At 40.1% G+C, this 288358-nt stretch overlaps 5 protein-coding genes and 2 long non-coding RNA genes across 16 annotated transcripts; 4 read left to right on the plus strand and 3 right to left on the minus strand.

The window, feature by feature from the left end:
• The first annotated feature begins 23207 nt into the window (after positions 1-23207).
• Positions 23208-143389, plus strand: LOC309510979 (uncharacterized protein). 5 transcript variants are annotated; one of them, XR_014210454.1, is made up of 4 exons: positions 23208-23232; positions 134294-134544; positions 137126-139019; positions 139300-142551. XR_014210454.1 is itself a non-coding variant. In XM_082186011.1 (4 exons), exons 2-3 carry the CDS (start codon positions 134511-134513, stop codon positions 138529-138531), a joined length of 1440 nt encoding a protein of 479 aa, XP_082042137.1. In that variant the 5' UTR covers positions 129935-133784; positions 134294-134510; the 3' UTR covers positions 138532-138548; positions 142561-143389. The 5 variants fall into 5 exon arrangements, 1 of the variants encoding a protein (XP_082042137.1); XR_014210455.1 differs by having other exon boundaries at positions 134299-134544; XR_014210456.1 differs by lacking the exon at positions 23208-23232 and adding an exon at positions 129934-133784.
• LOC309511319 (zinc finger protein 862-like) lies at positions 30246-240306 on the minus strand. The gene is made up of 2 exons (XM_082186436.1): positions 237724-240306; positions 30246-30327 (listed from the first exon to the last, which is right to left on the minus strand). Exon 1 carries the CDS (start codon positions 239341-239343, stop codon positions 238096-238098), a length of 1248 nt encoding a protein of 415 aa, XP_082042562.1. The 5' UTR covers positions 239344-240306; the 3' UTR covers positions 30246-30327; positions 237724-238095.
• Positions 56818-67972, minus strand: LOC309477008 (uncharacterized protein; the record flags this gene model as incomplete). The annotated part of the gene is made up of 10 exons (XM_082140167.1): positions 67720-67972; positions 63073-63268; positions 62933-62987; positions 62317-62452; positions 61328-61425; positions 61168-61237; positions 60954-61014; positions 60620-60713; positions 56955-57073; positions 56818-56847 (listed from the first exon to the last, which is right to left on the minus strand). Exons 5-10 carry the CDS (start codon positions 61374-61376, stop codon positions 56818-56820), a joined length of 423 nt encoding a protein of 140 aa, XP_081996293.1. The 5' UTR covers positions 61377-61425; positions 62317-62452; positions 62933-62987; positions 63073-63268; positions 67720-67972.
• LOC309513104 lies at positions 64313-66505 on the plus strand. The gene is made up of 3 exons (XR_014211304.1): positions 64313-64567; positions 65579-65613; positions 65915-66505. It is a non-coding gene; the product is annotated as an uncharacterized lncRNA (long non-coding RNA).
• LOC309492363 (uncharacterized protein) lies at positions 145022-147448 on the plus strand. 2 transcript variants are annotated; one of them, XR_014203522.1, is made up of 2 exons: positions 145022-146063; positions 146178-147448. XR_014203522.1 is itself a non-coding variant. In XM_082161298.1 (2 exons), the coding sequence occupies exons 1-2, from the start codon at positions 145465-145467 to the stop codon at positions 147179-147181; spliced, it is 1143 nt and encodes a 380-aa protein (XP_082017424.1). In that variant the 5' UTR covers positions 145032-145464; the 3' UTR covers positions 147182-147448. The 2 variants fall into 2 exon arrangements, 1 of the variants encoding a protein (XP_082017424.1); XM_082161298.1 differs by having other exon boundaries at positions 145032-146063; positions 146638-147448.
• On the plus strand, positions 180560-183834 carry LOC309482087. Of its 3 annotated transcripts, XR_014200185.1 has the most exons (8): positions 180563-181298; positions 181388-181448; positions 182210-182328; positions 182453-182750; positions 182853-182913; positions 183081-183174; positions 183265-183383; positions 183491-183834. It is a non-coding gene; the product is annotated as an uncharacterized lncRNA (long non-coding RNA). The 3 variants fall into 3 exon arrangements; XR_014200184.1 differs by having other exon boundaries at positions 180560-181298; positions 182453-182913; XR_014200186.1 differs by lacking the exons at positions 180563-181298; positions 181388-181448; positions 182210-182328; positions 182453-182750; positions 182853-182913 and adding an exon at positions 182971-182989.
• A 21317-nt stretch (positions 240307-261623) lies between the features above and the next one.
• Positions 261624-267150, minus strand: sstr2b (somatostatin receptor 2b). 3 transcript variants are annotated; one of them, XM_082162952.1, is made up of 3 exons: positions 266974-267150; positions 265725-265829; positions 261624-264302 (listed from the first exon to the last, which is right to left on the minus strand). In XM_082162952.1, exon 3 carries the CDS (start codon positions 264257-264259, stop codon positions 263048-263050), a length of 1212 nt encoding a protein of 403 aa, XP_082019078.1. In that variant the 5' UTR covers positions 264260-264302; positions 265725-265829; positions 266974-267150; the 3' UTR covers positions 261624-263047. The 3 variants fall into 3 exon arrangements, with proteins under 3 accessions (XP_082019078.1, XP_082019079.1, XP_082019077.1); XM_082162951.1 differs by having other exon boundaries at positions 261625-264306; XM_082162953.1 differs by lacking the exon at positions 265725-265829 and having other exon boundaries at positions 261624-264306.
• Between the last annotated feature and the right edge of the window lie 21208 nt (positions 267151-288358).

Genomic DNA, 288358 nt, shown 5'->3' on the forward strand with positions numbered 1-288358 from the left:
CTAATGCAGCAGTTTACAGTGTTGAAGATGTAATTAACTGATAGAAATTACTTATATTTTAGAGTAACTTACTCAACACTGCTTGTACTGAAATTAAAGACAATACTTCTTCCACCACTGTGATGTCATGCTTTGACATAGGCATTAGGTCTACAAGTATTTGTAAATGACTTTATATATGAATAACTTAATTGTGGTTTTTTATAGGCTACATACGTTACACACACTAAATATATAAATGTACATTTGTTACAGATATCTTGCAACTGGGGATTCGTTTAAGACCATCGCCTTCAGTTATCGCGTGGGTCACTCTACAGTTGTAGGCATCATAAAAGATGTGTGTGAAGCCATATGGGACAACCTTGTGGAAGAATACATGCCACCACCTAACAGGGAACGCTGGCGAGAAATCGCAGCTGATTTCCAGCAGATGTGGAATTTCCCTAACTGTGTTGGGGCAGTAGATGGCAAGCACATAGTGATCCAGGCCCCTGCCTCCAGCGGTTCCCTTTACTTTAACTACAAAGGCTCCTTCTCAATTATTCTCCTTGCTGTTGTTGATGCTCGGTATCGCTTCCAGGTGGTGGATGTTGGGGCTTATGGCCGAAGTAGTGATGGTGGTACGTTGGCTGTTTCAGCATTTGGAAGAGCTCTCTGTCAGGGCAGCCTTGGCATACCAGAGGACAAACCTCTCCCTGGTGCAGAACATCTGGGGCCTATGCCACATGTGTTCGTTGCGGATGAAGCCTTTCCCCTCAGACGCCACATGATGCGTCCACATCCTGGCCAGAACATTGGGAGAGAGAAAAGGCTGTACAACTACAGGCTTTCCCGGGCCAGGCGAATGGTGGAGTGCTCATTTGGAATACTAGCGGCACAATGGCGGCTGTACAGAAGAGTGCTAGGAGTGACCCCAGAAATGGCAGAGAAAGCTGTTAAGGCTACCTGCATCCTCCACAACCTTCTGAGGGTAGATCAGGCAGAGGATCATCCACAAGCACCGTCATCAGAACCTGACTCCACTGCAAGGGCAATGGGAGATCTCCACAGGATGAGCAGCAACAACTCCTCTCGCGAAGCTATAACCATCAGAGAGAAATTTACCCAGTATTTCTCATCTACCGAGGGTGCAGTCCCATGGCAGGAGAACATTATTTGATGTTACATGATATGAATAACCAAAGAATAAACTAATCTGTAATATACTACTTAATAAACTATTTATATTTTAATACAACTTGCCTCATTGCCTTATTTTCGAATTATAATTTATTGATCTGTTCAATTGTTTTAGAAACATTCACATTTATTAATCAACTTTGTAAAAATACACTTTTTAATTAAAAAATTAACAAAAAAAGTAAATAAAAAATAACAGTAACACAATAATGATTAGACTAAGGATATGAGTTAGACAATCACCCCCCCCCCCCCCCCCCAACCACCACACCTCACTGAAACTCAGCTTCATAAAGAACTTGCTCGATTTTCATTCGCACTTCGGCTTTTTTTTGCAGAGGAAGTCTCTTAAATGTTACAACGAGACTCATGAAATAGAGTTCATCGTAGTCTTGAGGTTTACTCAGGTTACTTAGAATGCTCTTCTGGAATTCAGAGAGGTCTGGCTCTGCACTTCTCCTCCTCTTTCCCATTGAGGGACATCTAGAGACCTGGGTGACAGGTGTAGGACACATAGACTGGATGTTTGTTGGCTGACTGCTCCTGCTGGTCGATGCCAGGGGCTCTGGCTCTACAGGAAGTAGGGTCAAGGTAATGAGGCCCTCACTTTGACTGTCCTAGGAGAATTAAAGAAAGTTATTTTAGCAGAAAAACAAATCATGACTTAAGATTGATAAAGTATGTTATTATGTATTAGCTTTTACTCCAGTAAATACTGCATATTTCAATTATCCAAATACTGACAGCTACCCGTACTTTCTATATAGTATCCAAACTTCTGACTTCAAACTTCTATAGAAAGCTACCTCATTACATTCAGAGCCTAGCTGATCTGAGGCCTGTGGGATGTTGGATGACGTTGGCCTCTCCTTCACAAATCGCTCCAGAAAGCTGAGAGCATTCGTGAACTTCCATTTCCTCTGACTTCCTCCCTCAGAGCCACTTCTCTTCTCCCTTTCTGCTTCCCTCTCCTTTAAATACTTATCCCTCAAATATTTCCACTTCTTTCTGCCCTCATCCTCTGAATAAACATAATGATTAGCAACAATTGTCATTGACTGACAGAGCATTATTCTCTACCATTTTATATACAATACTTATAGGAAATACTATTGATGAGAAAAAAGTGCATTTTGCATGACACTGAAAAATGTTATAGCAAAGAAAAAGTAACGGCTAGCATGACTGACATACCAGTTAATAGCCTAAACATTAATGTAAAACAGTATCATGCTTACCAGTTATTCCAAGCTCCAAGCCTATGCGTCTCCATGCATTATTCCTCTTATTTGTGTCAAAATAATGAGGGCTGGACAAGTCATACAGCTCAGGAAATCCCTGGACCGCAATGATGAGCTGCTCCTCCATTTTTCTGCTGAGGAGAAAAGGTAAGGAAGCCGATTGGTTGGTTCTTGTCACGTGACCTGCGTTGCGCTTGCGGCATTCTGAAAAGTTGAGATGTTTTTATCTCGATGCGGCGCGGACGCGCTTGGAAAAAACGAGCGCGTCGCACCGCGACCGCGTCGCTTCCATTATGAGCGCGCATACCGCGCGGCTACATTTGAAATAACGAACTTGCGCGCGCAAAAGACGCGATATGTGAACAGGCCCTAACACCTCTTCCAGCAGCTACCTAGTCTCTCAGGAGGTCTCCCATCCAGATAAAGACCAGGCTCAACCTTACTTAGCTTCGATGGGAGTGCATGTGGAAGCTTTAGGTTGACCACTGCTGGCTGGTACTGTTTTCTTTGCAAGAGTTAAAAAGACCAACTAATGGAAACAATAATCACCATTATGGTGATTTCAAATGAAACAGAGAGTTAAACCCCTGTTAATTCTCAGTAACAACTTCTGTGGACATCTGACAGAAATAAAGTAATTCTGGTTAGTAATAAGTAATTGTGGAGTTGTTTAATCCTCTTCTGATGAAATCTTGAGAGATTTATTGTCGTCTTTTATCTTCAGTTGATTTCATCTAAGGTTGTGGCTGAAGTCAGTTGTACACTGTAAAAATGAATACGCTATATCTAATCAATAAAATTGTGGCAACAGATTACAAGCAATATCAGTTCAAGTTCTTTATTCAGTCATGATGTTATTACAGACACAATAATAATCACATCAACAACAAAATAATAACATTCAATACTGAATAGGAGCATGAGGAAGACCTAGTCTTATCATTTCATGCCCCTTTTTTCAATAATCTGAGCTAACACAAAACGGATGGCTCGCCGTGTTTTTTTTTTTGTTTTTTTTTGTTTTTTGTGTGTGTCAATATACAATATTACATTCACATCTTAACAATTTCGAATTTGTCAAACATTAGTTCTTATGCTTCACTGCCTTCATATTTTCTAAGTATATTTTTTTTATACATTTTATTGAATTGAACAATCGTGTTAACATGATTTTTGCACAATGTCCAAAGAGTTCCATAAATTGATCAAAATTACAAGAAACCCTTTTTGTTTTTGTGAGGTGCGTGAATATGGTACACAAAAATTACCTTTTCTTCTATTGTTACTGTCTGTGATTAACATGAATTTGTTTTGAATATGTATTGGCACCAAATTGTTTTTCACTCTCCACATAGTTTGTAGTATTTTAAATTTGACCAACTCTTTAAGTTTCAAGGTCTGCAATTTTATAAACAATTTGTGTGGTCTCGTAAACCTTTATAAGTCACAATTCTTATCGCTTTCTTCTGAAGTAAGAACAGCCTTTCTGTATAACTGGTGCATGCATTACCCCCACACTTCGATACAGTATGTTATGGAACAATTAAGGTTAAATATAGAAGCTGTAATGATTCTTCATCCAATGTGTGTTTAACGTTATAAAGAATACCAATATTTTTACTAACTTTACTTTTGATATGCTCGATATGAGGCTTCCAACTAAGTTTGCTGTCTAGGATAACTCCCAAAAATTTGATTTCTGAAACACATTCAATATTTACATCCTCAATAACTAATTTTGTGCATCCCTGTTTTCCCTTATTTCCAAAAACCATATAATTTGTCTTATCCCAATTTAGAAACAATTTATTACAATCAAACCATTTCTTTAATTCTGTCATTTCCCTTTCAATAATGGCCATTAATTCATTTAAATCTGTCCCAGTCTTGAACACAGTTGTGTCATCAGCAAACAACAAAAAATTCATGTCTTTGGAAGCCTCAAATATATCATTAATAAATAATATAAAAAGTTTAGGGCCAATTACAGAACCCTGGGGAATTCCGCATACAACAGTTTTACAGTCCGAGTTATGGTTTTTAAATTGAACATATTGGCTTCTATTACTTAAGTAGCTTTCAAGCCATTTATATGTCTGACCCCTTAATCCGTAGTGTTGTAGTTTTGTCAACAATAGATTATGGTTGACAGTGTCAAACGCTTTCTGTAAGTCCAGGAATATACTTACAAAATACTGTTTTTTGTCCATTGCAACAAGAATTTCTTCAGTTAAATGAATTAGTGCAACGGCAGTTGATCTATTGGATCGAAATCCGTATTGATAATCAAAAAGTAAATCATTTTTTTCCAAAAATAGATCTAATTTATGAGTAAACCATTTTTCTATTATTTTAGAAAACTGTGAAAGTATTGAAACAGGTCGATAATTATTAAACTCATGTTTATCTCCTTTTTTAAAAATAGGTATTATCTTCGCAGTCTTCATCTTTTGAGGAAAAACACCTTAACTAAAAGAAAGATTGAAAATATAAGTTAGAGGTTGAAGTATGCAATCTATCGTTTTTTTTACAATGCTCATATCTATTCCATCCCCATCACAAGAAGTTTTAGTTTTGCACTTTCTCACAATATCTAAGATTTCAGTTCCGGTGAATTCATTGAGAAACATTGACTGTAAGATTCTACTACCTCCTGTCGCACTACTACACCATGCTACATGATTGGATTTTTCAAGTCTTTTCGCAATATTAGGTCCGACATTGACGAAGAAGGAATTAAACTCATTTGCAATATCTATTCCATTATTTATAACCTTTCCTTTGTGCTCAAAATACTCAGGTAAATTTTTACTCTGAGAATTTGGTTTCATAACCTTATTTAAAATTTTCCAAGTTTCTTTAATATTAGTCTTGTATTCATATAATTTGTTTTTATAATAGTCTTTTTTTTGGCCTGTCGCATTATAGTTATTAACTTATTCTTATATCTTTTGTATTTAATTTCGTGATTAGTAGACTTGTATTTTATAAAATCTCGGTATAGTTTGTTTTTCTTTTTACAGGCCTTCTGTAACCCGCTAGTTATCCATGTTTTTTTATTGAATTTATTCACTTTACCCATTTTTAAGGGACAATTTTTATTATAAAGGGTTACAAATATATTCAGAAAGACCTCATAAGCATTATTAACATCCTCTACAAAAACTTTACTCTCCAATCTTGGTTAATCAAATCCTTCCTAAATGAGCCTATTTCCTTCTCTGTCCGAATTCGAGTATATTTAACTTTATCAACATCACAAATTTTCTTACCAGTTTTTAGGCCACAGACAATAAAAACTGGTAAGTGATCGCTGCTATCACTTAATAGCAGACCACTATGGAAGGTAATGTCAATATTATTAATAAAAATATTATCAATCAATGTTGAAGTTGTCCGTGTCACTCTACTGGGTTGTGATATAACTGGAAACATACCTCTGCTGTACATTTTGTTAAAAAAAATCATGGGTTACTGTTTGGCCTTGTGGGTTCATTAAATCAACATTAACATCACCACATAACCACATGGTCTTGTTTAACATTGTACAATCTACAAGTTCAGTGAGTTTGTCTTTAAATACTTCTACATTTGAGCCTTGTGCTCTGTACACACAAGCTATAATTATTTTTTGCTTTGTTTCCAGCTCAATCTCCACCGCCACACATTCTAGAAGACCTTCAATGGCCACAGACATCCTTTCAACAATCTTACAAGTGTATGTTTCTTTGACACACAATGCCACACCTCCTCCTCGTTTTCCCGGTCTGTCAACATGATACAAACTATATCCATCAATTCCCAAATCATAACCTTTGACCGCATTTAACCATGTTTCAGAAAAGGCGATAATATCAAACTGACTTTTTAATGTATTTAAATAATCTATAATTTTATTAAGGTTTGTATAAAGACTTCTACAATTAAAATGGACAAGTGAAAAATGATTGTCTAATTTAACATTTGAGTTGAATTCGTCCTCACTATAATATTTGCACGGAATTAAATTATGGTTGCGCACATGCCTTTCTGAATCCAAATCTACATCCAAATCATACATTTTATATTCCCCATTTTCTCTCATCTGTAATGGGTTAATTTGTTCAGCCATAAGTCGTTAATCAAATGTTCAAACATAAATACACAAGAACGAAACTCCTTGCGCGACAGTTCCATTTTTCTTGATGAACCAGCGCCTTTAAAATAAAAACCTGAAGTCAGTACCTTGTGGGCGCGTTCCCTTCTTGGTTTCATTGTCCCAGCCATAATCTTGATCCGTAGACAATACAAACCCCCCTGAGTCTTTAGCTTGTAACTCCAGTTAGATGCTTATTTTCCAACAATGATTTGACAGCGTCTACGAAATCGCACACCGACGTTTTCCTTCTGCGGGGACTGACAGTTTGCCAACCAGCTGCACATAGCGTTGTCTCCAAGTCTGGTTCCTCCGCAGGTAGATCCATTGTGATGCCGAACTCAGGTAGGCCTCGCACAGCAGCCGCTGGGTTTTCAAAGATCTTGGCATTACCGTCTTCACAGAAGATTTTCAATTTGGCAGGGAATAATATGCGGTGTTTGATCTTCCTCTCGCGCAGCACTTTACGCACACCATTGTATTTCCCCCTTTCCTTGTAGACAGCTGGAGTAAAATCTTCGTCAAAGTAAATCCTGTTACCATTCACTTGTACGATTTTCTTCATCCACACTGCCTTAAGCACACTCTGTTTTGTGGCAAAACTTTGAAATAACACCATAATAGACCGGGGACGCTCGTGTTGGCCAGGCCGCTTTGGCACGAATATCCTGTGCGCGCGTTCAATGCGAAGCTCTACAGTAACACCAAGTTGTTCCCGAATCAAATTCGACACAAAATCAATCATATTATTCCCCTCACTTTTCTCGGGCACTGAGTAAATCCTGATGTTATTCCTCCTTGAGCGGCTTTCCAAATCTTCACATTTTTCTTTGAGTAAAGTTTGTTGCTGTAACATGTGAATCATTACTCGCGTAATGCTCCTCTCATTGTCCTCGCTATCAGACAGCCTATGCTCAGCAGTGTCCATTCTTTTTTTAATATCTCCAAGTTCATTTCGTCAATCACTCACTTCTTTCCTCAGTGCCACAAAATTCCCCGACGTCTCAGTGCGAAATGCTCTTATTTCGTTAAGTATTTCAGCCATACCAAACGCGGCTGCGTTGCTTTCCTCAGTCCCATTGTCTGGGTCAATTTGTTTGGTTTTACTTTTTGGCTTCGTCATTCTCAATTTTTCATGTCAAGGCACTTTAGTGGGATGTTCTTCTAGTGAAAACACCACGATTTTTCCCAAGGAAAACAGTTGTAGCCGCAGTATTCACTTAAATTTAAACAGAGTCATTTACCAGCCATATACTCCGGCGGCCAACTTGGTTTCATATTATTAATACAATTTAACAAATTAGAATTGATGAGTTAATTGAATGATTTGTTTTTTTTATTGCCAACATTGAAGACACCTGATGTTAACAAGCAGAATCACTGAAGGAGAAAACCGTAATTTTAAGTCACCATTATGGTGATCGGTGTTTGTTTTTGTTGGGCTCTTGACCTTAAATCATTGACTTTAGATTTTGTTTGGTTGCTGTACCTGAGTTATAACAGCCAGATGAACAAAGAGAAAAGGTGGTCTGATGGTGTTGGTTGTGTTTTAACATAATCATTATTTCACAATCAAAATTGTTGTAAATTTGACTCATTTTAAATGGTTAACTTTTAAGGAATTAATTTGATTAATTATTACTCAATTCTAATTGGTTAAATTTAATTAATAATATTGCTTGTAATCTGTTGCCACAATTGTATTGATTAGATATAGCGTATTAATTTTTAAAGTGTAGTTCTTGTGTTTATGCTTGTCTCTTTTTCTGTTATCTTCTCTCCTTCAGTGATTCTGCTTGTTAACAGGCTTATTAAGGCTGAGATGACTCAATATTTAATATACACAAATTTTGTGGCTCAGATGAGGTCCAGTTCTGGTTTATTCCTTTTCTCTTGGCTGACATGTGTCATTACTATGGCCTGCTTGTGGCCCAGATCTGGCAAACAGGAGTGAGCCACCCAAGGGCCGTCATTCCACGCTGCATGCCAGATGTGGGCCGGATCTGAGACGTCAAAATGTTGCTATGTGGGAGGGGTCAGAAAGTAAAAGTCCTGCCATATGTTTATTCCACCCATAAACTCAGTCAGCTGATTTCACTAATTAGTTCTATCTCCTGGCTGAATTAGCAAATCCAGGTGATTGGAACAAAATACTGAGGAGGACTTTTACTTTCTGAGCCTGGACTTTACACCTCTGGCCACATGTCAGCCAAAAGCAAAATAAATAAACCAGAATAAATGAACCAGTCACAATAAGCTGTACTGTATAAAGGGTACCCCTGGTGTAAAATAGTCCCTATATTACATATCATCCAATGCCCCAGTAAAGTCGCCATTCAATATTCTCGAGAAAAGGAGTTTTTCCCATAGCGTAAGCTACTTATGCAATAGAGACCTCACGAAAAGGAATGTCTTGGTTACTAACGTAACCTCGGTTCCCTGAAATGAGGGAACGAGTATTGTGTAACTCGCTGTGCTTGTGCTTTGATCAAGGGATCGCTTCAGTTGATTTAACCCAATGGATGAATTGCAAACCAAGTGCATATTTATTCTCTGGAAGGCAGGTTACACGAATAAACAAGGTATGCAAAGGGCCAAAATAAGTCACTGGATCCTACCACCTTGGTGAAAACTTGCTGGGACCCAAGGGGTATATATGCCTCTTGCAAAGGCTTCAGCCGATACCATTGGGGAACAGGCTTTGACCCCATAGGTCAGGGTTTCTCAAACTCGGTCCTGGAGGGCCACTGTCCTGAACAGTTTAGCTCCAACCCTGATCAAACACACCTGAGCAAGCTAATCAATGTCTTCAGGATCACTAGAAACTCACAGCTAGGTGTGTTTGATCAGGGTTGGAGCTAAACTGTGCAGGACAGTGGCCCTCCAGGACCGAATTTGAGAAACCCTGCCATAGGTGATATCTTTTCCCTTCAAGGTTTAGTCATAGAACATCACTGGAACAGAACAATACATCCACACAGAGCAAACTTGAACTAATATAAACTTCTTCTTACGATTAATTTTCACACTTTTATCATGTAGTGACCAGTGGTCTTGTAAATACCTAAAGAGTTACATATGCCAAGTAAGAAAACATATAAGTGGCTACATGTGGTCTGATAGAACTTCAAGACCCTAGGCATAGTTGTCTATAAAAATCTCATACAGCAATCATGAGAACAGCAACATGAAAACAAATAAGAAGAACCCGTCTAGAACTCTTGATTAGTTTGATTCCATAATAACCCAATGGATGAATTGCAAAGCAAGTGCATATTTATTATATGGAGGGCAGGCTACACGAATAAACAAGGTATGCAAAGGGGCGAAATGGATCTCTGGGTCCTACCACCTTGGTGAAAACTTGCTGGGACCCGAGGGGTATATATGTCTCCAGCAAAGGCTTCAGCAGATACCATTGGGGAACAGGCTTTGACCCCATAGGTGATATCTTTTCCCTTCAAGGTTTAGTCATAGAACATCACTGGAACAGAACAATACATCCACACAGAGCAAACTTGAACTAATATAAACTTCTTCTTACGATTAATTTTCACACTTTTATCATATAGTGACCAGTGGTGTTGTAAATACCTAAAGAGTTACAGATGCCAAGTAAGAAAACATATAAGTGGCTACATGTGGTGTGATAGAACTTCAAGACCCTAGGCATAGTTGTCTATAAAAATCTCATACAGCAATCATGAGAACAGCAACATGAAAACAAATAAGATCGAACCGTCAAAGTCTAGAACTCTTGATTAGTTTGATTCCATAATAACCCAATGGATGAATTGCAAAGCAAGTGCATATTTACTATCTGGAGGGCAGGCTACACAAATAAACAAGGTATGCAAAGTGGTGCAATGGATCGCTGGGTCCTACCACCTTGGTGAAAACTTGCTGGGACCCGAGGGGTATATATGCCTCCAGCAAAGGCTTCAGCAGATACCACTGGGGAACAGGCTTTGACCACATAGGTGATATGTTTTCCCTTCAAGGTTTAGTCATAGAACATCACTGGAACAGAACAATACTAATATAACTAATATAAACTTATTTTTACGATTAATTTTCACATTTTATCATATAGTGACCAGTTTGTGTTGTAAATTCCTAAAGAATTAATTAATTAAATTAATTCCATAATTGCATATGCCATGTAAGAAACTCATTCAGGTTAAATGATTGTGAAATAATGATTATGTTAAAACACAACCAACACCATCAGATCACCTTTTCTCATTGACTACGTTTACATGCAGCCAATAACCCGTTCAAAACCGGGATATTAGCAATAACCCGGTCGCGCTCGGCCATGTAAACACCGGCAAAAACCCGGATATGCTCATATCCCGGTTTTTAAAAACCCCGATATTATCCCTGGGGTACCCCTTTTCTAACCCGAATATTTGGTAATGTAAACGCGTATCGGCATATCCCCATCAAAAGGAACATTGATTTGTGTTCTGCGCATGTTCTATTCGCAAGGAATCTTGGTCTTTTGAGTAGAGACGGCGCATACAAAAACCCGCGTGCAGTATACCGGAAGTAAACAAGAAGTAGAGGTAAACATGGCGAGATGCAGCACAGCACCACACTTTTGGAGCGAGGAGGAAGGCGCAAACAAAGGCGATCGCTATCTGCCCCGAACTATTCATTATCCGCATGCTGCTGCTGTTGTTGTTGCCTTTGGATACAGGAAGAAGAATCGGAAATGACGCACATTGCGTCTTAACGTTGTCCGTGCGTCCAGACGCTAACCGTGCGTCGCCGTTTACATCGGGATATTGCCAATTGATTACAAATTCCATGTATACAGGAGTAACTCTCTCTACTCACGCATGTAAACGGGTTATTCCGAATGTTTCAGAAACCCAAATAGTGACCTTAACCCGACCATAACCCGAATATTGGCTGCATGTAAACGTAGTCACTGTTCATCTGGGGCCTGTTTCAGAAAGGAGGTTCAACCAACTCTGAGTTAAAACTTGAACTCTGCGTTGACTTACCCTGAGATGGGAAACTCTGAGTTTTCGGTTACAGAACAGCTGAAATGAGTTAGTTCAATCAACTCTGAGTTGACCTACTCTGAGTTAAGTGCGTGCACCACAACTATAAAAAGCCATTATCAATGGAGCGCAGATATTATGAGTCACCATGGCAACAGCGCCAGACAAAAAGAGGTCTTCATATTTCTCACCAGCAGAACTGGATGTGCTTTGAATATACGAATATGAATATACGAACACATATTATTATTATTTTTTAAATATCGGCTGCAGCAGCGAAGGACAGAGAGTTAGCTAGGGAGAGAATAGTTGCTCAAGTCAATGCGTAAGTTTACATATTAATTACTGTTATACAGTGATGGGTGTAATTAATTACCAAGTAATCTAAATACTGTAATTTAATTAAAGGGATTACTCTTAATTCTTCTGTAATTTAAAGTAAAATCTGATGTAATTGCATTAGACTATAGAACAATTCTGTATATTTAACATACATTTTTAAAAGGTATATTTTTAATGTAACGTTAACCTTCTCCCTCTACACACTTTGGTCAATTCAAGAATAATTCATGCAATTGTATATTGTTTATTTGAAAGCATTAAACGTGCAGTTTCTTGTCTCTCCTTGTATTGTTCAAGTGGTTGAGGCTGTTATGGGATTTAGTCATTAGTAATAAGTAGACCAATACTTTCTAAAGATAGTCATTATTACATTTATCTAATTACACTGATGAAGATGTCATTTGTAGTTAGTAATACAAGTAACTTGACTGTTATAATATCAGAGGTGAAACTGGAAGAACAGTATGTTATTCAACCTAATCTTAATTTTCATGTGGGTGCAATCCTGCAGGCATTAGAAGAACATGGCAGCAGCTGAAAATTAAATATAAAAACATAATTCAATCAGGTAAGGCTTGAGCATATCATGGGTGTAGGCTACCTGACTTTACAAACATTTGACATATTAAATAACTAAATAGCATCCAGTGTCTAGCAGTGCAGCAGCATTTTTGGCTGAGGGAATTCCTGGAGGGACTTCAGAGCCAGTCACTCCCGAAGATCCAAGGGCCTTCATAACATGTAAGAGGTTTACATATGTGTTATTTTTTAGATAGGCTATTTTTGATATTTCCATTTATTTGACTTTGGGTTGGGTTTTTTGTTGGTCTTTTGGAGCCTCCTGTCCCAACAGAACCCCAGGCAGTTGTAAGTCGCCTACTCAATACACCAGAAATTATGACAAATAGTGTTATAAAGTGTACTCGACCAAATGCAAGTGTACTCGACCAGATTAATTTTATTAATAAAAATGTACTGAAAAAATGAATGAGGTGTTTAAACACCACTTCCTCTTTAAAAAAGGGGAGGAGACCGAAAGAAACTCTGGGTTTACCGAAGAAAACCTGCTCCCGACCAGGTTAGGTTCACAGAGTTAGTTACCATGGTAGCTGACTCCGAGTATAAGTTACCTCTCTTTCAGAAACGGGCTTGACTTACTCTGCTTTCTCAGGTTTGACATACCTCCCATTCTGAAACAGAAAACCCAGAGTTTCCCTCATTTCAGGGTTAACATACTCAGAGTTTTCACTTAACCTCCTTTCTGAAACAGGCCACTGGCTGTTATAACTCAGGTACAGCACCCAAACAAAATCTAAAGTAAATGATTTAAGGGTCAAGAGCCCAACTAAAACAAACACCGATCGCCATAATGGTGACTTAAAATTACGGTTTTCTCCTTCAGTGATTCTGCTTGTTAACATCAGGGGCCTGTTTCAGAAAGGAGGTTCAACCAACTCTGAGTTAAAACTTGAACTCTGAGTTGACTTACCCTGAGATGGGAAACTCTGAGTTTTCGGTTACAGAACAGCTGAATTGAGTTAGTTCAATCAACTCTGAGTTGACCTACTCTGAGTTTAGCGCGTGCACCACAACTATAAAAAGGCATTATCAATGGAGTGCAGATATTATGAGTCACCATGGCAACAGCGCCAGACAAAAAGAGGTCTTCATATTTCTCACCAGTACGAACATTATTACTGTAATTTTACAGTATTAGAACATTAATACTGTAATTTAATTAAAGGGATTACTCTTAATTCTTCTGTAATTTAAAGTAAAATCTGATGTAATTGCATTAGACTATAGAACAATTCTGTATATTTAACATACATTTTTAAAAGGTATATTTTTAATGTAACATTCTCCCTCTACACACTTTGGTCAATTCAAGAATAATTCATGCAATTGTATATTGTTTATTTGAAAGCATTAAAAGTGCTGTTTCTTGTCTCTCCTTGTATTGTTCAAGTGGTTGAGGTTGATATGGGATTTAGTAATAAGTAGACCAATACTTTCTAAAGATAGTCATTATTACATTAATCTAAATACACTGTTGAAGATGTCATTTGTAGAATAACTATTTTAGAGTAACTTACCCAACTGTTATAATATCAGAGGTGAAACTGGAAGAACAGTATGTTATTAAACCTAATTCTAATGTTCATGTATCAATCCTGCAGGCATTAAAAGAACATGGCAGCAGCTGAAAATTAAATATAAAAACATAATTCAATCAGGTAAGGCTTGAGCATATCATGGGTGTAGGCTACCTGACTTTACATTTGACATATTAAATAACTAAATAGCATCCAGTGTCTAGCAGTGCAGCAGCATTTTTGGCTGAGGGAATTCCTGGAGGGACTTCAGAGCCAGTCACTCCCGAAGATCCAAGGGCCTTCATAAAATGTAAGAGGTTTACATGTGCTATTTTTTATATAGGCTATTTTTGATATTTCCATTTATTTTACTTTGGGTTGGGTTTTTTGTTGGTCCCAACAGATTCTGATGGTAATATCTGTCTTTTGGAGCCTCCTGTCCCAACAGAACCCCAGGCAGTTGTAAGTAGCCTATCAATACACCAAAAAATTATGAAAAATAGTGTTATAAAGTGCACTCAACCAAATGCTCATCTTCACAGGATGATGGGGATAAAGAGTTTCTGCTTCCACAGAGAGGCCTACAGAGGTAAAGTTAATATTATGTGTCTACACATCAAACAAGCTACACATTCAGATTTTTTCAAATTTTTATGTGGATAATCTAAGTTTAAATCTAAGTATAAACAGGTATTCTTATCTCTCCCTCCCTCAGAGTGTGGAAGAACAGCAGGAGGACGGTCCATCAACTTGTGTTGCACAGATGAACAGTTCAGTGATTTCCAGTAAATGCCAGAGTTTAATTCTGTAGAATTTGTTCAGAACTACATTATGTAACTCTAATCTACTACTGTATTTTCAGTTGCCAGTTAAGGAGTTAATAGACTTCATCTTATTAAAAAAAAATTTGCAGGAAAAATAGCAATATTTTATTTATTAATAAAAGATACATTTTATTAATAAAAATGTACTGAAAGAATGAATGAGGTGTTTAAACACTACTTCCTCTTTAAAAAAGGGGAGGAGACCAATAGAAACTCTGGGTTTACCGAAGAAAACCTGCTCCCGACCAGGTTAGGTTCACAGAGTAAGTTACCATGGTAACTGACTCTGAGTATAAGTTACCTCTCTTTCAGAAACGGGCTTTACTTACTCTACTTTCTCAGGTTTAACATACCTCCCATTCTGAAACAGAAAACTCAGAGTTTCCCTCATTTCAGGGTTAACATACTCAGAGTTTTCACTTAACCTCCTTTCTGAAACAGGCCCCAGGTGTCTTCAATGTTGGCAATAAAATGTTTTTGTAAATTTGACTCATTTTAAATGGTTAACTTTTAAGGAATTAATTTGATTAATTATTACTCAATTCTAATTTGTTAAATATAATTAACCCTTAAACAGGCAAGAGTGGAAAATGATAAGCAAAAAATCATTTCATGTAATTTTTTATAACATCTGGACTTAAGTAAAACATATCCAAAAGAATTTTTGAAATATTTGATATATTTTGGATTTTATGAGTTGTGACTCCCAGATCACGTTGCCTGATTAGGGTATAAAAAAAGGACCAAGTCATTAATCTGTTAACTGTTACTGGCCCACTTGCCACTGCATGTTTAAAACAATTATATCCTATACTTCTCCTGATCTAATGTTGACAACTTATATATCATTCGAAAGCTTACAAACTCAAGATTCAGCCTGTGAAAACTGTTTTGAAATCGGATATAAAAAATGGTACTTTAACCCCTTAACTCTCACCCCCTTTTTGAGAATAGACATTAAAATGCACTATTCAAACTTAAATGGTTGTAATTCAAGAATGCTTTTGGGTATAGACCTAAGTTTGGTCTTGTTTTAAAGAAAACACTCAGCAGATTATTGCTGAAGTGAAAGCACTTAAAAAAAAAATTGAAGTATGAAAAAGTTATGGAAGTTTAAATTTACAGTAAATCAAAAATACTGTACTTAATATTCTTTTATATAAAATTCTATTTTACAAAATATTTTTTACTCTAAAATTTATATAAAATCAAAGCCATATATCTAACCATGTTGTGTTCCAAATTTGAAGTTGATATCACAAAACTTGAAGTTCCCATGAGATTTTGTTTAGGTGTAATACCACATATAGCCACCGGGTGACATACATTCCATTGAATTTAATTGTATGCATTCTGCCATAACAAATTAATACATTTCTGTCCAAATATCACTTCTGTCACAAAATATCGAACCTTGAAACTCAGACCTTTCTGACAATATTTTGTCAAGATTAGAAAAGGTTTTGACCATAAATTATGAAACATGATTACGCCCAAAAGGGGTGGAGCCAGATAAAAGAATTTAGAGTACCTTTTCTATGGTAACGCAACGTCCAATTTCAAAACGGGTTTCACAGGATGAATTCTGAGTTCGTAAGCTTTCAAATAATACCTAATTTATGATAACTACTAAAATAGGTGATGGAATAAAAAAGGCGATAAAAAAGATCATATTAGAGGATAATATGTATATTATACTTTTTTATTGACAAATACTAGATTATACATTTTATTATGAACTTTTAGCATGAAAACCAAAGTTTGAATTATTAAAAGTGTGTGCATCGACTTTTTGTGACAAAGCCAGAACTCCTGTTATGATGTAGATTTTCTGAGGTGCACTCTTGTCATAAATTCATCTATTACTGTTCCTACATAATTTGTAACAAAAAAACAGTGCTAGAATATCTATTTAGGAGTCTTAGACCTTTCCAACGATATATAGTTTGTCATGATTAGATTAGGATTTAATTGTAATATAGTGAATTAAAAACTCCAAATACAAAGATGGTCAAAATTAGGTTTAATCCCTTTTTTATACCCTAAACAGGCAACGGGACTCAGGAGTCACATATATTTCATAACGTACTAAAAAACAACATGAACAACATATTAATTAATTTTCTTCTTCAGCACCTTAAGACAATGTTCACAATTAATGTTAGCAGTATTATTATTATTTTTCCAGAAGAAAAGTAATGTCCTGCACCACCGGTAGCCATGTTGGATTTAGGTCAGGCTGACTAATTTATCACAAAAAACTTGAAGCAAATCATGTGACCAGCATACTCAAGACAGACCAGGCTGTGATAAATGATAAAAGGATTTGATGAAAAAATCGTTCTTATGCCCCAAAAAAGACAATAAAAACTATGTGACTCCCAGGTTACGTTGCCTGTTTTAGGGTTAATAATATTGCTTGTAATCTGTTGCCACAATTTTATTATTTAGCAAAAATATGAGTATGCCGACTGGCTCCATGTTCGGCGATCACGATCAGGTTTTATTCTCGCGCAGCTTTCATGAGCGGGTCTTTTCCGCTCCGTGTGTGCGCCGCGCATAACGTGTGTGTGTGTGTCGGCGCGCTGCGCTCACTGCTCAATGTTATGCTCTGTCGTTAACGGCCCAAAAGCTCCAATCATGTTCCGATCCCGCACTGGAAAAGCAAAGTCCGCTCAAATAACATGACATTTCTCAGTAGTAGACTTCTGTTTGCTGAGCTGGTATAGTCATGCTGGGCAACAATGGTAAAATGACCTGCTCTGATCACATGCTCTGGTAATAATAGCTTTGTAGGACTATATTTTATTTTGATAATTAGTATAAAAAAATAAAATAAAAATAAAAATCTGTTAAATTGATTGATTGTAATTAATTACAGCAAATTGTCCAATTAATTAGTAAATTTTTTTTAATCGATTCCCATCCCTAATATATATATATGTATAGAGCTAATTTGCTACACCGTTATGGTGATCGGTGTTTCCTTTGGTTGGACAGTTTGACTCCTGGCTTTTTAGCGTGTTTCTAGTGTTTGTAACAGTTTTTACCAAAATGTATAATTTGTTTCAAATAAAGACAAAAACAAAGATAATCAGGTGAAACAGTTTTCAGTATAATTAGAAATATAATAGTTTACTGATTTTACTCCTGAGCAAAAGCGGTTAATTGTTATCATTAGATTATTTCAACCATCAATACCTTCTTGCAACAGATCAAACGTTTAAATAATGGGAATTTATTATTTGTTTTTTAGACGCACAGACATCAAGAAACAGCATACAAATCTCAACAATGGTGACAATGTGGCTTTAAGTCAGTTATAGTAGTTGTGTTTCATTTTCTGACAGTGTAAACATGATGTTGAACCAACATCACATTGTAACATTGATTCAATGCCATTACCATTGATTTTTGGATGAAATCTTTAAAAAAAAAATCTAAATCCATGGCATTGCTATGGCCTGCTTGTGGCCCCAGATCTGGCAAACAGGAGTGGGCCACCCAAGGGCCATCAATCCACGCTGCATGTGGGCCAGATCCGCATTCCACATGAGCCAGATGTTGGCCAGATCTGGGGCACATCAGTCAAACCCAGAGGTGTATAGTCAAGGGGTCAGAAAGTAGAAGTCCTGCCATATGTTTATTCCACCCATGAACTCAGTTCACTAATTAGTTCTATCTCCTGGCTGAATTAGCAAATCCAGGTGATTGGAACAAAATACTAATGAGGACTTTTACTTTCTAAACCTGGACTTTACACCTCTGGCCACATGTCAGCCAAGAGCAAAAGAAATAAACCAGAACTGGACCTTATATGAGCCACAAAACCTGTGTATATTAATTATTGAGTCATCTCAGCCTTAATAAGCCTGTTAACAAGCAGAATCAGTGAAGGAAAGAAGATAACAGAAAAAGAGACGAGTATAAACACAAGAACTACAACTGACTTCAGCCACAGTCTTAGATGAAATCAACTGAAGATAAAAGACAACATTAAATCTCTCAAGATCTCATCAGTAGAGGATTAAACAACTCCACAAAAAGCATTACCACCTTCACTTATTACTAACCAGAATGACTTTCTGTCAGATGTCTACAGAAGTTGTTTCTGAAAATTAACAGGGCTTTAACTCTAATCTGTTTCATTTGAAATCACCATAATGGTGATTATTGTTTCCATTAGTTGGTCTTTTTAACACTTGCAAAGAAAGCAGTACCAGCCAGCAGTGGTCAACCTAAAGCTTCCACATGCACTCCCATCGAAGCTAAGTAGGGTTGAGCCTGGTCTTTATCTGGATGGGAGACCTCCTGAGAGACTAGGTAGCTGCTGGAAGAGGTGTTAGAGAGGCCAGCAGGTCTGATCAACCTGTGGCCTTAGTGGGTCCTAACGCCCCAGTATAGTCACAATAAGCTGTACTGTATAAAGGGTACCCCTGGTGTAAAATAGTCCCTATATCACATAACATCCAACGCCCCAGTACAGTCACCATAAGCTGCACTGAATAAAGGGTTAAAATAAACCTCAGAAAATAAGGGGTGTAACCCTGGAGCAAAAATAATCCCTAACATTATTATTATTTTTCAGGCTGGTGTGACTGTGTTTGTATGGCATGTTTGTTATGGATAAGAAAGCCTCTCACCATCCAATGGCAGTGCGCAGGCACAAAATGGAGTGCCAAAAGCCCATCAAGTTCCTCTAAAGCAGGGATGGGCAAACTCTGTCCTGGAGGGTCACAGCTCTGCAGAGTTTAGCTCCAACCCTGATAAACTCTCCTGCCTGTAGCTTTCTAGTAATGCTTTATACATTAATCAGCTGATTCAGGTGCATTTGATTAGGGTCCCAGATAAAACAATGTTACCTGGGGCGTCTCCAATCGACACCCAATACCTTTATACTCTAGCTCTTGCATCTTCAGTCGACAACTGGCCGAGTTTTCTTCCTCTAACTTATTTCCCTAAACTAGCTTACTTCCTGCGCAGGAATAATCGACAAACAGACTTCAGCAAATGTTCTTCAAATGCTTTAATCACGGCCGGAAGACTTCCCGAGCAGTTCTTAGGGAATCTCTCCTAAGAAGAAGCAATTCCGAAGGATCTCAGACAAATTCCATTGAGAATGCCACCAGCAAAAAGAATACAACAGTTTTTATAGAATAAGGAGGTGTGGCAAAAATGTCATGCGGCATTACACAAATTCCCCACAATTTAATTGGTTTTCATAGACAAACCCTTCTGTTTTAGTTGGGCTCTTGACCCTTAAATCATTAACTGTAGATTTTGTTTGGCTGCTGTACGTGAGTTATAACAGCCAGATGAACAAATAGAAAAGGTGATCTGATGGTGTTGGTTGTATTTTAACATAATCATTATTTCACAATCATTTTACCTGAATCACTGAACTCATATAGAGCCCAATTTCTGAGTTAGGTTTACCTTATTAATTATAGCAGCACTGTCCTTGTACAGCATATTATGCTTAGCCATTTCAATGAAATCCAAATGATCAAATCAATAAATTATAATTTTATTTAAATTTTTTTAATTTTAATTTTTTTTATGTATGCACACACAGACATCAAGAATGAGTGCATGAATCTCAGCAATGGTGACAAACAGATCACCTCTGATCATAAGCTCATTATTTATTCATGCAGCAATGCATGATGGGAGCCATGAATGAGTTTTGATTGGTGGCACCCAGAATGCACTGCAACATGCTTTATAATTGTCACCATTGTTGAGATTCACAGGCTGATTCTTGATGTCTGTGTGTCTAAACACTAAACATATATATATATATACATATATATATATATATATTAGTGGTGGGCCGTTATCGGCGTTAACGTGCTGCGTTAACGCGAGACTCTTATCGCGCGATAAAAAAAATATCGCCGTTAATCTATTCTCCAAGTTGGGTTGGGAGATGGCTCTATACTACACAAGCTATGATGACGCAATCTACCCGCGGCCGCGAGGTAAACCCGGCTGCAACGCATATTCGTCGTCATCTTAAGTAAACACAGCTGAAAGTGAAAGCTGGTGAAAAAGATCGGTGCAACATCCATTATTTGGACTTGGTTCGGGTTTAAGCCGTCAGACGAGCAGCAGCAAACTATATACAGAGTGTGTGGGGTAACAGTTCGGTAAGTTAACACACGACTAATCCGTTCGACCACCTCAAATTCAAAACGAAACATGATATCACTGAATACCAGCGCACGCGTATTATTCCCATTCCAATATATCTTAGTGGTGTAGCACATAATCTCGATTTTAAGAATCGTTGTTGTGTTTCTTTTTAACTGAAAAGACATCAAGACATCAGTTAGACAATATTCTAATTTTAAATTTGGGGTTTCATAAGCTCCAAGCCATAATAAACATTAGACCTACTTAAGTCTCTGCAGCTAGTGTAGCCTACTTAAATTTTATTTATCTGCAAAATTATGTTGTATACTTAGTTTTGCACAATATATGTTCTCAAAACTACATACACCCTTTAAAAAAAAATACATTTAGCAGTTGTTTTGCATGGGTCTGTGTAATCTGTTCTGAAATGGTTTTATTATAATATACTGTATATCGTTATCGCAAGAGGCTGCAATGTATATCACAATATAGATTTTAGGCCATATCGCCCATCCCTAATTGATAGCCTATAGTAGTTGATAATAACATAGGCCTACCTAATGTTGCCTACGGACGGTAACAGTACAGTAGTAACCTTTTACAGTCTATGAGTAGAACAGCTTTCTCAAGCAGTTTGTGATGCATTTTGGAAACAGGAGATGAGCCCCTGGTCTAATGCGCCACCTGGCTTGAGAAACCCGTTCTCAAAGACTTACTTTTATAGTCATTATTTGGGTAGCACACATATTCTGAATGCCTTCGGCAGAATTCAAATGAGCCATTTTAATCTAGATTAATCTAGATTAATTTCAAAATTAATCTAGATTAATCTAGATTAAAAAAAAATTAATCTATGCCCACCTCTAATATATATATAGATAAATAGATAGATAGATAGATTTTTTTTTTTTTTTTTTTTTTTATATATATTTTTTTGTATATGAAAAACTTAAAAGAAATTCTTTGGATTGCATTGTAAAAGTTAGATATATTATGTTGTACAAAGACAGTGCTGCTATAATTAATTAAGTAAACCTAACTCAGAAATTGGGCTCTATATGAGTTCAGTGATTCAGGTCAAATGATTTTGAAATAATGATTATGTTAAAACACAACCAACACCATCAGATCATCCCAACTAAACCCAACACTGATCACCATAATGGTGACTTAAAATGACGTCTGTCTGTTATTCAAATATTTTTGATAAAAAAATTGTTGTAAATTTTACTCATTTTAAATGGTTAACTTTTAAGGAATTAATTTGATAAATTATTACTCAATTCTAATTTGTTACATTTAATAATATTGCTTGTAATCTGTTGCCACAATATTATTGAGTAGATATAGCGTATTCATTTTTACAAAAGCAAACTTTGTTTTAATGATTACTTCATTGTTAATCACAAGGTTCAAACCTAGTCATCTGTCTAGTTTAATTTCCCAAATTTGTTCTTTTTACACTCACACAACCAAAGTCAAAGGGATATGGCAACACAACATACAACAATCAAAAACACAGGACAAAATGTTTTAGTAAATTGTGTTTCAAGGTGTTAGCATGTTAGGCCTAAAAAGAGAAATAAGATTAGATGATAAAAACATGGTTGGTTTAATATACAGTTTACTATTTTATTTATTAAAAAATCTATCACAAGCCTTAGCCACCAAATGCCCCCTGGCCCACTCAAGGTATTTGTACCCCTCAGGTCCCAGCAAGTTCTCACCAAGGTGGTAGGACCCAGCAAGCAATTTCAACACTTTGCATACTTTGATTATTTGTGTAGCCTTCCAGAGAATAAATATGCACATGCTTTGCAATTCATCCATTTGGGTTATCATGCAATCAAACTAATCAAGAGTTCTAGACTTTGATGGGTTCTTGTTATTTATTTTCATGTTGCTGTTCTCATGATTGCTGTATGAGATTTTTATAGACAACTATGCCTAGGGTCTTGAAGTTCTATCACACCACATGTAGCCACTTACATATATGCTTACTTGGCATATGTAACTCTTTAGGTATTTACAACACCACTCGTCACTATGATGAAAGTGTGAAAATTTGTTATAAGAAGAAGTTTATATTAGTTCAAGTTTTCTCTGTGTGGATGTATAGTTCTGTTCCAGTGATGTTCTATGACTAAACCTTGAAGGGAAAATATATCACCTATGGGGTCAAAGCCTGTTTCCCAATGGTATCTGCTGAAGCCTTTGCTGGAGGCATATATACCCCTCGGGTCCCAGCAAGTTTTCACCAAGGTGGTAGGACCCAGAGATCCATTGCACCACTTTGCATACCTTGTTTATTTGTGTAGCCTGCCCTCCATATAATAAATATGCACTTGCTTTGCAATTCATCCATTGGGTTATTATGCAATCAAACTAATCAAGAGTTCTAGACTTTGCCGGGTTCTTCTTATTTGTTTTCATGTTGCTGTTCTCATGATTGCTGTATGAGATTTTTATAATAATAATAATAATATGTTTATTTTCTATAGCGCCTTTCAAGAGCCCAAGGTCGCTTCACAATGCAATACAAATAGCAAACAAACAGCAAGCAAACAGATACAAAGGCCATCTGCTTATAACAGACAAACAGATGGAAACAAGCATACACTAATTGACGTGAATCAAAGAAAAACATATTGTACTATTTATCAAAATATACTGTTGTGGAAATATTTATATTTTCTTTGTATTTTATTTTCAATGATTTAACAAATGAAATGCCATACATTTATTTGGCTGTATTTTGAGTTTCTTTTATGATATTGGTACAGCTGCAAGGGTGTGTGTGTGACTTCAGAGTTGAGAAGATTAGGGGGTTAGGGGAGCCACAGGGGTTCCTCTGTTTCGTTTGTTTAGTGGGGGCTGTAATAGATAGCTTTTGAAAAGAACACTATAAAGAAGCTGGCCCACCTCTGCTCTGGGTCTCACTCCGCCTGCAGCTGGTCTGTGGATGGATTGGGAACATTTCTTGCAAGAAATAAAAATCTTTTAAGGACAATTTGATCCTGATGTCTCTTATGCTGTGATGCTGTTATTGTTAATTATTGTTTTGCTTTTACAATACAATTACGACAAAGTATGTAGCAAATAGAGCTGAGAAAGTGGAGAACAGAGAAAACAGTGTTGAGGATACTTATTTATTGGGCAAGCTTGAAGATATGAGTTTTAAGTTGTTTTTTGAAGGTCCGGATGTTGTCGGTCGCACGAAGATTCTAGACAACTATGCCTAGGGTCTTTTAGTTCTATCACACCACATGTAGCCACTTAGATGTTTTCTTACTTGGCATATGTAACTCTTTAGGTATTTACAACACCACTGGTCACTATATGATTAAAGTGTGAAAATGAATTGTAAGAAGAAGTTTATATTAGTTCAAGTTTGCTCTGTGTGGATGTACAGATGGTAACCAACCAGAATGCCTATTACCGCCGCGGCAAAAATAAACCAGTCGCATTTCAAAGTCATTCGCGAAATGACCACCAGGTGGCGCAAAGGGATATTGTGCAAAACAGCAGCATTTACTGCATTTTTTTCAATTGCCGTAAGTGGGGTTAATGTCAATTAACAGTAAGGATGAAATACTACAACTATGGTAAACAGAATAGAACATTTTATAAGGCCAGAAAAATAGAATAACAAGTTAAAAATAGAGATGATAACAATATAAACTGTATTTCATTTTGTAGGCCTAGACGTCGGTGGGCGACAAGCCTATTCCCCGGGGAGCAGTGCGATTAAAAAAAAACCCACAAAAACAAATTTAATACCAAAAATAACAAACAAAAGTAAATTATGTGCAATGAAGCTGATTATTTGTACTATTCTATTGAGGAATGAGACGAATGAAGAGCGCTTCTCGCTGTGAGCGAACACACATTGGAACGTTTGGGCATTTCTCAACGAGTAAAGTCATGGCCGAGTGGTAGAATTTAAGTTTCGATCATTTAGGTGACACGGGTTCAAATCCAGAACCAACTTGGACCACTGTAATTTTTATATTAGCCTATTAATGCATTTTATAGCCTATTATTGGATGCAGAGAGATTTGTCTAGTTCTAAAACTCTGTTACACCATAGTTTTTTGCTTATATTTATAAAATAAAATTACCATGCATTTCCATTTTACACTAAGGAACAAATTTCAATGACACTACTTCTGTAGCCTATAATAATTCCAATCGTAATTTCAAGAGCAGTTCTGTTAAAATGTTTTAAATATATATATATATATATATATATATATACTCTATATATATATATATATATATATCAATGCTAATTCAATAGACCATATAAAATATATAAAATAAAGATATGCAACAGGCACGTTTAAACGACAAACAATAAAATCAGAACCAGTATTCTGTTACGTTCATGGTTCCAGTGGCAGTAATGCATGCACGGCTTTTCACAAAATGTCACAAAGCGTTTTGAGATTGTTTTGAATGAAATATTGAAGTTTATAATTAAGTGTTTTGGCACACCACGACGAGTGGCACTATGCATCGTTCTAAAGCCAGGTTTTATTCTGGCATGTTGAATTAGTGTTCGACAAACGCGGCGGCGCGTTCATTTGGATTTATTTTTCTCTTAACAGCTAAAATAACTTAATAGGCTACTCTGTAGTTTTTCGGTCATACAGATAAGAGTATAGTATAGCCTACATCATTCAAAACTGTAAACTTTTATTCATATTCGGCTAACGACAAAAGTCTGTCGGTCGTCTCTGTCTCCGGGAACTGCGCGTCACAAAAATGAACCGAACGGCACTTGCCTCAGCTCAGTCAAGATACGAAATCGGCTATGTCTAAAGCCTGATTATGTAATCCATATGAAACCGAGAGGTACAGAGGATCTACTCAAACATGTTTAGCTATCATGTAAGCACTTCCCAATGAGGAAAGGACAAGGAAAGGGTGAAAATCTCGCTCTAATTAAATGTAGGCTAAATCGCCCTGAATTAAATTGTAAAAACAGATCAAATAAATGTAGGCTATTTGTCAATGTTGCGATATTGTTTCATTTAAGTTCATAATTATTCTATAAATGTTATTTAGTTTAACAGCAGCACAAAGCAATGTGGTTCGAGATTTATTTGAATAAAAAAATAAAAAACTTTATTCACAAATCGCACCTTGGTTGTAAGGATTCAAAGATCCCTGTGGAATTTAATATTGAGTTGAACATTTTGTTCATGACAACAAATGAACATGCGTTTGAAGATTGTATTTAGTTTTGCTTGGAAAAAGCTGGCCCAAACTGAAGTAGCGTTTTAATTCTTCAATTATTGAAATAATTAAATATTTAGTAATAAACATTTATGACAGAAATATTACTACACAGCCTAAATTATTTAATTCCTTCATTATCAACACTTGAATAGCCTATTGCTAATGTAGGCCCTATAACTTATTAAATTATAAATATTGTAGTTTTATTGATTGTATTTAAAGGTTTTCCACACACAATTTCAATTTAGCAGATACAGAGCTCTTTAATTCAAGATCAACCTTGTTTTATTGTAATGTGAATTCAGCAAGGCATGCTGTGTCTTTGAAGCAACAAAAGCTATTTGTTACAGTTTTTTCTTTTGTGATTTGTGTGGATGACACGCAGCAGCATATACAGCATTATCAGCTGTATGGTGTGTTTTTACCCTGAAATGTTTAATTTCGAGAGAGACCCGGCGCGCGCAGTGAGGGAGACAAAAGAAACGTACTAAAAAAAGATCCAGCGCGATCGAGAGAGAGGCAAAGAAAAACGCCTGTTCTTAATTTATGTTGCTTTGAACTATTTTCGTTTTGTACCGTTTTAATTTTTTAACTTAGCTGCAATTTCTTTGACAATAGAAATTTTAAATGTTGCAAGAATAAGATTCTGTGCTTCTTATTTTGCATCGCAAAGGGAATAAACTCTATCGATGCAACCCTGTTTTAAATAAATAAACTTTCCCGACACTTTATGTAAACCTTGAAATGTGCGATGGGTTTTCAAACTTAATTTTATTTTTATTTTACATTTTCATTTTTTTTTTTTTTTTTGAAAGCAATACTGAAAGTATTTTTCTGATTTGTTCTATCTGTTTTGAAAAATGTCTTCCGTTGCTTTGGCCGGGTATCACTGTCGGTCATCTCAAATTCATGAATGATAAAAAAATAAAAAAATAAAAAAAATTAGCAGATTAAAGACGAGCTTCATCATCTTCATTTTCTGGTGCGATCAGCTGACAGTCTTCCTTCATCAGATGTGTCGTCTTTGCATCGACTCAACTGGAATGTAGCAAATTTATGTTGTAATGTACAATTGATAATTAAATAAGATGCTTGACTTTAATAAACAGATACATATTTAAGCATCAAGAATGGAAAAACATAAACACTGTTGGCTACACTGAGATTCGATCTCAGATCGCATTAAGCTCCGAGAGGCTCATGTTGTTGCGTTGACCACAGAGTTATCGTCTGAATACTGTTAACCCCCTGGGGTTGGCGGTATCGCTGGCGATACCAGCTCGCTTTTTTTTTATCAGTGTAAAAGAGACTCAAAAATACTCTGTTGACTTTGATTTTCCATAGGAGTTTCATACATCAATCGATCCTGTTAAGTGTGTATTATTTTTGTGTATACTCACAATAAAAACAAAGTGTTGTGCTTTTTGCCCAATAAAGAAAAATAAACACGAAGCGAGTTCTGCCTTCTCTCTGTCAGTTAAGTCCATTCTGAAACGCGTCCGAAAATGAACCATAACTCAGCGAATACTCAGTCAAACAGTCACACAGGCACACAGGCATGAAGCTTGAACTCTCTTCTTTTAAATTAAGTAATTTTTATTAAAAAAAGTTTATGTAATATGAATGAAAAGAGAGAGATGTCAGTCGTTCTCATCTCAGCTCATTATGTTTTAATTTGACTCCGTCCACGGAGAGCGCGCGCTATTCAAACGCAAATGTGAGGCGATCCTGCAATCCTGTGAAACGCCCACATCAGCTGGATGCTGTGAGGAATAATACTATTTTAATAATAATCCTGGAAAATTTACCTCAGAAGTGCTGGAAGTTTCATTTCGAGGAGAAACGGATCCAGCTGAGGAATAGGTCAGTTCTATATTTTCTTTGTTCTAATCGCAATAGTGTCTGTACACGCAAAAAATTTTTTTTAAATATGAATCGCGTTTCTGCATGTGAATGAATGAATGCACAGATGCGTGCTGTTGTGTAGCTACTACAGCTGGCAAAAATACTGTTTCAAAATGAATCTCGTTTTTGTGTGTGAATGAATGAACAGCTTTTACCAAACTCTATTGCTATACTGAGATGAGTAAAAATCGACTACCCCATTATGTATTAAAAAAATTCAAAATGTCCAATCTGTGGCAAGAGAGTATCGTTAGTGAATATAATCTATTAACAGCAAATGAGCACTTTTGGACAGTGATGATATAAGTGCATAACTCTACTTTTTGCTGTTGAAAACTAGATCACCTGAACATCTTTGCTTCTGGCATTCTTTGCAACAAATTACGTGTTTTAGTAAAAGCTGTTACAAAAACCACAAACATACAAGAAAATAAGCTAAGAGTCAAACTGCCCAACTGAAGGAAACACTCATCACGATAATGGTGACCAACCATTTTCAATAAATCGTCAACATCTAAACCTTTGTTAATTCTCAATAAGAACTTCTGTAAACGTATGACAGAAATAAAGTCAGTCTGGTTAGTAATAAGGGAAGCTGGTAATGCTGTTTGTGGAGTTGTTTAATCCTCCTCTGCTGAGATCTTCACAGATTTAATGTCTTCTTTTCTCTTCAGTTGATTTCATCTAAGACTGTGTCTGAAGTCAGTTGTAGTTCTTGTGTTTCTCTTTTTTTCTGTTCTTGTTTCTCTTTCCTTCAGTGATTCTGCTTGTTGACAGCAGGTGTTCATCATTAATGCCAGATCATCACTTAATTAATCACTTAAGTATCTCATTAACTTTAACTCTGTTTCAGAGTTATTTTAAGGGCGTTTTTCCACTGGGTTCGTTTGCTGCGGTCCGAACCCGAGTACGCTAGTTCCCGGCGCCCCCCGCAGCGTTGGTCTGGTTTCACACTCAATTAGTTGTATCGAACCCAGGTGCGTTTGCAGTGATCTTACGTCATCGCAAACACACACGGAAAACGCATGGAGAATACAACTCGACTGAGCATAGCTGTAATTTGTCTCTTTTTTTTGGTGCTATTATGCACAACATAGTGAGAGACAACTACGTTTATGTTCATTACATGGTGTAATTCAGCACATATCCAGGGGACGCCGTGTTTCTGCTGCTCGCAGAAGATTTTTCACTGATGCGACAGTGATACGCATGCGCGGGATACTATACTTCCTGAACAAGCACGCACCCGAGTCCGTGTTGCTTGCACATTAACGCGAACCGCGCCACGGTTCGGGAGCAACCGAGCTCAGACCACCTCCTCCAGGTAGTCTCGGGTTCGGTACTCTAGTGCGCACCCGGGTCCGATGACAGCGTTCACATTAGCGATTTTTCATGCGAACCATGCCCCGGTCCGCACTAAACTGCCAGTGTGAAAGCGCCCTAACTCTCTGTAGAGAGGGACCAAATGTTCTCTGAGCAGAGTTAATTTAACTCTGGGGATTTTGCTGTGTACAAAAATCGGATAGATTATAAAGTTTTTACTGTAAAATACTGCCACATCAAATAAGATTATAATGTTGCCAATTTCTGCTCATATGTTAAATATATATATAGTATGTTTTGTCAAAAATAAAGTCATCAACTAAGATGTTATTATAGTGTTTGTTCCAATGTAGGATACATTCAAACTAATGAATCCTTAACTTTGAAATATGTATGATAAAATGTATACTTTAGTTTTTACAAAGAAAGATTACACTGGAAATATTGTTACAATTTTAATTGTTGTTGTAATTGTGGTGTTTGGTGTTTTAAGCCCCCAACGGCGCCTTCCAGGCAGCGAGGGGATGGGTAGGTTTAAGGTTGAGGGTAGGGTTAGCTGCCTCTAAGGAGCCATTGGGGGCTTAAAACACCATTGAGCTGTAATTGTATAACCTTTTTAATAAAATAGCAAAAAATATATATATATTTACAAGGATAGATGTAAACAAAATCTTAAAAGGTCAATATAAGCCTTCTCTTTAAATATTTTTTATTGTGTTTTATTAGTGACACATTTGGGTAGAAAATATATTCCAAATCTGAAAATACAGTATGAGACCAATTAACTGCACAATTACTAGAAATGTTTACCTTGGATATTATACAATTTGCAAGCATAATTTGTGAAAAAAAACAACAACTGTGTTTCCAACTGTGAACCAATGATATCTTTTTTTTGTCCTTGCATTCTTTCTTGTGGTCAGTCACACACCTGAATGAAAGGCCCATTATGCAGGCCATTGTCTTCTCAGGTGTGAACTATTAATTATTCATGATGGTGTAGGATTATTCACGCCCACACGCATATTGCCTTTCCAAACAAAAAGTGTCTTACAAAATTTAAATCAATGTATTGTTTTATGTGAATGATTAGGCAGGATGATTTTCATATCATTTTGAAGAAAAAACTCTAGGCGACAAAATGCATTATTCAGAAGGCTTGTGGACACATATTTAGTATGTGTTTTGTGGCCTTATTTCAGAAACTTTCATTTTTAGTTTTTTCAATAACCATGCATAAACATTATTCTCTCAAAAATACAAACATGTACATACATGTTGCTCACATATTATGGCAGCCCTGTTTGTGCTAAATAGAGTGTAATTATACCTTTGCCATTAATATGTTTATAAGCAACTGAAAAAAACACAAATGCCAGGGCATGTCAGAGCATCTCAAGGACCCCAAAAACACCTTTGGCCCCAGAGGGTTAAAGAAACAGGAGACTGTTGATTGTGTTTTTAATCAGTGTGATTTCAGGACAAATGTGTATGGCACATTTGCTGCCCACAAAAGCAGAAAGCATATGCCTCATTGTGTCACCGATTTTAAACCGCAAGTTCTGCGTTCAAGTTTAGATTCTGCCTGTTGCCATTCTAGCAATTGGGCGGGAGAGGACGCTGGCGTTGTCTGTTCGCCGCTTCTCCGTCCGAAAAAAATCCTTGTGGCAACAATTGTTGCTATTAACCAGGCTATACAGTATGTCTATCGACCAGCACTACTACGTCCAGTAAATATAACGAGTGCAAACTTCATGAATGTGTTTGTACAGATTTCGCCGATTCCAGCTGCTGTCAACTTACCAGTCTGCCTTCGCCCGGAGCTTTTTCTGTGTCTGTGTATCGCTTTTTACCATCGAGAGGTTCCTGATCAGGCTGTTGCTGAGGTTTGCGGGATTCTGTTGAGTCTGGCGGCTCTCCTCTGCTCAGCACGGGCGCTGTGGCCGGACACCAGGCCGTTTTTCCGCGAGTGGCATGATGTTCAAGTATTCCGTCACCCAACTGAGGAGTTTCAATAACTGTAACGTTCCATCATGCATACCAGTTATTAAACAACTTGGATTGCTTTGCCGGCCGCGCTACACTCACAGGAGCTGCGGCAGAAAGGTTGTTTTCTCCCGGTCTGATCACGGCATTCCATCCCTCTGGTCTGGCGCACGCCCTGTCGCATTTCCAACACGTCATCAGGGCTCTACTCTTTCCAGAATAAGTAACGCTGGAGTCTCCACGGCAACGCTGAGTACGGATCGGGAGGGAAAACGTGGAGTGGATTGAACTGTTTAATGCACAATCCATTACAAATAAATCCTGCCTTATACAGGAACATATTCTGGATAAATATCTGGATTTGGTGTGCCTTACAGAAACTTGGCACAAACCAGATGTGTTCTCTGTTTTAAATGAGACCTGTCCTCCTGGTTACTGCTACCTACAGAAAGCCTGCAATACAGGGCGCGGCGGCGGTTTGGCTGTCATCCACCGAAGTAATCTGGGCCTGTCCCCCATCACCATGCCCGAGCCATCTTCTTTTGAATACCTCGCTTTTAAGTGTAAGCCTCCTTTCTCCACAATAATATTTCTCAGTTATCGGCCACCCAGACCGAACCCGTCTTTCATCCCAGAAATGTCTAACCTTCTGACAATACTCTGTACTATGTCTGCCAACATCATAGTTCTTGGAGATATGAATATCCATGTCAGCTCCCCCACCTGTCGATTTGCAGCAGAATTTCTGCAATTACTGGACTGTTTTAATCTAACTCAACTTGTCGATGTCCCCACTCACACTAGGGGACACACACTCGATCTGGTTATTACAAACTCTGAACATCTCAGCAATCTCCGGGTTTATGATCTGGGCATTTCTGACCACAAGGTTATTTCTATGATGATGTCTTCACAGTCCATCGTCATCAAGCCTAAGCGCCAAATCTGCTTTAGAAATAAAAAAAAAATCAACTCAGATTCACTGGCATCAGACCTTCAGCATTTTCTCTCTGTTAACTGCTCACCAGTCATGGACCCTGTGGACTACTACAACAACACCCTCAAGAGCCTCCTAGATATCCATGCACCAGTAAAAACTAGAACAGTCACCTTCTCCCGAACAGCCCCCTGGTACACCAGTGAGCTCCGGAAAATGAAGGCATCTGGGCGGGCCATTGAGCGGAGATATAAAGCCACTGGTCTCACTGTCCACCAACAAGCTTTTCGGAAACACCAAAAGAAATACTCTAAGTCGCTAATAAAGGCACGGTCGTCATTCTACTCTAATATCATCAAAAAGAGTCTTGGAAACTCAAAGCAGCTGTTCTCCACCATTAATCATCTTCTAAAACCACAGACCCCCTCACTCAATGAAAACACAGAAGAACACTGCAATAACTTACTGGACTTTTTCAAAACTAAAATAGATTCTATCCGCTCTTCCATTCATGGATCCTCAACCCAATCTGCCCTATCTGTACACCCACAGCTTGCAATCGCCCACCCCCTGAAATGCTTTCCAGAAATTTCGAATCAGGAGGTCGAGATGATCATCAAAAGGATGAAACCCTCGACCCTTTTCCTACTGCTCTTGTCAAAGCAAACTCCGTTATTCTAAGCCCTCTCATTACCACTGCAATAAACCAGTCCATCCTGTCCGGCATTGTTCCATCTGCACTTAAAACCGCCATAATCAGACCACTTCTGAAAAAAACCCACTTTTGCTCCTGATATATTATCAAACTATAGGCCAATTTCAAATCTTCCGTTCATTTCAAAAGTCTTGGAAAAAGTTGTTGCAACTCATCTCCAGGACCACCTTAAAAACAACCAACTATTCGAAAAGTTCCAATCTGGTTTTCGCGCAGCTCATAGTACAGAAACAGCGCTCGTCAGAGTCACAAATGACCTACGAATGGCAGCTGATGCTGGCTCACCTTCCCTTCTCATACTGCTTGACCTGTCCTCTGCTTTCGACACTGTGGACCATGGCATTCTACTAGACCGGCTGCATCAAACCACTGGACTTACTGAAATTGCCTTGGACTGGTTCAATTCATATCTGACGGACAGAAAAGAGTACATTTCGCTTGGAAAATCAAGGTCCCAGGAACATACAGTTACCTGCGGAGTACCTCAGGGGTCGGTTCTTGGACCCATTCTCTTTATCACTTATATTCTGCCACTCGGACATGTCATCAGCCGCCATGGAGTGTTTTTTCACTGCTATGCCGACGACACTCAACTGTACATGAAATCTGATCCACAACCAACTGCAGCACCACCAACATCATCTCCGTTTTCAACTCTCACTGCCTGCCTCGAGGAGATAAAGGTGTGGATGAAACATAATTTCCTCCAACTAAACAGTTCCAAAACTGAAGCAATTCTCATTGGCACCTCGCACCAAATTCAGTCATCCTCACTTTCCGGTATAACCATTTCTGGCCAAGATATTCCCCTTTCCACAACAGTTACCAATCTCGGTGTGAGATTTGATCCACAACTCACCTTCGAAGTTCATATCAAAAACCTTTGTAAGATCTCCTTTCATCATCTCAGAAATATCGCAAAACTCCGTTCTACACTTACCTTAGCTGATGCTGAGAAACTGGTCCACGCCTTCGTCTCCTCTAGATTGGATTACTGCAATGCTCTTCTCATCGGGATCCCCAACAAGAGTCTGCAAAAGCTGCAGTACGTCCAGAACAGTGCTGCTAGGATCCTGATGAGAGTGCGAAAGTATGAACACATCACTCCCATCCTCCACACACTTCACTGGCTTCCCGTGTCTGCTAGGATCGAATATAAGGTTTCACTTCTCACTCACCAATGCATCTATGGAAATGCACCCCCCTACCTGAAAGAACTACTTACCCCTGCTTCGACAGCACGATCTCTCCGATCACAAACCTCAAACCGCCTCTTAATACCCAAAACTAAACTCTGCAAAATGGGCGATCGTGCTTTTTGCTCTGCCGCTCCCCGGATTTGGAATGCCCTCCCGGACCATATGAGGTCACCACAGACCATCGAGACTTTTAAAAAGGGACTAAAGACATTACTTTTTAGCAGATCTTACGAATTTAAAAAATTGCTTTTATAAATAAAATGTATTATTATTATTATTATTATTATTAGCAGCATAACTCGTGAGGAAGAAAGTGAAGAAGAAGAAAGCAGTCTGCCACCAGTGTTAATTTTGACAGCAAATTTTGATTTAGTTTTAGTCATAGTCTTTTGACTAAAATGCCATTTAGTTTTAGTCATATTTTAGTCATCTGAATTGTTTTAGTTTTAGTCTAGTTTTAGTCGACGAAATACAATAAGATTTTAGTCGACTAAATCTACAGTAGATTTAGTCGACTAAAATATAATGGGTTTCAATTTCTCTAAAATTTCCAAACCCATATACTCCTGGAGAAAACATATATTAACCTGCTAATATGATTTTAAAGTTTGAACGTGCAATACAGATACAGATTTAACTACTGTAACTTAAAAAATATCTTAAAATTAAATAAAACCACTTTTCCTAAAGTAGAAGAGTCTTTTTTTCAATGAATGATATATGCATTCTTTATAACTACTTGCATACATCATTCTCTATTCTTTCAAGCAGACATATTTATTTGTATGAATTAAATATAATTAATCCTTATTAAAGCTATTAACGAGCAGTGAATGCTTTTCTCTTTTTCTTTTGTTGCTTGATCAATATTAAGGACACAGACCACATTAGGTTTATTACCCACTGTCACTTTAAGACATCGGATCATGTCCAATGACATGCGGATCCAATGCACTGATGAACATAGATACACTCACAGCTGTTTAAGACATAACCGACATAATTTACGTGAATACTCTCCAAAACGGACATTTAGACATAATATTTGTGTGTATTTGTCCATTCAGACACGAAAGAAAGCTCAATTCTGTACTCGCGCGCTGTATAGGCTAGGTGTCTATGTGAATGGCTGCACGCTTCGGGTCGGGTGTGTGCGCACAGAAAACCGTACCGAATATAGCTCTTTTTTTTTGCGTCGTCACTCTTATTCAGATCTTCATGTCTGCTCTACTCATTCTCCCAGACGTTTACATGTTTTAACGTTTTATGAGACATGCAGCGCATGCGAACTCATGTGCCGCTGGGTAGATCACGTTACAGTACAATTGTGCGCATCTACCACAAATGCAGGACATCAGACTGGATCGCTTCCCAAATCATCACTATCTAACATTTTTGTCTACTTTTTATTCGTTGATGAAAATGTCAATAGATTTTCGTCATAGGTTTTGTCAAAACCTAACGAAATTAACACTGTCTGCCACTGAGGGCAGAAAGTGAACCTTTGCCAGATTTTATGGTAAAAAAAAATTGGTTCTGTGCTACTTAAGTTGGAAAGCCTGTTTCATGTATCAGGCAAGTGCATTGACCAGTTGGTGGAAGACTTACTCTTCATTTCAACAAAAGGGTCAACCGAAGCATTTAGATGTGTTATTGAACAAACGCTGAAGAAATATGACTGTGTTCTTGAAACATCAGTAGTCACAGATTTGGCAAAGGAACTTTGTGAGTCAAGTCCATTGGGCAAGTCACTTAGATTGGAGGGTCCTTTTAGTTCTTCTTATAAGAGGAAAGAGTATTATAAAGAGAACTTCAAAATTGTGGAGCCTGTTGAATATGTTATTGATGCAAAGGAAAAACAGAGTTTTCAGTATGTGCCCATTCTCAAAATGTTGTCTCATTTAATGAATGACACGGATATTTCTCAAAATGCACTGGAAAGATCTCAGATCTCTAAACAGGATGTACCAACATACAGATCTTTTCATGATGGGCTAAATTTTAAGCAAAACCCTCTTCTATCTGAAGGTGAAGATAAAATTTCCCTGATTGTATACATTGACGACTTTGAGATATGCAATCCACTCGGAACGTTCCGGAAAAAGCATAAAATCACTGCAGTGTATTGGGTGCTGGGAAATGTACCATCACTACTCCGTTCTGAGTTGTCGTCCATTTATTTGGCAGTTCTTTGCAAAGCAGAAGATGTTAAACGGCATGGATATTCACATGTGCTAAAACCCCTTTTGAAAGATCTAGGAGTGTGGAGAGAGAAGGCATTTTTATTTATAGCCTTAAAAAGAATGTCAGAGGTACAGTGATGTGTGTTGTTGCAGACAATTTAGCAGCCCATTCACTTGCTGGGTTTGTTGAAAATTTCTCCGGATCATATCCCTGCAGGTTTTGTCTTGGCCAGCGTTCAGATTTTCAGCTGAAAGAAGTACGTTCAGGTGCATTTCAGAGAAGGACAAATGAGCAACACACTCTACATGTTCAAACAGCATTAGAGGATACAAGTGTTGGCCATTCATTTGGTGTCAAAAGACAATGCATCATGACTGACAAACTGGATTTTTCCATGTTTTATCAGGATATCCACCAGATCTCCTACACAACGTTTTTGAAGGGATCGTTCCAGTAGAACTGGCTTTATGCTTGGATATTTTCATCAAAAAGAAATACTTGACAGTGGATGATATAAATGCTGCAATCCAGCATTTCCCATTTAAATGGACCGACAAAACTAACTGTCCAAAGGCATTGCCTCTGTCTTTTGGAACTCGAAATAGTATCGGCGGAAATGCCCATGAAAACTGGGCCTTGGTCAGGTTTCTTCCATTTCTCATAGGTCCAAAAATTCCAGTGGATGAACCTGCATGGTTAATTCTTATGGACCTTAAAGAAATTGTGGAACTGATAGTTTCACCAGTGCATACTCAAGAGTCCATTGGCTACCTTGATATCAAAATATCTGAGCACAGACACAGATTTTTGAGTGCATTTCCACAGCAGAAGTTGCTTCCTAAGCATCATTCCTTGGAACACTATCCGGAACTGATCCAGGCTTTTGGTCCTCTGGTGGCTATGTGGACCATGCGCTTCGTTTTTGCAGTTTTTTCAAACGTGTTGTGCGACACACCCATTCTTTCAGAAACATCTTGCTTTCGCTTGCAGTGAAACACCAGTTGTTGATGGCTTTTAATTGTCAACCTTCAGAGAACTTTCAACCATCACTTTCTGTTTCACATGTGTCCAGTGTCAATTTGGATTTGCTACATAGTGATGTACAGGAAGCAGTTCGCAAAAAATTCCCGAATCAAACATCAATAGTGTTGGCAAACACCGTATCTTGTTTACGGAACAAAATACTGTAAAGGTTCTGGCTTATGGTTCCACTGCAGGACTTCCTGATTTTGTTCAAATAAACCAACTGGTGGTTGTAACTCTTTAGGGTTCATAGTGAAAACATGTAGAGCCTGGTACAATGAGCACTTGAGGTCTTTTGAACTAGATGCACCTGACCAAGTTGAAGTACTTCTCCATGAAGACTTGAGTGATGTTGTACCTCTTGCTGCATACACTGTTAAGGGGAAGTGTATGGTGACTTTGAAATGCTTCATTTCTACACAGTTCTAGGTCATCATAAAGGGTAATTGTTAACTGGATATGGCTGTTAAATTATTTATTACCGAAAACAGAAATTTTCACCCAGAATAAAAATGGTAATTTACTCATAATAATAACAAATGTAATTATTGTCTGTGTAATCATACAAATTGAAATTATTTAATTTTGGAACAACATGAGATTCAGTAGACTATGAAAATTATCTTTTATGTGTGAATTGTCCCATTTTTGTCTAATAGTGTTTCTTTTTCAAACAGGACATCAGAACTCCATTCGCAAACTTCACCTGCCCTCTGGAATTCCAGATACCTGTGTGAAGTTGGAGTCAGTAGTTAAAGAGACATTTCAGATACAAGGGAACTTTACATTACAAAGACACTGATTTTGAGGAGTTATTTTCTCTGACTTCAACATCTGAGCTTAAGACACTATCAAAGCAGTGCAAGTTGAGCCAGTGATTATAAATTTAACAACAATTGACAGTTTAGAGTGTGCTGGCCCTTCTACCTCTGATGCCCCAGTTAGTTCAGATGACTGTTCAGTTGCCTCTTCAGCTCCCTCATCATTTGGTGAGCATCAGATGACACCGTATTGATCTCCTCTCCAGACAGTCATGGACAAAGATCAAAGCCGTGGCCATCACCGTTTGAAATTCCAGAGTTTGCCTATGACACTGAGCTGGTTCTGAAGTCTGCTAATGATGCATTGAGAAATGATGGAATTACTCTACAATCCAAGTGTGAAGTCTGATATTCTAGAGAAATTGGCTGAAAAGATTTTCCAGTTTTGTGCATATCCGACCAGCCAGCAAATTTCCTCAGTTGCAGAGGCATTAACCCAAAAGCATCCTTGCTTAAAGGAGCCTGGGTCATACTCCGGATTCTATGGATGGCAAACCAGACTAAAATACAAGATGTGAAACTATCGGTCAAAATTGAGAAGTATCGGTTGCCCAGAAGTAACTGTGAATTCGGCTAAACGTAAAAGACCTGCTACTGTAAAAAAAAACTAAGAAAGCAGAAATAAACTACCTCCCTCCACATCCTGTGGGAGTAACTGAACAGAGTCTAGAACAAGAACGGATGGAGCTTCTTGATGATGTCAAGATAAGGGATAACTGGAGAAATATTAATCAAAAAATGTCCAGAACTTTCTCCTACCGTCGTAAGGAGATTGTGGAGAAGAGTCCTTCTATAGCAAACATACAGGAAAGATGGCCTGCTGTGTTCGACACCTCTCAGGTATCTACATTTATATTTCCTTGTTTTAATTCTGCTCTAAATTTGTCTGAGTTTTGAGTAATGTATTGTTGTCTTTTTAGGTCAAAGAAGAATTCAGGAGGTTGACAGCTGTTGAGCTGGAAACAACATTCATGGCAAACCTGGACAAACACACGGATGCACTTCTGTCTTTATTTCGCACCAAGGGAGGAAAAGCTGGACAGCAAATTAGAGAAATTTTGAGTATGCTAAACCAGGTATGTGGATAGTTTATGTAGGGTTGTAAAAAGTAACAGTACTTTAGTACAAAGTCGGTACTGAAATTTTAACACTTTTTATTTTATTTTGAGTGCTGTTGAACGGATTCTGACTAGCTTAAAGGTGCATTGCGCAAGTCTCTGAGTTTTTGCAGAACTATGCCCCCTCTGGCGACAAGCGAAACTGCAACCAGAGGTGTGCACACTCATGGACCACACGCACACGCACGCTTGCACAGGCACGAGCTGTTCATAACCAAAGGAGCATCAGCCGCACAAATCTTTTGTTTACAGTCATAATGTCTTCAGAGGTAATAAAGTTATAAATCTGCAAGTCATTTTAAATATGTGAAAGGAAAGGCATTTGAGTAAATTACACACTTATGTGTGAGGGAAAAACGGGGGTAGTAGAAAACTTCGGTTTTTGTTTCCATCCATGTCCATGTTGAACTGTTTTATGTGTTTACTGTATCCACTTATGATTGTATTATGGAAACACGTTCATGAACAATATAAGTTATTACTTTATTACTTTGTAAAAGCTCAAAATAATAATCATACCATACACAGTTGGTCAACAAAGTACACTCAAATGTCTCAAGGTAATATTCATAGATTATTACATCATTTGTTGTCATAGATTTTCCGTATCAGACATTAGAGACTGGGCTATATCTTACCGTTTTATCAAGAAAAAAGCCAACTGAGGATCCCGTTTGAGCCCTAGAGCAGACCGGAGATTCCAACGAACAGTATTTATATCGTTTTTACCTTTTGTACACAGCCACGTCCAAGTGATCTAAGGGCGCGGGCGCTTCCTAGTGTGTGCAGACCGGAGATCTCTCCATTTGTTGAAAGCCTTCCCGATGTTGACTCTCGTCTTATTCCGACGCCTGTGGCACTAGACAAAAGTTTTCTTTTCTTTGTCTTACGTGGAGTTTGCGTTGGGGTTTGGAATGAACTACAAGCCGGTCTCTTTGAATCCATCTTCTACTTTTGTCGCTCGAGTTGTCTTCGCTGATACGGAGAATGGCGGCGAATACACAAACCTGCCAGACATTACCAGGTGAGCGTGAACGCGCATGACGTCACGCCCAGTCTCAAATTCCGTCCCGAATCCCTCTTATTTATTTTACTGTACAGGATTATAGAGGCAATCGCAGTGATCAGAGAAGGACTCATTCAGCCCATCAGGCAATTGTTTAAGCATGTATGGGTTAGAAAAACGGGTATTTTTAACATGAAATGTTGCGCAATGCACCTTTAAACACCTCTGATTGGCCATTGTGTTCACCCACTCTGATAGACCGCTGATAGACGCCTGCTTTCAAACGCTCACATGTGTATCTGTATAAGCACTAGGTGAAGAGTGTGAAAGATTGCTGTTAGCAACTTTTTTTTTTAAGCATTTATTATTGTAGCCAATAACAGACATATCTGTTGAGCATGTGAACACAAGTCATAGGTGTTTAAGTTAGTCAGAATCCGTTCAACAGCACTCAACATTTCAGTACCGGTACTTTTGACAATCCTAGTTTGTTGGCACGTATATATTTTATATATCTATATTTAGTGTCTTCTAAAATGTTTGGGACTAAGCCTTTTTTTTTATTATTATTTTCCTCTGGACTCCACGATTTATAAACAAATAATTCACTTGTGGTTCAATTGCACATTATCAAGTTTTATTAGAGAGTATTTCTAGACATTTTAGTTTTAACATGCAGAAATTACAAAAGATCTTACATAGTTGCAGACATTTCAGGGCATCAAAAAAATTATGGCGCAGCAAGAGTATGTAAATTATCCTTTGCCTGTAATGACTACTTGTACTGTTGGCATCTTCAGCTCCCTCTTATTTTGTGGGTTCACCCAAAAATGAAAATACTGATTCTCACCCTCATGTCATTCCACATATGTTAGACCTTTGTTTATCTTCAGAGCACAAATGAAGATATTTTTAATGAAAAATTTCAACTTTGACGCTTCAAAAAGTTCATAAATAGATTGTAAAACTAATCCATATAATTTGAGTGGTTTAGTCCAAATTTTCTGAAGAGACTTGATCGCTTTATATGATGAACAGATTTAATTTAGGCTTTTACTCGCATATAAACACTGGATTAAACCACTCAAATTATATGTATTAGTTTAACAATCTCGTTAAGAACTTTTTGAAGCGTCAAAGTTGCAATTGTGCAGCTGCCAATGGAGGAACAAAAAGCATTTGGATTTCATCAAAAAGATCTTCATTTGTGTTCCGAAGATGAATGAAAGTCTTACAAGTTCTGAACGACAGGGTGAGTAATTAATGACAGAATTTTCTGATCATTGTTGTAGTGTATAGCAGCAGAACTTGAGCAGAATTTTCTGCTCTCTTTTAAAATTAATTTTGCTTCCATCTAATTTGCCATCAGCAGTTATACAGTCAATGAAGATGAGTTTGTTACATAATGCTCAAACTCTATGGGGTCTCTGTATAATTGTTGTTTTGTGTGTATGCACCATGAAAAGCCACATTTTGTACACTTTTCAGACCAGTCCTGTGGAAAAACGCAGAGAAGTTGTAATTCGATGCTTAATTGTCTACCTCTCGGAAAATCCTGAGAATCTCATCAAGCATTATCAGGTGAGCATCTAAAATCGATCAATAACCAAGTTGAGCTCCAAACCTAAATAAACAACTTGTATAATGGCAATTCATTAATTTAACCAAATTAGATGTAAGAGGCTGTAAGAGATTTATTTTATTTTAAAATATAAAGGTACATTTCTTTCTCATTCTGTGTTTAAATGCAATGTATTTTCAATGCAATGTATTTTTTGCAACAATCTGAACAATAACAAGTGATGTTGCAAGTAAATGCAGATTTGCTGGGTTTTTTTTTTTTTTTTAAGGATACTCATGGGAACGAAGAGGAACTGGAACAGCTCACATTGACTACGTTTACATGCTGTCAATATTCGGGTTATGGTCGGGTTAAGGTCACTATTTGGGTTTCTGAAACATTCGGAATAACCCGTTTACATGCGTGAGCAGAGAGAGTTACTCCTGTATACATGGAATTTGTAATCAATTGGCAATATCCCGATGTAAACGGCGACGCACGGTTAGCGTCTGGACGTACGGACAACCTTAAGACGCAATATGCGTCATTTCCGATTCTTCTTCCTGTATCCAAAGACAACAACAACAGCAGCAGCACGCGGATAATGAATAGTTCGGGGCAGATAGCGATCGCCTTTGTTTGCGCTTTCCTCTCGCTTTCCTCGCTCCAAAAGTGTGGTGTGGTGCTGTGCTGCATCTCGCCATGTTTACCTCTACTTCTTGTTTACTTCCGGTATACTGCACGCGGGTTTTTGAATGCGCCTTCTCTACACTGTAAAAAATAAAATCATAAAAAAACGGTCAATGACTGTCAGCTGCGGCTGCCAAACACAAAACGTAAAAATAAAGTAAAATATCCTAATTTAAATGAAGTGCAAAAAACTTTTACAGAAATTTTCCTTAAATGTTTTACAGAAAAACACTGTTATTTTACAGCTATTTCCTAAATTATTACGATCAAACAATTTTACAATTTTTTTCATTGTAAAAAAAATCCCATAAAATAACAGTCAAATGACTGTCAGCAACGGCTGCCATACAATACAATATTGTTGTGCTTTCTCGTGTTGGTTTCTCAATGTCCGTGGAGGCGTGAAGAGAAGCACACAACAAAGAGAGTACGTTCAGGAACTTTACTTCTTATTAAGTCACAACTTTACATCAACGGGGATTTTATGCTCTTGCCCAGCGCTGATGGGTTTATCTACAACCATCCGCACCGGAGCCTACGAGCATCTGACGCTAAACGTAAACAAGCAGTGAACTAATCCCTAGGTAATGACGTAACCACATCTGATTGGCTAATAAGAACACATTTCGTATACTAGTAAAATAACTGTAACAAACAATGTATTTACTGAACTAACACTATAACACCACCCCCCCTTTTTTTTTTAGCTCTCCAGAGTCCCTTCTGCACCACTGAGGGTGAACAGTTAACTTTTTGTTGTCTTCTATTTTCTTCTTTAGTCCATATAACGACTTGGGGCTCGAACAAGTCGCCCCCTTTTTGTCTTCGTCCCCTCTTTTCCAAGCAGGGTCAGAGGCTCTTCCGACATAGAGTTGTCAGAGGACGACGGGTTTGGTGCTTCTGCCCCTGTGGCAACAGGTACCTGAGCAGTGATTGGAACCAGGGAGCCTTCCTCGGTGCAGGTGTATTTGTGTCGCAGACGCTGCATCCAGGCAGGTATGTGGTCACTTAGATAGGGTTGTAAGCGATCATGATGCAGTACTTTCTCACTTCGTCTGTCCCTGACTCGGTAGAGCACTGGTCCAAGGCGTGCTGTGACTACCAATGGCCCTTGCCATGGAGGTTGGAGTTTTGGACTGTAGCCCTTTCTCCTGCTACTGACCCTCACTGACACAAGATCACCTACTTGGTAGGACTTCTCTCTGGCTCGTAAGTCATAGACCTTTTTCTGGCGAGTCTTAGCGGAGCGTAAGTTCTGGCGCGCTACTTGATGAGCCTGCTGGAGGTTAGCTTGCAGTTCCTGGACAAACTCAGGTGTACCTTTAGCTTCTCTGGTAACCTCGTCCATCCTTAGCCAGATGTCATGTGGCTGGAAAACTTCTCGCCCTAGCATCAGCTGATTTGGTGTGAAACCTGTCGCTGAATGTACGGTGCTCCTGTACGCTGCAGTGAGTAAGGGAAGATGCTCATCCCAATTCCGCTGGCTTTGGTCCACATAACACCGTATCATCTGCAAGAGCGTTCAATTGAATCTTTCCACTTGCCCGTTCGAAGCCGGATGATATGGTGTGGTCCGGGTCTTGGTTACTTGTAACAGACGACAAACCTCCGTAAAGAGCAAACTCTCGAAGTTCCGTCCTTGGTCAGTGTGAATCTCAAGGGGAGCCCCAAAGCGTGAGATGAAGTCAAACACCAACCTCTTTGCTGTCGTCTCAGCTCCTTGTTCGGGGACAGGGAATGCCTCTACCCAGCGAGTAAACTGGTCAATTATAACGAGGATGTACCTGTTGCCTGTCTTGGACTCTGGAAATGGTCCTAGGACATCAAGGTGTAGTCTGTCCATTGGCGCTCCAGCCTGGTAGTTCTGAAGCTTGGCCCTCCCCATTGGACTGGTTGTTTTACAGGAACTACACTGTGGGCACTTCTTGACGAAAAGGCGTACATCGTTCCCCATATTGTACCATTGGTAACACCTGCGGAGGCGCATAAGCGTCTTTTCCTCTCCTGCATGACCCGCTTGTGCTGGATTGTGACAGGATTGGAGAACCTCATTCTTCAGGGAAACAGGAACAAGTAAGCGCAGAGATGACATATCTCCATTGACATCATCCCATCGGTAATAGAGGACCCCATCTCGCATCTCTACTTGAGACCAACACAGCCAGTACTTGCGAACCGCTGGGCTCTGCATCATGACCTCTTCCTTAGCAGGCAAAGAACCATCAGACATCCATTTATGGAGAACTGAAAGGTCTGGGTCAGCTAACTGTTCTTCCCTGAGACTTTCGGGACTCAGCGGTTGCAGACAGTTTGAGGAAGGACCTGGGTTGTCATCACCTACTTCATTAACATCACTGGAAGTGTTAGTGCAACTACCCTCATTCTGACGGTCAAGGGAGTGTGTGCGTCTTACCGCCAAGGGGATGACATCATCGACATCTTCCTCGAATCGGGCCCACTGATGGTGGAGCTTTCGGCAGAAGCGACAGCCCTTGCATGGCAAGCTATCTAGCTCTCTTCCTGCTTGATAACAGTCACAAGGTTCTTCATTCAGAGTCCTTCGGGACAAAGCGTCAGCTTTGGAATGGTGTGTACCTGGCCTATGCTCGATGACAAAATTGTACTGACTGAGTTCTTCAAGCCACCTAGCCAGTTGGCCTTCTGGTCTCTTAAACCGGTATAGCCACGTTAGACTGCTGTGATCCGTCCTGAGTAAGAAGTTAGACCCCAGCAAATAGTGGCGGAACTGTCTTGTAAACCTGACAACTGCTAGGAGTTCCTTACGTGTGACACAATACCTCTGGTGAGCTGGTGTGAGGAGACAGCTGGCAAATGAGATAACTTTCTCTTCCCCCCACTGTAACTGTGAGAGCACTGCTCCAATGCTCTGGTTGGACGCATCAGTGTCCAGGACAAACTGTCCAGATGTAATTGGAAACACCAAGATGGGTGCAGTTATGAGGCTCCTTTTAAGATGTGCAAAGGCCTTGTTCTGCTCCTCTCCCCAGGAGAAGGAACTCCCTCTCTTGAGTAGCATTGTCAAGGGTGTAGTGATTTCAGCAAACTTGGCAACAAACCTCCTGTAATAGTTGCACAGACCCAGAAAAGACTGGAGTTCCTGGACACTGGTTGGGGTCTTCCAGTTCCTAACATCACTAATGAGGGCTGGATTGGTCTTAATTCCTTCGCCGCTCACAACGTGACCAAGAAACAGGACTTCCTCTCTTAGCAGCTGACATTTTGAGGGCTTCAGCTTTAGTCCATATTCCTGCAACCTCTGAAAAACCTCTGCTAGGCGCTCCATACACTGTTCCACATCTTCACCAAAGATGATTATGTCATCCAGGTATATCAGTAAGGTGTCCCATTGCAACCCTCGTAGAACCAGCTCCATGGCTCTCTGAAATGTGCTGGGTGCGTTACACAGACCAAATGGCATTCTGGTGTACTCGTATAGTCCATACCTCGTCACAAAAGCAGTCTTGGATCTGTCTTTTTTATTCACTTCAATCTGCCAATATCCTGACTGAAGGTCAAGTGTTGAGAATGTCTTTGCACCACCCAGCACATCCAGGCATTCCTCTATTTTTGGTAGGAGATATGCGTCCTTGATGGTAAGGTCATTTAGCTGGCGATAATCTACGCACCAGCGGACCCCCCCATCCTTTTTCCTTACAAGGACAATAGGGGAAGCCCATTCTGAGCTTGAGGGGACAACAATACCTGAATCAAGCATTTTCTTGAGATGTGTTTCCTCCTCATTCCAGAACCCTAAAGGGGTACGTCGTACTGGCTGTCGAACAGGCTTAGACATTCCTGTCTCTATGCTGTGCTGCAAAGCAGAAAACTTCCCATGATCATCATCAGTTGCTGCAAAAACTGCTTGATATTTACTCAGCAGAGCTACTAACATCTCTTGTTGTTGTTCAGTGAGCGTTTCGCTTGCAGAAGTAAACAACTGTCTGAGGTGCTCTGGAAGGTCAAGAGCGTTTGGTGACGACACCCTTCTTATGTCATGCTCATCAGGAGGCTCATTGTCAGGATCTTGTGGCACTGAGTTCCCGCCTTTTGCATACAATGGAGCATCGCCTGGAACTAAATAGGCTCTATCTCCCTCCTCTTGAGCATCAGGATATGCTTCGATGAGCACACCCAAACAGACTCCTCGTAATAAGGGTCTACTGGAAGCTGTGACATTGCATAGCCTGACTGGGATCCTCTGTTCCATGTTAATCATGATGCTGCCTGAAGACACTCCATCAGCCAGGCTAACAGGCTCTAGAACAGCCGGGAGTTCTGGTTTTGGGTCATCTACCACACCCCAAACTAAACATTCACACTCTGGCGGCACAGTGACATCACTTTCTAACATCACTCTCGAAATGGCATAGTCTGGGCCCTTGCCTTCGGATATACTATAGGCTGGCATGAGTTCAGAGCCCATAAACACTTTACCAGAGGCATGTATGGTGAAATCAGCAGCTTTTAAGAAATCTAAGCCCAAGAGCAGGGCATCACGAATTGGTGCAATGCAAACTGTCCACTCCAACACCTTTGTGCCAATTCTGAATTCCACTTTCACTCCGCCTGTTGCTGACATCTCCCTTCCAGTTTCTGCATTTCGGAGACACACATTTTTCAGTCCTGAAGGTGATTTAGCGGGTAATTTGCTGTACGTCTCTTCAGACATTATTGTAGCCTCAGCACCTGTGTCTATAACTGCATTAACTGGTACGCCATCAACAGTCAGCAAAATCATTAAACTGGGCCCGCGACTCTCAGCTCTGCTCACATGTACAATAGACGGACTCTGCTCCGTGTGTTTGGAGTGATTTTGATTTGAGGGCTCCATTCTGGCCACAGTATTTGCAGGGGGACTTGTAGATGGACTGGGGGACCGTGAGCAGTTTCGTTTGAAATGTCCCTCCTCTCCACACTGGAAACATGGCCCGCTAGAAACTCTGGTGGGGTTGGTATTTTGCTGTCTGTATCTGCTTGACTTGAAAGAGGTCTGAGCTGCACGTCCTCTTTCTGACGGAACTGCCATACTGGAATTTATTTGTTGGGTGGGTCTTACGGAAGAAGGAAGAGCAACAGAAGAGGAAGTAGGCAGGCAGGCTATGGCTAGTTGGAGCTTATCAACTTTATCAATGAGTGTTTGCAACTGGTGCTGTGTAACGTAACCCGGCTGTGACTGCACTCTACGTGACTGCAAGGCCGGTGGCTCATCATCAGAGTCCATGTCTTGATCAGCCCAGGATACTCGACGTGTCCTCCCCTTCAGATCAAAGTCTCGTCCGAGTGTGGCTTTGAAATTGTGTTCATAAGATGATACTAGCCGTTGTGCCTCATCCAGTGATACAGGGTCACGGTTCATAACCTCGTATGCCACTTTCTGGTTGCGCAGCCCTTTGAGAAACGCATCAGCAGCAATTTGCTCCCTGAGCTCAGTGTCAACTCCAGGATAAGCTAAAATGACCAGCCTGTGAACCTCCTCTGCGAACTCCGAAACAGTTTCTTTAGACTGGCGCAGTTCTCCAAGTCTCCTCCTTGCTGTGGTTGGAGGTTCTTTCTGGCCAAATCGGAAAGCCAGCTGTTCTTTCAGCAGAAAGTAATCTTCACGTATGTGTTCGGGTAATGAGCACAGATATCTGACAGCAGCTCCTCGTAGACATTCATGGAGTTTATCCACTCTCTCTACTGTACTCCATCTGTAAATGACAGCTCTGCGCTCAAAAGGAATGATGAAGGAGTCCCAGTCATCCTTACCATCGTAAGTGTCAAGTTTAGCTTTAGGTCCATCTGAAGCTCTACCACGAGGGGTTGTGAGGTGATGGGTGGGCGCTGCAGCAGTTGAAGGTGTGTGCATGTTTGGGCCCAAGTTGAAAGAGCCATTATAACGGCTGGGTCCCTGTGCACGGCTTCTAGGTCTTACATCGGGGCCAGGTGTGGAGGAAGTTGGACTAATTGGGCTCCGTACGTGTCTGTCAATGACCGCGAGCTCAGCAGCAAAAAGCTGTTCAGCATCTGAAGGCCCTGTATCATCTCCATCTGTCATAAGGGTTCTATCAGGGGCAGCTGCAAGTGTGGTAGAGTCGTCATGTTGGTGGGGACCACGTGTTACTATACTGGCATGACGCTGCTGCGTGAGGGCAGACAAACTAGCCTCTGTCGCTTCCAATCTTTGGAGCAGAGGTGAAATGGCATGTTGAAGTTGCTTATTTTGTTGTGATAACACAGCCTGTAGCCACTGTGGGGGGTCGGGAGCAGCTGATGCTCCAAGTTGGACTTCTGACTCACTCACATCCATGTTATATTACAATTTAGCTTGAAAAAAAAAAAAAAAAAAATTTTTTTTTTTTTTTTCTCTTTTCCTTCTTTTTTTTTTTTTTTTTAAATATATATAATACTGAAATATATTGTGGTTTGTGAGCTTCGATGTAGATTTGCAGGGCTGTTTAGTAGTGTCTGTGAAAGTTGGCAGGCAGCCAACAGCAGCGCTAGCTTTGGCAGACTTCCAGCGCCACGCCTCTCCGATGGGGGGAGGGAAACTCCGTGCAGCTCTTATTTTCGTGAGTTTATGGTCAATGCGACGACCAAACGTGGTCAATCAGTCTTTAATACTACTTCACAACAGCGTTTGCAGTGATTATAATGTCCATTGGTTTACAAAGGATGTCCCAGCAGTTCACAACACTCACAATTCTCTGATAACTGTCAATCACGCTCAGCTTCTGACACCACTTGTTGTGCTTTCTCGTGTTGGTTTCTCAATGTCCGTGGAGGCGTGAAGAGAAGCACACAACAAAGAGAGTACGTTCAGGAACTTTACTTCTTATTAAGTCACAACTTTACATCAACGGGGATTTTATGCTCTTGCCCAGCGCTGATGGGTTTATCTACAACCATCCACACCGGAGCCTACGAGCATCTGACGCTAAACGTAAACAAGCAGTGAACTAATCCCTACGTAATGACGTAACCACATCTGATTGGCTAATAAGAACACATTTCGTATACTAGTAAAATAACTGTAACAAACAATGTATTTACTGAACTAACACTATAACAATATCCTAAAAGTCTTTTATCCTAAAGACTTTTACATCAATCTTCATTAATCTTTTTTAACAGAAACACACAGTTAAAACACAGTTATTTCACATTTATTTTCAGATTTTTTTACTGAAAAACACGCAGTTAATTATATGCATGATTTGTTGTGACTATACGTCAATGCATCAGCAACTACACAGTTACTGTCTGTTAAATAAAGCAACATGCAACATATCATCAGTGTTTCTCTGCTCATCCTGAACTGAAGCTCAGGCTCTACTCTTCAACACAATGGTGACACACAAAACACACCATACAGAAACACTTTAAACCCCAACAGAACATTAACCCTCTGAGGTCGGCAAATGCGCCCCCGCATTTTGCTGGATTTTCTTCACATTGTAGCACAATAAACTTAAATTACTCCGTCATTTATGGTTATACAGAAAAAAGAAATATAAAAAAAAATCTGTGATATTTCTACTTTTGTATGTGTCCACTTACAATCAAATCAAAACATTGTGCTTTTGTAAAATAAAGAAAATAAACAGGGTGTGCGTTCTGCCTCTCCGTCGCGGTGAACTTTTTTTTCTTGAGCACGTCTATAAACTGAAACAAAACTCAGCGAATACTTGTCACACATTTATGAGCCATATACCTTTATACACATTTAAGTGTGTACTTTTAAATGATCGGATTCAAACTGAAAACAAATATTCTCTGTTTAAGTAATTTGTATAAAACCAACAGGATGTCCAGTATCTCAAACGCTTGCTAATTACTTTTAATTCGACCACGCCAACTCGCGCAAAAGTGATTCACATGCAAATCGTCCACATGGGACGCGAACGCCCTCGTTACCTCAAACACAAAACACCAAAAAACTTCACAAGTCTCTGCTTTTCGTCGAGTTTGGAAGACACGTCTGAGCTTACATTGGATTTAACTCAGAAGAAGAAGAACGCGATTTGAAGACAAGAAAGATGTAAGGTAAGAAATTCTTACTTATTAGTTTATGGTATTGTTGCATAAACTTCACATTGCAGTTGAACTGTTGCTAGATATATGGTGAATATTATACTATTTAGACCCGTGTTTACTGTTAAATACTGTTTGTGGATATCTGCTCAAACATAGATATGTATAACCATAATGTTTAATATTTTGGAGCGATGGCGTTTGAATGTATCATATTTTGGAGCGCGATGGCGTTTGAATGTATCATATTTTGGAGCGCGATCGCGTTTGAATGTATCATATTTTGGAGCGCGCTGTGGGTTTGAATGTATCATATTTTGGAGCGTGATCGCGTTTGAATGTATCATATTTTGGAGCGCGCTGTGGGTTTGAATGTATCATTGGAGCGCGCTGTGTTTGAATGTATCATATTTTGGAGCGCGATCGCGTTTGAAAGGAAAAATGCACCAAACATTAGGCTTTATGTTTTTACTATTATCTAATTTCATATCATCATAACGAATGGAAACATTTGAAGTAACAAGATAATCAATATATTTTTCTCTAGCATTGTTACTGAAATCTTTTGGAAGATTTATAGGCTGCTATAGGTTATTGTTATAATTATTTTATGCAGTACTGCACATAGCTTATGCCTACAAGGCACAACAAACATGGTGTTCATTATATTATATATTGTTGGAAACATTTGTGTGTGTGTGTGTGTGTATTCTGTGAATTTTAAAAAGCAATTTTAACCAGAAAAATCTAAAATGTATTCCCAAAATCGTGCAGGCCTAGTTTCTCTTGATACCAGTATGTTCACTTTTTTTCTTTTCTTTCAGGGACCAGATGCAACTGAGTCCTGCTGACTTCAACATTCACATGAGTCTCTGTACATGAACATGGAAAAGTGAAAATCAAACACCTTGGAAATGAAAGGTATGTACAATGTTTTTAGGAATGGCACAAAGGGGTCTGTCTTTGGATCATTGTTTTCATTGTGCTCTTTTGTCATTTGTTGTGTATTTTTGGATTATGTTGTGTTGTTAATAAATTCAAACAATCTAAAAGCCATTCTTTTTTAAATCTCCTCATTCTTTGTGCAAGGTTGCTCTGAATGACAGGGCCTGATCGCTCCTAATAGGGCAGTTAGGGGAGTGTCTTTGTCTTTCTCAGGTGTTGAAGGCTTACATATTCATGAGATGATCACGCCTCTTCGCATAAGGCTTTCTCACACAAAACACGTCTTAGAAATTTTAAATCAATATATTGTCTTATCTGAATGAGCAGTCAGGGTGATTTTCACATAGTTTTGGAGCAAATATTCTAGGCTACGTGATACAATTTTCAAAAGTCTTGTGAAGAAATAATCAGTATGGGTTTCATGGCCTTATTTCAGTGACAATTTTTTTTGGTATTATCACAAACCAAGCATAAATGTCACTATCTCAAAACTACAAACTTTTACATACATGCTGCTGATATATTATTGTAGCAGAGTTTGTGCTAAATACACACTGACTTTCAATCTGTCAATCAGACTTTATGACAATGTCACAAGTAACAGAAATAAGCACAAATGTCAGAGCATGTCAGAACACCTCCAGGGCCAGAAAACAGCTCAGATCTCAGAGGGTTAAACACTACCAGATCTCTCAGGATCTCAGCATCTTCACTTATTACCAGTGATGGGAATAACGGCGTTATAAATAAACGGCGTTACTAACGGCGTTATTTTTTTCAGCAACGAGTAATCTAACTAATTACTGCTTCCTCCATTACAACGCCGTTACCGTTACTGTCAATAAAAATGCGGCGTTACTTTAATTGAGCTCACTGAAGCGGTTTTCATCCGAGTAGGCTCTCTCTCAGCCATAGGAGCTGCAAAGTTTTTTCTCTGGTGTGTGAGTGTTTATGAGGCGCGGGACTCGACAAAAGCGAGGCGAATGCCGCGAGCGTGCTCGACAGTGCGCGAGAGAGACCGAATGTGTCCGAGAACGCGCTCGACAGTGCGCGAGAGAGACCGAGTGTGTCCGAGAACGCGCTCGACAGTGCGCGAGAGAGACCGAGTGTGTCCGAGAACGCGCTCGACAGTGCGCGAGAGAGACCGAGTATGTCCGAGAACGCGCTCGACAGTGCGCTACAGTGACCGAATGTGTCCGAGCAAATACTTTATTTATAAATAAATTACACATATCAGCATTTGAATAATCTCTGTAGCATATTGGTATCATATGCAATGTTTTAATTAGTTTATATAACATAAACTCCAAAATAGCCTGCAGGGAACGTTCAAACATATTTGTTTGACGGTTGTGAGCACGTGCAGCAAACACGACTAGAATTTGGCTAAAATAACCTCTAATGATGACATTCTCTGTAGGTTATAAAAATAAACCCCCAAAAGATTATATTGTATTATTATTATTTATGTTGATACATTGTTCAGTATTATATTGAAAGCACTTTTTGTTAAACTTACTATTGTGAGGAAGAAAATACTTCAAGTAGGCTATACAGAATGTCTACCAGTTGTAAAGGTGTGTGAGTTTTATCATTTTAATTATATGCACTAGTGTATGTGTATGTATATTTTTATTAGGCTACTATTTATTTATTTTTGGTACATTTCTTAAGAAGCATAATTTATTTTTAGACTTATTTGTTTGCCAGTTGTGGTCTGTGCAATAATAAAAGTTCTAAACCATCTATTGTTTTATTGTTGCACTATAGTAATGATAATATTTTAATATTTAAGTTAATAGGTGTCTCTCACATTGTCCCACAGCAACATTAAAATAGTGTAGATTAGTGTAAAATGTTTTATAATAATAAGATGTTCTATTTAGTGTCAATTTCATTCATTTAACATTTCATATTGGGGGTATCCAAGAAATTTCTTATATTTAAACTTTTTTTTTTTTTTTTTAAGTAACGCAATAGTTACTTTCCCTGGTAATTAGTTACTTTTGTAATGATGTAATTCAGTTACTAACGCAGTTACTTTTTGTGAGAAGTAACTAGTAACTATAACTAATTACTTTTTTTAAGTAACTTGCCCAACACTGCTTATTACAATCCAGACTTTATTTCTTTCATACTAACATTCTTATTGAGAATTAACAGTGGTTTAGAAGTTGAAGTTTTATTGAAAATAATAAAGTTTGATGTCACCATGATGGAGATCAGTGTTTGCTTTAGTTGGGCTCTTGAACTTTTAGTGTTTAACTTTAATGTTTCTCTGGCTGCATTAACTGTGTGTCTCTGATGCATATTTGTAATTGTAGCAATCCAAGAGGAGCTCAGATAAGATGATGTTGATCACTTTTTAGTGATAATAGTCATCATGTAGTGTCTTGCTTTATAAATACCACTTAAAGAGGCTATATGCAACTTTTTCCCCAAAATAAACGTAACAATAGCCTTTTTATTTTACCATTTATGACTCAAACATCTCCTGATGAGCATACTGACACCTTGTCCGCTCACAGTGGGTGCACCTATAAGCCTGTATCCTATTTTTTCTATTTTCTGTCGGGTCGGATTTTCGCGCGCTGTCTGCCGATGTGACGTCAAGCGCGTTCATGTTAAACGTTTCAGATCACTCTGCCACCACCGCTAGTCAGCAAACAAACTTAGTTTCTCAAACAATATATGTATTTGACTGTTCTTACCTCTGTAAACATAATGTTGACTTCTTTGCAGCGGATGACTTGTGCACGTACGAGAGCGAGCAGAAAGGAAGAGCAGTTCCGTTTTTTGGCCACAGGTGTCAGTCGCGAGTTTAAATTTCAGAAAATCGCATGTAGCCTCTTTAAAGTGAAATATCTGATTAAGTCGTTAAATATTAGTTGTTCGTTTTGCATGATAAAACCTGCTAAACCTGCAGTGCTGTGATACTCAGATTTTATGAAGTCATTATACAGAAAATGTTTTGACAGGATCATACACTGCATGAAAATTGGGATTTCCGACCCCGTAAACGGCTGTAAATCTCCCTAATTTTCGGCAGTTAACGACAATTTACAGCCTGTGAACGTCGCGTTCGTCTGTGCCGAATATTGTCGGAAACGAACCATGACGTATGCAGAGCGCTCGCGCCGGAGGTGTGAATGGCTCTAATTACCATATGAATAGCAATCTCCCGCCAGAGAAAGGCTTGAATTTCCTCACTCACTATTGGTTGAACCCACGTGGTTTAAACCAGAGCCATAGAGAGAGAGAGTTGCGACACTCCCATAGACCTCCGTTGTAAATAATGGCGGCGCTTTTAACCGCCTACTTCCGGGATATGAAGATCGGAATAGTTCCAAACACTGTCATTTGGGTGTTGGACACCATTCACTTACATTGCTGCGCGTCGAGTTGTTCCAGAGTTAAGTTGCCGAAATATCGACCTCTTTTGAATTGTCAACTGTCTATATTGTATCAGAGGCCCTTTGCGATGCTTATACTGGTCTTCATTTGTACATGCACAGCGTAATTATTTATATTTTATGTTGGTTGTTTCAACCAATTTTCAAGCACTGCCTGCTAGCTAACGTTAGTTAGCTAGCGCGACTTCGTCAGCTAAGAGTTCGGTAATGAATCGCTACCACCTTTATAGCAACTTTTATTTAATTAAATTTTTTGGGATATACTAACTTTTCATTATGTTATTATTGTCTTGAGTGAAGCGGCTTGTGAGAACAATGCTGGACCTTTAGGATTGTTATGGCCATCACCAGTCCTGTCTGTTTCATGGATCACCTGCCCCTGGTTTTTGTTTTTCTTGTTCACACACACAAGCACACATTTTTGTTGTCTGTCATTGTTTAATAAAAAATATTTTATTTGAAAACCTTCATTTGTATCAGCCATGCTTAAATTCGTTTTTAATCTGTTATAGTTTTGATAATGTGTATGGCCTTAATCTTAAAATAATATTCTTAGTCTTAACATGATCATGTTTCACGTTGTGGTCCTGGGGGTGGCCACTTTCATCAGAAGAAGTGAGCTAGCTTCTAAGCGAATTCTGAACGGACCGCCACGGCAGACCTCTTGCGTGATCACGAAGGTAGGTTAATGGCTGAATCTGAATTTATAAGCAAAATCACGGGAATCAATAGCCTAATACAGCCCAGTTGTGCTAAAATAAATATCATGAGACGTCCATCATCAGATGAATGATATGGAAAAGTTAAGTTAGAGCCGCTAAAGCCAGTGCTACTACCCATGCGAACATGAACACTAAGCTTTTCCCTCCAAAAATATAGCTTAAAACTTACCTCCAAATGCAAAACTGACATTAACAAAATGCAATAATGCAATAACAGCTGAAAAAGTACTTGGGTGTGTGTTTTATTTTATATTTACCGTTCAATAATGCAATCGCTGCTGTCTGTCCCATAGAAGAACATGACAGCCAGCGTACGTTTTGGAACTATTGGGGCTTACATGAACCACGTGACAGCCATAGCGGCGACATCAAAGAGTGTCGCAACTCTCTCTCTCTATGGCTCTGGTTTAAACAAGAAAAATCACTCATGATTGGTTGGCAGATCTGTTACTATTGGTCACCCTCGCTCATTATAAATTCAAAAAATTATAATATTCATATAAATAATAATATATAAATTATTTTTTTATATTCATAAATTCCAATTTTTTAAATATTTATATAAATTATGATATATAAATTATTTTTTTATATTCATAATATGCTATTCTGTGGTATATTCATGTCATTGTTAGACTATGGACTACACTATTATTACCATCAAGCACATGCATTTATAAAGGAAAGGAAAATTTGCCAGGGACATGCTGTTTATTCAAAGAAAGAGCTTTATTAGCACAAACACAAAACAATATACACCTATGTACAAAGCATAGATCATCTGCACACACAACAAATTGGAAGCTCAGTGTCTGTTTTCATCTTCGGAGCTGTAGGTGACTAGCGGCGTTCTCTCTGAATTCGATCCACTTTGAAAACGTCTGTGGTGCGTTGCCCTGTATTTAGGAGTCGCCTCTAATCTCGACTGCAGCGTAGCACAGAGCTCTGTGAGCTCCTGGCTGGTGGTTGAACTTCATCGGACATCAGATCTATGGTGGCGCACTTCCAAATGCCCACGTCATCCTCACCTAGCACACCGTCTCGCTTCTAGCAGCTGTAAAAACAACCAATACAGACAATCAGTACTGTGATGCACTGTGTATGGACACAAAACATCTATTAATGCACGTGAAAAATAGTCACATTGACTAAAAATCTTACCCTCTTTCTTCTCGCTCGACTCCGAGCTGAACTCTTCACAGCTTCGGCCTGCAATGCCAGATCTGGTTGTTTGTACCTGAAGCTCCTGCGTACTGTCTCGTAGTACGTCTTACAGGCAGCTGGAAAACAATTAAATGAGAGTGATATGAATAAAAACAACGCAAGTCACAGTAAAATGAAACAAGGAGAAAATAGTAAAAGTTACTTACAATGTCGTCATGATCAGCGTCATGAAAATCTGGACTTGCAGACATAGCTCTGAGTAAATGTGAGGTTACGCCCTCGTTATGAGGCGAGGTTACTCTATGGAAACAAAATGTATGATTAAGATCGTAAACTATAACGGATCTATTTTCTTATACAAGAGAATGAAAGCATATTCTTTGAATCTTACCTTTAAAATGTTTGTACGTTTTTTTGAAAGTAAAAAAATAAAAGAATGTAAGATTCTTTTTTTTTTTTTTTTTTTACCTTGATCCAGTTCGTCCATCCATCCATCCATCTTCTTCCGCTTATCCGGGGCCGGGTCGCGGGGGCAGCAGTCTAAGCAGGGATGCCCAGACTTCCCTCTCCCTAGACACTTCCTCCAGCTCTTCCGGGGGGACCCCGAGGCGTTCCCAGGCCAGCCGGGAGACATAGTCCCTCCAGCGTGTCCTAGGTCTTCCCCGGGGTCTCTTCCCGGTGGGACATGCCCGGAACACCTTCCCGGGAAGGCGTCCAGGAGGCATCCGGAAAAGATGCCCGAGCCACCTCAGCTGGCCCCTCTCGATGTGGAGGAGCAGCGGCTCTACTCTGAGCTCCTCCCGAGTGACTGAGCTTCTCACCCTATCTCTAAGGGATCGCCCAGCCACCCTGCGGAGAAAGCTCATTTCGGCCGCCTGTATCCGGGATCTTGTCCTTTCGGTCATAACCCACAGCTCATGACCATAGGTGAGAGTAGGAACGTAGATTGACCGGTAAATCGAGAGCTTCGCCTTACGGCTCAGCTCCTTCTTCACCACGACAGACCGGTACAGCGACCGCATTACTGCAGAAGCTGCACCGATCCGTCTGTCAATCTCCCGTTCCATCCTTCCCTCACTCGTGAACAAGACCCCAAGATACTTGAACTCCTCCACTTGAGGCAGGAACTCTCCACCAACCTGAAGCGGGCAAACCACCCTTTTCCGACTGAGAACCATGGCCTCGGATTTGGAGGTGCTGATTCTCATCCCAGCCGCTTCACACTCGGCTGCAAACCGTCCCAGTGCATGCTGAAGGTCCTGGTCTGATGGGGCCAACACGACAACATCATCCGCAAAGAGCAGAGATGAAATTGTGTGGTCCCCAAACCTGACCCCCTCCGGCCCCTGGCTGCGCCTAGAAATTCTGTCCATAAAAGTTATGAACAGAACCGGCGACAAAGGGCAGCCCTGCCGGAGTCCAACATGCACCGGGAACAAGTCTGACTTATTGCCGGCAATGCGAACCAAGCTCCTGCTCCGGTCGTACAGGGACCGGGTAGCCCTTAGCAAAGGGCCCCGAACCCCATACTCCCAGAGCACCCTCCACAAGATGCCGCGAGGGACACAGTCGAATGCCTTCTCCAAATCCACAAAGCACATGTGGATTGGTTGGGCAAACTCCCATGAACCCTCCAGCACCCTGTAGAGGGTATAGAGCTGGTCCAGTGTTCCACGACCAGGACGAAAACCACACTGTTCCTCCTGAATCCGAGGTTCTACTATCGGCCGGATTCTCCTCTCCAGTACCCTGGAATAGACTTTCCCGGGGAGGCTGAGAAGTGTGATCCCCCTATAGTTGGAGCACACCCTCCGGTCCCCCTTCTTAAAAAGAGGGACCACCACCCCGGTCTGCCAGTCCAAAGGCACTGTCCCCGACCGCCACGCGATGCTGCAGAGGCGTGTCAGCCAAGACAGCCCCACAACATCCAGAGACTTGAGGTACTCAGGGCGGATCTCATCCACCCCCGGTGCCTTGCCACCGAGGAGTTTCTTGACTACCTCGGTGACTTCAGCTTGGGTGATGGACGAGTCCGCCTCCAAGTCCTCAGCCTCTGCTTCCTCAATGGAAGACGTGACGGTGGGATTGAGGAGATCCTCGAAGTATTCCTTCCACCGTCCGGTGATATCCCCAGTCGAGGTCAACAGCTGCCCACCTCCACTGTAAACAGCATTGGTAGGGCACTGCTTCCCCCTCCTGAGGCGCCGGACGGTTTGCCAGAATCTCTTCGAGGCCGACCGATAGTCCTTCTCCATGGCCTCACCGAACTCCTCCCAGGCCCGAGTTTTTGCCTCCCCAACCACCCGGGCTGCAGTCCGCTTGGCCCGTCGGTACCCATCAGCTGCCTCAGGAGTCCCACAAGCCAGCCAGGACCGATAGGACTCCTTCTTCAGCTTGACGGCATCCCTTACTTCCGGTGTCCACCACCGGGTTCGGGGATTGCCGCCTCGACAGGCACCGGAGACCTTACGGCCACAGCTCCGAGTGGCCGCGTTGGCAATGGAGGTGGAGAACATGGTCCACTCGGACTCAATATCTCCAGACTCCCTCGGGATCTGGTCGAAGCTCTGTCGGAGGTGGGAGTTGAAGATCTCTCTGACAGGGGATTCGGCCAAACGTTCCCAACAGACCCTCACAGTACGTTTGGGTCTGCCGAGTCTGTCCAGCTTCTTCCCCCGCCATCGGATCCAACTCACCACCAGGTGGTGATCAGTTGACAGCTCCGCCCCTCTCTTCACCCGAGTGTCCAAGACATACGGCCGGAGGTCAGATGAAACAACCACAAAGTCGATCATTGACTTCCGGCCTAGGGTGTCCTGGTGCCATGTGCACTGATGGACACCCTTATGCTTGAACATGGTGTTTGTTATGGACAAGCTGTAACTAGCACAGAAGTCCAATAACAGAACACCACTCGGGTTCAGATCAGGGGGGCCGTTCCTCCCAATCACGCCCCTCCAGGTGTCACTGTCGCTGCCCACGTGGGCGTTGAAGTCCCCCAGTAGAACGACGGAGTCCCCAGTCGGAGCACTTTCCAGCACCCCTCCCAGAGACTCCAAGAAGGCCGGGTACTCTGCACTGCCGTTTGGCCCGTAGGCACAAACAACAGTGAGAGACCTATCCCCGACCCGAAGGCGCAGGGAAGCGACCCTCTCGTTCACCGGGGTGAACTCCAACACATGGCGGCTGAGCTGGGGGGCTATAAGCAAACCCACACCAGCCCGCCGCCTCTCACCATGGGCAACTCCAGAGTGGTGAAGAGTCCATCCTCTCTCGAGGAGTGTGGTTCCAGAGCCCAAGCTGTGCGTAGAGGTGATCCCAACTATCTCTAGTCGGAATCTCTGAACCTCACGCACAATCTCAGGCTCCTTCCCCGCCAGAGAGGTGACGTTCCATGTCCCTAGAGCTAGATTCCGCGTCCAGGGATCGGGTTGTCTAGGCCCCCGCCTTCGACTGCCGCCCGATCCACTTTGCACCGGCCCCTTACGGTCCCTCCTGCAGGTGGTGGGTCCACGGGAGGGTGGCCCCACGTCGCTCCTTCGGGCTGAGCCCGGCCGGACCCCATGGGGGGAGGCCCGACCACCAGGCGCTCGCATACGAGCCCCAACCCCGGGCCTGGCTCCAGGGTGGGGCCCCGGCTGCGCCATACCGGGCGACGTCACGGTCCTCAATTTTGTTGGCATCATAAGAGTTTTTGGGATCCAGTTCGTAGCGCCCACAATTTGTCTCAGAGTTGTGAAGATGGCATACTGCTTCCTGTAAATTACAGGATTATTTACAATTATTAAACAAATAATAGCCATCAGCCATCGTTATGAGGCGAGGTTACTCTGTGGAAACAAAATGTATGATTAAGATCGGTATCTATAACGGATCTATTTTCTTATACAAGAGAATGAAAGCATATTCTTTGAATCTTACCTTTAAAATGTTTGTAAGCTTTTATGAAAGTAAAACAATAAAAGAATGTAAGATTCTTTTATTTTATTTTTTTACCTTGATCCAGTTCGTAGCGCCCACAATTTGTCTCAGAGTTGTGAAGATGGCATACTGCTTCCTGTAAATTACAGGATTATTTACAATTATTAAACAAATAATAGCCATCAATCCCATGACCTCTTGCTTTATGATGAAATCATGAAAAACAGAATATTCTTACATTTCACAAGGCCTGACAAAATACAAAAGTGACGATGAGATGAATACTTACTGGGTGTCAACATCTGGTTGTTTGTACCTGAAGCCCCTGCGTACTGTCTCGTAGTACGTCTTACAGACAGCTGGAAAACAATTAAATGAGAGTGATATGAATAAAAACAACGCAAGTCACAGTAAAATGAAACAAGAAGAAAATAGTCAAAGTTACTTACACACAATGTTGTCATGATCAGCGTCATGAAAATCTGGACTTGCAGACATAGCTCTGAGTAAATGTGAGGTTACGCCCTCGTTATGAGGCGAGGTTACTCTATGGAAACAAAATGTATGATTAAGATCGTAAACTATAACGGATCTATTTTCTTATTCAAGAGAATGAAAGTGTAACGGAAAATAAATTGATTATGAATTGTGCCAAAATTGTTTGTTAATGTTGTAAAACAATTCTAAAATATTAATTGAATACAATGTATTAAGTGCATCTAAAAGAAAGGACTATGGGGACACCTACAGGTGATTAGGGTAAACTATAAATGAGGCCGGCCATTTTCTCCTCAGTTTTATGCAAGCTGTTGAGGAGAATGGTAGGTGGAAAATCTCTCTCCGGTCAAACAGAAATTAAATGTTGTCAGAGATGATTTTGTTTATCTTTAAGGTCAAAACAACAATTTTAAAAGCGTTTTATTTCATATTTGAGTAATAAGAGACATAGAATTGATGGATAATTAACTTTATACCGAAAACTCATTGTCGAGCACATTAAGAGTGCATGGTATTCATTGTGTTTCTATATCTGTATTTTCTTGTTGTTTATTTTTACACTTATATTTATTTTTGACAGTTATGTGACCGGATGAGCTGTAATTCGCGTCTATTTGGTGTCATTTCATATGTCCTCAGGTATGATGCAATGTTTGTATGATATTACATTTTCTGTGTTCAGAAAAAAGACTGAGCTCTTAATGATCAAAACAAATAGTTTATTGCTTGTTAAACTGGTGAAAAGAGTTTTTATGCAAGCTGTTGAGGAGAATGTTATGTGACCGGATGAGCTGTAATTCGCGTCTGTTTGGTGTCATTTCATATGTCCTCAGTAAACATGCGATGATTGAACTCAGCATACGTCTTCGTGTGGTCCTTTCTGGAAGGGTCGAAAGCAGGAACTAGAGGGGGTTACAAAAGCATATTCTTTGAATCTTACCTTTAAAATGTTTGTAAGTTTTTATGAAAGTAAAAAAATAAAAGAATGTAAGATTGAAATCTGCGCTGAAATCTGGCTGCACATTTCTCCGGGTCAGAGAAGGCTTCCACAAGACATTCAAAGTTTGACTTAGAGTCTGAAACACATGAGTCAGCCAGTAAGTACGGTCATGTTGCCTATACTAAATTAATAATGTAATACTGGAGTCATTACTACGCTTAATTAAGAGTGAGAACCTACTCATCTTGAATGGACAATAAAAGCTAATGTTTTAGTTTCATCTTTCCATAGAACGTTTGAAAAGTAACTGACACTACTGGAACTTCAAACGGGCAGAGGGACGACCAGACTCTGACCATAGAACGCTGCCCGTCTGAAGTTCCAGTAGTGTCAGTTACTTTTCAAACGTTCTATGGAAAGATGAAACTAAAACATTCGCTTTTTTTGTCCATTCAAGATGAGTAGGTTCTCACTCTTAATTAAGCGGCTTAAATAACTCTGACCAGCACTGTATATATTTAAAATAGATTATTCACAAGCAGTAAAAAACTACTTGTCTTGAATGGAGTGTGACTTTGTGCAGAGCAATGTTTTGTGCAGGGGGAAAAGTACTTACCAGGAGTGGACATTTCACTGCCGTCCTAGCTCCACTTGGCTAGACATGGCACAATCTTTATTAGATAAAACACATGAATAAGCCTGTGACTTATGTTGTACACAACACAATATTATGTTTAAGTTGTCATCAGTACTCACCAGTATTGTGCAACATGCTGGTGTCCTCAATGGGCTGCAGCTTCCTTCGTACATTATTGAAGGGGGATTATCTTGACGCTTATACAGAGGTAATGTAAAATAAAATATATAAAGTTAAAGAATTTAATTTTTAAACTGCAATTATAAATGAAGAGAAAACGATTACCCCTGATATTCTCATCCGAATCCAATAATACTGCAAAATAAAAATAAAATCAATCATTTGTATCAACCGATTTTATATTTCAAATGTATAAAATATCTGAAAATGAGAATACCATTTCTAACAGAACCCTCCGATTTTATTTTTTTATTTTTTTGTGTGCTTCCTCATAACGTTAAGTTAACGTTAGATCTAATCACCTCATCGTCCTTCTCCTCTGCCTGGTAACGTTGTTACGTTAGGTGTCACATTCACGACGCTCATTTATAAATTAGACAATTCCCAGATAGCAATTACATTTGGCACGGATCCGTTTTAAGCCCCTTGCCTCCGTTTCTATCTTAGAGACGTTTTCTGATTGTGAACCAGATCCGTGCCAGACAGAGGTTTCAGCTTAAACAATCTAACTGCCATCAGTTCAGTATTTATATCATTTTACAGATCTGGCACAGATCACTTTTCCCATAGGTAACCGAAAGACATTAGCTGTGTCTGACACTGATTTGGTCCAGATCTGCAATATGAATCTGAGCCGATACTGTTTTCACATAGGCTACACTGGTGTGGCCCGAATCTGTGATACATATCTGAGCCGACTGCATTTAAAAAAGGGCTAAAAACTGCTCTGGCCCATATCTGCAAAACGGATTTGAGCCAACACTGTTTTGACAGAGACTACCTGATGTGGACCACATCCGAAATACTTTTCTCAAACTGTGTGAAGAACTCCGTGGAATAAACATTTTCAAAACAACATGGTTACCTGTCTGCATATTTATTTTTCTATCTTAGAGCATGAGATAAATGCATTGTCATTAAGCTGAACAATATTATCAGTGTTTAAAAACTATACAGCAACAGGTCCGTTACAGCACACACTGTAAAAAAAAAAGTGTAATTTTACAAGTAATTGTCTGTATTTTTTTCTCCAGATTTTTACCGTTTTGTCATTATACAGCAAATATTTGCAAATAAAAGGCATTTGCCGTTGCTGCACATTCAGGGCTTTGTGTGTGTGAGTGCGCACGCGCGCGCGCGCGAGATGACGCAGATTCAAATTCGCCGCCATTACTTTTCCGCTGTTTACTCCCGCCCACAACGGTTAACGTTAGCTGATCAGGATCGAGTTTGGGCAAGCGGGAGATTTGAATTCAGTCTACTCTCGTGAAGTAGACTGTGAGATCAACAGTGGTTCAAAGCAATCGTGTTCGTCAAGAGCAGCCGTGAGCAGGAGCTGTTGTCTGTCAGTCCGTTTGGATTCTTTGGAAATAACACCCTTTTCTGTGAGCCTTGTTCGTCAGCGGACATCATGCCAACCGATCACCGGCTGAGGTAAGAGTCTCATATACTAAGTTACATGTGAACGATATTTTATATTACATTTGTGTTACGTTTACAGTTTTCAAGCTAACGTTAGCATTCTTAAATTATGTTCTGTCATAACAGGCGAGAGCTGGAGGGCAAAACACTGAAAATGTAGCATGCGTCTTTACATTTTCCATCTGTTTTAAGAAAGATCAGTTGAACCCACACCTCAAAAGACCTAAAACAAGCTTTCGTAGACTTGTTATACATATCAAAGTCCGTTTAATTGTGAATAAAATCTTCGTTAATACGCGATAGTATCTGTCAGTAAATCAATCTCTTAAATGGCGGGACATTTTGAATCACTGTCTGGAAGCTGAAAATTCTTCTCTTAAAAAATATCCTCGGTTTTAACTAACCAATTTTTATTACCATTTTTAATAACCACAGTTATACTACAAAAACAAATAGGCCTACCATGTTTTTTTTCTTGTTTTTTTTCTTTGTGGTTAAACCACAGTTAATTTTCGTAAGGGCTAAACATGGCTAACGTTATCTCAAGACTGTTAAGAAAACGAATTCAGTAAATACTGTACTTGATACAGGAAAGCACATGAGACTAGAATATGAACACAACATGATAAATTGCATATTCTGGCTGCATCTGCTTGCCAACACGTAGCTATAGAATGCATATATGTGCATATATTAGGCTTATAAAATAAAAGTTGATAGAATGTTTGTGTTCTGATGAAGAAATGAACGTATCTACATTTTGGATGGCCTGGGGTCATCATAGTAGCCTTTTTCATAGGATACTTTTGATCATTGGTTATGAAAATTGCATTGATCCAGATGAACAGACAGTTAACTTACACCCCTAAGGTTAGGTGTCTCAGCTCAAAACTTCACTGTTAGCCTTTCCTGCTCAGCTTCCAGATCATAGTCAGTTTAGGTTTTGCATTGTCTCAGTGGAACATATTCTTACATGTGTAAATGTAATACTGAGTTTTTTTTTTTTTTTTTTTGTGATTTCAGGTCAAGTGGAAAGCAGAATTATCATGGCAAACAAGGTATGGGAAGAAGTAATTTAAAATATTGTAATGGCCGAGTCTTCTGATTCCATATGATTTCACTAAAAGTGGCAGAAAATGTAATTTGTTTTATACTATATTTTCCCATATGAATATTCATTTGATCCTTGTGAGGCCACTGCACAAGGTTTGGTTTTACTACAGTAAGACCACGATTGTGTTAGATTCCACCCATCTATTTAATTTTTTTGTTGTTGTTGGTAGCGTAACTAGGCTTTTTCATTTAGAAACATGACTTTTCCTATCACTTAATGACACATATCTCTACCTTTCATTCCAGCTAAAGGATCTGACGGTTGCTGCTTGCATCTCAGCCTACCTGATGGAAAATTCTTGCTGGATGAATGACCTTCAACTCAACCTTGCCAAGACAGAACTGCTTATGGTTTCAGCCAAACCATCCTTGCTGTGTGATCCTGCTGATTTGCCTTATACAACATCAGAAAGATCCGGCCCTTCCTATCGGAGCCACACAACTCCTTGTCTAAGCTCTTGTTCTATCCAGACTGGACTATTGCAGCTCTTCCAGCATCAGTCAAACCTCTGCAACTGATCCAGATGCTGCAGCAAGACCTAAACTCACTGCTTCAGATCTATGTGTCTCCAGAAGCTTGTGTTCTGCAAGTGAACGGCGCCTTGTGGTGCCATCATCCCAAAGAGACACACAATCACTTTCACTGACCTTTCCCTGGACTGTTCCCTGCTGGTGGGATGACCTGCCCAACTCAACACATTTTCAAGAAACTGCTAAAGATCCATCTTTTCATAAACACTTGACCCAATAATACTAAATCTTTGTTTTAATAAAAAAATAAAAACTTGTGCACTGTGCTACACTAACTGGGACTTGTCACTGCACTTGTTGCTTCTATTGTTCTCTTAATTTTCACTTTGGATAAAATGTAATTGTAAATGTTTAAAACAAGTTATATTAGAGTATAAAGGTATACAGCAATTGCCTTTTAATGTGGATATTTTTACATGTTCTAAATTCTATACTAAGCTTGTATTTCCTATCATTCACGTATCTTGATGTTCAGTGTTTGTTTAATGAATACTGTAAGTGTGCAGGTATTCCGTACTTGTATGTTTAGTTAATTTAACAGAAATTCACTGTACATTTGCTATTATTAAGTACTTAATTAGAGATTGCAGGTCTAGTTTCACAACTTTGACCAAAAATTAAAACTGTAAATATACAAACTTTATATTTGAATGTATGTACTTATTGCATTTTTATACATAACTTCATAGTTATTTTACACAGAAAAACTATATAAGATAATTACTGTAGATAGACAGAGCATTATTATAAAATAACTTTATGTATGCCTAGGTAGCATAGGTTAATATGATACCCTAACTGACAAAAATGCCGAAAATAAGGCAAAAGGACAATCCAGTGCGATTTAAGTGGAATCGTAACACATCCGGCACAGCTCCGGTAGGCGGAATCGTTTCACGCACCCGTTACGCATCTGTAACGGGATGTTTAGGCGGTGCTGGATCGGCGCTGGCACATATCCGCAACAACCCCTAAAAACAGACCAGAAACGGCTTCGGCCCGATGTGCGTTTGGACTCAGGAACGAGTCCGTGAGGCGGATGCGTGCCAGACCTATCGTATTGCGGTTGCGGCCCTGTTCCGTTACAGCGTCCAGTGGCTATCTGGGTTCACCTTTAAACCCACCTTGCATCATCTGTGAACCCCGTAGCAAGCTGCTATATGGACAAGCTAACTTAGTTAGCAAAGAGCTAAGTTAGCCAGTCAGACTCAGAACTCTATGCCATGCTGCTATCGGTTTACGTGCAGTTTAGTATCCCAAATTGACATATTCTCTCGTGTACAGCTAAAATAACATGGAAACTGAACATGAACCATGAGCAGCAAGCTAACTTAAAAAAAAAAAAAAAAGCGCCAAAAGCTAACGCCATGATTGCCGTGAAAACTGCTGACACCATTGCCCATTCGCGGCTGCTGTAACCATAAAAGATTTAAAAGCTGAAGTTTAAGACAATAACGCTAAACTACCTAAGACTATACGTACACAATGGACATTGAATTCATTAGGTTGACCGAACTTACATTCAATTTAGAGGAAACGATGAGTTCACCACGGTTCACCAGCAATGCAGTCTCTGTACCGTCATTTAGGAATGTTTGAACCAACAGAAGACCCGACAGTCTGACTGAGGCCGGAAGTGGGCGCAACAAGGCATTGCGCTAGTTATATTTCTTTGTTCTGGAACGTTTCAAAGTTTAAAACAAAGTTAATAAAAACAAAAGTAAACGATTTAATTGAAAATATATATATCTAAAATATTGTAAAATATAAGAATTAGGCTATCTTTGGTCCTATTAACAAAATATAATATACTAGGCCTACTATTAACAGATTACTGATCAGATTACAGATTACTATTACTGTTTTAACAGTTAAAATTACTTTATCCATTTTTGTTGAGTCAAATGAACCATATATATTAAGCAAAACTAAAATATATATATATAAAATGAAAACAAAGTGCGAACATTTGATTTAATTCAAAATATTTTTTAATACTCAACCATTTTACAACTAACCATTTTTTTCATAGATCATACACAACATAATTATATGATAGACTGAAAAAACAAAAACGATTGATTAAAATAAATACAGAAAATACAGGAATATATAATTGTTTGTGTTTTGTTAGCTTAAGTTTCAGTGTGGATTGTTTGTGTAACCTTTAGACATTAATGAAGATAATTTAATATTTTGTCTAAATCATGCAGAAAACCATCTATCTTTGGATAAAAGCGTCTGACAAATGGATAAATGTAAAATAATATATTTTGCCACTGTACACTGTAAGTGCAAATGTTCCTTCATGAACAACAACCTTTTAAAGTGGATTTTAATGTGGTTATTCAATTTGTCCCATTTTGTCTGTTTAATAATACTGCTATCACAAAAAGGGCAGTGAAAATTTCTGCAACATGTTGTGCATTGCTCCAAAAGTGGTAGCGCTGAACCTTTCTGAATTATGTGGTTCTGTGTTCTCCTATGGTCTATACTCTACACTATTATTACCATCAAGGACATGAATGAATATTGTATTGTATTGTATTTTTTTTAGAATTAAGTTAATACCTTTTAGTCACCTGGGATAAAACTCCCCCTGCTACCCTCATTTGCATTTGTAAAGCTCACAGCAGTCTCATTTACATGTTAAAGCATTAGAGGGAGGGGGGTCACGGGGCAAGCAAGTCCCACGTCAATTTCCGACAGTTTGCAGTCGTAAACCTGAACTTCCACGACAATCTACAGCGCCGGTAACTGTCGAAAATCCCACTTTTCATGCAGTGATATAGACTCACTCAGACATCAAGAATCAGCGTATGAATCACAACAATGGTGACAATGAAAAAAAATCTGAATTACTATAAAGTCACAAAAAGGCTTTGTTGGTTGTCACCATTGTTGAGATTCATATGTTGATTCTTGATGTCTCTATACTACACAAAAAAATGAACCAGCTCAAAACTTTTTCTGTACAATTTATATATATATATATTTTTTTCAGATTGTTATAATACTGATGCCACAATATTTCAAGGGTTATGTGAAAAATTATGACATTAATTATATACTTTGTATAAAGCTAAAATACACCTACATATTATGTAATCTAAGCTAATATTCAGAGATTTGACTGACACATCAGTGAATCAGATCATCTTATGACTTTAACATTATCAATGAATGACCAAGATCATCTGATATTTTCTCCTGCATTTATTGCTCTAACAAACGTGTATCAAATACACAGTTAAAGCAGCCAGAGAAAAACACAGGTTAATAACTCAAGGGTCATGAGCCCAACTAAAGCAGACACTGATCTCAATCATGGTGACATCAAATTTATTTTAAAGTTTTTTACACTTTATTTTACTTTAATTTTAAGGTTTTTGTTTGGCAGCCGCAGCTGCCAGTCATTTGACCCTTTTTTAAAGATTTTTTAATGTCACAATACCTAAAATAACAGCTGAATTTTTATTTTACAGATATTATTTGTAATTTTACAGTGTTTTGAGTACAATTTAAAATGAAAGAAAATGATAGTCAAAAAATCAGTTATTTTCTGTAAAATTAGGATTTTTTTTTACAGTGTACTCAAAAGACCAAGATTCCTTGCGAATAGAACATGCGCAGAACACAAATCAATGTTCCTTTTGATGGGGATATGCCAATACGCGTTTACATGACCAAATATTCGGGTTAGAAAAGGGGTACCCCAGGGATCATATCCGGGTTTTTAAAAAACGGGATATGAGCATATCCGGGTTTTTGCCGGTGTTTACATGGCCGTGCGCGACCGGGTTATTGCTAATATCCCGGTTTTGAACGGGTTATTGGCTGCATGTAAACGTAGTCACTGAGGATCATCACGAAAGGTGGCTCAGCAGATGATCCTTTACAGACTGGGGTAATGCTGGAAATCATAGAGGTGATGACGGGGTTGTCAGGTGTTGCGAAGGCTTGTGTTTATCTACTTGGCCTAATATATGCAATCAATCTGAGTTACCCCAAAGAGCTCAGATACTCATTTGAATTTTTTCAGAAGATTCTACTGGAACTAGACAGTGGCAAACTTTCTCCAAAGGTTTACTCTCTGAAGAACAGGCTTCTTTGTTGAAACAATAGATATTGATGATGGTGTTCTGACCATTACGACTCAAAATATGTTCACAAGACCTGTTTAGCCAAACGCATCTGGTTTTAGTTCAGTGTTAGTTTGCAAAGGTTTGATTGTAGTCTTGTTTTATTCTCAGGTTGTTTGTTGCATGTTCCAAAAGTGAATGTTGGAAAAATCTGAATATTTAGAGAAGTGTTGTAAAGAGTGAAACATCAAGAAACTTTTGTGAAACTTTTGTGAAGATTGCAATCTCTCTTACAAAAAAAGAAAATACTTTTTTGGTTTTGTGGGAATAAGTTTTATTCTTAAGAGGTTTGTTGCATGTTCCAAAAGTAAATATTGGAAAAATGTAAATCTTTTAAGAAGTGTTGCAAAGGGGGAAAAAGTGACCTGTGCAAAAAAACACTCAAAATACTCTGTTGATTTTGATCTTACATACTTGGGTTATACATCATTCAAAAATGTCTTCTTTTATTTGTGTACACTCATAATAAAAACAAAATGTTGTATTTTTCGTAAAATAAAGAAAATAAACATGATGCGCGTTCTGCCGTCTCTCTCAATGTGAAACTCATTCTGAAACGCGACAGATAATGACCTGTAACTCAGCTAATGTTTGTCACAGACTTGAAACGCATGTCTATTCATGGGTTTCATCAGGTCCCTTTCCACAGGTGTATAAAATCAAGCACCTAGATTATGAATGCAGACTGCATTGTGCTTGATTAATACACCTGTGGAAAGGGACCTGATGAAACCCATGAATACAACGCTTGGAGTCTCTATTTTTAAAGTATGTAAATTATATAAAAAACAAATATTCTCTGGTTAAGTAATCCGTATGAAAGCAGCGGCATGTACAGTTTCTCAAAGCGGTCCTAATTAATTCTAATGTGACCACGCCCACGCGCGCATGAGCGATTGACATGCTAATGATCCACATGACGAACGCAGAGCTGTAAACGCCCTCATTACCTCAAAACAAAGAATCAGGGACTTCAGTAACTTACTCCTCTCTGCTTTTCATCGAGTTTGGAAGACTGTGTTTGTGCTGTGCTGTTTCACTTGGATTTACCTCAGAAGAATTAGAAGAATGCGATTTGAAGATGAGAAGATTTTTAAGGTAAGACATGGTAAAAGGATAGTTCGGCCAAAAATGATATTAAACCCATGATTTACTCACCCTCAAGCCGTTTGAGATGCATATGTCAATCATTTTTCAGACGAACACATTTTCAGTTATTTTAGAAAATGTCTTAGATCGTAGTAGTCTTATGTAAAAATTTTAATATTTAAAACTTTATAAATGAAAATTACTGGCTTCTGGCAACGGTTGATGCGCGTTCACGGGAGATGAATGCCGGCATAGATATCATATAAAGGCTAGATGTCTCGTGCGCGCTGCTGTCCAATGGAGGTCGACGTCCGCACACGGCGGCCATCATACCACAGTGTGCTCGCTCACTCGTAACATGGTGCATGTACTTTTAAATAACCATAACTTGCTCAATTTTCTACCGATTTTCAAACGGTTTGGTTTGTTATAAACGTCAGAGATGTAGCTATGACACTGCATACATATGAATAATTATAACATAAATGTTCAAGCATTCAGAATTATAGCCACGTTAATAACGTTTGTAAGAAACCAAACCGTTTGTAAATCCGTCAAGATTTCAGCGAGATAAGAGGATTTGTGTGCGTGCTGATCACTCACCTTAATTCACTGCTCCCCTGTAGTTAGATGGCCGCCGGTGATGCCGGAAGTGACTCCGCCTTAAGACATCTAGCCTTTATATGATATCTATGGATGCCGGCGTAGGACGTAGCATAGGAAGCGTCGTGACGTAGAACAAAGTATAGCTAAATCAAACCCTACGTCATACGCCGGCATCCATCTCCCGTGAACGCGCGTCGACCGTTGCGGGAAGCCAGTTATTTTCATTTATAAAGTTTTAAATATGTATATTTTTACGACAAAACCGCACGGATTACCCTCAGAAGACCTTCGTTTATCCCCCTGGAGCCGGATGGATTACTTTTGTGAAGGATGCATGCACATTTTTGGGACTTGAAGGAGGTGGACCCCATAACTTGACATTATAACCACTGAAAGATCTAAGACATTTTCTAAAATAACTGAAAATGTGTTTGTCTGAAAAATGATTGACATGCATCTCGAACGGCTTGAGGGTGAGTAAATCATGGGTTTAATATCATTTTTGGCCGAACTATCCCTTTAAACTGGTGGTGCCAGCTTAAAATGTATGTTATGAAATTATATTGGAGTAAAAACATGAAACCTAATATCATAAATGTATATGTATCTTGAAATATGAACTAGACTGGTAGGCAACCTTTCAATGCTAAATGTATATACATGTCCGACACGAGGATGTTTTTATATTCTATAATAAAACACATCATGATAAAAGTAGGCTAGTATGAGTGTATACTATGGTGAATATGATAATGTTTAGAATCGTGTTTACTGTTAAATACTGTGTTTGTGGATATCTGCTCAAACGTAGATGTATAATATGGTATAACAATTATTAGTTTAATAGTTTTGAGCGGCTCGATCGCTTGTTCTCTGCATCCGTTTGAAAAGCAAAATGCGCCAAACAATAGGTTTCATTTTTTTTTTACTACAAATGTTTCTTTTTGTAATGACATTATGAAATGAGATTGAAGTAACATATGATAATCAATATATTTTTCTCTAGTGCAGTGTTACTGAAGTGTTCCATTTTAACAATTTATAGGCTATTGTTATTATTATTTTATGCAGCACATCACATAGCTTATGCATACAAGGCACAACAAACCTGGGGCCCGTTCTTCGTACGTCGCTAACTCAGTTAGCTGGATTTGATTGTTGACGATTTGGCATGATCTTGGATTGTTTGGTTCTTCGACGCTCATCCTGGACTTGCTGTCATAGCAACAGGTGCGTAAGCTTAAACCTGCTCGTGAGCAGAGGCTTATTTCATGTAAATAGGATTAGATCCCGGCTTTATAAGCGGAGCTGATACAGGAAGTCCAGCGCAGCGCGATAGTGCACTTTCTAAGATGTATATTTTTTCTCGTGACTCGTGAGATTGTCGTTTACATTATTAAATTGTTGGAAACGCACATTTATTTTAGACTTGTCGGAGTCGGGCTTTAACAACAGGACAAACTGTTTGCATTGTCCTAAGATTATTTGCGAGTGGCTCTTTCCTTTACACTATTGGAGATGCGGAGAACTTGATGGAAAGTGCTGTCTGTCGTGTCATTCGGAGTTTACCTGGCGCTTTGAGGCTTAAAAACAGTTTTAGTTTTTTTGTGGCATTTCCAAGCCACTGAAGACCCAATGTTGTAAAGCAGTTTTTTTTTTTAAAGCAGTTTTTTTTTGTTTTTTGGCTATCATAATTTTTTATGAAGATCATGCAATCATGACCATGCCGATTACAGTATGTGTCACTCAGGCTTCACTAACGTGATTGGTACCATAGACTATAGGCTACCATAGACTGCCATCAAGGCCTCAATGAAGGGTATTAGAAAGTGTATGTAAATTCACAATGTAAATGTGCAGCCCAGTTACTATTGGGATTCTTAATATTCCAGATTAATAATATTATATATTAAAAAAAGGCAGTTGACTACAATCGTCCATATCACAAATGTGAAAGCAAAATGGGCAGGATCTGTGCATGACTTAAGAATTTTCAGAGATTCACATTTATGCACATTATTTGAAAGTGGTAAGAAAAGTTCCACAATTAAATATCAAGCTCACTGTATTACATACACTTATGCTGATCCTAACAGAACTGCATTTCTTCATAGGTGATTATGACATGTTCCTGCCTGCAGACAGGTGTTTTATGACCCCATTCCCTGACCCAAACCAGTTACAATGCAGTAGCCAGGACAAGGGCACACAATGAAATGAACTTTGGCTAACTAAAGGGAAGATTTCAGTGTCTGAAAAGTCTGAGGGTTGCACACCTGACAGGGCCTGTGACATTGTTGCATTTGCCATATTATACAACACTGCAAAAAAAAAAAAAAAAAAAAAACCTTTTCATTAAATGTTTAATAAAAGACAAATATGCTTAGCTCCTTGAGTTTTATTTCAAATGTTCTTTGTAAAGAAAAGCCAGTGGTCAAGTGCCTGCAACAAGAGATATTAGACACATGCCTCATGCAACAAATAAAAAGGAAAAGTTGTCTATCCACTGCCCACCTGTAGGCCTATGTCTCCTCTGTCTGTGCAGACTCTTCTGTAGGCCTTTCTGTAGATGTGGAATCCTGACACTTATATTGCAGCCATAAAGCATACAAGTATAAATTAAGTAAAGTTAGCACTTGCAGGTAGGATAGTTCCTCCATATGACAGTTATCTGAGAGGGTTTATTCACTGTCCAGTGCAATGGAAACAAATGGACATTACAAAGTCTTATACTTTCTTTCCTTTGGAAAGTTTGAAAATGTCCACTTACTGCACATATTTCAGCCACCACTTTATTGGGAACAGATACAAGTGTTGGTGTATTATGTAAAAGTGCACAAAAGAGGAAAACACAATGTCATTACAATGAACTACACTCGGGAAAAATGTGATCAATAACTCATGGCAAAATATTTTTTACATTAACATAAGTTTATCAGTTTTCACTTTCACAAGTCAAAGCAATTCATCATTACTCAAGATTTAACAGTTGAAATGACTATACTACTAAGATCTTTTCTTTTTTTCTAGCCTTTTTCTTGGTTGCTTTTATAAACAGACAACCATTTATTTAACAGTTCCTTTTATAGAAGAGACTATAATAACTAAAAATGACCATTATGTAGAATATTTTTGTACTTCACTTTTATTTGTTCCCATGTTCTAGTGTGGTGACTCTGACATTACAATGAACAAAGTAATTATGCAATTATTAAAATACAAAAATATAGGCTAATAAGTGATAAAAACATCTAACATGGCCACGGATTTAAATTGTCTGCTACTTTTTGCCAGCCCTCTCTCCTGGCTTTTGCAGACTTTGAGGTGTTCCCTGGCGTTTTGATTAAACATTAAAATTCCGAATAAACTTCGACTATCTTGCTCTGCTGAGGTGAAAAACTGAGCCCGCCCTTTGGCCACGCTGAGCAGCCAATAGCAGCGTTGCTGATCAATGTTTCTACTATCGATACATATCCCCTTTTAAGCCAGCGCATGAACGCGCAGTTATCTCAGATAACTCAATCCAGCGATACTAATCATAAACAACAGGTGTGTTCGAAGAACCGAGTTAGCCAGATCATGATTAGCACGATGATATCATCTTGGATGTGTCATTTGATCTCGGATGTAATAAGCAACGTACGAAGAACGAGCCCCAGGTCCTCTCTGCCTACCTACCGCTTTGGTTATTATTGAGTGTTTTTACAATGCCGCAGTGCTGTGTCCCGTGTCCCGAGCTAACTCACTTCAACCTCGTAAATCTTCTTTTTCATTGATGCCTGGACTCTACCCTTAATTATGCCACCTGAGTGATGAGCTACACTAACCACTCAGTTGGTGTTAAAGGAATTTAAACCCTTTTTGACCGCCAAGGGTGCCTCACTAAGAAGGACGTGATCGTAAATAAATGTACAGGTTCCACCATTGTTATTTCTGGACGAGAGGAGCGCTTGGACTCGGAAAAGGCTAAACGTCACGGTGACGTCAGACTTAACAATCGGATAGGGCCATTAGGGGAGGGTCTTTGTCTTTCTCAGGTGTGAAAGAAATTAAATATTCATGATGTGTTCACGCCTACTCGCATAAAGCTTTCTCACACAAAACATGTCTTGCAAATTTTAAATCAATATATTGTCTTATCTGAATGAGTATGCAGGATGATTTTCACATAGTTTTGGAGCAAATATTCTAGGCTACGTGATATAATTTTCAAAAGTCTTGTGAAGAAATAATCAATATGGGTTTTATTACCTTATTTCAGTGACCTTTTTTTTTTTTGGTCTGATGTCCATAGGGGGTCCTAGTCAGACGTCCAGATATTTAACCTGTTTTGCACGTCCACAGACGTCGGGGTCCTAGTCAGACGTACAGATATTGAACCTGTTTCGCACGTCCACTGTTGTGCACAAAAACAAAAAATATTAAGAATATATTTATTAACTACAAACATCATGCACAAATTAAGAATACCCATAATTTAACATAAATAGACATATACTTTATTTTATGATTTTAGGAAAGCTGGCTAACATTTTGGTACATTTCTACCACATGTAAATGCTGTTAACAGTGTAGCAAACTAACATTACCAGCTAGAAATAGCTGGGCCTTGTAATATTATGGCTGATAAGTACTTAACACAAGATAATTAGGAGTGTTAATAAAAGATCACATATGACTTTATGCTATTGACAGCAGAAGTAACCATCAGTCAAGTTTGCAGCTTGAACCTGGGGATTAACTACCACATTTCAAGTGTCAAAAAATAAAAATAAAATAAAATACAATAAAAGCCTAGCATTATTTACCCCCCTTCATGACAAGCTAGCTAGCATGTCATGGTTGGTACTAATTGATGCCTAATGTCGTTTAGTTTAATATGATACTGATATCTTCACTAGCTAGCTTTAAAACAGAGCCTGCAGAGCTCTTACCGTGCGTTCATACCAAGCGCGAATAGCGCGTCAAATTTGCATCTAACTGGACGCTTGAACATTTTGAATCCATTCGCGCATCCAGAGCGAAATTGACGCGCGTAAAAAGCAAAAATTTGAAGCGAAATTGACGCGCGTCTGAGGCGAAATCCGCTTGTCTGTTTGCAAGATGGCTGATGTTGATCAAGCATTCATCGAGAGAGTTACCGCATCGGAGCGAGGATCCTCTATCCCAGCTGCAAAGTGCCTGTCCATCTGTCTTCGGTTAGAAATTGATAGTTTTTCAATATTTAATGTACTGTATTTAAAATTTCATATACAATGTTTTTCAAACTGTGGCACGGATACCACTGTGGGTGCTCTTTCTAGTGATACTCACTATACTCACTTTCTAGTGATACTCAGTTCACTGCTATATTGAATATTATATTCTGCTATATTGCTATACTCCATTTTGAATGAGTGACTCTGGGCGGGAGTTTATCCCGTCACTTCACCATGTGACAGCAGCAAGCAGGCTCCTGATTGGTCAACGCGGCACGAACAGACGCCAAAGTTCAGATTTTTCAACTCGGGTGTCAGACGTGAATTCGCGTCAAACGCGTGAATGCACAAAAAGCACCAAATAAAATCATCCACCGCGCCGCGCTAAACGCCTCATTTGCACCGCAGGACCTCCAGACGCGCGTAAACGCGTCTTTACATTGACTTAACATTGAAATTACTCGCGCCAGACGCTCTATTCGCGTTTGGTGTGAACGCAGCATTAAAAGACAGTAATCTCGGCAAATAAACATTTTGTAGGCTCTTCGCGCCACTGTTGGAGTCAGCCTCTGGGGTCGGCAAACGCACCGGCGCTTTCTGCAGGATTTTCTTCACATAGTAGCACAATAAACTTAAATTACTCCGTCATTTATGGTCATACAGAAAAAAGAAATATAAAAAAATAATCTGTGATATTTCTACTTTTGTATGTGTCCACTTACAATCAAATCAAAACATTGTGCTTTTGTAAAATAAAGAAAATAAACAGGGTGTGCGTTCTGCCTCTCCGTCTCGGTGAACTTTTTTTTTCTTGAGCACGTCTATAAACTGAAACAAAACTCAGCGAATACTTGTCACACATTTATGAGCCATACACCTTTATACACATTTAAGTGTGTACTTTTAAATGATCTGATTCAAAACAAAAACAAAAATTCTCTGTTTAAGTAATTTGTATAAAACCAACAAGATGTCCAGTTTCTCAAACCCTTGCTAATTAGTTTTAATTCGACCACACCTACGCGCGCAAAAGAGATTGACATGCAAATCGTCCACGCGTCACGCGAACGGGTTCATTACCTCAAACACAAAGCACCAAACTTCATCAGTCTCTGCTTTTCGTCGAGTTTGGGAGACACGCTTACATTGGATTTACCTCAGAAGAAGAAGAACGCGATTTGAAGTCAAGAAAGATGTAAGGTAAGAAATGGATTCTGAATTATATTAGTTAGTGTTATTGCTGTATAAACTTCATATTGCAGTTGAACTGTTGCTAGACTAAAATGTATGAAATCGACAGAGACATGTTGAAATATGAACTATAGACAGACACATCTTTCAACGTGAAATTTATATTCATGTACGACACAAGGATGTTTTTATGTTCGATAATAAAACACAGCATGATATAAAAGTAGGCTAGTGTGAGTGTTTACTCTAATATGGTGAATATTATGTTTAGACCCGGGTTTACTGTTAAATACGGTGTTTGTGGATATCTGCTCAAATGTAAATATTTACAATGTATTAACAATAATGTTTAATAGTTTGGAGCGGCTCGATCGTTTCAGTAAATGTTCTTTGCATGCGCTGTTAGTTTGAGTCACTTGCGCTGTGCGTTTGAAAAGCAAAACGCACCAAACATTAGGCTTCATGTTTCTACTACAATGTCATTTCATAACGTCATAACGATTGTAAACATTTGAAGTAACATATGATAATCAATATATTTTTCTCTAGTGTAGTGTTACTGAAGTGTTCCTTTTTAACGATTGATAGGCTGCCTGCTATAGGTTATTGTTATTATTTTATGAAGCACTGCACGTATGCCTACAAGGCACAACAAACCTGGTTTTCATTATTTTTATATATATATATATATATATACTGTATGTGTGTGTGTGTATTTAGTAAATTTTAAAAAGCAATTTTAACCAGAAAAATCTAAAATGTATTCCCAAAATTGTGCAGCCCTATAGTTTCTCTTGATATCAGCATGTTCACAGCTGTTGTTTTTTGTTTGTTTGTTTTTTACAGGGACCAGGAGCCTGTTTCAATAAGGAGGTTCAACCAACTCTGAGTTAAAACTTGAACTCTGAGGTGACTTACCCTGAGTTTTCGGTTACAGAACTCTCCTTGTATTGTGTATTGTGTTTGTGTTCCTTGTGTTTCGTGTCTCTCCTTGTATTGTTCAAGTGTTTAAGGTTGACATGGGATTTAGTAATTAGTTATAAGTAGACCAATACTTTATAAAGATAGTCATTATTACATTAATCTAATTACACTGTTGAAGATGTCATTTGTAGTTAGTAATACAAGTAACTTACCCAACTGTTATAATATCAGAGGTGAAACTGGAAGAACAGTATGTTATTCAACCTCATTTTAATTTTCATGTAGGTGCAATCCTGCAGGTATTAAAAGAACATGGCAGCAGCTGAAAATTAAATATAAAAACAAAATTCAGTCAAGTAAGGCTTGAGTATATCATGGGTGTAGGCAGTGCTTAATTTGTAAAGTGGGAGGTCCCGGAGCGCAGAGGGGGGGTGGATCCGGCGACTCAAAACGGGGGTTGGAGGTAACGGAACAAAAAATTATAATTACACTGTCTACGTAGCTTCTCTGCAGGGGCGGCGCCAGAGAATTTTTGACTCGTGCTGTAGAGCTTTAATTCTCTGCCCGAGCCCGGACTCGACGCCACTGTCCTCGGGCCGGGTCGGGTCGGGCCCTTGATAAAGCATGTCACGTGTCATGCGCAGCGTCTCGTCCACTCGCAGTCTTGCACGCGTGACGCATCACACATGCTGTGGTGCTGTAGGCTATTCTGTTGCTATTCTAAGTGCGACATGGATCTTGAAGAAGCAAAGAAAAAAATTAAAACATGAGAATTAACTTTGAGCAAGTTTGGAGGAAAATCGGAGGTATGGACACATTTTAAACTAGTCGTGGGGTGTGACAACATAATGTGTTGGCTTTGTCACGTGCATTAAATGCGCACGCTGCTCGCCTATGACAGCAAAAAAAAACTAAAAAACGGGGACTTCAACGATGAACAGACAAGCAGTCTTGCCATGACAGAAATTATTATAGTAGTCAGCCTCAGGCCTCAATATCCGCTTTTGTTACTTTTCCGATCCATTCAACTATTTCTGAATAAACAAACAACGCAGTTTGCATGCTTCTTCCTTGTCGCATTAGGTCTATTCATTAAGATAATTGCACGCACAATTATGAACTTGATAAATGTTACAGATATGTTTTACTATGCACAAACAAATGCCTTTCAACTTACATGTGCAAAATTCAGAATTAAATGAATGCGCCGCGGTCACACCATTTGAAACTCGTAACACACGCTGTCACCGAATTTACAAATGCACATCTTTGCTTGTTGCTCATATTATGTTGAAATAACAATATGTTGAAGTAACATTATTAATAATAATAAATCTTTAAGAATATTTGATTGAATGCTGAATGTTGTGCTTGTTCAATTTAATAAAATTAAAACTTTAATTGTGATAATTAAAATAATTGAATATTGAATATTGAGTGGCCAATTTTTGCTCATTTATTAATAGTATTTATATAATATATATAACTGCGCAGCTCCCCCCTGTAGCCTAAATGAGCACAGCAGCACCGGCTTAAAAGAATTCTGGCGCCGCCCCTGGTTATAACGGCCCACATATTAAAAATGGTCGGGTTTAAATCGGGCTCGGGCTCATAATTACAGTAAACGTGTCGGGTCGGGCCGGGCTCGGACACAACGTGCTCGGGTTCGGGTTGGGTCGGGCTTGATTTTTTGGGCCCGATTTAAGCTCTAATGTGCTGATCATTGACAGGGGGAGCTGCGCAAAACTAAATATTTAATATTCGATTATTTTAATGATCACAATTAAAGTTTTAATTTTATTACATTTTATTAAATTGAACAAGCGCAACATTCAGCATTCAATCAAATATTCTAAAAGATGTAGGCTATTAATAATAATAATGTTATTTCAACATAATATCTTGCGTGCAACAAGCAAGATGTGCATTTGTAAATCCGGTGATGCGTGCATTGATTTTTATTAATAAACTAGAGTTTTCTGACAGTGTCGACTGCAAAGATGAAGTTGACGATCGCCATATTCGTAGTGAACGCGCCTATCGAGACAAATCCACATAATGGGTTACATAATCAGAGAGTAGCCTTTTTCTTTTTTCGTTTTTGAATTATTTCGTTTAAAGACATTTCAAGCTTTGTGTATTTGATGTATTTCTCATGTCTCTGTGAGGCATACACTGAGTTTCGTTAAGTTAGGATGAGATGCGCTCCAGTTAACGTGCAATGCAAGTGACCGCGCGGGCGCCTCCATGATTATATTGTCTGTTATATTTGCCTCTTATTCATTAAATCCTGGCAATTGGTTGATGAAAAATTTATTAAAATTAAGATACAATTTATACAAAATGAAATTCACTTTAAAGAAAGCCTTTCTACAAAACAAAACTTAATGAAGTGGTCAAAATCATGTCTGACCCGCTCCATGTCTCTCGATATATTGCGCATCCTATCTTACTCATGCTGTTCACTTTTCGTAAATCAACATAAATGGAAAACCCGAAATGAAAAAAAAATAAACATTATAATATTTTAACAAATATGAAACTAAATGCGCTTATTTAATGGCTACAACAGTATAGTAGGCTTATTTGTACAAATTGCTGCACATTCATTTAATTCTGAATTTTGCACACACAAGTTGAAAGGCATTTGTTCAAATCAAGTTCACGGATAATTGTGCATGCATTTATTAATCATTATGATACTAAAATCATAAAGTAGGCTATGCTATGTAGGCTACAAAAAATCAGATGAGCCAAGAATATGAACGCAATTACACGTTAAGCATTTTCCTCCCATAGAAAACCATTATAAGAACGCTTAATGTGGCTTAATGCAGATTAGAATGTCCCCTTATTATGTCGAAATAACGAAATATGATGTCGATACTACTGCTGTGTCCACCGTGGTCTCCACATTCTTGATCAGCGGAAACGATTTTTGCTTGTTTGGGATCTGACTGGCCAGCGTAGGCTATTTGAAAAAGTTAAGCAAACTTTGCTGTCTTTTTGACATTTTTGGCAATTGACATTCCCAATAGATTCTGATGGTAATATCTGTCTTTTGGAGCCTCCTGTCCCAACAGAACCCCAGGCAGTTGTAAGCAGCCACTCAGTACACCAGACATTATGACAAATAGTGTTATAAAGTGTACTCAACCAAATGCTCATCACATGGGGATAAAGAGTTTCTGCTGCCACAGAGAGGCCTACAGAGGTAATGTTAACATTATGTGTCTACACATCAAACAATCTACACATACAGATTTTTTCACATTTTTATGTGGAGTAGCCTATAGAATCTAAGTTTAAATCTAAGTATAAACGGGTATTCTCATCTCTCCCCCAGAGTGTGGAAGAACAGCAGGAGGACGGTCCAGCAACTTGTGTTGCACAGATGAACAGTTCAGTGATTTTCAGTAAATGCCACAGTTTAATTCTGTAGAATTTGTTTAGAACTACATTATGTAACTCTAATCTACTACTGTATTTTCAGTTGCCAGTTAAGGAGTTATATAGACTTCATCTTATTAAAAAAACAAAAAACAAAAAAACAGCAGTAAAAATAGCAATATTTTATTTATTAATAAAAGATTAATTTTATTAATAAAAATTTACTGAAATAATGAATGAGGTGTTTAAACACCACTTCCACTTTAAAAAAGGGGAGGAGACCGAAAGAAACTCTGGGTTTACCGAAGAAAACCTGCCCCTGACCAGGTTAGGTTCACAGAGTAAGTTACCATGGTAACTGACTCTGAGTATAAGTTACCTCTCTTTCAGAAACGGGCTTGACTTACTCTGCTTTCTCAGGTTTAACATACCTCCCATTCTGAAACAGAAAACTCAGAGTTTCCCTCATTTCAGGGTTAACATACTCAGAGTTTTCACTTAACCTCCTTTCTGACACCCTGGTGCCCCACGGATGAGTCCTGCTGACTTCAACATGAACATGAGTCTCTGTACATGAACATGGTAAAGTGAAAAATCAAACACCTTGGAAATGACAGGTGTGTTTCAGGAATGGCACAAAGGTGTGTGACTGGTTAAGTCTCTGTTTCTTTTTCAGTGTGTTAAATAATGTGCTTTTTTGTCATTTGTTGTGTATCTTTGGATTGTGTTGTGATGTAAATAAATCCAAACAATCAAAAAGCCATTCTTTTTTAAATCTCCTCATTCTTTGTGAAAGGTTGCTCAGAATGATAGGGCCTGATCGCTCCTAATAGAGCCATTAGGGGAGGGTCTTTGTCTTTCTCAGGTGTGAAATCCATCAATATTCATGATGTGTTCACGCCTCCTTAATGCTTTCTCACACAAAACATGTCTTACAAATTTTAAATCAATATATTGTCTTATCTGAATGAGCAGTCAGGATGATTTTCACATAGTTTTGGAGCAATTATTCTAGGCTACGTGATACAATTTTCAAAAGTCTTGTGAAGAAATAATCATTATGGGTTTCATGACCTTATTTCAGTGACCTTTCTTTTCACAAACCATGCATAAACGTCATTATCTCAAAATTACAAACTTTTACATACATGCTGCTGATATATTATTGTAGCAGAGTTTGTGCTGAATACAGTGTAATCAGACTTTAGCCATGAAAATGTCACAAGTAACAGAAATAAGCACAAATGTCAGAGCATGTCAGAACACCTCCAGGGCCAGAAAACGGCGCCAAATAAAAATGCTCTGATCAAATGAATAAATTCAGTTTAATGTCCCGCTGCCAATTTATATTGTATCCATGTAAAAAAATGGATTCAACCATAAATATAAACTAAAACGTTTACTTTAAATGAAAAAACTAATAATTTGAAGCTATTTCAACGAGAAAATACACATTAAACGAACAACAGCAATGTTAGGTTTTAGGTACTATGAAAGTAGCTTGGCTTTATTCGGAGTTCGTCGCCATGGTATCTTACGCCGCACGGCTAACCTGCTCCGGGGCAGGTTATGTTCTGGATTCAAGATCTCAGACTGAAGTTTGACCAATCAGCTGAGAGCAAAGAAACATATAGGTGATGTAACTTATTCCCAGTGTCTGTTACAATGACTTCACCTTTTCTTCCAAATCCGGTGGACATCTCAGCGCAAATTGTTTGACGAGCACTTCGTAGAGAAAGAGTTTTTAGCCAGACAAAATCCCCTTGCCTTTCCTGATAGTTACTTGTATGAAAGATACAGATTTTCCATGGAAGGAATGTCTTATCTTTGCGAACTTCTTGAGCCGCACATAAAGAATTTAACACGTTGAATTTATGCACTTACTGTACCGCAAATATTGTGTTGTTTTTTTTTGTTTGTTTTTTTTGCAAGTGGTACATTCCTGCACGGTGGGTGACGCACAGAAGCTCGGGGAAAACACGGTTTGTCGAACCATTCGTAAGGTGGTCCTCGCTCTGCAGGAGTACATGAATAGTTTCATTAATAGTGTTCCCCGGACATTTATCGGCCAGGTCCATAAAAGAGGGCTTTTATAAAATTGCCGGTAAGATACATTGATAGGGTGACATCACATGAACCCTTTTTTTTTTGTTTGTTTTTTTTAAAGCAAATTGCACAAATGTACTATACAATATAATACATGTTAAGAATTATTTAAAATCTTTGTTATTATTCTGTTAATCTTATGATAGGATTCCCTAGCTTTCTTAGTACAAATACGTTCTATATTTATGTAAAATTATGTATATGTATGTGTAATTTAGCCTATAGCCTATTTTTATAATATATAAAAAATGTGCCTGTATCATTTTTTATATATTATAAAAATAGGCTATATTACACATATAGGCTACACATACATACATAATTTTACATAAATATAGAACGTATTTGTTTAACTTACACATTAACAATCAGCAATCTTTCTCCAACAGTCTTCTCTTGCTTTGGCAGCAGAGACCGTATTGTTTCGAGCTTGAAATGCATATTTAAATTCATCGTAATTCTGAATGATTATCTCTTGCTCCTCCGCGGGAAAATATATCGCTCCCGCGATTGGTTGTTTAGTGTCGACGTCACTCTTTTATGTGCACGCGCGCGTGGAGTAATCATAGCTTGAGGATCAAAGCCTGAGTTGACAGAGAAAGTTGATGAGCTGCATCATGGTACCAATAAAGCCTGATTGCATCGGTTTGGTTTTGGCCCTGTCCCAAATGGAACCCTAAGCACTCGCGGTCTTCCTCTGAGTCCGCACTTTCTTGACGTAATGCCGCTTTGACTGTCGGGAAGAAGTCTGCTGCGGAGTCTGCATCAGCGCGGGCTCTGCAAAAGTGCGCATCAAGGGTGCAAATCGACCACATGGGGGCGCTCGCGAGCACCCTTCTGAGATCTAAAAATGACAAATGGGACACACTGCGGTCTCACGGACTTAACGGACACGCGCACAGCGGCAGCCATTGTAAGTCCACAAGACCGAAAGTGCACATGAAGTGTGCCATTTGGGACAGGGCCTTAGTCAACTCAAAACTAATCCTGTAACCTCGAGTTTGTTCAGCTACCTTCATGGTACAGGCCCCTGGTAAAACTTTCCAAAACACAACACTATCCAAAACACAACACACAACAAAGAGTCAACATATCATGCCATGTCTGTTTATTTCATGTTTTACTCAGTAGCGTACCGTGGGGTTTCAGTCAGGGCCTTCGGTAACGATCTAACCCCCCCCCCCCCCCCCCCCCCCCCCCGCCGCCGCCGCCGCCGCCATAACAACACACACAGATTCATGCAAAATACAATCATGCACTGTATCTGACTGTATGCACTACTGCGTAACATCAACGACGAGACAGTTGATCTTCAACCTCAGCGCACACGCACACCACTGTGCATTATAACAGCTGAGCTGTCCCGTCCCCACCAATTTTTGAAACATCTCGCGCACGGATGTACCTAATACAAATAAATAAAACATCTCCGGTTAACTAGCAGGACATTAATTTTCGTTTGTTTAATAAGAAGCGTTCTAGCGCTGAAATGTGTTGTTAAAGCTGAGTGCTCGTTGCCGCTGTTATCAGTGGCGCGGATGACGTTACAGTGTTCTCTTGTGGCTCGCGCACAGTTTTTACTCAGATGCGCGCTTCAATAGATCGCCGTTACGGAGACTTTCTATTCGTTGAAATCTTACAAAACAAAATGCACACAAACGCCCTGCTTGATATACAACCACTGATGAATGTATTCGGTAAAAAAAAAAAAAAAACTATACGAGAGCGGATTAGAACCCAGAACCTCTGACACGCTTGGCAAAAGTTCTACCACCAGACCATTGCAGTACACAAATGTGAGATAAGTATCAATGGATTAGTCACGTGGAAATTCTCGGTACTAACAATATTAGTAGATCTCGAATGACAAATGACCCAATGTACTATTGAAATTGATTTCTGGACATCGTAATGTTATTTTTCCCGAAAATTGTTATTGTACACAAACATGTATTGTATCTGCCTACCCAACCCATGTCGATGACATCAGCGCGGGCTAGCCGTCGACACATCGCTGGGCCTCTGGGGCGTTCTGTCATACGCATCACAATTTGATTGGCTGATAAAATACGTCAGTCAAAGTTATGATCAAATGGAAAATGGCAGCTTCAACGGAAGGCTAGCTATACTACTAGTGCTGGTCCACGGAGCTGCGTTTAGATGACATATGGAAAATCCAGCTCAGACTCACAAAAAATAACCATATTCTTTCTGGAAATATAATCGTAACATACTGATAGACAGTAATTGAATTATAGAAAAAAATTTTTATTTTATTTTGACAGGGCTAGCAGAGAAGGCCCTGCTGGCTCTGACGGCACACCACTGGTTTTACTCAATACCCAGGGGGCAAAACGTTTTTTAGGAAATCAGACATGGGCTGCTGTAAAAGGTTGTCATATAAAAATGAAATCTATGATGTCTGAGGATCACAACCTGGGTGGACAACCCGGTCAACAAGCTGCTGGAAACTTGTAATTAGGGTCAAAACAATGCTACCTCAAATTCTGCTTTAACTCCCCAATCACCCAAACATGCTAAAAAGGTTTAATTATATTCATGAATCCTGAGCCATATCTCCCTGATACTTTATGCTAGAAACAAACGTCTCGGTTACATATGGTAACCCTCGTTCCCTGAGGGAGGGAACGGAGACGTACGTCGTGGTGAACGACGAATAGGAATCTCGCTAGAGAGGCCAATCTACTTCGAGTGAAACTAAAACAAGCCAATACACATTGGCGTGCAATCATTTGCATCAGCTGCGCAGCCTCGCAGCGCGGGTATTTAACGAGCAGCTGGTGTGATTGCACTTCAGTTTTTTGCTGAGGAGCCAAGCCTGAAAAGCTGGTCGCCCCGGCGGGTAGCAGCAGATGTGGCGACGGGACGTACGTCTCCGTTCCCTCCCTCAGGGAACGAGGGTTACCATATGTAACCGAGACGTTCCCTATCGTCCGGTCACTACGACGTACGTCGTGGTGAACGACGAATAGGAATCCCTAGTAAAGCGCCACAGCTGCTGCACCCCATCCAGCGCCCCGTGTAAGCCTCCACACCTTCTTGCCTGGAAGGACGATAGGAGAGGGCTTACACCGAGAGTATCCGTCACTGTTGTTCCGTTATAACCCATACAGTGAGATTATTGGATAACACTGGGAAAGCGTGCCCGATCTGAGGGAGGGGAACGCTGCGGGAGCCACATTCTTAAGGAGAGTTATGTGGGAATAGACATATGGACTAACCCGAGGGTTGTACTGCATATGAGTAATGGGTGACTTAGCCCAAGGGAAAGACACGGGCTTCCATTAGGAGCAGCCGTGGAGAATATACACATATGGGATCCCTGTAGGGTCACACATATGGGACCCAGCCTAGACCCGGTTCTCAAGGATTCAGCGGACAAGGCCTGGCACCGGACACTCCGCCATGTCCGGGCCGAGGGTGTTTGGAGGACTCAACAGGTTTTGACTCTGGAGTAATAAGGTGCACAGTAGGATGCAGCAAGCCGACAGAGCCGGTACTCACCGTGCTTCTACCCGTTTAGGGTGAGAACACGGGAGGACACGGGCTCTACACGTAGGCTATAGAATCTAGCGAACGTGTTAGGTGTCGCCCAGCCCGCAGCTCTACAGATATCTGTTAGCGAGGAGCCACGTGCCAGCGCCCAGGAGGATGCAACGCCTCTCGTGGAGTGTGCATGCAACCTGAGCGGACAGGGCACGCCTTGAGATTGGTAAGCCAAGGCGATGGCATCCACTATCCAGTGGGCCATCCTCTGCTTGGAGACAGCCTTTCCCTTCTGCTGGCCTCCGTAACAGACAAAGAGCTGGTCTGAGGTCCTGATGCTTCGAGTTCTGTCCACGTACATACGCAGAGCACGAACGGGACAGAGCAAAGCCAGGGCTGGGTCTGCCTCCTCCAGGGGCAGCGCTTGCAGGTTCACTACCTGATCTCTAAAGGGAGTGGTAGGAACCTTGGGCACATAGCCAGGCCGGGGTCTCAGTACAACATGGTTGTCACCCGGCCCGAACTCTAGGCACGATTCGTCGACCGAAAATGCTTGCAGGTCCCCTACCCTCTTGATCGAAGCCAGTGCAATCAGCAGCAAAGTCTTCAAGGAGAGAAGCTTTAAGTCTGCTGACTGCAAAGGCTCAAAGGGAGCATCCTGAAGTGCTCGAAGCACCAGGGAAAGGTCCCAAGAGGGTATGGAGGGAGGACGAGGAGGATTTAATCGTCTCGCCCCCCTAAGGAACCTGACGACCAGGTCGTGCTTTCCTACTGTTTTGCCATCTATGTGGTCATGATATGCTGAAATAGCAGCAGCATGTACTTTAAGGGTGGAGGGAGACAGCCTTCGCTCCAACCCTTGCTGCAAGAAGGAAAGCACTGACCCTATCGAACATCTTCGGGGGTCCTCTCTACGGGAGGAACACCACTCGACGAACAGGTTCCACTTCAAGGCGTACACACGTCTCGTAGACGGTGCTCGCGCAGAAGTGATGGTGTTAAGTACCTCTGGGGGTAAGTCACCTAGAACCTCCGCGTCCCGTCCAGGGACCAGACATGGAGTTTCCAGAGGTCCGGACGCGGGTGCCATAGGGTGCCCCGTCTCTGAGTCAGAAGATCCTTCCTCAGAGGAATGGGCCAGGGAGGGACTGTCACGAGGAGCATGAGTTCTGGGAACCAAGTCCGGGTGGGCCAATAGGGAGCCACCAGAAGGACCTGCTCCTCGTCCTCCCTGACTTTGCACAGGGTCTGTGCAAGTAGGCTCACTGGGGGAAATGCATATTTGCGGAGGCCCCGGGGCCAGCTGTGTGCCAGTGCATCCGTGCCGAGTGTTCCCTCGGTCAGGGAGTAAAACAACTGGCAGTGGGAGGTCTCTGAGGAGGCAAACAGGTCTACCTGAGCCTCTCCGAACTCTCTCCAGATCAGCTGAACCACCTGGGGGTGGAGTCGCCATTCTCCCGGGAGCACAGCTCGTGATAGCTCGTCGGCCACACGGTTGAGCACACCGGGGACATACATGGCTCGAAGCGACCTCAGATGCTTCTGACTCCAAAGGAGGAGATGGCGGGCGAGTTGCGACATGCGACGGGAGCGTAGACCACCTTGACGGTTGATGTACGCAACGGTCGCAGTGTTGTCCGTACGGACCAGCACGTCTCTGCCCTGTAGCGGCCTTTTTAGGCGGCTCAGAGCGAGACGAACTGCTAGCAACTCGAGGCAGTTGATGTGCCAGTGCAGTTGGGGGCCCGTCCACACCCCTGATACTGCATGCCCGTTGTACGTGGCACCCCAGCCGGTGGCAGAGGCATCTGTGAATACCACAGCATGCCTGGACACCTGTTCCAAGGGGACTCCTGCCCGAAGGAACGAGGGGTCTGACCACGGGCTGAAGGTCTGGCGGCACGCCGGTGTGATTGCCACCCGGTGAGTGCCGTGATGCCACGCCCATCTCGGGACTCGGCCGTGAAGCCAGTGCTGAAGCGGTCTCATATGAAGCAGCCCGAGCGGAGTTACCGCTGCTGCCGCTGCCATATGCCCCAGGAGCCTCTGAAAGAATTTCAGTGGGACCGCCGTCCTGCCTTTGAACGTGTTCAAGCAGTTCAGCACCGACTGAGCGCGTTGCTCTGTGAGACGCGCTGTCTGGGCGACCGAATCCAACTCCATACCGAGATAAGAGATCCTCTGCACGGGGGCGAGTTTGCTCTTCTCCCAGTTGACCTGAAGGCCCAGCTGGCTGAGGTGCCTGAGCACGAGGTCCCTGTGTTCGCATAACTGATCTCGAGAGTGTGCCAGTATGAGCCAGTCGTCGAGATAGTTGAGAATGCGAACGCCCTGTTCTCTCATGGGAACAAGGGCCCCCTCCGTGACTTTCGTGAAGACACGAGGAGACAGGGCCAGCCCGAAGGGCAGGACCTTGTACTGATATGCTCGACCCTCGAACGCAAAGCGCAGAAACGGCCTGTGTCGAGGAAGAATCGAGACATGAAAGTACGCGTCCTTCAGGTCGATCGCTGCAAACCAATCCTGGGGACGGATGCATTCGAAAATGCGTTTCTGCGTAAGCATTTTGAACGGTAGCTTGTGAAGGCTCCGATTCAAAACTCGCAGGTCCAAGATCGGTCGTAACCCACCACCTTTCTTGGGTACAATGAAGTAGGGACTGTAGTGCCCTGACCTCATATCGGCTGGAGGGACCGGCTCTATCGCGTCCTTCGCCAGTAGGACTGCGATCTCCGCGCGCAAGACATGGGCATCGGCTGCTCTCACTGTAGTGGAGTGGATGGCCCGAAACTTGGGGGGACGCCGGGCGAACTGAATCGCATAGCCGAGCCTGATGGTCCGAATGAGCCAGCGAGACGGACTGGGGAGCGCTAGCCAGGCTCGCAGAGACCGTACAAGCGGGACCAAAGGGACCGTAGGCGTACCCGGAGTGGGGCAGCGAGGTGGAACACAGGGGCTCGGCTCGGGAGGCTCTCTCTGGGAGGCGGCCCGTAGCGGAGTCTGAGTGTGCTGTGCAACACTTACCTGGTTCCACGAGGCCGGAGGTGCAGGAGGCGGCTTGGTTGCGTTCTCGAACTGCACACTGCTGCCTGCTGGCGATAGAAGAGGCGGATGAGAGTGGTGAGGATTCTCTCCCCCCACTGCTCTCCGGGCCCTCTTCGGACCCAGAGACGGAAGAAACTGCTCTTTTATTGAAAATTTGGGTACCGCTGGTTTTGAGGCCAGCGGCGGAACAAAAACAAAAGGAAACAAAGGATTTTCCACCCGGCCCTCTTCCGGGGGATGGAGCGATGCGGTCATCGTCTCCTGGAGAGCAGTCCCTGCCATCTCTGGGTCGCCCGTCCTAGGGCCGCTTGCTCCTGGCTTTGCCGCCCTTCTTAGCGGGGTCCTGGACGGGCGGGGCGGCCCGCCTGCGACTGGCTCCACGGCGCCGTTTAGATGGAGGCTGCTGCGGCGGCGCGGGAGCAGGGGCAGACGCAGGAGGCCGCCCTCGGCGACGAGCAGACTGAGGGGCCGCAGGCGGTGGGGTGGGAGCAGCAGCTGGCCGTCGCGGCAGGATGTGTCTGATGGCCTCAGTCTGCTTTTGTACAGCCGAGAACTGCTGGGCGAAGTTCTCGACCGCGTCGCCGAAGAGGCCGGTCTGGGACACGGGGGAGTTAAGGAACCGGAGCTTGTCGGTCTCCCTCATGTCGGCCAGACACAGCCAGAGATGGCGTTCCTGGACCACCATGGTGGACATCGCACGACCCACCGACCGCGCGGTCACCTTCGTCGCACGAAGCGCGAGGTCCGTCGCGATACGAAGTTCCTGAAGAACTTGGGGATCGTGACCACCCTCGTGCAGGTCCTTCAGTGCCTTGGCCTGATGGACCTGCAGCAACGCCATAGCGTGCATGGCAGAGGCGGCTTCCCCACAGGCCTTGTAAGCCTTGCCGGTTAAATCCGACGAGTACTTACAGGCCCGGGAAGGAAGACACGGTTCTCCACGCCAAGTGGAGTTAGGGCACAGTTGCATCGCAACGGCCCGTTCCACTGGCGGGATACGCGTGTATCCCTTAGCCGCCCCGCCATCAAGGGTGGTGAGGGAGGAGGAACCACTGGGACGGTTTCTGGCAGTAAAAGGTGCCGTCCATGTCCCCGTAAGCTCCTCATGCACTTCCGGGAAGAAAGGCACTGGGGTGGGTTGCTGAGAACCAGCACGCGCCACCCCGAGATACCAATCGTCCAACCTCGAGGGTTCGGGACACGGTGGAGGATTCCACACGAGCCCGACCCCTTTGGCGGCCCGGGAAAGCATGGCCATCATCTCCAGGTCCGTCTCAGGCACCGCTGGCACACCCGAAGGAGGCAGCGGTGCCGAGTCGTCGTCCGCAGAGAGGTCTGACCCACCCTCCGATGCAGCGATCGACATCTGGTCTTCAGGGGGAGCCCCAAAGGAGACAACCGGTACACACCGCGAGGATGGTCCAGCTTTCTCCAATGGGGGCTCCACTGGCTGCGGAGCGTGAGAGGGGTGAGGGTTCCTAGGGGGTTGGTTCCCCGAAGGAGACGCGCTCACCGTAATCCTCAGGTCACCCGTGTCACTGCCCGAAGCAACCCTCTGAGGAGGATTGGATCGAGGCAGAGGCACGGGGACTCCGCCCCTTTGCAGGAACGTGAGTCTCGACCGCAGCTCCGCGATGGTCATCTTCCCACAATGGGTACATGACTCATCCACCAACGCTGCCTCAGCGTGTTTAATGCCCAGACACACGAGGCAGCGTTGGTGACCATCCCGTGAACCCAGGTAACGACCGCATCCAGAAACACACAGATAGAAAGTCATCTTTAAAAAGACGCTCTCTATCTGTGTAAGCTCTTTTAGGGACTGCTCTCACTGGTGCTGAAACACGCAGGGGAACAGTCACTGCGAACACAGACAGGAATGTGCACCAGTCTGTGCACTGTCTCTCTCTTACCAGCTGTTAGAACAGCCTTTGAGCGCTCTAATGGCGCACCTTACCAGCTGTTATAACAGCTTTTTTTGTTTGCTCAGTATGTAAAACAAAAAAAGACAGAGAAGGTAAAGAGAGAGAGAAAGAAGACTGCTCGCGCTGCCGTGCTGTAACGCCCGCACCGGGAAGGAGAGGTCCGAAAAGGCTTGTCTTGTCACTCTGTTTGTAGAACGCATCGAAGTGCTTGGCTCCGAAGCAAAAAGCTGAAGTGCAATCACACCAGCTGCTCGTTAAATACCCGCGCTGCGAGGCTGCGCAGCTGATGCAAATGATTGCACGCCAATGTGTATTGGCTTGTTTTAGTTTCACTCGAAGTAGATTGGCCTCTCTAGCGAGATTCCTATTCGTCGTTCACCACGACGTACGTCGTAGTGACTGGACGATAGGGAACTGAGCACACCTTTCAAAAGAGTGGAAGATAAGCTTTCATCTGATGCCTTGATTGTACATGTAATTAGAATGTAAGAGTTAACAATGCCTCTTATAGTCCAGGCAAAGTAACTAATTTTGGAGCCAAAAATAGAACAAATTGTAAAATAATTTTTTTCAGCTTAGATCATTTCTATGAGGTGTCCAGAACAACATACTAAAAGTCCTAAGAAATCCTAGTTGAGGAAATATGTTAAATTCTCATCAATCCGAGATGTGTGCCAATAAGGCCAGGCAACAATACACCCCAATAGGGCTATTTTTTCCCTTTACTCCTATCAAAATGAAACTTTACACAATGAAAGTACCCATGAAAAGTAAAAAAATTTGTATTGCAAGTTTCTTTGAAAATGAATTTTAATATGCAAATGAGCTATACACTAATCAAATATGCCCAAAATACACCCAAATAGGCTTAATTTTTCCTTTACTCCTATCACAATCAAACCTCACACAGTGAAAGTATACATGAAAAGTAACATTTTTGTTTTACAAGTTTCTTTGAAAAATCTATTTTAAATATACAAATGAGCTCAACACTAGGCCTAATTGACTTATGGCCAAGAATACATAAAGTGGGAGAGAGGCCGCACTATGCTTAAATATATATTTATTTTTATTTGCAAATAAAAATTTTAATATATTTAAGCATAGTGCAGCCTCTCTCCCACTTTATGTATTCTAATTATCTAGGCCAGCACTCTTAAAGTTGACAAATATACACATTGAGTAAAGCCTGCTCCTATCCACATTTACTTATGGCCAAGAAACCATAAAGTCACAAGTAGAAAAAACAGGGGCCAAATAACACATTCATGTCCATTCAGTAAGTTAACCTATGCATAAACAGTCACTTGTCACCAGTGGCGGATTTAGCAAATCGGGGGCCCAAGGCGAAGGTAGGCTATGGGCCCCTCCACATCCAATCTTTAAAAGAGAATGAAAAAATATGTAGGCCTACCGACTGAATGGTGGATAGGCAGGTAAAGCTAATCTACGGGGAAGTAAAGGTTAGAGAGGAGAAAAAAAACATCCCCTTTAAACCCTGCATAGGCTACACTTCTTTACTCCTAAACAGAAACATGTTACAATGTTTACATGGTACAATTTCTGGTAAGCTATGTTTTTTTTTTTTTTTTTTTTTTTTTTTTTTTTTGCTTGACAAATTTCACCATTTCGATTCAATTCTTGTGATTTGATTCAATATTGACTCATTTGGATAAATATTAGGTAAAGTTTCACAAGATATGCATTACTTTTTCTCAAGAAAAATAGCCCTATCAGATGGTATAATTTAAGGTTAAAATAAGTAATATAGTAGCCTACACATATTTAGCCAAATACTCTCTATAGCTCTTTTTTTTTCTAGCCAATTAAATGGCTTTCCTGAGGTAAATGTTATGTGACGATTGTTCTCCAGCTGTTTTACCTCTTTCCGCGGTTAAAAAACACTTATTGATCGATATTATGAATGAGGAATATACATTTCGGTAAGTTATACTGTATCTTTTCTGTATCGCTATAGGAATGTCACATTAAAACGACAAAACGGTATTTATTGTTTGAATTTCGTAATAGAATTGACAGAATCTGAGAGAGCTGAGATTTTTTTCAATATCATGATTCATAAGTAACTGCTCAGTTTTGTCTGTCGATCTCCGTGTCCTCTGCACGATTTTTCTGTGCGTTGGACGCGGGGTTGGACGTTGTTGTTCCTGATCTGTATCTAACAGAAGCCGTAAAAAAGTTTGTCATCTTTGGCAGCGTTCCCAAATACTTATCAGCGTCTTTTCACTTATTTCTTTTATTTGAGCCGCTTGGGTAACTTCGAAACTTTACATTTTCGCGTTTAGACTCGTCTTGCTCTGTTTGTGTATTTCCCAGTCCTCCTGTTACTGCGTGTTGTTTATCTTTTGCGCCGCGCACCTTTACAGACTTTTTGCTTTCCTCCCGATTCCTCCTTTTTTCAGCACCGCTTGGGTAGCTAGCTTCGCATCATTTTTACTCTGTCACTCACTTCTTTTTCTCCGTCAGTTTTTTGGCACAGCCTTGTCACTTTCGCAGATGCGCAGAGATAATGGAATAGTCCAATGTAGTGAGGCGGGGGGCCCCCTCCTGCGACACTAATGATTTGATAACATTTTTCGCAAATGGTGTTTTAGAAATATATAATTTTTTTTTGTTTTGTTTTTAATTAAGCATTTAATAGGGCATTTTGGGGGCCCCAAGGTAGCTCGGGGCCCAAGGCAATTGCCGACCTTTGCCTAATGGTAAAGTCCGCCCCTGCTTGTCACACTTACCTGGGTTACTTGCTACAAAAAGACTTATGTTGACCTTAAGAATTGATTGCACAATCTTGCCTCCAGTTGCTTTCTAAATTCTTCTTTTTTTTTTTTTTTTTTTTTTTTGCGAACAAGCCTTACCTAATGGCATTCCCCCACAGATAACATCAGAAGAAAGTCAGAATAGCCATCTTAGTCATTAGTAATGTGGTGAGATTACATTTTGGGCTGGTAGATTTACAAATGATTGGTATTGTTGGTAAGATTACGAGATTACAGGCAGAAGTCATTCTTACCAACTAAACGATTCACTCTCACACAGAAGACAGATGAAAAACCAGATAGACACACTTTCCAGACATTCCAGCTCTTTAAAATAATTTTTGCCAGACACCAAAACTGCTTCTCTTTTTGTAGTTATTTCAGACCAGGCGGGCCACACATCAGACTTCCACCGTTTGTAAAGTAGCTTAGCAGTGTTATGAGAAGCTAGCAACAGCAATATCTAGGTTAGTTAAAGAAAAACTAAAACAAAAATAAAATAAAATAAAAAAACACCAAAAAGAAACCTCCCCTGTTGTTGCTACCTTGTCGTGGTGGGGAGGCTTGTGTGCCTCCGTGACCCTGTGGACTACACCGGCGGGGTTTATACCCCTAGCAGCACTACCAAGCCAGGCAGTTTTCAGGTTCGAGGCTAGTCTAAAAGCAGCATTGCCATCACCCATTGGCAGTAGGATGATTGGATGAAGATTGGGCCGATGTATTTGTCATACATATGAATGGTGTTTCTGCCTATGCAAATTAGGACATATTCAATAAGTGTGGCGCTCATGTGCATATTCAAATTCATTTCAAAAGAAACTTGTAATACAAAAAAAGTTACTTTTCATGTATACTTTTACTATGTAAAGTTTTATTGTGATAGGAGTAAAGGAAAAAATTAAGCCTATTTGGGTGTATTTTGGGCATATTTGATTAGCTCATTTGCATATTAAAATTCATTTTTAAAGAAACTTGTAATACAATTTTTTTTACTTTTCATGGGTACTTTCATTGTGTAAAGTTTCATTTTGATAGGAGTAAAGGAAAAAAATAGCCCATTTGGGGTGTATTGTTGCCTGGCCTTATTGGCACACATCTCGGATTGATGAGAATTTAACATATTTCCTCAACTAGGATTTCTTAGGACTTTTAGTATGTTGTTCTGGACACCTCATAGAAATGATCTAAGCTGAAAAAAATTATTTTACAATTAGTCTGTCGTAAAACGCTACTTTGCCTGGACTATTAATTCATTGGGTGATTGGGGAGTTAAAGCAGAATTTGAGGTTTATTGTTTTGACCCTAATTACAAGTTTCTAGCAGCTTGTTGACTGGGTTGTCCACCCAGGTTGTGATCCTCAGACATCATAGATTTCATTTTTATATGACAACCTTTTACAGCAGCCCATGTCTGCTAAACCCCCTTTGCCCCCTGGGTACAAATGACTGTAAAAAATAACAACAGAGAAAAAATAATTCCCATTTGAAATTGAGCGCTCGGATTTGAACTTGGAAGCCCGCCATGTCATGCAGGAGTCGTTGCCTCAACGTGGTTCTGTGGAATCAGTATCGTTCATCATCGTTATCGTTTCTGTGTTTGCTGCGGTTTGTTTAGCGGCTATAATCCGGTAAGTACTTCTTAAAACTTTTTAAAAAGTTATTCAAGTAATCTGCATCAGAATGTGACAGTATAGTCATCAAACTGAAACTATTGTTGCGTTTAGCTAATAGACCTACTAAAATGATCAGGCACACTTTAGATCTACATGTTGCAATGTTATTTGTGGAGTGATTGAACTAAATTTAAACAATTTAGGGACAGAGTTGATGTATGCACGCAATCGCATTGCACAAATATTAATTTGTGGCACTGTTGGTTATCGCAGTTGCTTGTATTGAAGCTAAATTGAAACAGAAAAAAAAAAAAGATTAAACCCACTTTCATTTATGGTTAGCAATGTTGTACCAGAGGGAGATAGTGCATGGGCAGAATTGAAAGACATGGTGGAGTTAGTGCTGTCTCCAACATTTACTGAAGAGATGATTCAGATTTACTGAGTAAAATTAGGGACCACAGGCAAATTCTTCTTGAAGTATTTCCAGATTTTAAGCTTCGCCCAAAGCATCACTACGTCGAACATTACCCAGAGCTGATCAGATGTTTTGGACCTCTTGTATATTTATGGACCATGCATTTTGAAGGCAAACACCGCTTCTTCAAACGGGTTGTGCACGATACACAGAACTTGTGCTTGTGCAAAAATGTGCTGAAGACACTGGCAAGCAGACACCAGCATATGATGGCTTACTATCTAAGTGCGCCAGCATTCTTCAAACATTTGCAGGCATCAACTGTGACATCTGTTTTAGTTTCAACACTACCTGAAGTGGCAATACAGTATATTAAACAGAAGACTGATAGTAACACTAAATACTGTGCATCTTGAATCACCATTGATGGGACAAATATTTCTACTGGGGAATATGTTCCTGCTGGTTTTGAAGCAGGGTTACTTCAGTTTTGTAAAACTGAGTCAATCCTCCTTGTGAACGATCATGTGGCCTTCCTATGCACAAGTCCCATTATATTGAACACCTAAGAGCCTTTAATCTGTGTTTAGGTGATATATCTGTTAAAACAGTAACAGATTTGAGTGACACAGCAGCCCTTTCTGCCTACAGCATAGAGGGCCAGTTGCTGTTGACGCCAAAGCGATTTCTACCTTTACAATAAGGTAAAGATTTCTACATTATTTGGAAATCTATGTCCATCTTGTTCGAAACTATATCTTTTTTTAACTTTTACTGAGAGTTTACATTGCTCCTGACATCGCCCACAAGATGACCCTTTCTACACGCCCAAGTACAGTAGAAGAGCTGATTACAGTGATTGAAGAGAAATTCAGACCTCGTCTTGATTTTGATTTCAGCCTCCAATATGAAGACCCAGACTTTAGGGGGCAACTCTGCTTTCTAACAGACATTTGAGAACTGCCAGAAAAGGCCGTATTGAAACTACACAGATCTGAGACCGATGCCGGCTCAGCTGCAACTCCAGACACAGATATACTGCCTAATACCCCAGGACGCCTGCAGAGTTGGCCTGATGTGTTCCCAGTTCCTCAATTTTCATACGATGTCAAACACAGCCTAAATGGTGAAAATACGGCCTATCAAAACAGTGGAACATTTTTAAAATGAACAAAAGGCCAAAAACACGATATTCTCGAAAATATGGCCAAGGCAATGCACAGCTTTAGGGCTTACCCCAGCGACAAACAAGTAGCTAAAGCAGCTGAGGCTCTTATTTCTAAGCACCCCTGCCTCACAGAACCAGGAAGTCAATGTGGATGGTATGGCTAGAAGACAAGTTTAAAGTTTAAAATGGGCAACTATCACACAAAACTCAGCAGATCTGGCTGTGACGAGGTGGCTGTTAACTCGGGGAAGAGAAGCCAAAATAATCCAGCATCAAAAGAGCTCGTCGAGCTGAGGTAAACTGCCTACCAAATTTTCCAAAAGGAGAGAGTGCTGAAAGCTTGGAACAACAAAGATCGCAAATAGTTGAGGAAGTGTCTAAGACAGAGAGAAGTCTCGGGCTGATAGAGAGACTCATGCAAAGTACATTTGCGCTGCGTTGCAAACAGATCGTTGTAGATAACCCATCACAACCAGTGAAGGACTTTTTGGAAAAGTGGCCTGCTCTTCGTTTGGAATTTCAGGTCATTTTCTCAGTTGCTGTCTGTTAAATTCCATTTTTTGTGTGTTTGTGTGTGTCTGTTACTTTTGTTTTCTTGTCTAACATTTTTGTATGTTATTTGTTTGAATGCTTGCTTTCAGATTGCTGCAGATTAATGTCATACCATTATGACATCCTTCATGAATAAACATGACGTCTGACGTTTGTATATACAGTATATATATACCAACGTACCATCGCGTCACATATGCAAATGTAATCTTAAATACAAAAATTTCATTGGCTGCAGTGCATGTTGTCGCGTTAACATGGACAAATGGTGCGTGTTGACGCAGTAAAAATTAGCGCGTTTCGTTTAAAGACTTTGTCCCCGATCGCCTTCCATAGGAAGGGGCTGTGTGTGTGTGTGTGTGTGTGTGTGTGTGTGTCGTAAGTGACAGAGAGACAGAGGGAGAGCAGGGAAAGGAAAGCAGCTGAACGAATACACTGCGTGTTTTAAATAGCAGTAAAAAAACGGATAACGAAACTTAATATGTGGCGGTCGGTGTGTGGGAAACACTGCATACAGTGGAGAATCCCAACTAAAACGGTTTAATTTATCAATTAGTAAATTTGGACTTTTGGCAAATATCTTGCTTGCCACATTGTTATCATTATACAAAATCTATTTGCTTAAACTATTTTTTTCTTTCCCTTTAGCAATAAACTAAAAACCATAATACAGAATATATTGTGTAGAAAGGTGTTATAGCAGAAACAAATAAATATACATTATGTAGAAAAAAAACAAAAAACATTTTGCAATCATTATTAAAACGCAAAATTAATTCCAAACGCAAAACACATTATTTTACTTCTGCCCATTTCACTCTATATACTAAACAGACGATCAATCATTGTTTTAAACATGAATTCAATAAGCAACAATTGATCAAATTTACATTTTCATCTCTACTTTTTTAAAGACTTTTTGATGGTAATTAGGTTCCACAGAAACCCTGTTAAACAGTACTACTTCACCCACACCAAGCTGACATATTTTATTTTCCACTATTGTTGTAAATATGTTCATGCAAAGTGCACAAGCACAACCATGAAATGAAATTAAACTATTTTGCCACCTTATGGACTAGATACTACAAACACTCCCATAGACAACATACAATTAAAAAGAGTGCGCATAACAAAATTCAGCTACATATACCTTTATGCACACACATTTATTGAACAATGCTTAATATAAAGAACAAATTTTGTGTTCTTCTGTAAACAAAACCAGCCTTGCAAACCTACTGTCAATATACAACACTTCACATTTACCTTTACTTAAAAGATTAGTTCACCCAAAAATGTAATTTCTGTCATTAATTACTCACCCTCATGTCGTTCCACACCTGTAAGACTTTTCCTGGAAGGTGTGGAACGAGTAATTAATGACAGAAATGTCATTTTTGGGTGAACTAATCTTTTAACACTTTGTGTTCAGCATACACTTCAGTACTTCATTACTAACATTCAAGGAACACCAACCTGCATTTTCTACTTTCACTTGTGAAAATACATTGACACCTTTTGTTACTGTCATAATGTATAAAACACAAACCATGTTTGATAATACACCATTGATTCTTAGTTAACACTAACATCTGGGAATAATAATAAATAAAAACTTCTCCCAAATGTCAGAACACAAAATCTCCTCAATTATGAATGAGACCAAAACTGCTTACATTAACATCTTTTGTTTATCAATCAACCAAAAAATTCACTTTCCTGTTTTAAGTAAAATTAAGACAAAAACAAGAAAATTACTTCTCATCAAAGTGCTCAACTGAACATCTTTCTTTACGTTTTGTTGCCTGTCTTAACACCTTTTCCAGTTGTTTTCTCATTTGCTTTCAAAGCAACTTCAACAGAAACTCCAGCCTTGCTGCTGTGAAACAAGTTCTCATTACCCACTTCTAGACCAACTTGTTGTTTCTTATGTCCTGCAGTTTCTTTAGACCTTCTGTTGCTTTCATCACCTCCTTTTCCCTTTTCCTCCAAAGCCAGACTCTAAAACTAATCAGAAGTTTAATGTGTTAACATGTTATTTCCCCTCTACACTGTTCATTACGGCACAAAGGGCTTTTACACTGTTGAATACGACACGGTGTGCTGAGACACGGTGTGTCTGTAAATGTGACAGTGATGAAACTTAGCCAAACACTGAATAAAGTTATATAAACTATAAACATTGTGTTAATTCTAATTAACATAAACAATTGTTCAAGCATCACATTTTCAGACAGTGTTTCTGTAAATTGTTCCATGCTTGCACTACTTACCACATCTTTCATATCTGTCTCAAAACACTGTTTTGCTGACTCAAAATCTCCTCCTTTACCCTTCTCCTCCAAACCCTGGCTCTGTGAACATCCAGCAGTTTCAAGCATCAACAATTCTTCAAGCATCAAATCTTCGGACATTGCTTCTGTAGATTGTTGCATGCTTGATGTATGAACCACGACGTCTCTCCCTTGTGTTTCAGAAGACTGATTTGCTGAGTCAGAATCATAAATGATGCAGAGATAACACGTTGTCCTCTGTATTTTATGTGCAAATGGCCATGATCATCACTGAGCAACTTTGCTGCCAACTCATCTGGTTCCAGCCGACTGTTGACTTGCACATCCAGCAACTCACGAAGCACAACATCTTCTATTACAAAAGTGCTCATTTACTCACTCTCGTCCTGTACAGTGACAGCTGCACGAAGGACTGACATCACTCTTGCTGTTTTGCAGTATGCTGCACATTGTGGACATCTTGTCATCAATGTCTGGAAATTGAGCGCAGGCAAAGGATGCAGCTTCGGACATTGGTATTCCGCTTTGACCTCTGCCGTCACAACTTCTCCCTCTTTGACCTTAAAACGGTTAATTACTTGCGCAACATTGCTTGATACATCAGGCACAACTGTTATAGAAGACTGTTTAGTAGTAGACAAACAAGTGCAACCATCAAACTGTGGAATAGATGCATTCTTGATTGTGTACCACTTCCCTGTTTCAAGCATATCTCCTCCCCAGACAGTCAATGACAAACCACAGGTTTGATCTGCCACATCATAAGACCTTCTTTGCAATCTTTGACTGCTGCGGGTCATTGCCTGAGTATCCTCATCCAACTGGAGCACTTTGATTGTGATATTCACCTAAAATACAAAATACAGGGCAAAGAATTTTTACACTAACCAACACTAACCATCTCTTTTATTGGCAACAATAACATGATGTTACACCACACACACATGAATCCAGCAAACAAGTATGTCTCTATACTACATCTCAGGTACTACAGGTAAACTAAACTTTATCTAAGTTACTTAAACTAAACTTTACATTTATTCATTTAGCTGACGCTTTTATCCAAAGCGACTTACAATTGCTATATATGTCAGAGGTCGCACGCCTCTGGAGCAACTAGGGGTTAGGTGTCTTGCTCAGGGACACATTGGATTCGAACCCGGGTCTCTCACACCAAAGGCATGTGTCTAATCCATTGCGCCACCCTCCCGCCAGCATCTCGCACATGACACAATGTTCTACGTGACACTCATAGTAAAAGAAGTTCAACTTTTAAAAAACGCGCCCTTACACCTGCATCTCGAAGACACCTTCTGTGTGAATGGCCTAATACTCAATACTTTGTTTTGCTGCAGTGATCATTTGAAAAGACTTGCCAATGACATAATTCTGATACATCATCTCTCCTGAATCCAAAGTATTCAAAATATATTGATATATTTTTTGGTCCTTATCCTGCCCTGAATTCACCTTCCCTGTTTCTGTGCTTTCTTCTGCCTGTTTCACACAAACTCTGCCTGCAGTGCATATGTGATACAGCAGTAGCACACACTCATGTGCTTTCTCATATGCCACATCTGCAGTGCACAAATAATCTATGTATAAAATAATCCGCTGTATATCACAAACACAACATTTACTTATTTTTATTTCACATCCAAAAGTTATAAAATGGCTTATCAGCATTGCTATTCTCTTTGTATACACTTTTTCATAGATGTCACATTTAAACACACTACATGTCAACAACATTTTTAATCAATTCATTACTTTATACTTGTATAGTAACACTTTAGATTTATATATTACAAAGCTCACGCAAGTGGCAAAACATTTAAACATGGCAAAACATCACGTATAGTGATGAGGACATTATACGTAAAAGAGCACCGTCCTTCGGATGAGATGTTAAACCGAGGTCCTGACTCTCTGCGGCACATTGTGATTACATTACTACATTTTCATAACAATCTATGTTAATTCTAAACACAAACCATTCCCTGTCACTTTAATTTAGCATGTGCAGCAAAGCAAAAACACAGCAAACAATTGTTGCACTACTGTATGTATGCCAAGAGACATTGCTGTACCGCACCCGCATGCAGTGTGAAAGCTCTAACCTGTTAACATGAGTACGCAAAAACATTATGCAATGCAGACAGACTGTGTGAAACAGGTGCAACATTCTGTTCTTGTGCTAAATTAAGGCATGCTTCTTTCATGTTGCAAACTTAGGGTGCTGGTGGAAAAATCGTGATTTCTGCAGTTTAGAAATCACACAAAACCACATTGCTAATTTATTACATTTCAATTAATGGGTTAAAGTAACTACAGCCCTAGTTGTTAAAGAGCTTAAATAACTAACACATCTTTCCCATAAACAGCTGTCACGTGTTTGTGTGATCCACAACAAACATATTAATCAAACACTACTGTAAAAACACACAGCTTCTCACATGAAATCTTGATTTGTAGCATTCATGTGTGCATGCCATTAACATCAACCTACCCTTTGATATTCCCTGGGATTATCTACAGTTTGCTGCAACGTCCAGTCTTCCACAAACTCACATGAACAGTTATCGAAGGCAAACTCCAGCCGACGCACACGTGTCAAGGAGAATGAACCGTTTACGATGATACCTCTCCTTTCTTCTGCCGTGAAGGGGACAAACCCACCTCACACAGCCTTATAAGACTCCTACAAAAATAACAAAGCGCAACTTCCATTAAGATTATCATACATAGACAAACATACAACTAATAATTATTCATGAAAAAACAAAAACACATTCTATTTTAACCTATCACACTTTACACAATTACCTGTCTTTCTAGGCTTTGACAAATATGTGATGCCTTTGTATGTCAAAGATAACAACACTATTTCTTCCTGCCTCCTGTAAAACGCCAGTGAAATATTTGTGCCGATTTGCTCCTTCAGTAACATTCAACACATCATGAAGGTGTCCTTCAACCTGATATTTTTCTCTTTTCTCCATTGTTAATTTCTGGAAAAAACAACAACAGCACCAATTCAAGTGCAGCAATTTCTTGACTAATAGGTTCATTATTATTATATATTTAGAGAATTTATTGGCATTTACAAGACAATATACACCCATTTTCATAATCAATGCAAAATAATAACCTCTTTCTCTGTCAGATGAATTCGTCTGAAAGATATATAAGCATATCTATAATGTGTTTAACAATTGTATTTGCATAATTATTATGATGAATTTATCATTTCTAAATGAAGTATAGCATTATTTAAAAAACAGTTATTTAGGAGTTGTCAATGGTTCATAAGATCACTTATAAAGTGTAAGTAAGTGTAAGTGTGATTCCCTTTCAAGGGAACTCCCGTTGCGTCGAAACTGACGCTATGGGAACGCTTTGCGTGATGACGTCTTGAAGCACATGTAAAATCAGTCCAATGGTGTGGCGGAACGTCAGAGGCGGGTGACGTCACGTACCAGGAAGCTATAAAAGCCGGCCCGAAACAGAAAACGAAAGCTTTCTGAGTCTTCAGTTGCGCTCTGTGTTGAATCTGTCCTTGTTATTTGGTGTTGTCTGTCTATATTATATATATATATATTCAGTTTGGCGAGCAAGCAGCAGTTTAGAGTGTGTGTCCATCCCTGCCCGCGTTATTTAACGGGAGGTGATACTCACACTCTTTGTGTTGTTTGTTTGGGTGAGGAGCATGCCCAGTCAGCACTCGAGGGTGGTGACTGTGTGCATTGCGACGCGCTTCCATTGCGTACGCTCCGATCCCGCTTGGCTCGGTTCAATCCCGATCACGTTCCCCAGGGCTTGGGTCCCGCCGCTGCCGAGGCACGGCGTCGATCTCAGACCTGGGGTTCACAAATGGATTTATCAGTGGATGTTGAGACGGGCTCTGCCTTATCTCAACATCCTTCTGATACATCCAGTGCCTCTCATCAGGGTGTGGAAGCACGCGCTGCGGTTTCTTCCCCCCCGATGGAGGCACCAATACTGCAATTGTCCAGCTCTGAGGAGTTGGACGTTGTTAGTATTGAAGCTGAGTCTGAGGATTCGCCACCTCAGTCTCACGCTTTTGAGGAATTGCTCGATGTTGTCACGAGAGCAGTTCACAGATTATCTATTGAGTGGCCAGAGGATAGGCAAGGACGTTCGTTCGAAAAGTAAGCTCGACGAACGCTTCCTGCCATCTCGTACACAGCCTCAGCGAAGAAGCCTTCCGTTTTTCCCCGATCTCCACACCGAGGTGTCGAGATCGTGGGGAAAACCGGTTTCATACAGAGTGTATGCACCACAAACATCCCACTATTCTTCCATTCACAAATATAAAGAATATGGTTATGGGGAGATGCCGAAGGTGGAGGAGACGCTTGCGAGCTATCTCTCTCCAGCAACGGCATCTTCCCTGAAAGCTCCTTCACTTCCCTCTAAGCCAGTAAAATTCACATCATCTCTGGTTCATAAATCGTATGCAGCCGCTGGTCAAGCTGCAGCGTGTCTGCATACGATGTCTATTATGCAAGCCTATCAGGCAGAATTATTGGGGGATTTAGAGGAGGGCGGGGGAATTGGTCCTGACACAGTGGCTGAACTACGCAGAGCCACAGATCTGTCTCTCAGGGCCACCAAGGAGACCGCTAAATCAATCGGGCGGTCTATGGCAGCCCTGGTGGCCACTGAGAGGCATCTGTGGCTCAATTTGAGCGATATAAAAGAGAAAGAAAAGCACGTTCTCTTAGATGCTCCGGTTTCCACTGTTGGTTTATTTGGTGATGCAGTAAACAGTGCGGTAGCTAAATCTCAGGAAGCTGCTAAACAGGCAGCTGCATTACAAAAACTTCTCCCCCGCCGTTCTTTCATTGAGGCTGCTGAGCGGGAGCAGCCTCACTCCTCTAAAAAGAGCGCTGAACATCATGCCACTCAAAAACAGAGTGTGTCCTCTCGTGCTCCCCCACAAAAATCTCGGGGACACGGAGGGCGCTCTCAAACCCAGCAGTCTTCGAGGGGTAAAACGGATCTGCGGACCGTTATTACCGCCAAGAAGGCTGCTGGGAAAAAGTCCTGATGTCTGAGGGCTCAGGACAAATGAGGGTAGTCCCCCCGAAGCAGAGCGGTTAACACCTCTTTTCACGGTGCCCGTCTCTCTTCGGTGCCCTCAGGGGACCGTTCTGCCAACCCTGCCACCTCTGGTGTTACAGGGCGCAGCGGTCTCCGGCGAGCACATATCTCAAGGTCCACCTGGAAACGTAGTGGACTCGGGATGCCCGCCCCCTCTGAGGAGGGTGCTAGAGCAGTCTGTTTGCTCGTTCCCTGCCGGTGCGCCGTTACAGGGCGACGAACCGACTACTCAACAGCAGGAGAAAAATACGGTGCCGTCTCTCTTCGGTGCCCTCAGGGGACCGTTTTTGCCAACCCTGCCGCCTCCGGTGTTACAGGGCGCAGCGGTCTCCGGCGAGCACATATCTCAAGGTCCACCCGGTAACGTAGTGGCCTCGGGATGCCCGCCCCCTCTGAGGAGGGTGCTGGAGCAGTCTGTTTGGTCGTTCCCTGCCGGTGCGCCGTTACAGGGCGACGAACCATCTACTCAACAGCAACAAAATCCAGAAACCAGTCTCGAGAGACTGGTACCTCTAGTAGAATCTTTGACAGCGTGGAAGCTACTGTCAAATGTTTCTCGTTGGGTCCTGCAGACCGTGGAAAAAGGGTATTAGATACAATTCTATTAACGCCCACCGCGGTTTATGGGGGTCCTGCCCACAGTGGTGGGCCCCGAGCAGGTTCTGGTTATGGAACAGGAAGTAAACACTCTGTTAGAGAAAGGGGCCATAGAATATGTACCCCTCTCCAACAGGGAAACCGGGTTTTACAGCCGGTACTTCATAGTTCCAAAAAAGGACGGGGGATTGCGTCCCATTTTAGATCTTCGAGTTCTGTACGAGTCAGCCATGCAGCTCAAGTTCAAAATGTTAACCTTGAGACAAATCGTGCCACAGATCAGGTCCGAGGACTGGTTTGTCACGATAGACCTCAAGGACGCATATTTCCATCCGTCCGTGTCATTGGAAGTTCCTGAGGTTTGCTTTCGGGGGCAAAGCATACCAATATCGAGTTCTTCCATTCGGCCTGGCTTTATCACCCCGCACTTTCACCAAATGCGTGGATGCAGCTCTGGCGCCTCTGCGCCTCCGGGGTATTCGCATCACGAACTACATCGACGATTGGTTGATTTGAGTTCAGTCGCATTAGATGGCGGTTCAACATCGAGATGTTGTTCTCGCCCATATGAAAGAGTTGGGGTTACGGCTGAACGCCAAGAAGAGTGTGCTTTCTCCATTTTAGAGGACCACTTTTTTAGGCGTGGTTTGGGATTCAGTGTCGATGCAGGCGCGCCTGTCATCGCCACGCTTCGATTCCATCCTGGCAGCTGTGAGAAGTGTAAAGCTAGGCCAGCTACTCACTGTCAAACAGTTCCAGAGACTGTTGGGTCTCATGGCAGCAGCTTCCAACGGGATACCTTTTGGACTGCTGCACATGAGGCCCCTGCAGTGGTGGCTCAGGACCAGAGGGTTTTTCCCCGAGGGGCAACCCATTTCGCACAATCAAGGTCACGCGGTGATGCCTACGTGCCTTGGTTATGTGGAAGAAACCTTGGTTCCTGTCCCAGGGCCCAGTGCTGGGAGCTCCTTGTCGTCGCAAACTGCTAACGACGGATGCTTCCCTCACGGGTTGGGGAGCGATCCTGAGGGTCGCTCATCTCAAGGTCTGTGGGAGGACCATCATCGTTCCTGGCATTCTATAGCCTAGAGATGTTAGCTGTCTTCCGGGCTCTGAGGAGCTTTATCACAGGTCTCAGGGGACACCATGTGTAGTACATACGGACAACACGTCGGTAGTCGCCTATATCAAGGGGGTTTGCGCTGGCATGCCATATCCTCTTGTGGTCCCAGGGGAAGTTGCTGTCACTCAAGGCAGCCTACATCCCCGGGGTCCAGAATATAGGAGCAGACACTCTGTCGAGACAGGGGCCGAGGCCCCTGATATGGAAATTATAAGTGGATCTGTTTGCGTCTCGAGAGACGTCTCACTGTCCACTTTTGGTTCTCCTTCACGCATCCAGCTCCTCTGGGACTGGATGCTATGGTACAGACGTGGCCGAGGCTACGTCTGTACGCCTTTCCCCCAGTTGCTCTGCTCCCGGGAGTTCTGGAAAGAGTTCGCAGGGACCGGGTTTGCCTGCTTTTTATAGCCCCGCGCTGGCCGGGCAGAGTATGGTTTCCCGATCTTGTGTCCCTCCTCGACGGGCATCCTCTGGAGCTACCCGTCAGGAGGGACCTTCTGTCCCAAGCAGGGGGCTCAATATTTCACCCCCGCCCAGAACTGTGGAACCTGTGGGCTTGGCCTCTGAGGGGGCCCAGCTCATAGAGTCAGGTCTCTCAACTGAGGTTGTTGAGACCATTCTACAGTCCAGAGCTCCCTCCACGAGGAAACTTTATGCCCTGAACTGAAGAGTATTCACCTCTTTGTGTAGTGACCGTCGGTTGGATCCAGTCAACTGCCCAATTGGTACAGTTCTGGAGTTCCTGCAGGACCGGTTCACTGCAGGTCTGACCCCGTCCACTTTAAAGGTTTATGTGGTGGCCGTAGGTGCTTACCACAGTCCTTTGGGTGGAATGTCTGTGGGGAAAGACCCTTTGGTATCTCGTTTCCCTCGTGGCACTTGGAGGTCCTCCTCCCTTTCGAAATCGGACCAGGAGGCGAATAATTTGCTTTGCCCTGTTCGGGCGTTAGACGCGTATGTCCACAGAGCTGCCCTGTGGCGTAAAAGTGACTTTTGCTCCCCTAACAAGGGAGGTCCAGTGTCTAAGCAAAGGATGAGCAAGTGGGTGGTTGAGACTATCTCACTGGCTTATGAGGCGGCTGGACAGCCTTCTCCTTTGGCTGTCCGGTCGCTCTCTACTAGGAGTATGGCGGCCTCTAAGGCCCTTATATCAGGAGTATCGTTACAGGACGTCTGTGATGCGGCAGGCTGGTCCTCACCGCACACCTTCGTCAGGTTCTACTCTCTGGATTTAGACTCTACTCCAGGGTCTCATGTTTTGTCTTCTTAGTGCTGCTCACATGATTACACACAGGACAGACATTTGTAGCTATGGAGGCGTTGGTATAGACGTTCCCATAGCGTCAGTTTCGACGCAACGGGAGTTCCCTTGAAAGGGAACGCCTCGGTTACGACTGTAACCTCGGTTCCCTGAAGAGGGAACGAGCGTTGCGTCGCCTTGCCATATCTCCTTCATGCCTGTCAGCGCGACTTCAGACTTTACGAAGCTTTCGTTTTCTGTTTCGGGCCGGCTTTTATAGCTTCCTGGTACGTGACGTCACCCGCCTCTGACGTTCCGCCACACCATTGGACTGATTTTACATGTGCTTCAAGACGTCATCACGCAAAGCGTTCCCATAGCGTCAGTTTCGATGCAACGCTCGTTTCCTCTTCAGGGAACCGAGGTTACAGTCGTAACCGAGGCGTTTTAATAAATTCGGGTAGTTATAAAGCATTTAGTAAAAATAAAAGAGTAATTTTGGTCAATAAAAATGACTTACAATATTAATTAACAACTATGTTTTAATTAAAACGCTTTAAAAAAACCGCTATTGCACATAAAATAATAATAATTTTGGTCCCTAACATACAATGCCAACAACAACTATATTGTTCAAACTACACTATTAAACATTCAAAATAAAAGAAAACGAGTCATTTGGGACATTACAACACACATACAACATGAATTAACAAGTAGGTTCTTCAAAATACTCTATTGCACGTCCAAATTGCACAAAATCAAACACTAACCTTTCCATTCTTTAAAAGAATCAACTTTAAAAAAGTGAAACAATCTTTCAATGTCGTTGTTTTTGTTTGTTTGCGATTAGCTAAATGATACCCTTGCTCCCGTTTAAAACTCCTATCTCCCGACGAGACCCGTTTTTTTTGTCTGAATGCAACTTTATATGTTGAAATTAAAGGAAACAATTATTCTATTTCTTTAGTTAACTTATATTTACATTTTAATCCTCCTTTTTTAAATGAAAAAAAAAATTGTTTACAAAAAAATTTTAATTTTTTTTTAAATTACATTCACTCATTTCCATTACTTCACTTCCCATGGGCTCAAACAGATCGAACCCAAAACCTTTGTCAGTCATTAAGCACAGTAAAACACAACAGTTTTAGTCTATTTGGCATCTTGGGTAAGGCATCTAGCCACATATATCATTTTGTTCTCAGGTTTCTCAAAGAGACTTTAACTCAAAGATCCCAGAGGATTTCTTTTTTTAAATTTTTTTAATTATTTATTATTGTTTTGTTCATTTGATCCGATTTACCTGTTCCACACTCCAGCCCAGTTGGTGGCGGTAATGCTCCTATTAAGTTGGTTGCCAACCCCCATAAAACCCTAAAGAAGAAGAAGAAGAAGAAGATCGAACCCAGATCGAACAAGGTAACAATATAATCAAACAAGCTAAACAAGGCAACAACATAATAGAACAAGCTAAACAACCTTTACAACAGAGTCAAACACTTTAAATTAGTTAAACAAGCCAACAACATAATTGGTCAAGCTAAGCTAACCAAATAACATAATTGAACAAGCTAACCACACAAAACAGACAAACAAATAAATGGCTGTGTAATGCTTACTCTTGACCCTTCATCCCTATGATTGCATAGCCATTGTATCCAGGTCAAATGGTTATCACTGATATTACAATATGACCATGAGGATAACATTGAATCAGAGTTTGAGCTTTTGACTGTTGCAAAACTGCACAAACCCTATTAAAAACCCCATTAGTGTATCCATTATGGTCACTTTAAACAGTTTAAAAAGTGTAATTTTAAGTGTTAACCCCTTATAAAGGTTAGGTACTGTGATAACAAATAAACAAATAGAAAAAAATAGAATAGAACATTTACACATTGCAAATTATGTTGTTTGCATTAAATTTAATGAAACCAATAAAGACCAAGGCAAAGCAGTGTATTATGGGAGCATTAATTCACTTACCATGTTGGTAACCCATTTTGCAAAACATTATGTGCATGAGTGAATTTTACCAATTTTAGCCCAGTAATTCTTGCCTCCAACTGTTGTCCTTGGTAAGGATGATGTATGTGTGGTTGTTTTTATTTTCAGGGGGAAGAGCTGGTAGAAGCTTGATGTTCAAACGTATGCCAGTTTGACTCCCAATCCAAATTATTAGTAGTCTTTGCGTGGACTTTGGCTTCTCTTGTATTATTATTATTTTATTTTTATTATTTTGAATATTTGAGAATATGTTTGAATTTATTTACCTCTAAAAGTACCATATTTTCTATGTAAATTATGCTTATTTTTATGTAACTTCATTAAAAAAAATCATCCCAGTAAGTTCAGAGACCTAAAACCTAAAGATGAAGTGACTTTGGTGGCATCTGGTGTCTTATGTTGGTATAAAATTAACAAAAAACAATAATATCAATAACCACTAGATGGCTGTAGTACTGAATGGCTGATTGAACTCTATGAAACACTGTTATGACGAATTTGACCTCTTAATTTTTTTACTTTATCACAAGTTAAAATTGTAATTTAAAAAATATATATATATCTGTGTTAGGTGAGACTATACAAAGATGCAAAAATATGCTTAGATAAATATGCTATAAGGGAAATACAAAGTTGTAAATCATTCATCATTTATTTCAAACAAAAAACAACAATTTTAGATTTCTTTTTTCTTCTTTTCTTGACAAAAATAAAAAAAAAATGCTCTGAATTACAGTTTTTCCCATTCATTCCTATGGGTGCCCATTTTTGTCCATGAAAGCGAGATTAAACATAAAATATATATTCACAAATAAAAATTTTTTATCACGAATAAGAGGAGTTGACTATTCCCCTTTATGACGCTGTTATTTATATCAACTGATAATTTTTGTTTATGGCTATCTTTGCAACAAAATATGTGTTTTGCTAAACACTGTTACAAAATCACATACAATAACAAGTCAAACTGCCCAACTCAAAACCAAAATGGTGACCAAACATTTAAAATCATTCTACATATGAACCTGTTTATTCTTAATAAAAACCTTTGTTTCCATTAGACACAAAATGTTGAATTGGCTGAATTAAAAAATGTTTTGTGTCACAGACAACTTATTTTACTTAAGTTGTGTTTTTTACAGCGCACTAATTATTTGTGTTTTTGGGTATTTACTGTATATAGGAAACTGTACTGTCAGTTCACCAGCCTTGATTATGGCAGAGAATCTCGTATACACAGATGAGGAACCTGACTTCATTAATGGAGATAGGTTCCATTTTGCTGACGAAGAAAATACAAGGAATCTCCTTGATAAGTCGAGTCCCAAAATAGATAAATAGCCCTGGATAAGATGCAGTAGGCATTTTTGAGGAAAAGTACTTCAAGTGTTGTTTCTATATGATTTTTAGGTGCTGAATCCATTTCTGCCATATAACAAGTTGTAAACATCACTGTTTTGGCATAAACAATTAAAACAAAATGGCTGCCAAAAAAAAACAAAACGTTTTAATGCATTTATTGCAGTTTAAACATTAAACATTAGAACTAAACTATGCATTCTCAGAATATTTAATATGCATCCTCGCTCCTCTCAGGAAACTGATGATCAGGTCGTGCTTTCCAATGGACTTACCATCAACTGCATCATGATGTGTGGCAATGGCGGCACCATACACTTTCAGGGTGGAGGGAGACAACCTTCGCTCCAACCCTTCTTGCAGGAAGGAAAGCACGACACTGATCGGGCCTTTCGTGGGTTCTTGAAGTTTAGAAGAACACCAGTTGACGAAGAGGTTCCACTTCAATGCATAGGCATGTCTCGTGGACGATGCTCTAGCGGAAGTGATGGTAGCCACCACCGCTGGTGGTAGGGTACTCAAACCTGCCTCGTCCCGTCCAGGAACCACACAGAGGTTTCAAAGATCGGGACGAGGGTGCCATAGGGTGCCCCGTCCCTGAGAAAGCAGGTTCTTTCTCAGAGGAATTGGCCAGGGAGGTGCTGTCGCGAGGAGTACTAGTTCTTGGAACCAGGTGCGGTTGTGCCAATACAGGGCAACCAAAATTACCTGCTCCTCGTCCTCCCTGATCTTGCGCAAAGTCTGTGCAAAAAGGCTCGCTGGGGGAAACGCATACTTGCAGAGGCTCCGCGGCCAGCTGTGCGCCAGTGCATCCGTGCCGAGCGTGTCCTCGGTCAGAGAATAAAACAGGTCGCAGTGGGACGAGTCGTGGGAGGCAAACAGATCTACCTGTGCGTCCCCGAACTGATCCCAAATCAGCTGAACCGTCTGGGGATGGAGTCTCCATTCTCCAGCGAGAGGCCGAAGCCGAGACAGCTCGTCGGCCGCCTGGTTCAGGTCTCCCGGGATATAAATGGCTCAGGCGACCTCAGATGCTTCTGACTCCATATGAGGAGGTGGCGGGCAAGTTGCGACATACGGCGGGAGCGCAGACCACCTTGTCGGTTGATGTACGCTACTGTGGCGGTATTGTCTGATCGGACTAATACGTGCTGACCCCTGAGCAACGCACAGAAGCGGTGCAGGGCGAGACGTACAGCCTGCAACTCGAGGCATTTGACATGCCAAAGGCGCTGGGGTCTTGTCCAGGAGCCCGCGGCAGCATGTCCATTGCACATGGCGCCCCAGCCCATTGTGGAGGCATCTGTTGATACAACAACATGCCAGGAAACTCGTTCTATGGGCACTCCAGCCCATAGAAAACTGAGGTTCGTCCACGGGGTGAAGGTCTGACGGCAGGTTGAAGTCACTGGGATTCGAAGCGTGCCGTGTTGCCATGCCCACCTCGGGACTTGATCGCGAAGCCAAAGCTGAAGCGGTCTCATATGAAGCAAACCGAGCGATGTTACTGCGGCTGCGGATGCCATATGCCCCAGGAGCCTCTGAAATAGTTTCAGTGGAACCGCACTCTTGCCCTCGAACTGACGAAGGCAAGTTAGCAGTGACTGCGCGCGCTCGCTCGTAAGCTGCACGCACATGGCGACCGAGTCCGAGTCCGCACATGGCGACCGAGTTTGCTCTTCTCCCAGTTGACCCGAAGGCCCAGACAAGCTAGGTGCCGGAGCACTAGGTCCCTGTGTTCGCAAACCTTGTCTCGAGAGTGAGCTAGGATCAGCCAGTCGTCGAGAGGAACAAGGGCTGCCTCGACAACCTTTGTGAAGATGCGAGGAGACAGGGCTAGCCCGAAAGGGAGAACCGCGTACTGGTATGCCTGCCCCTCGAATTATATATATATACTGGTATGCCTCATTTGCATATGTAAACATGACATTTCAGAAAACTTGTAATACAAAAAATGTCTGTCTCTTTGTAAGTGAAAAACTGGAAAGGTTTTATGGTGATATCTATAACTTAAAAATTGTACCATATCCACCTGTAGTGTTTCGGCTGAGAATAATGCACCTATTGTTTCAATAACAATTACAAGAAAATGGGACCCTTATTTCAATGTTATACGGTGGATCCTTATTCAGGAGATACTGAACTTTCTAAAAATGTGGTATAACAACTTTTCCACAAAAATGCCTACAGGGTTACACAATCTTGAAGATTCGGACCTGACTATGACACGTTCTACAGTCACACTGATGTTGAACATTTCCTGAGGGACGAGGATGTCCACATCCCCCTTTTGCCTACTGTGGTGGACAGTCCTAGGGATACACTTAACTATGCCTATGACATAGATGGCATTGTTATAGAATTGAAAGAGATTACCGCAGTCAAGGCTTCAAGGCATTATTTGCTGGTGGGCAAGGTTGTAGGGACAAACCTTCAAACGCATTGGCACGCATTGAAGAAACACCTCCCTCTTAATGAGTTTAATGCTGCCGGGATATCTGCCCTAAAGAAGACCTTTGGGCACACGGTGGTTACCTGTTTAATATCTGCTGTGTCACTGCAGGAAAAAAATCCGCACCCAGCGAGAGCCAACGCTGCACAAGTGATCAACTCTGTTTTTCATGTGTTTACATCCAAATTGAAAACCCTGCCACCCAAAGACATGCAGCGTTCAACTGTGTTCAAAAATAACATCAATGACTTGGCCAGAAGGAATATTGTGGCTGACGACCAACAGTTCATACTTGACCTGTTAATGCAGGCAATCAGACAAGTTGACCAGGATCCAACTCAAAAAATCCTGTGTTTTCTTTACAAGTTTGGACAGAAACAAGCTAGCCCGATGGCACTCTGGTCAACAAGCAAGGAGTGGAAACCCTAACATGCCATGCAGCGTGCACACTCTCTGGGAAGGACCACAGGGTTGACATTATGTGGTCACGCTACGGCCTACAAGAAGTTGTGGGCCACAGGGGTAGCCTGTACACCTCCAACGCCATCCCAGAGGCTGCTAACTTTCAATCCAACTTGGATAGTCAACCCATGACAGTGTATAGAGAAGTAATCGACATATTCCACGGGGCACAACGTTATTCAAAAATAACATTCTTACAGATGTATGCCAACACACCCCATGTCCACATGACGGTTACCAAACACCCAGTGACCAGGGTGATTGCCACCTGCCGTGTCCACATAAAGAGCCACGCAAGAATGATACTGCAAAAGGCACACACCCACATTAAAAGCATGGATGACCTGGCCAGGAAATCCCAATTCAGAACACAAGCCAGGATCGAGGCAGTGTTCCTGATAAAGGACCACTTCCCACTCAGTTTAGACGCAAAGGATTTTTTTTACACACCAGCACTTCATCAACTGCTGGAGCAGACGCCAATGCTCATCCCTTTCAAAGACAACTCACATGGGTTGGGCCTGCGGCATGTGGTGCAACCTGTTGCGACCCACCTGACCAGCACGCTTGAATCACTGTTAAAAGATTCCCACGGTCAAGGGGGTTATAAGAACAGCTGGACCTCTTTCCAGATGGAGCTGGCCCTTGAGGAGATGTTTTATGGAAGGCTCTTCTATCCGCAATCCAGACCATACTCCATCAGCCTTGGGACCCACTCCACTGATCCCAACAGTCTTACAAAAAGGCGAGGTTTCCTGGGCCTGTCCCGTGTTGGTAGCGCCAGAGTCGGGAATCTCCACCGCCATTAAAAATCTGGATCAATGACCCAATCCAAAGAATGAGGATTGAAAGGATTTTCCCATTCACAGAAACACTTCAGGCAGAACCGGCTGTCATCGGCGAGGCACTCGTGCGGGTCATCCTTTCTGACCTACATGACAGAAATTAAAGAGTCAAGGGTCAAGAGCACAACTAAAGCAAACACCATCCAACTTTGGTAGAATTTGTAAACTACCTCTAATGTGGTAGTAAATGTTGAAGTGTAGTTATGCACTTGTGCCTTAAGAAAACGTTTGTTTTTGAAAAAAATATAATAATAATTTATGCAATCATTTGGTTTTGATTTCAGGGAATTGGTCATTTGACTAACATCTGTTGTTATCTGTGCAGTAAAAAATAATGTTCTGAAGACTATTTGCGGACTCATTTCAAAGGAAGTATATCTTTTATTTATTTCAAAAAGCATGTCCACCATCCAACTTGGTTAGACAATTTTTTTACTGCAAAGAAATTATATATTGTAATAACCAGTACAATTACTACACCATATCCTCTTGGCATGAAACACTCCCTGCAGGTGAAACAGTACTGGCCATTGTTTCTTGGCTTCCACAGAGGGATTTCTTGCTCTTCCAGTTGATGCAGACTGTAGCGCTCCCTCTCTCCTCCATGCTCCTTCAATAAGCTGATGGTTGGCATCCTCATAATCCACATAGGCAGGTGGCACATAGGCATCAGATCTATGGTTGCGTAAAAAGTTGTGCAGGCAAAGACACGCAAAGAGAATGGTCACAACTTTGTCTGGATTCAGGCAAATAGTTGTTCTAAAAACTCTGAAGCGATTTGCCAAAATTTCAAAGGCGTTTTCAACAACACGATGTGCCCGGGAAATATGGTAATTGTAAATCCTTTGATTTTTGCTCAGGTTTCAAAAAGGATAGGGCTTCATGAGATCCGTTTTCAGCGGGAAGGCCTCGTCACCGATGAACATGTAGGGCATCATGACATCAGTGTTGGGAAGGGTATCATCAGGGGGGGGGCATGCAGTAGGCCAGCGTCCATAGCAACTCTCAGACTGGGCAAACACACCAGCACCAGACACTCTGCCCTGGGTTCCTGCACTTGCATACACAAACCTGTATTGAGCGTCAACTACTGCAATAAGTATGATGGAAAACCATGACTTGTAGTTGTAAAACATGCTTCCAGTCTTGGCCGGGGGTTGAATAAAGATGTGTTTGCCATCCACAGCCCCTAAGCAGTGTGGAAAGTTCCACTTGTCAGCAAAATCTTTGGAAATGGCCTTCCACTCTGACTGAGTTGGTGGTGTCTGTGAAACAAGTGAGATGGAGACATGGTGAATCAACCAAATGAAGCTGAATAATCGCTATTTTTATTCAATCATTAGGATCGCCATACAGTTCAAAATGGTTTAATTTTCCTGTCCGAATTGACAAAATGTTTTTTTCTTTCTTTTCAACCACCATAAAATATGGGTATAACTATAACCAATGCTTATTAACAATTATGTCAAGGCTGAAGGCAGAATAAATACAACATCAAGGATTCAGACAACCACATAATTGTGGAATGTCCTTTTTACTTACATTTACATTTACTCACATAACTAATGTTAACAAAACCTTATTGTCAAAGTGTTACATTTAAAAGATGTGCAATAAAAAAAATAAAAAAAAATAAAAATAAAACAGCTTAATTCTTTCTGCTTACAGAGTGGACATGGGTAATGTGATTATTCTATACAAAAGGAGTACAAATATACATATTGTCATAGATCGCACCTCTGTGGCTCTCTCCAATCACCGAAGATCAGGTTCACCTGAGTATTGAACTTCAATTCCCATCAGCCCCGTACCTAGGACTAATCACCTGCACAGGTGCATCCACCTATCCTCCCTATTTATACGGACTCTGAACTCTTGATCATTGCGAAGTCTTGTTTTGCCACGGCTGACATTTCTGAGCGTTTTCTCTGCATTGTTCCGATTCCCTGTTTCCTGACCACTGCCTGTTTATTTACTCTCGTGTTTTGTCTGCTGCCTGCCCTGACCTCTGCCCGGTATTGTTTATGATTCTCTGCTGCCTGCCCCGACCTCTGCCTTACACTGTTTTTGATTCTGGATTGCCTTTGATATTGTTGACGCTGGTCTCTGACCCATCATTACACATATGACCATTACAGTAATTTACCTTTAAGTATTCGTCATGTAGTACAGAAGTTAGGGCTGCACAGGTCTCCATAACAATCCTGCTCAGTGTTGTGCTTCCAATTCGATACTGAAAACTTAACGAGTTGAAGGTTTCACCTGAGGATGGATGGATAGATAGATGGATGGATGGGTGGATGGGTGGATGGATGGGTGGATGGGTGGATGGGTGGATGGATGGGTGGGTGGGTATGGAAGATGTATAACATCATCACTCCTAGTTGAATGGAGAGGGATAAAGATAAACGGGATATTAAATTGTGATAAGATTTGTGGGCACACTCACCTGTTGTCAAAAACCGTATTGTGACAGATAGCCTGTCCAGAGAATAAATATGCACATGCTTTGCAATTCATCCATTTGGTTAACATGCAATTAAACTAATCAAGAGTTCTAGGCTTTGATGGGTTCTTATTTGTTCTCATAATTGCTGTATGAGATTTTTATAGATAACTATGCCTAGGGTCTTGAAGTTCTATCACACCACATGTAGCCTTGGTACAGTATATGTAACTCTTTAGGTATTAACAACATCACTGGTCACTATATGATAAAAGTGTGGAAATGAATCATAAGAAGAAGTTTATATTAGTTCCAGTTTGCTCTGTGTGGATGTATTGTTCTGTTCCAATGATGTTCTATGACTAAACCTTGAAGGGAAAAGATATCACCTATGGGGGTCAAAGCCTGTTCCCCAGTGGTATCTGCTGAACCTTTTGCAAGAGGCATATATACCCCTTCAGGTCTGTTGTGTGTGCACTGTAATTCATAATGCTACCTCTAGGGATATTGTGTTGAAGGAGAAGCGGGTAAAAAACAAAGAGAGAAGAAGAAGTGTGTGCTTAGTGCTAACATATGAAGTTACTGTTCAGAATAAAATGAGAAGTCTTGAAGATATACAGTGTCGTGCTTACTACTAATACAAGATCTAACAAATTGGCGACGAGGATACTACGTTTTGCATAACGTTACTGACTTTCAACCATGTATGTGCATGTCTCTGCACCGTCAGTGTTCCTGGCTTGCCCGGGAGAGTCTACCATGCCATTCGACATGTGGTTGCGCATGTTCAATAACTATCTAATGGTAATCAACGCAGTGGGCGATGCATGGCCTGAAGCTTGGAGGAGGGCTACATTACTTCACTGTCTAGGGGCGCAGAGGGTCAACGGATCTTTTATGCACTACCAGACACCGGTGAGACATACAATTCCGATGATGCTTTAAAAAAAATACTTCATGCCCAAAGTTAATGTTGTCGTGGAGCGGCATACATTCAGAAAAAGAGTACAAGCTTCACACGAAAACATACAACAGTACGTTGCTGCTTTACATGCACTCGCCGTTAACTGTGACTTTGGTGATAAAGTGGATGATATGATTCGCGATCAATTGCTTGAACATTTGCACAGTGATGATATTAGACAGAGACTGTTACTCGAGCCGGACCTGACATTACAGAAAGCAACTACCCTTGCAACACAATTAGAAGCCGCGGCTGAGCACGCAAAGAAAATGACGGCCGACAGAGATGCTCCAGTGCGAGCTGTACAAGAGGGAAACACCGTTCACGTCCGACGGCTGCCCCCGCTTCTTCAACCCGTAAGTCATGTTTCAGATGCGGTTCAGACAAACACCTAGCTAACTCAGCACAGTTCCCAGCTGCAAAGGTGTTTTGTAAATTATGCAACAAGAAGGGACATTTTGCTCGTGTGTGCCGTTCACCCCCAGCGAGTGATGTGCGCGAGGTGCAAGTGCATGACGTCACAGTGCTGTATCTAGAGAATTCTGCCGAAGTACCAAAGAAACTACATTGCAAAATGACTGTCAATACTCCTGCTTCACCTGGTACCACAGTACAATTCGTTGTGGATACAGGTTCTTCTGTGTCTATATTGCCTCTTCACATTTATAAACACCACTTCAGTGCAACACAATTATCAACACCTGCCATCCGTCTAGTGACTTATACACAGGAACACATACCTGTACTCGGATGCCTGCAAGCACAAGCGTGTGTATCGAATGCGTCAGCTGCTGCCACATTCTTCGTTGTGAATAAAGGGACTGCTTTGTTAGGCATGGACTTGATTTCTGCCCTAAAACTTCAAATAAAGGGTAATAATGTCTGCTCCTCGGTCATGGTCAATACCACATCCCTGACAGATACTGAAATAGGATGTGTAAAAAACTTTGTCCACAAGGCAAACATTTACCCCACAGTAAAACCTGTGCGTCAGAAATTGTGACGCTTACCTTTTGCAGTCCGAGCGTCTGTTTCAGCTGAATTAGATCGTCTGCTGAGAGCAGGCGTCATCAAAGGTGTGGATGCTTCAGCCTGGGTGTCCCCCATCGTTGTTACTGGGAAGAAAACAGGTGGGATACGAATGTGTGCCGACTTGAGAGAAGTTAACAAAGCCGTCATTACTGACTGTTATCCATTACCACACATTGATGAAATGCTTACCAGCCTTAGGGGTGCTACAGTATTTTCTACTATTGATCTGGCTAATGCATACTATCAGCTTCCCCTGCATGAGGAGTGTTGAGATATTACAGCTTTTATCACTCATCACGGCCTGTTCAGATTTTGCAGGGTTCCCTATGGCCTGGTGTCGGCACCTTCAGCTTTCCAAAAGATGATAGCCACCATCCTGGAGGGTGTACCAGGTGTCAAAAATTACCTGGATGATGTTATCGTGTATGATACATCTGAGAGTATGGCTTGAACCTCAGTACTGTGTTGCAGAAATTGAAAGAGTCTGGGCTGGTGTTAAATGATAAAAAATGCAATTTCAAACAAACTTCACTGCGGTTTCTGGGCCATGTAATCAACACTCATGGCATCCTACCTGATCGAGAGCATCTAGATGCTGTCCGTGAAGCTCCACCTCCATATGATACAGCATCTCTGCAATCCATCCTAGGATTAGTGTCCTGGTACTCAAAATTTCTTCCTGGGTTTGCAACAGTTGTTGCCCCAATGTGTGAGTGCGCTTAAGAAAAAGGACAATTTTCTTGGACGCCTGCTGCTCAAAGCAGTTTTGAGAACATTAAACAGATGCTTGTGTCCAGTCCGGCCCTTGCCATTTATGACCCCACACTTCATTCAGTCATTTCAATGGATGCCAGTGACTACTGTTTTACGGTGTGTACTTTACTCTTAACACCTTTTACCTATTTATTTATTATTCTCAGGTAAGGTAAAGAAAGTCAAATCTGACCTAAACCGTAAGCGTTCAAAAGGTACTTACAATTTGGTCAGAAGACTCCTCTGTGGTATGTTCTTATTAAGAGTCTTCCAGCATCATAAATCTAAGTCTCAGTAGGCAGATTTTGTAATCAATTAAATTTATTTTAATTGGTTACTTTTCTTTTTATAATAAACAAAAATATAAAAGGCGAATACAACTTAATCGTTTAAGTATAAAATACAATAGTCATGTTTTGAAACAAAGGTGTAGTAAGCTCTGGGCTTCTTCTCTTCTGCTTGGGGTTTCTTGTTCTCAGCTCTGGGCTTCTAGGCGTCGGGGGCACTGGCGTATCAGTATCCCAAGAGGCAGTCCGTTCATCAGTCTTTTATACTCCTTGTTTACAACTGGCATTTGGTTGACACTCCTCCAAAGTTTCCCAGATCCTTCTCCAGTCAGGTGCAAGCGGTCCACCTCTTCATGTCCTTGAACTCCAGTAAACTCAGCTAAGATGGCTGAGTTCATTTAAAGTTCTAGGAGTCCTCTAGCGCACACACATAATCGCAATTTTCTGCTCCTCTTAACATGGGTTGGCACAGTCACATATACATACATAACCAATTTCTGTACATCTATGCCAAAACAATATAAGCCATCTTTTACAAACAAAATAAATAACAACATTGAATGCAATGCATTACACTGGCTAAATATGTGTAACAAAAAGGCATCTATAATAAATAAGGAGGCAGGTAATTGCATTTTCTTGATATTATACAACACCCCCTTCATGCAATTATCCTGACTCTTTATCCTTCCTTCTCATAATTGTAGCACAGACTTTGTTCACTTCATCAAACTTTACCAATAACATAGACATTTGTCCATCATTCTTAAATAGATTGGTTTGTTACAGTTCATGCAATATTTCACCCAGTTTTGTTTTCTGGTTCCCATAACAGAAATAATCAATTATATTTCTTTTGTAATTGCATTAAAATTATTTATTTATCAAGGGGCAAAACTTTGTGCTCTGCTTGTTTATCATGTATTAGGCCAATTTGGATCTCAACAAAAATCCAGTACTTCAAGCACCCGGTCTCCCCTTAGAGGCGCGGCTCCACCCCTATAGCCCAGCTAGGGGATGCGCTTCCAGGTGAAACGTGGAAACGTGAGCCGCTGACATCTCCTAGGGTCTTTAGGGCACAAAGTTAGTATCTCTGGGGTATGATGGGTTTTCTTGCCCAAACTACTAGTTTAAACATCCCCCTTGGTTTGTACCAGTCTTGAAATGTATTCAATGTTCAAACAGTGCACAAGGTTTCTTTTTTTATTATTGCTTGTAAACATCCAGTTCCAAACCTCTGGGTCAAATATTGTCATGCAACTCATTTTCTCATTCAAATATCTTACACTAAATCCATCATTTCTTAAGCATTAACAGATTCTCAGATATCATAATTGTACCATCAAATATAAAAAAAACCTTTTGTAGTAATTGTTGCATAAACATATCACATCCTACAATTATTTATCTGGTTAATTATGGTTACATTTCATACATTTACTATAATCAGAATAATCCAGTTATTAAACCTTTGTATCCAGAGTAATTCTTCTAATGTTTCCCTTAATATCTGAGAACACTATATATGTTCAAACATAAATTATACAAGTCAATAAATCAATTTGTTCCTTGTTATACATATGGTTCCCATTGTAAAGTTTGCAAACAATCTCTCAAGTTAATAATGTCCATCTTTAAACATTTTATATTTTAAATTAAATGTACAAGTTCATCTTTTAACATGCCCTACGGTCACAAGAGTTTCTTCTTCAATTAGCATAGCATATATTTTAATTTACTTAATATATTATATACATTCAAAGTCCACTGAAGCCAATGAATCCTTTAATTCATAAAGATTTCAAAAGATTTCAAAAGCAAAAACAACAACATTATTTTCAGTAAGTTCTTACTATAAATTATCTTTACATCCCCATTATAAGGTTCACACTTTGTTACATCAGTATTTGGTGGCATCACACACATTAAAATTAACCCAATAATTATCTTATCAGGAGTTCTTACCCTAAACGTCTCCTTAGTTAAATCTAAGGTATAATCTTTTCTAACCCCAGATTTGTTTGTTACTATAGTATAATACCTTTTCACATAATACAATTAAATTATTCTTTATTCATTTACAATAATATATTTCGTTTTCTTAAATCATGTATTTATCAGTCAGTAAAAACCATAAACACAACTGGCATTATAGATGACATAAAATTATTACATTTTATGTTTACAATATCAAACACCCACTTCATAATAGTCCTTTTAGTTCTACGGTTCTTATTATATACGGTTCTTATTTTATTTATTTATTATAAATCATTAAAATAATAAAGTAATAATATTTACCAGGATTTCCCAAAAGGTTTAACTGACCCCAGCTAAGGTCTCAGTGCTGGTGGATGCAGAGCGGCCGTTTCTTACTATTACAGTCTATCTTGTTGTATAGTCTATTTGACTGAATAAGAGGCATATATATATACTGTAGGACTTCTTCTGCTATTTCCACCCCCTTCTTTGAAAGGGTTCCAGATTCAGTCAAGGCCATTTGGTGCTCTTGCATGGATCATAATGAGAGCTTGTTTGTCCTCATCTGCTCTCTTGCTGTTCTCAAACACTTCCATGATAAGCCTGCATCCAGGAGTGTCAATCAGGTCAACATTACAATATGTCTACTAGCACCTATTATTCATAATGAGCTCATTTTCAATTATTCATTTCTTTTTGTTTGTTATGGAAACATACTAAATTAACTTTAAGTTGTTTTCTCAACTCTTCTACAAGTTGATTGACCATCCTTGTCCAGTTTCTCTCCCAATCTTCTTTCTGCATATTAGAATGCTTTAATATAACAGATACTGCAATATTTTCCATAATCCTAATCTATTTTATGTGACTCTCATTAAATATTATTGGCCTACATGCTCCATATGCTATCATATTCGTGATTTAATATCACTCTTCGTTTCTGCTGCCAAGTACGTGCACACATTTTTTTTCCCTCTAAAAAGAAATACTGTCTATTTTCATTTTTAATTTTATCATGATATTTAGGATGATGTTTAAAAATAACCCATGTTTTATATCATTTTTCATTTCTCACTCTTACTACAAGTAGGAGGTATTAGCCTCCATGTATTACTTTATCTTATATACAACGGACAGTCCGGACAGCAGAGAGGATTATTGGTGCCCCCCTGCCAACCCTCCAGGACCTGTACTCTTCCAGAGTGAGGAAGAGAGCAGGTAAAATCATCACAGACTCCACTCACCCTGGACACCCTCTGTTTGAACTGTTACCGTCAGGACGGCGACACAGATCACTGGCCACAAGAACATCCAGGCACAGGAACAGTTTCTTTCCACAGGCCATTTCCCTTCTGAACACTTAACATGCCCCCCAAGGCATATGCCTGCAAGTGCAATACTCCCACTGTCTAGTGCAATATTCTCTTAACTCAGGTGATATTTATATTTATATTATTCATACTACTCAAAATACTGTAAATATGTTCATAATCTGTAACATGCACTAGACTCCCACTGTCTAGTGTAATATTCTCTAACTCAGGTGATATTTATATTTATATTATTCATACTTCTCAAAATACTGTAAATATGTTCATAATCTGTAAATGTTTATTCAGACTAAACCCAACTGTGACCCCTTTTTTTTACTTTTTATACTATTTTTTTTTATTTTTTTATTTTTTTTTTTTATATATTTTATTCTTAGAATTTGTATTACTATGTTTCTTGTTGTATTTGTATTTGTATATGTGCACTGGAAGCTTCAGTACCAAGAAAAATTCCTTGTGGGTGCAAGCACACTTGGCAATAAAGCTCTTTCTGATTCTGATTCTGATTCTGATATTACCATTATCTCTTGGTTATTTTTCCTTCTAGCCAATGCTAGAATATTCTTCAATATTCTTCACATTATTTAATAGTTTTCAAAATATTAGTTTCATTATCACCAAATAAGTCTCCATAACTGTATTAAGACTTTTAGGATTTGCTTCTATGCCATTTTCTAAATTACATTCTTACACAATTCATATTTCATTTGTCCATGAATGATGTTCTTAAACGTTGCTAAGACTGACTATACTGTTGCAGTGTTTACTGATGTCTTTCCATTTTCCCCAAATATTCCAGTTCTAACCAAATGTATACTTTTCTCTCTTATCGTCAAAATCTTAATTTCCTGTAATGTTCCTTTAGGGTAGATTCACCTTACAGTGAATAATCTCCGTTTACCTTCCTATTAAATATTTCTATCAGGACATTCACTTTAAACCATCTTGTTCTTTTCGTTTGTAATTCTAATATCATTGGGGGTTTTTCTCCAATTTTTGACCCTAATTTCCTTCACCTATATTCTAGTGCTTTATACAGTGGATTCATCAGGCAAGATTATGCAGATATGAGAATCCCATAATTTCAGTAGTTCCATAATGCAATATTCAAATGTTCTTCCTTTATGTACTATTAAATATATTTTTCCACTTTCTATATTTTATGCTTGTAGATTTTCCACATTAGCTTTATAGTTCAACTTCCTGCTTTCTTTTGCTCCCAAAAAGCTTTAGTTCACTTAAATCGCTTGTACAGTTAGGCTACAGTAAAATCAACAAAATGCCACATTGCTGCTACATCCATAATAATTTAAACAATCAATAATTATCATTTACCCACAGCAAATGATTTATATTAGCAGGATTTTTCTATATTTCAGCATTATTCTTCCCTCTTTTTGGACTATTTACTTTAATTGTTTTTGATAAGTAGATTCCAAAGTATCACTCTACCCACATCAAAAACTTTTAATATTTTACTGTTTTGTTAATCTTGTGCCAGCTCTTTCTCTTGGCACAGGCACTCGAGGTGTTTTGCTGCTGGTCTTGTTCAGTATTTCCTTGAAGACCAGCCGGTCGTGCTGAGTGAACCTCTGCTAGCAGGCTCTCCCCCTTCCAGAAGTTCACTGGCACACAGGATCACCTCTGCCTTTCAATCATGTATTTGGGACTTTTTTTTTTCCTTTCTTTTTCTTTTTAAATCACATTCCCCCTTTTTGGGAGATTTTTTTATTGTGATACATTCTTACGCTATATTGTAAATAGCGTTTCCATTAACCATTTCTCACTTTGGTTGGAATATTTCCTTCTTCAAAGCAAGATTTTAGGCTCTCTAGTTTTCTCCCAAGTCTCCTGGGACAAAACCAGCAGCCACTTGCTTTCTACGTCATTTGTATTTATCTCAATACATTATGACCATATTTACGAAGCTAGAAATATCCAGCTGTTTCCAAGTCTGATTACTTTGTACACCTTTGTTCCGTACTTTTGCCTAAAATGGTTAATCCACCAAAGGTCCATGCCCCAAATTCTATGCCTATTGCCTACCATATACCAGCAAATTACTTTGGTTAATGTCTTTCAAACATTCATCGCATTTAGTCCACAGCAACCCTGGTACAGAAACAGTCCTATGCATCCATGTGCTCGCCGATAGTCACTGGGTCATTCATTATTACTTTGAGGAGAACTCATCCTACAGTCCCGGCAGACAACAACACACTAGGTTCTCTCATTGTTTGTTGACAATCTTCTTTTTCAATTCATCATTAAATTAACCTCAGTCCTGATAATACCTCTCTAGTTATCTCTAACTTAAGAAGCTTTTCTTCATCTTAATCATACTTTTATTGTTAATTTCAATTTCATTTGTAACCTTGTTTTTTATAGCAAGGATCAAATTCCTTTTAAATCAGAGGAAATGTTCTAATAACTTAATCAACTATCCTCACGTTTATTATTATTTTTACATCTGTAAATGACTAATCTATTTAATCTATGTAAGCTTATTCAGACATGTCTTACAGTCACTCTGTATGCAGTACTTGTTGATTTTCAGTTTGTTAAATAGCTGTAAAATGAAAAATATTAATTTCATTTATCACATCTTGCCTGCAACTTTTATTAGTAGGCTATTAACAGCTGTTCCTGCATTTTGATTACTCTGCTGCATATCTTAATACTTTATATCAAAACTAATTTCAATTAATCAATATTCAAACATGGTCTTTGTTCTAAATATCCTAAAACTATGTGGTCAGTCTAAAGCAGTCACTATCCTCTTCCACTGTAGTAATAATTATACATTTACTTTTGTTATGTACATTATTATTTTATCATTATAATTATATATATATATATATATATATATATTTTTTTTTTTTTTTTTTTTATTCATTCCGACAATCCATCCACTTTTTCTCTCTCTATTTTTCTTCCGGCTTCTCCCGTTATAGGGGTCACCACAGTGGATCATCCACATATCTGTTTGGCACTGGGATTAACAACAAATTCCTTCCCTTGTGCGACCCAGCATTGGGAGTGCACTCATGCAACAGCAGGCGCTAGGACTTCCTAAAAATCCATGAACTACTATAATATGTAACCCACTTAATTACTTTAATATCTTATTTCTTGTTCACTATATTTAACATCCATATTTGACTTTTAAATAACTCCATTATAATTGTTGCATATCTTTAACATATGCAATAGTATTATATCTTTAACTTAAACAATAGTAATATTATAATGTCTGTCCCCATGTAGGAATATGTATCTTGTTATCAGTCAAAACTTCAAAGATTAAATTCTCACTAAGGTGTTAAATTTGGTCCAATATCTATTATATATTATACATTCTGTTTCCGTTTCTCTACTTTTCTCTAAGTCAAGCTAGCTTATCAGCTGTATTAATATCATATCACTGTGTTTTCTTTAAAATTGTCTGGTTGGACTAAAAGGTTCAGAAAAAGGCTTAGTCTATATGAGAGGTTAAATCCCCCCAACATTTTCTAAAGCTTTAGAGCTAAATCAGTTTGTTTACCTGGCGGTCTATTTTCCCGTTTCTCAAAACAGTTTAAATCAAACCCTGTTTCTCCATGTATTGCTGGGTTTGTCTGGTGAAACTCCTGTTGAGTGATCTTGAGATACTCCCCTGAGCTCTGTGTGCTAGGCTGTATCAGGAGAAACATTACTCCCCCTAACATGCTGCTTTCTCTAACTTCAAACTCAAATCTTCAGTCTTCAGTGCATATAGTTTTACAAACAATTGTACTTTTTTAAGAAACCTCTTTCCTTTTTTATGACTTTTTATCTGGCTATTAATAGTCGTTACAACATAATATATCAATCGTGCTTTTATTATAATGTTTTGCTTTTATGTTTATTTTTTATTTTTCTTCCTCACTGCAATGTTTCCACATTTGAGGCTCTCTAACTGTAGTTGTTGGTCAGATGAAGCATATCTTTTGACCTCGTCAGAAATTCCAACTTGGAATATCTTTTGCACAGAACTGCTAAACTTTTGCTCAGAAGCAAGGTATGTTTTTATTATTATTTTATTTTATTAATTGATATAATATTTGATCAATATCAATATTCAAATGCCCTAATGTTTTTATCTCATTAGTCTAGTTATAATTGCACTAGATACTTAGGGTAAAGTTACTGACAATACAGCAGCAGTGAAGCAACACTTTAGTGACTTAAATCTCTTCTTAAAACATTTTATTTCAGGTTTTACTTGATTTTCCATTTTATTTGTTTATATTTGTATTTAAAATGTGTAGTTTTCACTCTTGTGTTTGCCTGTAAAGCGCTTTGAGAAAGCAACTTTTAAAGGTGCTATATAAACTAAATGTATTATTATTAATACTTGGGTAAAGCTGGTTTTATATTCACACATTCGGCACAAACTACAACACATTTGTTTGTTATTTTTCCTCTATATAACTCAACGTCTTTCACATGGCTGCTTTAAGTGCACTAACATTTCAGCTTATTCCCGTTTAGTTTAATCAATTTTATTTATTTTTTTATATGTAATGCTTCATCATTTGCTAGCAATAACATGCTTTAATGTAACCCATTAAGCTATGTATTTTATGCGTAAACCACTTCAAATGACAAAACCTAAAACTCTTAAACTCAAACTCGTTAAACATTAATAATCTTATGTATATATACTTATTAAATCCTCAAACTTGACTTCCTAGGCAATTGTTTAACACAACTTCTACAGCTTTTAAACAGTTTTTGCTTTATTGAGTCCTCAATCAAATTATTAATTCTAAATTTCCCTGTCCAGGGTGTTTCCTTAGCTATCTTGAGCGGCTGGAATGGTAGGTATTTCGACTCCTTTAAAACCTTCTGCCATTAGTATAATAGTATTAAAAATGTATATATATATAGCCTATATATACATAAAAACAGCTTTGCCTTCTTTCACAACTTCTTCAATTGGTATAGACCTCTCTTATCTAAACGTATTTATTAGATCAATTTTCCATCTATTATTCTTAGTTTCTCAGATGTTAATAAAACATCTATCAGCTTTTTTCCTCCAGTCCACAACATTGTATCTTGTCGCTAACTTAAACATTCCATTTAATAATACTCTTTGAATTTACTTATACAACACTACAGGTTGGGTGCAGTGTTCGCCCAAGTGCAATCAGACGGAACAGAAAAAACAGTGGCTTTTGCTTCCCGCACGCTCACTGATGCTGAAAAAAAATATTCTATAGAGGAGAAGGAGGCTCTGGCATGTGTGTGGGCTACTGAAAAATGGCGAACGTACGTGTGGGGCCATCGCTTTACACTTCGCACAGATCACCAGGCACTCACCACCTTACTGACTACAAAAGGCATGGGGAGAGCCGGAATGCGGATTGCTCGGTGGGCAGCACGTCTGCTTTGTTTTAACTATGACGTTGTTTATCGGCCGGGTTCCCAGAACCACACAGCTGACTGCTTGTCTCGTCTTCCAATACTGGCACCTGCTGACTCCTCTGCTGATTTAGAGCCTGAAATAGTTGCATTAATTTCCTCAACATTATGTTCTCTTTCAGTGACTGATTTTGAAACTGCCTGTGCTGCTTGTCTTGAACTGGAAAAGCTGCGAAACCCTCCATCAAAGCGGTGAGTCAGGACATGATTCCATACTTCAGAGTGAGAGATGAACTCGCAGTGAAAGATGCTTTCATTTTCAGAGGAACAAGGTTGTTAGTTCCTGTAGCCCTGCGACACACTTTGATTTCCTTGGCACACGAGTCTCACCAGGGAGTAGGTCCGCACAAAGCAGAGGTTGCGGGATCTTTACTGGTGGCCACAGATGGACTCTCAGGTCGAGTCAACTATCGCTACATGCATTCCCTGCCAGTCCAATGACAAATCTGCTGTGACGCATACAGCACATTTGCAGCCAGTTCAGTTTCCTGAGGGTCCGTGGAAAAAACTGGGTCTGGATATAGTCGGACCGTTTGAAACAGCCACCCCAGGTTGCAGATATGCTATAACGCTCACAGACTACCATTCCAAGTGTCCTGAGCTTGCATTTGCTAGCAGTGCAACTACTGAGGATGTTGTCAAATTTCTGAGTACGTTTTTTAGTCGTCATGACAACCCAGAGTGTATCGTTACGGACAATGGTACACAGTTCACCTCAACTGTCTTTGCTGAGTTTGTGAAGGAACGAGATATAAAACACATCCGTACATCTGTGTACTATCCTGCCTCTAACGGTGCTGATGAAAGATTTCACCGTGCACTGAAAGGTTGCATCCAGACAGCCATTCAACGCTCACAACCATGGAACAGAGCTGTTACAGAGTGGCTCCAGGTTTATCAGGCAACCCCTCACGCTACGACGGGTGTGTCACCATACGAGCTCTTATATGGGAGGAAGATGCGAACCAAGCTTAACATCCTGCCTTTACATGGGGAAGGCAAATGTGATCTTGCTGCTGTCTGTGAACATGTGAAAAAGAAACAGGACAAAATGAAATTATACACTGATCACAAACGCAGTGCTCGCAATCCTCTCTTTGGTGTGGGAGGGAAAGTGAGAATAAGGTGTCCCCGTGCAACCCCTAAGGGTCATCCTAGATTTTCTGCTCCTGTAAGAGTAGAAAAGATTTTTCAGTGATGGAAAAAAGTGGAATGCTGCTCACCTGGCATACTCCCCTGGATTGACTGACTGTGCCAGTAATACATTACAGCAAACACCCGACACTACACACAGTTCTGTGAAAGTCACGCATATGAGACGGAAGCCTGTTTGGCATAAGGACTATGAGATACATTAAACAGGACTGTTCTACATCCAAGTTGCACAGGTGTAGCTCTCAATAAAATTTTTTTTTTTTTTAAACGGTTCTGAATGAGTTAATCGCTCTTTGGTTTACAAAAGTGTTTGAAGTAACAGTAAAGGAATGTTATTAAATATGTTCAAATGTCAACTGACTGCTTTTGCTGACCATTCATGTATTGATGTTATGAGTTACTAGTTAAAGTCCAACTGAAATCAAAATTTACCCTATTTACTTTGTGAGCGAATATTACTAGTCTTGTGGTGAACAATTAATCCGTGCAAGTTAATACACAGAAAAAAAATTTGTTTGCCGTCGTAATCTTTAATCAAAGTCTAAAAAGTTACTTCCGGTCTGGAATGGCGTTCCTTCTCTGATGACGTAGGTTTGACGGCTTGGTTTGGGAAACGCTTAACCACTCCCCTCAAACCGTTAGTCTGTAATGGGGACTTTAACAGAGATGTCACCGTTTACATGCATTGAATATAATGTACGGACTGTTACTGAATAGTTGTCTAGGTTGTCACAACTACTTTATTCAGAGTACATGTTTCCTTCTGTTGAGTTAAGAAGAATGTTTTTACAAAGAGGGGAAATGTTGTGTCATGTACTGTAATTCATAATGCTACCTCTAGGGACATTGTGTTGGGAGAGGAAGGAGAAGCGGGTAAAAAACAAAGAGAGAAGAAGTGTGTGTGTGCTTAGAGCTAACATGTGAAATTACTGTTCAGAATAAAATGAGAAGTCTTGAAGATATACGGTTTCGTGGTTACTACTAATACAAGATCTAACAAGGTCCCAGCAGGTTTTCACCAAGATGGTAGGGTCCAGCAAGCAATTTCGCCACTTTGCATACCTTGTTTATTCGTGTAGCCTGCCCTCCATAGAATACATATGCACATGCTAATGCACATTCTAGCACTGACATGCAAAAAAAAAAAAAAATTGTAGTGCATTCAATGCATAGGATTTTATGCATATGTTTAATGTCTCTAATCATTAGAATGTTGATCTAGGGATTTCATTTGCATAAAAAAATAGAATTGTTTTCATAATATTACTGCATAATATTATTGTGTGAATTTGTTGGACATTGGAAAGTTTTACCAGTCAAATCTCAGTATGTGTCGCATCCCAGACACAAGATTGTTTTTAAATGTTACTATACGTACATTTATTTATGTATTTAAGATTTCAAATGTTTTTCTTAAAAAAGGAATTTGTGAATTAGCATCAGTTACTTCACGGTAGATAAACAGAAAAACAGAAATGCTTCCAATGTGTCAGTTAGTATCAAAACAAACAAAGTAACTGATATGATTTTGGCAGATTAGCTCCTCCCACACTGGAATGATGCACCGCCCCCTGTAATCACATCATCAGTGAAGCTCCTCCCACAGCAATTCACCAATAAATGCTGGAATATTCCCATCACCTACTGTACAAGTGAAGACGAGCAGCAAAGCATCAGGAAGAGCTGAAATCCGCAAAAACTGAGTTTATTAAGGAGGACATTGAGAACACGAGAGATCCAGAACCCTGCAGAATGAAACACACTGAAGATCCTGAAGAACAAAGAGGTTGGTGTTTATTCTTCATTCATTCATGACGCTGGAGAACATTCATGTTAGAAAGGTTCAAGCACTTCACATTTAGATGAATAGAAATGGGATTTTTGTTGTTTTTATCAATAAACCATAAACACCAAACTCTATCAAGTAAGTGAACTTTCCGGAATGGCTGAGAGGCTTGTAAGAACTCTTAAGCAAAATCTGACTTAAATTTACTGATAAAGTTGTAATGTAGTTGTCTCATAAACCATCAATGTCATTCATGGTAGATTCTTCTTCTTACAGTAACTTTGGTAAAGCTGTGGTCACTCTAGGCTTAGAGTTTGTTATGTTTCTATGCACACTGTAAAGTTAAACAAGAATGCAGGGAAATACACTTGAGCTTGTGTTTCAGTGTCCCACATTCACATGCGTATAAATGGAAGTCAATGAAACTGTTGTAAATTCAGACGTAAAGACCAGAGAGACTGGATTTGTACTTTATTGAGAACGAGCAGTGTTTAGAGATGGAGCCAAAGCACCCACACTAGGTGATGACCTAAACATAAAGCATGCAAATGAAGTACTCAGGTATAGTTACCTGTCCCAGACTCTATAGAGTTTCACAAGTCCTAATCCAATCTGTATAACTGTTCAAAGACAATAGGTGAGAGTCTCTGTAATCTGGCTCATTTGATTTACAATGAAGAGAACAGAAACCTCATGCTAGAGACTTTGATGGTTTTTATTTTGCCTTGGCTTTTGGCTTGTTTAGTTGGGGACATTTAATATTCAACAATATATATATATATTCTCGATCTAAAAATTTGGTGTCAAAATGATGGCACTTTTATGCCACATTTTTTATGTTATTGTTACATTAGATAGTTGTGTTGTTGATTAAATATATTTCAAATTTCTCACTACATGGGATTTGTATGGAAGCTTGTTTCCACCACAGAATAAAACATTTTAATGTTATGTTAAAAATTAAAAATAATTGCGACTTTTTATCTCACAATTGCGAGTTTACATCTCGCAATTCTGACTTTATTTCTCAGAATTGTGAGATATAAAGTCAGAATTGTGAGATATAAAGTCAGAATTGCGAGATATAAAGTCAGAATTACGTGAAATAAAGTCGCAATTGCGTGATATAAAGTCAGAATTGCGTGAAATAAAGTCAGAATTGCGAGATATAAAGTCAGAATTGCGAGATATAAAATCAGAATTGCGTGAAATAAAGTCGCAATTGCATCTTATAAAGTCAGAATTCTGACTTTTTTTCTCGCAATTGCGACTATATGACTATATCATGCAATTCTGACTTTATAATACGCAATTGGGAGATATAAACATCCAGCAGCCATGTCACCCTGTAGCCCAAGACTGGTTGCCCACTGAAGCTAAGCAGGGCTGGGCCTGGTTAGTACCTGGATGGGAGACCTCCTGAGAAAACCAGGTTGCTGCTGGAAGAGGTGTTAGTGAGGCCAGCAGGGGGTGCTCACCCTGTGGTCTGTGTGGGTCCTAATGCCCCAGTATAGTGACGGGGACACTATACTGTCAAAGAGCACCGTCCTTCGGATGAGACTTTAAACCGAGGCCCTGACTCTCTGTGGTCATTAAAAATCCCAGGATGTCTTTCGAAAGAGTAGGGGTGTAACCCCGGTGTCCTGGCCAAATTTGCCCAGTGGCCTCTGTCCATCATGGCCTCCTAATCATCCCCATATACTGATTGGCTTCATCACTGTCTCCTCTCCACCAGTAAGCTGGTGTGTGGTGGGCGTTCTGGCGCAATATGGCTGCCGTCGCATCATCCAGGTGGATGCTGCACATTGGTGGTGGTTGAGGAGATTCCCCCTTCTATGTAAAGCGCTTTGAGTGCTGAGAAAAGCGCTATATAAATGTAATGAATTATTATTATTAAAGTCGCAATTGCATGCTATAAAGTCAGAATTGTGAGATATAAACTATTCTGAGGTAAAAAAAAAAGTCTATTTAAAAAAGTATTTTAAGTTTATATCTCACAATTCTGAGAAAAGAAATATAAACTCGCAATTATGTGTTATAAAGTCAGAATTGCGAGAAAAAAGTTAGAATTCTGACTTTATAAGACGCAATTGCGACTTTATTTCACGCAATTCTGACTTTATAACACGCAATTGCGACTTTATATCTCGCAATTCTGACTTTATATCTCACAATTCTGACTTTATATCACGCAATTGCGACTTTATTTCACGCAATTCTGACTTTATATCTCACAATTCTGAGAAATAAAGTCAGAATTGCGAGATGTAAACTCGCAATTGTGAGATAAAAAGTCACAATTATCTTTTAAAATGTTTTATTCTGTGGCGGAAACAAGCTTCCATAGATTTGTGTCTATAATGTTTTAAAAAATAAAAATTGGAAGATCAGTGTACCTTATTCATGTAAAGTTTCACTAACGTATCATTTACAGAAATGCTTCAAAATGATCTTTGTGTTTCATATCAGTTGTCTATTACATGACTGGTATTTCATTTCACTTCATATTTCTCTCTTTGATTTATTTTGATTTATTTTGATTGTACTGAAAACACAATTAAACGTTTTCTTTCATCTTCAGACCTGATGGAAGAGGACGAGCAGAGTGAAGAACTGAGTGAAGTGGAGGAGGAACATCACGTCAAACCTGGAGAAAAACCCTCGAGTCGCTCAAAGACTAAACAGACATCTTTAAAGAAAAGAAGAGCCAAGAAAGCTTTCACTTGCACTCAGTGTGGAAAGAGTTTACCATACAAAAAACATCTTGAGATTCACATGAGAGTTCATACTGGAGAAAAGCCGTACACATGTGATCAGTGCGGGAAGAGTTTCTCAGAAAAACGAAGTCTTGATATTCACATGAGAATCCACACAGGAGAGAAGCCGTTCACATGTGATCAGTGTGGGAAGAGTTTCTCAGGTAAACAAACTCTTAAGTTTCATGCAAGAGTTCATACAGGAGAGAAGCCGTTCACATGTGATCAGTGCGGGAGGAGCTTCACAACAAAAGCACATCTTGGTCGACACATGACGATCCACACTGGAGAGAAGCCGCATGTATGTGATCAATGTGGCAAGAGTTTTTCACAGTTTTCCTCTTTACATGCACATCAGAAGATCCACACTGGTGTAAGAGCTTATATGTGCTTTGAGTGTGAGAAGACTTTCATTTCAGAGGTCCATTTAAAACGTCACCAGAGAATTCACACTGGAGAGAAACCGTACATGTGTTCACATTGTGACAAGAGATTCAGTCGGTCAGAATGTCTGAAACAACATGAGAGGATCCACACTGGAGAAAAACCATACAAGTGTTCACACTGTGACAAGAGATTCAGTGGGACAGCAAATCTGATATCACATGAGAGGATCCACATTGGAGAAAAACCATACAAGTGTTCACATTGTGACAAGAGATTCAGTGGGACAGCAAATCTGAAATCACATGAGAGGATCCACACTGGAGAGAAACCTTACAAGTGTTCACACTGTGACAAGAGATTCAGTCGGTCACAATGTCTGAAACAACATGAGAGGATCCACACCGGAGAAAAACCATACAAGTGTTCACACTGTGACAAGAGATTCAGTGGGACAGAATATCTGAAAACACATGAGAGGACCCACACTGGAGAAAAACCTTACAAGTGTTCACACTGTGACAAGAGATTCAGTCAGTCATCACATCTGAAAACACACGAGAGGATCCACACCGGAGAAAAACCTTACAAGTGTCCACATTGTGACAAGAGATTCAGTCTGTCAGCAAATCTGAAACAACATGAGAGGATCCACACCGGAGAGAAGCCGTTCAAGTGCGATCAGTGTGGAAGGAGTTTTACTTTTAAAAGCAATCTTAAGGTACACATGAGGGTCCATGCAGTGGAGAAAAAAACTCATACGAAGAACAATCACGGCAGAACTGCGGGAAGGAGAGAACGGAGAGAACGCCAAAGATCCAGATCCCGGCAGAATGAAACATCATGATACTGAAGAACAAAGAGGTTGGTGTTTATTCTTGATTCCTCATTCATTCATAATGAAGAACATCCTGATGCTCAACAGATTTATATTGTTTCAGGTCAAGAATAAAAACATGACAAATTAAAGCACATTAAAAAAATATAAAGCCTATGTTCTGGGACATTTTTTGTATTTTGACGTTTTATATCAATTTGACAAAGGAAAAGCCCAAAGTGCAGTTTAAACACAAATATTTGGTGTATGCAGATTTAGAATAGAAACAATGGATTCCTATGAAACATTCACACTGGAATGGGATATTCACCCATTATAAAGGAATGTTATTTTTTTAGATTATTTCAACTCTTTTCTTTGACCAAAGTTGTGCTTTAATTTGTCATGTTTTTATTGAACCAAACTATTTCAATATTGAGCAAGCAATCTCATTGGCTGTAGAAACTGCTGTGGCCAATCAGATTGTGCCGTGTAGGGCATGATGTAAATGCTTATTGGTAACATGTCAAGCCTGCACCATCTAGAGCAGGGGTGCCCAATCCTGCTCCTGCCGATCGACTGTCCTGCACATTTCATCTCCAACCCTAATCAAGCACACCTGCCTTTAATTTTCAAGTGATCCTGAAGACCTTAATTGGTTGTTTCAGGTGTGTTTGATTAGGGTTGGAGATGAACTGTGCAGGACAGTCGATCGCCAGGAGCAGGATTGGGCACCCCTGCTCTAGGGAGTGAACAAGGTCAGCACCAAATATTTTAATGCATTCACTTTCCCCTGAGCTTACTCTAAACAACACTACAGCTGAAGTAAACTTATCAATTTTTCGATAATCCAGGCCAGCTATCTTTTATTTGGTTCATTAACAAAAAACAGTATGGCAGTGTGTTGTTTCCTCCTTTAAAGAACATCTCTTATTGAGGCCAGTTGGTTAGTTTTAATCCACACTGATGTGGTTTCCTTAGAATTATCGTTTGACTCAACATGCGGCAAGGACAGATAAAGTTAAACAATAACACGAGTCTAGACTCATCATCAGCCTTGAGGCTTCTTCAGTTGGGACAGACAACTGAACAAACAATAAAACTCGTTCTGCTGCTGAAGGTCTAGGCCTCGCCCTCTGTGATTCCAATTGGCCCAGAGGAACATGCTTACCACGGTGACAGCTGCTGATTGGCTAGCTGAGCTGTGACCTCATGTTCTTTAACTTTGTTGGAGTGTGTAAACAACTTTTTTAGAGTAGAGGGTGGTGGAAAAAATCCAGAGGGCTGGACCACAGCAACTGAGGCACATGATAATGTTCTCAGCCGTGAATTTTTCCTATGAGACCTCTGGAATACATCACGTCCACCTGATGTCCTATTTAAATAAAAATAGCCAAACTTTATCTCATTACACATGCTTCAAAAAGAAAAGGAAAAAATGCAAAATGTCCCAGTATTCGCCTGGTGTTCGAAAGCTTTGTTTGAAAAAGCATATCACCACACTATTATATCTGTGTTCTGCTAATTGCATTGACTAATTTCAGAAAATAATGAGCAATTTTAATGAGCATGTTTTTGGGCCAAAATCTTGTTTTGTTTTTTGTTGTTTTAAAGTTGACCTGAAATGAAATTTCACCCTATTTTCAAAAATGCATGTTATTGATCTTATTGTGAATGATTCATCCATCTGTATATTTTATTTTAAAAGAAAAATTTGACCTTATAATTTCCAAAATCAAACTTTGATCTTCACTTTGGTGACTTACTCGAGACCTCTCCAATCATTTAGTCCACTTACATCCTGCCTCTTTCTTAAAGTCCCCCTGTAATCAATAATTTTATCCCTTAAAACTCATCTTTGATCACCGAAATGACACATTTATGCATATTTTTCCTTGAATTTTGTTTTTTGTTTTAAATAGCTTGAATGTAACTCTACACCAGGGGTGCTCACTCCTGCTCCTGCCCATCGACTGTCCTGCACAGTTCATCTCCAACCCTAATCAAACACACCTGAAGCAACCAATTAAGGTCTTCAGGATCACTTGAAAATTAAAGGCAGGTGTGTTTGATTAGGGTTGGAGATGAACTGTGCAGGACAGTCGATCGGCAGGAGCAGGATTGGGCACCCCTGCTCTAGAGTTTTATGACCAATTTAGTGATTTATAACACAAAACATCTTGCCATGTTGTGACCATCAGATAATATGAAGGATTTTACAAATAGTTGTGCACAAAAAGTTTCACAGAAAAGGTATTGCATAACTAAGACTCACACAGACATCAAGAATCAGCATATGAATCTCAACAATGGTGACCATTAAAACATGATTCATGCTGTAATGCATGCTGGGTACTAGCATAATACAAAACTTATACATGGCTCCCAGCATGCATTGCGGCATAAATCATTTTTTAATGGTCACCATTGTTGAGATTCATATGCTGATTCTTGATTACTGTGTAAGTCAACATAATACCATAGAGGTGTTTAAAATCTGATTGTCACAACAATGGGTCTTACAGCAGAATCAGTTCTATTATAATTAATAATACAAGTAATACATCGCCTGTCTAATCAGAGATTAGGCTCTGGAAAAGATGAGAGAATCAAGTCACTAAATGATGATTTTTATCATTTAAACACAACCACATGCTCATATTTTCTTTTGGCGTATGTGCCATAACAAATGTGTTTTATAAACACTCAGTTACAGCAGCCAGAGGAAAAACTGGTGTTATAAAGTCAAGGGTCAAGAGCCCAACTAAAGCAAACACGGATCACTATCATGGTGTCTTTAAATGAAACTCAATAAATCATTATCATCTATCCCTCTGTTCATTCTCAATAACAACTTCTGTAGACGCATGACAAAAGTCAAACTGTTTAGTAATAAGTGAAGCTGGTAATGCTGTTTGTGTAGTGGTTTAATCCTCCTCTGCTGAGATCTTTAGAGATTTAAACATCTTTTATCTTGAGTTGATTTAATGTAAGGCTGTGGTTGGAAGTCAGTTGTAGTTCTTGTGTTTCTCTTTCCTTCATTGATTCTGCTCGTTAACAGCAGGTGTTAATCAATAATGCTCAATAACCACTTAATTAATCACTTAATTTGTTGACTGCAATGTATATCTACTTTTAGTAAACTCAACTGAAATAAGTTCAGAGTACTCATAACTATTGTTTTTTATAAACTTAATTGAATTGAGCCAATCGGTTTCCTCAAATGAAATGAGTTAGCTTAATTTGTTGGGTTTTACAGTGAATTAAGGCAATCGGTGTCCTCAAATGTAATAAGTTAGCTTAACTTATTGAATTTGATTTTGTGTGTGACATTGTGAGCTAACAGTAACTGCAAGTGCTCTGAGTTCATTTAAAGTTTATCATTTCACTGTTTTTACTCAATAAAGTGAAGTTTCAGCTATATAAAGTATTTAAATGCAGTGTAAAGTTTAATTGTGTATTAAGAAATATTATTGTTTTAGTGAACTCGATTAAAATAAGTTCAGAGTACTCATAACTATTGTTTTTATAAACTTAATTTAATTGAGGCAATCGGTTTCCTCAAATGAAATGAGTTAGCTTAACTTGTTGGGTTTTACAGTGTACAGATGACACACGACACACCGCAAAAATGACTAGATACGCTGTTTTCTGCTGCCAGGCCATTAGATGGCGATGAAACACTATAGACTGAACACATAATACAAATGTGATGACGTCCTGGTTTACAGAGATTTGCGTTTATGTTGTTTACCGTTGTACACCGTTATCAGAAACCTGCTCTTTGATACCCATTTTCAAATGTTTGCGTTTTCAGGCACCCAAAACGCTGTTGTCGTGTAAATGAACAGCCAAAAAAAAGAAAAAAAAAAGTTTAAGTTTTTAGTTGAAAACGGTGTCGTGTAAACAGCCCTTAAAATAGATAATAATGGTTGTCCACCAGATTTGATGGGATTAAAATGACCATTGAACTCATCAGTGATCTTGACTTTGGGTTTTACTTTTCATTTAATTTTTGTCTCTCATTTGAAATCTCAACTGATTTAATGTTTCTTTTAGACCTGAAGGATGTGAACAAGAAAGGAAAAACAGAACCCAAAAGATCTGCCACCTGCCCTGAGTGTAAAAAACGCTTCACATGTAAAGCAAGCCTGAAGATTCACATGAGGATCCACACCGGAGAGAAGCCATTCGCCTGTGATCAATGCGGGAAGAGTTTCGCTGAGAAAGGAAGCTTTATGAAGCACATGAGGTTCCACACTGGAGAGAGACCATACACATGCGATCAATGTGGGAATAGTTTCCCAAGTAAGGAAATCCTTAAGGTTCACATGAGAGTCCACAGTGGAGAGAGACCGTACACCTGTAACCAATGCGGGAAGAGTTTCACTCAGTCTTGCGCTCGGAAATCACATCTGCAAACTCATTCTGAAGAAAGGCCATTTAACTGTGATCAGTGTGGTAAAAAATTTCTTTATGCGTCAGTCCTGAAGAAACACCTGAAGATTCACACAAAGGAGAAGATTCATGCGTAATATTACAGCAGAAAACGGCGTTTTTAAGTCCTTTATTACAGATGCTGAACTGAAAAAAAATTCACATTGGAAAAAAAAAAACTTTCAAGTTTTAACACTGCAACACGAGATTCAGTCTGTCAGAAACACCTGAAAGGATTCACACTGGAGAGAAACCACATCAGAGTCTAGTCTGCGTTCTCTTCGTGCTGCATTTCCACCATTGGGCCAGAAGCTTCTGGAACAACATCTCACAACCCCATTATTTCACCAACAAAAGCAAGTTTTATCAGACCGGAAAGATCGCAAAACGAACATGACAAAAGCCGCCATATGTTTGCCTTTTTAGTTTTTTTACTTAAAGGTTTAAAACCCTAAGTATTGATGTTTTACCAATAAAAAGTGAATCCTGCACACTATCAATACTTGCAAATGAGTATCAAAATATTATTGGCAAAAATATACTCGTTTTCAAGTATTGTGTGTGTGCAGGATTTCCTTGTTTTTTCCGTATTTGGTCTTTTCTCCCTCACACCGATCACTTGCAGGTCCGCGATGGTGATTGCTAAACAATAAAAAAGTGATACGATACCACGATAGCACGTATTGCATATAAATAACATATTTCTGCCTGATACAGTGATCAGAATCCATCTGATCGCAAACGGAAGAAAGCCCTGGCCGTTCGCCCCGACAAGGCCTCATCGAGACAGATTCATCATTAGAACATCTAGTTTCTCTTCCACTTCTACTCTTCCATGCAAATGCAAGATTTCATGTAGTTTTGAAACTGGACACTTTGCTTTCTCTTCTTGTCTTGAAATGCGTTGGCTCTTATGAGTCAGAAAAGAGAGATTTATCTCATTCATTTTCACTTTTACTTATTTTTATGTATTTGCTTCAATTAATGTTTGATTAAACTCCTTATTTTATCAACAGCTTTGGTTATTGCCCATTTTTATCTTCTGCTTTGATCTAAATCATGAAAAAAATAAATGCTTTTTATATTTTTCTAAAAACGAATTACTTGAGAGCCTCGGATTGTTTTTTCTTATGATCTAATTAAGTGTGCTTGCTGAAAGCAGCACACTTATTGTTCTTCTTAAGTTTTCTTCTTCTTCTTCTTCTTATTATTATTCCCGGGAGATAAATATTGGCCTGGGCCCTTTGAGACAGAGACACCGTTCCAACTTTAAAACGTCCTGTCAGTACCGGTGTAAGTTGCTCGCGAAGATGACATCATGAGTCCATGTCGTTCGTCCGCCATATTAGATTGAACAGAAAGCGAAACAAAATTTTCACAGGTCACAAATTTGGTCTGAACTTCACGAAACTGTACGTACATGATCCTTGGACCAAGCCTCACAAAAGTTACTAGAAGGATTTTTGATTTTCGGAAGCGTTTGCCCGTCACAGCCAAACGAAAACGGCGGCGTAGTCGCCAAAACAGGAAGTCGTCCATATCTCAGGAACTCTGTCACGTATCGAAACCAAACTTTGTACATGAACTCGGGACTCCAATGTGAGGATGCACAAGATCTGTTTTTTTTTTTTTTTTTTTTTTTTTTTAGGCTAATTGACAAACCCATTTACCTATGTCTATGCAAAAGAGTTTCACCTCACACTTTTAATGTTAATGCATTTAGACAGTAGGTGGCACTGTTGTATTACATTTCACAGAGCTGCCAAGTCAGTGTATAGACTGCATAATAACTTTTGAGGCATCGGTCTAATTTAATCATCGTCATTTATTAATATCTACAGATTTGTATGCATGAATTGTGCATTTCCAGTTCTCAAAACAGTTAATAACAAAACAAAACAAAAAAACTTTATACAAAATACATCATGCTCTTTTTCGCTAACCGAACAATTCATTGTCTGTGGCTGTGTTTGTGTTTGTGATTATGCTGCGCATAACAATAGAAAACAAGGAGAAACGCGCAGTCTAGGGATGGAAATTAGCACCCGCCACCAGCCAAATGCCAGCGGGTAAACTCGCTTCACCTACCGGCCACCGTGGCGGGTAAATAAAAATAGCATACTGTTTAACACTGACGGCGGACACTTTTAGAGGAGGCACACCTTCAAAAAAATTTGCCGTTACATCGAAGGTCAAAAAACGTTTTTTTAAAGAACGATGGAGAAAAGCAGACAATGGGGAGTCCCGAGATTGGTTGGTTTACGACGAGACAAGGTGGGCCTTAAATTAAAAACGTTAAATTAAAACCGTTATTCAATCACTGTTTAACCTAATAAAAATGACTGATAAAATAACAGATTAAAATATAAAATAAAATATAGATTTTAATAGCTTGATGCTCTTTAAATATTTTGTTGCATTGTAAAAAGTGCACTGTCACTGTCGAACCAGCAAGTAAGCTATTTAAATACACACGGCCTCGCTTTACAATTCAAAAAAGATCTTTCGGACAAACTAAAAAAAACAATGTTTTCTCTGAACATTGATGAGTCGACAAACAACAATGTAGACCGAATATTAAATGTGTTGGTCAGATTTTTCGACGAGGAAAGTGGAACGATAACAACACAGCATTTGGCTAGCCAAATGGTAAATGTGGCAACAGCTCCTATTCTTATGGAAGAGCTAGGGGGTATTTTAGCTTCGTACAAACTTGAATGGAAGCAAGTAATAAGTATTCTTATGGACAACTGTGCTGTCATGCGTGGAAAGAAGGGGGGCGTGGAGGCCTATGCACGCAAAGAGAATCCCTGTCTACTGGACATATCAGGAGACACCGTTCATATGGTCTCAAACAGCGCTAAAGCCCTACTTAATCCATTTGGCACAGAAGTACAGGACTTTTGTTCAGATATTTATTATGACATTGAAAAGTCTCCTAAGCAAAAAGAGATCTTTTCAGAAAACCAAAGTCTCTTGCACAAACCCCAAAAGAGCTTGGTGCGACCCATCAGCAGCAGGTTTCTTCAGATGCTTGATGTATGCAACAGGGTGGATGAAGTCATGGATTCCTTGGTTGTCTATTACTACCATCTTTTACCACCAGATGAAGAACATAACTACAGGTAATATTATTTTGTACTTTATGTATAATTTTGGAAAATAATTCATTTATTTCGTTTATTGACTTTCTTACTAGGATTTGGCATATTAATCAGGGATATGTGTTTTTGCTGCAGATGGTTGCTAGCTGAAGTACTGCAGAGAAATGCAGTGTCAGTTCAGGAAAGGGCAAGAATAACATTTCTGCAACAGCAACAAGCCAAAGCCTACCGAACACAGGCAAACAAAGACAGGAAGTCACGATTATTAGTGCTTTTTACAGACTATGAAAGATTGAGAGTAGTGATCGACATCTTCAGAGGTATTTTAATTAAGAAAGTGTATATGACTAAATGTTAATAAATGTAAGAATACTTGGAAGGCACTGAATGAGGATGATTATTCACTTGGAGAATTTTGTTTGTGCTTGTTACATTTAGAATATTTTAGCACCATATAACGAATTGGGATTCACTACATATGTCCATGAACATCAGTTTTGAGTCATTATATTTTTCTAGTGTAGAATATGTATGTTTATTAACTAATTCTTATTTTATAATGATGTTTAATTAAAATGTCCTCTTTTGTGTACAGGAGTTCTCCCAACGTTCCAAAGTTTCCTCAAAAAACTTCAATACGAGAAACCAATGGTGCACTTCACGCAGAGATGGTGGCTTTGGTCAGAGAGCTGCTCAGTAAGTTCATGAAGCCTGAGTCCATTGGCCTAAGTGCAAAAGACATCCTAAAGGTCGATGTTCATTGCAGAGACTTGCACTTGTCAGACAAAAGGCTCTCTGTTGGACAATTCTGCTTCTCTAAACTGAACAAAGCACAATTGGAGAAAAAGCTATGGGTTTCAAGTATCTATTCTAGTCTGAGAGAAGGATACATCAGAGCAGCAGCATTTCTGCTAAAAAACCTTCCACTTAATAATAAAATAATCACATCCCTGTCAGCACTCAATCCAGCTTTATTGCAGAAGGACTCAGTTTGCACTGCATTTCTTACATTAGGCAGGGCTTTGCCAAATGTTGTGGCACCAGAAGACCTAGGGAAACTCAATGAGGAAGTACGGGCCTATCAAATTGATGGTGAGCTGGTTGCCCGTGCTCATCTATATAAAGATGAGGAAATGTAAAGATTGTAATACAGTACAGTATTACGCTACAGTAGTTTTCTAACATCTATGCATTTATTGGTTTGATGCACTTGTGTTTTTTATGTTCTCTAACTAATTCAAATGTCTATTTAAGTTGGCAAAGTTTTCTGTTTTGGTAAAAGCACCTAAGAATGTTTGCACATTTCAGAGTGAGCAATGTTGCTGTTTGCACATTACAAAGAAATCAGTGGTGAATGCACTTTGCCATTAACATGTTTCAAAGCTAGCAATTCAATAAATGTTGGCACAAACATTCATGTTATGTTATTTTCTTGACACAGTAAGCCTAGTATTGCTAGGTCGTGCGCTTGAGTGCGGCTATATTACGTAAACGCGCATTATCCTGTAGGCTATTTAAGCATAATTAAAATAATATACAGGGGCGATTTGTCCACGAATGGCTTAAATGAACAACAACTAGTCGACTAGAATTTTTAAGTCGGAGGCAGCCCTATTCCACATTTTCGAACCAGGATCAGGCCATTCTGGGTTGAGCGAGCGACCTTGCGGAATGAGCGAGCGGAGCGGAATATTCAGAAATGCGCTCTCCACTTACGAGCTCTGATCGGAACAAACCCGTCTGCTGAATTTGCGCAGAAACATCAAGATAGACATAACCAGCTTTTTAAAAATTTTAAAACTAAACATTTAGACTATTTTAGCACAAATGATGATCTTATTGACGATTTTTTTTATAGTTCTTGACAAAATTAGAATATATTAAACGTTTTTTTTTTTTTTTTTTTTTTAGTGGGTGGGCCTACTAAAATACATAATGCCTTGCCTGGTGTGTGTATAAGAACGAAAGAGAAAATGTCAGTATTTAATTGAGACTTGAGATTAAATAAACTGCTTAAGTATTGTAGATCTTGTAGTATTAATTTTCACATGCAGTTACACATTGTAGGTTAAAAACAAGAAAGTGGCTGGTAAAAACATTGAGTGGCTGGTAGATTTTGAAATCCACCAGCCACAGTGGCCTGTGGACAAAAAAGTTAATTTCCATCCCTGGCGCAGTCACATGCTCAAACAATCAACAACGTCGCTCTAGATGTGTAAAAACCAATTTTTTACAGTCTATGGTAAAAACAAGTGGAAAGCGTGAGCTCGCCGCTCTCTCCATTCCTCAAGCGCTTGCTCTCTCGTGGCGTCTGTCGTTGCTATGCAACCATGAACTGCGCTCTCCATGATGACAAGGAAGTATCAGCAAAAGATGAATTGATTTCTAGCCCTTGCATTAGCTTTACTACTAAATATATTTATGGAGATGAAAAATAATAAGGCGCCCTGTACAGCTATGATCAGCTGTTCGGCCGAGCATTCAATGTTGTTACGCTGCAAGCTGATCAGTTGGTTTGTTGCTGCCGCGCTCTATCACACGCACACCATAAAGAGCAAATTGTTTTTTAATGTTTCAATTTCGTGATTAAAATGACATAATTTGGAAGCGGATAATTTCTTCACAAACAGCTCATTATGACTCAATGTTAGAATGCTGCACCTACACTCGATAGTGTGAAAGATCAGCGCAACGCAGACCACTGCATTGACAGCGTGAAACATATGATCTGTCTACGGCCAGGACTCAGCGGAAGACAGAGAATGCCGGTCCAGCGCTGATTGATTTTATGCTATTAACATTTCTTTAGTGTAGTGTATTAACTAGTGTATTCAATTTTTTTTTTTTTTCTCTGTGTAAGATTAAACCTTTACGTAAGGAACTTAAAAAATGGACTGATGACAATATTTTGTCTAGATCTGGGTGAGTTGTTTTATTGCCTTATTGGATACAATAAATGAAGACTATCAACTTCTTTTCAATACTGTTTCATCACCCAAAACACTCCCACTCTCTGCTGTATATTCATAACCAAATATTTCAAAACCAACAGCCAGCCCACATAAACCATGCCATTGGCCCTTGTCTATATTGCAGACATGACTCTTAATGCACAAAACTGTTGACCTTTTTGCACAATCTTAAAAAAACAAGTATTGTTGAAATTCTCAGATCAAGCAAACTTCAACCTAAGCCGCTACCTGCTCACGTTGGAGAACCGCACCCGAGCAAGCACACTTCGCAGTTCCTCCGGAAATGCATTCTAGTTACTTTATTGTAATGAATGAAGTTATCATAAAATCAAACTATATTTAGATTCATATGGACATATTCTGCTGATGTAGTTATTAAGCCGCAGTGGTTGATGAAGATGAGTGTCATTACTGTTAGTTTTTTTGTTGTTGTTTTATAATTAGCATTTTATTGAGTTTTTGAACATCACTGTTACATTGTAGTCAACACTGTAGTCAACACTGTAGTCAACTTTACAATTGACATCTTAACATGTATCCCATAGTGATGATACATTTTGTGTACACAAAATAAATAAAAAGAGTAAGCAAAAAGGAATAATACAAATCATATAGAAATATATAAAAAAATAAATTAAAAAAAAGAACAAACAAAAAACAAACCAAATCAAATATACATTTTTCAACAAGCACCCCGCTCTCATCTAGTAGCAATATATTGCACGTATTTTCCCCATTTCGCCACATATTTTTCTGCCCTGTCATTGATGTTAAAATACATTTTTTCGTATGATGCCACTTTTGCCAATTCCATGCTCCACTCCGGGGTTCTTCCAGTTTCTCATTATTATTTGTTTTTCTACCATTATACTGGTCTGAATAAAGTCCGCTGCTTCACAGTTCGATGTCATCTGTGGATCATTTAAAACATACAACCTCGGGCAGAACTCCAGACTAGTCCGGGTAATGTTTTCAATGCGGTCATGAATCTTTAGCCAAAAATTCTGAATCATGGGACATTCCCAGAGCAGATGAGAAAGAGACCCTTCTGAACTGCAGCACTTCCAGCAGTCTGCATTATCTCTCAGCTTCAGCCTAAACAGCCGAGTCGGAGTCCAGTAAAATCGATTAAGAATCTTAAACTGGATTAATCTAATTTTAATGTCTCTTGAAACCCTCTTAATGTTTTCACAGATACGATCCCACTCTTTATGTGTGACATCAATGTTCAAATCTGCCGACCAAGTTAACATTGTTGCATAAGATACGGTAACTGTCTGTTGAAATAACATTGCATAAAAGATAGCAGCTTCATGCCCCAAACCCATTATTTTCGTAGTCTGAGAGAGAAGGTTTGACTGCTGAGGTTCTATTCCTTTCCCTATGACAGTAACTAGCAGGTGACGCATTTGAAGATACTTCCAGAAATTATTTCTGGCCAAATTGTATTCACCAGCTAACCTTTCAAAAGACTTTATATTATCCCTCTCATACAGGTTTGCAAGTGTAATAATTCCTTTTTCTACCCAATCTTTCCATAGAAAAGAATGTTTATTAATACGTAGGACTGGATTATTCCAAATACAGGATTCAGAATTAAGATAGACATTAATATTAAAAGCTTTAGAAAACTTCTTCCACACATTACAGAGGTTGGATATGATAGGGTGAGATTTTAATTTGGAGGGTATATTGCTAGACAAAGCATTTATAGGGGAAAGTGGTGAGAATAGTCTCTGTTCAATCTCAAACCAGGGAGGGACTCTCTCAGGTGGCAGTGTCCACTGAGCTATATGTCTCAAGCAGAAGGCATAATGATACAGGGCTAGTTTGGGGAGGCCCATGCCACCCTTATTGATTGGTACCTGTAGCCTTTCTAATTTTATCCTTGCACGTTTACCATTCCATAGGAACTTTTTGCAAATTTGGTCTTTTAAAAAAAGTACTTTTGGGGTATTGTAATAGGAAGGCATTGCAGCAAATAATTGAACCTCGGGATACAATTCATCTTCAGGACGTTGACCTTTCCCCATAATGATAAAAATAGTGGTGACCATCTATCTGTATCTAATGAAATTTTATTAAAGAGTGGGTTCAAATTCTTTTCGATTATTTCATCAATTTGGTGAGGGAAAAGAATGCCAAGATATTTTATGCCTTCACTAGGCCACTGAAACAGCCCCGCCTGAAATAAAGTTCTTGGACAGTATAAAGTCAGTGGAAGGGCTGCGTTCACACCGGACGCGAATAGCGCGTCAAATTCGCGCCTGCCGCGTCTAGTTTGACGCTTGACCACATGTGTACATTCGCGTGTCAAGAGCGAGATTGACGCGCGTAAAAACAAAAGTTTGAAGCGACATTTACGCGCGTCAGAGGCGAAAGTTTCGAAACCCGTTGGCGGCCATCTTTTTTAGATGTTTATCGAGCATTAGCATTAGCATTAATCGAGAGAGTCACCGCTCGTATATGCTCTGGAGAGCAGAAACAGCTGCGTAGGGGACATCGTCGCTGTACTCGGGTCCACCAGACTCTCCGGAGGGTTTCAGGAGTTTCACAATTTGGTCCAGGACCTAGGTTTGGTGGACCTAACGGTGAGGACGCTGACGAGGACAGAGTAGGCCGTATAAGGCCTCGGCCTCGAGTGGTCGCTGCCTGACGAGCCCGCGCTGTACAGCCCGGCGCGAGGTTCACCCTCGCCCGCACCCACCTAATCTGTCATTTATTTTTGTTTTGATAATAAATGGAGCCAGCCTCCAAAAGTGAAACCTGTGATTTTTGTTTTAGTTTGTATACACTAAATTGTATTTGTTGTCTTCACATTAGATTAATAATGTTTCATATAGATATGGAATAAATTGCATTCAATACAAAATGAGTATCTCTCATATATTGAAATCGAGTTTTTATGTGAAAGATTTGCTTTGTTGTGCATTTTAGTCATATTACAAAATAATGTATTGAGGCCAAACATAAAATAACATTATAAACTGTCACTTCACCACGTGACAGCAGCAAGCAGCTGAAGCAGGCTCCTGATTGGTTAACGCGGCGCGAATTGACGCAGAAGTTCAGATTTTTCAACTCGGGCGGCAGACGCGAATTCGCGTCAAACACGAGAATGCACAAAAAGCACTACATAAAACATTCGCGCGTAACGCGCTTAACGCACCAGACGCTCAATTCGCGCGAACTTGATGCGCGAATGAGGCGTATTCGCGTCTACCGCGCCGCGCTCTACGCCTCATTCGCGCCGCAGGAATTTTTTACGCGCGTAACGCGTCTTTGCATTGACTTAACATTGAAATCACTCGCGCCTGACGCGCAATTCGCGTCCGGTGTGAACGCACCATCAGACTTGGACCAGTTGACTTTATACCCTGATATCTTGGAGAACGACTCAATAACGTCCAATAGTGCTGGGACTGATCTGGCTTGGTCCGAAGCAAGCCACAAAATGTCGTCCGCGTAAAGCAGAAGCTTATGTGTAGACTCATTAATTTTAACTCCCTGAATATTCAGATTCTTGCGAATAGCTGCCGCAAGAGGCTCAAGAGCTAGACAGAAAAGCCCTGGCGATAGTGCAGAGCCCTGCCGGGTACCTCTATGAAGTGTGAAATAAGAGGAAATCAAACCATTTGTTCTCACTGCGGCCTGTGGGTCTTTGTAAAGAATATCTATCCATCTGAGAAAGGTTTGACCAAATCCAAATGTTTTAAGCGTATGAAACATGTACCTCCATTCTAGCCTATCAAACGCTTTCTCAGCGTCAAGTGAGATAGCTGCTGTTGGATCGTTGGAGTCCCGCACCGATCACATAATATTTATAAGGCGTCTCACATTATCAGAGGAATTTCTCCGTCTAATAAAGCCCAGTTGGTCAGGATGGATAAGTGACCCAAGTGTTTTATCCAATCTATTTGCAAGTATTTTAGATAAAAGTCTACAATCAACAGATATTAAGCTTATTGGACGATAGCTTTTACAGTCAGTCGGGTCCTTTTCTTTTTTAAGTATAAGAGTGACAATTGCTTGGTTTAAGGAGGGAGGTAATTTGCCAGATTTAAATGCTTCTGCAAGCATATTTTCAAATAATGGTAATAGGTCTTCTGCATAGCATTTAAAAAATTCTACTGTAAACCCGTCTTGGCCTGGAGATTTACCTGATGGTAGGGCCTTAATTGCATCAAGTATCTCCTGTGAACTAATAGGTAAATCTAAGTCCTCCTGTTGTGATACACTCAGCTTAGGAAGGTTTAATTTATTAAGAAATGACATTATCTCTTTGTCTGTGGCATTGTTTTCAGATGTATAAAGATTTATATAAAATTGCTTAAATACATCATTTATTTCCCTAGATTTGGTTGCCAGGCTTCCATCCTCAGCCATCACTGCTGCTACCGAAGATTTGCTATTTTTTTGTTTAATGTACCTAGCCAAAAATGTCCCTGCTTTATCCCCAGATTCAAAAATAGTCTACCTGGCCCTGAACAGAAGATATTCCGTTTTTTTGGATATTATAATATTATATTCATATTTAAGGTGGGTCAATTCTTTTAAAATAGGTTCAGATATATTCCTTTTAAATTTAGCTTCAGTGTTCTTAATTCTCCTTTCTAGATCTGTAAGTTTAGCAGCATTGACCTTCTTCTTATAAGAAGAATATTGAATAATAAATCACCTTATAAAGGCCTTCATGGCCTCCCAAGCCACTATGGCAGAGGGAGCTGTGGGGACATTGGTCTCCAAATATAACCTAATCTGGGCTCGAAGATCTTTCTTAAATCCTACATCTTGTAATAAAGATGAATTAAAACACCACACCTGTGATCTTTCTGTTTCCTGATATGGGGTCATTTGTAGTCTGACCATAGCATGGTCTGTCAGCAGAATGCTATCAATTAAACAGGATAGTGTCGCAGGTAGCAAGGATCTGGAAATTAGAAAAAAATCTATTCTTGAATAGACTTTGTGGGCTCCTGAATAAAAAGTATAGTCTCTGTCCGTTGGGTGGTTCAGCCTCCACACATCTATTAGACCCATAGATGAACACATTCTCTTAACCAGTAAGACAGAGTCAGGCATTCTACTTAATGTTGGTTTACTTCTATCAAGGAATTGATCTAAGACAAAATTGAAGTCTCCTCCCAGAATTATGGGGTACTGTCCAATATCATGCAACTTACTTTCTAAGTCTATGAAAAAATTAGGATGATCAACATTGTGTGCATATATATTGGCCAGTATCAGAGCATGTCCTTGTATCTCTGCTAATATTATAATTATTCTGCCCTCCTCATCTTTAACCTCCCTCCTGAGCCTGAACTGTAGGCCTTTGTTAATTAATATAGCTACTCCTCGACTTTTAGATGACCCAGCGCTAAAGGAAACATGTCCTACCCAGTCCCTACATAATTTAACTGATTCCTGAGGACAACAATGTGTTTTCTGAAAGAATACTACATCTTGTTTTTTAGTTTTCAGATGTCCCAGTATTTTCTTCCTTTTAATTGGACAACCCAGGCCATTCACATTCCAAATTGAATAACATAATGTCCTCCCACTACTAGTCATAAGCAATCTTAATATATTTTAGAGTAGAGTAAGTAGCCATTCTATTATAACATAAGATCCATGGTGCAACATAAATTATACACATTAACAAGAAAAAAAAAAAAATAGAAAAAAAACCCATAATATCAGCCAATAGCGATATCAATAACCAGCAGACTGCGAACCAGTCTGGCACAAAGAACAATAGAACAAGGAACATTGTTAAAATAAAACAAAAAAGTGAATCTCTTAGGTCCATGACTTATGGAACAAGGGCAGCCCGAAGGCCCACCGTCCTGAGTAGGCTATCATATACAAAATTGTGTTCAGGTATAAGGTATTAGATTAAGGACATAGGGATTTCTATACAAAAATAAAAAATTGTTGGCCACACCTGCCCCGGCTATGAGAAATATAAACTCAAAAATCAACCTCTAAATGATTTATGAAATGCATAGCCGGTAATTTGACCTGATCTGTCCATGTCCAAAAAACAAAACAAAGGTCTGCCAGTTCGCATATACACACCCACTATCTCACATACCGTTACTTTCCCGAACGTACGGACACAGCAAGATCTTGTAGTTTCCAAGGCACATCCATAACGTGTCCGGATCGCATATGACGTACTAACAGAGTGTCAGACATGTACCTCAGCGTCTCTCAATGTACTCCATTGCTTTATCTGGGTCATCAAACACCCGTGGACTCTGTCCAGTGATGAAAATCTTCAGAAGTGCAGGGTAGAGCATGCCAAATTTAATCTTGCGCTCATGGAGAGCTTTCTTGCAGCGGGAGAATGCTTCTCGCTTCCTTTGCGTCTCCCTCGAATAATCCGGGAAAATCATAACTTGTTTGCCGTTCCACGTCAAGCGTTTCTTTTCCCGTGCTGCTTCCAGGATGGCTTGGCAATCTTTGTATCGTAGCAAGCGCGCCACAATCGTTCGACCATAATTCTTATCCCCCGCTTCCAGCCGTTTCCCAATCCTATGAGCGCGATCCATCTCGATTCCTCCCGGGGTTGGATCAATGCCAAGGGTCGCTGAGATAAACTTGTTCAGGAACGTGGTAACGTTGCTCTTTTCAGCCCCCTCCGGTATCCCCACGAATCTGAGGTTGTTGCGTCGAGATCTGTCTTCAGCTGTGGCCAACCTATCTATCAATAGTTGTATGTCCTCTTTAGTGGCTCCCATCGGTCTAGCGTTTATGTTAGCTTGCTCGTCCTCTAGCTGACTCACTCGATCTTCCACTTCCGTAATGCGGGAAATGAGGGAGGAAAGCTTTGTATCCACGGAGCTCAGAGACCGACGAATTTCTTTCAAATCCGCCGTTTCCTCTAGTATCTTGCTCAGCATCCCATGAATCTGAGCCATGTCAGGCTCCGTGGTAGTGCTAGCTGTGGCTTCTTTGCTAGCTGTTACTCCCCTCGTGCACATGTTGAGCTGAGTCTGTGCGGCTGAGCAAAGTTTTCTTTGTTCAGTGTTACAGCCAGAAGACAAACTTTTGCCTTCTTCTGACATTTTGAGTTCCACGTAACATATAAAAGAAAAATACCTATATCTGAACGTATTTTAGGATATAATAAGGATAAAAACCCGAAGGACAGCGGGAGCATACGTTTCAAGCTGCCATCACTTATCCCTGCGTCACGTGACTCCCCGTCATTACTGTTTGTTGTTGTATTATTGATGTTTAATCCATGTCATTTTGTGAGAAAACAGTATTGTTTTTCAATAGAGCAGTTTTATATGCTTTTTAGCATATAGTCTATATCCTGACTCAAATAATCTGTGTCTAACAGCAAACACTCAGAATAAAGTGAGTGATCTGCTGATGATCCTGAATGGCTTGTTTAATGAGTGTTAATAGTCTGAGGCTCATCAATATTACCAGATCTTCTGAAAAGACTCTTTATTTCATGTCAATAGTTCCTCATTTATTATGCTGATGTCTTCAGATCTCCTGTAAATTGCCATTTAAAGCTTATTTCATTGGTGTCAACAATCTGAGGATATTTGTTGGTTACAATATGTACATTTATTTCTGTGTTTATGTGTTCAACTGTTTTTCCTACCATTGTTTATATTTGGAAGGATTTCATTATTTATATTCTGTTATCAATTAGAATAAAAACATACATATTAATTGATATATAATATGTTTGATTTTGGCATTTTCCAGTTCCATCGAACCAAAGTCAATGGGTTTATTGAATGGGGATTTGGTTAAATGGCTGAAATAAGGTCCGTGGTGAACACAAGCTCAAGACACTTTCACGTTTTATTCTACGACATAAAATACATTAATATTACCCCATTCGTGATTTTTTGAAGCGGTTACGTGGCTTGAAAAAGGCAGTTGCTAACAAGTGTCTAAATGGGACAACAGAGGCTACCAAGGAGACGTCATCACGCTGAACAGGTAAACTCAGTCCACTTTTACAGCCTTGTTATGCTTATAACTGTGCTCTTATAAACTATTCCAACTGAAAATGTTTTTAGATAAAAACAGAAAGAGTTTTCGGAAGCTCAGTGATGGTGATGTTGAGTTCGTTTATAGCCTACCTTTAGCTTTTTTACTTCTGGTGACTGCATTTAGGCTTCAAAATTCATAAAAGTTGTGTTCATCTGTGATAATTATCTTGATGGACAAAACGTGCAAGTATTATAAACTTTTGTTGATCACAGAGCTTGCTTTTAGCGATAATCCAAAAGCCTATGGGAAAATCCTATTGTGTTTTTCTCAAAGGAACCAGTGAAATGCTGACTGCCGGTTGACCTTGTGACGTCATACCTGAACCACTCTATTCCCATCACCTACAAGTGAAGCTGAGCAGCAAATCATCAGGAAGAGCTGAAATCTGCAAAGACTGAGTTTATTAAAGAGGACATGAGAGATCCAGAATCCTGCAGAATGAAACACACTGAAGATACTGAAGAACAAAGAGGTTGGCGTTTATTCTTCATTCATTCATGACGCTGAATAAGAAAGATTCAAGCACTTCACATTTAGGAAATTAGATAAACTATCGAATACAACATTTTCTTGTTTGTTTTCAATGAATGGTCATTAAAGGAAGGTTTGAGCAACGTTCATATTGATTGTCAACATCGGGTCAAACTAAATATCATTTTAAGAGTTTTATTTTAAAACTCTGGTTCACATTTTCTTGCAACCATGTTACCAAAGTTTTGGACATTTCTCAATATAGTTTACAAAATTATGTTTCTGCTGTTGGTTTTTTTAAGCAATAAACAGTATAAAATAAATTGTAAGCATAACTTATGCAAAACCTGATTTATAGCTACTGACAAAGCCCTATTTCTCATAAATTATAGAAGTTATTCATAGTTAAAGAGGGATAATTTTTCTCACAGTAACTTTGGTAACCGGGTTGAGAATGCGTTCAACACTGTACAGTTTGTCTAAAAACTGAGACAATGGATTGAGATTATTTTCTTAAATCTTATTTTCCCATCATGCTGCATAAAGAGCCCAGATGATGTCACTTCCTGGGTGACACAATGTTTTAGAAATTTGTGTTTTTAAAAGTCGCTGAAAGCATACAGTATAAATTAAGTAAAGTTATTTATGCACTTGCAGGTAGGCTATAGTTCCTCCATATGACAGTTATCTGAGAGGGTTTATTCACTGTCCAGTGCAATGGAAACAAATAGACATTACAAAGTCTTATACTTTCTTTCCTTTGGAAAGTTAGAAAATGTCCACTTACTGCACATTTTTCAGCACCACTTTCTTGGGAACAGATACAAGTGTTGGTGTATTATGTAAAAGTGCACAAAAGAGGAAAACACAATGTCATTACAATGAACTACACTCGGGAAAAATGTGATCAATAACTCATGGCAAAATATTTTTACATTAAAGGGGTGGTTCGGGATTTTTGACATCGGACCTCATTTTTAAGTCAGCCTGGTTGTTATTCATCAGTGGAGACATTTTTTTTTTTTAAATGATCCAGTCCTTATATTTGGATAGTTAGCCGATGCTAGGCTAGCGCGAGTCAATGGTATATGTTAGCCAGCCATTAAAAACCGTTTTACCCACTCCACAGTGCACCAAACGCAAATCAATTCCCATATGAAAAAAACCTGCATGGTTCATATATGGCAACCATATATCTTCCTTACTTAAATCAGCCAGAATTACCTTCTGTGTTTCATATAAGGCCAATATATGTCATATACAAAATCAGACCGATTATGGCCCATTTCATACTAAATAGCACACATATAACTTATAGAGGATTTTTGCGTCATATATGAATACTGTTAAAAGACTTATATGAGTTTTACATGAAAAAAGTATGCAAATGTGTATGGTATTAGTAGAAATATATAAAATTCATATATAAATCATTTAAAGTTCTTATATTGAATCATATGCTATTCAAATTAAAGTCATATAGAATTTATACACATTTTGTGTCATTTGTTTATGTGTTTCATACAGATTTCATGTTTTGATGACCAACATCTGATTCACTTATATGCAGTTGGCAAATTTTTAAAGGGATACTCCACTTTAAAATGAGAATTTTGTCATCATATACTCACCCTCACGTTGTTTCAATCCTGTATGAATTTCTTTCTTCTGCTGAACAGAAAGGAAGATATTTAGACGAATGTCATTAACCAGACAGTTTCTGGTCTCATTGACTTCCATAGTAATTTTTTTCCTAATATGGAAGTCAATGAGACCAGAAACTGTCTGGTTACTGACATTCTTCTAAATATCTTCCTTTCTGTTCAGCAGAAGAAAGAAATTTATACAGGTTTGAAACAACATGAGGGTGAATATATGATGACAAACCTTTATGAAGACTGTTCATTTTCCTACAGGATTTGAAAGAGCAGTTATAAAGCAATGACATTGTAAGACCGTGTATGTACATTATTTGTGAACTGTCTGGGCCTGTTGTTTGTGAACAAATCATAACATATTATTGCAAATGAACAAAGTTGAGTCAAATATGTTTCTAGAACAGTGATTAAAATGTTGAAAATTGGCTGGAATATGTTTTTGTATATGTGACATGAACTCTGGTGGTGATGCACTCTAAAAACTTTTAATATGATTTACTCAATTTTTTGGTTAAACATTGTTACACTTAGAATTGATTAGATTTGTAAGCAGTGAAATCAATTACATACACTGTATTAACTGAGTAAATGTAAGTGAAACAAATTAAATAGATCTGAGTAACTGCATTTGGTACATTAACAAATAAAATTGAATAGAAATAATTGGGGGGGAAACATTTAAAAACAAATATTTATGAGTAATATTAACTGTGTTTATATGCCAGTAATATTAACTTTTTTTATTTCCTCTAAACCTTTGTAAAAAATATTCCATACAACCACCGGTATAACTACATGACATAGGCCTTTATTGTCAATGAGTAGCCTACAGAAATGCAGCATATTTTATACTATTTTTAACACATATACAATATTGCCTACATTTAAACTCATGTAAGAAACATTTTCTAAGTAAAAATTAAACATTTAGGCCTAAACATTCAAGTGTAATCAACCGGTCTGTTATCCAGTATCCACCGGATCAGCGCTGGTTCCTATGCCGGAGATGGGCTCGCCTCTGCGGGGTATCCTCTAACTTTACACCGCCGTCCAGCGTCACTCACGGCCGAAAGATGCTGCGACGCGAATGACTCAATCACCTGCCAATAAACACACAGTGCACAGTTCTGAGGACATTTTACTATCCAAATTAGTTATATTCATTATCTTTAGGAATATAGTCGTGTGTTTTTTTATGCAAGGCGTTACAATCACGCGAAAAGGCAGACGCGAGTCGACACTCGTTTAACTCGTGAGTAACATTGTGTCTCTGTATGTTCTTTCGCATTAAATAAAATGATTTGAAGCACATTAATGATTATACAGATAAAATAAAACATACACACACCTGAATTTCACAGAGGAAATGCACCAATTCTGCGACGCTGAGAAGAGAAGAGGAGAACTGTGCTGGACTGGAGAGAGTTCATACAGCGCGTGCTCACTCAACCGTTGAGCTGTCGTCGTCACGTCAGAGGGTGGGGGAGGGGTGCATTGTTTTAATTGAGTAAACTTAATCAATTTCTTATGCGTGTTAAATATTAATAATATTGATTTTATTTAAGTAATATTTGTGGTTCTTGAAACAGATCAGTTTAATTATCCATTCTCAAATATGGTGATGGAAATTTCACAAATATATTAGCTCAGTGTATTTTAAATAAATAATTGGTTAGTCAAATACTAAATTATTTTAGTGAAAAACTTCTTTTTATTAACTGTAAATTTCAGACAAAATTAATTGTTGGAGTTTTAGTCAATTATTTCGGTATGTTCAACTCAAACTATCAAGTAAATGATAATCAGAGATTTTATTAAGTGAATAAAGTTAATTATTTCTGTGATATTTACTAAGCCACTGAATTATTTTTTTTAGACTTTTTAGAATTTATTTTTTATTTTACCCATAAGAATCACTTCGACATTTAGGAAAGTTTTATGTTTGTAGGTTAAGAATAGAACTGCATGTTGTATACCATAGTAGTACTGTGATAAAGTTTAGAGAAATTGTCACAAATGAAAATGAAAACAGGTGATGCAGGATTTAAAATGAAAACGTACTCGGTTACTGACGTAACCTCGGTTCTCTCTAGAAGAGGGAACGAGTACTGCGTAAGATATCTTACGCTAGGGGAAAATCCTTTTCCGCGAGATATTGAAGCCAAAAATTATCCTTAATTTTGTAATAATGCAAAACGCGTTGCAGCAGCAATGCAGACATAGGCGAGACAGCTCGCGCGCCTATTGGCTGCTCTGCGGCAACTGCAGCAGCCTATCGAGCGAGGCCTGGCGTGACGTCAGACCCAATCAGGGCACTTCGCGCCCGCTGCGTCACGTCCCGCCGAAATGGGCGTGGTCTAGGCCTATAAATATCGCTCGCAGGCAGCTATTATCTGGTTTTTCATCATCGAAGCAACCAGAGCGTGTGCATGCACGGCAAGATACGCAGTACTCGTTCCCTCTTCTAGAGAGAACCGAGGTTACGTTAGTAACCGAGTACGTTCTCTTACGAGAGGTCTCTCGTACTGCGTAAGATATCTTACGTTAGGGGACCCAATGTAAAACGCCGTGCATGCTGAGATCTGACACCAAAGACCCAAGGGCGAAAGCCCGGGGTACATATAGTGCACAATCACTCAGGGAACTCACAGGGAGTCCGGGAAGAGGGAGGGGTGCAGCCTCACTCTTCCACATATAGCAGCGTCGATGGGACGCGAATTTCATCATACAGACAGGGCGGGGTACGGCCTGAACTGATGGGGAAATGTGGGTCTTACACAGTTTGCCCAGCTTTATACTGTCGAACATTGAGCTGTGCTCAGCAGACGCAGCATTCTGAGCTGATCGCATCAGGTCAGATAATACTGGTAAATTTAGACCGACAGCAGCCTGGCCTGCAGGGCGGGAACCTCTAGGTTATAAAACCTTATAAATGTAGACGGGGAGGCCCAGCCTGCCGTCATACAAATATCTTGCAAGGCAATCCCACTTGACCAGGCCCACGAAGAGGCCATGCCTCTCGTGGAGTGCGCTCTGACACCCAATGGGCACTGCGTGCCCTTGGAGGCGTATGCCAGCGCTATAGCATCAGCTATCCATCTGGATAGGCTCTGTTTCGACGCGGCTAGTCCCTTAGAACGCCCGCTAAACGAAACAAAAAGCTGCTCCGTCTGTCTGAAAACAGACGAGCGAGACACATAAGCTCGTAATGCCCTGACTGGGCAAAGGAGGCTCGCGTCTCTTTCCTCATCAGGGACCGGTAGGGCTGACAGGGAGATAACCTGCGCCCTAAACGGTGTGTTGAGGGATTTTGGAACATAACCGTGCTTAGGTTTGAGTATAACTTTTGAGTCATTGGGCCCAAACTCCATGCACGCCGCGCTCACAGAGAGCGCGTGCAGATCCCCTATGCGCTTCACTGAAGCGAGAGCCAGCAAAAACACCGTCTTGAAAGACAGGTGTTTCAAATCGATTGACTGTAAAGGCTCAAATGGCGCACCTTTCATGGCTTCCAGAACCGTAGAAAGGTCCCATACGGGGACTGAGGGAGGTCTGGGAGGATTCAGTCTCTTAGCCCCTCTAAGGAAGCGGATGACTAAATCGTTCCTTCCTATTGACTGACCAAGTGTTGTTTCTGAGAACGCTGCTATAGCCGCCACATAAACTTTGAGCGTGGAGGGGGCCCTGCCCCCATCCAACAGCTCTTGTAGGAAGGAAAACACCTCCGTCACACCACAGTCTGTGGGTGACACACCACGGGCTGTGCACCAGCCCGAAAACACCGACCATTTCGGAGAATAGAGTCGTCTTGTAGACGGAGCTCTAGCCTGCGTGATCGTGTTTAATACTCCTTTAGGGAGTCCAACATGTACCCGTTGATGGCCCAGACATGAAGGGACCATAGTTCCGGGTGAGGATGCCAGATCGAGCCGCGGGCCTGTGAGAGGAGATCTCTCCTCATTGGTACTGGCCACGGGGCAGTACTTGCTAACTGCATCACGACTGGGAACCAAGGTTGGTTTTTCCAGAACGGTGCTACCAGCAGTACTGAGCATCCTTCTTCCCTGATCCGTTCTATCACCTGAGGCAGGAGAGAGACGGGGGGAAAAGCATAGAGCGGGCGGCGGGGCCACACATGGGCCAGCGCGTTCCTGCTCTTGGAGAAAAATTCCGGACAGTGAGCGTTTTCTTGAGACGCAAACAGGTCTACTTCCGCTCTGCCGAATTTCTTCCACAGCAGTTGGACTGTCTGTGGGTCATTTCGAGGCAGTTTATGTGCAGGAGCTTTTCCCGTTCCGACCACTGGCCGAAGAATGGTCTGCCCTCGAGCAGCGCTCCCCATCCCGAGGTGGACGCGTCCGTGGACACCACTCTCACCCTCGAGGAAGTCCCCAGGCTTACACCTGATTGGTACCAGTCGTTCACTCTCCAAGGTTTCAGAGTTGTGACGCACTTCTGATTGACCCTGAGGCGAAGCGAACCGGATGCCCACGCTCTGCGTGGGACTCGCGCTTTCAGCCAAAACTGCAGCGGGCGCATGCGGAGCAGGCCCAGCTGGAGCACTGATGATGCTGACGCCATGAGACCTAGCATCTTCTGAAATTTCTTGAGCGGGACAGACGCGCCGCAGCGAAACGAGTTCGCTGTGCGTTGAATGTCTACCGCGCGCTGTGGTGATAGACGCGCTATCATGGACAGCGAGTCCAATTCTGTGCCCAGGAAAGATATCTTCTGACTGGGTGACAGAGAGCTCTTCGCCCAATTGACACTGAGACCCAAATCCTCGAGGTGATCGAGTAAAATGGTCGTGTGTTCTATGAGCACTGCGCGAGATTGCGCTAGAATCAGCCAATCGTCCAAATAGTTCAGTACTCGCATGCCTCTCATTCTGAGGGGTGCGAGCGCCGCATCCATGCACTTCGTAAATGTACGGGGTGCCAGGGACAAACCGAACGGCAGGACTGTGTACCGATATGCCTGGCCCCCGAAGGCGAATCTCAAATATCGCCTGTGACGTGACGCTATTTGTATTTGAAAAATACGCGTCTTTCAGATCTATTGACACAAACCAATCTCCTTGGCGAATCTGCACAAGGATTTGTCTGGTTGTGAGCATCCTGAACTGTCGCTTCACAAGCACTTTGTTCAGTTGCCTTAGATCTAGTATGGGTCTGAGACCCCCGTCTTTTTTCGGTACCAGGAAGTATCTGCTGTATAGCCCTCCTTCGCTCTGAACTTGAGAGAGAGGCTCTATGGCCCCTATGCTCAATAGTTTCGCCACTTCGGCTCGAAGTAAATGTGCTACTTCTGTTTTTACCGTGGTCTCGACGCGCGCCACATAGTGGCGAGGGCGTCGGCGAAACTGTAGCGAATAGCCTCTTTTTATAATGTTCAGCACCCACTTCGAAACCCCGGGCAGCTTTGCCCATGCGTCCGCATGAATAGCTAGGGGTTGAATACGAAGCGCGCTCCGCTCGCTCAGCGATGGGGAGGCTTCGGAGTGCTGTAACACAAGCGTCGCGCTCGTGACATTTGAGGCATGGGGCGCGCTGATAACAGCGGGCAGATTGCCCGCGCTCGACTCCTCTGCGGTGGTCAACCGCGAGGGGGAGGGCTGGGCGGTTCCCGTAGGAACTGTCATGTCTATGTGTGGATGTGGGCGCGGGACAGCGGGCACATTTACCACACTGAAAGCATCGTTCGCTTGAGTGAAGCGAATGCACGTTGGTTTCGTTTTTACAGAAACCGTGAGACATGCATAACGTGGTGTTAAGGCCAATTTATACTTCTGCGTCGAGTGTACGCCGTAGTGTACGTCGTAGGCTACGCACGTAGGCGACGCCGTCGTGAGCATTTATACTTCTGCGAATGTCTGTGTTGCTCTGCAGTTACACCGCCGAAACGCTAGTTGGCGCGGGTGGGTTTTAATGTTCCAGTTCCACTGTGTTTACATTCCTCGCGGCTATTTTGAGTTTAGGTTTCTACGAGCAATGGTGACTGAAGGAGTCATACAGATGGCTGTATTTCCGCACTTCTTCAAGCAATCTCTCGGTCACTTGGTCTATTTCCATGGCTCTTCACTGATCTTCGGAATTTAAAAATGGCGGGCGGGCGGTGCAGAGTGCAGAAGATCATTCCGGAAATGCGTAGGAGGAAACGCGATGCTATCCAGCCGACCAATCACAGATCTTGCGGTCCGCGTCGCCGCGACGCGTAGTTAAATTTTTGAGGAGGTGCGCGTCAGGGTACGGCGAAGGGTACGACGTATGGTACACGTTAATGCGTATGCTACGCCGTACCTTCTACGCGCACCCGACGCAGAAGTATAAATTGGCCTTTAGTGGGCACATTCACCATGTTTGAAGCGCAATCGATCTGAGTCGATTCATGTGCGCGAGCCCTGTGTGACGGGCTGTGCTTGTGTGTAGAGATGGGCACTGGGCAGTGGGCATTCTTTCTACACATAAAACACCATCGGCCGTGGCCGGGACACCAGAAAAATTCACACTTATGGGATTTATCTGGGTAGCCGTAAAAACGGCGTTTGTGTGCAGGCAAGCGGGTGACAGAACCGACTTGTTTACTGCAGGATACACTGGAACAGTCACATTTACTGGAACTGAACGAGCGAGAAGTTGCCATAGAAACAGAGAGCGTCAACATGCTGGCGTTTATTGCAGGCCTGCGTGCATTACAACAGGCTTGTTCACTGCAATATTGACATTTCCAGTCGCCTGAATTCCAGAGGGGAGTGGGAAATGTATAGGAAAAAGGAGGTTGGTCCGTCCGCAGCGGGACCAGAAAAACTCCCTTTTTTTTCCTTACGCCAGTGACGCACGGAACACCATAGAAACGGTGTTTGGGTGCAGGCGAGCGGGTTGTACAACGCGCTCGTTGGCTGCAAAATACACATCTGCAGTCGCCTTTTCAGGGAACTGACAGAGCGAGCATTGACGGCATAATTTTATCTGCCGGTAGACCCGGGGATCGAACGCGGGTCTCTCGCGTGCAAAAACCTGAGAGTCTGCCACTGGGCCACAGGGGGAGACACATTATAACTCAGTTAGCGCGAGTATTATAAGAGAGCGTCAACGTGCTGGCGTTTGTTTGCAGGCATGCGTGTATTACAACAGGCTTGCTCACTGCAATACTGACATTTCCAGTCGCCCGAACTTCAGAGGGGAATGAGAAATGTACGAGAAAGAGGAGGTCGGTCCGTCCGCGGGGGGACCAGAAACGCTCTTTTCTCCTTTCGCCAGTGACGCACGGAAACCATAGAAACGGTGTTTGGGTGCAGGCGAGCGGGTTGTGCAACGCGCTCGTTGGCTGCAAAATGCACATCTGCAGTCGCTTTTCAGGGAACTGACAGAGCGAAGCATTGGCGGCATAATTTTAACTGCCGCTAGACCGGGATTCGAACTCCGGTCTCTCGTGAGGAAAAGTCTCTCGTGAGGGAGGAGCAGTCTCGGAGAAGGATGCCAGGTGAGTCCTCAGAGTCACCATAGGCAGTAACTAACTCGCAGTGAGGGCAGTCGCCGTCAGCGAGTGCGAGAGCTGCGTGATCAGGAAAAGATCAGACCCAGCTCTTTTAGTGCAATGGGAGTGTGTGTCGCGGCGGCGAGCACACACACATACATAAACACAGTAGCAGAGAAAGGATATAACGCCGGATAGCGCAGCAGGAAGGCAAGGAAGGCGGCGCGGCCAGCGACTTCAGTGACTCGTCCCGCTGAAGGTGCTCTCTTTCAGACGGCGCGGCTTCTTATCCAGCTCCAGCGATGCGTGTGCTTCGCTTGAAGGATGAAAAATCAGGTAATAGCTGCCTGCGAGCGATATTTATAGGCCTAGACCACGCCCATTTCGGCGGGACGTGACGCAGCGGGCGCGAAGTGCCCTGATTGGGTCTGACGTCACGCCAGGCCTCGCTCGATAGGCTGCTGCAGTTGCCGCAGAGCAGCCAATAGGCGCGCGAGCTGTCTCGCCTATGTCTGCATTGCTGCTGCAACGCGTTTTGCATTATTACAAAATTAAGGATAATTTTTGGCTTCAATATCTCGCGGAAAAGGATTTTCCCCTAGCGTAAGATATCTTACGCAGTACGAGAGACCTCTCGTAAGAGAACTATTTATATGTGAAATATGCAACTGTATCTTGTAGAACACACTCTAATAAATGTGTGCTTGTGTGTGTAGTTTAAATGTTGTGTTTCATCTAAGGCTGATTATACAGTATATACAGTAACCATGATTGACTACAGGCATAGGGCTCAACCTAGGACAAGATAAGAACAAGCATGAGTGAAGTAAAGCCTTATACTGATTGGTAAACTGCACTGTGTTTTATACACGTCCATGCTGGACATTCATATTAAATTAGCATTATTTTCCTATGTTTTTACATCATGAAAATCTATATGGAATCTCTATGCTTCAGTTGTATGTAGGACATATATGACATAATATGATTAAAAATATACTAATATTATACAATTTATATATGTGGTTTTTGCAGCATATATGTCCCTTACAATATTCTGTTGGAACATATAAGAATCACGGGAGTTTTTAGCAAACCTTTTCCATATGGGGAGAAACACAAGAACTACAACTGACTTCAGACACAGCCTTAGATGAAATCAACTGAAGAGAAAAGAAGACATTAAATCTGTGAAGATCTCAGCAGAGGAGGATTAAACAACTCCACAAACAGCATTACCAGCTTCACTTATTACTAACCAGACTGACTTTATTTCATTTCAGTTTGAATGAAAACAATAGTTGTATTTTAAAGTCACCATGATGGTGGTTAGCGTTTGCTTTAGTTCAATCAAGACCATACTCCATCAGCCTCGGGACCCATTCCACTGATCCCAACAGTCTTACAAAAAGGCGAGGTTTCCTGGGCCTGTCCCCTGTTGGTAGCGCCAGCGTCTCCACCGCCATTCAAAATCTGGATCAATGACCCAATCCAAAGAATGAGGATTGAAAGGATTTTCCCATTCACAGAAACACTTTAGGCAGGTCATCCTTTCTAACCTACATGACAGAAATGAAGGAATTTCAATCCCAGATATGCTGTAGAAAATGACTTGTGACTTCTATTATGAATAAAACAATATTAAAACCACAAGTCCTAGATAATCAAAGCATTAGACACTGAATAAGATCAGGGATTCACGCAATTACATTATGATATCGTCGTCATCATCATCAATAAACAGCCAACATCACCTGATCTCATTTTCTCATGGCTTTTTTAGCTACAACAATTGTGCTTTATAAACACACAATTATAGCAGCCAGAGAAAATGTTATATCAATGAGTCAAGGGTCAAGAACACAACTAAAGCAAACGCTAACCACCTTAAAATACAAAATATGATTTCATTAAACCGGATATTAAATAAATTAAATCTGGTTTGTTTTAAGTGAAGCTGGTAAGAAGTGTACAGCCATGCATTTCACCTTTTTGTTTGGTTTATTCCAACCAAAATTCAATGACTGCCCAACGTTGGAGCTTGACATCAAACAAACATTGGATTTAGACGTCAACCCGACTTTCATTTTCAACCAAAATCCAACGTCTGACCGACGTTGTAGTCTATATCCTGTGCCTGCTGGGAAGGCAATGACGAGACCAGAGGTTGAAGATAGAAATCGACAAAAGCCGAAATCTTTTCTGTGAGTGAGCCAATTCACCCTCGCAGGGAGCTTGATTGACAGGTGATCTGACCAATCATAGCGCCGATATTTTGTGCCCCCGTGACAATCCGCCATTTTGCCCGACAAACAAACAAGTCCGGCGTAGTTGACTAGCATCGGTGATTAACTTTGAAAATGGTGAAACGGTGCTCGTACGGGACTTGCAACGCAGACAGTAGGTACCCAGAAAGGCTGGGCAATGTACAATTTCACCCGTTCCCTAAACCTGTCAGTAACCTGGAGAAGTGCATGAAATGGATACGTTTGTGTGGACGGCCTCAGCAACTGAGTTTGGACAAGATGAGAAATCGTTCCACAGCCAAACACATCTATGTGTGTTCAAAGGTAACGTTAACTCAATTATACTCACTTTTACCTTTTACTGTGTAGCACAGTCTTTGTTTTATTTTGAACATGTTTTTACAATTTGTCGTCACCGGAGAAATGTATTGTTAAAAGCTTAACGTAACTAACTTACGGTAGCTAACAGTTAGCTAAACATTAGCGAGCCTAAAGAAGTTTTGCCTGACATGTCTGGCCTTTGTCTGTGTACTGAATGAATTTCCTTTTAAGATACTTAAGACGTAATTTAGAATGAATAAATCCATTCCTCTGTCATTAAACTCCAGCACTTCGTTGATGGCCTGCCGACACCCACTCACTCTGATCCACTGTCTGCATTGACATATGACCATAGTAGCGTTACACCTGCGAGACGTCCGCCAAAGTTGCGACCACTGTCAGTGGCACCAAGGAAAAGACGAGTTGACAGGATGCCAGATAATACTGAAATCATCAGGTGATTATCTGATATGGGTCACTGACGTGACGATTCATTTTTTGGTCATTCATATCAAGAAAAAGCAAATAATAACAATAATGCAATATTTTTTATTTTGTACATATGACATTACAAATTACAATCACATCAGATGTTATATAGCCTGCTAAGCATATTATATTGGAAATATCAAATGTGTATATATCATATTAACAGTGTCGGGTGTGATCTACAAGACATGGGTACAGGAGAGATGGCAACAGAATCATTAATGGAGGATACCACTACAGGGGAGAGCACTCTGGTCACTGAAATGGGTATGTGTTTTGTTTTTTGTTAGTGATGTCTAACTGCACAGGGCTGGTAGGAAATGCTCAAAAAAGAACCAGTCTAGTTTAGATTTAATTTCCCCCCACATTTCTGCATCAAATTGAATGCGTTCCAGATGGTAGTCATTGTCACATTTCACAAAAAAGTCACACCATGGCATCCCAGTTATTCCCATCTGTCCTATAACTTGGTAATAGTACTCATGATTACGTTTGAGACGGTATGTGTCACCACTTTGCTTTTGGGGGTATTTACAACCTGTGTAGCTGTACTGGTCTGGGCACTTTATTTCTAAAAGTCCATAGCTTTTGTCACAGCCACGCTGAAGGACTTTTCTGTCAGGAGATGTACCTAAATGGCGGGTGTTGGGATTGACGACAAAGCCACACATGTACACTTGATTTCCTGTGACCCCTGTGTATTGGGCTGCAGCAACTGGCTCAAGCTCCAGGCCTCTCTTCATTGCTGAGGTTTGCAGTGTCTTCTTCCTCAGCATGCTGGTGGCAAGCTTCTTGTAGTCTGCTTTCCTGGAGTATACTCTCTTGAAAGAGGATGAAGTAAGACGGTGAGAGCGGACACAATGCCAGATGTTGTTGATGCTCTGTTGTCTGGTTTGTTTCTCCAGTGCCTCAGATTCAGACCTTGAGACCATCATGGTATTATAGCATTTCATCTGATCTTTTGTTAGGACCGTGCAGAAAGTGCTTGGCTGTGGTGGCAAAGGGAATACTGGAAAATCATCAGTAGGGTTTGATAGGGAGGATCTTGGCAAAGTGTTGTCCAATAATGGGAGCTACACACACAAGAAATAAGAAAAAAGTATATTGCAATGTTTTTTAGTTATTTACACTTTGTTTATGTCCTGTGTTAATAAAACACTAGTTCTAATCATTTCATTCTTATGTTTACAGAGTGCACAGATGACCAACCCCAGATGAAAGAAAAACAGGAGGAACTGGAACGACTGAAGACTCTTCTTGCTCAAAAAGAAAAAGAAAATTACTTGCTAAGTGCGAAAATACAAACTTGTCAGGCTCCTTACCCACTAACAGCCGAGGTGATAAATAACAGCAGTGTCCCTAACTACTTCCGATACTGCACTGGGTTCACTTACGATGAGTTTAACAAACTGTGTACATTTTTCAGACTACCAGATAACGACACAGTACCACAAACACACATCCCCTTAACATATGAGAAATTGAACAGGCACATCCGGCATATGCCTTTACGTCAACAATTTCCACTTGTACTTATGAGACTAAGACAAAACTTCAACCTCAAAGAGCTAGCTTTCAAATTTCAAATTGATATGCAAAGTGTTAGCACTTTATTTAGTTCATGGATTGACTTCATGTATGGTAGGCTAGGTAATGTGTCTGTTTGGCCACACAGGGACATCATCACAGAAAACATGCCAGGCAAAATCAAAGATTTACTGAAAGGTCTTCTTCAGTGTGGCTACCATAAGAAAGGTGATGGGCTCATGGTGGATAAGGGGTTTCTTATTGAGAAAGATGTGAAGGAACTTGACCTTAATCTAAACATTCCACCATTTGCAAAATCAAATCTTCAAATGCCAGTCCCAGATGTTGAGTTGACAAAGAAAATAGCCAAACACCGAGTGCATGTAGAACGAGCAAAAGCCAAAGTCAAAAAATGTAAGATCGTATCTGGTAGGATCCCTAATTCCATGTTAGGAAATATAAACCAGATATGGTTTGTTGTGTGTATGTTGTCTTATTTCCAGCAGCACATTATTCGGGCATAGGCTGCTAAAGAAACCACATAGGGACAGCAAAGTGCTGCAGTTAACTCATGTGGCCTTGATTTCTGTCTGCCTGTCACACAAGTTATTAGAATGAATAAAATGTAATAATACAAATCTTGATTTTGAATAATGTATATAAGTAAAGGTTTAAATTAACATTAAGATTAATAAATGCTGTAGAAGTATTGTCCATTCATTTTTGTTACATTGTGAATGTTTTTATTTTGTAATGAACTGTGGCTGCCTGCAAATGATAATAAATTAATCTTAATCTGTATCAAGTTTTAATCTCTTACTGCTTTACCTGGTAGCTCAAACCACTTCCAAGAGGGTACATTTCCTGACCTACTGCTACATCTATTGGTGGCCTGTTTGCTATGTAGCTCATAGGTGTCCCTGTCAATCCTCTCAGTAACTCCAAATCCTCATCTGTCACCTCAGACAAGGCTCTGCAATATACAAAATTCATGTCTACTTGTTGTCACGGTTCATAAATCCTATGTCTCCTTCTTGTCTCGTGTTCTGTTGTTGTGTGTGCGTGTGTACTAATTAGGTGGGCGTGCCGGCTCATTAGCGCTCATCAGCAATCCAGCTCATCACTCCCGTCACCAGCTGCAGCTCATCCCATTACCCTATATATGCTCACCACTTTCTCATCCTTTGTCAGATCGTTGTTTGTGGTGTCCCGGTAGTGTTCCAGTCTGCGTCTCGAGTCTTGTTCTTGTTCCTGTTCGTGTTCCTGTGGATTTATTCTGGATTATTCTCATCACTGGACTCATCTCACCGCACTGCTGCACTCCCTTTCACCGGGTTCATCTGGCCATCGGGGTCCCTGCGCCGCTAGCCTGTCTGTTCTGGACTTTGACCTTACTTCATATATATATACAATAAAGAGCCTTTTTACTTGCATCTTGCTTCCTCTTCTCATTCGTTACAGAACGATCTGATCTGAGCATGGAAGCAGCGAGTGGCTCTGCAAGTTCAATGGAGGCATTTATAAATAAATGCATACAAAGAATGGACACTCAGGAGAGAAATCTCAACGAGACAGCTCGCGCTGTTCAGGCTCTAGTGGCGCAGGTGTCCGGGCTCACCCAGCAGATCCAACAGCCTCGAGTTCCCACTGCGCCACCCGCACCGCCGATTCCCCCGGCTTATTCAGGTGAACCAAATTACTGTCGATCTTTCCTAACCAGGTGTTCGATGCATTTCTCTCTCCAACCCAAGACATTCCACGATGAGCGAACCAAGGTCGCGTTTGTGTTGGCACTTCTGACTGGGAGAGCGGCGCTATGGGGAACGGCGGTGTGGGAAAATCAGGAAGAATGCTGCTCCTCGTTCCAGAAGCTCTCCGACGAAATGAGGCAAGTGTTCGATCGCGTCGTTGCGGGGAGAGGCTGCTAGAGTGTTGGCGGATCTACGACAAGAAGAAAGGTCCGTATCTGACTTTTCGATTGAATTCCGAACTCTAGCAGCGGAGAGCCAATGGAACGAGGAGGCGCAGTGGGACATGTTCCTGCATGGGCTGGCTGACCGCGTCCAAAGAGAGATCTATGCCATGGACCTTCCCACCAAGTTAAGTGATCTCATTGCTCTGGCCCTGAGAGTGGACGCACGTCTTTCTCGAGTAGACCGACGTCTTCATCCTAATCGTCCTCCTGGAGGGCTCGAGGGACAACGCTCCGGAGGCAGGGACACGGTCAGCCCCGTCAACGATCACGAGCCCATGCAGGTGGGTCGAGCCCGGCTTTCCCGGGAGGAGAAGGAGAGGCGGAGATCCCTGGGCCTTTGCATGTACTATGGAGGAGCGGGACATTTTGCTTACAGTTGTCCGTTAAAAGGCCCAGCCCGACAGTAAGTATGAGGCTACTGTCGGGTGGGATCTCTGCCGAGAAGACCTCATCCACATCTACTCTCCTTCCGGTAAGACTCCGATGGTCAACTCACCTCCACGACTGTCGAGCACTTCTGGATTCAGGGGCTGAAGGTAATTTCATGGACCACACATTTGCACGCAAGTTTCAAGTTCCCCTCAGACCCCTCACGCACCAGATTGCTGTACACGCCCTCAATGGTCAAGAACTCCCCACCATTTCACTGGCCACCGAAGACATCACCCTCATCACATCAGGCAATCATCTCCTTTTACATTCTGGACACTCCTCTTGCACCCATCGTCCTTGGTCACCCATGGCTCACCCGTCACAACCCCAGAGTGGACTGGCAATCAAAGTCTGTGTCGGCGTGGAGCAGTTATTGTCATAAGTCTTGTCTTGTGTCTGCCTGTCCGTCTGTTTCTGTCCCTGTGTTTCAGGAGGAGGCAGTGGATTTATCTAACGTGCCCACGGAGTACCTGGACCTGAAGGAGGTGTTCAGTAAGTCTCGGGCTGCTTCTCTTCCTCCGCATCGTCCCTATGACTGTGCTATAGAGTTATTGCCAGGTACGTCTCCGCCTAAGGGCAAGTTATATTCGCTCTCTGTTCCGGAGAGAGAGGCCATGGAGAAATACATTTCTGATTCTCTAGCAATGGGGTTCTTTTTTGTGGGGAAGAAGGATGGATCGTTGCGACCTTGTATTGATTACCGGGGGTTGAACAGCATCACGGTAAAGAATACTTATCCTTTGCCGTTGATGTCTTCAGCTTTCGAGAGGTTGCAGGGAGCATCTATCTTCACGAAATTGGATTTACGAAATGCTTATCATTTGGTCCGCATCAGGGAGGGGGATGAGTGGAAGACCGCTTTTAACACCCCCAGGGGGCACTTTGAATACTTGGTTATGCCTTTCGGCCTTTCCAACTCCCCAGCGGTCTTCCAGGCACTTGTTAATGACGTGTTACGAGACATGGTCGATCAGTTCATATATATCTACCTGGATGACATATTGATTTTTTTCATTGTCTCTCCAGGAACACGTGCAACACGTCCGACAAGTGCTTCAGAGGTTGCTAGAGAATGGGCTTTTTGTCAAGGCGGAGAAATGCGCTTTTCATGCACAGTCTGTTCCTTTTCTAGGTTACATCATTTCGGATGAGGGAATGCGCATGGATCCTGAGAAGATCAAGGCTGTGGTGGATTGGCCAAGTCCAGATTCCCGTAAGGCCCTACTGAGGTTTCTGGGGTTCGCCAATTTCTACCGGCGTTTCATTCGCAATTTCAGCCAACTAGCCGCACCTCTGACCGCCTTGACCTCCCCCAGAATGACGTTCAGGTGGTCAGACGCAGCCGAGGCTGCGTTTGCCAAATTGAAGGGTTGCTTCGTTTCAGCCCCCATCCTGATAACCCCTGATCCATCACGTCAGTTTGTGGTGGAGGTCGATGCGTCAGAGGTGGGGATAGGTGCAGTGTTATCCCAGCGTTCTCCTTCAGACGACAAGATGCATCCTTGCGCGTTTTTGTCGCATCGTTTGTCCCCTGCCGAGCGCAATTATGACATTGGCAACAGAGAGTTGTTGGCAGTTAACCCTCTGAGGTCTGAGGGGTTTTTGGGGTCCTTGAGATGTTCTGACATGCCCTGACATTTGTGCTTTTTTCAGTTGCTTATAAACATATTAATGGCAAAGGTATAATTACACTCTATTTAGCACAAACAGGGCTACCATAATATGTGAGCAACATGCATGTACATGTTTGTATTTTTGAGAGAATAATGTTTATGCATGGTTATTGAAAAAACTAAAAACTAAAGTTTCTGAAATAAGGCCACAAAACACATACTAAATACGTATCAATAAGACTTTTGACTAATTGATGTATTTGCCTAGAGTTTTTTCTTCAAAATGATGTGAAAATCATCCTGCCCTTATCATTCACATAACACAATACATTGATTTAAATCTTGTAAAACACTTTTTGTTTGTAAAGGCAATATGCGCAAGGGGCGTCAAACCATTCAACAGCATCATGCATATGTAGTGGTTCACACCTTAGGAGACAATGGGGCCCGCATACTTAATGAGCCATTCATTCAGGTGTGTCACCTATAGCCACAAGAAAGAATGCAAGAGCAATATATATACAGTATATATATACAAATTTTGCTTGCAAATTGTATAATATCCAAGGAAAACATGTCTATTAATTGTGCAGTTAATTCTCATACTGTATTTTCAGTTTTGGAATATGTATTCTCTCCCCAAATTTGTCAATAATAAAACACAATAAAAATTATTTAAAGAAAATGCTTATATTTACCTTTTAAAATGTGTTTACATCTACCTTGTAAATATATTTTTTTTTATTAAAAAGGTTACAATTACAACAACAATTGAAGTGTAATCTTTCTTTGTAAAAACTAAAGTATACATTTTATCATACATATTTCAAACTTCGAATATAGCCTACATTGACAAAACATACTATATTTAACATATTAGCAAAAATTGGCAAACAAAAGCTTATTTGAGGTGGCAGATATTTTACAGTAAAAATGTGTAATCTATCCAAAACTAATCAACGAAATGTTGTCTTTCATATGTCTGTAACATAGGTCTTTCGTTTTTATTATAAGGAATATAAATGTTAATTTGCAGTTTAATACGTTGCTTATACAAATACATTTTATTTCAACATATTTCAATCGATTTTACTCAGTATAGCAAAATAGTTTGCTAAAAGCAGATCATTTATTCACACACAGAAACGAAATTCAAATTTAAACCGTCTTTTTGCGAGTTGTGGTAAACAGCGCATCTCTGCGTTTATTCATTCACACAGAAACGTGATTTACTTGAGAATGAAAAAAAATACCAGCACTTCTGAGGTAAGTTTTCCATTATTATTATTCCTCACAGCGCTGCGAGACAGTGTAGACAACTACACTTATCTGAATAAACTTGATGTGTTTTCTCGAGCTGATATGTGGGCGTTCACAGTTTGTATGGGATCGTCTCAGTCATTTGCGTTTGAATAGCGCGCGCTCTCCGTGGGCGTGGCCGATTATAACGTAATGAGATGAGATGAGCTCGACTGGAATCGCTCTCTTTTAATACAGATTTCACAAGATGAGAATATTTGTTTTTTATATAAATTACTTCATTTAAAAGAAGAGAATTCAAGCTTCATGCCTGTGTGTCTGTATGCCTGTTTGACTGAGTATTCGCTCAGTTATTGTTCATTTTCGGACGCGTTTCAGAATGGACTTCACTGGCAGAGAGAAGGTAGAACTCGCTTCGTGTTTATTTTTCTTTATTTGGCAAAAAGCACAACACTTTGTTTTTATTGTGAGTATACACAAAAATAATACACATTTAACAGAATCGATTGATGTATGAAACTCCTATGGAAAATCAAAGTCAACAGAGTATTTATGAGTTTCTTTTACATTGATAAAAAAAAAGCGAGCTGGTATCGCCGGCGATACCGTAGACCTCAGGGGGTTAAGTTAGCATTGGAGGAATGGCGCCACTGGTTAGAAGGGTCGGGGGTACCTTTTATCGTCTGGACCGATCATAAGAACTTGGAATACATTCGGACTGCTAAAAGATTAAACTCCAGGCAGGCTCGGTGGGCTCTTTTTTTCGGTCGTTTTGATTTTACTCTCTCGTACCGCCCGGGTTCCAAAAACATCAAACCCTTTTCTTTATCGCGTATTTTTGACCGTTCCGAACGCCCGTCTACTCCCGAGTGCATTTTACCAGAGAATCTATTCATCTCTACACTCACATGGGAGATCGAATCGAAGGTCAAGAAGGCCTTAGAAGGGGTAACGCCTCCGGCTCGTTGTCCACCGAATCGTTTATTTGTGCCTGAGGGTTTACGGTCCAGCGTTATTCAGTGGGGTCATTGTTCCAATGTGGCTTGCCATCCAGGAGTTAATCGCACTAAATTTTTAGTCAAGCAACGATTCTGTTTGCCTCGTATGGCTCGTGACGTTCACAGTTTTGTCTTGGCTTGCTCAGTTTGTGCAACGGGTAAGACTTCTAATCGACCTCCAGATGGGTTACTTCAACCGCTGCCGGTGCCTTCGAGACCCTGGTCCCATATCGCTCTAGATTTTATCACCGCCCTCCCAGGGTCACATGGTAGTTTTGACCGTGGTGGACCGATTCTCGAAGGCGGCCCATTTCATTCCTTTGCCCAAATTACCCTCAGCCAAGGAGACAGCGTTGATTGTCGTTAACCTCGTCTTTCGGCTACATGGCCTCCCGACAGACGTGGTTTCTGACAGAGGACCCCAATTTGTGTCCAAATTTTGGCGAGAATTTTGTAAACTCTTGGTGGCGACTGTCAGTCTGTCCTCTGGGTTCCATCCCCAGAGCAAGGGTCAAACTGAGCGAGCCAACCAGGATTTGGAGAGAACGTTGCGATGTTTAGTGTCCAAGAATCCTTCCTCTTGGAGTCAGCAACTGTCTATGGTGGAGTACGCCCACAACACGTTGCCAGTGTCATCCATGGGCCTATCACCGTTTGAGTGTAGTGTAGGGTACCAGCCACCAATTTTTCCTAGTTTGGAATCCGAAGTCGCGGTCCCCTCCGCCCACGCCTTCGTCCAGAGGTGTCACCGCACTTGGACTAGAGCCCGTGAGACTTTACTCCAAGTGGGGGCGCGCACCAAGGCCAAAGCCGATCGCCACCGGCGTAGGCCTCCCGTATACGTCGTCGGTTCCAAAGTGTGGCTTTCTACCAAGGACATTCCTCTCCGCTCCGTTTCTAATAAGCTTGCACCTAAATTCATTGGCCTGTTTTCTGTCACTAAAATCATTAGTCCGGTGACAGTCCGCCTTAATCTTCCTCCAGTGTACAGGAGGATTCATCCCGTCGCATTAATCCGCCAGTCCCGGTTCCTCCCCCGCCGCGACTCGTAGACGGGGAACCTACTTATTCGGTCAATCGTGTTCTGGGCTCGAGACGGAGGGGACGCGGATTTCAGTACTTGGTGGACTGGGAAGTTTACATTCCGGAGGAGAGAAGTTGGGTACCAGCTAGAGACATCCTGGATCACTCCCTTATCGATGATTACAATCGGCAGGTAAGGGAGTCTGGGAACGCCAGGAGGTGTTCCTAGGGAGGGGGGTACTGTCACGGTTCATAAATCCTATGTCTCCTTGTCTCGTGTTCTGTTGTTGTGTGTGCGTGTGTACTAATTAGGTGGGCGTGCTGGCTCATTAGCGCTCATCAGCAATCCAGCTCATCACTCCCGTCACCAGCTGCAGCTCATCCCATTACCCTATATATGCTCACCACTTTCTCATCTCCTTTGTCAGATCGTTGTTTGTGGTGTCCCGGTAGTGTTCCAGTCTGCGTCTCGAGTCTTGTGCCTTCCTTGTTCCTGTTCGTGTTCCTGTGGATTTATTCTGGATTATTCTCATCACTGGACTCATCTCACCGCACTGCTGCACTCCCTTTCACCGGGTTCATCTGGCCATCGTGGTCCCTGCGCCGCTAGCCTGTCTGTTCTGGACTTTGACCTTACTTCATATATATATATACAATAAAGAGCCTTTTTACTTGCATCTTGCTTCCTCTTCTCATTCGTTACACTTGTATCATAAAAGTCCAGATTACTGGCACTGCATGAAAAGTGGGATTTTCGACAGTTACCGGCGCTGTAGATTGTCGTGGAACTTCAGGTTTACGACTGCAAACGGCAATTTACAGGCAACACTGCAAACTGTCGGAAATTGTCGGAAATTGACGTGGGACTTGCTTGCCCCGTGACCCCCCTCCCTCTAATGCTTTAACATGTAAATGAGACTGCTGTGAGCTTTACAAATGCAAATGAGGGTAGCAGGGGGAGTTTTATCCCAGGTGACTCAAAGGTATTAACTTAATTCTAAAAAAAATACAATATTTATTTATAACGCAAAATTAAAAACAGCCAAGGCTGACCAAAGTGCTGTACAGGGCAATAGATAAAATGCAGGGCAGAAACAGGACAATAAAAAAAAAAAAAAATAGTTGTGTCAAGGGGTATTAAAAGTTTTCAAGGATGTTTTGAAGATGGAAATTGAGGGAGCAAGTCTGATATAGAGGGGTAGACTGTTCCAAAGTTTTGGGCCTGCAGTCGCAAAAGTGCAGTCGCCTCGTTTTTTAAGTCTGGATCTGGGCACGATGAGAAGACAGTGATCACTGGATCTCAAAGTACGAGATGGAGTGTACGGGCAGAGGAGTTTGGTCAGATATTGGGGGGCCGGTTTGTTAAGAGCTTTATACACAAATAGTAAAATTTTAAAATCAATCCTGAATGTGACAGGTAGCCAGTGGAGTTTGAATAAAATAGGGGTGATCGACTCATATTTGCGTGTCCCGGTGAGAAGTCTAGCCGCTGCGTTTTGAACTAGCTGTAGACGAGAGAGAGAGGCCTGAGATAGCCCAAAATAAAGTGAGTTACAATAGTCTAAGGCCATCCTTAAAAATATTCTTGTTTGCCGTAACCCGGCCGACCCTGTCAATTTAGTAGCCTACCGACCCAATTATTTATTTTTTCCCCCTTTTAGTCCGACCGACTTGCCGGCTGAAACTTGTGTTAAGACCGACCGCTTTTTTGTAACTCTTCAAACAACTAATATAAATGCAATAAAATAATATTAGTTATTAAGTATTGTGAATATAAATTCCGTAGGCCTGCATACAAACATAAGCTATAGCAGTGTGATTTTTATTTCAAAATAAGAGATTTTTGTTTAACGGTAACACCAGTGACACAACTCCAGGGGACCACTACTTTCATTATAAATTTTATAATATGTATTCTGCATTTTTTTTATATATATCATTTACATAATATTTTTGATAGTTATGTATACATGATTGTATTTTAAATGGTGTAAAAATCTGTTATTGACCTCAAAATAAAGCATTTTCCCTCTGTACATGACTGTGGGGACGAGCACTTCTGTGGTGCTTGAAATTCTATATAATTCATAAAAATCAAATATTGCCACATTGATGGCTCAAGAGGGTGTAATTGTTCAAATAACATATTGTTTTATTTTAAAATGTAAAGAAATTGTAACCCTAAAGTGTTTTTTAAGTGTAATATTTCTGTAAAGGCTAGGGACAGAAAAATGGACATTTTCATAGAATGACCCTCTTACATTTTAGCTTAAATTGATATATTTAATGAAAGTAGCTAGATTAGTTACTATGTGTCATTAGCAATAGCCAATGTTATGTAAAAAAGACACAAAACCATTTATTTCAACAATTAATTTCAATCAGGCTTTGCCACAAAGGTAAAATGTGCATTCCATGCAAACAGCATCACAATCTCTTAGAGCCCAACCACTGTGCATAATACAACACGAACAGAAGATTGTATTTGACTCATGCTGCATACACATACGCAATGACAAGAATTATGCCTACTGTACATATAGAGTTACAACTACGATTAGAGTTGTTTACATAAAATGTACCTCGTTTCTATTTTGCATTAAAAATGTTTGTGGCCCCTTTAAGAAATCCCTCTCTTCTCGCGATACTATTCACTTGTGCTGGACGCGTGCGCGCGACCAGAGAACGGCAGCCATTTTTCATTGTTCAGGAGAGCTCCATGACGGTGCGTGCATCGATCGGATTCTGTGTTATACGTTCTTCTTTCTTGGTAAATATTACTCCAATATCTTTAATATGCACAAATAAGTTGTGAAGCGAAGTTAAAAGAACATTTGATGTGTACATTTTTGTTTATAGATTCATTTGGAGCGCATGTGTGACGAGGGAACCTCGTGGTGATCGGACGGTAAAGGATTGGGTATGTACGTTTTATGGTTTATGGGGGAAATTACTGATGGCATGTTTATTTGATAAATCTGTTAATGAGTTGAATCTATATTCTGTGATTATACAGTATAACTTTATGGTTAAATGCATATTTCTGGTTCCGCATGGCATGATTAAACGTGGGTTGTGGCTTTGTTAAAGTGCTTTTATTTCTCTTGTAACTTAGGCCTAAGTTACCTCAGCCACTGCAGTATTCCAGTTTGTGTTATCGTATTTAATTGTAGCCTAACATATTTTGGTTTGGAGAAATCAATTTAAATCTGACCAGTTGCAGTGTATTACACTGCATTTCAGTTTGAATTGAGTTAAGTATTCTGTGGATTTGGGCATTGATCCACTGGTTAAGCTTTTTGTGACATTTGATTGCCATCTTCAAATTTACTGTAAACTGTTTCTACAATTTCTTTCTTTTTTTTTTTTTTTTTAACTAGTGAAATCTATTTTTTTTCATGTGAAATCTCTTCAAACAAGGCAAACTTTTTTCTTAATCAGACTTTTATCTGTTTAATTGCACATGCTTCCATTGACCGCTGTCACTTATTTTAAACAGCAGTCAGAATAAAACCCCAATTTCAAAAAGCATAGTTTGCTTCCGGTGTGTATTTCTGCAATTTCACCCGGTTGCATTTTTTCTCCTTTGTTTAATTTTACTGTGACTTATGTTGTTCTTATTAATTTTACTGTGACTTATGTTGTTCTTATTAATATCACTCTCAATTAATTGTTTTCCAGCTGCCTTAAAGACATATTACACGACAATGCGCAGGAGCTTCAGGTACAAACAACCAGATCTTGCATTGCAGGCGGAAGCTGTGGTGAATTCAGCTCGGAGTCGAGCGAGAAGAAAGACGGTAAGATTTATTAGATTAGATTCGTTTTTGGTCAATGTGACTATTTTTCAGGTGCATTAATAGATGTGTGTTGTCCATACGCAGTGCATTGCGCAGTATTGATTGTCTTTATTGGTTTTAACAGCTGCTAAAAGCGAGACAGAGTGTGCTAGCTGAGGATGAGGTGGGCCTTCGGAAGTGTGCTACCATAGACCTGATGTCTGATGAGGAAGACGGCATCGTTGGCGGGGTGTCTGGATGGATTGTGCGACCTCCGTCCTGTCGCAGCCAGGAGCTCACCGAGCTCTGTACCACGCTGCAGTCGAGATTAGAGGCGACTCCAAAGTACAGGGCAACGCACCACAGACGTCTGCAAAATGGACCGAATTCAGACAGAATGCCGCTAGTTACCTGCAGCTGTCTTTTGTCAGGCCTTGTGAAATGTAAGAATATTCTGTTTTTCATGATTTCATCATAAAGCAAGAGGTCATGGGATTGATGGCTATTATTTGTTTAATAATTGTAAATAATCCTGTAATTTACAGGAAGCCGTATGCCATCTTCACAACTCTGAGACAAATTGTGGGCGCTACGAACTGGATCAAGGTAAAAAAAAAAAAAAAAAAGAACCTTACATTCTTTTATTTTTTTACTTTCATAAAAACTTACAAACATTTTAAAGGTAAGATTCAAAGAATATGCTTTCATTCTCTTGTATAAGAAAATAGATCCGTTATAGTTTACAATCTTAATCATACATTTTGTTTCCATAGAGTAACCTCGCCTCATAACGAGGGCGTAACCTCACATTTACTCAGAGCTATGTCTGCAAGTCCAGATTTTCATGACGCTGATCATGACGACATTGTAAGTAACTTTTACTATTTTCTCCTTGTTTCATTTTACTGTGACTTGAGTTGTTTTTATTCATATCACTCTCATTTAATTGTTTTCCAGCTGCCTGTAAGACGTACTACGAGACAGTACGCAGGAGCTTCAGGTACAAACAACCAGATCTGGCATTGCAGGCCGAAGCTGTGAAGAGTTCAGCTCGGAGTCGAGCGAGAAGAAAGAGGGTAAGATTTTTAGTCAATGTGAATATTTTTCACGTGCATTAATAGATGTTTTGTGTCCATTCACAGTGCATCACAGTACTGATTGTCTGTATTGGTTGTTTTTACAGCTGCTAGAAGCGAGACGGTGTGCTAGGTGAGGATGACGTGGGCATTTGGAAGTGCGCCACCATAGATCTGATGTCCGATGAAGTTCAACCACCAGCCAGGAGCTCACAGAGCTCTGTGCTACGCTGCAGTCGAGATTAGAGGCGACTCCTAAATACAGGGCAACGCACCACAGACGTTTTCAAAGTGGATCGAATTCAGAGAGAACGCCGCTAGTCACCTACAGCTCCGAAGATGAAAACAGACACTGAGCTTCCAATTTGTTGTGTGTGCAGATGATCTATGCTTTGTACATAGGTGTATATTGTTTTGTGTTTGTGCTAATAAAGCTCTTTCTTTGAATAAACAGCATGTCCCTGGCAAATTTTCCTTTCCTTTATAAATGCATGTGCTTGATGGTAATAATAGTGTAGTCCATAGGTTAACAATGACATGAATATACCACAGAATAGCATATTATGAATATAAAAAAATAATTTATATATTATTATTTATATGAATATTATAATTTTTTGAATTTTTAATGAGCGAGGGTGACCAATAGTAACAGATCTGCCAACCAATCACGAGTGATTTTTCTTGTTTAAACCACGTGGGTTCAACCAATAGTGAGTGAGGAAATTCAAGCCTTTCTCTGGCGGGAGCTGCTATTCATATGGTAATTAGAGCCATTCACACCTCCGGCGCGAGCGCTCTGCATACGTCATGGTTCGTTTCCGACAATATTCGGCACAGACGAACGCGACGTTCACAGAATGTAAATTGTCGTTAACTGCCGAAAATTAAGGAGATTTACGGCCGTTTACGGGGTCGGAAATCCCAATTTTCATGCAGTGTGGTACTCTAACGCCGCAGTAAGTTATTAGTTTATCAAATTTGGTATTTCTATCCGTATTTATGAAGCATAAAAAACTACTCACCTGTCTTTGCTGTAGTGACAGAAGATGGGTTTCCGTTTTCGGTCCGTCTTCGCCTTCGCCACCACAACAGCTGTTACGGGCAGCGGTGTTATTTTTTTGCCTCTTGGTTTATGCCACTGTTGTGGCAGGCTTGTGGAGGACTGGGCTGACACACTGTTAATATTTTGGGCTTTACATAGGTCCAGGGTATAGATAAGACCAACGACATGGGCGCAGAAACCTGTGGAGCTAACTACACGTTGTGTCGTTACAGCACACTACTAATGTTACGGTTAGCTAACACTTTGCTAGAATGACTTACTGAATGTGACGTTATAAATGTATACTGCTTTTGCTTTTTTATTATTTTAATAGTGAATAGATAGTTATATACCCAGCTTTACAGGAACAGTGTTGTTCTTTAATGTTATTATCCTCAGTCTCAATCGCCAGGTGATGCGGTGGTTCACTTTTTCCCTGTGACCTGTAGGCTATAGCTTTAATATTTATTTTGTTTTCATTTCGAGTCACGTTCACGTCCTGAATATATCCCTCGAAAGCATATTGTAGACCTTTCTGTCTGAAATCGAGTAATTTTTCCAGAAATTATTTACAATTTCCACAGGGAGTGTACAAATTGACAGCGGGAGCGCCATGGCTGGAACCGGTAGCTTGTCGAGCATAGCGACAGTAACTAAGGGACTTTGCGAAGGGTGAATTGCTGCCACTATAGGTCTCCCAGGGGGAATGTCTTTATATCTTTTGTGGATTTTTGGAAGCATATATAGAACAGGTGTAATAGGATGTTCAACACGCATAAAATCGACTTCAGCTTTCGTCAAGAGACCCAACCTCTTAAAGATGGTTTAATGAGCCATGAACCGATGTTTTGGAATCGGGAGACAGGATTGCCTTTTAACTTCTCATAGAACTTTGTATTAGAGAGTTGTCTCTGAATCTCAGATTCATTATCCCGGGGGGTTATACTTTTATGAGTATAAAGCCGTGGTGTGTTCAATTCTTAATTGTCTGACGAAGAGCCTATGCGCTCGAAACGTTACCACCTGTGTGTGAGTCTATCATTACATTTTCACATTTTTTTCAGCCATGGTGTGCCAACTTTTTTTCCTTTTTTAATTTAAATATACTAAAAATGCATTGTCATTACAATATTCCAAATGTCATACCAATAAAGCAACTTTAGTTTGAACTTGTGAGAGAGCAAGATGCTCCACCCTCCTTCTTGCTCTCAGTCTGTCTCAAGTTTGAGTTCACATTTGAATTAACGTTACATACTGTATGGGACAAAATTATTCATATTTAGCTAAAATAGGCTATAAATTAGTCAGTCAATAAGGTCCAAGTAAATAGGTGGGAGAGAAAATGTCCTACCTCAAAAACTTAAAGCACTGCTTTTGTAATTTGTATCTTTCTTCTATTGTATTTGTCCTATTGTTAGTAATAGTCTCCAATTGAGTTTAATTTGCTCTTATTTCCAATAACTAAAACATTATCTATATTCATTACTAGGTGATTAGTTAAAACATTTAATTGTGTGTGTGTGTGAGTGAGAGAGAGAGAGATGATAGAAATACTGTTATAATAGGAGGAGGCAGTAATAATGAAGAGGAAAATGTACATGTTGTTGTAATTGTTTGTTTTTTTTGCAGTGAATGAGGTGAAAACAAGAATAGCATCGCTAAGAACCCAATATGGCAAACTTATAAAGCCTAAACCCAGTGGCAGTGGACAGAAACCCCTTACCTCCAAGCAAAACTGGATCCTCAGACATCTGGACTTTTTAAAGGCCCATGTGACACACAGACACAATGTCTGCAAACCTAAGTTGTCTTGTCTTGTATCTACTACGCTGCATCCCTTGTCTTAAATTGCACTCTGCACTGTCATCCTCTGATTTTGTATTGCATTCAAAGGTAGTATATATTCTTAGACTGAGGGCACTTATTACATTGTAACTTGATTTGTTATCCTTCATTCTGTTAAGTTCACTGTAAGTTTATTTAGACAAATGCGTCAGCTAAATGAATAAATGTAATTGTTAAAGTTAATTATCTACACAAAATTGACAAAGTCTTCACTTCTAACCTTTTGTCTTAACTAGGGCTGGGCGGTATGACGGTATATATCGTTACCGCGGTAGAAAAAAATGCCAACCGTAACAGATTTTTTCATTCCGTGTATACCGCGACATGTAAAAAAGTGGGCGTGGTTAACTCACATGAAGCGTGCGAGAGACTGAGACACTGAGATTTGTCAAAGAAACATGGAGAAAGCAGATCAAGAGGATCCACAAAGGAATTACGTTTTTTAAAGGGTTGTTGTTAACGTGATATTTTCGGGGGAAAGGCGCAGCAGTAAACTAGAGCAGTGCGGCACCCGTAGGCTACAGTTTAGAGGAGGCTACGGTTGCCGTGGTAATGAACAACCTGCTTGTTAAAGCATGTATAATCCTGTATCTGAGGCAAAATTACTAAATATGCAGCGCGAGTTATATATTTCTAACTCCAAACAATTGGCCACTGAACCAGCTGATAAAATCTTGCTTTGATTCAATGCGTGATTACAACTTGTCACTCAAATTAACCGATCGCATTTTAGTGATGCAAAAGTCTTTTGACGCATTTTAGTGATGCAGTGCGCGTCCACACGCACTGTCGCTGCTGTTCGGTTTTCATACTGCTGTTCTCCTAGTCACTTATGAACTTGATGAACTTGACACTTCTGAACCGCTCTTGATTAAAGCTCTAGGTGACGGGTTGCCAGATATCACACAAAGAGTGAAACAAGCCCCTTAAAAACGCAGTGTAATAAGCAGACATGGCAAAAATGTACCGGGAAAACATTTAAACATAACTAGTATCTACTAATAGCCTACCAAATTAAAAGGAAGTAACTAATTTATTATGAATAGAATAGTTCAATATAAAATATTCAGATATTATAAACTGATTGGTAAAGAAAAGTAATAACATGAGATTGAAAGATTATTCAGCAACACTATTTAAAGTTGAATTGCACCTATGAGTTGTATTTAATATCAATACGTTGGGGGAAGTTCATCTAAAAGTTTATGGGAGTGTTTTGTTTACTATATTTAGCTATTAAAAGTAGTTTACCAAAGAAATAATTTTCCAAATAAAAGAAAAAGAAAATTCAAACAAAGTGAAGTACTTTTCATTTCTTGGGTTTATTTATTATACAAAGCCCTTTTTGTCGATTTTTCGAGAATAGCTACAGATATAAATAACTATATCATGAAATATATCGTTACCGTGAAATAAAATTAGTCATACCGTGAAACAGAATTTTGGTCATACCGCCCACCCCTAGTCTTAACCTGTGCTGTTTATAGCTTGACTCTGACTCAGAGGACGTTGGACCAACAGAGGACAGCCAAGTAGAAGATCACATGCTTGACGTGTGCACCATTGATAATGGCCTATGGTCTGAAATGTCGTCTTCTGCTTCTTGCAGCCCAGCATTGGAAGGGGAAACCTCAGAGTCTGTGCGTGGTGACACTGCTAAAAGGCCTCGGTTGGGCAGAACTAAGGCAAAACAATCGGACAGTAATATTGAGATGGCAAAACTTACATTGTTAAAACAGATGCATTCAACACTGTCTGCGACAAATAATGACTGTCTGGAGATGTTTGGCCAGCAAGTAGCAAACGAGCTTAGAAATGTTAAAGATAAGGCACTACAGCTAAGACTTAGGAGAAATATCATGAATATGTTGTATGATGCTCAAGAGGCAGAGCAAGCAACCAGTACCAACCACCATTTGTGCGGGCACCTTCATCTCAGACAAGGCCTTTCACATCTGTGCCAGTGCAATATCAGGTATACCAGGCCCAGCAGAGCCCTCAAAGTGAACTGGACCACCAGGCCCAGTCATATAGTCTGCCTCCACCACTCTCTTTTGTAAAGATGCTCGACGTCAGTTAGGGGTGTGCGATATGACGATTTTTGATCGTGGACGATTAAAATGTCCCCACGATCTGCTTTTGAAGAAATATCATAGTATCGCGCATTCTATCAGTCCTCTGTCCCAACATACTGAACAACGCGACGTATATTCAGATCAAATGTTAACGCAGCGGAACGGGACACTGCAGTTCACAAAAGTTCATAATTTGCATGTGCTTTAATGCCTTGTCGGTTAAACATTTAATTCGCGTGCTGATGCGCTGTTCTAACGTGTGTGTTTCTCAGCGCGTACATGTGAAGCTCACATGCACTAAAAGCCTGTCTACCAGCGCCTGAATACTGGACGAAGTTATCTGTCGAGTCTTATTGCGCTAATACTGTCAAATACACACAAGGTTTACAAAAACAAAGTCGGTCATGTCTAAAGTGAAAGCAAAATTGAGAAAATTGAGAGAAAATCTGCGTGTATATTAGACGCGTCGCTAGACATCCCAACCTGCACAAAGTCATTTCCGGGAGTCAAGAAATCTCCAACGGGGGGGGGGGGGGGGGGGGGGGATTCTGATGAATTCGGTTCGAGAGTAGAGATAAAATCCCGAGGCACACACGCAGACTAGCACACACACGCAAGGTCTCTCGCTCCCTCTCTCTGCCGTGCGCGCACTACGCTTGCGCGCTCTTGCTTCCGGGAGATTTGAACTGATTTGCTGATTTGCTGATTAACTGATCAGGGAGCCGCTATCAATATGCGGGAGACTCCCGGAACTTCCGGGAGACTTGGGATGTCTGTGTCGCGCGCAGCTCTTAAAGAGACAGTAGTAGTATTAAACACGCTGCCGTTTGTCCTTAAAGGGATAGTTCACCCCAAAATAAAAATTATCTCATTATTTACGCACTATAATGTTGTTCCAAGCCTGTATTAATTTCCTTCTAATATTTTTCTAATATTAATATTTTGAAGAATGTGGCTATCCAAACAGTAGCTGGTCCCCATTGACTTCCTGTCACGATCCACACACAAGAAAGAGAGGTTAGATCCAATAATGCAGTATTAATATTTATTTGGGGAATTCCATAGGCATAATCCAGTCCAGGCAATAGTCGATATCATAAATCCATCCGAAACAAGAACATAAACAGGAAACACGAGAAACAGAAGTGGCATGATAAATACAAGGACTCTGTGACACATACTAAAACAGACAGGGTTATATACACAGGGAAATGACAATGCCAGAGCCATAGAGAGAAAGAGTTGCGACAGTCTTTGATGTCGCCGCTATGGCTGTCACGTGGTTCATGTAAGCCCCAATAGTTCCAAAACATACGCTGGCTGTCATGTTCTTCTATGGGACAGACAGCAGCGATTGCATTATTGAACGGTAAATATAAAATAAAACACACACCCAAGTACTTTTTCAGCTGTTATAGCATTATTGCATTTTGTTAATGTCAGTTTTGCATTTGGAGATACGTTTTAGGCTATATTTTTGGAGGGAAAAGCTTATAGTGTTCATGTTCGCATGGGTAGTAGCACTGGCTTTAGCGGCTCTAACTTAACTTTTCCATATCATTCATCTGATGATGGACGTCTCATGATATTTATTTTAGCACAACTGGGCTGTATTAGGCTATTGATTCCCGTGATTTTGCTTATAAATTTTGATTCAGCCATTAGCCTACCTTCGTGATCACGCAAAGAGGTCTGCCGTGGCGGTCCGTTCAGAATTCGCTTAGAAGCTAGCTCACTTCATCTGATGAAAGTGGCCACCCCCCAGGACCACAACGTGAAACATAATCATGTTAAGACTAAGAATATTATTTTAAGATTAAGCCATACACATTATCAAAACTATAACAGATTAAAAACGAATTTAAGCATGGCTGATACAAATGAAGGTTTTCAAATAAAATATTTTTTATTAAACAATGACAGACAACAAAAATGTGTGCTTGTGTGTGTGAACTGGTGATGGCCATAACAATCCTAAAGGTCCAGCATTGTTCTCACAAGCCGCTTCACACAAGACAATAATAACATAATGAAAAGTTAGTATATCCCAAAAAATTAAATTAAATAAAAGTTGCTATAAAGGTGGTAGCGATTCATTACCGAACTCTTAGCTGACGAAGTCGCGCTAGCTAACTAACGTTAGCTAGCAGGCAGTGCTTGAAAATTGGTTGAAACAACCAACATAAAATATAAATAATTACGCTGTGCATGTACAAATGAAGACCAGTATAAGCATCGCAAAGGGCCTCTGATACAATATAGACAGTTGACAATTCAAAAGAGGTCGATATTTCGGCAACTTAACTCTGGAACAACTCGACGCGCAGCAATGTAAGTGAATGGTGTCCAACGCCCAAATGACAGTGTTTGGAACTATTCCGATCTTCATATCCCGGAAGTAGGCAGTTAAAAGCGCCGCCATTATTTACAACGGAGGTCTATGGGAGTGTCGCAACTCTCTCTCTCTATGGCACTGGACAATGCTAATGGGGAACAGGCTGAGTGCAATGATCAATGATAAGGGACAGCTGAGTGCAATGAAAAGACAAGGATCATGGGGGATGTAGTTCAAGAATGTGACAGACACCGTGGGGAAGGAGGACATCTAGTGGTGACCCAGGGAACACAAACCAGACACTGTGACACTTCCACAGGAGAAAAATATACTATGGAAGAAATAACTTTTATTTTCAACAGAAGAAAGAAAATTATTCGAGTTTAAAACAACTTGAGAGAGTAAATTATGACAATTTGAATTTTTAGGAGAACTATCCCTTTAATGTTAATAAAACAACAAAATGCAAAGAGAGAATCACTCACTGCTCTTGACTGATAACTTTAATAGTAGCTTTAATAAATATAAATTTATAATTTATACAGTGAAGTCTATGTTTTGTTTTATTTTCATATTTGTTCATTTAATTACTTTCTTCAATGCTACTGTTAAATACACCTGTAGCTGAAAACAAAGCACTGTTTATTTAATTTGTATATTAAGTTGTTTATGTGTAATGTGTATCTTTGATCTTAATATTTAATAACAAAGAAAATGACAAATATTTTTTTTATCTTCGCCCGTCTGCCATTCTTTTATTTTATTTTATATTTTGTTACCTAAGGCTTTGTTTTTAAAATATGGACATTAGTTTGGCTGTAATGCTCAGTCACAAAATAGTAAAACCAACATAAAAGAGAATCGTGATAAAATCGTGAATCGTGATTTTCCTGAAAAAAATCGTGATATGATATTTTTGCCATATCGCCCACCCCTAACGTCAGTAGTAGTTCACCATTCAACTTTGGGAGAATTTGTAATCTACCTCTAATGTGGTAGTAAATGGTGAAGGGTCTTTATGCACTTGTGCCTTAAGAAAACATTTGATTTTGAAAATAATATAATAAATAATATTTTTGAATATATATTTTGAATGCAATTGTTTGGTTTTGATTTTAGGGAATTGGTCATTTGACTAACATCTGTTGTTATCTGTGCAGTAATAAATAATGTTCTGAAGACTATTTGCGGACTCATTTCAAAGGTAGAATATCTTTTATTTATTTCAAAAAGCATGTCCACCATCCAACTTGGTAAGACAATTTTTTTACTGCAAGGAAATTATATATTGTAATAACCAATACAATTACTACACCATATCCTCTTGGCATGAAACACTCCCTGCAGGTGAAACAAAGTATTGGCAAAGTGTGTCGTTGCTTCTTTGCTTCCACAGAGGGATTTCTTTCTCTTCCAGTGGATGCAGACTGTAGCGCTCCCTCTCTCCTCCATGCTCCTTCAATAAGCGGATGGTTGGCATCCTCATAATCCACATAGGCAGGTGGCACATAGGCATCAGATCTCTGGTTGCGTAAAACATTGTGCAGGCAAAGACACGCAAAGAGAATGGTCACAACTTTGTCTGGATTCAGCGATTTGCCAAAATTCCAAAGGCGTTTTCAACAACACGACGTGCCCTGGAAAGACGGTAATTGTAAATCCTTTGATTTTTGCTCAGGTTTCGAAAAGGATAGGGCTTCATGAGATCTGTTTTCAGCAGGTAGGCCTCGTCACCGATGAACATGTAGGGCATCATGACATCAGTGTTGGGAAGGGTATCATCAGGGGGGGCATGCAGTAGGCCAGCGTCCATAGCAACTCTCAGGTCCGACTGGGCAGCATCAAACACTCTGTCCTGGGTTCCTGCACTTGCATACACAAACCTGTATTGGGCGTCAACTATTGCAATAAGTATGATGGAAAACCTGGACTTGTAGTTGTAAAACATGCTTCCAGTCTTGGCCGGGGGTTGAATGAAGATATGTTTGCCATCCACAGCCCCTAAGCAGTGTGGAAAGTTCCACTTGTCAGCAAAATCTTTGGAAATGGCCTTCCACTCCGACTTGGTAGTGTCTGTGAAACAAGTGAGATGGAGACATGGTGATCAACCAAATTAAGTTTAATAATCGCTATTTTTATTCAGTCATTAGGATCGCCATACAGCTCAAAATGGTTTCATTTTCCTGTCTGAATTGACTAAATGTTTTTTTTCTTTCTTTCAACCACCATAAAATATGGGTATAACTACAAATAACCAATGCTTATGAACAATTATGTCAAGGCTGAAGGCAGAATAAATACAACATCAAGGATTCAGACAACCACATAATTGTGGAATGTCCTTTTTACTTACATTTACATTTACTCACATAACTAATGTTAACAAAACCTTATTGTCAAAGTGTTACATTTAAAAGATGTAAAATAAAAAATAAACAAAGTATTAAGTATTCGTCATGTAGTACAGAAGTTAGGGCTGCACAGGTCTCCATAACAATCCTGCTCAGTGTTGTGCTTCCAATTCGATACTGAAAACTTAACGAGTTGAAGGTTTCACCTGAGGATAGATAGATAGATAGATAGATAGATAGATAGATAGATAGATAGATAGATAGATAGATAGATAGATAGATAGATAGATAGATAGATAGATAGATAGATAGATGGGTGAGTATGGAAGATGCATAACATCATCATTCCTAGTTGAATTGAGAGGGATAAAGATAAAGGGGATATTAAATTGTGATTAGATTTGTGTGCACACTCACCTGTTGCCAAAAACCGTAGTGTGACAGAAAGCCTGTCCAGAGAATAAATATGCACATGCTTTGCAATTCGTCCATTGGGTTATCATGCAATTAAACTAATAAAGAGTTCTATGCTTTGATGGGTTGTTCTTATTTATTTTCATGTTGCTGTTCTCATGATTGCCGTATAAGATTTTTATAGACAACTATGCCTAGGGTCTTGAAGTTCTATCACACCACATGTAGCCACTTACATGTATGCTTACTTGGCATATGCAACTCTTTAGGTATTTACAACACCACTGGTCACTATATGATAAAAGTGTGAAAATTAATCATAAGAAGAAGTTTATATGAGTTTAAGTTATATCTGTGTGGATGTATTGTTCTGTTCCAGTGATGTTCTGTGACTAAACCTTGAAGGGAACAGATATCGCCTATGGGGTCATAACCTGTTCCCCAATGGTCTCTGCTGAAGCCTTTGCTGGAGGCATATATACCCCTCGGGTCCCAGTAAGTTCTCACCAAGGTGGTAGGGCCCAGCAAGCAATTTCGACACTTTGCATACCTTGTTTATTCGTGTAGCCTGCCCTCCAGAGAATAAATATGCACAAGCTTTGCAATTCATTCATTGGGTTATTATGGAATCAAACTAATCAAGAGTTCTAGACTTTGATGGGTTCTTCTTATTTGTTTTCATGTTGCTGTTCTCATGATTGCTGTATGAGATTTTTATAGACAACTATGCCTAGGGTCTTGAAGTTCTATCAGACCACATGTAGCCACTTACATGTTGCTTACTTGGCATATGTAACTCTTTAGGTATTTACAACACCACTGGTCATTATATGATAAAAGTGTGAAAATTAATCATAAGAAGTTTATATTAGTTCAAGTTTGCTCGGTGTGGATGATTTATTCTGTTCCAGTGATGTTCTGTGACTCAAACTTGAAGGGAAAAGATATCGCCTATGGGGTCAAACCCTATTCCACTATACAACAACTGAAAGCCGAAATGTTGTCACACTTCGACGTAAAAATGGACTATATCCAGACAAGTTTAACGTCGATTCAAGGCTCTCTTACAACCTTAGGCGACCATGTATCGGAGCTTGAAAATAGGGTCAGCTCCAATGAGGATAACTTAACCGACACACAAAGTCGCCTGAAGTTACTCGAGGGTGAAAACTCCTACCTGCGGGATAAACTGGATGATGTTGAAAACAGAAGCAGGGCCTACAATCTTCGCTTCCTTCATGTTCCTGAAAAAGCCGAGGGTATAAACATCCACGGATTCATCGGCGGCCTACTTAAGCAGCTTCTGGGTGAGGAGAACTTTCCGGTACTTCCAGCTCTGGAACGGGTGCATCGCTCCCCTATGCATCAGTCTTTAAAGAATTCAGCTCCGAGGCCTATCCTGGTGAGATTTCTTAGTCTTCAGGATAAGTCTAAAATCCTTCGACTTGCCCGCGGAAAAAAGGAACTCAAGTACAACGACAAACGTGTCCATATTTACCCGGACTTCAGTGCCAGTCTTCTCCAAAAGCGACGCGAGTTTGATGATATCAAAAAGAAACTACGTGAACTTGACATGGAATATTCTTTGCATTATCCTGCCACGCTTAAGATAATTTCCTACGGTAAATCGGTGCTTTGCAAGACCCCGGGGGAGGCTGAACAGTTTCTCCATGAATTACAAGTTTTGCCTGAATGATAGACAGCCCCGCTTAAGGTACTGAATGACGGACTGCCCAGCTTAAGGTACTCTAGTAATTATCTGTTGTGTGGCTGCTGTTATTGATGTTTGCTGGCTTGAAGTAGCGTATTTGGGACCTATACTATTTGCCTATATTCTGAAGGCTAACATGATTAGGAAATGATATATTTGTATACGTGTATACATGTACTCTTTTTTTTTTTTTTTTTTTTGACCAGAATTTGAGAGTTTTTTTTTTTTTTTTTTTTTTTGACTATTATATAGGTCAGGATTAAAAATGAATCCCGTGGCTGATAATGAGCCTATTCAGTTTCTTTAACTTGCAACTGTAGCTTGCTGAGGCCCATTACTTGTCTATTTATCAACTTTTACTTTCTTTTTCTTCTGTAACCAATGGGTCGTCTTAAGAGGTCAGTACTTAGGGATATATTAATATAAAGTGTTTCCAGTAAATATTTTGTGGTCTGAGCCTGCATTTTTCTTTTGTTTTTTCTTGCTTTTATTTTTCTTTTCTTTCTTTATTTTTATTATTAATCAATTCAGGGCGATGCCTTGGGTTGGTCAGTTTGCGTGTACTTGTGTGTGTTATGTGTCTGTATGTAAATGTTTGTACATGTCTGTGCTCTCTCCTCCCCTTCCCCCCCTTCTCCCTGACCATCCTTTTCATTCATTTTTGAAGAACTAGTATAGGTAAAGGTTTATTCGTGATTCATTTGAATATCAGGAGTTTGACACATAAAATTGACTTGCTAAGAGCTTGGCTTTCTTACAATAAGCCCAGCGTTATTACACTATCTGAAACATGGCTGAATAATGATACATCTGATGCCGATGTCAAACTTGATGGTTATACTCTGTATAGAGCAGACAGGGGTACTCGTGGTGGGGGAGTGGCCACTTATATTTTATCTCACTTATCCTCTGAACTCATGATTCCAAAAGAGAGTGCTGTACATTTTGAATGCTTATTTGTTAATATTGCTCTTCATGAAAACAAGCAGATAACCATAGGTAACATTTATAGACCACCAAATTCCCCCGTTGAATCGACTAATTGTATTCTTGCTACTATTAATTCTTTAGACCATGCAAATGAGTTGATTCTACTGGGTGACTTCAATCGGAATTGGCTGGATCGTTCATCCTTTCATGAGAAAAATTTATTTAATGGTCTAAACCTTACTCAACTAATTACTGAGCCGACTAGGGTGGTTAACAAATCCAAGTCTCTTCTGGATTGGATTTTGGTTACCCACCCAAATAGAATCTTTCAATCTGGTCTATTACCAGATTGTTTTAGTGACCACTCCATCGTTTTTTGCGTTTGGAAAATAAGACTACCACGAGTGCCACCTAAAGTAATTAGGATAAGACAGTACAAAAAGCTGAATACAGAGGCTTTTATTCAAGACCTAATAAGCATTAATTGGTCCAGATTTCAATTGATTCCCTTTGTTGAAGATGCCTGGAACTTCTTTCTTTCTGAGGTTCTTAAAATCATAGACCAACATGCACCTTGGACATCTGTTAGGGTTAAGGGAAGCCACTTACCCTGGATTGATGGTGATTTAATACAGTTATTTAAACAGCGTGATAAGGCCTGGATCAGATACCACACGACAAAGGACGCTGCTGATTGGTTAGAATATAAGAAATTAAGAAATGCCTGTACAACCAAAACAAGGAATGCAAAATCAAATTATTATAAGCATTCTTTATCTGAAGACTTTAAAAACCCTAAGCAATTCTGGAAGAAACTTAATACCTTAATTAACATAAACAACAAAAGTCTTCCTGCCAAACTTAGAGTGAACAATAACGTTATCACTGATCCTATCTCAATGGCCAATGCCCTTAACGAACATTTTTCTTCCATTTGTTGTTCAGAATCATTTGAGCGCACCTGTTCTATCATAACAGATACTGTGAACAACAGTTCATTCTCGTTTTCAACAATATATCCCTCTGATGTCCAACAGGCAATACTAGAAATAAAATCTTCTAATGGAGCTGGTCCTGATGGTTTGGACATTAAGTTTATCAAATTGTCTTCTCACGTCCTAGCATTTCCACTTTGTGACTTATTTAATTTGTCACTCTCAACATGCTCAATTCCATTAATGTGGAAATTTGCAAAAGTAATACCAATACATAAAGGTGGTGATTCAATGGATGTCAACAATTATAGACCGATTTCTATAATTAGTAATGTAGCTAAAATATTTGAAAAGCTTATTTTTAAGCAACTGTCCAGATACCTTAATGACTTCTCTCTTTTGACTCCTAATCAATCTGGATTTAGACCTAATCACTCTACAACAACTGCCCTTACAGCATTTACCAATGATATTTTTTCTGCACAAGATAATAATAGGTCTACTGGTGCAATTTTTATTGATCTCACTAAGGCATTTGACATGGTTGATCATTATATTCTTCTAGACAAACTATATGCTATTGGTCTTTCCAAATCAGCTGTTCTCTGGTTCAATTCATATCTTCATTTCAGACATCAAAGTGTGTATCTTAATGTTTCTTTTTCAAAACCTAGAATAATGGAAACGGGTGTCCCTCAGGGTTCTTCTCTAGGGCCGCTTTTATTTTCCATTTTCATAAATGAGCTCCCTAAATTTAGCTTAGACTGTCAGATTCATCTATATGCAGATGATACAGTTATATATACATCTAAATTCGATATATCCGAGATTCAAACTTCACTTCAATCTGATTTTAATCGAATTCAAACATGGTTCTCTTCTAATCTGCTTCTTTTGAATAAAAAGAAGTCTTATAGCATGTTGTTCGCAACCAGATCCACATACCATAAACAAAATAATTTTCTTGAGGTTCAATTTCTAGATGGTATACCACTAGAGAATGTAGAGGAGTTTAAATATCTGGGCCTTTGGCTCGACTCTCAACTTACCTTCAGACCACATATTGATTCCATTATAAAAAAAAAAAATTGTAGATTAAGACTGTTATACCGTTCTATTAATTGTTTTACAAAACAGATCAGATTAAAAATTATTACTCAGTTAATATTGCCTATAATTGACTATGCGGATGTTGTTTACCAGAACACAGCCAAAACCAACCTCAAACCTTTGGATGTGTCTTATAATAGTCTCTGCAGATTTATTTTAAGGTGTCCATTTAGAACTCATCACTGTCAAATGTATCTGTCACTGAACCTTCTTTCATTAAATGGGAGACGACAGTTTCACTGGTTGCAGTTTGTACATAAATGTATTTTTTCAAACTACCCATCCTATCTGAAACAACACTTGATTCTTTATCAATCATCTTACAGCTTAAGAGACACTGACCATCTTTTCTTTTCTGTACCACATATATCCAAAGAAATTGGGAGGAGAGCTTTTAAATTTAAAGCACCATCCGACTGGAATAGTTTACCTGGGTCTCTAAGATCTATCTCCTCCTTTCATCAATTCAAGATGTCTCTCCTTAACTACTTGTATACAAGCTGCAACTGTTTTTCTCTTGCCTAATATTTTCTCATATGAGCATGTACAGTATGTGTTTATGTATGTGTTTATGTATTTGTGTATGCATATGTATATGTATATGTGTGTATGTTTATATGGGACCATATATGTATGTCTATACTAAAGTCCTTAACTGTTGAATACCTAGTGGTTGGTATTGGGAGGGTATGGGTGGCTTTGGTGTGAGGGAGAGCTTTTGTACTTTGTTTGTTTTTTGTACCTTGTCTTTTGTTTGTCTGTAAGCTATGTATACCTGTTATGTAAGTTTTTCTTTTCTTTTCTGAGGCCCCCTTGAAAACGAGATGTTACATCTCAAGGGGTTTCCTCTTAATAAATTTGAAATTTAGGGTCCAGCAAGCAATTTCGACACTTTGCATACCTTGTTTATTCGTGTAGCCTGCCCTCCAGATAATAAATATGCACTTGTTTTGCAATTCATCGCAATAGTGGAATTATTATGGAATCAAACTAATCAAGAGTTCTAGACTCTGACTGGTTCTTCTTATTTGTTTTCATGTTGCTGTTCTCATGATTGCTGTATGAGATTTTTATAGACAACTATGCCTAGTGTAAGAAAAAATGATGTGGACGTTGAAGATCTCAAAAATGAAGTTTATTACAGATTTTTTTAAACGAGGGGGTTCCCTGACAAAAAACAGCATAAAATGAAAGAAAACAGCTTTTTCTTACCTTTCCCCACTTTTTTTTTGTTGGAAATTCCTCGCTGGGTGGCTCGACAATGTAAGAAAAAATTATGTGGACGTTGAAGATCTCAAAAATGAAGTTTATTACAGCATAGCAGTGGCAAGGTACACAAAGCACCTTGGGTTCACCGGCGTCAGAATGAACCCAGAACATCCAAATCTCAAACCTTTTATCCTGTTACAGTTTTACCACTCTTCATGCAAATGAAGTTGCTTTTGTTGCAACAGCTGTGATCTGTATGTTAATGAATTTGTAACACCCCATTGTCTGAGAAGGTTCTCTGTGTCCCACACCCATTCCCATTCTACAGTTGATTACCATTTGTTCAGGATATGATCAACCCAAATGGTCAAGAAACAATATAACTTGACTGCCTTACTCTCTATGATAATTAAGCCATTTTGGGGATGAGCTCATTCTAAAATATATTTAAGAGTGGAATCTGGGTCGAGGCACACTACCATTTCTTACACTAGGGTCTTGAAGTTCTATCACACCACATGTAGCCACTTATATGTTTTCTTACTTCGCATATGTACTAGTACTTGGCACTCTTTAGGTATTTACAACACCACTGGTCACTATATGATAAAAGTGTGAAAATTAATCATGAGAAAAGTTTATATTAGTTCAAGTTTGCTCAGTGTGAAAATCAATCATAAGTAAGGTAAGGCAAGGCAAGGCAAGTTTATTTATATAGCACATTTCATACACAATGGCAATTCAAAGTGCTTTACATAGAAGAAAAAAATTATAATAATTAAAACAGTTTAGAAAAATAAAATAAAATACAGTGCAGTACAAATATTCAGTTTGTGCACAGCTAAACAGATGTGTTTTGAGTCTGGATTTGAATGTGACTACTGTAGGAGCACATCTGATCTCTTCTGGAAGCTGATTCCAGCTGCGGCTGGCATAATAGCTAAAAGCCGACTCGCCATGTTTAGAGTGAACCCTTGGTATTTCTAGCTGATATGATCCTAATGATCTGAGTGATCGGTTGGGTTTATATTCAGTGAGCATATCTGCAATGTATTGAGGTCCTAGGCCATTGAATGATTTATATACCAGTAATAATACTTTAAAATCAATCCTAAATCTAACTGGGAGCCAGTGTAAAGACCTGAGGACTGGTGTGATATGTTCATATTTTCTGGTTCTGCTCAGAATCCTGGCAGCAGCGTTCTGTATGAGCTGCAACTGTCTTATGGTCTTTTTGGGAAGGCCAGTGTGGAGTCCATTACAATAATCCACCCTGCTGGTGATGAAAGCATGCACAAGTTTCTCTAAGTCTTGTCTGGAAACAAAGCATCTAATTCTTGCAATATTTTTCAGATGATAGTATGCTGATTTAGTTATTCCTTTGACATGACTACTGAAACTAAGGTCTGACTCTAGTGTCACACCAAGATTCCTGACTTGATGTTTAGTTGTTTGACCCCTAGAGTGAAGGTATGCGTTCACCTTGAGAACTTCATCTTTGTTTCCAAACACAATGACTTCAGTTTTGTCTTTGTTTAATTGAAGAAAGTTTTGGCACATCCAACTGTTGACTTCATCAATGCATTGGCACAGGGAGTCAATTGGGCTGTAATCGTTAGGCGATAGGGCTAAGTAGAGCTGTGTGTCGTCTGCATAGCTGTGGTAAGCAATTTGGTTCTTTCTCATTATTTGGATCATTGGGAGCATATACAGGTTGAACAGGAGTGGCGCAAGAATTGAGGGACTCCGCATATCATGGATGTCCACTCAGACTTATGGTCTCCTATACTCACATAATAACCTCTCCCATCTAAGTATGACCTGAACCATTTTAGGACTATCCCAGAAAGCCCCACACAGTTTTCCAGCCTGTCAAGAAGTATGTTATGATCGACCGTGTCAAATGCAGCACTGAGGTCGAGTAGGTCCAGCACTGATAATTTTCCTGAATCAGTATTTAAGCGAATATAGTTTATTATCTTTATGAGCGCTGTCTCTGTGCTGTGGTGTGGTCGGAAACCAGATTGAAAATTGTCAAAGTATCCATTCGAGCTTAAGAATTTGTTCAGCTGATTGAAGACAACTTTTTCAATGATCTTGCCTATGAAAGGAAGATTTGATATCGGTCTATAGTTGCTTAATATGGTCTTATCCAGATTGCTCTTTTTCAGGAGGGGCTTGACAACTGCAGTTTTCAGGGAGTTTGGAAAACTCCCAGAGAGAAGTGAGGCATTTACCACTTCTAGAAGATCTGCTTCTAAACTGTTTAACGCACTTTTGAAAAAAGATGTGGGAAGTGTGTCAAGGGCGCATGTTGATGTTTTAAGGTGCTGTACGGTTTCTTCCAAAATTTTGCCATCAATTTCTTTGAAATCAGACATAGTAACTACTTTCTCAGGTGGTCTGATCTGTCTGACCTCAGTGCAACTCAAGGATGTGCTGATCACCTTTCTGATATTATTGATTTTCTCAGAGAAGAAAGAAGCAAACTCACTGCACTTGTTGTCTGAGAGCATTTCACTGGGAATCTGGCTTGGGGGGTTTGTCAGTCTCTCTACAGTAGCAAAAAGAGTGCGTGTGTTGTTTAAATTGCTGTTTATAATATTTGAGAAGAAAGTTTGTCTAGCTTTGCCTAGTTCCATATTGAAAGCATGCAGGCTGTCTTTGTAAATGTTATAATGGCTACAAGTTTTGTCTTCCGCCACATGCGCTCTGCTTTTCTGCATTGTCTTTTCATAATTTGCACTGCTGTTGAGTTTCTCCGAGGTGCTTTTTGTCTGCTACTCTTCTTCCTGACTTTAACAGGAGCAATATCATCAATTACATTTTTAACTTTTGAGTTAAAAGAATCAAGGAGAAAACCAACAGAGTCTGCAGATATGCTTGGTGTTAAGGATATAGCCTTCATAAATAGTACACTAGTGTTCTCATTTAAGCATCTCTTCTTGACAGACACAGATCTAGCTTCAGTGGCAGGAGAGATCAATATATCAAAGAAAATACAGAAATGATCAGACAGTGCTACATCCTTAATAACAATCGATGAAATGTTTAGACCCTTACTGATAAGTAAATCTAGAGTGTGTCCATGATTGTGTGTGGGTCCATGTACATGCTGAGTCAGATCAAAAGTTTTTAAAACAGTTTTGATTTCTTTTGCCATATTGTTTTCTCTGTTTTCTCCATTGCTGGAGATCTATGTGAATGTTAAAATCTCCAGCAATGGCAAAACAGTCAAACTCTGAGGTAATTGTTGATAACAGTTCTGTAAAGTCCTCAGCAAAGGCTGGAGAGTATTTTGGAGACCTGTAAATAATGATAAGTAAAATGTGTGGAGCACCTTTTAACACAGTACCCAGATATTCAAAAGACGGGTAATTCCCAAATGATATTTGCTTACATTGATAGATATCTTTAAAAAGAGCAGCTAGACCCCCACCTCTCTTAACAGCTCTGCAGACACTCATAAAAGTAAAGTTAAAGGGGATGTTTCATTGAGGATTGTTGCACTGCAGCTGTCTTCTAGCCAGGTTTCATTTAGAAACATAAAGTCCAGGTTGTTTGTGGTTATTAAGTCATTGACTAGAAGTGATTTATTTTTAAGTGAGCGAATGTTTAAAAGTGCTAACTTAACAGTCTTACTTTTTGTCCCCACAGCAATCTTAGTTTGACATGTTATAGGCAACAGATTAGTTGGGTTTGCTGTACGGCTATTGAAGGCCTTAGACTTTCTATCTTGTAATAGAACAGCAATAGAGAAAGATACAGGCACACTGGGTTCCCGCTTGTTCTGTAAATATTTGAGAAAGTTACTGTTATCATAGCAGGGACCCAACACATATCACTGAGAGCTGGTATCAGTTGTTTTTGGTTCACCTCGAGCAGATGGAGGAGGGTGTGGGCCCTGGCGTTTTGGCAGAGGACGAAGAGGAGCAGTCTTTGGCAGTCTACCTGTCGAGGAGCACTAGTTTCATGGGACTCACCGGCTGTATGCTGAGGGTGACCATGACGAAGCTCTGTTGTGTGTTCCGTCTGGTTTGGTGGTCCCGTAAGTAACTTTGTTTCAAGAACTGCAGTCCTTTGTAAAAGTCTGTGGCAGTTAGGGCAGCAAGTAGATTCTTGAACCAGAAGAGGAATTTTCTCTCTTATCCTTATGAGTGTAGGCAGTTGTGTTTTCCTTTCCCCGGAATGTAAGCTGGTCGGGTAAAATAATTCTGCATTTTTGTAGTAATCCAAACTTTGTCGTCTGAGCACTGTGCTGATTTGCTGAAGTTAGAATTAGGTGATAAAAGGAAATAAAATATAAAAATATAGGAGTTAAAATGTAAAAGCGATAGAGCAAAGCGCGGAGCAGTAAGCAAGAGCGTCCGAACAGTAGCTGAGTACAGGCCATAAGTAGAAGTTTATATTAGTTCAAGTTTGCTCGGTGTGGATGTATTGTTCTGTTCCAGTGATGTTCTGTGACTCAACCTTGAAGGGAAAAGATATCGCCTATGGCAGGGTTCCTCAAACTCGGTCCTGGAGAGCCACTGTCCTGCACAGTTTAGCTCCAACCCTGATCAAACACACCTAGCTGTGAGTTTCTAGTGATCCTGAAGACATTGATTAGCTTGCTCAGGTGTGTTTGATCAGTGTTGGATCTAAACTCTGCAGGACAGCGGCCCTCCAGGACCGAGTTTGAGGAACCCCTGCCTTAAATGCTAAATTCAGTGTTCTCTACCTTAATTTTTCATCTTATGTTTTGTAAGGACATAAGATCAGCAGGTCTTATACAGATTCTTAAATTTGTAACTCCACACCATCTTATTTTGATCTGTTTTTATCCGCCATGTTATTACTCATAGACAATGCTATAGTGTATGTAGATTTTTTTATTATATCATTTTCATGTAGCTAAAAGAAACATTTTCAATCATTAAAAATTACGCAAAAAATAAAAAAATAAAAAAATAAAAAGTAACCTTCACAAGTAACACATTGAATTAAACTCAGCATTTTAAAGTAGAAAGACTGAATTTCCTTGCAAAACATACCCCCAAAAATTATTGTTGTATTTTCAACTTCTGGCATATTTATTTATTTATTTATTTATTCATTTTTAAAGTGGTATTCACCTCACTTATAATGCCTCAGTCAAGTCAAATAGCCTAAATGTTAAGCCTATTCATTTTATGCTTTTCACACAATTGCCTGATTCAAAAACACTCAAAACAATATCAGAGATCATAAGATCAAATTTATACACTCAATTTCAAAATATTTAGAAGGAAAATTGAAAGCTCTCAGTAATGGATAATGGCACAGTACTATTTTTTCATGGAAAGTATGATTGTAATGTAGACTATTTGATATATTTTATCAATTTATAATACAAACATTCGTAGTGCATTCAATGCATACGATTTCATGCATGTGTTTAATGTCTCCTAGCCATTAGAATGTTGATCTAGGGATTTCATTTGCATAAAAAAATAGAATTGTTTTCATAATATTACTGTGTAATATCATTGTGTGAAGTTGTTGGACATTGGTAAGTTTTAACAGTCAAATCTCAGTATGTGTCGCATCCCAGACACAAGATTGTTTTTAAATGTTACTATACGTACATTTATTTCTGTATTTAAGTTTACAAATGTTTTTCTTAAAAAAGGAATTTGTGAATTAGCATCAGTTACTTCACGGTAGATAAACAGAAAAACAGAAATGCTTCCAATGTGTCAGTTAGTATCAAAACAAACAAAGTAACTGATATGATTTTGGCAGATTAGCTCCTCCCACACTGGAATGATGCGCCGCCCCCCTGTAATCACATCATCAGTGAAGCTCCTCCCACAGCAATTCACCAATAAATGCTGGAATGTTCCCATCACCTACTGTACAAGTGAAGACGAGCAGCAAAGCATCAGGAAGAGCTGAAATCTGCAAAGACTGAGTTTATTAAGGAGGACATTGAGAACACGAGAGATCCAGAACCCTGCAGAATGAAACACACTGAAGATCCTGAAGAACAAAGAGGTTGGTGTTTATTCTTCATTCATTCATGACGCTGGAGAACATTCATGTTATAAAGCTTCAGTCACTTCACATTTAGATGAATAGAAATGGGACTTTTGTTGTTTTTATCAATAAACCATAAACACCAAACTCTATCAAGTAAGTGAACTTTCCGGAATGGCTGAGAGGCTTGTAAGAACTCTTAAGCAAAATCTGACTTAAAGTTACTGATAAAGTTGTGATGTTGTCTCATAAACCATCAAAGTTATTCATGGTAGATTCTTCTTCTCTCAGTAACTTTGGTAAGAGGGTTGATGAATGCGGTCAGCATTGGAGAAGTACAGTATAGCTAAAGCTGTGGTGTTTCTACACACACTGTAAAGTTAAACAAGAATGCAGGGAAATACACTTGGGCTTGTGTTTCAGTGTCCCACATTCACATGCGTATAAATGGAAGTCAATGAAACTGTTGTAAATTCAGACGTAAAGACCAGAGAGACTGGATTTGTACTTTATTGAGAACGAGCAGTGTTTAGAGATGGAGCCAAAGCACCCACACTAGGTGATGACCTAAACATAAAGCATGCAAATGAAGTATTCAGGTATAGTTACCTGTCCCAGACTCTATAGAGTTTCACAAGTCCTAATCCAATCTGCATAACTGTTCAAAGACAATAGGTGAGAGTCTCTGTAATCTGGCTCATTTGATTTACAATGAAGAGAACAGAAACCTCATGCTAGAGACTTTGATGGTTTATGTTGCCTTGGCTTTTGGCTTGCTTAGTTGGGGACATTTAATATTCAGCAATATTATTATATATATACTGTATATTCTCAATCTAAAAATTTGGTGTCAAAATGATGGCACTTTTATGCCAATTTTTTTGTGTTATTGTTACATTAGATAGTTGTGTTGTTGTTGTGTTAGATAGTTGTTGTCACTACATAAACATGGGATTTGTGTCTATAATGTTTTAAAAAATAAAAATGGGAAGATCAGTGTACCTTATTCATGTAAAGTTTCAATAACGTATCATTTACAGAAATGCTTCAAAATGATCTTAGTGTTTCATATCAGTTGTCTATTACATGACTGGTATTTCATTTCACTTCATATTTCTCTCTTTGATTTATTTTGATTGTACTGAAAACACAATTAAACGTTTTCTTTCATCTTCAGACCTGATGGAAGAGGACGAGGAGAGTGAAGAACTGAGTGAAGTGGAGGAGGAACATCACGTCAAACCTGGAGAAAAACCCTCGAGTCGCTCAAAGACTAAACAGACATCTTTAAAGAAAAGAAGAGCCAAGAAAGCTTTCACTTGCACTCAGTGTGGAAAGAGTTTACCATACAAAAGACTTCTTGAGATTCACATGAGAGTTCATACTGGACAGAAGCCGTACGCATGTGATCAGTGCGGCAAGAGTTACATGCGATCAGAACACCTTAACAGACACATGAAAATCCACACAGGAGAGAAGCCGTACACATGTGATCAGTGCGGGAAGAGTTACTCAGAAAAACGAAGTCTTGAGATTCACATGAGAATCCACACAGGAGAGAAGCCGTTCACATGTGATCAGTGCGGGAAGAGTTTCTCAGGTAAATGAAATCTTAAGTTTCATGTAAGAGTTCATACAGGAGAGAAGCCGCACGCATGTGGTCAGTGCGGGAAGAGTTACATACGATCAGAACAGCTTAACAGACACATGAGAACCCACACAGTAGAGAAGCCGTACACATGTGATCAGTGCGGGAAGAGTTACTCAGAAAAACTAAGTCTTGAGATTCACATGAGAATCCACACAGGAGAGAAGCCGTACGCATGTGATCAGTGCGGGAAGAGTTTCCCATACAAAAGACTTCTTGAGATTCACATGAGAGTTCATACTGGAGAGAAACCGTACGCATGTGGTCAGTGCGGGAGGAGTTACATGCGATCAGAACACCTTAACAGACACATGAGAACCCACACAGGAGAAAAGCCGTACACATGTGGTCAGTGCGGGAAGAGTTACTCAGAAAAAATAAGTCTTGAGATTCACATGAGAGTTCATACAGGAGAGAAGGGGGGGGTGGTGGTAGTGGCGCAATGGATAAGACACATGCCTTTGGTGTGAGAGACCCGGGTTTGAATCCACTGTGAGACACCAATGTGTCCCTGAGCAAGACACTTAACCCCTAGTTGCTCCAGAGGCGTGCGATCTCTGACATATATAGCAATTGTAAGTCGCTTTGGATAAAAAGCGTCAGCTAAATGAATAAATGTAAATGTAAATGTAAGCCGTACGCATGTGATCAGTGCGGGAAGAGTTTCTCAGGTAAACGAAATCTTAAGTTTCACGTAAGAGTTCATACAGGAGAGAAGCCGTTCACATGTGATCAGTGCGGGAGGAGCTTCGCAACAAAATCACATCTTGGTCGACACATGACGATCCACACTGGAGAGAAGCCGCATGTATGTGATCAATGTGGAAAGAGTTTTTCACTGTTTTCATATTTACATGCACATCAGAAGATCCACACTGGTGTAAGAGCTTATATGTGCTTTGAGTGTGAGAAGACTTTCATTACAGAGAACCATTTAAAACGTCACCAGACAGTTCACACTGGAGAGAAACCTTACAAGTGTTCACACTGTGACAAGAGATTCAGTCAGTCAGAATGTCTGAAACAACATGAGAGGATCCACACCGGAGAGAAGCCGTACATGTGTTCACACTGTGACAAGAGATTCAGTCGGTCAGCAAATCTGAAACAACATGAGAGGATCCACACCGGAGAGAAGCCGTTCAAGTGCGATCAGTGCGGAAGGAGTTTTGCTTTTAAAAGCTATCTTAAGGTACACATGAGGGTCCATGCAGTGGAGAAAAAAACGTATCACTGCTATCCATGCAGAGAGAGTTTCGATCAGTTATCTTCTTTGTTCACTCATACGAAGAACAATCACGGCAGAACTGCTGAAAAGCATCGGGAAGTAGAGAATGGAGAGAACGCCAGTGATCCAGATCCCGGCAGAATGAAACATCATGATACTGAAGAACAAAGAGGTTGGTGTTTATTCTTGATTCCTCATTCATTCATCATGCTTGAAGAACATCCTGATGCTCACCAGATTTACATTGTTTCAGGTCAAGAATAAAAACATGACAAATTAAAATTTCTAGGACTTTCTTTGTATTTTGACGTTTTATATCAGTTTGCCACAGGAAAAGCCTAAAGTGCAGGTGAAACACAAATATTTGGTGCATGCAGATTTAAAATAGAAACAGTGGATTCCTATGAAACATTCACACTGGAATGGGATATTCACCCATTATAAAGGAATGTTATTTTTCCTCAGAGATTATTTCAACTATTTTCTTGGACCAAACATTGAACCAAACTATTTAAATATTGAGCAAGCAATCTCATTGGCTGTAGAAACTGCTGTGGCCAATCAGATTGTGCCGTGTAGGGCATGATGTAATTGCTTATAGGTTACATGTCAAGCCTGCGTCGTCTAGAGTTTTATGACCAATCTAGTGATTTATAACACAAATCATCTTCATGACATTGAGGGTACGTTTACACGACAACAATATGCTTAAAACGGAGACGTTTTTCCTTTGAGTTTTCCGTGTACAGATGACACACGGATCCGCGAAAATGACTAAAAACGCTGTATTCTGCTGGCGATGAACACGTAATACAAATGTGCATGACGTCCTGGTTTACAGAAATTCGCGTTTTTGTTGTTTACCGTTGTAGACCGTTATCAGAAACTTGCACTTTAATATCCGTTTTCAAAAGTTTTCGTTTTCATACACTTTCGTCGTGTAAATGAACAGCCAAAATAAAAATAAAAAAATGAAAAAACATTTACGTTTTTAGTTGAAAACGGTGTCGTGTTTAAACAGCCCCTAAAATAGATAATAATGGTGCACAGCGGTTGTCGACCAGATTTGATGGGATTAAAATGACCATTGAACTCATCAGTGATCTTGACTTTGGGTTTTACTTTTCATTTAATTTTTGTCTCTCATTTGAAATCTCAACTGATTTAATGTTTCTTTTAGACCTGAAGGATGTGAACAAGAAAGGAAAAACAGAAGTCAAAAGATCTGCCACCTGCCCTGAGTGTAAAAAACGCTTCACATGTAAAGCAAGCCTGAAGATTCACATGAGGATCCACACCGGAGAGAAGCCATTCGCCTGTGATCAATGCGGGAAGAGTTTCGCAGCTAAAGGAAACTTTGTGAAGCACATGAGGTTCCACACTGGAGAGAGACCATACATATGCGATCAGTGTGGGAATAGTTTCCCAAGTAAAGAAATCCTTAAGGTTCACATGAGAGTCCACAGTGGAGAGAGACCGTACACCTGTAACCAATGCGGGAAGAGTTTCACTCAGTCTTGCGCTCGGAAATCACATCTGCAAACTCATTCTGAAGAAAGGCCATTTAACTGTGATCAGTGTGGTAAAAAATTTCTTTATGCGTCAGTCCTGAAGAAACACCTGAAGATTCACACAAAGGAGAAGATTCATGCGTAATATTACAGCAGAAAACGGCGTTTTTAAGTCCTTTATTACAGATGCTGAACTGAAAAAAAATTCACATTGGAAAAAAAATAACTTTCAAGTTTTAACACTGCAACACGAGATTCAGTCTGTCAGAAACACCTGAAAGGATTCACACTGGAGAGAAACCACATCAGAGTCTAGTCTGCGTTCTCTTCGTGCTGCATTTCCACCATTGGGCCAGAAGCTTCTGGAACAACATCTCACAACCCCATTATTTCACCAACAAAAGCAAGTTTTATCAGACCGGAAAGATCGCAAAACGAACATGACAAAAGCCGCCATATGTTTGCCTTTTTAGTTTTTTTACTTAAAGGTTTAAAACCCTAAGTATTGATGTTTTACCAATAAAAAGTGAATCCCGCACACTATCAATACTTGCAAACCAATACATTCTCAGTTGTGTACATCACATTTCCTTAGAAAAAATGATCATTTATATAATTTTTTCATACGATCTGATGAGCATCGCCCTATCCAGTTCCAGTAGTGTTATCATTTCACCCGGAGCAACTGTGGGAGATCCCGAACAAACAATCGGAATTATGATATATTCTTTAACATATGCAGAGCTAAATATTGATATCAGGCAGTCCGGTATAAAGAGACGAGATGTATTGACAGATAAATGATGTAACCAAGTAAATACATGATTGTGAAATAGCCTATGATTTGTTTGATTTCTTCAAGTGGTCTTGTATTTACCATGTATTAGCGCTTGTAGCACGTATCGCTTATAAATAACATATTTCTGCCTGATACAGTGATCAGAATCCATCTGATCGCAAACGGAAGAAAGCCCTGGCCGTTCGCCCCGACAAGGCCTCATCGAGACAGATTCATCATTAGAACATCTAGTTTCTCTTCCACTTCTACTCTTCCATGCAAATGCAAGATTTCATGTAGTTTTGAAACTGGACACTTTGCTTTCTCTTCTTGTCTTGAAATGCGTTGGCTCTTATGAGTCAGAAAAGAGAGATTTATCTCATTCATTTTCACTTTTACTTATTTTTATGTATTTGCTTCAATTAATGTTTGATTAAACTCCTGATTTTATCAACAGCTTTGGTTATTGCCCATTTTTATCTTCTGCTTTGATCTAAACCATGAAAAAATAAAGGCTTTTTATATTTTTCTTAAAACAAATTACTCGAGTGCCTTGGATTGTTTTTTCTTATGATCTAATTACTTTATTGTAATGAATGGAGTTATCATAAAATCAAACTATATTTAGATTCATAAGGACATATTCTGCTGATGTAGGTATTTAGCCGCAGTGGTTGCTGAAGATGAGTGTCATTAGTGTTTGTTGTTGTATTATTGATGTTTAATCCATGTCATATTGTGTGAAAACATGTATTGTTTTTCAATAGAGCAGTTTTATATGCTTTTTATCATATAGGCTATATCCTGACTCAAATAATCTGTTTCTAACAGCAAACACTTCGAATGAAGTGATATGATCTGCTGATGATCCTGAATGGCTTGTTTAATGAGTGTTAATAGTCTGAGGCTCATCAATATTACCAGATCTGCTGAAAAGACTCTTTATTTCATGTCAATAGTTCCTCATTTATTATGCTGATGTCTTCAGATCTCCTGTAAATTGCCATTTAAAGCTTATTTCATTGGTGTCAACAATCTGAGGATATTTGTTGGTTACAATATGTACATTTATTTCTGTGTTTATGTGTTCAACTGTTTTTCCTACCATTGCTTATATTTGGAAGGATTTCATTATTTATATTCTGTTATCAATTAGAATAAAAACATACATATTAACTGATAAATGTTTGATTTTGGCATTTTCCAGTTCCATCGTACCAAAGTCAATGGGTTTATTGAATGGGGATTTGGTTAAATGGCTGAAATAAGGTCCGTGGTGAACACAAGCTCAAGACACTTTCACGTTTTATTCTACGACATAAAATACATTAATATTACCCCACTCGTGATTTTTTGAAGCGGTTACGTGGCTTGAAAAAGGCAGTTGCTAACAAGTGTCTAAATGGGACAACAGAGGCTACCAAGGAGACGTCATCACGCTGAACAGGTAAACTCAGTCCACTTTTACAGCCTTGTTATGCTTATAACTGTGCTCTTATAAACTATTCCAACTTAAACATTCTGGGAAAATGTTTTTAGATAAAAACTGAAAGAGTTGTCGGAAGCTCAGTGATGGTGATGTTGAGTTCGTTTATAGCCTACCTTTAGCTTTTTTACATCTGGTGACTGCATTTAGGCTTCAAAATTCATAAAAGTTGTGTTCATCTGTGATAATTATCTTGATGGACAAAACGTGCAAGTATTATAAACTTTTGTTGATCACAGAGCTTGCTTTTAGCGATAATCCAAAAGCCTATGGGAAAATCCTATTGTGTTTTTCTCAAGGGAACCAGTGAAATGCTGACTGCCGGTTGACCTACAAAGTGACATCATACCTGAACCACTCTATTCCCATCACCTACAAGTGAAGCTGAGCAGCAAATCATCAGGAAGAGCTGAAATCTGCAAAGACTGAGTTTATTAAAGAGGACATTTTTGGCCCTGTTTACACGAGAACGCTCGCGGGTGAAAACGTAAAAATATTTTATCAGATGTGCCTTTCGTTTAGACGGCGACGGCGTTTTTGGGGCTTAAAAACGCAAAAAAGTGAAACCACCCTCCAGAGTGGAAATCTTAAAAACGCTCTACCGTCGCATTCCCGTCTAAAGGGTAAAAACGCAAAAGTCTGCTAGACAGTGAAGGTTGTACGCAGGCGCGCGGACTTGGTGTTGTTGTGTGGCAGTGCTTCACATTGCCACCTAGCCGCCTGGAGTGCATACTACATCGAATTTCACACACTTTTGCGTCACCATATGCACGCAGATTTCCCCCCCATAACGCTCGTCTAAACGCAGAATAAAAAATGATAACGCAATGCCACTTTTGCGTTTTCTCTTCAGATCATTTCCGTGTAAACATAGCCTGAGAACATGAGAGATCCAGAATCCTGCAGAATGAAACATACTGATACTGAAGAACAAAGAGGTTGGTGTTTATTCTTCATTCATTCATGATGCTGAAGAACATTCATGTTAGAAAGATTCAAGCACTTCACATTTAGGAAATTAGATAAACTATCAAATACAACCTTTTCTTGTTTGTTTTCAATGAATGGTCATTAAAGGAAGGTTTGAGCAACGTTCATATTGATTGTCAACATCGGGTCAAACTAAATATAATTTTAAGAGTTTTATTTTACATTTTTTATCTGATGCACATATTATTTTTGCAACCATGTTACCAAAGTTTTGGACATTTCTCAATACAGTTTACAAAATTATGTTTTTTTTGTTTTTTTTTTAAGCAATAAACAGTATCAAGTAAATTGTAAGCATAACTTAAGCAAAATCTGATTTATAGTTACTGACAAAGCCCTATTTCTCAGAAGTTATTCATAGTTAAAGAGGGATGATTTTTCTCACAGTAACTTTGGTAACCGGGTTGAGAATGCGTTCAACACTGTACAGTTTGTCTAAAGACTGAGACAATGGATTGGGATTATTTTCTTAAATCTTATTTTCCCATCATGCTGCATAAAAAGCCCAGATGATGTCACTTCCTGGGTGTCACAATTTTTTAGAAATTTGTGTTTTTAAAAGGAGGAAAATCATGTCATATGTAACAGTGTTGAGAGAAACATGTAGGAAACAGATAATGCTAATAAAAACTGCTCATTTAAAACTAGTTTAAGTCATGGTCAGTCTAGACTTTGAGCATGTGAAATTTCTACAGACACTGCAATGGTCGTGATATGATGTCACACTCTGTGGTGTCTTTTTTACAAACATAAATTCAACACTTAACAAATGCTAAATCCAAAATATACAATCCACTGGGGGCTGGGAGAAAAAAAAAATTATGCTTTGCGATACTCTCTCCAGTTCTCCAGACTGGCCATGACGCAAACTCTGCTTCTTCGACTCAAGCTTCTGACCCATAAATCCAAACTTCCAATCGTCAAACCCTGGACGATTGTGCCGCAAGGACTCACTCAGGAAATTCCAGGAACTAACAGTATCTTTCATCATTGAATAGTGGACATAAAACATGCAAATAACGTGGAGGGAGTCAAAGAAACTTTCTCCTGTTCAAAATTCACGCCTCTGTATTGGCCATTCCAGCAAAGATTGGTGTGACTGATAGGCCATCAAAAGACCCCAACACAAACATATCTTTGCACATTTTCCTCGTAAGACACTGTCACGGAGTCCCCAGGGGTGTGTTTCTCGCAAAGTTGTGTAGTTGGAACGACAGCTCTCGACCTGTGGTTAGAAGAAGAGGTTCTAGTTTGCATGACATGTGGACTTAAGGCGAGACACGGCAGGCAAAAACATCGGGTTTTTTTTACTGGTCAATTTTGAGATTTTTGGATATTTGTCTTCAATAACATGTCTTCTTTCAGACTTGTGGTGAAAAAAAGTCCGAAATACACATTTAGGTCTTTATTTTACTACACTTTTCTGTTCGCGTCTGTAGATTTCTCATAAATTCAACAAAAGTTGGCGTTCTTAATCCTCCCGCTGCTCCGCGTTCTCTGTCTTCTTCCTGTCATCACACACACCGCTGGAAAGCTCTCCTTTCCAATGCTGTCGGATCCAAATATGGTCATTTCCTTTTTATCAGCAACCAATCGTGAAAGTAAAAGGGCTGAATGTGCAATCTCATTGGCTGATGATAAATCTTTAAAGCCCGTTTGCTCAAAATGACCTTTCTCTCATTCTCCAAGTACGAAATCTCCACTTCAGTAGCACCTATATACACCAAACTTTCCAGTCTTGTACCTAGTTATATTATGAAGACATTTACAGAGGGATTTGTAAATATATTATTCCTAGCCTGATTTATATAACATTTTATTCCAAAAAACATGGCGAAAATAAATGTTTTAAGGCTATTGACAGTATATTCTGATTTACAGGATAACAAAAGTAGATATCCATAAATCCCTCTGTAATTTTTTCCCCATCTAATATGTGAACACAATGAAAAAATAATTTTTAACCTGGCTTTATCCAATACTCAGATTTCGTTTTTTAAAATATATGCAAAATAGCACATATTTAATTAGATATTGCCTAATTTGCATATTTAAACATTAAATTATAGAAAACTTGTAATACATTTTTTTCTCATCTTAATGTATGTAATCAATTGGGAAAGTTTCATGGTGATATCTGCTAGTTAAAAATTTTACCCTATTCACCTGTAGTGTCTCGCCTTAATAAATCCTTATCTTGAGCAAAATAAGCAAGCTGACATTCAGTACAACCTGTGTATTTTATTTAGAATACATACAAATGTCATTTACGTCTTTTAGTTTGTCAAGAGATTTAAAGCACCGTTTTTAAAGAGTGCGCATGTGCGAACGTGCTCTACTGTGTAAGAACGATTGAATCTGGAAATAAAGCAAAATAACTGAGAAAAATGAGAAATAATCCTCAGATGACATGTAGCATTAGCTAGAAAACATCTAGCGTTAATTCAATCTCAAACAGATTCATTAAGAGAAGTTATTACTCCACCACGTGCGTGACGTCATTAAACGACCACTTTGCGACAGTACGAAACGCACCCCTGATCAGCACGCTCTGCCCACTCGTTCACTCTCCCCGGAGTTCTAATTCACCGCACATGCACTTCATCAACCACGCTCACTATAAAGAGACACTTCCCCCTCACTTCTTTGTCTGGTCTCGTGTTTATGTGAACACACAGACTCTACTCAACCACTTACCTGTGCTACTTACCTCGAAGACACCTGTACTTCATCGCCGATCACCCGCATCCTGTCTTCCGTCATCTGTCTTCTATCTCCAGCCATCTGCCCGCTATATCCACGGTCCCCATCTACAAACTAGAGATCAAGATTAGCAGCCAGCTAAGTTCCACATCCAGTACCAATTCTTCTACATATATACTGTATATACTCACCAGTCATCTCTGCTGCTCCACTCCTTGCCTCTGTTCAATAAAACCCTGTTTTTGAATTACTCACCTGTGTAGCGACAATGCCTCTAGTTTAGGGAATTTATTAGCTCAAATGAGAGATAATATTCATAAGATATGAATATGCATATGCCGTTTACACAAATTGAATTATTCCAACAAGGGAATAGGTCAGACCTCACGTATATCAATAATTTCTACGATTACTCGTAGAATTTACTGATATAAGTAGATAGAATTATATTTTAATTGGGGGAAATTTAGATAGAGGTTAATTCTCATTTATCATACAGCCATCCGTCCGGCAGATCGGATGTACGATTTCTGAACAGAAACCTATTGTCTTCAACACGACAAATAACTTTCCTGTGGCCACAAAGGAATGATTATTTTCGTGTCTTAGACAACTTAGATTGTTTAATAGTAAAATAAAGGGGTAGAGCTGGTAGGTGATCACACTTTCAGGGATTTCAGTAATGAAACAATATGAGACAGATTCAATTCACAAAGATTATAGGATTTTAATCAAACAACTAAGAGTACAGGTACTATTTCAATCACGCGAGAGTAAATATGCATAACAAACAAATAATATAAACGATCGCAAATAAAACATAAAATAAAACAAAATATATGAGAGGGAAAGAGAAAGTGAGAGAGTTTAAAAGAGAGAGTTTAAAAGGAGTTTAAAGGAGAGAGTGTGAATGAGAGAGTTTAAGGTGTGTGTGTAAGATGGTAGCGTAAAAAGGGAGGTGTGTGTGTGTGTTTTAGAGCATGTGCGTATGTTTTCCTAGGACGCGTGCGTGTATGTGTGTGTGTGTTGGTTTGAGAGCACGTGTGGGTGTAAGAATGAATGAGGAAATTTAAAGAAAGGCACAGACAGTTTACAACATTCCTTCACACCGAGACCCCAACAGTTTCTAGTAATTATTAGACAACTTAAACAGCATTTCTTTCAGATTGCGAATTTAAGAATGGAAGTTTTTTTTACTTTACTTGTACTCGCTTATTTAGGCCCTCGTTTCATGCGTCTGTGGTGTTCAAAGGAGCCTGGAACACGTGGTCTGGTGCGTCGTCAAGGCGTAGCTCGTTGCGAATGTAACTCAGAGCGATCAACTTAGCCGAAGATGATTTAGCCTTAAGTTGGTTTTCTTTGGTTTGTAAGAAATTATCAAACTGAGGTAAACTATCAAGAAAAGAAAGACTTAGAATAGAAAACGAAAATAAAAGCAAAGGAAGGTTCCTTGGAAGAAGGAAGGAGGCGGGTCTCTCTCTCTCTCTTGCGAACTGCTACCAACTACGAGAGGACGCGCCGTGTTTTGAAGGTGCTAAGCCTCCGCCTCCTGGCGTGCGTGAACCAATCGTCTGGAAGGACCATTGTGGCCAACTCCTTACGTTTTGCAACGGTACACGCCTTCTCTGACTGTGTACTGACGAGATAAACTCGTTCATGAACATTTATAAACCCAGTATTAATGAAAGAATGCATCTTCTGATATTTTGTGTTAAAGATTCAACACCGTTGGGTTCTTTGGAACAAAACAATACCGCGAATGATACTTTTGTGAGCCTATAACACTCAGATACATGATTTCTCGTGATTTATACACACATCAAATTGGTTACATACAAATACAGTTTATATAGATAGTATTTTAGGTATGGAGACCACGGAACACTTCAAGAAATACATTTTAAACATTTAGAAAGATAACTTTGCACACATGTGGCCGGAAATGAGAGTGAGTCTCTGTGTGAGTGTGTGTGATCCAGGCTGAGAGTTCACAACCGCGCGCTGAACTTTTGTCCTCGAGCGCGGGTTTGAGAGACTATGTGTGTGCGTTTTTAGAAATGATGTAATTAACATGGTTTGGACATTTGTTCGGACAGAGTCTTGTTGTTCTGAAGTGTAAATCAGTGTCTAAGAGATCCCTAGGGGGTTCTCCCGAGATTGCTTTATTGGTCAGCGGATGTTCGCCCCACAGTTAAAACCGAGGGCTTTGTTGATCCAGCCGTAAGAGATCTGTGTTTTCAGATAGGCAGTCAATGAGTTACGCGTTGGTTGGTGCCATTTGGTCTGCACGTCCTGCGCGGCGAAGATTTAAGACAATGGAGGTGTCTGTAAATGGGGATTCCAGTAAGTTGATTAGGTCCCAGACTAGAAGAGGGGGTTTGATCACAGGGTAATCTCATTAATTTAATCAACAGCAAACCGGGTGACCTGCCTTATGTTACATCTGTCTGCTTTTCTCTATACCGTGACAGAAAAAGACACTCTGTCGCCAAGGTGCGGAACTCGATGGAGTAGTCTAATACGGAGCGATCTCCTTGGCGAAGGTTGGCGAGTATCCTGGCCGCCTCTCTTCCCGCTACCACCTGGTCAAACACTCATCTCATCTCCTCTGAGAGTGCCTGGAACGAGGTGCAGCATGGATCCTGGTTCTCCCACACCGCCGTTCCCCATAATGCCGCTCTTCCAGTCAGTAGAGTCAGAACGAATGCCACTTTAGACAGTTCATTGTTGAAGGTCCTGGGTTGCAGCGAGAAATGCATGGAGCATCTCGTTAGGAAGGCTCTGCAGTAGCTGGGTTCTCCTGAATAAGCCTCAGGAACAGGTAGGCGTGGTTCTGGCTGAAGATTCGGCTCCGGTGGTGTGGGTTGAACTGGCGGTGTGGGTGGCGCAGCGGGACCTCTCAGATGTTGGAGTTGTTGGGTGAGCTCGGACACCTGCGTCACTAGAGCGTGCACCGCCCGACCCTTGTCTGTAAGACTCTCTTCTTGTGCATCCATTCATGTAATACTGCGAGAGATGAATTCCTCCAGGGTGACCGTTGATTCACTTGCTGCATCCATGATTGGTCAGATTGTTCTGTCACGAATCAATAGAGGACGCAAGATGCAAGTAAAAGGTTTATTTGGAAATAAACAGGAAAGTCAGGTCAGGACAATATACAAACACGGTGGCAGCAGAGTGGCGCAGGGACCTTGATGGGCTACCCGGTGGTGGTGAAAGAGTGACAAGCAATAGATCCGTGGAATACCAGAGGCGAGAAACAATCCAGGCGGGAAACGTTGAGCACGGAGACAATAATCATCCAGGCGGAAAACGTTGAACACGGAGACAATCCAGGTGAGACGTTGAACACGGAGACATTTAAAAACATTTTACTCATGGATTTTGGGGTACTACAAAACGTGTACAGTGATAAAACATGCTGTTCTGTCTGTACTTTGTACATTCACTGTAAGATTTAAATATATTTTAATGTAAAAAAAAAAGAAGACAAAGAACGTAGATGATTTAGAAAAAAATATACATTACAGTACACAAGGAACAAAACTTGACAATGAGGAGAGTAAACAGAAGGGATTAAACAAAAATAGGCTAATTAGAAAACAATACACACATGGAGGAAATCCAGTCCGAGTAGAGGAAATAGAAACAAGACAAAACTATAAACAAAGGTCACAGAATCCCAGAAACATTACAATGCTGCGTGTCTATGTACATTTTCTGAAACTGTATCGATGCTATTGGTCAGTCCCCACGTGGTTCTGTTATTTTTACAAATTATTAACCAATCTAAAGTGTTGAAAATAGCTTGAGAGCAAATCTTGTAACTCCATTGGACACTTCAACTGTCTGAGAATCCTCGTAACTCCACCTCTTCTTCACTCCGCGGGGGGCGGGAGCCTCGCGGCATTTTGTCTCCTCAGGATTGAAACTCGCAACGATTAAGAAACCCTCGTCGAGCAACACGTAAAGCAAGCCTTAACTCTGATTTTATCTGTGTTAAACTATGATATCAGTTATTGATGTATTTTAAATGTCTACGTATTACTAGGCTTATTATTACTAGACTTATTATACGTGTGCATTGAAGTTTTAAAATGTATCTAATATAATACTTGAATTGAATTAAATGTTTTGGATACCAGCATTAAATTATTGTTTTTATTATTATTTTACTGACTCGAAGTTGGCACTGTGCATGTAAAATACCCCAAGTAGCAGGTTTTATTTATGGGAGAAAAAGGGTCTACTGGCGCCAGTAAGCCTATCTTTGCATAACTCTGTCTGTTTTTTAGACAATAATGAGTGAAAATAGTTAGGTTAGATACAATTGAGTCGGCTTGTTTTGTTAAAAATCGATAGCTGTAATGCTTTGGTGCAGAAGGAAGCCCGTGAGCCACGGAGGTAAGTTTGCGTGCAGATTAGGCAAATTTCCACCTAACGTTATTAGACTGCTAACGTTAGTCAGCTCATCATTTTTTGTTCTGCTTCACTTATAGCTCTTAAACCTTTAAAACTGAGTTTACGAAGATGTATGTAACCACAGTCGTTAGCTTTGATTAACTATTGAAGCCTTTTCTCTTGTCAAAAGGCTCAACGCGACCGCCGATTTTGTTTGCGTGCAGATTAATCTCCGCCTATTTTAGACAGCCTAATATTTTGGTATTGCATCAGTCATGTCTCTTAAACGTTTAAAATGGAGTTTAGGAAGATGTATGTAACCACAATCATTAGATTTGAATAGCTCTTAAAGCCTTATCTCTTGTCAGCGACCGCAGACATTGATGAACACTGCTGGCAGCAGCGACGTCTGTGTCCGTACCATTCTAATCAATGACAGCGTAACCTCGTATCTCCCCGCTCCCAAGTCATAAATCTCGTATCTCCGATTAAACATGATTTTGGGAAAATGTTGTGTTAATGTTGGTATACAACAGTATATGATAGCAATACAAGGTATAATACCAACTTTAACGATACAATGTTTAATAACTCAAAAAATATGCAGTTTTTTTAATTTCCTGAAAAATAATGGTTTTGGAGATACGAGGATTCCGCCCGACAGCGACGATATGCAAATCTAATTGCAAGCAAACCACTGTTGCTGCCATTGGTTTGCTGCTGAACAGTAGGAATCATAACCATAAATTGGTCTTCCTTTGGCCTTAACATCCATGATAAGGTTTGTTCAGTATTGGTGTCTAAAATTGTTGAGAGGCTGTCATAAATGCAAACCTAATTTTTACCAGCAAAGAGGTTGCTTGCTGTCACCCAGTGATTTCCCCCTGTGTGTAACGTTTGAACAAATGGCCTGGTCGGAGTACCCACAATCCCTCCTCTTTGTAAAACACTAAACAAAAGAGATGACTGAAATCCATCAATGTCATTGTACTCCCTTGCAAGAAGGTGAGACACAAAATCGATCTCATCACTGCTGAGCCAATGTTGGGGGTGCAGAATTGAAGTAATGGCACTGCCTTTGGGGGCCTGTGGTCCAGTTTTCTTGGTCAGAACTGTGGGCAACATTAAAAATAAAAACAGTACATTATGTATTTCATAAAAATTGTTGTTGAGTAGTTTGGACTGTATCGTACTAAGTTATAGAATATATTAACATCATCCTTTTTGGCTTTCTTGAAGGGGAAGACCTTTAGTAGTGGTGATACATAAATGCCTTTCTTAGACCGCCTTCAATGTTTCCAACGCTCAACATCTACCTACCCTGTGTGTCTACATTTACAAATATGTTTGGAAACATTATTGAAAACATGATTACTTAATAGTTGAAGTTAGCCATAAATTCAATATTTTGGAGACAAATTATTACTCTAACTTTTTTCTTGCGGGTAGAGTCTGAAAACTCCTTCAGCAGGGCATTATGGGATATTTGATCAATATGGACGAAATCATCCAGCCGTGTGAAGCGGCGTCTTTGAAAGCGCACACGTTTCAGGTCCACTGGCTTTTCTCCATAATGCCTTGCATTTTGTTGTCATTGGGGTAATTCTAAAAATCAAAATGTACACAACATACATTTCTGTTTTGAAAATGGTCAAAGAGGTATTAAAGATCAGATGCATTGTACAAACAATGAAGCACAGACCTGTGTGTCCAACTGACTACATCACTCAAATGTCTTTGAGAGATTTTGGTATGCAGGACCTCTTCCATGGCGGCCCAAATCTCCTGTAATACATTTAATTGATTTAAATATTTGTATTTCAACCTATACAATTTTGGGGGGGGGGGGGGGGGGGGGTTTGTTGGATTTTTCATTCATTCATTCATTCATTCATTCATTCATGCAAGTATTGTATTGTACAGTTGTTTAATAAGTTAAAATTTAATAAGTACAGAGTATATGGTGTTTGATCTATTGCTTATGAAATTTAAGGAAATCAGCAGGTGTATTAGTGCACACTTACTGTTTCTTACAGAAGACTTTGGCATTCTTCATGACATGGCTCAAGCAATGGTGCAGAACTGGCATATTCAATTCCTCATCCCTCAACTTTCCAGTGACTACTTCGTAGTACATTTGGAGCAGCTGGCCCAGAGATGCTTTGCAGAAAGTAAGGGAAACAGCCTGAAGTAGAACGAGGGACCCATCACACATGATCATTACTGGTCTCCTCTGTGAAGTTTTTCCAATCAACCGATAGTAGTCTGTTTGGAATGATTCCAAAAAATAGGTCACAGAAGAGGTGGTGTGGTCACAAGTTACATACGTTGCCACAGGAACTGGAGAAGCACCCTTAATTGGATGTCTTACAACTAGCTCATAGATGTAAAATGGAGCTGATTTTCCCTTTTTTCTTTTGTATGATGCTTCCAGTGGCATCAATGTATACAACATCTGTTTTACATCGCTGGTGGAACAGTCGTAATGAACTTTGTGACCACAGCATCACTCCTCGAGGATGCAGGAGCACCTTCTGGAGAATTTTTCCAGAATCGATTCTCTCCTTCACCATCTTTCTCAAGACTCAGAACTTCATTAAGATGCCGGCAAGTTTTTTTTTCTGCTAATCCATGCTATATTTTTCAGCACGGCAGGTGTAGGGGCATTATCTCTACATTCTGACTCGAACACCATGCTGTTGATTTTTTTTCAAGACTTTGTAAATGTTGAGCCCTTGGGAGTATGGACTCCGTCTTAGTTCTTCCAGGCTGTGGCACACTTCATCTCCCTGAAATGTGACTGCTGCTTTTAGGGTACTCTCATCTGTTACAGTGACCTCAACACAGACAGGATAGTCTGCAAATGTGCAGTACCCCAGACCGTGGAAAAGAGCTCCCCTTCGTTTGGACCCCTTGGTCTTGACGTGGTGTCTTCTGAAGGCAATGCTACAGTAGGGGTGCACTGACTCTATGCCTTTGGCAGTAACTTTTGTCCATTGAAGATCTCTGAATTGATATTGAGTTTGTTTTTTTCTTAGGCCACTCCAGGTTTGGCTATTAATAAAAACAAAACATGGATGTCTTGGCAGCTTGTGTCTAAAAAAGAGGTCAGCATCAGCATTACCGTTGTCCGATGTAGTGTCACTGTGTTTGCCAGTGTCCTGTGAGGGCAAAAAGAATACACACACACACACACACACACACACACACACACAATAAGGAAAGTAAAAATGTCCTCCTAGACATATATTTTTTTGTTCTATGGGTATATTTTGGATATGCAATCCAAATTTTGATATGCCGTCATTATGTATAAATATTTTGAAAAGCATCTCAGCCTCTCGGCATCTCAGAGACTTTTACACCATTTTACACCTTCGGATGAGACGTTAAACCGAGGTCCTGACTCTCTGTGGTCATTAAAAATCCCAGGATGTCCTTCGAAAAAGAGTTGGGGTGTAACCCCGGCATCCTGGCCAAATTTGCCCCTTGGCCTCTGTCGATCATGGCCTCCTAATCATCCTCATGTACTGATTGGCTTCATCACTGTCTCCTCTCCACCAGTAAGCTGGTGTGTGGTGAGCGTTCTGGCGCAAGATGGCTGCCGTCGCATCATCCAAGTGGATGCTGCACATTGGTGGTGGTTGAGGAGATTCCCCCCTTCTATGTAAAGCGCTTTGAGGTCTCAGAAAAAGCGCTATATAAATGTAACGAATTATAAATAAAAGTGTTGTAGTCATGGAAGCACTAACCTTCTTTGAGGGAGAAATGCACTTCCAAATATCTCCCTCATTAGTCAAATCAGTTTTGGATGGCTGGATCGGACTGTCCACAGATGGCTTCTAGATAATACAATGTACAAATAACCAATAATGATGACAAACTTAATATCAGATATGAAAATAATCACAACAATATGGAAAACCTTTTCAACAGCATGGTAAAATCCTGCTAAACCTTCTAGGATGGTGAAACACAAACAAAATCATCTTTCTTCATTACTCAAATCACAGTCAGAGCAGACAGAGCTGTCTAGTGAAGTTTCCTTGAACATTGAGAAAGTAGAGGAACAAAAAATAAATCAGAAAATTATGAAATATCCTAACACTCGTGCTGGACTGTAATTTGTTAATTTCCAGCACATACATTTTTCATTTCCAAACAGAGTAAGTGTATGTAAGTGAGCTATGCTCATATTCTGATTTTAAATTTTAATTATGGCAACTCCTGAAATGGGTCATCTCATTGATAATACCAGAGCACTGAGAAGTTTAAGTAAATAAAAAACTCGGCTCATAACATGGACGCAGTTATTGCATGGACAGAGCAAGAACAATGTAAGTGTCTAAAATACATGCACACAGTTCGATTAAATGGTAAAGCTCGCCCTCTTTAACAATACAGTTAAACTAAATGTACAAAGCAAACTTTGTACAAAGCTGAAAAAACCTCAACTCGATTTATCTGTCAATCAGATGCATGTAAAAGTATAGTTCGTTACTATAGCAACAGTGGGCTCGCAGCACATTTTCGGTAGAATGAGAAAAAAAAAGAAAAGAGAGAGAGAAAGAGAGAGAATTTAATTTAACATGTTAACCATAGCCTACCCCACTTATTTATTTTATTTTTTTCACTGGCACTTTTTTATTCATAGGGGAGAGCCGGGACAGTTGAAACACTTTTCAGATAAATGCTGTTTTCTAAGATAAGGTTACAGATATATATATATATATATATATTTTTTGTGATTAACAACTCACATATGTGTTCTCTTAGTATCATGTGTTATTCGTTACAAATATAGAATGATTTAAGTAAAATTTGACTTTGAACGGTAGTTGTGCTACGGTAGTTGTGATTGCAACACGGGTGGGACGGATGAAACATAACAGTTTAAACGGCAACTATTCATCTAATGCTTATTTGGTAACGCTTTAGATTACAGCCCGGAAAGTACTGCGTAATTAAAATGAAATTACAGTGTAACTTTCGGTAATTACAGTGTACCTATAAAGTACTTACGTGTAAGTGTAGGGGAATAATATGTAAAGTCTTGGGAATAGGTGTAACAACCAGGAAAATACTGCGTAATTAAAATGAAATTACAGTGTAACTTTCGGTAATTACAGTGTACCTATAAAGTATGTACGTGTAAGTGTAGGGGAATAATATGTAAAGTTTTGGGAATAAAGGTAAATAAAAAATAAAAAAAATAAAGTTTTGGGTATACAACCAGGAAAATAACAAATTATTTAGGCAAATTATTTAGACTAAGTATTCCATGTAGTTACAGGGTAAGTATGACATTGCGGGCTGTAAATTAAAGTGGTGCTTCTTACCCTCTTGTTCCATGTAGTTACAGGGTAAGTATGACATTGCGGGCTGTAAATTAAAGTGGTGCTTCTTACCCTCTTGTTTCATGTAGTTACGGGGTAAGTATGACATTGCGGGCTGTAAATTAAAGTGGTGTTTCTTACCCTCTTGTTTCATGTAGTTACGGGGTAAGTGTGACATTGCGGGCTGTAAATTAAAGTGGTGCTTCTTACCCTCTTGTTTCATGTAGTTACGGGGTAAGTGTGACATTGCGGGCTGTAAATTAAAGTGGTGCTTCTTACCCTCTTGTTTCATGTAGTTACGGGGTAAGCAGGGCCGGCGCGTGCACTTCTGCCGCTCTAGGCGAAAAACATTTGTGCCGCCCCTAGGGCTGGTCCGAATACCATTTTTTGAGCTTCGAAGCTTCGGTAGTAATGAACATCGAATATTCAAAGCTTCGAGAGGGTGCTGAACATCTTCTCTAAAAAAGGCAGGAATCTCTATGTGTCTATATGTCCGTTTGCATTTTGATTATTTCGAGAACCGTTCATCCAATCGACTTCACAAGGGAGTGCAGTGTAGCATTTGGTGGTGCAATATAGATGGACACGCGAGACACGACACGTTCAGAATTAATAAACTTTTAGTAAACTACAGAACACCGCGAGCGGGAAGCGGCGCACCTCAAGCGGGCAGGGCTTATATACTTGACGCGCGCTGCACTAGCAATATAAAACGCACACACACGTCTAAATTAAGCAATACTTTAAGGTAGTCTATATTTTTCTGACTAACAAATTACTGACACAGTAAAGGGTAGATTTAAATTAAGAAAAACAAAATTTCAATAAAGAAAAACAAAATTTCAATAAAGAAAAAAACTAAATGTAAAATTTAAATAAAGAAAAAACGAAATTTAAATAAATAAAAAAAACATTTAAATAAAGAAAAAACAAAATTTTAAATTTAAATAAAGAAAAACGAAATTAAGTTAAATTAAAATCGAGATTAATTTAGATTTATAATAACGGGTAAAAAGGCTAATAGCCAGGGGCGTTTCTAGGTTTTAAAAACACCAGGGGCTGAGCCAAAAACATCAGGGGCTGGGTAACAAGATAACATGATTCGATACAGAGAATAATGTATATTTTAGGCCTATATGCAGGGGGGCAGACTGGTTAAAAAATTCAGTCCAGGCCATATTACCACACAGACACACACATTCAAATGTGAGGCAGTTAGGGGGGTTCGGGGGCATGCTCCCCCGCGAAAATTTTGATTTCTCAGACCTACATATGTGCATTTTAAGGTGTTTGATACAAACTCCGCTGTTCTGCGCTCTAGCCAGAGAACACTCCCGTTGCAGGAACACTTTAGGCCAAGAGGAAGCAAATATATACATATACTATAGGTGGATGTGATCGGGGATTTTGGCTGTGTAACATTTAAAGCCACTTAAATTAACGAAATGACTCAAATAAAGATTCGTTCATTTTTATGAACGAGATCGAACAAGAGAGTCAGTAAAATTATCCGAACTTCCCATCACTCAGTCATGAGTCATGACTCGTGAGAGCAGGGGGCGGGGCGGCGCGGGGCGGGGCGGCGCAGGGCGGCGCAGCGGCAGCTCAGCAAATCATATAGCCTATTTTGTGAATTGTTCATTCCCGATTGGCACACATTTTGCCGCCCTTACAAAAGTGCCGCTCTAGGCAATTGCCTAGTTCGCCTATATGGACGCGCCAGCCCTGGGGGTAAGTGTGACATTGCGGGCTGTAAATTAAAGTGGTGCTTCTTACCCTCTTGTTTCATGTAGTTACGGGGTAAGTGTGACATTGCGGGCTGTAAATTAAAGTGGTGCTTCTTACCCTCTTGTTTCATGTAGTTACAGGGTAAGTGTGACATTGCGGGCTGTAAATTAAAGTGGTGCTTCTTACCCTCTTGTTTCATGTAGTTACAGGGTAAGTACAATAAAAACACATGTACACACACAATCTGACATCACTTGGAAAACCTTTATTTGAAAACAACTTATTTCAAAACAGATTTACAACATATTACACTTATTCTTTATTATTTTTTAAAAATCAACTTTCCATTTCAAATACTAAAGTCCTGACAGAAAGTAGCATGTTTTGTCCTTTTTTGTCCCTCTTGGTCCTCCTCTTCTTTTTCTATCGTTCCACTGATTAGCCTAATCTTAAGAAGGAGTCTTTTTCTATTCTGTATTATGTATTAAAAGAAAATACAGTACACCCAGAAATGTTCTCATAATTTACTCATCTTTTCGCTACCGATCAACTGTCACCAGCGAGTGCATGAGAGTCGGCTTCATAGGGTCGGCTTGAATGGCTTCGCGTTTGGTGAAGCTTTAAGCGTTCATTGCATCCTCGCGGGAGTTTGATGTGAAACTCGCGCGAGAACTGGTGTCTGTTCTTCTGCATGGTTTGTTTTTCATTATTATTATTATCTGTTATTGTTTGTATTTTGTTGTAAGCAATAATGAAAACATGAAAAAAATAATAATTCGACATTCGGTTTTTCGGTGCGCTTACGTCACGCTTTAAATTGTCAAGCGTAAACTTACTCAACCCTCTCATGAACGCGCAGGTGACAGTTGGTCGGAAGCGATAGTCTACAGTTTAAAAAATTTTAATATTTGGTATTTTTCTTACAAACGCTTATCGTTTCACTTCAGAAGACATTGATTCATCCATTGGGGTCGTATGGATTACTGTAGTTATTGTTGTATGTGCTGTTGTCAACTTTTAGGAACACATGAGCTTGCATTATATGCATTCACAGAGATTATTTATTTTTCTAAAAACTTTTGTTTGTGTTAATCTGAAGAAGGAAATTCGTATACATGTAAATGGTGAGGACATTTCTGTACTGTATTTTCTTTTAACACATAATACAGAATAGCAAGAGACATGTTAAAACTAGATTAACCCCCTGAGGTCTACGGTATCGCCGGCGATACCAGCTCGCTTTTTTTTTATTAGTGTAAAAGAAACTCATAAATACTCTGTTGACTTTGATTTTCCATAGGAGTTTCATACATCAATCGATTCTGTTAAATGTGTATTATTTTTGTGTATACTCACAATAAAAACAAAGTGTTGTGCTTTTTGCCAAATAAAGAAAAATAAACACGAAGCGAGTTCTGCCTTCTCTCTGCCAGTGAAGTCCATTCTGAAACGCGTCCGAAAATTAACAATAACTCAGCGAATACTCAGTCAAACAGACATACAGACAGACAGGCATGAAGCTTGAATTCTCTTATTTTAAATGAAGTCATTTATATAAAAAAACAATTATTCTCATCTTGTGAAATCTGTATTAAAAGAGAGCGATTCCAGTCGAGCTCATCTCATCTCATTACGTTATAATCGGCCCCGCCCACGGAGAGCGCGCGCTATTCAAACGCAAATGACTGAGGCAATCCTGTGAACGCCCACATCAGCTCGAGAAAACACACAAGTTTATTTAGATCATTACTTGTTTACACCGTCTTGCAGCGCTGTGAGGAATAATACTAATGGAAAATGTACGTCCCTCAGAAGTGCGGGTATATCGAGGAGCGAGCTGAGGAATACAAGTAAGTTTTTTCCTTCTCACGTGAATTTCTTCACGTGGGTTTCTGTTTATGAATGAATAAACGGCATGAATGCGCGCTGTTTACCACAGCTGGCAAAGACAGTTTAAATTTAAATCGCGTGTGTGAATGAATGATGATGTTTTAGCAAACTGTATTGCTATACTGAGATAAGTAAACATCGACTGAATGTTGAAATAAAATGTAGGCTATTTGTATAAGCAACGTATTAAACTGCAAATTAACAATATGCCCTAATATTTCATGAAAACAACGTTACAGTCAGACGAAATATGAAAGACAACATTTTGTTGACCAGATTTGGGTACAGTTTTTACTGTAGAATATACTGCCACATCAAATAAGCTTTTGTTTAGCCATTTCTATATATAAAATACTATTTTTGTCAAAAATAAAGTCATCAACTAAGATGTTAGCTGTTCCAATGTTGGTTATATTCAAACTAATGAATACATAGATAAAATGTAGGGCCTATAATCATTTTTTTTTACAAAGAAAGAGTACACTTGAAATATTGTTGAAATTGTAATTATTGTTGTAATTGTAACCATTTTAATAAAATAGCAAAACATATTTACAAGATAGATGTAAGCAAAATCTTAAATGGTCAATATAAGTCTTCTTCTAAATATATCTTTTGTCCTTGCATTGTGGCTCAGTCAGTGTCACACCTGAGTGAATGGCTCATCATTATGCAGAGTGGGTGGTGTAAACCACTCCTTGTTCACGCCCCCCTCGCATATTGGCTTTCCAAGCAAAACCTGTTTTACATCAATTTAAATCAATGTATGGTTTTATGTGAACGATAAAGCAAGACTATTTTCACATAATTTTGAAGAAAAAACTATAGGCGACGACATCCATAAGTCAAAAGTCTTATTGCCACATATTTAGTATGTGTTTTGTGGTCTTATTTCAAAAATTTTAATTTTTAGTTTTTTCGATAACCACGCATAAACATTATTCTCTCAAAAATGAAAACATGTACATACATGTGGCTCACATATTATTGTAGTCCTGTTTGTGCTATATAGAGTGAATTTACACCTTTGCCATTAATATGTTTATAAGCAACTGAAAAAAGCACAAATGTCAGAGCATGTCAGAACACCCCCAGGGCCCAAAAAAACGCTCAGACTCCAGAGGGTTAAAGTCGCATTTCTTCAGCCAGGCATTCATATAATCCTACAGTTCAAACTACAATCCGGCCTCTAGCTCATAAATGCCAGAGGAGAACTGGCCCCCGACTGAGCCTGGGTTCTCCCAAGGTTTTTTTTTCTCCATTAGGTCACCTGATGGAGTTTTAGGACACCATTAGGTCACTTGATGGAGTTTTTCGGTTCCTTGCCACTGTTGCCTTTGGCTTGCTCAGTTGGGGATATTTTGGGGATATTTAATTTAATTTTATCAATCAATAAATTCCTCTTGAAACAAACTTTGTTGTATAATTTTAATTTAATACTGTGAAGCTGCTTTGATACAATCTGTATTGTGAAAAGCGCTATACAAATAAACTTGACTTGACTTGACTTGACTTGACATGTCATGGGATTCCTTCTTAAGATTCATCAGTGGAAAGAAAGAAAAAGAAGAAGAGGAACAAGAGGAGGAGGAAACCAAGCAAGAGAAACAAATTGCTGTAAATCCGTTTTGAAATAAGTTGTTTTTCAAATAAAGTTTTCCAAGTGATATCAGATTGTGTGTGTGTACGTATGTTTTTATTGTACTTACCCCGTAACTACATGAAACAAGAGGGTAAGAAGCACCACTTTAATTTACAGCCCGCAATGTCATACTTACCCTGTAACTACATGAAACAAGAGGGTAAGAAGCACCACTTTAATTTACAGCCCGCAATGTCACACTTACCCTGTAACTACATGGAACAAGAGTATATTTTCCTAGTATTTAAAAAAATTAAAAGTTGCAATAGTTTTACTTGCCTTGAAACTTAATCAGTGCACCTTTGCAATAACAACAAATTAGCCTACTTTATAAATGCACTGATATGTACCCCGCAATTTAAAAAAAGCCTTTATGTATTTTTATACACTATTATTACAAAAAGGTGCAGTGTATGTAGCCTACTCGCTAAATTGCTCCCAAAAGTAAGATTTTAAAATACTTAAATAATCTAAATAATTTGCCTAAATAATTAGTTATTTTCCTGGTTGTTACCCCTTTATTCACAAAACTTTACATATAATTCCCCTATACTTACACGTACATACTTTATAGGTACACTGTAATTGGGTCATTCCTGGGATTCTGTAATATTTCAGTCCCCTAGATTTTTGAAAGTGGTGGTTCACCAAAATGAAATGTTAAAAGCTTTTCACAATACTTTGGTATGTCCTTTATAATGAATACAAATAATTATTGCATTTAAATAATTGTAATCATTAAAAAAAATCTTATTTCTGTCTTACAGCAAGCATTTTGTCATGTCCCTGAGGTTCTTCGCTGAATTTGTACTTGGAAAATAATTAATAAAATGTCCACAGTGTCTATAATTTTCGGCAATAATGCAAGTATTTATTTGTGTTCTTTGCTTTTGAAAAAAAAATAAAAATAAAAATCAAGATATTTAAAAAAAAAAAAAACTTATAAAGTTACGTCCCTCAGTCTGAACTCAACCCCGTCACGCCAACCATTCTCCACCCATAATAATTTAGACTCCACCCATATGTGACATCATTCACAGGAAGTTGCATCATTCAGCTCTCTTCAACAGCATGGTGCAGAAGAAGATGAGTGATATCACACTTTTTATTCATTTTTTGAGGTGTATTATAGTCAGGGAGGGTACTGTCAAGCTTAACAACTCAACCCCATCACATACAATTAAGATGGAAAATGATGACTTTTCAAAATTTTATTTTAATCCATAAAAATCTAAAATATACTTATTTCATTGGCTGCCATGTGGCCCACTCTTCTACACCACATTAAGAGCAGTGGCCATTTTGAGCAAAAAAACTCAACCCAATCACACTCAACCCCGTCACATATGTCATTGTTTCGGGGTTGTAAACTTTGTGACAGGGTTGAGTTATTCATTTAATTTAATCAATGATTTCAATTTAGAAATTTAATTTCAGTAAATATATTATTACCAAAATCATAACTAATAAGTTGAGAGTAGAAAATCAGTTTAGAGCATGTACCATGCCATACCATCTTCTTCCGCTTCTCCGGGTCCGGGTCGCGGGGGTAGCAGTCTAAGCAGAGATGTCCAGACTTCCCTCTCCCTAGACACTTCCTCTAGCTCTTCCGGGGGCACACCGAGGCGTTCCCAGGCCAGCCGGGAGACTCCTCCCAGTGGGACGCGCCGGGAACACCTTCCCGGGAAGGCGTCCAGGAGGCATCCGGAACAGATGCCCGAGCCACCTCAGCTGGCCCCTCTCGATGTGGAGGAGCAGCGGCTCTACTCTGAGCTCCTCCCAAGTGACCGAGCTTCTCACCCTATCTCTAAGGGATCGCCCAGCCACCCTGCGGAGAAAGCTCATTTCGGCCGCCTGTATCCGGGATCTTATCCTTTCGGTCATGACCCAAAGCTCATGACCATAGGTGAGAGTAGGAACGTAGATTGACCGGTAAATCGAGAGCTCCGCCTTGCGGCTCAGCTCTTTCTTCACCACGACAGACCGGTACATCGACCGCATTACTGCAGAAGCTGCACCGATCCGTCTGTCAATCTCCCATTCCATCCTTCCCTCACTCGTGAACAAGACCCCAAGATACTTAAACTCCTCCACTTGAGGCAGGAACTCTCCACCAACCTGAAGTGGGCAAGCCACCCTTTTCCAACTGAGGACCATGGCCTCGGATTTGGAGGTGCTTATTCTCATCCCAGCCGCTTCACACTCGGCTGCAAACCGTCCCAGTGCATGCTGAAGGTCCTGGTCTGAAGGGGCCAACACGACAACATCATCCGCAAAGAGCAGAGATGAAATCGTGTTGTCCCCAACCTGACACCCTCCGGCCCCTGGCTGCGCCTAGAAATTCTGTCCATAAAAATTATGAACAGAACCGGCGACAAAGGGCAGCCCTGCCGGAGTCCAACATGCACCGGGAACAAGTCTGACTTACTGCCGGCAATGCGAACCAAGCTCCTGCTTTGGTCGTACAGGGACCGGACAGCCCTTAGCAAAGGACCCCGGACCCCATACTCCCGGAGCACCCTCCACAGGCCGCCGCGAGGGACACAGTCGAATGCCTTCTCCAAATCCACAAAGCACATGTGGACTGGTTGGGCAAACTCCCATGAACCCTCCAGCATCCTGGAGAGGGTATAGAGCTGGTCCAGTGTTCCACGGCCTGGGCGAAAACCACACTGCTCCTCTTGAATCCGAGGTTCTACTATCGGCCGTATTCTCCTCTCGAGTACCCTGGCATAGACTTTCCCAGGGAGGCTGAGAAGTGTGATCCCCCTGTAGTTGGAACACACCCTCCGGTCCCCTTTCTTAAAAAGAGGGACCACCACCCCGGTCTGCCATCCCAGAGGCACTGTCCCTGACCGCCACGTGATGCTGCAGAGGCGTGTCAGCCAAGACAGCCCCACAACATCCAGAGACTTGAGGTACTCAGGGCGGATCTCATCCACCCCCAGTGCCTTGCTACCGAGGAGCTTCTTGACTACCTCTGTGACTTCAGCTTGGGTGATGGACGAGTCCACCTCTGAGCCCTCAGCCTCTGCTTCCTTAATGGAAGATGTGACGGCGGGATTGAGGAGATCCTCGAAGTATTCCTCCCACCGTCCGACGACATCCCCAGTTGAGGTCAACAGCGGCCCACCTCCACTGTAGACCGTGTTGGTAGGGCACTGCTTCCCTCTCCTGAGGCGCCGGACGGTTTGCCAGAATCTCTACGAGGCCAGCCGGAAGAGATTGGCCTTCAAATCTGCCATTATCTGCGGCAGTTTTGTTTTATGTTCCAGCACTGAGGAATGTTTTAGACACTAGTGAATTTACCTATTGTGCCCATTTGATAAAAGGTTCTGTTTGGTCATCTATTTTTGTTTTTTCTTACCAAAAATATTTGGAAGTTACTAACGACCGTACTGTCTGCAGTAGTTTTCTTTGTTTAAATTCTCACTGCAGTTCAGATAATAAAGTAAAAACTAAAAAACTAAATATGACTATGTCTTTATTACATGGTTGCCTAAAATAAAATAGTGTTTTGTTTGAGTCTCAAAGAGGGATTTTCGTATTAAACAAATACAAATTAAAAGTAGGCCAATGTGTCCTTTCAACCCTGTCACAGTATTCAACCCCATCACAGTATTCTCAACCCTGTCACATTAATATTTTTGGAAAATAAAATAAGGAAGACCATTAAAAATTAAAGCATTTCTTGCTGATTACCACCTGACATGTTAAGGGCTAACACAGTAAAATTGTGGTTTTAGTGAAACATCTAAATTACATTTTTTCTTACTAAAATAAAGAGACCATGGACAAACAATTTGGATATTTGTAACTTCCATCACATACAAATGTGAAAATTATCATAAATGTTACATTTGAAGTCATTGAATTGGTATGAGGGACACATGAGCAGTAGGTAGATGTTTGTTTTATAACAAGTTTTGTGTAAAATCCTGTTTAAACTAATTCAATTTTGTCCGTTACGGGGTTGAGAATAAAAGGTGTACACATCTGAAAAAAACTGAAAATAATAAAAAGTCTTAAATGCCTGAGATGGGAAAATATGATTTTTTGAAGGTTTGATATGTGCCTAATAATGTGGGGTATTTAGAAATGTAATCATATGTAGTTCAAAAATTAAAAAAGTCCAAGTTGAAATATTACCGAATCCCAGGAATGACCCAATTACCGAAAGTTACACTGTAATTTCGTTTTAATTACGCAGTATTTTCCTGGTTGTTACACCTTTATTCCCAAGACTTAACATATTGTTCCCCTATACTTACACGTAAGTACTTTATAGGTACACTTTAATTACCGAAAGTTATACTGTACTTTCATTTTAATTACGCAGTACTTTCTGGGCTGTAATCTAAAGCTTTACCGCTTATTTTTGTGAACAATACCTGACAAGTAACTTATGTACATATTGTTACAAACATATTTTGTAATTTATTTTCATTTAAAGTTTCATTTTAACCATTTTTGTTCTGTCGCAAAATAAACAATAGGCGATAAGCCTATGCTCATTTTGTAATCTTTCTAATAGGCTATTTTGACGAAGATAGACAAATCCGTTTACAATTAATTTTCTTACATTTCTTCCTTGAGTCATATTGAGTGTTTGCTAGTTGAATAGCCTGTTATTATGAAGAAAACGAGGTCAACCAGAAGACGATAAATACAATTTATTGAAGATTGAAGATTGGACAGTTGATGATTATTACAGAGATAGCATGTGTTGCATAATTGAAAATTAATCTGCATTAAAAGAAACACAAGTCTAGGAACAGTATATGATTCTATGAACAGTATAGGCTATGACCAGGTTTAACTGGCAGGAGGCGCGGTCGGGACGGTTGAAACAAGTGTCCCGACAGCGCCTCCTGTCATTTAAACCTCTTTTGCCCTTAAACTAAAAAACTCTGATATTTCACACTTAAGGGTGTGTTGCAGTACTAATACACCTGCCGTATTATCATTACAATAGCACATGAAACAATAAATCCAACTTGTCAGTCAAAAAAACGTACCACACGAAAGAATTCACTAACCGCACTCAAAAACAGCTTTGCGGATTTAACTCCAAAACGCCACGACGTAAAGAAGAAATGTTTTCGCGGGTATGGTAGGCTTTGCGTGCTGTACGTGCTTACGAAATTTGACGTGAGTGGTTTTCAAGGAAATCTCAGTGTTTCATCCGTCCCGCGTTTCAATCGTCCCGGCTCTCCCCTACTATTGTAAATCTCTCTTTTTTTATCAGACATCTCACTTAACCTTCTTTGCTTTCAATTATGAAATTATTCAAATGAAAACATTCAAAGAATCTTACCTGGACTTTCTTTTCAAAATTTGAAAAAAGAAAATCGCTAGTATGTTTGCTTAGCATACAGTCAAACACTACAATTTATGAGTTTAATATCATGTTTTGCTCCCAAATCACAATACATGTCAGTCGTGTTTGAAATTACTTCTGTGGTTTCATGTTGCTTCTTAACACAGAGTGATAATATATTATTTATTAAATTCTACAAGCTATGTTGATTAGCATTGCATTAAAGGGATAGTTCACCCAATAATGAAAATTAGCCCATGGATTTACTCACCCTCAAGTCGTTCTAGGTATACATGACTTTCTTCTTTCAGACGAATACAATCAGAGTTAAATCAAAAAATGTCCTGGCTCTTCCAAGTACTCCACACGGCTCCAGTGGGTTAATAAAGCCCTTCTGAAGCGAAGCCATGGTTTTTGTAAGAAAAATAGGCTACCCATATTTATAACTTTATAATCTAAAATAACTAGTTTACGCCAGACGACCGTAGTATTGGATGCCAACATCTTCCGTACAATATCGACTTGTAACTCTGTGATGTAACTGTAGTCTTTCTTGTCCTTTATGGAGAACAGGCGCCATCTCCGGGACCATTTGCTGTAAAGCTTTGCATATCTGTAAAAAAAAAAAAAAGGGGCGTGTGAGGGCATCTTAATATTTCAATGTTTCCAACATATTGCTCTATCTATTTTATTGACATTCCTGAGATCAACAAGCACAGTTTTGTGTTCCTGTAAAATATGGTGTATGGCAATAGACGTTGTTCCAAAAGTAGTTGAAGTCGTGAGCCTTGAAGCCAAGGTATGTGTGCTTCAACTAATAACCCCTGCCTGTCAGTCAATACTTTCCATAACATTTCCCCCTGTGACCAAACCGAACATCATGCATAGATTAGCTTGGAACATTTTACTGAAGAGTGCCATCTTGTTTTTTCCTTGGTGCCCTGTTGATGTGGTGATTGTAGTCGAGAGCCGCAAGAAAGACTTGTGAACTGTACACTTCATGTGTGAAGCAGAAACGTTTGCTGGCGTACATGAGGATGTGATTATGGAAAGACTCAAGTTCTGTAGTTGATCTGAGGGAAACAAAAAATGATAAGTTTAACCATTTCCAAAACAGTGCACACATGCAATGTGTTGGCAACAACAGTCTTACTCACCTGAAATGCAGATCCTTGAGCCATCGAGCGTCAAGAATTAGTTCACTGAGTTTCTGATGGGCTTCTGAGTTAGGCTCAATCCAGTCCTTTTCCCTTGGTCTACAAGGGGACCGTGATGGCAGCTACCTAGAGCCCAAGAGTTCTCCCAGGTTACATGGTGGAGTAGGCCGACCCACATATCCTAAAATTTAAATGAATGCAGAAATTTCAATTTCTGTGGCAAGCAAACAGATCCAGCAACTCATAACCTTACTTGTGCAGTACTTAAGTGATCAATTCAAAGCAGCCTGGGAGAACTCGCAAACAGAGAAACACAGATCCATCAGACAGATCTGTTTCAAAGCATTTCAATGTCCTCAAGTGTTATACTGATGAGTCTGCAGAGGTGGAAAATAGTGTAGAAGTGCTGTGCAAACATTGTGTAAATCATGGACTGCATCTTTTGCACAGCACTTCTTTACGTATTCTGAGCTTTATACAGTTATCTGTCGAACACTTGACAACACACAAACCCCATAAAGCAGATCTGACTTGATTCCATGTTTTCCTGAGTGCAAGTCAACACATTTATATCCAGGGGTGCACATAACATTTTTGGTCTTGTTCTCAGGGGAGAACCTGGGGTTGTTGCTTGGTCCTCACATTTTCAAATGCATTTTTTTCCTTAACCCACCTCACAGGAGGAACAAATTAGAGGGATGCATGGATAATGTGACATGATTCACATGAACTTTAATTTCAACTGAAAATTAAGAGAAGAAGTGCAACAGAATGTCTGATCTTTAAAACCTTGTAACTTTCAAAATAACATAACTGTTTCAAGCTCTGGAAATTAAATGTGCAAATATCTGCTTTTCTAACTCTGAAAACCAAAGAAATGACAACTTTAAAGCGCTTACTAGAGTTACTATCTTAAAGCACTGAAGGTTCTGTTATCTTACGGAATGTCATCATCATCATCATCTTCATCATTATCATCTTCACTCTCGTTCTGACTGTCTTCCTCTATTTCACAAACAGCAGTGGATGTGGATGCACCAGGCCTACTCCTTTCTCCCTGGTTCAGCCTGCGACTAGCTGTCTGCATCCACAAGTCAACAGCTGCTTTCGGGTCAAAGGTCTCCATGGTGAACTTAGAGAACAGAATGTGCATTAGAGATGAGAGGCGGGAGTCCGATAGGCGGGATCTGTACTTGTTTTTTATGATATTCAAATGTGAAAATCCCCTTTCACATGCTGCACTGCTCAAGGGCAGTGTAAGAGACAAGAGAAGGACCTTCTGAATGTTGGAGTAACTGTCAGGATTGCTTGTCTTCACTACATTGACCAGGTCATGCACAGAAGAGGCTGCCAAACGTTTTCCAGCTTGCTTTAAACGCATCCACTCTCTTAAAGTGGAATCTCTGTCAATAAACAAGTTGGCCTCATATTTCTCAAGGATGTTACTGAGAGTTGTGTTGCCAAAACTGTGGAGATCTTTCATTTCAAGAGGCCAAGTTGTAGGATCAAAAATCAAAAACTGATCACATGATTTTAGGGATTCATATCTGCATTCAAACTCATGAATAAGAGCTCTCAATACATTGATTTTGTCCCTGTCAGCATCAGCATGTGACCCAGTCTCTTTCCTGTACTTGCCTTCACTCTCCATCAGTAGAGTAAACTGTCCAACAGCAACCATGAGCTCATCTTTGCATTCACCAATTGTTAGTTTCTCTTGCTGAAACCTGAGGGAGGTGACCTGTAAAATGTTTCCAATATCTAGAATGTTGGCCAGGAAACAACAAAAACGCTCTGTACAGATATGTTTCAGGCTCATGTCATCACTTGTTGCCACTTGAATCTGGATGGCTGGTAACATTCTCCATATTTTCAAAAGAGTCTCCTGTCTCCACGCAGACCATCTGATATTGTGAAACTTTCCTAATTTGGCAAAAGCTATGCCTTTCTCCTCACATATGACCTTTAGCTGTGCAATCCGTTTTGCACCCCCTTTCTTTAAGTAAAAGCTTAGCGACTGGACTACGGATTTATTAAATAACTCACAGTATGGGACTGCGCGATCAGCCGACTTGGCGCAGTTCTCCAGGGTGTGGGCGGTGCACAGAATATGCACAAGGGAATCCCCGATGTCCACCATCTGACGTTGTACATTCCAACGTTGACGGCGGCTCCGTCCGTGCATACCGAGACCAGCTTTGTCTTCCACTCCGTTAAACTGCACGCGTGGAACAGTTGCACAAGTCCATCCACTATATCCTGTGCTGTTCGATTGGCGCCAAGATTAATTAATCCAAGGAAATCTGAGCTGAAATGTCCGTTGCTGGAAACAGAAACAATGTACACGATTTCCTGTTCCGTTTTTGTTATATCTTCGGATCCATCGAAGAGCACACCCCAAAATTCAGCTGCTTGCAGTTTTTCTCTCAAATCTGAAGTTATTGTCTGTGCGATGCACTGGATGATGCGGCTCCCCCCTTCTCGAGAATGATACGCGTTCCCGACATTAACTCCAAGCCTCTTCAGAAGCGGAATATCTTCCTCATATGAACGCATGGGACGTGCATGTTTCGCTTTGTGAAAGGCTAAAAGAAAAACATTACACAGTGCCCGATGTTGTTCTTCATTCAGTTTTCCTTTCCATTTGTCGAGTGTACCACTGGGCCTCTGGTCCTGGCTGCTTCTGTTTTCATTATCAATTGCTTGAACTATCTTCTGGTGCTCTCTGCTATTGCCATGTTTATCAAACGCTGGGTGATTAAAATTTTTGGTACCTGTATAAAAAGCGCCGGTTTTGTCCGCCAGAGTGGGATTTCCACGGCATATTTTGCACCACATCTCTGTGCGTTCAACATTTGTCTGAAGCCAACTGACCTCCTGCAGCCACTTTTCAGAGAACACGCGCTTCTTTTGCGGTTCAGACTCAGTCTGGCATTTCTTTGGAGGTGGAGGGACACCAAAATAATTGCTTAATGGAGCTTGCTTCTTGGACATTTTGACGTTCTGAGGCCTATCCAACACCACAGATTGCGCACCTATCTATCCCCAAATCTTAGGTACGCAAATGAGGGTTGCGGCAATTCATCTGGTACGCATTGTTTAATTGGTTAGCGCATGCGCACCTGCGCACCACTTATGTGCATCCCTGTTTATATCCACATGTCAATTACTTGTTCGAGACTGTATTATAAGATCTAGATGTCAGATTGTTACAAATACATTAAAAAAAATCATTATAGTTCTCTGCGGTCTTGCAACAGTGCCAAAATGGTTGCAGATGTCTCTACACCATTGCAGAAGAATTGAGCACCCCTTCTGTTGGCCTAGCAGTAAAACAACATATAACATTGTGCATGGGTACAAAAATCAAGAGATTTACGACATGACACAAAAATACTATTACATGTGTGAAAATACAAAGTGTGGCAGTACCGCAGTCAGTCTTCTAGAAAGACTTTTAGAACCATGCCAGACATCAAGAGAATGGTGAACCCCCTTATCTTTGAACTTCCTTGTCTTGGGATCTGTAATGTAAGAATAAATAAAAGAGATACATACACCTGTTCCAAATACATACCGAAAGTACAGTCCTATAGGCAGCTGTGTTGCAATACAAAAAATAAAGCCAATTAAATACTTACTGAATTATTACCATTGAAGCATTACCACTACTTCCTGAAAAGAGCCGAAATCTGTAGGTTGGCATCCGTGCATATTTCAGCCAGTTTGACATCTCGACAGAGGTCATCAAATGTTCGGAGAAACCCCTCCTTCTCCATGGCCACTGAATTTCTTGCCGTCTCCCTCTTGTCAATATTGAAAATGGATATGATTTTTTTAGTGTCATTCTCCATGACAGAGTAAGAACAGTATTGCGCGCAAAAACCAGGACTGTCCATCCTGCCATCTCCTGTTTGTATATTGGAGAAGCAAATGTGAGAATAGAAGTGCGGTTATATTGGCTCATGACATACAGTATATTAAATGAGCAGTCAAGTCCAGAGTTATTTCAAAACGAGACTGACCCAGGGCCACCACACTTTGCTTCGACTGAAGCTGTGTCCTTTTTGTGTCCCAAAATTCTTTTATTGGGTCGATACAGAAGTGATCCTGGATCCTGAAGAAAGTTGTCTGGTTGACTATTCTCATATTGATGAACTTGAATAGCAAAGCAATCTTGGTGTAATTGTTGCCGGACAACACTATGTTGGTGCTAACAAGAAAGTCACCGCCGTGCATTCCTTGTGCGAACATTGGCTGCGAAGACCACTTCCACACGACGTGACCATGTAGACATATCTGTAAAACATTTAAACATAAGCAATGTGTATAGTTATTGTCACAAATGTGATAACTACTACAGTCTATTACTCTACACAAAATACCAACAAATCCCTGATATGAAAAAGACTGAAAATGTACCCATTCAACAACTGCAGCAGTGCCCCTTTCCCGGATAAACTCCTCAAATGGTTTTGGTGCACCACAACGTTGCTTGGTGGTCCGGTCCATCGCTGTACATGCTCTGGTTGGAATGTCCAAATACTGCACAAGCTGCTTCAGGCTGCTGTGGTATACTATTGAAGCTGGCACACCAATGCTGCCATCTTCACATAAAACTTTCATCAGAAAAGGAGATGGTGAAGCATCAGTTGTGGTCTCTTCCTCTTTCTCCTCCTCCATGTCTTCAAAATCATACCGTAGGTCTTCCATATTAATTTCACTAAGATCATCTAAGTTCAACTGTGTCTTAAAGGCCCCACCAGTCCTATTGAAAAACATGATGCTGAGAAACCATAATCTGAGTCTTAATGCAGAGCAAACAAATATTCATGCAACAATGATGGGTATGACATACTTGACACAAATCCTTGGTACGTACTCTGAGTCACTATCAGAACTGCAGGCTTCCTCTTGGTAATCCTCTGCCAAATATAACAGGTCCTCTGGGACCTCGTCTGGACAGTTTATGGTGTCCTCGTCTGGGCAGCTTATGATGTCCTCATAGTCTATACTACACAAAGTGTAAAGAAAAACAAAAGAATCTGGTATGCTTTGAAAAATGTGAGATGTCCCTGAAAAATACACAACCACAATTACTTATGTGGCATTCCTAAGGTCATTGAAGACATTCTCATCGATTGTATGTGCAGTGACTGTGGCCTCATTCAGATCAACTGATGACATACTAGAAAAGACAACAGTATCAGATTATGTTTTGGAAATACAGCATGGGTGTAAAACAAACATAGCTATGTGTGTGATGCTGCATTGGCCAATGACAATGTGTGTGATAGCAATATTCATGCACCATCATAGAGCCCTATCCAGTGTATTGAACAACACTAGAAAGAAAAGTGCACATCCATATGAAAGAAGGTAGCCTAGATATTTTGTGTTCCTGCAACCAAGATAAACATGAGTTTATCACAAAATTACTCATCAAAACAAGCTCAATCAACAACAAACAAGATGAGGAAAAAGGGCCTGTAGTTATTTTGTACACACCTGGCTTCCAACTGTTCAATCACTGATAAAGTGCTACGATCCATTTCTTCCACTCCCCCGATGGCAAACTCATATCTGTTCCCCAGCACCACCAACACAAATAGAAATAAAATAGAGATTATCACATAATTACTGTATGCATACCAAAAATGTGGACAGTAATCAATGACAAATTGTCTCACCGTCCGGACAAAGACTGGGAGCCTATGCTAGATAATTGTGGTGGGGAAGGCCTCCTGGTCCCAGCCCTGAATGGCGTGGAAGTACATTTGTCCCTATAGTAGCTATGGCGGCAACAAATTGAAATGATCGTTAGGAAATAAAATCCCTGAGCACTTGCAGCTTTAGGTTAGCGGGTGATTTGTGTGGGCATAAAGGAAAGTTAAAGTAGTCACTACAAACAAAGTTGAGTTTTACTGATACTTCATTCAATGTGTAATGTCGGCAAGTTAGATAAATGCTTTTATATCTTGTAGAACAGAATGCAGAAAAAAGAGAAACATTATCTTAAAATCGTTTAGCCACCGGAGGTTTTTAACTTTATACCATACAAGGACGCAATAATAGCAAGATAACGTTAGCTTCGCGTTTCCCAGTGAGCATAAACAACGGCGGCGTCGTAAAACAAATTTAGTCAAAGTTGTCAATAGCCTATAAATGAACATTCAAATTCATAACAAACAGTGGCTGAAAACAATCATTCACATAAATTGTCGTCCTACTGTGAATTTGCTTGATCATTTACAATAGAGATTGATCGCTAGCTGCTAGAAACATATATGTTGTATTCACCAAAGTTAACACTGACTGCATAGTTCTAGCTAATTACATCCTTGTGTTGGTTTGGCGAACATGAACGTCAATTTATGGGAAAAAAAATGGATTTACCCCCCTGTCCAGCAAAAACAGAGCAACCTGAAAGTTGGATTGGAATCCCTTCTGCCGGCGGAGTTCTCGCCACCTTTCGAAGGCTTTTCCGATGTAAATTCGGTACTTCGCGCGTTCCTTATCCTTTTCCCTCTTCTTTGCAATTTGTTCATCGGAACGTCGTCTCTTTGGTCGTGTGTCGGCCATAATTCAAACTTCCCTCTTCATGCTTCTCTCTCCTCCACACCCCCTTCATGTGTACGCGCACTAACCCCCCAAACCCCACCCACAAATACTTCTTGTCAGTTATTGGCTGGAACACTGTTTGTTATGTTTCGTGGTGCAGGTTGGCCCAGTTAGTTTTTGTTGCCGTTTTTGGAGCCAGGGCTGTCTACAGAGACCGCGTTTTTTTACAGTGTGTTCAGGGGACAGACAGCTAGTGGATGGTGAGGAGATGTTTGCTGTATGTGACAAAAAAATGTTTGGCCCAAAAAACGTGTGACATCGCTTAGAGCACCTTTAATTAATTAATTACATAAAATCATTATCCAGAAGTTACAAATATATAGCTCACTGTATATCAGCAGTCGATGCTGTGCTTTTGCGACATATTTTTCTCATGATTTAGCCATGGGTATGCATTTTAATGTTTCTGCTTTGAGTCTTATAAATTGCAAAAATATAATTTTTAGTGTGAAAAAAAAGATTCTACGTGAATAATGATCATTGGTGTGTATTTGACTCGGAAGATGGCTTAACAACATACACTGCCGGATGGCAGGTTTAAACAAATCTGATTACACCGTAACCTAGAGCACGCAGACGTTGGTATCGCGCATCTTATTTTGTTCACAATGACGTTAAATGCAGTAGCATTCAAAGATCTGCCTCTGCTTAAAAACACTGATTGAACCAACTCCACTGAGAACTAATATAGGCTTGTCTGTTGTAGTCCATATACCCCCGGTTTCTCAGATAAGGCTTAAGCTAGTCCCAGACTAAAATGCATGTGTCACGGTGTGACAAATAGCATATGGAACTTATTCCCGCTGAAGCAGTGTTCCCGTTGGGACACTTTTGACTGTTGTGCGTCTGTTGCCATGACAACCCCAAATGACAGATTGACAACAGGTGTGGGGAATTTACTCGGAGAGTTTGGGTGAGGCCCCGTCAGCATTTGAGAGAATATAAAAAGCAAGAGAAAGAGGCTGTTGGTGTGGTTCTCCCTCGTGAGAAGTCGTTTTATCGGGTGGTTGCAGCTATTGGAGCGCTGTCGAATGAAGAGGAGAGTGTTGACTTGATGAGGGACTCGAGGGCAACAGAGGGAGAGTGAAATACCCCGTTTGCATTGGAGAGGAGCTAAGTAACCGAGAACTGAGTCTCGTAATTGCATGCATTTGACACTGAATTGGATGTGGTTTGGAGTGTTTGGATCATGATCATAAATATCACTGAGTGGATTGTACTGATTCATTTTTTTTTTTTTTTTTCAATATGTTTATTGTCATTTTCTCATTTTATAACCACAGAACAAGTACACATGCTTACACCTTTTCACATATACCTCTTCAATTAACACTTCTTAAAGGTAAAGAAAATAATAATAACATTAATAAAAAATAAAAAAATAAAAAAATAAAAAAATAAAAAATTTAAAAGAATTAAAAAAATATTTATATATAAATATATATATATATATGAATTTGCTACAGACAATGTTTACAAAATGTTTTTCTGTAAGGTCTACATTCCCAGTTTACATGATATTTATGTATGGCTCCCACAGCCGATCAAAGTCTTTCCTCTTGCATTTAGCAATATAAGTTAGCCTTTCCAGTCCGATACAGTTTGATATCTCCTGGCTTGAAGCAGACCAAAGTCTATAGGTTTAATCTGTTTTGATGTTTGTATGATGTCCATTGGATATATTCCAAGAATGCAAAGTTTTACATTCATAGGAATTTTAATGCCAAACATATTTGACATACATTTTAAAACCTCCTTCCAGAAGTTTTGTATTTTTGGACATTCCCAGAGGCAATGGTATAATGTACCTTTATTATCCAAGCATTTAGAACACACATCTGGAATATTACAGGACATTTGATGAAGTTTGACAGGTGTTATATAGGTGCTCATTAACCATTTATATTGAAGTAATTTAAACCTTGTATTTATTGTCTGTGTTTGTGCTTTAAGACATGCATATTTCCAGTCTACTTCATCTATATCTTCCTTTATATCCATTTTCCAGGCATTTAATTTGTCCAATGTTGATTCAGTGCTGTGTTTGACCATTAAATTATAGTACACAGATAAATGACCTTTGCCTTCTAAATTTCCAAGAGTTATTTCTTCTAATTTTGATAAAGATGGCATACAGAGTATCTGTTCTTCTTTTGATAACATGTAACTTTTCAACTGCAAATACTTAAAAAAATGTTTTTTAGGGATTGTATATTTCTGGCACAGCTGATCAAATGAAAGTAAAACCCCATCTTCATATAAATCCATAATTTTCTGAATGCCTCTTATATTCCATAACTTAAATCCACCATCTTTATTACCAGGTATAAATTGTTCATTACCCCAGATAGGAGTAAACTGGGATAATCTCGGCATATCCCCAATATGCTTATGTGCAGCGTGCCAGATAGAAGCAGTATTTTTACGGAAAGGATTTTTTGTTTTCTTCTTCAATGACTTAATATCTGAGGAGTATAGATACATCTTCAATGGCATATCTGGGATGGACTCTTGTTCAATGTCTACCCAAGCTGGAGGTGTTGTTGTGCAGAAATAATTTAATGCTGAAGTCAGCTGGGCAGCCATATAGTACCATCTAAAATTTGGAAGTTGAAGCCCTCCCCTTTCATAGGGCAGGTGTAATAGTTTAAGGCGAAGTCTAGCTTTTCTATCATTCCAAATAAAGAGCAATTAGTTTAAGTTTATTAAAAAACATGTTTGGTAATGGCAATGGGAGTGTTTGAAAAAAGTATAAGAATTTGGGTAAAATAGACATTTTAATTATGTTAATTCGTCCGATCATGGATATTGGTAAATTTGACCATTTTTTCAATGTTTCAGTGGTTCTTTCCACCAGGGGATCGTAGTTTATTGAGAGGATTTCACTAAGGTCGGGAGTAATTTTGACACCTAAATACCTAAAGCCTTCTGTAGTTGTCATAAAGGGGGTATTTATTATGGGTCTATGTCTTTCTTCCTTATTAAGAAATAATAATACTGATTTAGAGTTGTTAATTTTATATCCAGAAAACGCTCCAAAGTTTTCGATTAATCTCATCAAATTGGAAATACTACTTTTCACATTAGTGAGAAAAAATATAATGTCATCAGCAAATAAAGAGATACGATGATCCTTCTCCCCAATTATAATGTCTGATATTCCTGTATGTGCTCTCACTGCCATAGCTAGGGGTTCGACTGCCAACACGAACAACAGCGGGGACAGAGGACACCCCTGACGTGTGGATCGCTGTAGATTGAAAGATCTTGAGATGGTGTTATTGGTTAATATCTCAACAGCTGGGTCCGTATATAACAGTCGAATCCACTTCAGAAAAGTTTCACCTAATCCAAATCTTGGAAGAACATCAAAGAGATAGTCCCATTCTATTCTGTCGAATGCTTGGCATCCATCTATTGATAACATTGCGGTGTCTTTTTCATTGTGTCTCTCATGTAGGACATTCAAGACTCTTCTGATATTATGATAACCTTGTCTTTTTTGTACAAAGCCTTGTTGATCGTCACTAATTAATTGGGGAAGGTGTTTGTCTAATTTTCTAGCAAGTGCTTTACAAAGTATTTTTGTATCACATCCCATTAAACTAATCGGTCTGTATGATGAGCATTCAGTTGGGGGTTTATTTGGTTTTAGTATTATAGTTATTATAGCCAGTCTTAATGAATCTGGGAGCCTTCCAGTAATAAATGATTCCTCAAACATGTCAAGTAATGGTCTTAAAAGCTGTCTTTTAAATATTTTATAGAATTCTATTGGAATCCCATCTGGCCCTGGTGCTTTACCACTGTTAATATCTCCTATAGCTTCACTAAGATCTTCTATTGTTAATGGGCTGTCTAATGCTGTTTTCTCTTCTTCTGATATATTCTCAAATTGCAGCTGATCTAAAAACAATTTCTGAACTGTTTTATTGTTTGCTTTATATTCTGATTTGTATAACTGCTGATAAAAGTCTCTAAAATGATTATTTATCTCTATTGGGTCCATAGTTAGATTACCGGATTTCAGCTTTATAGAGTTAATTGCTCTTTCAGATTGCATTTTCTTTATCCTCCAGGCCAACAGCTTACCTGCTTTTTCCCCCTGATCATAGTATGTTTGCCTAGTCCACATTAAGCTTTTAGCCACTTTGTCAGTTGTCAATTTATCATAATTAGCTCTCATAACAGACAGGTCATGTAATTTTTCAGGATTATTATCAATACTTATTTCAATTTCAACTTTTTTTATTTGATCCTCTAGTTTTTGTAATTCCTGATTATTTCGTTTAGCTTTAGCACTTGTATAACTGATCATTTCTCCTCTTATGTAAGCCTTAAACGCTTCCCATCTAATACTTGCCGTAGTTTCATTCGTATTTAGTTGAAAATATTTATCAATACTATTCTCCAAAAATGTAATAAACGCTGGGTCTTGTAACAAATAAGTTTGTAACCTCCATCTAGAACAATGCTGAAATCTACCCAAATGTATATCCATAGATACCGCAGCATGATCACTAATTACTATACTATTATACCAGCATTTTTTCACATTAGACAATAATTCCCTTGAGATTATAAAATAGTCTATGCGCGAGTGAGTTTTATAGGAACTTGAGTAACAGGAATATTCTCTTCTATTTGGGTTTAGCATTCTCCAAACTTCGATTAATTTTAGATCCTTCATATAATCAATGATAATTTTTCTAGTTTGTGTATGAGTTGTATCAATTTGGGTGGATCTGTCCAAAACAGGGTCGAGGGTACAGTTAAAATCTCCGCCGATTATATGAAATCCCTCCAAAGTAGATAAAGTTAAAAATAATTTCTCAAAAAATAATGGGCTGTCATCGTTTGGACCGTAAAGATTAATAAGATTTAGCTTTTGTGTCAAAATACTCTCCTGAACAATAACATATCTTCCTGAATGATCCTGTATAGTTTTTGTAACTTGAAATGGCAATGATCTATGAATGAGGATAACGACGCCCCTTGCATGACTATTAAAAGTTGCGTGAAATACTTGACCAGGCCATCTTTTATTTAAGTTGTGTATATCTGTTGCAACCAAGTGTGATTCTTGTAGAAAGACTATTTTAGATTTGAGATATTTTACCCTGTTCAATATTTGCTTCAGTTTGGTCAATTTTCTCATTCCACGGACATTCCAACTTGTAATTTTAATGTCCAGACTGTTTTTTAGTTTTGTTTTCTCCATTAATTATCAAGGCATATTTTGAAATATAAATGGAAGTAGATGAAAAAGAGAGAAAAAAAAAAAAAAAAAAGGATGCAAGTGTACACGAACCTCCCCCACCCTACAGGCACACACCCACACTCAGAACATCGAACTGTTCGAGTTTTAACCCCGGTACTTCCAACTGAAGTGCCTACCCCCCCTCCCCTTAAATAAGAATCTGAGGGACGCTGATCCACAATATTTGAGGAGCAACTAGTCAGCGAAACTCAGCCCAAGATCCCAACAAAAGAGTCAGTGCCCGAGTGCCAACCAAGCACATTCAATTCAGAATAATCTCCCCCTTTTAACTATAAGAATAGCCCATGTAACTCGACCATTTCAAAACAATACTTCTTTATCTAATGCATATAACATACGAGCTATATAAATAAAAGTTAACATAGTTGTACCCAACGCGTCGCGCTGAAAGTGATTGCAATATGCATACTTAAAAACTTCGCACACTCCAACTGAAGCATACTTTGAGTTATTTAAACTCACTACCGCTGTACACCTCGATTGTCCGTATATATCAACAGCTGTTTAAACATTTGACCTCTTGGTTTAATACCATAGATCACCTAACTGTAGATTCTACGTTGACTGTGAGATGCTTTTATAGAATTTTTCAGCTTCTTGCGGCGTTGAGAAGAGATGGATCTTGCCATTGTGTAACACTCGAAGCTTGCAAGGGTTATGCTGAAATCCACGGAAGGCGTTGATATCCACAAACAATTTCGTGACTGGATTAAATCCCCGTCGAATCCGTACCGTCTCCGCTGAGAGATCCTGTGCAAAGGATATTTTGACTCCGTCATACGTGATGTCTCGTCTCCTTGATTCACGGTAGACAAATTCTTTCTCCTGAAACTTAAAGAAGCGGATGAGTATTGCTCTGTTTTGGTTGGGCTTCTAGGGTGAATGATTTGTCTGGTCCCAGCCATTGTGTCAACCTCTCGCTTATAAATTCGAGGAGAGTTTTCTGACCCTCGGCGCCCTCTCGAATACCATAGAGCCGGAGGTTCTTCCTTCTGCCCCGGTTCTCCAAGTCATCAGTCTTTGATTCGAGGTAAACAACTCGTTTGATGACTGAGTCGAGTGCCGCTTCTGTTTTCTCAAGTGTCTTTTCTGCATCGTGTATGCGGCCTTCGGCCTCCTCAATGCGGGCTGCATTAGAAGAAACATCTCATTTTACATCGGACACTTTGCTTTCCAGCGAGGTCATTGAGTTCGCCATATCAGTCAGACGGGTATCTATGTTATCCAACTTCGTTCCGATCTCTGATCGAAGTAATTTCAGTTTGTTTAAAACTTCGGCTACGCTATCCATGTTAGCTTCCACTTTACCTGGTGAGCTCGACGAAGTTGTTTTAACGCTGCTCTTGCGTGCTCGAGTAAAAATTTCACACTGTTTAGTTACTGGAGGTTTTGACATATCAACGCCGATACTTTACTCGAATGTTGGCCGTGTTTATAAGGGGTTTTATTTTAAATTGTGCACGGTTTCTCGGAGCCTCTCCACTAAGCTGCCATCCAGGTCCTGGCCACGTGACCCCCCATCTGTACTGATTCATTATCGATCTCTCATCTCTTCCTCCATTATAAATGGTGATGCGAACTCTGTCTGTGTTTGTGAAGAAAAACATCTCAAAACCTCCTTCGCAGCATTGATGATTGCGGCCCCCTCGGACAGAGACCCAAGGGTGAGTGCTGGCTTTAAATTGCACTTCGTGAAGTGAGTTTGCAGTGCCTGAAGTTGACGTTTTCTCCCACATTATATGCTTGAAGTGGAATTGCCGTGTGTGTGTGGAAGATACATTTCTCTTTGCCGTGCACTCTCCATATGTCATGCTGGCCTACTGTCAATAATGAGAGCTCAGTGACATTGATCTGTTCTATCTATCTGGATGTTGGAGAATCATCATCTGGGATTAGAATTTAACCCTTCTGTTTGTGCTAATAGGAGAGGAGATGCCCTGTTGAAATGTTCACGGTTTGCCTCTGAAGAGTCCCTGTTTGTTTTGTCGACCTCGAGTCTGCCGTACACTTGTAACCCACCTGTGCTGGGAGAAGTGACTGTCCCTCTGTCACGAACGCGAGGCTGGCACGTTCTGTCTGAAATCTCCACTCTGTCGGTGTCAGAAGAAGCCCCGTCCAGCTTGTTGACTTCGAGTCTGCTGCATCCTTGTAGCCCACCTGTACTGTGAAAAGTGGTCACCCCTTAGAAAAAGCGTGAGAGCTGTCCGTCCTGTTTGTGTCACGGCTGAATATAATACAAAAAGGTGCGAGGACTCAAGTGCAGGAAAATGATAGTTTAATTACAAAAAAACAAACAAACACAAAACAAAACCCACGAGAGGGAAAACATAACTAGTAAATACAAAACAAAACCAGAACATGAACTTACTGAAGGATAACAGGGAACAGGAAACATAAGACAATACAACGATCCAACAAAGACTGCAAACACAAAGGAACTTATAAAAGGGACAAATCAGGCAGATAATGAGGGAACAACAGGTGGGACAAATGAAACCAATAATGAGATAACAAGGAGGGTGGGGTCAAAACAGAGACAGGAACACAAACACCACATGTGCTACACGAGACAGGACAGGCATGTGACATTACCCCCTCCTTAAGGAGCGGCTACCAGACGCTCCACTAGGGACGGGAGGAACAGACCAGGGAGGGGCGGGAGGAACAGACCAGGGAGGGGCGGGAGGAACAGACCAGGGAGGGGCGGGAGGAACAGACCAGGGAGGGGCGGGAGGGATAGACCAGGGAGGGGCGGGAGGGACAGACCAGGGAGGGGCGGGAGGGACAGACCAGGGAGGGACGGGAGGGACAGACCAGGGAGGGACAGACCAGGGAGGGACAGACCAGGGAGGGACAGACCAGGGAGGGACAGACCAGGGAGGGACAGACCAGGGAGGGACGGGAGGGACAGACCAGGGAGGGACGGGAGGGACAGACCAGGGAGGGACGGGAGGGACGGGAGGGACAGACCAGGGCGGGGCAGACAGTCCATCTGGCGGCCAGGGTGGAGACGACCCCTCGAGCGGCCACGGCGGAGACGACCCCTCGGGCGGCCACGGCGGAGAAGATTGTGCAGGCAGCCAGGGCTGAGACGACCCCTCGGGCGGCCAAGGCGGAGACGACCCCTCGGGCGGCCAAGGCGGAGACGACCCCTCGGGCGGCCAAGGCGGAGACGACCCCTCGGGCGGCCAAGGCGGAGACGACCCCTCGGGCGGCCAAGGCGGAGACGACCCCTCGGGCGGCCAAGGCGGAGACGACCCCTCGGGCGGCCAAGGCGGAGACGACCCCTCGGGCGGCCAAGGCGGAGACGACCCCTCGGGCGGCCAAGGCGGAGACGACCCCTCGGGCGGCCAAGGCGGAGACGACCCCTCGGGCGGCCAAGGCGGAGACGACCCCTCGGGCGGCCAAGGCGGAGACGACCCCTCGGGCGGCCAAGGCGGAGACGACCCCTCGGGCGGCCAAGGCGGAGACGACCCCTCGGGCGGCCAAGGCGGAGACGACCCCTCGGGCGGCCAAGGCGGAGACGACCCCTCGGGCGGCCAAGGCGGAGACGACCCCTCGGGCGGCCAAGGCGGAGACGACCCCTCGGGCGGCCAAGGCGGAGACGACCCCTCGGGCGGCCAAGGCGGAGACGACCCCTCGGGCGGCCAAGGCGGAGACGACCCCTCGGGCGGCCAAGGCGGAGACGACCCCTCGGGCGGCCAAGGCGGAGACGACCCCTCGGGCGGCCAAGGCGGAGACGACCCCTCGGGCGGCCAAGGAACAGACACCACCGGCTCAGGAACAGACACCACCGGCTCAGGAACAGACACCACCGGCTCGGCGGCGGCCATCTTGTCCGAAGACACAGGCTCGGCAGACGTGATGTGAAAAGGCTTGGCGTCGGCCAACTTGTCCGAAGATACAGGCTCGGCAGACGTGACGTGAACAGTCTCTGTGGCGGCCATCTTGTCCGAAGACACAGGCTCAGCAGACAGTCTCTGTGGCGGCCATCTTGTCCGAAGACACAGGCTCGGTAGACGTGACGTGAACAGTCTCTGGCTGGGCAGACGTGACGTGAACAGTCTCTGGCTGGGCAGACGTGACGTGAACAGTCTCTGGCTGGGCAGACGTGACGTGAACAGTCTCTGGCTGGGCAGACGTGACGTGAACAGTCTCTGGCTGGACAGACGTGACGTGTACAGTCTCTGGCTGGGCAGACGTGACGTGAACAGTCTCTGGCTGGGCAGACGTGACGTGAACAGTCTCTGGCTGGGATGGTGCAGGCAGTGCGAGCAGCTCGGGCGGGGCCAGCAGAGCATGACGCCTGGGCGGCGCGGGCAGAGCAAGACGCCTAGGCGGCGCGGGCAGAGCAAGACGCCTGGGCGGTGCGTGAGGGACGCCAGTCACCTCCGGGATGGTCTCCGTGTTAGGAGCCACCGGACTCGGGACCACCGGAACAGGGACCACCGGAACTGGGATCACCGGAACAGTTACGGAGGGAGCCTTTCTCTTCCTCCTGTGTCTTGGAGCCACCGGACTCGGGACCACCGGAACAGGAACCACCGGAACTGGGATCACCGGAACTGGGACCACCGGAACTGGGACCACCGGAACAGTTACGGAGGGAGCCTTTCTCCTCCTCCTGTGTCTTGGAGCCACCGGACTCTGGACCACCGGAACTGGGACCACCGGCACTCTGACCACCGGAACTTGTACCACCGGAACTGGGACCACCGGAACTGGGACCACCGGACTCGGGACCACCGGACTCGGGACCACCGGAACTGAGACCACCGGAACTGGGACCACCTCCCTGGCAATTCTCTCCCGATCGCGAATGAAATCATCCACCATCGCCCCAAAACTAACCCAATCAAATGCTTCTCTCTGCTGAGTCCTCATGTGGTCGGATCGTTATGTCACGGCTGAATATAATACAAAAAGGTGCGAGGACTCAAGTGCAGGAAAATGATAGTTTAATTACAAAAAGAAAAACAAACACAAAACAAAACCCACGAGGGGGAAAACATAACTAGTAAATACAAAACAAAACCAGAACATGAACTTACTGAAGGATAACAGGGAACAGGAAACATAAGACAATACAACGATCCGACAAAGACTGCAAACACAAAGGAACTTATAAAAGAGACAAATCAGGCAGATAATGAGGGAACAACAGGTGGGACAAATGAAACCAATAATAAGATAACAAGGAGGGTGGGGTCAAAACAGAGACAGGAACACAAACACCACATGTGCTACACGAGACAGGACAGGCATGTGACAGTTTGAAGCATTCATTCTGTCTGTTCCAGAAGAAGCCCCGTCCAGCTTGTTGACTTCGAGTCTGCTGCAGCCCCGCAATCCACCTATATTAACCCTCTGGAGTCTGAGCGTTTTTTTGGGCCCTGGGGGTGTTCTGACATGCCCTGACATTTGTGCTTTTTTCAGTTGCTTATAAACATATTAATGGCAAAGGTGTAAATTCACTCTATATAGCACAAACAGGACTACAATAATATGTGAGCCACATGTATGTACATGTTTTCATTTTTGAGAGAATAATGTTTATGCGTGGTTATCGAAAAAACTAAAAATTAAATTTTTTGAAATAAGACCACAAAACACATACTAAATATGTGGCAATAAGACTTTTGACTTATGGATGTCGTCGCCTATAGTTTTTTCTTCAAAATTATGTGAAAATAGTCTTGCTTTATCGTTCACATAAAACCATACATTGATTTAAATTGATGTAAAACAGGTTTTGCTTGGAAAGCCAATATGCGAGGGGGCGTGAACGAGGAGTGGTTTACACCTTAGAATACACCCACTCTGCATAATGATGAGCCATTCACTCAGGTGTGACACTGACTGAGCCACAATGAAAGGACAAAAGATATATTTAGAAGAAGACTTATATTGACCATTTAAGATTTTGCTTACATCTATCTTGTAAATATGTTTTGCTATTTTATTAAAATGGTTACAATTACAACAATAATTACAATTTCAACAATATTTCAAGTGTACTCTTTCTTTGTAAAAAAAAATGATTATAGGCCCTACATTTTATCTATGTATTCATTAGTTTGAATATAACCAACATTGGAACAGCTAACATCTTAGTTGATGACTTTATTTTTGACAAAAATCGTATTTTATATATAGAAATGGCTAAACAAAAGCTTATTTGATGTGGCAGTATATTCTACAGTAAAAACTGTACCCAAATCTACTAAACAAAATGTTGTCTTTCATATTTCGTCTGACTGTAACGTTGTTTTCATGAAATATTAGGGCATATTGTTAATTTGCAGTTTAATACGTTGCTTATACAAATAGCCTACATTTTATTTCAACATTCAGTCGATGTTTACTTATCTCAGTATAGCAATACAGTTTGCTAAAACATCATCATTCATTCACACACGCGATTTAAATTTAAACTGTCTTTGCCAGCTGTGGTAAACAGCGCGCATTCATGCCGTTTATTCATTCATAAACAGAAACCCACGTGAAGAAATTCACGTGAGAAGGAAAAAACTTACTTGTATTCCTCAGCTCGCTCCTCGATATACCCGCACTTCTGAGGGACATTTTCGATTAGTATTATTCCTCACAGCGCTGCAAGACGGTGTAAACAATGATCTAAATAAACGTGTGTGTTTTCTCGAGCTGATGGGGGCGTTCACAGGATTGCCTCAGCCATTTGCGTTTGAATAGCGCGCGCTCTCCGTGGGCGGGGCCGATTATAACGTAATGAGATGAGATGAGCTCGACTGGAATCGCTCTCTTTTAATACAGATTTCACAAGATGAGAATAATTGTTTTTTTATATAAATGACTTCATTTAAAAGAAGAGAATTCAAGCTTCATGCCTGTCTGTCTGTATGTCTGTTTGACTGAGTATTCGCTGAGTTATTGTTAATTTTCGGACGCGTTTCAGAATGGACTTCACTGGCAGAGAGAAGGCAGAACTCGCTTCGTGTTTATTTTTCTTTATTTGGCAAAAAGCACAACACTTTGTTTTTATTGTGAGTATACACAAAAATAATACACATTTAACAGAATCGATTGATGTATGAAACTCCTATGGAAAATCAAAGTCAACAGAGTATTTATGAGTTTCTTTTACACTAATAAAAAAAAAGCGAGCTGGTATCGCCGGCGATACCGTAGACCTCAGGGGGTTAAGCCCCGTCCAGCTTGTTGACTTCGAGTCTGCTGCATCCTTGTAGCCCACCTGTACTGTGAGAAGTGGTCGCCCCCTTAGAAAAAGCGTGAGAGCTGTACGTCCTGTTTGAAGCATTCATTCTGTCTGTCTCAGAAGAAGTCCCGTGCAGCCCGTCGACTTAGAGTCTGCTGCAGCCCCGCAATCCACCTATAGTAAGAAGCCCCGTCCAGCCTGTCGGCTTCGAGTTTGGTGCATCTTTGCAATTTGCCTGTAATGTGAGAAGTGCTCGTGCCCCTGCAGCGCACGTGAGAACTATACACTCTGCTTGAAGCATTCATTCTGTCCGACCGGACGAAGCCTGTACCGTCTGGCGACTTTGCGTCTGTTACCGCCTTGTAACCCACCTGTACTGGAGAAGTGCCCGTCCCTCTGCAACGAACGTGAAGACTGCATACTCTGTCTGAAACATCCAGTCCGCCTGTCTCAGGAGAAGCCCTGTTCGGCCGTCGACTGCGAGTCTGTGGCATACCGGCGGCCCACCTGTATGGTGAGCAGTGGCCGTCCTCCTTCAACGAACGTGAGACCTGCATCCTTCGTTTGCAGCCTGTTCATTCTGTCTGTCTCAGAAGAAGCTCCATACAGCCCGTCGACTTCGAGTCTGTTACCACCTTGTAACCCACCTGTACTGGAGAAGTGCCTGCCCCCCTCTGTGAGCGAGCGTGGGAACCGTGTGCCGTGTTGGAGTCGCCATTCAGTGTGTTCTCCACCTATTTACTCACCGGCTTGCCGTGTACCTGCTTAAAGCCCTGCTCTGGTGTCACAAGGAAAGTAGAAGAGTCTGACCACACCTCTCTCAAGGGAGACTCCCCTGGCCACTCTACCTTAAGACCGTGTACCTGCCGTATACGTACCTGACTGACATCCATCCGCCACAAATTCCGCACCTGTGAAAGAAGGAAGGAAGGCCGGAATTACCTACTTACCAGAGGAGACTTACCGGACTGCTCACTTGCCAACCGAATTCCCACCTGCGAAAGACCTACTTGACCACTCACCTGTTCGCCGTCCATCCACTGCAGGGTTCGCACTGAGGAAGAGGGCGGGAGGGACCCCGGCTGCTGCATCGTTCACCTTCGATCCCTGAGGGCAACAAGGAAGAAGATTTTAGATTAGGATTTCCAATTTGCTTTTACTTCGAAATAAAACTTGTTAAATGTATTCTCTGTCTCCGACTCCTCCCTCTGACACGCTCCTCTAGGTGGTCCTGGTTCAGGGGTGGGCGCAGTCTAGCTTGGCCCATCCCGACCTGTGACACATGTTTTAACTGAAAGCAACTTGCACTGAGATATCTTAAATTAAGTCAGATAGAGACTTGAGGTATTTTGTCTCAAGATGCACACCAGTATTTTATTTTTTTCAAAGGCAAGTTTATAAAAGCTTGGCTACTTACATGTCCTAAATGAACTAAGGCCTAATCTTGGCTTAGTCTAAGCCCTGTCTGTGAAACCAGGCCATTGTGTTCCAGTTCATTTGTTTCACCTCTCTACAGGCAGGACCAACATACGGCCGTAAGTTGATGACCGGTTATTTGGCAGCAAAGGGAATTCAAGCCGCAGAAAGTCGGGTTGGACGAGACCTCCGGACAATACATCGACCATACCATGAAATGAGCAAATAAAATGCAGAAATCAAATTTCGCATTTTTGTAAAACGGAAAAAAAGTTGTATGTCAATTATTTGATTTTCGGTAACACTTTATAATAACGTTCAGTTGTAAGTCATTTATAAGTGGTTAGTTAATGATGAACTAATCATTTACAAAACATTCATAAATTATTAGCAAGTGATATACTAATATTTTATGTATGTTTTGTAAATTCTGTTACAAGTCATCTACAAGTGATTAGTAAACGATTAACTAATTATTTACGAAACATCACTATGCATTCATAAATGATTAATAAGTTATACGTTAAATTATTTTATGTATGTTTTGTAGATTCAGTTATAAGTAATTTACAATGGATTAGTTAATGATTAACTTATCATTTACAAAACATGAATATGCGTTTCATAAATGTTTAATATATATATTTTTTTTTTTTCATGTATGTAGCAATTAGAGGGTGCAGAAAGTGTTGTAAATGCCTTGTATACACGTACAGATCATTTGTAATAGGTAAGTAACAGTGTTCAACACAATGATAGACATCATTGGAAATGCACTCTTGAATTAGGTGCATGCCAAATGGTATCAATTACTGAGTTCACTGTGGTTTTGGAGAGTAGGGTGATAAGAGATCCTCTTCCACTTGTTCCACTGGACTGGTGCAACTTCCTGCTCTTTTCAATGCAATCTTCAAGATGCTCTTTTGGGCAGACATAATATTTTTCATAATAAAAGGATGAGTTCCACAAAGTTCCCATGGTCTATGGTATTGTCATTGAGTGTATATGCTGCCTCATTCTCCAGATGCCTATAGCTCAGCCCCCTCTTACCACATCCACAACACGCTCCAATGCCTGGCGTCTCTTTCTTGTTCCCTATGAGCAGACATCTGACTACCAGCAAAAATGCTGCTGATGTACACTTTTGAGCATCTTAAAAAAGCGTTTTGGCACAGGTTTGGTTTACAATGCTCTTTACATGCTCTTCTGTGCGCTGGTGTACATGCCTCCAATCTAATATTCCAGTAATTAATATGCTGGTGTCAGTTATCTTCCCAAAAGCTATACACACAAACCAAAACAATGCATGACATCTCTCGCAATATGTAAGCCATTTCCTGCTGGTTCCGTCTTTACAGGAGAATACCTTCTGCACTACTGGATTTCTTGCATTCTGTTGCTGGTGGTGATCTAAAAATCTTTGTAACATTGTAATTGATGTCCCCCTGCTCCCTGCACGCTCTCTCTCGGGACACTCTCCTCTTCTGGGGACAGTCTCCTCTTCTGGGGACACTCTCCTCTTCTCGGGACACTCTCCTCTTCTGGGGACACTCTCCTCTTCTCGGGACACTCTCCTCTTCTGGGGACAGTCTCCTCTTCTGGGGACACTCTCCTCTTCTCGGGACACTCTCCTCTTCTGGGGACACTCTCCTCTTCTGGGGATGCTATCTCAACCTGGCTCAAAAAGGCACGAGGTGAGACTATGAGGTAAGTTTTTGTTAACAATGATGCAATCAGGTCCAGGTCCATCTATTTAAGCTACATTTATTTCATACTAATATACTTCAAAACTATTAACATATTTATTGACATATCACTTAAGACTTACTGATATAAAGGTATAAACAAACAATCTTTTCCCCATCCCTAATTTGCATATTTAAATGCTCACCGAGATGATGATTTCGGTACATGTGTGTCTGTCACGAAATGAATTGAAATAACAAGGACATTTGGAAATCCCACATGGATACCCCAAGTTTCTGTGCACTTTAACGTGTTTGATATATCTATAGGGATTGTGTCTGAAGAGAAACAACATAGTTTGCATTTGAAAAACATTGTATGCATGCTAGTTCATGTATGATCCTGGAACGATTGTTGAGGCCTCTTTGCTGCAGCCTGAAAGAAAAGAACCAAATGGTGAATAAAAGAACGAGTAAGATCTCGAAAAATCTTAAAGCTGCCGTCGGCAAAATTTTTTTGATCATATTCAGTGTAATCGACACTATAATCCGACAGAACAACATAAATAAGGTGGTTTTAGAAAAAAACCAGAGCTTCTAACTCCACCTGGAGTGTGTTATTTGTTTTGCAAAAATCCAGCGCTCCCGCTTCATCAGGTCCAATCAGCGCAGGGGGGTGTGAGATCTGACTGTCAATCACAGGTCGTGCACACGCCACAGATCCCCCTCACTCGCGCACGTTAATATCACATGCACACGCCACGCCTGAAGTTCGCCTGGAGATTGCATGAAGCGTGATGGCGGAGAGAAAATCTACTAACAAGCTTCCAATTCCTCGGTTAATTGCTATCTATGGATAGATTAGCCAGGGCAGCCTACCTCCGAGTCCATGGTGTTGATGATGCTGAAGAGAAGGACGCGTTCACAGAAAATCAGGTACACACGCACAGTGACGCACTGACGAGCACGACCTCGATGGGAGGGTGCTCGCTGGTAGTGGGGAGGGGCATGAGAGTTGTAAACATTCAAAATTTTGGCTAATCGACCCAATCTGCCAGACTTGCCGACGGCAGCTTTAATACAGAGCGGGTATTTTATTCTTCCACGAGTCGGGAATGAGATTACTTAAATTAGGCAGCAATCTAGCTTCTGCAGTTTGCCCTGCGACGAAGTTCAAGGGGGAAAATCACGATCCTTTGAAAAATGTTTTTAAAGTTTTGTGGCTGCGTTTTCTTCAACTCGGCCCACTCAGGTGTCTGATTCCTCACGCGGCAACGTTAGCAAGCAAGAGAAAAAAACGAGTGAGATTATTCAAACGGCTATTGCACCAACACATACATCATATACAGAATTTCAAATACATTTTTATTCAACAATGCTAACGTTGCCCCTTAACCAAATTGAATTTGTTATAAATGTAATGTTGCCAGATAAGAAAAGACGGTATATCCTCCCACACGTCGGGAATGGCACTTCAAATTAGGCTATCAACAATCTCTTTTCTGCAGTTTGACCTGCGAAAAAGTTCCGAAAAATCATGATCCTATGAAAAATGCGTTAAGTCTTACCTGTAGCTGCGTGTTCTTTCGACTCGGGAGTTGGCTGGCTCCACTGCCTCACGCGCAAGTGATGGTTAACGTTAGCTGGCAAGAGAAAAATCCAAGTGCATATTTCCGGCTAGAAATATATCAAATACATCACATACACAATTCGAATTTAATTTGTATTTAACAATGCTATCCTTCTCCAAACTGATGACGTTATCAAATGTTACCAGATAAAAAAATCTATCGAAATCATGCGCAAATATAATTTTTTTATTTACATTTTTTTTGGTAATAAAGTTACCTTTCTAAAGTTAAATGAAATTCAGATTAAAGTGTGGAATCTCATAGCTTTCCACGGCTGAAAAAAATCATGCTAAAAATTGCTGTATTGTGATTCACAGAAAAAAATGTTTTACTGTAGAATTTACTTGCCATTGAAAATTGACCATGATGCTTTGCAGATCTACAGCAACATGCTGCATACACGTTCTACAGTAAGCATTTGCTCATTTTACAGTAATAATGCTGTGAAAACTACAGAAATTTGTTAGTGTGACAGTTGTTCTTTACAAGTGCACTTTACAATTTAAAGTTAATTATTTTGGTTATTATTTTTGACTTCTAAAGCATGTATTAATCTTACTTAATGCTAATTTCAACATTTACAAATATATTTGTTGAATTTTTTTAATAAGTTAATGTTAGTTAATGCATTCACTAATGTTTACAAATGGGACCTTAAAAAACGTCCTAAAATAGGCTTAATTTATTTGTGTGAAACATAATTTCTTTCTCATTTAGAGTTGGTTGGCATTCTTGAAATGAGTAAGCTTGACTCTTCCAGCTGTGTTTTGGTGTGTCACCAGATGATGGCGCTCTCCACCAGGTGACGCTTGATGTCTGCCCAGCTCAATCACACCCTCATGCAAGAGGATAGATAATGAACATGTATATTCTATAATATTTCACAGTATCATAACTTTGAAACATCTTTAATACAGTGGCATCATGAGGGCAAATTAGCACAGAAGTTTTATTTTAATGAGTGACCAAATGTATTCCATTTGTTTAAAGAACACAGACAGTCCCAAAAAATATAAATCTCCAAGCAATGAATGCTGTTTACAAATCAAAATACAACATGCTCAGAGATACACTTTCTATTATGAATTATGATTCATTAGACAACAGGCAATTAAGAAAACGGAGAGCAGAATTTCTAACAGCCAAAAGCTTTTTGGACAGAGAGGGTGGAAATGCTGACTCGAATAAAGCCTTTTGCAATGGTAAAGATTATAACCAGACATGTTGCTATGTGTGCCATCATTCAAAGTGTAAACAATCAATACTAGTCAGCAAGTAAAGAAGGCAAGATATGTTTCAAATCTATGAGTCAACATGATCATGATACATGTGTCCCTGCCTGGTCTCAGAAGGAACATACAGTAAATCTCTGCGATCTCTCTAGATGACTGTCTGAGCTTAAACGTATGTTGGTTCATTGGGATAGAGACCAGAATCCTTGCACAGTTAGACTATTTATTGATCAAACTGATTCCCATTAGATGCCATGGAAATTATGAGAGAGACCATTGGCACAATTTTTGGCTAAATGAATAGCAGTCAGATTAGTTAGACGTCGAACTCTTGAAAATATTGTTTACATGTTTACAATGCAACAATAGAGTGATACATCTTACAGTTCAATGCCGTTCTATACAGTCTAGCAGCATCTTTTGGGCTATACTCTGCAAATTCTGCATAGTATATGAGTAGAGTAAAAAAAACTCAGAAAGCATATTTTTATAGTGCAATGAATAATATATGGTTGTTGTTGTTGTTTGCTACTGACACTACATTTGATTTTGTCTCCATGGATAAAAGATAAATGCAAGATGACTAAATACAAACAAATTTTTTTTCTCTTTTAATACAATGACACTGTAGAATTCCTTAGTCCTCCTGTTCTTATTGTGACCATGGTTTGCTTAAGAACTCCATAAATATACTTTATAAATAACATTTTCAGAGTAACATTTAACAACAATGCATTTTACAGGTGTTAACCAATGAAAACATCGCATGGTAACCAAAAACGGTAAATTAAGAAAACTAAGCCATCATTGTAGGCTTTAAAATGGAAATCATATTTTCTGTGTTTCCTCTTTCTCTCGTTGTGTATTCCATGTGTTCTGTGGCACACAGTTTATAGTTTGCTGGAGTAGTGACCCTTGTTTTTTCAGACTCTTGTTGTGCAGGTCTCCATTTTTAGTTTCTTTTGGATCATTCGCTGTTTGTGACTTGTTATGTTTGCTGTCAGTGCATTCAACATCATCCAAACCACCTGTTTTCTTCAAGCACAGAACATTCTGGAAACTTTTTTTGAAGTTCTCTGACAAGAAAGCGTATAATATGGGGTTGGCACAGCTGTTGGCGTATCCCAGCACCACGACAAAGGCAAACATGCTCCTTAAAAAAGGCGTTGTGCTAATGGTGCCTGTAACCGATGTCACGTTGAAGATGTAGAAAGGCAGCCAGCAGAACACGAAGACGGCGACCACAACGGACACCATTCGCGTCACCTTCTTCTCAGAGCGCTTTCGTTTGCTAGAGCACACCCTGATTCCTGAAGACTTTACCTTGATGATAATGAGCAAATAGCATAGACTTATGACCACTAGAGGTAGGAAGAAACCCAGGAAGAAGGTGTAGAACATGAAGGCGGTGTAGTAGGCCTCCTGCGGCTCTGGCCACACAATAGTGCAGAAGCAGCCGTCGTGTTTCGTGATCAGTCCACTGTAGATTACAATTGGGAGGTTGACGACGAGCGACACGACCCACACGGCCAGGTTGATGGCTTTTGCGACACGGGGCTTCCTCCATTTGGTCGACTTTATGGGGTGCACCACAGCCAGGTATCGATCAATGCTCATCACCATCAGACAGAAAATACTGGTGAACTGATTGAGAGAATCTAAAGTCATGACCACGCGGCACAGAGCTCCCCCAAACGGCCAGTGCACCAGCGCTAACTGGATAGCGATGAAGGGCAAGCCTAGCATGAACAGAACATCTGCCACTGCCAGGTTCAGGATGTAGATATTCGTAACCGTCTTCATTTTGGCATAGCGCAGAATGACATAGATGACCAGAGCGTTTCCACAAAGACCGATAGCGCATACCGCAAAATACATGAAGGTGATGACGACTGTGTTAGTTTTGGTCAAGCTCTGGTCGGTCTCATTTCTCAGGCCTTCTTCGGATATGTTGTCGAGCAAAATGCCATCATACATGGGGAATCCAGACAGATTATGGGGGAAGTTACTGGGTGAGAAGGAAATTGTCCAGGGATCCATTATATATTTCTCTCAGATTCCCAATTCCATTAGGTGTGACATACTGCCTGGAGAAAACAGTATAATGGTAAATGAGCTACAGTATATAAAACAGTATAATGGTAAATGAGTTAATACTGTTGTATACATCATGTTATAAGTGATAATCCTAATACAAACAACACATAATGTCTTTGTTCCAAAACCAAGGATACTGCCTTGTTGTTGACACCCTACACAGGTGCTGCTAATTATTGCACTGTAAAATCTAATTAGTTTAGATTTACTTAAAAAAAAGCATGCAAACTGATAGTCTTAAAAAACTAAGTAAAGTTAAATAGGAATAGTATGTGGTACTGACAAATTCTAAGTTAGTATAGTTCACTTACACAAGAGTTCTAGTAACTAAAAAAGATCAAGTTCTTGAAAATTACTTTTGACTTAGTATAGCTACCATTGTTGTTACCATTGTTGTGTTTTTCATGCTGAATGTTTAAGTCTGTGTGAGTCTCAAGCATGGTCAACTGTAAGATATTGTCACAAATATAGAGTATATCAACCCAATTCAAAGTTTTAAAACAAAATTTAAAACATCCTTATTTAACATGAAATCGACTAGTTAGTGATTTAGTTAGGTTAGGTCACATTTTAAAAGCAAACTATTTATTACTTCCCTTCCTTTAAAAAACAAACTGTGATTTCTTGTTGCATTGCTGCATCAATAGGAAGAGAATTACAAAACTATCAATGAAGTTCCAAGTGCCCAACCAAAGGGAACACCGATCACCATAATGGTGAGGTCAAACGGAAATCTTTTAGGAAAATCAACATCAATTTATGTAGTCAGCTTATGTGATGTTCTCTCAAATTTCTCAGTTGTGTTGACAATTCAACATTCAAGATTACTTTGGGAAATGAGTGAATGCAACTAGAGAAAGATAACTGCAGAAGTGGAGGAAATTAGTAAAAAGTATATTAAGAATTGCCCCACCTCAAAAACGATTTTTTTCCATGACAAAATGGCACTCAAACCAATCAATTAATCTGAACTTGGGTTTTCTGAGTAACCACGGCACAGCATGTGAATAGTACAGATTACTAAAATGTTACAATTAAGACATTAAGTTAACTAAAAAGTGTTAGTAAGAACAACTGATAGATTTTTAGTGTGTCTAAAACATCATCATCCTAACTCATACAGTAAGAGACAGATTTGGAACATCATCACAATATCCACACAGACGACTCATAATTCATTTCAATTGTGTTAGCATGTTGCTATAGGTTAATTATGTGATAAAAAAAAACACATAGCCAACACAAATTTTGGGTAAAATAACCCATTTTTAAATTATACTAAACAATCTTGGACAGAGTTTAACTATTTAAATGTTACTGAATAAATAAGGACTATTCAAGAATATGATGGTTCTACTGATTTAATTTAATAACAATAACAGCTAAAATTCCGATCACATAACTGTACCTTGAAGCTGGTATAATGCGGTATAATTCCGTTGTTGGATGATCAATGCTTCCAGTCAAATATATTTTGTATGTGGCTCTGTACAGCGATGTAGTGCTCACTGACCTAGAAGAGCAATGACCTTTATGTCATAATCATGCCTGGTGTTCAAACAGGCTGAACAGCTGAACAATCAATGATCACCTCCTACATGAAACATGTGTACATTTATCTATGGAAGTTTGTTTCTGCCACTGAATTAAAACAAAAAAAATGTAATTATGACTTTTTATCTCAAAATTCAGGAATTTTTCCTCACAATTTCAGGTTTACATCTCACAATTTAGATTTTTTTTTACCAAACATTGCATGATAAAAACTCACAATTACAAGTTATAACGTCAGAATTGAGAGATACAAACTCGCAATTATTAGATATACAGTCGTAACTGTGAGATAAAAAGTCGCAATTGTAATCTCATTATTATTTCCCCCCTCAGAAATTGACTTTTTAACTCGCGATTGGGACTTTATATCTCACAATTCTGAAAAAAGAAGTCAGAATTGCGATATAAACTCACAAATGCGAATTGTGAGTTTATATCTCACAGTTTGGACTTTATTTTTCACAATTGCAACTTTATGTCCCGCAATTCTGACTTTATAACTCACAATTGTGTGGAAAAATGTCAGAATTGTGAGAGAAAAGTTTGCAATTATCTTTTTATTATTATTATTATTATTCCATGGCGGAAACAAGCTTAGTAAACCTAATAAAGTCAGTGAAATACAGAATTCACTCTACTGCCAGTACAAAGCTGATAATATCAATGCAAGGTGTTTAATTTGTCATTAGTTTTATTAGTGTCTCTTTTGGGCACATGCATGAAATTCTATCCATCAAAAAGATTGCAATATTATGAAGTTAACAAAACCATTGTCTATGTATGTAACCCATGTTAATAATCACTGACAAAATCTGTGATTTAAGCTCATAATGCATCTTAAATCTCTCAATATAACTCTTTCATTTCATGGTTCACTAATGCATAGTGGACATCAAAATAAGAAAATGATGTGGAAAATATTTAGAAACTGAAAATGTTGTTCTACAGTATATTAATATCCATTGGTTCATGTGGATTTTTCCTCAAATACTTTTTAGTGCAGACATTCGCATGAATGATCAAATTATTGAATTTTCGGATCGACAAAATACATATAAATGCTTTTTTTAAAAACATGTACGTTTAAAATGGTTCATTCTTACCTTCATGTTGGAGTCCAGTGTACAGTGCAATAGGATCCAGCTCATGATTCTGTGGATGTGCACATGTGGAGAACATCTGAATCGCAATAACCCTTACAAAACATCCAAACACAATCTGATCCCATACAATCTGAACTGAAACTGACACTGAACAGATATGAACCTGTTCCGAGACAAGCCTCTCAGAGAGAGAGAGAGAGAGAGAGTCTCTCTGTGTGTGTGTGTGTGTGTGTGTGTGTGTGTGTGTGTGTGTGTGTGTGTGTGTGTGTGTGGTGTGTGTGGTGTGTGTGGTGTGTGTGGTGTGTGGTGTGTGTGTGTGTGTGTGTGTGTGTGTGTTGAAGAGAGCATTGTAGTCTGAGTAAAGATATGACTGATGTTTCTTCATCACGGATGTGTTTGTGCATGATTAAATTGTCTGTTCATCGTGTTCTTCTCAAGAAAGATTGGACAGTGTGAACCACGCCTTTATCCCAAAAGCTTTCACATGACCTTAAAACTGCATTACAGAGATGCACAAAGCTGGAAAAGGCTGCCAATGCACTGCTAAAAACCTGGCTGTTCATGAGTCGATTGTAAGGTACATGTTCTCTGTTGAGATAATACACAACACTTTGTTCAAAGGAGAAAGGGCAGTTCACACCGACACCAGCTGTGAAGGACGGGGGGAATGAGCTTCATCGTGTACGGCTGCTTCGCTGCCTCAGGATCGGGACACTTTGCATTTACCGGAAGAATTATTTTAGGCTGACTTTAACAATTCGGATGCTGTGGTAAACCTAAAAATGGCGGTGCTATCACAGAAATATTGATGATCTGAAACAAATTTGTGGATTCCAAAACTGTCAAGTCAGATACTTTTTTATATTTATATAAAAAAAAAGTATATAAAAAAAAGAAGCTTTACAGATAACAGGAAAATAATGCCAGATGTGAATAATGTCCAGTTTTGCATTGTCATATTTCCATTGTAAAAATCATTAGTTATTAATTTAGGGACTGTTTACACAACACCGCGAGAGACTGTCTATACATTTTCTTGCCGATGATTTTTCCGGAGTAAGTCTTTCCCCCATTACATGGTTTCGGACTCACACACACACACACACACACACACACACACACACACACACACACACACACACACACACACACACACACACACACACACACACACACACACACACACACGGACAATTTTTTAGCATCTCCTCCACACAGAAAGGGCTCCTGGCTCAGCCGGGACTGGACCCGCTGTGAGGAGGCAGTGCTATACCCACTGAGACACTGTGTTTTAGGGCGTTTTTCCACTGGGTTCGTTTGCTGCGGTCCGAACCCGAGTGCGCTAGTTCCCGGCGCCCCCCGCAGCGTTGGTCTGGTTTCACACTCAATTAGTTGTATCGAACCCAGGTGCGTTTGCAGTGATCTTACGTCATCGCAAACGCACACGGAAAACGCATGGAGAATACAACTCGACTGAGCATAGCTGTAATTTGTCTGTTTTTTTGGTGCTATTATGCACAACATAGTGAGAGACAACTACGTTTATGTTCATTACATGGTGTAATTCAGCACATATCCAGGGGACGCCGTGTTTCACAACGTTCCCCTGCCACTCATGGTTGTCGTGTGTGAGGAAACAATGATATCAACAGTGATACGCATGCGCGGGATACTATACTTCCTGAACAAGCGCGCACCCGAGTCCGTGTTGCTTGCACATTAACGCGAACCGCGCCACGGTTCGGGAGCAACCGAGCTCAGACCACCTCCTCCAGGTAGTCTCGGGTTCGGTACTCTAGTGCGCACCCGGGTCCGATGACAGCGTTCACATTAGCGATTTTTCATGCGAACCGTGCCCCGGTCCGCACTAAACTGCCAGTGTGAAAGCGCCCTTACACCACTGTTGAGCTCCTGTCTTCATTTCTGTCTAACTGTGACTTCTCTGAATAACTGGGACCAGCTTATGAACAACATTCCTTTTAAGAGCCATAGTAGGATTTGTCAGAAGATTACATCATGCAGCACTAGGAGGATTACTTTACGGGCAATGCAATGCATAATTTATGGATATGATGTAGAACAGGGGGGGAAAAAATCCTCATAACATTAGTTACACATTAATTTCCATGGGGAAAATGGAAAAAAAAGAAGTAAATTTCAATCATTTAAAATTTTCCAATATTGTAATGTGGACATAAAAGCAGTTAATAGGATGATAAGAATACAGAATTTTCAGAAAATTATGATCATCAACATTGGGTAGTAAAATGAAATAATATATGAGCATAGAGTTTAATTTAACTTAATGTGGGGTTTGTGATTTTTGCAACAATTTTTTTTGTTAAATTTGTGACAACAAACATAAATTGAATGAATTGAATCAGATTATTTGTCTTTATAGCTAAGGCTTGTAAAGCTTTCATGCATTCTCCAAAAAAATAAAAAAATAAAACAAAAATGCTTTGTGTTTATTGACCTGCTTGAAGAGAGATAACAGTCCATAAAGGGCTGATCCAAACACCAGCCAGCTGCTATGGATTTCTGCCTTGCCTCTGGGGTGATTCGAGGTCACAGTTTAGAGTGAGGCACAAAGTACACCCTGTGTCTACTTTGCCTTTCAATCTCTCAGGGATAGCTTAGCATTTCTAATTCTTTTCTATATATATAAAACTCTATTCTCTCTTTTGGCCAACACCAGCAACAAAACCAAGTTATGGATGATTAACTGCATAATATTGTATGTAATATTACAATATTTTGTCGTAGTATATTGATAATGATCATTTATTACATAACTTTATATGATATGATATGCTTATGCAAAATATTTTGAAAATTCGATACATTTCTATCTAGTGAAGTTGGCCTATGTGACGATGACCAGCTGGAGAGCCCTGGACCCTCTTTTGTTCATTGCCATTCCATCAAGGACTACATTCCCCATAATCCACTGCCCAGACTCATCTTCCATGATTATGTTCAGCTGTGTCTCATTAGTCTCATTAGCTCACTCTATATAAGCCTGGTCAATAGGCTAAATGCCAACGGCTGCTGTGACGTACTTCTGCTGAAATGTCAGCCACTGGGAATACTTCCGCTCGCCTTCGTAAGTTGAGTAAGTTTGTAAGAAGCAGTGAGTCAGGAGCTAGGGATGGGGAAATGAAGCCTCATGAATCACTGAGGCTTTCTCCTGACTGTTCCGGGAAAAGATTCAAAGCTTCGAGAGTGTCGAGAACAGCGCCGAGAGCAGCGCCATCTGGTGCTTATTTAAAATAAAGCAGCCAGAAGCCTGTGTTAGAAGCTCTGGCAGATGAAGCAACCACAACACACTACATAGTTTCAATGTTATGTGTACAAATAAAAACCTTACATGTTTGTGTTTGATTTGTTCATTAAATCAATTATTTTACCCATTAAAGTGTGACAATTAAAATATAAAATGAGCTTATATGATTCAATAAGATCTAATGTAGGCTCTCTCTCTATATATTTCTCTCTCTATATATTTCTCTCTCTCTCTCTCTCTCACTCACACACACACACACACACACACAAAATGAATAAGGACATTGTCTGATAGGATCATCTGTTATTAAATGCACTTATGACACTTGTTACTGATAGTGCTTAATCAACTGTAGGAATGACAGAAAGTTGATAAAGTTTTTAATTATTTTTATATTTTTGGATGTTGCCATTGTTCTAAATACAAACCATTCACCAAACACCAACACCCGTCTCCCCTAATCCCACCCTAAACCCCAATACCAACACCAAATTACCTAAAATCACCAAAAAGTGCAAAGATTTTACAAAAACAAAAAGACACAACAACAAAAAATAATAGCCTAAGTAGCGAAAAATAAATTTTGCTTATTTAAATGTAATATATTGTTTAACTTTCAAAGTACAGCACTATCCTCACAAACACATCAACCAGACTGAGGCAACGACTTCTGACACCCAAAGCGAAACGCGCACGTGACTGGAGAGAAAGTGAGGCTTCGTTTGTCATCGATCACGTGACTCTAGTAAACCGATACACACCCCGATACGGGCTTCACTAGAAATTGTTTCGCTTGTGTGATACGCGCATCGAAGCTTCAGTGTCATATGTAACATCACTATCAGGAGCACACATCCTCCTGGGACCCAGAAAAATTACATTGTTTAGAACATTTTTGAAAAATTATATTTAATTCATATTTTATGCCATGTCTTCTAATAAAGTTGTTTTAAAAAATAAAATTACATGTATAGGTAAAAACAATGTTTTTTTTTTTTTTTTTTTTTTGTTTTTTTCACCAATACATTTTTAGGTTTCAGGATTATTATTTTTTTTACCAAACTTTGTTTAAAGATGTTTCTCAATTATGTTATGAAAGACATAATGGAATGGATTGACCATTTTACTTAATGCAATATGTGCGTAAAATGGCCATACATGGGTTTTCCCATTCAATACAATGTATCTATACACCGTATCTAATTTGCATATTACTGTGTTCTTCGTGCAACGTGTGATGAAAAAAGAAGTGTAATAATGGGAGTAATGATTGGCAACATTTTCATAATGTTTTTAATGTTTTTCAGCATTCCTTGCTGAAATCGCACAGACATCGCACAGTGTATGCCCACCTTAATGCAGTCAAAAATAATTTACAGGGGACATAAATAATTACTTTATCTTCCAATTATTCGTTAATTTGTCACACGACAGACGCAATGAATGGATCGTTAATGAATGACCTATCACTAGTGTCCTGGTTCTCTTGATTCTCTGCCTGTTCCCCTGGATTTACCTCAACGCTTAACTCAGTGATTGTTTGTTTGTGTGTGACCTTTTGCCTGGATGTGGATTACGATTGTGGATTTGGATCCTCGACCTTCGTGTCCCTGAGCGGTCCATGACAGACTAAGAGGAGCTAACATGGGACATGCTAACCAGCCAAACCTTCATCTCTTCGGAAAAGTGACTTGGAAACTTTTAGAAAGAATGGCTAATTAATTGATTAATTCTCACTTTGACAAAGAAATTCACTTATAAAGATTATAAGAGACATCTCTGGAATCACATCTTTTGCATATTTGCACCAGATTTTGGTTAATAAGTAAATCATTTCCAAAAAATGGCTAAACTACAGTTCCTCCAGTACGCTTTTAAAGGCATAAGACAAATCCTGTTTGCTCTGCCCATGTCGTCTGTGACCGTCACTGCAGTGCCCCCAGAGGTGGTTGTGTACGCTGCAGTGCCCCCAGAGGTGGTTGTGTACGCTGCAGTGCCCCCAGAGGTGGTTGTGTACGCTGCAGTGCCCCCAGAGGTGGTTGTGTACGCTGCAGTGCCCCCAGAGGTGGTTGTGTACGCTGCAGTGCCCCCAGAGGTGGTTGTGTACGCTGCAGTGCCTCCAGTGGTGGTTGTGTACGCTGCAGTGCCCCCAGAGGTGGTTGTGTACGCTGCAGTGCCCCCAGAGGTGGTTGTGTACGCTGCAGTGCCCCCAGTGGCGGTTGTGTACGCTGCAGTGCCCCCAGAGGTGGTTGTGTACGCTGCAGTGCCTCCAGTGGCGGTTGTGTACGCTGTAGTGCCCCCAGTGGCGGTTGTGTACGCTGCAGTGCCTCCAGTGGTGGTTGTGTACGCTGCAGTGCCCCCAGTGGCGGTTGTGTACGCTGCAGTGCCCCCAGTGGTGGTTGTGTACGGCCCCCAGTGGCGGTTGTGTACGCTGCAGTGCCCCCAGTGGTGGTTGTGTACGGCCCCCAGTGGTGGTTGTGTACGCTGCAGTGCCTCCAGTGGTGGTTGTGTACGCTGCAGTGCCCCCAGTGGTGGTTGTGTACGGCCCCCAGTGGTGGTTGTGTACGCTGGTTGTGTACGCTGCAGTGCCCCCAGTGGTGGTTGTGTGCGCTTCAGTGCCCCCAGTGGTGGTTGTGTACGCTGCAGTGCCCCCAGTGGTGGTTGTGTACGGCCCCCAGTAGCGGTTGTGTACGCTGCAGTGCCCCCAGTGGTGGTTGTGTACGCTGCAGTGCCCCCAGTGGTGGTTGTGTACGCTGCAGTGCCCCCAGAGGTGGTTGTGTACGCTGCAGTGCCCCCAGTGGCGGTTGTGTACGCTGCAGTGCCCCCAGTGGTGGTTGTGTACGCTGCAGTGCCCCCAGTGGTGGTTGTGTACGCTTCAGTGCCCCCAGTGGTGGTTGTGTACGCTGCAGTGCCCCCAGTGGTGGTTGTGTACGCTGCAGTGCCCCCAGTGTTAGAGCCCTTGGGACAGGAACTTGCCTTTGTGGACGGTGTCCCAGGAGAGCGAGAGGTTGTGGGGGTTGGAGCTTTCACCACAGGTAACACAGTTGTGGAAGTGAGGTTACCAGAACTTACTCCTCTTTCCAAGGATGCCAGGGGCAGAAAGCCAGTCACCATTCAAATCCACACCACCTCTCCTGAGCAACGGGAGGAGTAAGGTATCAAGCTGGTTTGGGCAATAGCCTTTATCCAGTGCTGTAGAGTGCTTGGCACTAAAACAACATAGGGAGATATTAAAATATTCATCATTGGGTCGATGATGAAGAATGTCAGGGCTAGATTGTGACCGGATGCTCCGCTCCCATGTTTTGAAGGAATAGAATTTGGGTTTATTGGAAGAGCTTACCACCTATAAATAGCCTTTTCTTGTTACTATCGAGGCGCGTCACTTGCGATAAACCCAGGGGTTGTTCCTACCGCTAGTGACCAACGGGCGCATCGATTGTGGCTCTACTCGTTTTGTGTGCGTTCCTGAAATGGCAATTCCCTCAGCATGTTTCAGGCGTATGCAACCCAGTTAGCTACCAAATGATAAAGAAGCGTTACTGTTTAGAGCGCTTGACTGTTTTCGTCGTTGGGTTTTTGGGACCTCTCTCCTCTGCCCAGTTTTCAGCATCGAGCATGTTTGAGTAATCACTGTTGTCCTGTAAGGTTTTTATGTTGTTTGTGTTTACTTTGATATTTTGTCTTTTTTTGTGTGTTGTGTTTGGTCCGTCACTCGGATCATTTTTAAATCTTCTTTGTTTTCTTTTTGTCAGTAGGATTGAGTTGTATGGTTTGTTATATGTGGCTTTTTATTATTATTGAAGTTAGGGTGTTTAAAATGTTGTATTGTATTAATTGTTTCTTTGTATGTTTTTCTTGTTTTGATGATATCCATGAGTGGGATATGTAACTTCTTATTCCATTAGTCCTCAAGGCATAAAATCCTGATCTTGAGTGTTAATTATGTCTGTGTGGGAATTTGTGAGTTTTTCTTGTTTAGGTGCTGGGGGCTTCGGGCAGGACTCCTCTCGTCTCCTCCTCGTCCTGGTGGAGGGTTGAGCACTGAGTGCAATGATGAGCATGGATTTGATGTGAGTGGTTAGAGCTTTTCCCAGAATTGATTGGTTTTATTCCTTGTCCTCTAGCCCTCAGCCCTACAATATTGTTCTGTTTAGAGTGTTCATTTAGTTGTTTTATGTGATTTGAATTAATAAAGAATAAACATTTTGTACAGTACTCATGTCTCTGTTCCTAAGTGCAACGAACGTGTGTGCATTAGATTAGAATTGAGTTTTTTAAATCATTCTCTGTGTGATGTTAGAGTGGCGTAGTCGGTCCTCTTAAAGTTGAATTATTCATTGTATTCTAAGTAGTCATTGGGCCTTAGTGCCCTCAATTCTTTAACTCTCTCTGTGACTGCAATGGCACAGAGAGGATCAGGGCAATGGACACTTTGAGCTTTGTAGCTTTTAAACAAGTATTGAAATGAGTAAAAGTTAGTATATAGCATGTCGGATGGAGCATCACTGACTGGCTTAAACCACCATGATGGCACAGCATGCATTCATAAAACAATGCAACAATGATAAAATAATGTGATAAAAATGGTTTTCACAATTGCTGTCATACAAACTAAAATTGAAAGCGCGATAAGGCTTTGTGTCCTTATCAAATCGCAAACGACTGTCTAACTGCGCTGCGCAAAGAGAAGTGCTCACTTTGCTCGCGTGATCAGCTCTTCTCAGTTCACAGTGAATAGATGCGGTGAACTGTGCATGTGCTGTTTAGCGTGCATTTGGAGTTACGCATTATTTTCACATCTGCATAGTTGACGATTACAGCATTTCACTATATTTGTAATGAAATGCGTTTGTAAACTGGTTTTCACTGCAGTTTCCGTCAAAAAATAAGCTCACTTGTTTATCTCTTTCAAGCATAGAAATTAGGACAAAACTAATTATGAAAGTTTCATTTATTTTTTATGCATTTGTTTTACAATATGTGGCTATTACTGTCATAGGAATAATATTATAACGTTATAATTAGTATTATAATGTTGTGTAATGTAGACTAAGACACTATATCACAACTAAAAAGAGGTTGGTCAGAACCATATGCCAAATTCCGAGTTAGGAGCCTTCCCCTCGGACAGCATGCCAAATACGCATACTTTTACTCTGATTGATTGATTATTTTTAAGTGTGAACTCGTGAAATCTTGAAAAAAGTTTAAATTTCATCAAAAAATCAATGTCATTGAATCAGTGTTACAATGTGACGTCGGTTCAACATCATGTTTGCACTCAGAAAATGAAACAATAACTTAAAGCCACACTTTCACACTGGGCACGTTTGCTGCGGTCCGAGTGTGATTGTTCCCTTGCATGTGTTTTGTTAAACTAATGATGTCGTCATCAGCTAAAATGAATGTGCAGGATACTGTACTTCCTTGTACTTTCACATGCATGTAATTCACACCTCAGTTCCAGTGCAACCGAACTCGGACCACCTCCTACATGTAGTCTCAGGTTCGGTACGCAGGTGCGCTCCCGGGTCCACATGACAGCTTTCACATTACCAGTTTTTCATGCCATCAAGTAATCAAGTAATCATTTCTAGTAATCAAGTGTCCTTCTAAAGGAACTACTAATAATTAGGATCAGTATCTAAAGTGAAAAACATAACTACCTAATATTGACTGAAGTCATTGTAAGCTTTTGAGGTTTTGTAAGGTTTTTGATAGTAATGAGTCAAGTGTTACTACATCTTTCTAAAGGAATTACTAATAATTTGGATCAGTATTCTAAAGTGAAGATCATGGTATCACACTAGTAATGACTAAAGTGTTACCAAATCCATCGGACGGAATTACTATTCAAAATCTTACAAAAATCTCAAAAGCTAAAGATGACTTCAGTCTATGGACCTCCGATACATTTGGGTATTTATCTTTGACCATCTGAGCTACCTCTGTCTGCAAAACATCAAGAGGAACTGTTGAGGCAGTCGAAACTTCCAGTGTACGTTTCTCACGACTTCCTTTCAAGTGGTAGGAAATCATCAGCTGATGTTTTACAGCGAGCGAGTAGGGAAAATTTTTGAAGCAATTTGTGTGCCGTGCAACCTGCTTAAAAAAGCTGTGCTTTGCTTCAAAACACATAGTCCATAGACTGACAAGAGGACCAAACGATTTTACCATCTCAGGATAATGCTCCAAGAAATGGTGCTTTGGCAGAAGTTTGACATTGGGGAAAAGTTCTTGGTGCCGCTACCTGTGTTCAGACATTTTCATCTCAAGGTAGGATATGGATTCATCTGTGTGTACTGGGGAAACCACCAACTCAACAATATCCTTCAGGTCCATTAGCACCTGCCACACAGGCTCACCTTCAGGCACCACATGCCCTATCAGAAATGGAAGCAATCTGATCAAACTCCAATTTTCATGGGTATTCCCACCAATTGTGTTATGCCTTGAAAATGTACAAGGAATTGCATGAGGCTTCTTGTCTTCACACTTGTAGGGAAACTGGAGAACTGATTTATTGAGGCTTTCCAATGAAAAGTATTTATTCGATATCAGCAAAGCCAAGCAATGTGCAAGTTCTACAGGCACTACACCTGTCATGTAGCACATCTGGTGGATAAGCAGATAGCACGTTGAAATGAGAGAGGTTCTTAGTAAAAACACATTCTCTTTTCACTCCACAGCAGCTTGTGCCATTCTCCAGTGCAGTTTTCACATGATCTTTATGAAGATCTTTATCTGAGGTTGAATGCACCGGACCGAACTTCTTTTGCCTGAACATCAGAACTCTTTCCCACACAAAACCGACAAAAGAACTCTGCTGAAAAGCTTTCAACAAAGCCAGCAATACCATGTGCTGTCAAGTTGTCTGCCACCACACAATAAACAGTACCTTTAAGAAAGGTTCCAAGAAGATGAACGAATACGCCATCTTTTTCTAGAATTGAAAGGTCACGCAGAAGAGGATCAAGGACTTTCTCATACCCATAGTGCTTCAAATCCTCACTTTTGCACAGGAGAGCCAAATAGATTGAGGAGAGAGATGAATTGGAGCCTGGGGGTAAATTGCTCAAAATCCAGTACACAGCAAAAAGCTTGTTTTTTTGGGGGGGATGTCCCAAGTGGGTTACACACCTCAAAATCATCTGCATTCAAAGTCAAATAAATTGTTAAGTCTTCCCCAGACAACAAACTGTTTTCTTTGAAGTGGGTACCATCCTGAAATGATCTGTAAAAATGGCTGGCACAACTCTCTGGTTGCTCTGTGGTTTTCAACAACTTTGTCAACAATGTCCTGCTTAGCCAAAAGCAGCTGCAAAGATATCAAAACTGGAACGTACTGAAAGGTCTTAGTCTGTTGTTCATTAAGACGATATTCAATAGGTTCCACAACACTAAAGCTGTCTTTGTAAAACTGTTTGCGCTTATGGGTAGTACATAAGGAACCACTCTGCCTATTGCTGAGTGTAATGGGTTAGATGCAGAGATGGTAGTGGCTACTTCCTTTATGACCAATCATCAGCATGAAGATTATGTTTCTCAAACTCCTGCTGTACTGCAGCAACTGAGAGAGGCGCCGACACAGACTTTAACAGGTAATGTAGTTCTTCCAAAAAATCATCAATGGCTACAGAAGGAACATGTACAAGATGTTCCAGTTTTCATAGCATTGCTGCTAAATTCTTAACAACAACGCCAGGCAAGTCATCATCCGCTTCATTGCAGTCATCATTCAAACAAGCCATCACTGGCCTCACTACTGCCAAAATCTTGAACCTCGTCAGGCTCTCGTAGTTGTTCAGAGATGGTAACTCTACCAGGCTTAAAATCACCGAGTGAATGTGGGTTGTGTTTTCTGTGTTTGAGTGACTTAAAGGTTCCACAAACATTTGACTGGAAATTACAACCAGAAAACTGTCACGGTTCATGAATTCGCTGCCTCTTCCTTGTCTTGTATAATTGTGTGTAATGTATGTGATTAGTGTGGGTGTGTCCTCCGATTACCGCTGATCATCAGGCCAGCTGATTCCACTCTACTCCCCCATATATTCTCAGTGACTGGTGTCTTGTGTTGTCAGATCGTTGTGGTGTTTACCGGGGTTGGGTCGTGTCCTGTTTGGCGTCCTGTCGTCGTCGTCGTCGTCATCATCATCGTTCTTCTGGATTAACGGATTCCTCATTCACCTGTCATCCACCATCAGCCCGGTAGCCCATCGAGGTCCCTGCGTCACTTTTCTGCCCTGTGTGTCGTGTTGTTTGGACCTGATCATCACTGTTTATTTATAATAAACATCTTTTACCTGCATCTTGCTTCCTCTCGCATTCATGACAAAAACATGCAATGGACGGTTTTATTTTTATTTAAATGACTATTTATGTGAATAGAGTAATCTCTTTCTGATGCAAGATTACTGCATGCACACAAATGACAAGTGAAGGTGGACATTTGTCTGTCATTTCCTCCAGAGTATGCAGCATGGTTTCTACTCAGATGATCCAGTAGAGCATTCCATGTCTTGAATGTACATGGACAATCTGAATATATATATATATATATATATATATATCAGATTAATTGTCAAAATATATGCGTCTGCAACAGGCGAATGTGGCATTATTTCTAAGCATTTCCCTCCCAGGTTATAAACGCTTAACGTGGCTAATACTTATTACAGAGACAGTAATATTACAAGATCAAATTCTATAGACAACTTATTAATAAACCACAGGCTATATGTGCAGATTAACCCAGAATATGAACACAACGCTTAACATGTAACTAAACTCAATGCGTTGCATTCATATGCTGGATTAATCTGCTTATCTGCACATAATATGGTTTATTAATAAGGTGTGTACGTTACTGGGTTTAGTTTTTTTAATATCACTGTCTCAGTACATTAATGCTACCTTCACGAGAATACGAGTACGTTTATCGTAAATACGAGTTTCCTAGTTAAAAATTGCACACAAACGCCCTTTGAAGTCGCTCACTTCAACGCAACAAGCTCATAACCACGACTTCAGAGGTGGGAATTACTAAATTTCCGATAGCACGTGAAAGCAGTATAAGCGTTTGAATTCTGGGTAACATTGTTGGTAGACGCCATATTGGAAGGATCACGCTTATTTCTGTTAGTGTGTTTGATGCAGTGTTTTGACTTTCTATTGTGATTTTGGAAAATATCGCTATGGTTGGTAATTCCTGCTGCATTAACAACTGCCATAGCAAGTCACACAGTCGTTCAGGAAATAAACTGAACAATGGGATAATTTTTTTCCGTTTTCCAACTTGTAAACAACGCAAAGGAACGCATGTTGAGGAGGTAATAAGAAGACGTCACATGCACTGGATTGCAGCAACAAGACCAAAAGACATTAGTTATAGCAACATCTCTAAGTCAATGAGAGTGTGTTCTCTGCATTTTCAGTCAGGTGAGTCCCGTGGTGTGTCATTTTATTTTGGAATTTCCTCAAAAATTTCCTCGACTTCACTTTAAGTACAAACTTTTTGGTCCGGTTTCACAGACAGGGCTTAGCTTAAGCCAGGAGTAGGCCTTAGTTAAAATAAGGATATTTAAGCAACTAAAAGGTTTCCATTAACTTGAATAACATATGAAATTGCCAAGTGTACAGGACAGCCAGCGTATGAAATGATAGTGATAGTCTAGTCATGATGAAATAAATCGCCTAGTAAATGAAAACAGACAGCTGAAGCAAAATAACAGAGGATGTTTTTAAAGATGACAAGTAAAATATTACACTGCTCTTCCGAGTTATGCCATTTTTCAGGTTTTGTTGTGCCACATCATGCCACTTCTGCCTCCACTGACACCTTTTCAGATGGTTCTTCTCTTCTTTATGTGTCTCAGGTTGGATCTGCCAATTCAACACATTGCCCATCTCTTCAGTGTGCACAGAGAAACTGTTAGTGCTGCCTTTAAAGCATTAGTTCACCTCAAAATGAACATTTCCTGATCAGTTACTCACCCCAATGCCATCCAAGATGTTCATGTCTTTCTTTCTTCAGTGGAAAAGAAATTAAGTTTTTTGAGGAAAACATTTCAGGATTTTTCTCCACACAATGGACTTCAGTGGCAACCAACTTGTTGAAGTCCAAATCAATGCCTTTTCAAAGGGCTCTGAAGAGCTTCAAAGGGCTCTGAACGAACCCAGCTCAGGAATAGGGTCTTATCTAGCGAAACGATCGGTCATTTTCTAAATAAAATAAATATATATATATACTTTTTAACCACAATTGTTCGTCTTGTGCTGGTCTGCCAGGCATTACGTAATCACGTTGGAAAGGTCTGCACAGAAAATCACTCAACATATTCTAAGGGTTTTTCACAATGTTTCTGTTTAACTCGAATCACATTTGTCCAAGGAAATGATCCCCGATCATTTCCTTGGACATTAATTACATTTACTAATTACATTTACTATAATTACATTTACTTGCTTTTTGTAATCATCAGAGGCAATACGAGGCTAAACATTTACATTTTTCAGTTTCTTTCTTTGTTTGTAGCCAGTCAAACCCTGACTACCCATTTTCTTAATAATTTCTCCACATTTCTTTGAAGTCAGAGCTTCAGAGCACAGCTACTTACAGCGTTTGCTCTCTTCTGTCTCACTATTTGTTTCAGGACTGTTCAGGTTATTGATCAAGTTACTCAATCTGTCTGTCATATCTTAGTCACAGTTCAAACTCACCTGAAGTTATTGCAGAAATGGAGGCGGCAATCTTTGAACAACACAGCTTGGCTTCTGCGTGATGAAACTGCAAACTCCAACATGACAGTTACACATACTGGTCCACGCCAATATGGGTCACAACTTCTCTCGGGATCTTTCCTGATGCATCCCTGGCAAACAACCCTATTTTTGTTAGTATCCCTAACTGCCTGATTCACTAAATTCGGGGATCTCCAATTGCTCCAATTTCTGGGAAAGAGGGGTTTATGAAAAATACACATGTTGACACGTCATGGTTATTGTGTTGTCCCTTGTTATTTAGGATGTAGGCCTTCCTCTCATCCTCTTCATACCCCAAGTAAGGTCAGCTGTGATATAGTTGCTGTCCTTTGGATAGCACATCTTTTTGATAGTTGAAAGAGCTGGTGACCGGACATCAGTAGCATAAACAGCATCTGCCTGCTCGAGAAGAACCAAAAAGATGTGCGTGTAGTCTTTTCGATTTGTTCAGCCTGTTGTTTGTTCAAAGGTAGTTGTCCGGATATGTCAGTGGAGGTAGTGCTTCGGGATCTGAAATCCAGATCTGGGGCTGGCAGCGCGTATGGGTCTACGTCGTTTAATTTTTCGCTTGCCGTTGACATTTAGTTTGTCCTGGTAGGGCCCAGTTTGCTTTTCTTTTCGCTTCTCCATGTAACGTTACTTCCTTCTCAATCAAGACTTCAATACTTTACGCGATCAAAACAAGGTATCACTATCATAACACTAGCCAAACATAACATAACACTAGCCGAACGCGATGCTTCCATAATGGCGGCGCCGCCCCAGCATGCAACGCAGCGTGACGTAGGTTTGCATTCTCTATACACTACAGAGAATCATGCGTTTTCCACAAGCACATTAAACTCATCTTTCAATCGCATGAAATCACCCAATAATGGCGCAATAAACACATTTCACACAATACCCGATAGTTAAACAATATATTAAAAGCATCCCAGAACAGACTTAAAGGAAAAACAACAGGTTAAGTTAATTAAACGCAAGACAATAGTGTTTTGGTGGTAAAATAAATATATGTGTGCTATTTTAACAAAAAATATTTGGGTAAAAAGAACAGTGCCACAAAGCCATTTTTTTTGAGTGTGCACAATTTATTCATGCTGCAATTAATGCCTAGAGTTATGAGCGAGTTTTGTGCGACGCACCCAGCATGCCTAGCCACGTTTAGCTTTTATGTTGATTGTCCCCTTTGTTGAGATTCATATGCTGATTGTTGATGTTTCTGTGTGTCTGAATGAGACAACCGTTTTGTTTACAACTTTTTTTAATCTTTCAGATTATGTGATTGTCACAACACTGTTGTGTTTCACACTGTAGTATCACACAGGACATTAACAACAACTCTCATAATCAGAGATTTGACTTGAGATGAGATGAATCAGGCAAATTCATGATGATTATACCACCGGTAACAAGCCATCAACATCATCTGATCTCTATTAATCGTTGCTTCTTTGGCCAGAACAAATATGGTTTAACACATTGACATCATAAACAATGAACTCAACTAAACCCTGTGAAGACAGAGCTGCTTGTGGATCGCATATACATCTATATATTATGAAGCGTATTACTGAATATGATATATTAGTTTGTCACATATTTTTCAATATACCGTATTTTCCGCACTATAAGGCGCACTTAAAAGCCTTTAATTTTTTCAAAAAACGACAGTGCGCCTTATAATCCGGAGCGCCTTATATATGGATCTGGCGCCTTATATTAATGTCTGTAAAACGACCGCTGACTTAAACCTTTTGTTTATACTTTCGCCTGGCACCGGAGCACGAGCCTCCGCTGACTGCGCGCGCACCTCCCCAAACAGACGAGGCATTTATACTTGACGCAACTGTTTTGTTTTAGACTGAACACCAGACCATACAACTGATTCAGACGCGCAAACTGGGTGCCGGTGTGATGAGATGTACTAATATCCGTCTGCTCGGGCAGATTCGGCTCAAAGTCGTGCATCATCGGATGCGGAGGCGCGCGCGCTGTCACAATGACGTCATTTTGCGCGCCTCCGCATCCGAAGATGCACGACTTTGAGCCGAATCTGCCCGAGCAGACGGATATTAGTTTTTTATTACCTTCGCGCTCATGCGGACGCGTCGAGTATAAACAAGGTTTTACAGCTCAGCCACTTGTTTTTTCATATTTTTTTGCAAGTGGTAGATCTTGGTTTACATTTGGACTTTGGATGTGATCTTAGGCTTGAAAAGGTTGGTGACCACTGCATAACGCAAACCCAGTCAAACGTTTGACTGCAGTATCTTCTATTCTATGCGCCTTATAATCCGGTGCGCCCTATATATGAAAACAGTTCTAAAATAGGCCATTCATTGAAGGTGCGCCTTATAATCCGGTGCGCCTTATAGTGCGGAAAATACGGTATTAAAAGCGGCAATTCCTTATGTATTATTCAATATATTGGAATATATTAACAAAATATATTATTCTGGATATTTTCAAATATACTGTTAAACCATTTAATACATTGATCATTCATATATGGGAAATATATTTTCTTTTCATAAGGGCATACATGATGGTGAACCAGAATTAAATTGTAACATTGATTCAATGCCATTAACATTGATTATATATATATATATATATATATATATATATATATATATATATTTTTTTTTATGTTTTCTTAAAGCAGAGTTTCTGTTCTTTCTTTTGATATATTGCATGTTCAGATATTCATTAGAAAAAATCTGGGGGCCATGAAACTTTGGCTGGCAACACTGTTTTATAAAAGCTGGTGGTGAAAGTGTTCAAGTTCAGTTAAAGATGTATTTAAAGTATAAACATTTACACATAAATAGGAACATAGTAGTATACTCAATTTGCAAAAATAATATATAAATAGTAAACTACAAGTATGATGTTAAGTTCACTTAAAGAAAACGTACTCGGTTACTAACGTAACCTCGGTTCTCTCTAGAGAGGGAACGAGTACTGTGTAATATCTTACGCTATGGGGAAATCTCTTTTCCGCGAAATACTGAAGCCAAAAATTATCCTTAATTTTGGAATAATGTAAAACGCGTTGCGGCAGCATGCAGACATAGGCGAAACAGCTCGCGCGCCTATTAGCTGTTCTGCGGCAACTGCAGCAGCCTATCGAAAGGCCCCGCCGAAACGGGCGTGGCCTTGGGCTATAAATGTAGCTCGAGAGGCTGGTATACGCCGAGCGTGTTGCAGGCACGGCAAGATACGCAGTACTCGTTCCCTCTCTAGAGAGAACCGAGGTTACGTTAGTAACCGAGTACGTTCTCTTACGAGAGGTTCTCTCGTACTGCGCAATATCTTACGCTATGGGGAACACAGTGTAAAACGCCATGCGTGCTGAGATCCAGTACCAAAGTCCCAAGGGCAGGTGCCCGGGGCCCATATAGCACATGATCATCATGGGACTCACAGAGAGTCCAGGAAGAGGGGCTAGAATAGCATCATTCCTATAATAGATAGCATCCTATAAGGAGCAATTATATCAATAGTGTTTTACACACAGCCAGGGCGAAACTCGGCCTAGTCTGGTGAATATTATGGGTCTTCCACACTGCCCATAGAGCTGCACGATCGATCAGCGAGCATTGCTCAAGCAGTTTTAGTATTCTGGTATTTTAGGCTTCAGTATCTTGCGGAAAAGAGATTTCCCCATAGCGTAAGATATTACGCAGTACGAGAGAACCTCTCGTAAGAGAACTTGCAGTATGAAGCTACTAAACTAGTTTACTGAGTGTATACTTCAAAGTGTAATTTCATAAGCTACACAATTTGCTTCAAGTATTAAATTAGTCAACTAAACTTTGTTAACTAGCTGTGTACTTAAAGTGTCCTTTACACAAAGTATTCTTAAAGGTATACTTTTATACACAAAAGTGGGCCAATTTAGTCGCAAGTAGTATTGAAATAGTACACTTACAAGTACACTGATATTAGTATACTTCCTACATAAAGTATGCTTAAAATATACTTAACTTTACTAGAACTTTACTTTAATTTGAAGTATACTTATTTTTTTGTGAGGGCTGTTGTACAGTATTTTCACAGATGACATACTGGTTTTGAGGTCAGTGATGGGGCATTTATAGCTGTCATAATGCTCAATATAATGTCAGACAGTCCATTAAGTTCTTCGATTTTTCCTATGATTGATGTGGTTATGTAATATCCCTTCCTCTGCCCTATCTGATAGTACCACTATGGTCACTATAACAGTGATTCCCTCATTAGTACACACAGATCTAATCAGTGTTATTTTGCTCTCATTGAGGTAAGTTTCCACAAATGCATCCTACAACTCAACATGCAACGTTTTTCTATTTCACTTATCTTTTTCCTAAAGGTTATAACACTACATATGAATTGATCCATCTGGTTTAGGGGTTAGACAGGAATATTATTTGACTGATTGCTAAACCTCACTGCAGAACTAGAAAACTGCTTGACATTTCCTATACTGTGTACTTCTGCAGCAAAGAGAACGGTTTTTGTTTTTAAACATTTTTTATTAACCAAATATGTGTTTGCTAGTGTTATTACTCTTAGTGTTATTATTGCATGTTATTTTTTAATCAATATGAATTCAATATAGACTTAAACATTCAGTATTCTTTTTGAAAGCATGTTTTGTAAATTTAAAGCTATACTTCTTGAAAGAACTGTTCAATTATAACTTTTTTAAACAATATGTAATATGTAATACTTTACTGCAGATAACTTAAAGTACTTATTGTTTAAAAAGCACAAGTCAAACTGCCATACCAAACATGACCACAGGGAGATGCCAACAGACTCATAAACCCTCAAACCCATAACTGGCCTAACCCTTACAGAGAGGAAAATTAATTTCCATATATTTATGATCAATATATTAAATGGTTTAAATATATTGAAAAAACATATGGAATAATATATTGTGTTAATATATTACAATATATTGAATAATACGTGATGAATTGCTGCTTTCTTGAAAAATATGTGACAATATATTTATTGTTACACTAATGTCTATTCATGAGTTACTTCCACTCAATTGAGTTATGTTCTGCTACACCAAATATGAGTTGAGTTTACAAGGAAAGTTGTGTTGGTATTACTTAAGGGTGCATGTTGAAAACATGTGAAGTCTAATTGGTCAAACACTAATTAGTTGAGTTCGAAATGTTTAAAATTCTGGGGGCTCCCAGAATGCATTGCGGCATGAAGCATGTATGAAGCGTATATGTGCCTTACAAACACACAGCCAGAGAAAAACTAACATTAAAAAGTCAAGGGTCAAGAGCCCAACTAAAGCAAACACTGATCACCATAATGAAATGGAAATGAAACAGTCTATCGTTGCTTTGTACCTGTTTTTTTTTTTCATACAAAATGTCAAAATTAAACCTAAAATACATTATGGCAGTACAGCTTTTAAAATTATGTTTTATGAGTTAAACCAAGTAAAATACCATGTTCCCTTAACTTAAATAGCTGCCCCTTCCCTCGGACATATAACTTATAAAACACTTTATCCACACAAAAACATTATGTTGTCCATGTTGTATTACCAAAAAACAAGAAAGCTTAAATTCAAGATTTACAAAAAATAAAGGTGTTAAAGTGTAACGATAAATGAAACATCCAAAATAGATTTGATATAATATTAAATGTTAATAACTACCCATTTTAATAGCACAAACCACAAATATGTTCTGTTTTAAATATTACGATTTTGTATGTGTGTGACCTATAGCTGGCCTTGATACTTTTATCAAATATTGGCTGGATTTATTAGTCTAGTCAACATTAGCCATTCTGAATGTTGACTGGATTTGTAAATAACCATTCATTTCATGTTTTTAAAATATATATTTTGCAGACTTAAGTCTTCTTAACTAAGCCCAAGCAAGAATATTAATTTAACTTTGATATTTTTGCTCTTCCAACCTTTTTTAATTGGCGTTTTTACAGTCTAAATTGTCAACTTACCAGATGCCTAACCCCCATTATTTCATCTATGTTGGTGTTTTAATTTAATTTAATTAAAAATGTTTAATTAAACTTCAAACAAACAAAGTAAAAAAAATATATAATAATTAATATATATATATATATATATATATATATATATATATATATATATATATATATATATTATATAATAATAATAATAATAATAATAAAAAAATTGTCTTTATATATTTGCATTCTTTTTCAAGAACCAAAAACAAAGGGTTGGGTTTTACTATACTTACATTTATGTATATGAAATTTAACAAAAATGTTAATTAAATTTATAATATAGTATTCTTTTATTTTATTTGAGGGGACAAATCTTTCCAAAGTTTTCTTACATAAATGCAAAGCCAAAATAAATGAAACAATGTTTCAGCCAAAGCATTGCAAAAAGAACAGTTCAAATCAATATCCTTTTTAAATTTAACAAGAACATGATTTACTGGGTAGTTTCTAAGTAGTTTCTATATTTTATTTACCAATAAATATTTGTTTGGTAAAGTCCCGATGACCTTCCATAATAAACCTTCCATCAGTCTATTCCAGTAAACAATACAGTTTGGCCTGGAGACAATGTCTTTTTGAAATAGAGAACGAATAGTTTTATTAACATTTAAGACTCCGGGGGCAAAACAAAGTTTCCCGATTGCAGTATTAAATAAATCAAAGGAAGAAAGGGGTGCAATAGTGGTTTGGGTATTAGCTCTGAATAATGGCAGAACCGTCTATAAATCCTTGAAAAAGGAATGTTTCTCTGAGGAACCACACAGGTTTCCCGAGGAACTCCTGTATGAAGCACTGTGTGGAACCGCTTTGGGTCCTCCATTAACTTCTATTATAGCAAACAAACTGAATAACTGAACCAAATACAAAATAAGAATTGTTTATTGCATATTATAGATCCATTTTAAAGGGGTCATATAATGGTACATGCACTTTTACAAGTTGATTGCACTGAAATGTCTGTTGGCAGTGCCTGTACACAACCATCCTATCATGATTAAAATCCATCCAGTGGTTTTGTTTTAATCTCCTTATATGTTTGACCATCTATGAAATCAAGCCGTTCGATATTGTGACGTCATAAGATCGTACGCCCCTCCCGCGATTGTGATTGACAGCCGTGCTTCAACACAAGACCCGCCCTGAGCAAGCTGTGACAGCCGTCGTCATAGTAGTCCGCCATTGTTGATATGCTGGAGTAGAATGGCGTCTACACGATTGTGGTGTTCTGTTCTTAGATGTAATAAGGAACACAGCAGTCATTTGGATGTTCCTAAATCTGAGCCGTTATAGATGCAGTGGCTGAGTTTTGTT

The sequence above is a fragment of the Leuciscus leuciscus genome (assembly GCF_965113295.1).
Source record: "Leuciscus leuciscus genome assembly, chromosome: 1".
Classification (NCBI taxonomy): domain Eukaryota; kingdom Metazoa; phylum Chordata; class Actinopteri; order Cypriniformes; family Leuciscidae; genus Leuciscus; species Leuciscus leuciscus.

Excerpts from the sequence above, each read along its gene's own strand:
- sstr2b (XM_082162953.1), bottom strand. The coding sequence starts at position 264,259 with ATGGATCCCTGGACAATTTCCTTCTCACCCAGTAACTTCCCCCATAAT.
- LOC309510979 (XM_082186011.1), top strand. The coding sequence starts at position 134,511 with ATGAAACACACTGAAGATCCTGAAGAACAAAGAG. Across the intron at positions 134,545-137,125 it reads AGATCCTGAAGAACAAAGAG|ACCTGATGGAAGAGGACGAG; the intron begins GTTGGTGTTTAT and ends TTTCATCTTCAG.
- LOC309511319 (XM_082186436.1), bottom strand. The coding sequence starts at position 239,343 with ATGCACGGACGGAGCCGCCGTCAACGTTGGAATGTACAACGTCAGATG.
- LOC309492363 (XM_082161298.1), top strand. The coding sequence starts at position 145,465 with ATGTTTTCTCTGAACATTGATGAGTCGACAAACAACAATGTAGACCGA. Across the intron at positions 146,064-146,637 it reads GATGAAGAACATAACTACAG|GAGTTCTCCCAACGTTCCAA; the intron begins GTAATATTATTT and ends TTTTGTGTACAG.